The sequence below is a fragment of the Pararge aegeria genome, chromosome 3, assembly GCF_905163445.1.
Source record: "Pararge aegeria chromosome 3, ilParAegt1.1, whole genome shotgun sequence".
Taxonomy (NCBI): Eukaryota; Metazoa; Arthropoda; class Insecta; order Lepidoptera; family Nymphalidae; genus Pararge; species Pararge aegeria.
The window spans coordinates 10,075,652-10,364,009 of NC_053182.1; the positions used below are offsets into that span (position 1 = coordinate 10,075,652).

Below are 288,358 nucleotides of genomic sequence, written 5' to 3' on the forward strand. Positions count from 1 at the left end.
TAGCAAGTGTGCATCAACTTGATAAAATCCTCCTATTAAATAAATACTAAGGAAAATCTACTGCAAGATTACATATTGAGATATAGTTCGTAATCTTTTTTTTACAGGAACGCAAAATAATGTAGTGAAAACTTACAAATTCACAGGTGTTTTTTTATGTGATCCATATGTATTATTGCTAAGTTCATATGAAGGGAATGTTTCAAACAATAATGGACTAATCAATATGGAGTCCTATACATAATCTTGCAGGAAATTTATGCTTAGGTATTGAGTGTTTAAAAAGATGATTGTATTTTTTTATATTAGTAGTATATTTACTAATAAATCGTTTGTTTAGGTATTGTTAGACTTTTAAATCGCTACTTGGTACTTTAGTTTATTTCATTAAGTCCTTTTAATAGGTGCCTAAGTACGGTTGACTATTTTTCATAACGTCAAGGACCTTCCCAATTTTGTACATGTGTTTTAAAACTTCTATAGTAATTCTTTACGCTTTAAGATTGATAGTAACTTAAGTGAGCAAAAAAATCAAGGTTGCTATAAGTTTCCATAGTTAGTTGTTTTTCAGTCTTCATGCAACATTTTTTTATTTTTATTATTGTATCAAATGTTGACTTCAGTAAATACATGCATCATAATTAAGATAGCTTTATTTGTGCCGAGATCGTCATAAATATAGGAAAAAAATAAGCCTCTACTATAATTCTGTAGTCATTTTTGCTCGTTTTTTGTCCGATTTTATTACGTTCAGAACACTGGGGTAGAATCGTAAATTAAATGAAAGATCCATCAGTTCGGGAAGGAGTAAATCAAGGCGGACGGATTGCCCCTAATAAAAATTATAAGAGGCACAATGGCTCGAATGTGCGTCGAGAGCGGCGGGAGCTGTAAACTCTTGCTATGTTTGTTTATGATGCACTAAAATATGTTATAAACTAGATAAGTATAATCCAAATAACGTAACGCATAATTACTAGCTCATATTATCCTTTCTTTCTTTGATGCTTTGACGGGAAACTGTGATTAATAAATAAGTTCTCGCGTAAGTAACTACTTAATATAGATTGCATGATGATTCAGTTTTACACAAATCTCTACACTTTATTAAAATGTCTTAAAATAGCGTTATATCTAGATATAAATTTCCATAGATATTGTACCTACTGTACTTTACTTTTGGACGTATTAAATTATTAGCTTCCTACTCCTCGCGTTTATAATTTTAGTGTGTTTAGTATAGATCTGTGACAGTTTAAAATATAATAATTCTATTCCTTATCACTTTAGTTTTCTATGCTCCACTTCTTTATGTAGATAGCTTCTTTTATAATGCTTTCAGAAGCAATAATTTATTCAATAATTAAATCACTGCGGAGCATTTTATTGTTTCCAAAATGTGAAAGTAAAATAATTTGGCTTTGGCGAGCAGTTATAATGTGCGGCGATATTTCTTTGTTCGCGCAGCCAATGGAGCGCGGTCGACGTTGACGTGTCTTGCTGAGCTTTTTGTGTTTCTTTTATTATATTTTTTGGAGGCATTTTTTGGATGATCTTATTTGTTGGTTCAATACCTGGGTCGTAAATCTGTAGTGGGGTATGAGAACGAATATGTGCAGGTGTGTCAACCCTTTCCTTTGATACATATAGTTACGGGTTCTCTTTTATATGTAAAGACTTTAGTAACTGTAGCATGAATAGTTCATTTAAGTTTATTTTTGGTAAGGTAGGTTTGGTGCGATAGGTATATTTTACGTCGCTTTAAGGTGGAAGTTTTGGGTCTCATGAAAATTTAAAAAAATTGTGAAATTTATGAGATATAAAGCAAAAATAAAGATCAATACAAAATTTCTAATTTATGACAGACGAAGGCATTGCGCTTTATCGTTCTTAACCATTTAGTAGATGATAAAGAATATAAAGTATTAATGCACTAACTAGGTTTTAACGTAATTATCTTCGGGCTGTATTAATTGTTGAGATAGGTTTAAACAAAATTGCGATCTATTTCCATCTCATTTTTGTATTTGGAGTATGCCCCATTTATAACATTCACAAATGTAAATGAACGCTTTCGTGTTACTCGTTTACGTGAGAATATTTGTATTTATTTTATTTATGAGAGAGAGGAGCCGCACGAGGGCGATGTGTTTAAATATCTTAAGATTTAAATGCGAGTTCACTTGAAGTAGCTCGGAATCCATTAGTAGATATTAGTAATCTTTTGTAATTATCCCTGAGGTAGGTACCTAGCAAGTTTCGTTGGATCTCACGTTTTAACAAATTTTCAGGTCTGTAATAAATTCTTTTATATACAATTTGAGTTTTGCACCTAAATAACCGATCAAGTGTGGACCGTGCGAAATGGCACAAGGTAAGTAGTTTTACGCCGTCATGCCAATAAAAAAACTCACCGAGGTATAAACAAAATTTTTGCTTTTGCGGTGCTAAGTTACATATAAAAAACCTCACTTAAACAACCGCAACGAGGCAAAGAGCATAGGTATACTACTAGCAGTTTTTCAGTTCATTTCTTGCACAGTTTCTTTCATCTGTGGACTGAAATATAATTAGGGATCCTCAAAATTAAATCTGGCTTTGCACTCCCCACAACCCCAAGCTAGAAATATAAATTTGTCAATACTTCTTAAAAACCGACAACAAAGATTTATCTGGTAAATCTGATAGAATGGTTATAAGATGGATTTAATACATTTAATCCACACCTATGTAGCGAACCAAGATGAATGAGAATGTGACAGAATAAATTAAAGCAACAATATTAGGTACCTACGTATGTAAAAATATATTTTATACTGATACACAATTCTAATTTTATGAACACATAAAAAAATCAAGAAAGCTTATTTATGTTCCTTGAAATGCCTACTTGGTTTGTATAAACAATACAACTCAAACTGTTTATTTCAACTCAGATTTGATCGGTTGGTACACGTAAGTCTTCGGTAACGCGCAGGTAAAGTTAGATAAAAATAAAATTTTGAGGAGTGCGCAACATTGCACTGAATTTAATTTTGTTCCTACACATGTGCCTAATAAATACGTAAAAGCTTGTAGATCCATATGACACATTCCTAAGAAGGAGTCATTTAAAATGACGTTAAATTATGTCTTTATAAGATGTTCTTTCTGATGTCAACTTTAAAATTTAATGCTGTAAATTATTGTTGGTATATTCTTGAAGATTACATACGCGCTAACGAATTTATGTCTCACTGGTCTTGGGTGTACTTCGCAACGATCATAATGTCTGAAGTCCGTATTTTTGGATCTTTATTGGATTTGTAAAAGAGGATTGGTGAAATATCAGGAGAATAATGTCATGTCAGAACTTTTTGCCTTCGTGCAACTTGACATTGAGGTCAGTGGTATCAGATACTTAAAAAACCTCCAATAATGCTATATTAAATAGATTAAACCTTTTTAATGAACTGGTTTCTACTTATGTGTTCTTAATTCGTTGCAATTTTTTGAGAAAAAATGATTCCTTTTCGACTTTGGAAGTAAATAAATTTGAATAAAAGTAAAGCTTCTGATGTGCGTACGTCAACAGATGAATCGGACTCGTCTGCCACTTCGTAAAACATAAATATTATCGTTTGGAAGGCCGTTCTCGATCGAACTTATTTTTCCGACTGCCGACAGTTATTTCATATAAATTAATGGCGCGAGGCGTCACGGCGCAGACGCCGGATTCTATTTATAAACTGACGAATGAGACGGGCCGAGAGCACGCGCACGCGTCCCGTCATATTCCAATTACAAATAGCTGTCATCGTCTCTACATACACAACACGTTCAGTTTCTCGTATTTGGGCTAAAAATTAGCTTAATTACTTCTAGTTTACAAAAGAAATCATGGGTCGGCAAAGAGAGCATCTTCTTTTCACAGATGAACGTGGTTAGGTAGGTACTGGTGGCGATTACAAATTAAAAGAAAGCTTATTCACGGAGATATGGTTAGCGTGTTTTAAGAAATAAAATTATGAATTATGATCGAGTGGGTGTTGGCGATCGTCTCTGTTCCACTCGGGAAGATAACCGGCGAGCGAATGAGACGCAGGGCGGCGCGCCGCGTCGCGCCGGCTTCAGAAGGGTTATTATATATGAATTATGATGACGCCGCAGCACCGTCGGCGGTAATATCGTTATGAATATGCTGAGCTCTACTCGCCCATTGGTGGAAAGCACATCCGCCTCGGTTGCGCGGGAACGCCTCCGGTGGCCTTTTTATTCCTTTATTGACATTCAGATATGCATGTTCTGAGTGGCGATGCACTAAATGTAATATTTTGCCTGGAGGAGAGATAACTCGGGCCAACGGGCGGCCGCACCGAGCATTTGGGATGCAAATACACCAGACAGTCGTATGTAAACGAACTTATGCTACTCATGCGGTACAAGCGCCCGCTAGGAGACCTTCTCAGACGTTTCCTGCATTATATCAATTTGCATTTCAGGGGTCTGACTACACCATTGCGAAATCTGTATCTACATAAGATATAAATGTAGCATCGACAAAGATAATTATGAATGATAATAATTTGTCACACCTAAGGCAAGGTAAGATATCTTTTCAGATAACCCAAAATGCAACTAATTTTGGCACTTAAAAGCAACAAAAGTGCTCTAACTCTTCAATCTAGTTGAACTAGAAGGATTGGGAATCGGCATTTTACGATACATTTTGAGGTTATGTGTTTTAACTTGTTTAAGAATGTGACCTACAGTAAAAAACTATAAGCCCCACCTTACGCTATGTAATAGGATTGCGGTACAGGTTTGCAATAATGCTACATCGTTTTACGTAAAGTTTACTTCTGTTGTACCTAGTAAATCAAAGAAATCATAATTATTTTGATAACAATTAATATAGAAAACCTTTTTGTTCTCAGACATACCTATCTTAGTAAATCTTAGTAGAATTAATGCGCCTTATTAGAATAACGACTATTTAAAATCCGTAAAGCTGAATTCTAACAAGATTGGGTTGCAGACTGTGATTGCTATTTAACTGGTAGTATAGATAATATCTTATTTTGTCGATATCTGTTATAATTTGCGCGTATACCTACTGCCAGCCCCCGCTAGCAATTTACTTTCTGAGTTGGTTAAAAGTAGCCTATATGGTTGAAATATGCTTGGAACGCTATATGTATTGCATCCTACACGCAACGAATAGTTTCATTAGAATAATTCAGGGATTTAACAAACAAAGGTACAACTTTTAAAACAAACAGTTTTGAATTATCGCTGAATAGTGTGGATTCAGACAATTCTAGGGCGTACTTGGAATCTGGTTAAAACTGACTCCATTAGTTAACATTGATAACTAATAACAGAAACACCTAAGCATGACCTACCTTATAATTTTAAAGACCCAAGAGAATTTCCGTTTTCGATTGACACCAAAAAATTCTGGCTTAATTATGTCTGCGAGCGGGATGAGCGCAAGATCAATAGTTCCGACGGTGGACACCCCAAATAATCTATAAACTAAATACTATATAGGTAAACTTCATAAAGGCAGAAGAAAATAAGTTTTTTAAGAGTTACCTTTGTGTAGCCGGTAGCGTAAATAGTAGTGCGTTTCTAGTAGATACCGAATAAAATACGTGTATGGCTTTCGCACCATTCACCTTGTTAGTTCTAAGCCAGTCTTCGAACTCAATAGATATTTAACGTAAAATTTGGTCAGCTTTAATACATCATACATTACAATATAAGGCACCTGGGTTCAATAAAGGTAAAGTGGATCGAGTTCTCTATGCATCATTCTCGAATCTCGTGGAATCACTCCAGCCAGCCCCAGCGACACTTGTTGGATTTTATCCAGTCGCAATGACTTACTTCAACCTCAAAAGCAACTAAACTCAAAACCTGGACGGCTCTAGTACTAGTAGATGAATCGCAAAATAATGTAAGGTAACTACGAGCTTTTTTTATGAGTAAAGTGGATTGCGTACGGTGCGCTATTCTCGTGTCATTCACCATATTGTATCTAAGGGACTCCCAACGAATTGCCTCACATTAAAAAGCAATTAAAATCAAAATCTGGTCATCTTTAATAGAGATGGATCTATCACAATATAAGGAACGGTAACTAGAAGTGTTTCCTTTTATAATGGGTAAAGTAGATCGCGTACTGTGCTTGATTTTCGTGACATTCACCTTGTTGGATCTGAGCCAGTCTTAATGACTTACTACAAAGTCAAAAGCAACTAAACTTAAAATCTGGACAGCTCTGATACGGGTAGATACATTACAATATAAGGTACGGTAACTACGAGTGTTTCCTTGTATTATGGCAAAGTGGATCGCGTTCGGTGCGTGACTCTCGTGGCATTCACCTTGTTGGCGCGACGCCAACACTAGCGGGTTGCGTCAAACTAAAACCCCTTAGGACTCTGTTCCAACAACAGATGAAACAATTTTTCATACCGGCGATATGCAAAAAAATAGACGTGTATCTTATATTGGGAAAAAAGGATTGCATTCTATGTTACACCTTAGTGAGTACACCTTGCTGACTTTTCGCCAGTCCTAGTCGTTTACAACAATTTAAATCTTTTGGTATCTTCTACAAGAGATCAGCTGTTTTATATTATTGAATCTAAATAATAAATAAATAAATATACTACGACAATACACACATCGTAAGCGTAGCTTGTGTTATGGGTACAAAGATGATTGATGAATAATTATATGAATATTATACGTAAATAGTTATAGTATATAGATAAACACCCAGACACTGAAAAACATTAATGTTCATCACACATACATTGTCCACTTGTGAGAATCGAACCCACGGCCTTGGCACAGAAAGCAGGGTCGCTGCCCACTGCGCCGGTTGTCAAATCTATTTCAAAGCTTATTTAAACATTAAGGAGTTAATCATTCTAAGCAGGATTTTAGTAGGACAGTGGTGCCGATTTTGTTGTAAACACATTTCTTAACATCACTTACTTGATGGGTATTAGGTACATCTGTACTTCTAAAATTGTATCCTCTAAAATAGATTTGCAGTGTTTTAGACAGAAGTTAAGTTTTAATTTAATTTATAGGTTGGTTTAGTGGTTAGTATGTTTAATAATGGATCACGAGGATCCGAGTTTGATTCCTGAGACTGGTTAAAAACAAAACTATCTGTATCGGCTCGGAATTAGGTAATTGACGGTTTCAACCCCCGTCTTTCTGAGATCAATTTTGTCTTAACTCAGTGATTTCAAAACCGAGTGAAAATGTTGTTTGCAAATAATGTACTTTAATATTGCTTAAACTAAAAAAACCAGGCATGCTTTCATTTTGAATTTGGTGGTAGAGCGGTCTTACTTTGTATTATATGCGGACATTCTTTCACAATTTATCAAAATTACGATGCTATTGTATTTATGTAAATGGAACACTGCTTTATATCGCTGCTAAATTTACTGTTGATGTTTCTGCAGATAGCTTGGCTTATGTATAAACGTTTGCAATTTTGAATGACTTGTTGTTGCTAAATCATCCATGTTTATAATCATATAATTAACACATTTTGAATTACGTAGGTATCTTATATTATAATAACATGTAAAGGATCTACTTTACAAATAGATATTTAGTTAATTTTGGCAATATTAATTCACAGCCAACAAGATCGATTATAAACACATATTACGGTACGTCATTATGGTTTATAAAAGTAGACGGTAAGGACTAGGATGTGGAAGTTATTTTTTTGAAAATTCCTTTGTTATCTTAGTAGTAGTTTTGTTAAGGTATACCTGGGATTTATATAAAAAAAAGTTTTATTCTTTTAGTTAATAGTTAACTTCTAATTTATTTTTGGTATTTATTGTATTCTGGCTTAAATGATTTCCGGTAATGACATTATTTTATATTGCCTAACTACCTACTTAGATAAGAAGTTCACATACCTTTCTACTTTATTGCTTTACCGGTAGTGTTAATTCTCTTTTGATATCAATAGAAAATTTACTATACTATTACGTAATAGTTAGATATAATTTAAATATAAAAGTTGTGCAATAAATTATATACGAACAATATACGAAATAAAATTTACACAAATCAATAACTTTTATTATCGTTTTAACTAAGTGCACATCACTTAGTTAAAACAATAATAAAAGTTATTAGAATTTATATCTTATAAAAAGTAATTAGGGATACAGAAAAAAAGAATAAAAAAAAGCTTCGTCACAAGAATTATTATATTTCTCCGTTCTGTTCCGTTTAATATGCACACAAACAGACAAGGTAGGCGAGAGTTGAGGTATGACGGCATAAGAGAGCGTACTGACGTTTCCGTGACGGCATATCGATTTTAATGCCAAGACGCGCCAATAGATATTTCACATCAATAAATAAAGTGACGCCCCTAATTACCATAAAAATAAACATAAATAATGCATGCCCATGTAAATGCTCAGTTTGCAAATAGGTACACGATATGTGATAAAAAGAAACAATTACAAGGCTGCATGCGCAATCGTCGTTACCAATATAATGCTCAGTTGCCTTCGCATCTTAATTTGATAACTACCACTGCCGATACGCCTATTTGCCCGCGTAAAACATTTACAAAAACCTTTTATTACCACGCACATATTCATTACCGTATCAGTATTCGTAACATACGAGATGATAAAGTCTTTTTGTTGCCATTTTGATGCGGTATCGGTCTAGTTGTTAAGGGCCGGTGGTAGCTTCATACTACCTACAATCATTATACAGGATATATTTAGTTTATTTAGCAAATAAATATGGTGGTCAAATTACGCCTAGTTTCTATAGCTAGTAACACTAATTAACTAAACTATGGTTTAATAATACATGGCAATCATCAAAACGATTTGATGATTTGATACGATTAACAATGAGTAGGCGATCAGCGAATCTGATTAATGAAGAGCGATTTCCCAGTTTATTGTTCTTTATCATCATAACCAACTCATTATCGGCCCACTACAGAGCATGGGTCTTCTCTCAGAATGAGAAGGATTCAGGCCTTGGTGTAGAACTCTCAGGCATGCAGGTTTCATGATGTTTTCCTTCACCGTTAAAGCAGGTGATATTTTAATTGTTAAGATTAAAAGCCTCAAAACTGTGTGCTGGAATTGGAACTCAATCCCTCCAATAAGAAAACCAATGTTCTTACCACTAAGATATCACTGTTTATATACTTAAGCAATATTTAAGCTCTACATTTCAATATCACTGTGGTGTAGAGACAACAGTAAAATGTCCGCCAAAATTATTAAAACTAATGTTTCCAGTTTTGTTACAGTCATAACATGTTCAAAGTTGCTATCTTAGAAAGCGGTTATCTTAGAATTAATCGGATTTAAAATACAAAGGCCTCGAAAGCCCGAGAAATGTAATTAATAAAGAGCATTCAGGGATATAATTGGGCATTGTTGGCAATATACCAACGGAATAGCGAGTCTTTTTCATGGATAATCTTTTTATACTTGCGTGCATTATACGATTATTAATTTGTAGCTATATTAATGATGGCATAAATAAATGAGACGGAAAGCGTTTTCAACTGTTGGTACGGGGCAATATTTAATTATAGTAGTTAAGACCAGAATCTAATAAGACTTGTTAGAAATATGTTTAGGGCGATAAAAATAAATCTCTCACCGTTTCATAAAAAAAAAACTGGTTTTATTTAAATATTTGATTTAAGTAATTTAATATACGTATAAAAAATGTGAATACTTCGTTTTTGATTATGCCATTTGTATTTATTTTAATCAACCGTTTTTTTAAGCATGGATTGCCCCGTTAAGTACGATTAAGCCTTAATATCATAATTCAATGAATTAAATGCGCTATAGATAAGTACCTAATCATTATTACAGTTATGGATCAAAGAGGCTAAGCACATATGATAGGCCCGAGCTCACAAATTTGTTTTCTTGTCGTCGTAGCATGAGTCGGACTTGTAAGCGGCCCAATTTCATGTTACTACTCTATCCATAGTTTATCGCAGATTTCTGTCGTCTATTATTCACCAATTAAAAAGAAAAATAATTAATTGATTCTGTAGTGTATAAGTAGCATCCTATATCGAGTGTGTGCGGCATGGTACGGCGGCGGTCAATCAAATACGGAAGTAGCATCCTATATCGAGTGTGTGCGGCATGGTACGGCGGCGGTCAATCAAATACGGTTCGTTGATCAAAACCTAAATAACTTTTAAGAACTCGTCTACACACTTGACTATCTTCATTTCTCATTCGCATGAAACTGTCTAAAGTGTCAACATAATTGAAAATGGTGATGCCAATTTCCCTACTATAGTAATATGTGAATACGATAAATTGACGGAACGTCCCTAATGGTTCCGGTAGTCCGGAGCCCGGAAAGCCCTAACCTGACTCTGATCGGTATGAATATACTTTTACTGAAAGTACTAATCCGCATTTTTATACTTTCTATGGAGCGATAATTTATATTTTGAAATAAAGCTATATCTACTTAAAGAAATCGTCTGATGAGGAAGTTCAATATTGCCTTAGAATACGTTGATGTGGCTAACACTTGTATTTTAATAAGTAAACATGAGTCAGCGAACCTTGGGCAATGATTAGCTAAGTAGAAATATCAAAACATATTAGTAACCAAACGGGCCTTAAACTGAATGTTTAAGTAAACAAATCACGCCCTTACATTTGGTCCGGTTTTGTAAGTTTAAAACAAAAGATCGGAAAAACTAAAATGTATAACAAAAAGCGGAAAGATATTATGTGGCTCAAAAAGCGCATTCATTCGACCACCATTGTGTTAAAGAAGCCGCCAAAATTCGATTCATGTCGTACGAGTGATTACAAATTCCTGTACTTCAATTTGGGAATCGAAATGATCCTTTCTGACCAGCTACGATACAGCAGTAATCGATACTGTAAAAACGTAGTTATGATAATATGCATGAGTGCATTGGTCTCCATTCGAATTGGAAACGCATCGGCCAAAAATATGGCAATGTAAAATACATATTAATTTTACTTTAGTAGTGGTTCGTCTCAAACTTCGAACTTGAGATCTCAGGAAATACTCGTACCATATACCTAAGCCTATTAATTTATTAACTTACTAACGGCCATATTTTTAATTATCAAAAATTAAATTTCGACTCAATGATAGTTTTCATATATATGAGATCCGTCAAATCTATTCCATCTAATCATTGAAAAGTGGATTTTAATATAAGTCGTATAATTAAAGATTTTTTTAAAAAGGAACACAAATGTGTGAAAAAAAATTGTCACAACAATATCGATTATATTATAAACAGCTGTAAATCTCTCAAATAAAATTTATCATGACAAACCTATGATCCTATGCTGCTTTAATCGATTATTACATTTGTGTATGTTACCTAATTAAAAAAAAAAAACAAATTTAAATTAGTTAAGTCTTTGTTTAGTTCTGGGTTTTGGCAGGCTGAGGTGTGCAAATTAATTCACGTGAGAGATAACCTCGCTTCCATCAGAGATAAACATAAAAATATTATGTTCACAAAAAAGAGTTAATGCAAGATATAAAACAACCGAAAGGTCTATTATTCGTTTGAATAGTAATCTATTAATTATTTTATGCAAATTTTATTCAAGAAACTGATAGGTATAGGAATGTTAACCATAAATATAATATCTACAGAATCAAAGAGCGATACAACTTACAAAAGTATTTTATTTTATGAGGTCGAAAGTTGAAGTAATGTGAATTACGAAATGCTTTGTATGTACAGGTTCCGGTAATTGGGATTTTCCTTTGTGAGTAGGTAGAATAATTTTATGTGGCAAGTGTACGGAACGATTTCAACTAGGGCGATGTTCTGTCGGAAGTTAGCAAATTATCACTGGCTCGTAAAATTAACGCTTCTTATCGATCCAGAAATAATTTCAGTGTGAGAACCCACGTTTGAATTTGTACATTTCCATTCAAGAACAGAGATCAAAATTGTTTGACGAGCGCAGTCGACAGTGCGAAACTTATTTAAAACCTAACAAAATGTTTTCAATTTTATTGCCGATTTTATGTTGAATTCTTTAAACATGTAAGGCGGAGTGCGTTTATATTTGACGTTTGTGTTCATACACACACTAATCCTGCTAACTCGGCTGCAGTCGGTAACGGCCCATAAGGCGAAGGCGGTAAAGTGCAAAATTGGGAGAATTGCACGGAGAATCTGAAATTTGCCTGCTGGAAGTGGCAGTTCCAAGATAAGATCTCACGATGCCGCAATAAAAAGCGCTCGTAGCTCGTCCGTTGTGTAATGTGCATTCAAATTGCATTGTGCGAGAACTAATTCGCTTTAGGCCGATTCGGATGTTACGATAAACACATGTTTCGATTAGCGCCTGGTAACGCCTTGCCTCGCTTGCTGCTTTTGCTCTTTGAACGTGGGTTTGGGTGCTTTTACTTCTTCAACTGCATTCATTAAATGTATAGTTTGAACAATGTCATAAGCTTTAATAAATGTTAATTGATTTATCACAATACTGGTGTAATTAAGAAAAATAAAGTATCTCGTTATAATTATCTTTAGTCTAGTAGGTATATATATATTAATAAAGTAAGTATGATAAAACCTGCATTTTTTTAATGTATATGTACTGTGTGTTTTCTAATTTCAATTTCAATTTCAACACAAATTAGGTTTAATACCAGGTATCTACCTCACTTGAGGAGATTGATATAAAAGTCAAGTCTAATAACTTCACACGGGTGTTGAATATTAAACGTTCAATTGTTAAAAAGTCCGAAGTACTCAAAATGACATGCGAATCTTCTGAAGACGGCCTTTGAAAAGAGACAATCGTTCCATACGAGATAAGGATATGACAAAAGCTATTGTTCTTCAGACCAATTACTCGTGGCTCGCGAATTACCTAAGCCTCATAATATAAATTAGCCGACGGCAAACAGCGGAAAGATTTCTCTAGTTATACGCCAACACAACAATTATTCGTAAATCACTTTACTATATGTTGAAATTTACGATACCCCGCTCGTCGAAGCGCCGACCCGTTCTCTAAAAGTTCTTCGCGCACCGAGGGATTTCTAACTGATGGTTCTACGTCATAAGGTTCACAGTCTTACTAAGCCTGCCATGTTCGTAGGGAACACGAAATTTCGTAGCAAAAGAGAATATGCATGGCGATTTCGTGATGAATATTCATTTCCTACGGGGCATGAAATTTATTGTGTTTTACATTTATATTCAACTCAGCTGTCTTATGTAACGGTAGCGGTGCGAGATTAGCGAATTGTGAACGTTCATATTACGACTCGCTTGTAGTCTTCCTTCTTTGATCTACTTCCTTTGTTAAGCAAATGTCGTATATCTTAACTCCATTTTTATTAATTTATTCAAATACTACAAAGAGGGAAAAAACATCATCGTCATTATCATCTCAACACGTCCATTGTTGGATACAGTTCTTTTACAGGGATTTCCACACATTTTTTGCCGCTTGTATTCAGCAAATCCCTGCGACATGTTTTATGTCTTCTGTCCATCTTGGAGGGTTTACCAACAATGCGCTTTCCAGTGTTGTGTCACCACTCTTGCATCTTGGGACCCCAACGTCCATTGCAAAGGACTCGTTGTTGGTAAATCTAAGTTTCTAGAATTTACCTAATTTCGTAAATTCTTCAAGTAGAACGTAATAAATCCCTTAAAACATCTAATCGTCGATTATTTCTAAATTATAGCTAAAATATTTTCATTGTTTGCGATTGTAATATATTTCTTGGTTTGTATGGTCAGTGGTTTATAGTTCCTTTACACTATTGTGTTCAGCGTACTGCGGTATTGCACTCAATTGTATAATAGCTGCCAAGCGTGAAGCGCTGGGCGCAGGGCAGAAGCTCAAATTATTTGACATTTGAATATCATTCGGGGCACTGTTAGTCATCGAACTCTGCGATCGACACACTTGGCACCTGTCGAATATTGGACGCATAAATCCATAGCGCCGGTTCGATCAAGCTTGATGGAATCTGAGCTATATTTAATTATCGCAAGACGCGACGCCGCATTGTTTTCTTGATTGCTTTGTTGACTGATGGGTAAACATGATGTTTCATAGAGAAGGTTAATTAACAGCTAGACAAGTGTGACTTCAAACTTTAACCTAAGACTTATTTCGCCTACTATATTTAATAATAATGAATAATAATAAAAATGGTTTAGGTATTTTAGAAATTTTACAGTTTCAACGCGCTTTCAGTAGTACGGGAAGTACTACCGCGTATTATTTCTGCCGCAAAGTAGCATTGTTGTAATGCTGTGTTCCGGTGAGGTTAAAGGGCGTGGTTTCTTCTGTAATTACAGGCTTATTAACACCTACGCCTTAGGTCGATGAGAAAAAATAGTACGTTTGGAAACTTCGTTTAGATTAGTAAGACTACACATGTATCAGCAGACTCCGTGCTTCCATAAATAGCTTCCATAAGGTATATTTGTTAAAAATGAACATCATCAATAGCCTATATCAGTCCAATGATGGACTTAATGACTCTTATAAAGTTGGTTGGTTTCGAACGCTTTGCCCTTAATTACCGTAGTAGTAGCACAGAGTACGCTGCAACCCGTTCGCCTTTATATTCCCTTAGACGCCACGCAGGACACTTGCGGGCAAAGAAGGGATAGTGACAACTAATTTGCAGTCACCACGTGACACATACGAAATGAACAAAGTATTGAAAAAAATTGACGTGACAGTAAACGGAAGAAGAACTATAATATATTGGTAGTTTCTTGTTGCAGTAATTTTTGAAAATAAACCAATGCGTACCGTAAGTCTATTATTTCAGTAACACACAAAGTACTGCTTTTACACGGCATCATTAGTTGAATTAATATAAATGAGTTTATCGTTTTAACGCAATGTAAGTAATCAGTGAAATTCAGCATAATTTTTGGGCGGGCGGGCGCGACCAGCGGGCGGCGGGAGTGCGGCGTGTGATTGCAGCGGCCGCGTCAAACAATTGATTAGTCGCATAAACTCGGTTTGGCGCGCTCTAACGATGTATCATCCCGACTGATAATTAAATTGTAAATTAGCTAAGCCGATGCTAGCTCGCTGCCTGCTGCAGCCGCCATGAGCACACTCGCCGCTTCCGATTGTCGCGGTTTTGTGTTAGGTAAATTTCATTTGGACTATTTGGAATTTGGATTAATATATTAATATGGTTTGCATAATATTGGTTTCGACGAATGTCAATTTGAAAACCATAGTTGGACTAACTACACATTTCAATCTTAATAAATTCGAAGATGATATAAAACGTATGAACATCAGTGCTAGAAAAATCCTGTTATAATGTTAAGGATTGCGTAAACGATAATAATCTAGGGAATGAATTACTTACCTACTCTTCATAGGTAAATATTTATTGACTGTGAGATGGTGCATGAAAAATATCCCGTCTAAGTTTGTTGTGGGCTCTTTAGAGATCAGAGTGCGTTTGGAACCCTCACTATTACCTCATAATGATGGAATAAAAATATATGTTCGAACGCTTCATAAGTGCCCGTGATAGGACTACTAAAAATAAATTGAATTTGAATAAAAAACATTAATTTACTTATGATAGCTTTAGCACGGACGGTCTAATGGGGATGCATCTTTCAAGATACCGCCAAGGAAAAAGCGATTTCTAAAATCATACTTGAAAAGAGTAAAATTATGTGTATAAATAAATATAATGATAGGTGTAAATAATTGAACTAACGGTACCTACGCTTCATTGCTTAGCGATATCTCAGGAAAAAAAATCCATGACAAATGCAGAGTACCTACGTTATTTGTGTTTAAGAATTTAGTTAAATACTTAATTGTGTAAATTAATTATTAAAAAAACGCCTTTTATGCTATACCTATTATAAAACTTATGCAGTAGAAGCGAACCTAATAAAATTCTCTAAAATTCGGTAAGTAGGTTAACAAAACTAGTCCTTATTTTAAAATTTATAAATTAAACACATTAGCCTATCAGATGATTTACTACGAAGCTAGTAATCGCATTTATTATTCAAACGCTGCGCATAGGCGTAATCATAAACATACTATATCCAAAAACGAAATAGTTTTTACACTATTTATTGTAGAGGTGTGTGAGTTTATACGGGATGATTTGCAAAGTTTTTTGTGTCCATTTACGAGTGGGTAGGTGTAGGATAAAATTACATAAGTTCGTTTCGACAAGCCCCGCTTGTGCTGATTGCGAAAAATTCAATCTTGTTTCATGGAAATTTAATTTAACATACAAAATGAAAAGCTGCCGTCGTTCGATATGAATCGATGTTGGGAGTGACTGCTCGGCTGTTTGTGGACGATAGCTTTGTGTGCATATTGTAATCAATTGTCGAATTGTATCAATTTGTACTTTCAGTTTGCAATTTTGACGTGAATTCATTAATTTGTTAGGACTGTTAATGCAATCATGCTCGTTATACTGTATAGGTATTCGCATGTAGCTCGTTAGCGTTTATTTTTGCATTTCGCGGTAGTTGTGAATGGAGGTTTTAACTAAATTACGCATAATATTAAAATAATCTGTACATATGAAATTACACGTCCTGACTGATTAATCAACGCTCAACGAGCTGAGTTAAAATTGAATTTTATTTCTGCTGGACCATAAAAGAACATTAAGAAGTTGAAAACTACAATCAACTTTATAACTAAATAGTAAATAGGTAAAGCCGATAATGACATTGGTTTTATTTTATAGGCTAAAAATTAGTTTTTTTCGCACCAAGTAAGTTGAATGTTGTTTGTTTTCAATTCATCATAAATACGATTGGGCCTCGATTTTCCTACAAGCGAAAAATTGCATTTCATATCTTTTGTATTGGTAGCTCCTATTTATTTATTTTTTCAAATAGGAAGCCAACGTTATATCCATATGTATATCATAAATTTAAGGCATTGTGTCTAAAAATTAATAATAAACGTTATGGTAAAATTATGAATTATACATACAGGCTAAATCTGCATGCATTATGAAATATAGACGTTCTTCAATAAAAAGAAAATAATTCTTAAGAGATAGAATTTAAAAAATACAAAAGATACTCTATATTAACATGTAGCTATTGTAGATTTTTACGTCTCTAAGTTTGTTGTGATTGCGTTTCTTATTAGGAATTAAGGCACTGTGCTTTTCATAATTTCACTGCTGCAGGGTTAAGATACGCACCGTGATAATTATGTCATCCCCTTATTCAGTCTGATCTCTTAGATATAGGAAGAGAAACTGGTAGACATAATAACCACCCTACTCGAAACTAGACTTTTTTCTCGTAATAAAGGTAGAGATATGGAGCATATGCCCAACTCGTTGCTCCAATACATGACGAAGTTCTTTGAAAGTGTTTTGAAGTACTCGTTGAAAATATTGTATTTTGTGAATACCTAACGACGGTACGCACAAAATTTAGTTCCTCCAAAACACACAGTTCCCCGGAACATAATCGTTTGTCACAATGTACCCCGCCTCCCGCGTCGTATTCGCACATAAAATATATTTATAGCAGTTCGACGCACTCGCACCTACCGTGTGGAGGATTCGCGTGCCGATGCCTTGTCAATAATCGCTAATAGATATTTCAGAAGACAATGCAATTGGCTAAGTATAGCCCGTTGTGACTAACGTGCCGTCTGTCGCGGCGGCTCGCGTCTACGCATGCCCAATCCTGTTGATCTTATTATATTCATGAGATTTATCTCCGATGAACTCTGTTTGACGTGCCGTTGCTAGTAATTTTCAAACACTTCAGTTCTTATAAATAAGATGGCTACTTGGCATTATCGTCTTAGAATAAATTTTATGCCTACTCTGTTTTATTCAACTTCATTATCATCAGCTTTGTTGAAATCCCACTTCTGTGCATTGGTCTCTTTTCTCATAAGAGTTTTTTTTTGTTTGTACTACAAAGTATATTTTATTTATTTACTTAGTACCTACCTATAAATTAAAATTAACATATAAAAGAACGGACGGGCACAAGGACAAGAAAAAATGAGTTTTTTCTAACACTTTGCCACGTTTCTAAGCGGATTGAAAACTGTTTAGCTTTTCGACCAGCTCCGTAGCGCAGTGGTGAGCGATGTGGTTAAGCGGAGGACCCGCATTCAATTCCCGGAAGGGGCAGTTTGGGAATTTATAATTTCTGAACTTTCTCTGGTCTGCTGCGATGGAAGGCTTGTGTATTTAATTTAATTTATTTCCATGTGATGACAAGGTTTATTAAAAAAATACATTCCAAATATTAGAATTATTTTGTTTAAGAAAACTGACTGCAAGCAAACCAGGAGTACACCACAATCAATCATACACAATGACATTGAACTTATAAAACGCCTAAATCTGTGGTCCTACCGCTACTTCTGCTCAAAGGTAGAAATGACTACATACAATATTAAGTTGCTAAGTTGCAGCTATTCATAAGTTCAGTAAGTAACGTCGTACGCTATAAAAATAACATTGTTGGTGTAGGAGAATTTTAATGCGGAATGTCAATTAACATAATTTTAGTCCTTGCGCCGATAAAAATACAAACTTTATGATAATTTATCCCAAGTTTGGAGATAAGAATGCGAAGGTAAGGGAATACGATTGCAGTGTTAGAAAAAATTGCCATTCCATATGCTGGCAGGCGTCGGAAGTCGTAACTCACTGTTATGATGCGGACGACACCAGTTTCATAAACATTGTTTTTCTTCGTTTCGCCCCTAATATTTATATTTATCAATCCATCTACACATTTATTTATAGTTCAAAATAGCGAACTTCCGAGGGTGCCCAAGGGGCGCGTTGTCATTACAATTTATTGTTTTCTTTAGCCATAGTTTGGCCCTCTGAACAGCTCTCTTAAGTAAGATATGGGTCTTAAATTTATTGACCACATCCTTTTTAGTTCCGAAGTATCTTACACAAGGTAATTACAAAGCCTGCATTATAACATTTGTAACCTTCTAAGGAAGTTTCGTGCATTTACCGGAGCATTTGTCACCAGTATAAGTGGCTTAAGCTAACAGTTTTTCGATTGACCATGGCATACAGACTATAAAAACGTTTGTTTACACTGTGACAGTTAAGCGATTGAGGGTGAGCATGCATTTAAAGGAGGAAACACGGTGGAGTATGGCAGTTCATCGAACCTTTCGCTATCGCTAATTAGTTTCCATGACCATGAATCGCTTACATGTGCTTGATCTAGGCCTATCGATGGCCCGTTGCAGGGTACAGAGAGGGGTATAAATTATTTTGACGATCTCTCCCTGACGCAGTGGTAAGCGTTGTGGTCTTTTAAGTCGAAGCTCCCGGGTTCGATCCACGGTAATTGGGAACTTATTAGTTCTGAATTTTTTTCTTTACCACCCGCAATTTGCGTTCCAGTACGATGCCGCGTAATGACTTACGGATCCGAAACGTGGTCGCTTACTATGGGCCTCATAAGAAGGCTCAGAATCACTCAGCGGGCGATGGAAAGAGCAATGTTGGGAGTATCTCTACGTGATCAAATCAGAAATGAGGAGATCCGTAGAAGAACCAGAGTTACCGACATAGCTTAGCGAGTTGCAAAGCTGAAGTGGAAATGGGCGGGGCACATAGCTCGGAAAACCGATCGACGTTGGGGTTCCAAGGTGTTGGAATAGCGACCCCGCACAGGTAAACGCAGTGGTCGGCCCTCAACGAGGTGGACAGACGACATCAGGCGAGTCGCTGGGAGCCGCTGGAAACAGACAGCCCAGGACCGTGGATTTTGGAACTCTCTACAAAAGACCTATGTCCAGCAGTGGACTTCAATTGGTTGAAGTGATGATGATGATGACGATGCCGCGTAGAATCCAATATGAGATATGTGCTCACTATAACTGCCATAGTCCTTATACGTTAGCCTGCTACCATTTTATACCGCATCATCACTTACGGCTAGGTGAGTATTCAGTTAAGGGCTTATTTCTAGTGGGTTAAAAAATAATGAATAACCGGATGACCTTAACTTGGGTGAAATTAATTTTTTTCCCTCTGTCCGCAGAAGTTCAAGCTATGACATATCATGAGGTCATAGTTAAAACTTCTGAATTAAACAAGTAAGCTATACCAAAATAAATAATATAATGTAAATCTTGTTGAAATTTACATTAGACTGTGGATTATCGTTGGAAGCTCTTTTTCAAATAAGCACATGAACTTTTAGTTGCAATCCATTGATTGTATCTTCATTCTTCATAATATTGATTGTAGAAGTAGGAACTTTGATATTAATTTACCATTTCAGGAGATCTCAAAGTAGTTGTTTTAGAGATAGGTATTTCTACAGAGTCTATCTCAAAAACTCTTTGTACGGTGTTACATTTAAAAGGTAAGTAAAATCATTGTTAATAACTAATGGTTTAATAGCAACTATAAATGCATTAATCCCTCGGAAGCTTTACGAGCTTTTATTTCGGTGAAGTGGTGAGTAGGTGTTATTTATAGAAGTTCGCGCACATGGCGGTAATCGCCCGCGCTTCAAGGCTTATTGTTTTGCTATTTTATTATTTGTGTTACATTTGAACATTCGTTTATTGTCCAAGGAAGTAAGTACTCTGCTTAAATTTTAGCGTACATCCCACAGATTACACACGCTTAAGCATACAGCACATCAATAGTTTTAATATTACTATGATTATCCTTAGCCGGGGAATACCCCGTGCTCCACCTCTGGGGTCAGGTCTCCTTTCTCTTCCCTAGAAAGTGAGAATTAGAGCAACGACCCATTACGCTGGTTAATTCGGCTCGGCATGTTTTAACGAATATTATCACTAGTTCTTATCCTTAGCCAATACTAACAGCTTGTGTTTTCAGTGGAGGCCAATTTTCTGTTTTAGACCCGGGATTCAGTTATCAGAGCTACGTGATCCGTAGTCATAAACGCTAACCAATATACTAATAAGAAGTAAAATCATTTTTTAAATACCAGATTAAATTAAAAGTGATTATTATTATTAACAAAATCATAGAACACAAAATATTAATTAAAGCGGGGCTAATACTTGACATGTTTATGTAGGTACTCAGTAGGTGCAACGCACGGGGACATATGGCGAGGCAATTTATGAAGTCGGGTGCCCATTACCATTTTAAATATTATTTTTAGGGAATTTCGTGTCAGATCTCACTCGTCGGCTGCCCGTATATTAAGAGATGTGATCCTCTGATTAAGTCGGGCGATATTTGTGACTTGCTTGCTTTAGTTGTTCTGTTAATTAAATTTTATTTCAGGGTGAAAAAGCACCACTTATATACAATTTTACCAGGTGAAGTAACTTTAAGTGTTCCATGAAGTTCAAAAAATACTCGGCGTAGAATATGGGTATTTTAGACATGGGTGCGTTTAAAACCCTCGCAGCTATAGTTTAAAGTTAACGAATGAAGTTATTATAATCATTTCACGATAAAGAAAATATGTATAAACGGCCTATGACAGACACAAACGAGTATGCAGATACTCGTTTGTGTCTGTCATAGGCCGATTCGAATGAAGATTTTCGGATTTGATCTTATTGATTTTATCTGCCAAGCGCCAAGGTGAGAAACATAAAGCTAACTAGTACTGTAAGTGTACAGTTCTTTTTTCCATGTTCAAGCGGCTGCCGAGCATCAAATTCTCTTGTTTCCGCCTTGTACGTTTCTTACGTATGCGGCCTTCCGCTGCCTCTTGGGTCATAATATTAAAGAGCACATCAATATTAGTATCCAATAGGTTCACACGAACCTTTCATAAATAATTCATTTAAACAGTACAACGGATGACGGGTCATTCGTACTGAAGATTAAGATACAAATTATTTTACTATCTGTCATCCATACGGCATATATATATATGACCGCCGATTGGCGCAGTTTGCACCGACCCTGCTTTCTGAGTCCAAGGCCGTAGATTCGATTCCCACTACTGGAAAATGTTTGTGTGATGCTCATCACATGAATGTTTTTTAGTGTCTGGGTGTTTATGTATATCATTCATAAAAATATTCAACAGTCATCTTAGTACACAAGTAGCCATAACACAAGCTACGCTTACTTTGGGGCTTGATGGCAATGTGTGTATTGTCGTAGTATATTTATTAATATTTATTTATAACTATTCTTACATATAGTAAACAATAAACGTCCTTAATCACTTTAGGACGTTTATTTATTTTATTTTTTGTTTTTTAATATTTTTTTACTTTATAGCTTTCCTGGTATAAGGTAGGGTATAACGGTATAAAAGTGACGAAAAGTACAATGTGTCTATTTATTTGATTCACACAATATAATGTACACATCAACTTTAGTTTTTGATGTAGATAAAATTGGAAAATGTAACAAAATGATCAACTGGAATTGTTCTCTTAACGGCGTATCTTTAAACAACGGACGAGGAGTAATTGCTAAGCAATTAATAGTTAACCAGAACGGCTATGAATGGTGCAGTTGTGAACTCGGCTAAAGCAAACAAAGCTGGGTCAACCACGCCATTAAAGTTTATGAAACGGAAGCCGTCAACTCTGCCATGTGCGCCCTGTCCTTCGATTTGTCAATAACACCCGATCTGTGTGTTACGTTAACCGGCGCGTGCGCAGACTCGCTGTCTGTCTGCTCGCGTTTACGAACTTTAACCACTGTAACTTCAAAATTAAATTTTATTGTTATCGATAACTAATGCTTCTATAATTTTTACCTCTGTATATTTAGTATTGTCAATGGGTGCTGACCTAACTTGGTAGGTATCTTAAATACGAAAATAATTTACGCTGTACACATTATCAATAGGTATTAATAACGGCCTATATTTTAGGTTTATTACTTGTTTTTTTAATACATGATCCGAGTTCTACTTCATATCTACACGCTTTGTAAATGTTGTTTTATTTCATATAGAATTGCACCCTCTGCATTTCGGTGCACTATACTAAAATATTTATAAATAGGAATGTCAGTATTTTTACCCATCTGCGGTAAAGATATTCAATAACGAGACTATAAAAAAGCTACTTTTCTTAAACTTAATGGTACATAGCGTTTCGTCAGTCGTCGTTTGTATATTTGATTATACAGTGTTAACATATCGCAAGCCTGCAAAAGTGCAGTAAAAGAAAGTATTATGTAGTATTATTACGAAAATAATTGACACTTTTGCAGTATTTTTGTCATGATATTATGATTGTTATCACAATGACAAATAATTATTTTTGTATGTATATTCTACCGTAACGAACAAACAAACGTACACGTTTTTGACTTTAAATAAACCCTCAGAATTTTAAAGTCTACGACTTCGTGAGAAATGCTACCAATATAATGTCCCGGTAACTTATTTTCAACTTATCTTCTAATTTCTAAATGAAATAAACACATATAATTATGTGTACATTATAAAAATGTTTCTATAGGTTAATAAAGGTTCCTACTCCGAGCTTATTGCTATCCATCCTTATGAAGACTCATAAGTCTTCTTATAGGCTCTTATTTATGAACTATGTTTCAGAGTCATCCCGCGCACTGTTCTTGTTACTAGGATTTTAAAATTTTTATATGTATGAATAAAATAGGGCTCCTCATCAACACTCCATGAAGCAGATGGAATGAGCTCGGCTAGTTGGAGTGATCCAGCGGGAAGCCGCATCAGTAGCCATACGTACAACGGACGGTTTCAGCCCACCCAAGTGCGGAAACGGACCAGGAACAGAAGAAGAAGAAGATGAAGATGTTTGTATAACGTAGGTTCATCGAGGATTCACTAAACTTTCTATTAGTAATTGCAGTTTCCTACTGATGAAGTAAAGATTGTGGTTTAGTAAAGTGCAGTGGGTTGTGACGGAAGCCGCCGGACATTGTGGTAGGTGTTGATACCAACCCATCACAGTACAATCAATAACAGCCCATTATATTACCTACATAAAAAAATTTTACTTCGATTTTGGTGTCATTTTTGTTATTTTTGCAAACTTAACATCCAACCGTAAATATAGGTGCACAAGAAATTAACTCTATTTAAACAAGAAATAACATTAATATAAAGATATAGAGGATACAAACACTACGTTATATGAAAACCAACAACCGCAGCGCCATCTAGGTATAACTTTTAAACATATTCAAGAAGCGGTTTTAAAGTGATACCTGTGTAACACAAGTTTTAAAAGCAGAAGTTGTTCAAATCCACATATATGCACGCACGCACACATGCGAGCTTGCGCAAAATCACAACCACCTTGTACAAAAACTAAAATGAATAAAACTTACTCCGTTTTTTCGTAGATGGCAAGATAATGCACAACCACACATTGCTAAAAGGACTTCCGTAAGAGCTTAGGGTGTCACAGAAGATACGAGGTCCGCAAGGGTGTAAGAGTCGGCCTCTCACAACGAACCTTTGGGTTATTTGAATAACACACGCAGTCAGCTACAAATGAGAACGACATCCATGATCTTACGGAACTCCTTGAAAAGTCCAGTATGGGTAGCATTTTGCATCTTTTGGCTTTTGCGCCTGAATTTAGGTAATTAATAAATTCAACAGAGTGTTGATCATAGGAAATCTTGCGTGTTCGAAGAGTATTTGTGCCATATATGTCGACAAAAGATAGGAGGCGTGTCGTTAAAACAGTTCCATTAAATAACAACCGGTGAGTATATCTAGTGTCATTTTACGACCGTTTTGTCGTAATTTAGGTTAATTGAATCTGAATAATCACCTTACAAGCCACACAGTCCTATCGAAAATAAGTAAATTACTACGGGTTTTTCTACGATTATATTCTGAAATCCAATCACGTGTTACTCGTAGTAATGTGACAATAGGTATGGAAAACTGACAATGAAGTTTTTGATAAGAAACGCCAAGGATCATCAGTAATGTTGACCAAACGACGATGATTACAAAACTAGCGTACTAAGCCCTTTTTCTGTGTTATTGTCTTTTTTTTGTGTATAACTTGAGTTTCTTCAAGGCAAGATAATACACATTCTCTAGGCAATTCGTGATTCATTCTAGACTTCACCATTGCTGTTCATCGGACATAATAGACATCAAGCGCAAGCCTCATCATACATCACATCATATAAAACACATATGAAAGCATCCGCTTAGTTTTCAAAATATATATAATAATTTCAAATTTGTTACGAAAATTGCTGACTGCAATAGAATTAAATTAAGCATCGCATCTTGGTAGAAAGTAATTTCAACTCGGGCTAATTGTCACTGTCATATATATGTCTTATAATGTCATACATTTTGTTTAAGTAATATCGCATACACCTTGTCTAGATATCTAGCTTAACAATTGGTAGGTCAGTTATTAAATCGTATCAGATTTATAATATTGGTATAATAAATACGAGTATAAAGGTTTTTGTATGAAAAGCCTAATTCGCCTTAAAAAAATGCATTTCGGATGGTGTATTTCTTTTTTAATATCATAGGTACTCGTTCAGGCGAATGTAACCAGCCTATTTTAAAGCGTTAAACTGTTTTGTTAACGATTGTACTAAACGAATAATAAACAGCTAATATCCAACGGAAATATCGGGTTCGTCAACGCTATTATATTCATACAACAAAGGTTAAATGGATTATTTTATTCAAGGAAGTTTCATTAATTCTAACGCAGGTATAACTGACTGTATTTTGGTTCAACCTAGTAGATAAGAGAGGCATTGATGTGAAACTGGTTCCAAAAATAACTGACATAGGACGTGGAAAAAATACGAAAATGGCGAGTTCCCCAATCCAACAAAATCAAGCATACACCTATAGGTACTTAAATAGAGGCTTTGGTGTATTGTTTTGATGAATCTTCTCCAGTGGATATACGACTAGAGTGCCAACTTCATGTGAAAGATTACTTATTTTGCGGGAATTCTTTTAACTATCAGAACGTATTAGTTAAGTGTCATCTTTTTTACCGTTCGAAAAGGAGGGGGTTCTATGTTTGTCTGCATGTACTTTTCAGAGTTATTACTTCAGTAGCAACTGAGGAATTAAGGCTGGTCGAACTAAAAAAAAAAGGTTGGTTATAGTTATTTTGTATTTATATATCTATAAATGGTCTTCGTGCTAACTCTCGATTGTGGTAATAAAATTAATTGAAATGCCACTGGACTTACTCGGATTTCTACAGTCAGATGACTTCCCCAAAAATTGCGTTTCTTTATTTTTCGTGTCCCTCTATGCTGCAAACATGAGTGTGGTTTACAAAGAAATACGTATGTAGTCCAGAACGGTTTGTAACATTAAGAAATAGTGGCGTGCATTTCGTTCATGCAAGATAGTGCTGCTATTCCTATTGTTTTGATATTACAAATTAACGTTATATTAACTTATTTATTGCACCACCTACCTCTTTTCTATGTTTTTTCCTTTTACGCCATTGGTTGCCTGGAAGAAATCGCTATGTAGCGATAAGGCCACAAATTGTACTCTCTTGCTATGTATTTATATCTCTGTATCTCCTTTTTTTCTTTGGTGTACAATAAAAGTGTTCATTCATTCAATAACGTCTTCCTTAACTAACATCCTGTTATTGTATATGCACAAGTTCATTTCATTTGTATGACGGCGAAGAACTTGCTGGGAAACAAATTGATCTTTAAGTTTTAGCATACTGTCACTACTATGCCTCGAACCTAAACATCCTATGGACTTCATTGCGTATGACTGTTAAGAACTTGATAGGAAGCAAGTGACTAATATACCTCTAACCTCAACAACTTGTGCTCGTCATGGCGTTTAGGAACTTGTTAGGAATCGAATGGATCTTCGCTCGAAACCACGAAACTCAACATACTATGCACGTTTTTGCGTATGAGTGTGAAGAACTTGATAGGAGGCCAACTAAACTTCCACGTGTTCTATTATAAACACCGTGACTAGAATGTCTCGAACCTCAACTGCCAAAAACTTCAAAAGTGTGAAGAACTTGCTAGGACGCGAATGGAACTTCATTGGCATATCAAGAACCGTGACTACTATGGCTCGAATCTCAAAGCGACTACCCAATTTCCGGGTTAGGTTAGCATTTTAATTAAACAGGTAAGTCAAATAAACCATAAGTGTGTCCGCACAAGCTTTATCAGCGTAATAATAATAACAGAATACTTCACCTTTATAAAAAGTTGGGCACGCTTGGTCGACTGCAAACCTGAAATTTTAAAATTCCTCTTGATGGAAGTTGTCCAAATCAAAGGAAAATATAAATGCTGTCCAAAGGCGAGTATACGGCAATCCCTCAAAAAAGTGGGTAAGACGCTTTGAATTTTTAATGTTACACTCAGACCGTTGCAAACCGTAACAGTTTTCTTGTCATTGGTAGAGTGGAGATGTGAAATAAATTTTGCAGAGTGGCCCCATCTTTTCGTTTGACATTAATTTTTAATGCGTGCACGCTGTATCAGTACATCATATGTAGCGTGTCTAATAGCCTTTCCATAATCCATTATTTCGGCCTCCTCGGTGGACCGTATATCATAATATTTACATTTTTAAATTTTGTATTGATACAACTGTAGAGCAATAATCAGCTGCTTTGTTTTAATTGTGCTAATGATTCAGTATTGTGTAAATATTTAATTTTCACATAGGTATTTTATATGTAAAGCATTTTAGATTGAAAATAAAATTATGTCGAAATTACCATCCGATATGTTTTAGGTATCTGGCGAAATAAAACATTTAACACATAAATTAAGCTGTACTTACCTTGAAGCCGAATTGGCTTCCTCATAGTCATTGATAATAATGACGAGTTAAGACAATAATGTTTTAGCTATTAGTTTTTATTTTTCGCTGCAATCGAAGGCCGCTTAACAATACACAAAACAAAGTTGACGCGATTCGCTTCGCCATATAATTTCAGTTAATCAAACGCTACGTCATCGCGAGGCCCGTAATCGATTAAAGCGTTCCATTTCCGATGTTTTTGTAGGGAATAATAATATTATTGATAAAAATAAAGCATTATAAGTATACGCACATTCTATCTTCATTTCCGAGGCACCGTAAGGATCTGTATCCCTACGTGGTTGATATACCATGGACGTGTACGAATCCCTTTGCGTCTTCGTTTCTGAATCGCAACGCAAGGATCTGGAATGCCCTTCCAGCTTCCAGTTTTCCCAGTACCTACAATATAAGTACCTTCAAATCAAGAGTGAATAGGCATCTTCTAGTCAAGCGAGCTCCACCTTTGGCTGCATCATTACTTACCGTCAGGTGTGATTGCAGTCAAGCGCTCGTCTATAAATATTAAAGAAATATATTTAATAAGTACTAGATCACTTGTTTTAGTTCTGCGACGATTTGGATTTTAAATTTTAGCGTTTTTGGTTCACGTTTTGTTTTGGTGGGTCAAGTATGACACCATCTTATACTTAAAATGACTAATTCGATTTTAACGATACCAACTACCGAAGACGTTCACGGCTTGTCATAAGTCCTGATAACAATAAGAGAAATACCAAATTTTCAATCCCTATCACAAACTCACACTTTGCCTAGTGCCAATTCGAGTTTAACTAATCATAGTTAAAGTTAAAGTGTTTTAGTCCTAGTTAAAGTGTTTTAGTTAGATTAGCAAAAGCTTAAACAAAGTAAAGCTAGACTACGTTGCTTCAGAAAACTAAGTTATTAAATTTATTTAAATATTTTATTGTCTTTAGTGTACGTGGAACTTTCAAATTACAAACATGACAATTTCACACGCACTCACAGTCCCCAGGAACATACATACATATATAATATATAATTGCATATATATGTACATGCACACACATGTACCTACACACACGCACACACACACACACACACAAGCGCGCCCACTCATCTACTAATCGCTCGCTATAGTAAAATATATTAGTAGTTCTGTTTTATTTTTAATGAATAATCATTTATTATTATTGTATAACTTTTAAATAATGTAACCTTTACCAAACTGATAGGTACCGTTTAAAATTGGGTAATATAAATATAAATCAAGTTTTTTTAACTTTTAGAAATCTACTTCATAAATACAACTTTGAATATTTCAACCAGCACAATACGTCTTACTTTATGTTCTAAATGCCCTACAAAGTAATGTTCCAAAAAACTAAATTCATTGGTTTTGTATTTCTTATGATCTCTTTGATACTTTAGATGATCTGTAGAGACAGCCAACTGTAACTTCCGTGATAAATCTTTATTTCTTATCCGATAATTCGTTTTTATGGCCGATGTGATGGCTCTGTTGGGTTTTTTGGCTGTCGCTCGACGTCATGCTCTTGTTGGCGTATGCTGAGCGGCAGCTGCCTGCTGTCTCGTTGAAAGCATTGCTTATAATTATTAACTATCTTTTGCCACATTTAGAGTTACGTAGCCGAGGAGTTCGTACATAATTATATTGTTGCTTATTTCTTAGCCCAATAGTTATACAAGGCTACTTGGAAAGAATTGTACCCTATTCTGATGAGCTATTACAGTACCTTCTCATAATATATATATTTTCTCCTTTTTATAAATAACTGCAACTCGGCAAACGGTTTTGTGTCATTGGCCGTTCGTCTGTGGATATTTGATTAATTGCCATCATCAATAGATGAATTTATCCTAGTAGCTCTAAAATTTTAAACTGAAACTTAATGAAAACCTTTTGTTCCTTAACTTTTTTCTGAGAGGAGTTAAAGAAATATTTGATTTTGATTTTGATAATATTAAAACATTAATTCACACAAACGTTTACACTAAACACTTAATGGTATGACGGTGGTCAAATCATTACAATTAGTTACGGTTGATAATTATTTTTTTGGTTACTTTTGTAGGTAAACTGTAATACAATTTAATTTATTAATATAAGTCCCAGTGGACTCTAGTGGGCAAACCTGTTAGGGAGAATGGCAGTTATATTTTAAACCCATACCCGTAATCTGTTTCGACAATCTATGTCGAAATGCGACATCGTACCGCAGCAGAACTATTTTAAAATAAATTTAATAAACTGCTTAGTCGGTGAGTCAATGATATTTCATACTTTTTCTAACTTAGGAGAGTTTCCTATGGGAGAGACCTGTCATGCCCATCTATTTAGGGGAGCTAGAGAGTAAGAAAAAAAAAACCATTACTTATATTTTATTTAAGCCATTTCATTTTAAAGTCTTTATAAATTTTACCTGTATGTCTCTGATTGTAGATCAGTCATTTGGATACAAACGTTACTCAATAATATTTTAATATTATATGTTAAAGATTATATGAATATACGTCATATAAATCGTAATTTTTGACTATTTTATGAAATGAATGAATTATACAGCTGATGCGGAACCTTGTGTGCTTACGGAACTTACACTTGGTCACTAATATTTTCTCAATTGGGAAGTAGATCACCTCGTTGATTACGAGTATCTTTTTATCATAGTTTTTAAGCTTCAGGTAATCGGTGAAGCGAGTCGACATTTTTTGAGTCCATTATTTATGTCAGTCATCAAATACAATAGTGTTATATGCATTGTGAAACACCACAGTTCCAATTTTGTCGTTTTTCCATATTTTGTCAAAATATTTATATAACGATTGTATATTTTTCTCAAAATGTTTACATAATGTTTATAAAAATTTATCGTCATGGTATCTGGAGTCGCGAGCAATACGAGACGCTTCAGTAACTGGTGTGGCGTAAATCGACATGTTCTTAATGGACTGTTAAAATTGTGCCACTGACGTTATACATTTTCCATTTAAGTAATATACTTGCTGTTACCTGTAATTATGCATTATATTGAATCGAGTCTTAAGTGTGGTACAATAGAGAAGCAAACTTGACTAAGATAAAAGAATCGAAGTCTAATCTAATCTTGAAATTTTGTAGGTAGATACTTCTTTGGGAAAGAAATCAAGAAAAAATCAATACTGTATGTCGGGTCCAGACGTGAATCATTATCAGGCTCTATTCACCGTATCATTCGTCGTACCATATATCCACAGACTGCTTCGGATCTCTTTTAGACGCCTTTTATTGAACTCTGTATTATAATATCATGATTGGGTATTAGAAACGGGCCGTATCGTGTATAATATCAGAGCGCCGTATCCCACATATTAAGCGATCACGATACGGATACGGTGATCAGATCGAACAAATGATACAAATCTGGACACAGCTTTAGAGGGTAATAGTTTGAGGATTGCATAGAAGTTAATTTTAGGCATAAATATTGGCATTAAAAATGTATGCAAAATATTATAAAGATAGTGTTGTATCATAAAAATATCTTTCTCTACTTGGCAACATTTTCTAAAATGATAAATCTGATAAATCATATCTTACAATAAATCTTGAACAATATTGGCATTTATTCGTAGCATGCTATCTTAAGACGGTGAAAATGTCAACTTGGTCGGTCGCGACCAGTAGACGCTTAATTTTGAGGTTCAACAGAAAAAAGACTGACTGTGAACTGACTGTTTTTATGTTCAGTGAAAAATATAAACAAATTTAACGATTGTCTGATGAAGTGCATTTTTAACATAATTATTATTTTCGCTAGTAAATACACCAAATCTTTGTTTTATCAATTATTAATACTAGTTTTTACAAAGATGGAAACATCAAATTTACTCTCAAATCTTTGCTAATTAATAGCGGAAAACCAAGTAACTTTGAGGAGGAATCAACAAAAAGTTTGTTCAGTTACAAATTCTTATAGGACCTTTTTTGAGAGAGCGGCCTTTTAAGTAGAGTTACTTGATCAGAAAGTCCAATCGTTTAATTTTAGATACACGTGTCACAGTCGGCGAGGAATGCATGACGTGACAAGTTATTAATATTTTTATGGGTCGATTCAATCCTGTTTAACTGCCACTTTCCGGTTATTACTAAATAGCTGAATCTTTTAGCAAGTATTAATAAGCGATGATTTAAACGGCAAAGAACGTGTTGACCGTTAACGCAAAAAAGTCATAATATATTATTATAAATAGAAATTTCACGTAATGGTATAACGTTATATATATATATATTTATTGTAGTTAAATGGTTTTCAATATAAATATCATTATTAATAATAAAAATTTGAAAGTGTGTATGTTGGTTTGTTCATCAATCACCAGCACACCAGTACCAGAGCAACGTTCTGACGTGATTTTTTTGTATAAATGTAAAAAAAAAGGCCGGACTGAGGAGAAAGAGAATTGTGCTGTAAGTCCATAACTTAGGAACTGTGCAATCTTCTACAGCATAGACCTACAGCGCAATTCTGCTAAGTTCTTTAATGTGCGTTTAAATTTAGTGGGTAAATAGGAATACTGTTCTTTAAAATATTAAAGCGGGTTAAATCGCAACTTTCGTAATGTACTTACCTATGAAACAATATTTTGATATTTAAAAGAGACAGAAGTTCTCAACATTTTTTAAGCGTTTTTGCTACACACAATTTTTAAAAACTCGTTTACTTAAAAGTATCGTTTAATTTTCTTTTTAACCTTTAGAAATAATAAGGATTTTGAAAAAAGAACAACTTTTCATCAATTTTTCGCATTGACCTTTATAATTAGAGTAAATACTGGATACCTAATCAGTAATCATAGAGGTCTGATTAGGTATCCAGTAGTATTGTAACTTGGTTTTTATGTTCAGTTGATTGATGCCTTTTGATGTTGTAAGTGTTTTTTTCGAACTAATATCTGAATTACTAAAAGCATATAATATATATATATACCAAACCTGGTACCAACCAAACATGGTATTGACTACCAGTCTAGTGTTAATAATGCAGGTTAATTATTTTACATCACATTGATTCCTACTTTTATATCTATATAGGATATAATTTCTGTACATTCTGAGGTATTATTAAATTAGGATAGACGCTGTTGAACCACGGTAAGCGGAAGTTCGTGGTATCTGCTTGACCGCCTCAAAGGATGATCTTCCGCCCGGCCCTGAACAAGGTGTTCCACCCGAGAAACCGGTCACATCACCAACACCGATTTAAACATTAAAATGATTTTACCACGGCTGTTTCGCGACATTCACTAGTCAAGTAATAAATTATAATATAATGGATCGTATATTTGTGAGATAAAAGCTTAATAAATTATAAAGATATAAAAATTATATTTTATGGTAACATAATATTATAACGAGTTAGTAGGTAATTGCCAGTGCGACATCCTCCATTCAAACAACTTATTACACCTTCAATAATATTTTTAAATTTAAATATTTAAAAAAAACTACACAACATCAACTAAGATCTATTAAACCGATATCTTGTTCATTATATCGTGAGTAGTAAAATTTTATAAGTAATTCCTAGACTGCGACCTCCCAGTTGTTACAAATATCTTAATCTGTTGTCATGCTAGGGTTACACGTTTTAACACTGGCTCATTTTCATACATGATCTGTCAAACTTATCCTTACGTCAAGGGTTGACAACGGTTCGTGCCATCCGCTTTACCTGCGGATGAACCATTTATAATCACATCATTCATATTTCACACACGAAAGTAGCTTTAAATTTCAGAGTCGTATCGTACGTAATTCAACAAAATTTTATTTTGAGACTTGTAACATTTTCAAAATAAGAACTTTCCTCTCTCGAGTCTTTTAAAGTATACCGTTAGTGTAAATTTCAACCTTAGTTACTTGTGTTACGGTTTCGTTTCGTTTAATATAGTTCTTTAAATTTCTAAAACGGAAGGAATAGCTTAGTGTGTGGCTGCACATTTGTGTTATTAAATGATTTATGGAGAAGGATCACTGGCAGTCAAAGGTCTTTCAAACTTGGAGGTTGCTGTCATCAACATTAGACTCATATTGCTTTGAGGCAAAGATGCGTTAAATCATGCACGGTAGTCGCGTGTTGATCTCGATGTAATTGAGTTAACTGACGCACTGATGACTTATTTGACGTCTGTTTTACTATTCCATATCAACGTCGATGTCTTCCGTTATGGGTGGTGTCAAAATATTTGTAGAGTGTTAATGCCTTATAATTTAATATTCCATTCGATCTATTTTTTGTGTTGATGATTAACAAATACTCTTTTATTAGTTTTAGTTGTCAGCTACCTGTTTATTTAAATGTGTCATTAGCCAGATATTCCGCCAGTATAATTTTGAGTATTAAGAGACATTAAGACGACGGCTATTCTGGGACAAATTTGGTGAATAGGTATTTCAACAAATTTTTGCCATCGCGCTGAGCCTGTTTTCGCTCCCCCGTCGAAAGCGATAGGGACAGCTTGAGCTCAGACCGATTTTACCTATAAAAAATTTACGAAATCGGCGTTTCGTATTCCCCGGTTTTGCCATCCAAAACCGAGCCGATACAATTATTTTTGAAAAAAGTTGAATTATTGGCAATTATAAAGGGTATCTTTTCTTAAATTATATAAAAAAATAGCGACAGGTCTACACTTGACTTTAATTTTACGAAAATTAAGTCTAGTGTAAACCTTTAGACACTAACCAGGGAAGAAATAGGGGAATACATTTGTATGGAGAATCCCGCATATACTTTCTGCTTAAAATTCACTGATTAATTTATACCTATCCATAAATTTGGTCTGAGTAAACTATCATCAGGTAGAATAAAACATGTAAGTAGCGCAGATTCACCAAATAAAAATACGGCAGCGTAACATTTCAGTCGGCATTTCATCGATCGCACATCCATCGTTGGCGCATTATTTTCCCAGAAATAGATATCAAATTGATAAGTGAGGCACATTCGAGTCGGGCGGCGGGCGAGGCATTATGAAATTGGCCGTACGTTAGACGCCGTTACTTCCGATAAAATATAACCACCGGCTCCGCTCATATCTGTCGAACTAACCTCAGAGCGGTTGCCAGTAACCGACTCACGTCTCCGCGGCACCCATCATTTTATTTATAGGGCAATCAATAATTTAATATAGCCCCATTAGCCTGCGATGAAATGTGTAATGTAATAATGCAAGATTTCTAATTCAAACTGATTTGATGTGACGTGATTATACATGCAAAAGGTAGAATATAGAATGCACGTTATATGTTAACTGTTATGTTCCTTAACATAACAGTTGTTACGTAACAACTGTTATGTTCCTTGAGGGATTCTTCTCGGTAGAATGGGCCTTAAAAATCGAAGGCACTACAAAAAGACAGTCTTGACGTTTCAAAAGTGCAAAAAATAAGAATTTTTATAATTATCAAACACTGTCTGGTTTGAATTATGGAAGATAAACTGTCTATCAGACCAGTAAATACTGAGTGGTAAGAATACTCTTGGCTTTATTACCTTTTCTATGTCCTAATATATGAGAGTGAAAAGTCAATAAATTTAAAAGAAGTAAATTAAGATAATTCGGTTTTTAAAGATAACTTCCATACCCCTAAGGTTAGCCCGCTACCATCTTGGATGGAATTATTACTTACCATCTGTTGAAAATGCAGTCAAGGGCTAACTTGTAGTGGATCTAAAAATAAACTTGACAAGCCCTTAAACAGCCTGGGCGCTATGAAAGAACGAGTGAATGATTAGTTTTATTATACACCACATAAACATACAGGAAAATTGTAAAGACAAATTTAACGCAAAGTATACAACTAATAGTATTTATGTACTTATATAGATCTATCTACTACTAGACTGTAAGCATAGGTTAGGTCAACTGTTTCTAAAATAAAGTTGTTACAAGAATCTTAAAGCACTGTAATTCTTTCTGAAACACTTCATTGGCAATGGAGTCTAAATGTAATGAGTAAGCTTCAAATGTATGGCCGGTGCCGTATCTCAGAGCATTTGATGTGCTCTATCGCGGGGTAGTTCCATTGGGTGTGGGTAGTAGATAGCGGGTAGAGGCAGGCGGTGTAACTTCAGAGATTTATGTTCGCATAACGTTCGTTCAGCCCGCTATGCCATCAACTTATTGATTTCATTTCGACATTCATTTTTAAACAAATACTGAATATGTTCATTCAACTATATCCCTAAACTTTCGACCTGTGCTTTTTAGGGTTCCGTACCTTAAGTGCGCCACGGGACTCTGTTACTAAGTCTGTCCCTAGAAAGCTGTCCATTTGTCCGTCCGTCCGTACGCTTGTCTTTTGATGAATTGAAATGAATGTTTATTATTACAGCTCCGCAATTATACCGCAATAAAATAAAAAAATTTAAAAGTTGTAATTTAAGAAACCTGTAATTTGGACACGTTTGCTCGACTATATTAATATATAATAAACTATGTAGTATTTTTATTCCAACTTTGTTCGGATGCCTCTTCCAACTTGCAATCAGTCGATTTTTAGAGTATATTATAGATATTTTAATAGCTGTTGCCCGCGACTTGTTACACGTTTTCTTTCAGTTTTATTAAAACTTTGCGGAAACAGTAAGTTTTTTCGAGGAATAAAGTTTTCCCATGTCCATCACCAGGGTGTAAGCTGTATTTTTGACAAATGTCTTCAAGGACGGTGCAGTAGTTAAGTCAAACGCAAGTAACAAACAAACCAGCGAACGAACAGAGTATTTTTGATAGGTTGAACTGGCAATGGCTGCATTAGACCAGACCAGAAAACATGGCAGACATTAAAAATTCCCAAATTGTCCTCGGACCACTGATCACTCACGAAGTAATATCATATCATATAACTGTGCATATTGAGAAATCATCATCATCATCATAATACCAACCCATTACTGGCTCACTACAGGGCATGGGTCTCCTCTCACAATGAGAAGGGGTTAAGGCCGTAGTCCCGCACGCTGGAGAACTCTCAGACATGCAGGTTTCTCACGATGTCTTCCTTCACCATTGAAGCAAGTAATACTTTAAAGTCTAAATCCTACCCACTGGGCTATCAACGCTTCGTATTTCTTATTACTAATCATTAAACATACAAACATTGCGGCTATACATCATAATAGGTACTTAGTATTCGATATGTTTCTTGAATAAATTAATTATGGTAAAGGCTAGCTAGACAAGTTATCGGAACATGATTTATTCAACTCTTTACCAATAGCTACTGACATCATTTAATTGATTTTCATTTACTTGCAAAAATAGGATAGTCTAAACGGAACGTCCGAATGATACGTGATATTAATCGAGTTATGGTTGAAACATATCATCCCTGGCAGGGGGGAAACCCAAATTTCTGTTTTTTTTTCTCGTCTGGTTTGGCAGGAAGCTTCGGCCGTGGCTAGTTAACAACAAAGAAGTGTCGCCACCGTACCTAAATGGGTTTAATTTAACTGTCATACCCCTAATAGGTTAAGCCGGTACCATCATTTTCAATCAGCAGGGCACAGGCAGGAGATAAAAATTATATACCCCGATCTTATCCCCTGACAGGGGATATAATTACCGTGTCCACCTGCTGAAACACGGGAACATGGTTTACGCCCGTTTATTATTACACATATTATTATTTGGATATTATTTCCACTCAGTGCTCTGAAAGTTGATAAGGCTGTGGGAGAAGATACACTTTTATCCTTTCCCCGGGGAGAGAATTGTCTCCTGCCCATGCAAGCCGTGCTGGTGAGATTGCGGGGCTAACTTGTATTGGAAAAAAGAAAACAGGTTGTCTGTTTTCTCAACCTTATAACTTTCGAGAAGAGTTTCTTTGGTGGGTGCATTAATAAGATCGTTTAAATTTGCAGTTTCTTTAATTTGTTTGGAGTTTACTGTCTCTCTTTTTGTACGCTTACAAATATTTATTTATCCGTTGAGTGCGCTTAGTTACTGTGTGGCTTGATGTGGTAGCTGCAGGGAATTTAACGGTTTTGTAACATATTCTTTTTGATTGAATAAAGTTATGTTTGAACGTGCAAATTATGCCTTTTCATATGATGAGCAGACCCGATTTCCTTATATTAAAATTAAAATTAAAAAATAAAGACTCGACACAATTCAAACCTTTTTATTCGATACCCATTTTGAGATTCGCCATTTTGTAGTGGCGGCCATCATGGATTTTTAATCTATCGTAGTGTATAGTATCCACTAGTCAAGCCCTTTCGTTTGATAACTTTTCGTTTAATATTGAGGGAGTTGTGAAAAATATATAATCCAAATATATAATTCCGTAGCAGCGGCCATCTTAGACCGATTTTCGTCTAACCTAGCTAGCTAGCTAGAACACTCCCGACTTATACCTTTCAAATACAACATCAAAATCCAGAGCTGCGGTATCACAGACAGACACACACACCACAGACAGTCGAACTTATACCATCTTTAACCCCCGCCGTTTTCGCGTCAAGGGTTAAAAAAAAAGGGGTCGTGTAGCAGCGAAGTTAAGCTTCGGTGTAAATTCGATAGCCCTTTAGTTGTTCCGAACGTTTTGTCCGGGACTGCACTTGTTATCGCGAGTAACTAAAAAGGTGTCGTTAGTAATGGTTTTTGAAACATCATAAAGATGTCAAGTAGGCTGTTACCTGATTGTGGTTATCGGCGTGTAATAGAACTAAAGTAAAGCCCGTGTACCGTAAACCGGGATCAATTTTTATACGGCAAAGAAAAATAAAGACTAAGAAACAGTTTGTGTTCTATGTTTTATATAGTTATACGAGTACCCTTTCAAATCACAATAATTTGACGTACAGAAATATAAACGTCCACGTTAGTCTGACCAGTTTGTTTGTCAGAGTATTTTATATATTGTAGATAAATAGATAATTATGCAGTAAATGAATTCATCCGGTGATAGTATTTGGCAAATCATCGCTTTTATCATAGCAACACTTCGCAGGGTATGCCAGGAACACGTCCAACAACGTGCCGTCCTGTAGCCATCAATCGAATGCGTAGGTTTTAAGCCTCATGGCCGACAGTAACCTTGCCCTTGAGACCGGAACACAGCAATGCTGACCGGAACACAGACCTAAACAGAGTGGAAATATTTCCCCGGACGAGCTCTGTCACAAAAAGTTTCACTACGTTGAGTTACACGTTCGTGTGTGTGTGTTCGATGCATAATTTTAAATTAGGTACTTGCATTATGTACGTAACGTTTTCTCCCACGCATGTCCATAAACATTTAAAAAAATATTACATGGATGCACTGCAATACTATTTCAATTAATTTATTCATTTACATGTGATGAGATTGCAAGAACATAAAGAGTTTTTTCGTTCTAATAGTGAAGCTAAAGTTTGTTTAAGTCGTTGGTTATTAATAGTCCTTGCTTGTATAAAAGTTGCGTCTACTAACGCTTCTTTATTTGCTGACTCTCCTCTTTTAATCACTTCATAAGTCACCTAAGCAGCATTGTCAACGCTTATCTCGTAATTTTTGATAGCCAACGGTCACTTAACACTTCAAATTGTTTCGGATAGTTGTTTATTTATTTTAATGGCGCCTTTTCTCTTAAAGAGCATTCCACTAATCAGCCAAGTGCACTGTCCAATGAATATGACGATATAAATAAAGTAATTGTAGATAAAAAGAGTGCTTCGATTTGGTATATATTCGAGTTTTTAATTAATAGTTGGTACCTATTTTTAAGTTTTTATAACTTAACTTAATAACACAATGATTACTTACGTCCTTTTGCCTAACATTCCTTTAAATAAAGTCTTATCTTAAGGGAAGAAAATAGTAGTTGTTTTCCTAACATGCAGGTAAACATGTATGCCCTTTTTCGCTAAAAATATAGTGATATTTGTAACGGCTAATTCTATTGTTTCCTTTAATCGAAAAAAAAATGAAAGAATTGAAAATTTGACAACTTATTTAAACTGGAATTTCGTGTGCAATTTCAGTGATTTTACAACCATAGAATTCGACGTTGGAGAGAAAGGTGACCAAAGGAACTCCGCAACTATCTACTATTTAACCTAATCCCGTCGTGGATTTCATTTTTAAAATACTGCTCATAGCGTTTAGCTGTTGATGATGAAATCAGAAATTTGTCATAGGAAATTTAAAAAGATAGTCCTGATGTTTTCGGGCTCGTAAGTAAAGCCCTTGACCGCAATTTCACCTGGTGGAAAGGTATGGCGGTTTTAATAACCCCTAATCGTATTATGAAAATTAAGCTTAATTTGCTATACTCCGCGAACAGCAGTAGAATCTGTTTTGTGTAATTTATAATTACTTCAATCCGTATACTCCACACCAATCAGATCCTCGGCAATGTACTCGAAGATCCTCGGCAAATTAAGCTTAGTTTTTCATAATATATTATGGATTTCCGCAAAGAAGAATAATAGATAGAAGGCGTTTGCCTTCTTCTATCCAATAACCCAATATCGGATTCTTAGTTTATCTTGCTTGATTATAAAAAAAATGATTTCAAATTGAATTATTAAATTAAATTGGATAATCAAGTTTACAGCTATTTCCATCTAGTCCTAGATTATCAAAAAATTACAGTCATCCTACTTTTAGTTCGACAGGTTTCACAAATACGACTTTCAACAGTTGGTGATTATATTTTGTTTTATTATTTATGTGATTATCGAAAAAACTGTTTAAAATTTAAAATCATTTATGATCAAATTTAATGTCTTCCTTCTAAATTCAATAGCGACAAAAAAAGTTGTTGGCATTAGCTGATATTTAATTACGAGGAAGTTGCTCTATGAAAAATTACTATTTATATCGGCTATATTATTTTACTTTGGTTATTAGCAACTTCGCTTATTAGTTATTGAGGCGGTGTCTAACAACACTTTATTTTTGTTTTTTTTTCAATTTTGTTTGAAATTGATTTTATTGGTAGCTATGCCCTTGAGCCCTAAATGGTCTCTGGTTCTATAAAACTACCAATAAGTAAGTTACCGACAGAGTTGGTATCCTCTTTGATTGAAGTGATTTGAAGAAATAGGTTTTTGACGTAAATTTTGGCTCTAATCGTTAATAAAATAATATAGGCTTTAAAATAGACCTAGTACAAGTGTAGAGAAAAATCCGAAAAACAATATGAGATCAAAATTTTAAGGTACCTTTTTATTTTCTTTTCATACGATACCGAGAACCCTAGTACACATACCTCACGGGCCACGTCAATGCACCCTGGTTACAACCAAGGTGCATTGACGATTCCCGTGAGGTGCTTTATTTTGAAATGGTTGAATGATTAAGATGTTTTGTGATCGACCCGTGTTAGAATTATTAGTTCATAGCGTTAAAATATATTTAAGAGGTTGCTGGTTAGCTTTTTGCGCATTTGAGGAAGTGACATTTATTATGACGTCATTATAAAATATGTATTGTAAATATTAACGTCAGTGATTGTAAAGACTAAAATAACAATGAAAGCTGACACGACCAATTCACTCCGTGAACTGGATAACTATGTGATTGATACAGATTGAAAAAAAATAACGTAAGAAGAGATATGTTTTGATGATGTACCTCACTGGCTGTAATATTTTTGCATTTTTCTGTGTGGTGTTTATAAAAGTGTGTTTCATTCTTGTCTGCGTAGTATTATGGTGAATAACCTCGTCGTATCATAATAGTGTAATCCTTTAATTTATCGTCAATACAAATTGGAATATCGGACGGGATTTCGGCGTTCCCCCAATAACATTTCTGCTTGATTTGCCACCGCCATCGGCAAGCGGAAATTTTAATTTATGCGCTTGAAATTGTTTGTTTTTATGAGAACATTGTTTTTGTACCACTATGGAAAAAAGTTGATTTCACTCGAACGAGGAAGTTACAACAAATCTTTTTTCGTAGCAATATTTTTATGTTGTGACAAGATTGTAGGTCATTTCTTGCTTACAAATCATTGACTAGTCATAGAGATTTAATGGTATCTAACAATCAAATTGTGGAAACTGTTAATTATGTACCTATTCCAAATTTATAAATTGGCTTGCTCTACGTCGCGCTTAAACCGCCTTGTTAGATATGGTGCGAAGCGTGATGTTTTTAGGCACAGTCTAAACATTTGCTTTATAAAAAAGCTGTCTATCAAAACCTGGTATAGTTATTCATACTATTATAATATCACTTGCCCTAATGGTAAAGGAAATCATCCTAAGGAAACCTGCACGCCTAAGAGTTCTGCATAATGTTCTCAAAGTTGTGTGGAGTCCACCAATCAACACTGGGTCTTTATTAAACATTTTGTGTCGATAATAGATATAATGTCCACTTCAGAAGTATATTGCTTATTATCAGATGGTAATAGTCGTTAGCTAACTACCTAAGCAACTTGAATGTATCTTGAGCGAAATCGGTTAGTTTGTCCGTTCATAACAAGTTGGAGCGAACGGGTTGGGAGCTATGCCAAGAAACTTTTATTTCTTCTAGTTCTATAGAGCTTTTGAGAAAATGAAATAGAAAATAATATACCAATTTTGGTCTGGATATGTGTACGTTCATGAGTTAAGTTAGTTCTGGTCTAACCGTAACAGATTGGTGTCGTAGGACAATCCTACGACGTAAACCGCTGTTTACATGATCGCCGATAATCGCGCGTAATCCAGAAACAGTGATCATGTAAACAAATAAATGAATGACTATTTAGAATCTCATTGAACGCGCGACCAAAAGCTTAAATTTAAATCGGAACCGGTTTTAAACGGGTAAATTTTTGTTGGTATAGGGTTAAAAATATGGTTCTTTATTTTTCCGGTTGATTAATGGAACGCTTTCTCAGGAACCTAAATGACGGTTCGTGAGGCATTAAATGGATCTGCCTACAAAATAGGAATGCTGAAAACAGTTTTAGTAAGTACGACCAACGACGATAATAAAACTACTACTGACCTGACCTGATTTCAACCATTTAGTCAGAAGTAATTTTATTATCGTTGATATATTTTTTTTTATACCACTACAAGCTAGCCCTTACCTCAGAGACTGTAATCTCACCTGGTGGTAATGCAGTCTATGATGGTAGCGGGCTAACCTGTTAGGGAGTACGGTAGTCAGACCCTTAATCAGCCCTACGTGACACCGCACCGGAACACTAAATTTTTTAGCAGCACGTCTTTATGACAATAAAGCATTTTTTCATTTTTTTCATTTTGTCGCTAGGGTGGTAACTAAATAGGGGAATCGAACCCGGGACCTACAACTTAAATTCACAGCGCTCACCGTTGCGCCATGGAGGTCGTCAATTTAGCTCAAAGTCACGACAAAACCCCATTCTATCATTAGTATGTAGAAATTTCGCATGAAAACAAACGTTATCAAATACTTCATATTAAGATTTTATCCGTTACCATTTTATTATTTGTTATAAAGGTATTTTTAGTTTATAATTTTGAATAAGTGAAAAATTATAATATAATAGGGTAGACCTATAATCCCAAGGCCAAGAGATATGGTGATCAGTGGCGTGCACTTCGTACATTCACAAAAGCACTGCATACCCTATAATTTATATATAACTCGTATAGTTGGGGGATTTTTGGCGTTTTTGGCAATCTTACCACTGTATGCATACCCTGTTGAAAAGCCCAGTGCACGCCACCGATGGTGATAATAACTACATTTATTAACTTATATCTATCTATCTATTCGAGGATTTGCAAGGAGTTCTTTGGTCTTTGAAGAAGCCCACAACAAAGCTCTTAAAAATGAATATTAAAGCTTTTTTATCGGTTGTAAAGAAGGATTTTTACTTAGTGGCTTTGACACTTCTATAACACAATTCCATTTGCTCTAGACATGCTATCGTATCGGAATGCTTAACACTTGGCGTTAAGGATTGAAGGTTTTCTGTAGCAAGCAAAGACTCCCATCAGAGTTAATTATGATACAAAAAAAGGCTCAAATCGGAATCCGAACCTTGGAGTATCTAAATATAAGGCCAACTCCGCTCATCGGTTCACCAGAAGTCGTATTTTTGAAGCAGTAAAAAAATAATGGTTCTATATATTTTAATGGACAGGTAGGTACCTTTGCAAAAACTTAAAATGTTAATTATCAACTTACATAATTTCGGTAGTTATAACAAAAATCCATTAATTGAACCAATATCTGGAACCGATAATGCCCATAACAATTGGTTACGCTTGAGCAGTTCTAATCTACGAACGGTGACGTGGCAAAAACTATGAATCCGTCGCAAGCCGGCTTGGATTCATCCAATTAACTAAAATCATTTATCTTTTGCATGATAATTGATACCTTTTAAAACCTTTTAAATTGCTACCATTGTGTCATTGAAATTTTAATTAAAATCATCGCGCACACGTACTTAACTGGCCATAAATATTAGATACTTAAGTTTATGAATACCTTATTCGATGCATCTTGGAGTATTTTAAAAATTAATGAAATTAAAGCTTAAAGAAATTGGGGAGCTTGGATCGTAAACCGTATGACAATTTTTTTTGCAAATCCTTGACAGCACAACATGCTTTCCGATTCACGGAAAAAAGAAAGGTCCTTAAAATTAAACCTCTAATTTTTTTTTATTTCTATATATATTTATTTTTATATATCATTATTAAAAATGTTAGATTAAGATTACATAAGTATACTTTTGTAGATCAGTGGAAAGTGCAAATAATAACTGGGGTTCGTAGTGCATGAGCAAAAGCAATGTAATTTTCGTTATAAATAATTATTGGGCCTTTCTTGGTGGCTATCTAAAAGTTTAAATTATATTTTTTAAATGAAGCCTGACATAAGTAAATTAAGGATAGAACGGAATTCAAAAAGTATTATATGAAGGAACTCGAAGTGGCTTTGGGCGGGGCTCGGATAAAGTACCGGCCTATGGACGTTGGGGTCCCAATTTGCTGGAATGGCGACTGGCGCACTGGTAAACGAAGCGATAGTCTACCCTCAACAAGGTGGCCAGACGATATCACGAAAGTCGCTGGGTACCGCTAGAAAACGGCCCAGGATCGTTAAGTGCGGGATTTCCTACAAGAGAACTATGTCCAGCAGTGGACGTCAATCGGTTGAAGTGATGATAATGATGATATGAGAGAAAATTATCGAAAACACTAATTATAAAGATCCCTCTATTTAGGTTTGCGTGCTTATTTAAATTTCAGCCCCTTAATTAAACTAATAGAGCTGAGTACTATTAAATAATATATTAGTAGGGAGCGCTGTCTGTAACACATCTCGATACGGAGCAAAATAAGAAGAGAACAGGCGTGTCGTACAGCACTTATCTAGATCTTAACATTCTCAGAACAGAGGGCTCTGCTACCAAATATCATGACTACCGTCTTACAAATGAGAAAATTTCGCTCTAATTATTTATGAATGTGTTATCGTCATATCTTGGGAGCTCACGACCCGGCGTCTGTGCGCACGACAAGAGCAATACCGTCGGTAATTAGCAAATGTGGCTTTCTTTGTTCTCCTCGCACGTTTTGCATTGGTTTCCCATCTATTACTATATGCTAATGAACGTGTATGTGTAAGAAGAGTTGTCGATGTATCGTTAATAAACCTTCATTACTTTCATTAAGGCTATCTGCGGACAGTGGCCGTATCGCGACGTCGTCGGTCGTCATGCCATCCACACATAATGAAATTAAACGTAATGACGCTATCGAAGGCCGAGTCGAACAAATCGCACCGCGGCAGCCGCGCCTCGCGGATTCGTGCGTATCCGCTATCCACGTCTTTGCTTAATTGCGAAATGAGAACAAACATCGATAATGCGTTTCCATCAATACACACTCGCGCCGAGCCCGAGATCATTCTTCGTAATCCTAAATCTTGTTATGGAAATGTCTGGAATACCTAAGCATCTATAATAAATTACGTTGCAGATTATCGTATGATCCAATCGTAAATTAAGACAAGATACATAATTAAGGCGAATAAATAAAATGGTTGGCATTTCGACGGGAGCACGTTCGATTCTGCCGAGATAAATTTACCCTCCATTTTGAGCTATCAGGCCTCTTTAATAAAGTGTAGTTTGATTCGTTACATTTAATTGCGATTCAATCGCCAACAATATTGAAGGAGGCAGAAGAGTGCGGAGGTGGGACGGGGCTCTGAATGTCACGACAAGATTTTTAATTACGGCGGAGATATCATCTAAGAACTGCACTCACCACTATAAGTTCGCGACACATTGTACAATTCAATAATTATTTCTTGAAAGGTTTATAGTAAACAAACTATGAGGTATTAATTTCAATCAATTTAATCGGGGTTTAATGCATTTATCGGTCGGATGACTTATTTGCGCTAAGATGGAATGCACTAATAAGGATAAGTTATATTAATTCCTATAAGACCTTTGTTAGCAGCAACTAGTGTTAAGGCAAAGTATTCTGCAGCAGAAACTAGATCTGAAGTAATTTAACAGAAGCGAATCTTCTTCTTTTATTACGACTTATTTCTTTTGAGATGCTTTCCCATACAAACCTTTGTTCTTAATTCTTTATTTTTCTGAAGTATAAATCTAAAAGAATTTAATGAAAAATTATACTTATTGATAGATTCAATAAGTATAATTTTTCATTAAATTGTTCAAAATGTAAAGTAAATCCTCAGAAATAAGTGAATTTTATATTTTTTTTCAAATCCCATTTGCCTAACCTAAGGAGTCCATACTCCTTAGGTTAGGCAATATTATACCGTAGCTGGCTATATTATATTCTGTTAATTCTTCTAGTTGCCACACGTTCCGAAAAATAAACAGGGAGAAATGAAAAAAAAAAATTAAATACGGTGGGCACATGACATCAAACGAGTCGTAGGAAATCGCTGGACACAGGCGGGATATAATAAGAATAGATAAAAGTAGGTATTGGATAGCGTTAAATGTGCAAGAAGATTGTTAATTAATAACACACTGATAAAGCCATACGATGGGTACCCGGGCAGCCGCGCCGTGTGTCGAATATGATCCAGTTTATTTTCGTTCTTCTAATGCGTCTTCGCTGTCGTCCGGACGACAATTAAAAATACAAAAAGTGAAACGTTTGTTTCAGACGTTCATTGTCTCCGTTATTAATAAATTCATTTTACTGAGTTGAAGTGGACGTGTATTTTATTCGCTTTAAGTGGTTTCACATTGTTTTATATTTATGTGCGGTTATTTTCGGCGAAGACATTATAATGCAGTTTGTGGGGGGAGATGGTGATGTGAAACGGCTCACTCTTGCTCCATTAGAGATATTTGAAACCTCGGGAGTGCACTCATAAATTCACTTTTGTAGTAATAATACTCTTTCTAAGAATATCCATTGTTGAATTGTTAGTTCACATGCGTGTGTCACTCTGTTCGTTATTTTATCAGATTGTTTTATTAGTCACTAGCTCTGCCTGCAGCTACGCCCGTGTATTTAATATCCCGATAAATCTTATATTTTGAATGTAAAACTATCCCTTCTTTGTTGACCGTATGTCGGCAAATCTGTAATTGCACCGTACATAAAATCGTACGTAAGAATTTTTTTTTTATTTGTTATTATTAGCTCTGTATACCTGTTACTTTCTATTATTTAACATATTTTATTAGTACCAGCCCAGTGTTAGGAAATTGACATCGTCCAACCCGTTACCTTGGGATGGAGAGCACCTTTTTTTCTTGATGTCCTGACATTCAACCAACAATAATGTAGAGCTTAAACCCACCACTAATTTTGACAGGCTAGTGCGGTTTAGTAAATTAGTGATATAATTAGGTTGGAAATTACCAGTATAAAAAATAAATTACACCTACACAAAATGTTATTGTCGGTGCATTTTTTACTTTTAATGAGCAAAGATTTATCGTAGCCTCTAGACTTATTTAACTTTCCAGAATGAAAACATAGGTAATATAAAGAGTAAAATTTCTAAAGCCATCAATGCTTTAGAAATTTTGAATCTTCCATAAGCTGGTTTAAGTTATAGCATTGCCAGTTGGTATTTAATAAACTGCAAAGTAGGTACAGAATTATGAGGCAGTATTCTTGGTCTTAGTAATGGCGCCCGACGGCACGTCCCCGCGGCTCCACTACTGCATTTACTTTACTGCTCAGATATTTCACAGGTAGAGCTCTTAACTTCCATATGTCCGCTTTTATAGTCTGCTTCACTCGTTATGGCCTGATGTCACGTGATACTCAGATTTCAGGCGCTTTTGTCTGTGTTCGTTGTCCTTATTTTATATTTATACAAAAAGTGACTTCGTGTATGGTACATTGCCTACTCGATAACACCTGTCACCAGTGTACTGAAAATAGGTACTTACTACTATTGTAGGTACTTACACTATTTTTCAGTAGACAGAAAGAAGTTTGACAATAAGTTAATTTACAATTAATAATGACAGATTTGAGTTTTGACTATAATACGGAAGTTTAATGTAGTAGGTAAATAACACTATATACTTCAAAATTTGATGTTTCGGAAAGTTTAGCATTGGATTTTTTTTTGTAACTGATGTGATGGTATTAAAAACTAATTTGAGATACTTCTGAGTTATGAGAATCGTGTTAAGTCTAAAGTGATCGAATGATCAACTGCACCTTAAGGCTATATTTTTATAGTAAATAATAATTGACGGACCAGCAGACGACCGGATAATAATTGCGGTACTTTGCAGGACATGTCCCTTGGATACCCCGAGTAACACCTCCTGAAAATTGCCAGGCTTACTACTCAAGTAGCACTTCCCCGGACGGGCTCTGCCATAAAAAGTTCTACTACTATTAAAGGGATTGTAGCAATTGAGATTTATTTATACTTTTACGCAGTATTAATTAAAAATAAGAAATTCTTATGGAGGTAAATGCGCATTAAAAATAACTCACGCAAGCAAAAAGGAGCACATCAATTTCCGTTTTATAAAAAGATAGAGGAGGCTCCGCAACAAAGTGAAACAAGATCCACTCTACTAATCCGACAAAAGCGAGCCTTGTTACCCTTCAAATTTATTTATAAGAAAACTCTTGGACAAGTCGTTAATACCTATAAAGTAGGGGCGAGAGAGGCGCGAGCGAGTTTATAACTCACGTACCGAACTTTACTCGCCGACACATAAAATAATAGGTGTAAAAACTTACACGGGAATGTACTCAGTGAGCGAGACGCCGCGAGATGGACGGCGAGTGGCGCTTGTACGCGATGGTACCGCCTTGCTCACTCCGCCTAGAACATCCCGCTGACCATCCTGTCTGACTTATCTCTTCTGCTCAGCTCAACCCTACCCGCATATAATCACATTTTGGGATTACTATCGGCTCCAGCTTTGTGTTTAAAAACATTAGCAAAGGCAAGTGCGTTCAGTTGCTCTAGCGCAAGTCATCGTATGAGAGATTCTCTCTAGCATACACTGCTTGTGGAATAATTAGTGATCTTTAAATCTTATATTTATATATGATGTCATACAATATGAGTCAAAATCTATAGATTCTTGGTCTGTCCCGCTAACGAAAACTCAGGACGAAGTGGATTATCGTGTCAGACAACTTATATTTAGGAGTACCTAAATATAAGTTGTCCGACACGATAATACACGAAATTTTTTGCCAAAAAATTATCAGTACCAGCTCAGAGTTTAGAAATTGGCTTTGTTGCTCCCTCGTGCTCTATAAACTACGTCAAGCCGTCGGTCCCGATTATAATTAGAAACCTTGAGCTAACCAGTATTGAAGGAGTGTCGAGGATAGGCACAGGCTATGAGCCTAGAAATGAATGGGTCTCGAAAAGGTTTATGTTGATAAAACATAAATGTTAAAATACTTTTAAGTTTGATAAAATATTGAAAAAAGATGGAGACGACATATGGATACCGAGGTGAAACCTTAACGATTCTTTTGTTAATATTTTGTAGGCTACTATACAATATATAAAAAATGTTATCAGTAGACGCAAAGGGAACAACAAAAAAGTACTATCTTGCATAAATCATGGTAATGAACACCTTGCCAACGCTTTATATCGTTTAATTCAGATATCACTGCGGAAACAAACGTCGGTTTATCCCGCCATCTGTGGCGAAGCGCGCACCGGTAATCGTTAACCCCGAGGTGATATTATTTTGAATATCAATTTCCTTTATCATTATTATTCAAAGGATCCTTACGCGGGGGTCCTAGAGTTCATTTAAGTTTAATTTGTTTATAAAACGTGAAGATGTATGACACACATTCGGATTCGGAGCAGATATACGTAGGTGCCCCGGGCGTAGGGCACGTGTGCAGATGCACCTTGCAACGCTTTCTGGTCCGAGCACGAAATTAATGTCTATTATATTTTAAGTGCATTGTCCTTTTATTACAATTCTATTTTACAATAGTATTGAGTCCGCCATATTTATCGGTAGGTACAAATGCGTTTGGTGCTATTTCATTTCTGCTTTAAGAATTTATCGTTATCATAACATTATTGATAGAATTTCTTTTTTTTTAAAGTTTTATGTATCACCTGATAGTTTATAGAAATAAGTTAAAATTTTACTACGATTTTGCCCGGTTTTATTTTCGTATATACAAGTAAGCCTTTGACTGCAATCACACCTGGATTAAGTGATGATGTCGTCTGAGATGGTAGCGGGCTATTCGGGGTATGGCTGTTATATTAAACCCATACACCTAATTGGTTTCTAGGCATTGTACCGGAAACGCTGCATCGCTTATTCATCGCTACACCGATAAGATAGTAACTGGCTACGGCAGAAGCCTTCCACCAGACAAATTTTACTAGCCAATTTAATGTGACCCTTGTGACTTGTTAGGTTATTATGGACATGAGTTGACTGCGATCTTGTTGACTGCCGCAAATAATGTTACAGGACTTAAAAATAAATCTTTAAACTTGAAAATAATTATATACCTTTCCAGAAATAACACAATTAAATTACTATAGCACTATTTAGATTTGGATTTTTGCACTGCAGAATTGGCTCCATTTTCACATGGAAACGCAATCTGAATGGTGTATACGCCTCAAACTGAAAGGGATATAGCAGTTCATTAAACCTATGGGTTAAATGAATTACTTCAATAAACCAGGCTACATGGTCTACATTGCTGATAACCAAACAATGTAGACCATGTAGCGTACTGCGTACTGCTAAGAAACGAATTAGTGATCTTTTTTGTATAGGACGGGACTTAGTTAAGGCTGAACTTTGACGACCTTGCTTTCTGAGTCCAAGGCTGTGGGTTTGATTCCCACTACTGGAAAATGTAATTCTGATAAACATGAATGTATTTCTGTGGCTGGGTGTTCATATATATATTATAAGGATTTATGTCTGTGTATTATTAATAAGAATCAGTCATCTTACTACCCATAACACAAGCTACGCTTACTTTAGGGCTAGATGGCGATGTGTGTATTGTCACAGTATATTTATATTTAAATACAATATCAGGCCATGGTAGACAACATTAGAAATTGCAGATCTCAGCTGGGTATTAAAACCGGAAGTCCTTAATCTTCCTATACAAAAATACCAGCTATAAACGTAAATTACTAGTTGCAGTTTGTAAACCGTAAAACAACAAACTCTAAGGGGGTTCGCCGAAACAATTTGATCAGTCCCGCGAATCCGCGGTCCCGAACGCCGCGATACCGGCTCATATTTGCATGCTGGCAGCCTGTTATCCTTCCAGTGACCGAGGTCAATCAGCCTCTATGCTCCAACTATAAATTTCTTTTAATAAGACACAAATAAAACTTTGTGCTCGTTTTTGGTATGCGAGCCAAAGAAATTTAAATAAAACACTTTTATCAGATTCGACAGGTGGAGCAGTGGAGTTGTTCCTGTTCTTTTTGGCTTCGCTGTAGGTTACGGATTAGCGGCAACTAATCGATTCCCGATACGGAAGGGGAAGAGCTTTATTAGTTTCATAGTTCTATACTCTGTGTACGGTCGCTCATTAATTACGCTACGCTTATATTCTCGGCGTCGCGTCGTTCTTATGCCAAAATAAAGCGTTGCTCTATAAAGGCTTGGTAGTATATATCCTGTACCGGGTATATGTCTCCAGAATGAAAGCTATCTCTGTGCCAAATTTTATTAAGATCACAAACAGTCTAACATCCCTTAGTACAGGGACGGAAAGGTTCTTACATCAAACTTTTGTAAATGTATAAATCCACATTTCCAAATCTATCTATACAAATTCATACTAATAAAATACCGTTTGTCAACAAAAATTTGGCAAGGTCGGTTCAGTGGTTGAGCGGATTATAGGTAAAAAGCAAAATACAAAATAAACAGTTGCGCATTTGTAATATTAGTATGGATATTAGCTATTACTATCTTGAATACTGAGTTGGTTCGATAATATTCACGTACTGCGCTGCGATGGTCTATTTTCGGGGTGGCTTTACGATAAAATAGCGAATTGCGTTACTGAAAAACTGAATATCTAACAATATTTAGCCTGACAGGAACTGTAATCATCAAACAGGCGAACCGCTAGACCAACATGGCATCAGTAATGTTTACATAAATAGTGTTAAAGTAGAAATACGAAAGGTTCTGTTTTATTCACATAACGTTATTTCTAAAGCAAAAATATACCGTGTGAAATGAATAGAAAGATGTAAGTTTCCATTATAACAAGACACAAGAAAGTGGAGTGTAAAATCAATATTCATCAAGTAGTTAATCAGTCAGTGCAGCCCACCCACGTCCGGGGGGGTACTTACCGTTTTCTTCACCATCAGTGTAGTCATCATCATACTAATTTAGTTCAACTCCGTCTACCAATAGACTATGTGCAATAAATATTTAAGATTAATCAGATTGGGGCCCGCAGCTAGTTAGTTTGCAGAATACTAACGATCACTAAAGACTCGATTCTGTTCGGTTATAAAACAGGTAGCTGGGTATTTGTTTTGTTTTGCAATAGTAGTTTTGTTTTCTGTTTATTTTAGTTGGTCAAATTAATGGAGTATTGGCGAATGTAAACATAATTTATTTCAATTTCGAAACATAACAAACATAATTTACACGGTGATTTTTAATATTAGTTTAGGTTGGTTTCGATGGCAAAAATGAATCAGTAATCGATGGGGCTCGTTAAACTACATTGAACAATTTCAGTAACTGGGTAGCTGACCCCGAAAATCGTCTTCATTACCTACGGATTACTTATAACGGATGGAAAAATTGAAGAGAAATACCTAAAAATCAAAGTAAGTAACCTAAACGCCCCTGCCGCCCACATTCAGTCACTGTCCTTGTAAGAGAATGGAGCTGTAGTTGACCCAGCGGACATCGGTTGGGTGGATGTACAGCTCTGTTAAAATCCGCTAAATAGTTTACGAGAAGACAATGCTATGAAACACTGATGTATATGATACATTTATATTAAAGTTCCATGTATGTGACCTTTGAGGCTTTAAACGAACTGTTGTAGGATAGCGTATATACTCTAGGATTCAAGTCGCGGGTTTAATTCTTGCCTTAAGTCAGTTGTGGAATTATAAATTCCCTAACGAAATTTGCTCCGCCATTAGTTACCAACCTACAGGAGATAGCTGATGAGATATTTAGCGTTTCGGTTATCAAGCCTCTGAGAAACCGACCATATGTAAATGTAAACCGACCATATGTAATTAGTATGTATTTGGACCATGTGTCAAGGTAAAACTTAGGTTAAGGTGATAAACGGCTCAATTTATCTCTTTTAGATTAATTTTTAAATTTTTTAATATTTTTAATAGTAATAGTTGACGGACAAAGCAGGTTGCCCGTCCTGCTTTACGGGTGGAAAATGATCGCGTCACCTATAAAAAGAGCAATACTTGGCAGGGCATGAAAGGAACACACATTACAAAGTTCCCTGGGTTCAACCTGACGAGCAGGTGTTACCTCATGTACCAGACTTATACCAGCAACAAGGCCCTCCAGATCGAAACACAGCAATGCTGATTGGCGGCAGAAATAAGCCTTTCAGTAGTTCCCTAGACGAGCTCTGTAACAAAAAGCTCTTCTACTGCTAATGTATATCCATCTTTATGTCTAGCTTAAAAAAGAAAAAAAGTATATTGCCATTACACCTGAATATATTTAATGTTTTTGCTAGCTTTCGTCTCTTCGTTTATTGTAATTTTCAAACATATAACCTAGCCGCAACTGAATAATGTATCTAAGTTTGAAATATCTTGAAAGCATATCTATGTAAATTTTCGCGACTGCATTAACCAATGCGGGCCTTGCTTATATTCAACACCATCCATTTGCGTACATGATTTTTTTTTTTTTAATATTTAACAAGTAGTTTTGCCTAAGAGTAACTAATATTGTTAAAAACGATTTGTGGTTTTGATCGACTTCAAATTTAATTTTAGAATTCAAGGTTGGAAGAATGAGGTTTGACTGGTAAGGTTCTTACTTACTAAGGTAACCCTCAAAAACACAACATCAACATCATGTTTTTGATGATAATAAAAATAAAATAATTTAAACAAACAAATCGACAAAATAGACTTCCGTAATTTTTTTAAAGCAATAATTTCTTCCTGTTGCAACTATCTGAATGCAAGTGTTTTGTTTGTATTATATATTTCGAGGAAACGACTTTCCGTCCGTCTCCGAGAATTTTCTCAATCAAGAAAATTAAAATCACAAGATCTCAATGTTTTTCGACAATACAGTAAACCCTTTTTAAATATTCTACTTGAACATGTTTATCCACTTGACCCTATCTGAAGTTCTGATTTTTGGAGATGTAAGACGGATTCTCTCAACGCACAATAAATAACTCAAAATCAGTACGATACACGCAATATAATTTTAACCATTAGTTAGGTACAAATGGAAATCGGTTTGGTTTTATTTTTATAAATAATATGGAATGTTACTTGAAAAACAGCCTAATGAATTGCAATAATTATTATGGCACCATTAAAATTTTATGGATAGATAGCAAGTAGTTGATATACGAACAAAATGGAATACCATTTCCACATTGATCACATTATCATTTTTATGGCATACTTTATTTTCTTTTTCGTAGCAGTTACGGTTCTGAACTCACACATAATATTATCTATTGGAAGTATGCATAAATTCTATCATCATAAAATGAAAAATTTACATTTACACATGAAAACCAGTGTCTATATCAATTGATCTATCTATGATGAAAATCTTTTACGGTTGACTATGAGCTCACCTGCGCTCTAATTATGCTGAGAAATTCAAAGCGTAAAACACTAGTGACTGCAAACTTGACAATTTCTGTATGAATCAAGTTTGATCCATAGATATATGAATTCGCTTGATCTCCGTTCTAGAAGATTCATCGGTAACTAATAATTTTTCATTGTTACACTTGGTCACAAGGTCTCATGCCTATCGATATTCTCTTACATGATCGAATGTAAGAAAGACCGAACATTTGATCTACTTCCTCATTCACTTTCTTACCATTAAACTGCGGGAAATTGTAAGAATTCACACTTCTAATATAATATCCTTTTCGATTTCTGCCTTGTTTCTAAACGTCACCACAATTAAGTATAAAGAATAAAAAAGTGACATTTTAAGTTGGATAATCACTCTGTGTGCGTAAACTGAGAGTAATACCCACCTCAACGCTTCGCTTATGAGGCGTGCAATATGGAATCTATTACCAGGTTTTGCTTTCCCCACTTCTAATTTATAGAGAATGAATTTATAGTGATATCTTTTAATTTATAGTGAATATGCATCTTCTAGTGAAGTTTATGTCACAACTATGATAGCAAAGTGGTTAGAGCTTTGTGGGACCGAGTTCGATGCTTACAATAATTTTAATCACTGTTAATGCAAGTGATATTTTAATTGTTAAAATCAAGAAGGCACATATCTATGTAAAGTTATAGATAGATTGGAGACGAATATCACTTGCTTTAACAGTGATTGAATTTGTTGTAAATAAACCTTTATGTCTGAGAGGTCTCCATAACGTTCTCTAAGTTTGACGTTTAAATTCTGTATGTAGCCAGCCTGGTGGACTGCGAGCCCTTCTCATTCAGAGAGGAGACAAGTAGAGGGCCGGGAATAGGTTGACAATGATGATGATCATGCATCTAATAGGCTGTGATGATGAATTATCACATACAGGTCTGATTGATTTGCGCTGTTTCTTTCTTTTTTTAGACATCACTAATCTGAATTGTCATCAGCACCAGTGCATAGAGGGTATGCACAGGGTATGCAGATGATATAAAATGATGAAAATGTCTAGTATGAGTTATAAAAACTTAAGGGTAGGCTTTTAATAACTCTTACAAAGCCTACGCTTAAGTTTTTCATGACTCGTAATGGAGATTTTTTTAATTTTATATCATCTGCATACCCTGTGCATCCCCTGTGCATACCCTCTATGCACGCCACTGATTAGCATCGACTATAAAACTTCTTATTGGTATGATAGTAAAACTTGGAAAGATTGGCTAGAGTAACTTTCCGTTATATACCTAGAATAAAAATTAAACATATCTATAAACAAAACTTACTCTAGGTAATCTGATGTGTATTTAATAACAGCGTACAGTAGATACGTATAGTAGGTAGTTGTTAGTAGCATCTGATTTGTTAGGCTTTGGGTACCTATCAAGTTACAAATTGTATATCTGAGATCGATACGGGCGTAATGAAGAGGGCTCAGCATTTAAATACATTTGCATATTAGAATGCGCTCGCTCTATCGCCGCTAGGGGTTGAGCGACTACGCCATTGCCCGTTAGATACTGGCCGTTCAAGTGGACCAGTAAGTCGTAAGCAAATATCTAACTAGTTTAACTTGCCTGATTGTGCTATGATAATTTATTTCAAGTGCCGATACAATTTCATCTAAGCTAGCAATTTATAGATTATCAATCGAGACAATGTTGGTAAGATTTACAAGGATAATTAATGTTATTGTAGATATACTTGCTGTGTTTAAAATAAAACAGTAGCAAGAAGCAACGACCGATGATAGTGTTACCGTATAATGGAAAACTTATTTTTATTTATTTCGTTAAATTTTCTCTTTGCACACATAACAATTACAAATCTGAATTTCTTTATAGATATTTATACAAATAATTGATTACAATAATTAGTAGTTACTTTTTACATAACTGTTAGGTAATTATTGTTTTTCAAACAATCCAATAATTGTTCTTTGATCATTGAAATAGTTTTTTTGTAGAGTGATATAATTATTGGGGTATCACGCAGATATATATAAACATAGCAAACTTCGCAGGCTATGCATACAAAAGCATCCTCCAAAGTCTCGCCCTATGTTCGGAGAGTGATCAAGAGCAGGTTGGACAATCTTTTCTATTGACTGTTATTTATCTACGTAGTAGAGTTAGAGAAATTACGTAGCTCGATGAAGAATGCCGGCTACTAAATGAAAGCTACGTTTACAAAAAGCGGCTACAAGCGTAATGCGGTCCTGTTTTGCGACTCAAATTAAGTATAGCGGTCCAGGAATTTTTCCCCACTGTGGAACACACGACTTAGTGTGTTCTCCGAAGCACGGAAGGTAGCTAAATTGTATCACTTTGACTTATTAAACTGACTATAAGTGAATTTCAGTTAACCAAAGAAGTCGTACAAGTTGTGCTAAACATAAAAGGCAATAAATAATAATAGTTTATATTAATAACTTAATGGGATTATAGTTGATAGAGGCGCTTCGGGTAAGTAGGCAATATGAAGCCTCATAAATATTATAAATCATGTTAGATCAATTTGTAATGATTATTATGCGGAGTATGATCTTATCGCATCATATGGCACATTGACTTCATTATGCCTACACAGTATGGAAGTGAAGCCGACGAAGTTATTTCCTTCATCGCATGCATTTGCATTTTATATTGCGTTAATAACACGATTATCGACGTTTTAAATAGGACTTAATTAACTTAAGTCGTATCTGCTTGTATTTCTATGTGTATAGGTCCGTAAGTTTTGATCTCTACATTTGATTACGTATCTATATGAACTGCGAATAGTTTGTTTACTAAATACTCTACCACCCATACTGAGGAGTTCTACCTATAGGAGTAGGTACTACTAAATGCGCCCGACCTCAGTTGCATAATGCAATTATCTAACAGTTATTATAGTCGTAAAAATGTAATAGGCCCGTTTTGACATTTGTGCAAGACCATATAATGTAACTTGGAACGAAGCTGAAAGAAATAATAAAATAAAAATCAATTACATATGGTGTTTTAAAAAATACGTAAATTTTTTTGGGACGTTAAATAATATGAAAGAATATATCGCGAGTATTCTTTTTGCGCTTACTTTATAGTAGTGTTCTGAAAACAGTTACGTTCTAAGTCTTTTTTTTTTTGTACTAGAGCTGTAACCATTTTTTTTTTCTGAATATCGAAAATAAATTTTGTGTAGTAATCTTTACTGCAAAGAATGAGCTTGGTTCTCAAAATGGGTTCTAAATAAAGAGTCTGAGTTGATGTATCTGACCAAACGGAACATGACTGAAACGTCCCCGCGCGCACTGCGCAGTTTTTCGTTCCTCATCTTGTAAAGTTGACTGTGCGCTCGTTTAAGTTTGATATATATTGTTTACTATTACGTTAACTATGGCTCTTCTACTTTGGACATTAGTTTAAACATAGTGATTTGACTCGATTTTTGTGTTTGTTGTTATATAGTACTAACTCTGTTTCATCATGTTGAAAAGTGGATGTATAATCAACAGCCAGTCACGCGTATTGGTTGTGAAGTTAAAGGAATACTTTGAACGAACGAACACTTTACAATACATAATAATATCAACCAAGTACTGATACAAACTTGAATTGATTTATCGTGAGTATCGAGTCTTATGGTTCATAACTAGTTACGTCGCGATGACAAATGTCAAAACGGGCCTATTACTTTTTTACGACTATAGGTTAGGTATGCCTGCTCGTAATTTCCTTCGCAGATTGAAGGCCCTCTAGCCCTTTGAAACTAATATAATACGTAGGTATCTTTAACAAAAGATACCATGGGAACCATCTTTTCATTACTCTTAAGAGCAAAATATGTTAAAAAAATATAAAAAGCTAAAATAAAAGCAAGATTATCTACTGTTTAGGTTTTTAATATTTTTAAAATTAGCTTTACATTAAAAAGTAATTGGTAGAGCAAATAATAATACGTAAGTAAGTAAGTAGGTAGGTACGCAAAATGCAATTTAGGAAAAAGTTGGCCTCCTTAAGAAGCAAAGGAGATCAATCGTGAATCTACCTGGGCTCTCTGCTGGAAATCTTCTGCTTGATTTTGATCTCCAGGCTGGCAATTTTTTTTTTGTAAAACAGACCCTGAATTCTTACCCAGGAATCCAAAACTATTTTGGTACATGGTGACTTAAGATCATGTCGTATGCTGACACTGAGCATGCCATTCCACAAGACGAAGTTTTATGAGCTTTCCCAAACTGCCGCCAGCTCAAAACGATGGCGTCGGCTATTTCAAAGACTAAGCACGTACTGCAAACTGACATGATTGATGGTGTTTTATTAATGGAATAAGTAAAAAAAGAATACGTATATGAAATACTAAAAGATGTACATCGATTTATTTATTTTATTTGTTATCAAAATAGTTAATGGATGTAATGCAAACTGAATGTGCAATTAATTTGATTGTGAAAATTTTTATATGAATTTTAAATTTATAAAATTGATTGTGCAATATATCGAATAGTTAAAATATGTAAGGCTTGAGGGTTTATGGACACTGTACCAAGCTAAATTTATTTACTATTGTAATAACTGTGGTACACAGTTTTAGTTAGTAATCATTTTAGCTCCAATCGATAACTCTACAATTAACGACCTGTCGAAGTTAGATGCTTCATAGAAATGTGGTACAAGGATGATAACATAATAATTATATATAACTGTATTTTATTATGATATTGATATGGTAATGATACTGGATTCATGTCCATTACAATGAGAAGTGAGAACGTGTATGAGTGTACCGTGTGAAATTACATAGGCTGTATTTGTGTATGTACCTAAGCTAGGTCGGCGAAGCGCTCGATAGCGACACCAATTAATATGCAATGTCGCAGCACTCGTAAACTAGTCACGAACATATGCCAATATGTTGGTACCGTTAGTGCGAAGCCATTTGTACGATTCTGATGAATTGTCGAGCCGAGATGTTCCTATTTCCTTTTATAAATAACAAGCATTTGCTTGCGATTCCGTCCATGATCGATTCGGTTGTTTAAAAATTCCGCGTCAATAGTTTCCCGCGAAAATAGCATCATATGTCCTATCTCCATACAAGCTATCTATGCAATATTTGGTGCTGTTATATATGCCTATCTCCAGATTGCAAAGTAGGTACATATGTGCTAAACTACATCAAGATCTGTGCTTTGGTTAAGCAAACATACAAAAAAGAAAGCGTATGCCAAATTATGCATTGCAAATTCAATTTTCGATATTCCTTACTCGTGTAAGTAAGGACAGTTCGAGTAAATGTATAAAAAAATAAATTTTGATAGTGCTCATTGATGTTCATAATTTATTTAATGTTAATGTAAAAAACAAATGTCTATGTCACAGGGTATGCAGATTGTATATATTGAAGAAAATAACCAATACTAGTTATAAATACTTAAGGATAGGCTTTTTATTACTCTTACAATGCCTATCCTTAAGTTTTTTATAACTCTTACTGGAGATTTTTTTAATTTTATACCTGCTGCATACCCTGTGCGTACCCTCTATGCACGCCACTGCAAGTGGGCATGAAACCAAACCATGTGATCTATTTCGTTATTACAGTTTATGAAGAATCTTTTAGCCCTGTATTAATCTGGTTTCCTTGTAGGTATATCAAATTTAACGACTCCTAGCAATTTACGACTGGTGAGAGAGAATAGTTTAACAACAACCTCTTAATGGAAATAACGTCAAAATAAATTAAAAGTATATCTGGTGCCCGATTTTGTATACGTTTTAGAAATACCGTCTGTCTGACGGATTAAGTTTGACGGAGGCGTCGTTACGGTCGGCGACACTTAGTCGAATTATTGGGCACGTAGATACTGTAATTTTCAGAAGCCATGCTCTACACCGGATTATAGCTTCAACAAATTATTTAAGTTCTTTTAATAAAGAGGAAGTAAATTCTTTGATCAATGTAGAATCCTTGTACAAAAACAGTAATTATTATTACTAAAGTGATTTATGATATATTCCAGTATAATTATGTAACTACCTATAATACAATAGAGTGTTACAGTGTAATTGGTACATGTGTTATGTTAAGCCAGGCAATCTTTTCAGCAATAAACAGCAGTATGGAACACTGGTAATAGTTAATCAGAGATAATGAGAGCGGTGCGAACAATATGGTAATGCAGTGGTATCACCCATCGGCTGGCGTCGGCTACCTACCTCTATCGGCGACATCGGTGCGGCGCCAACATTGTCTTGTACTGCTTCTTTATGCTGCACAGCGGAAAATTATATAATCACGATAGTTTTTAATAAGCAACTGAATTGGTTTCTACACGGTGATATCTATATCACGTCAAGTAAGGCGGCGTTGCAGATATTGTCTTGCATTGTAGGTATTTCTTTTGTTGCTTGCAATAATCATTGGCAGATATGTAACAGTTTTATTTATTACAGAATTGGTCTGACTGCAATTTGAGATACCTCTACAAAGTGATAATGATCAGGTTTTAAGTATTTGTGATAATGACTCATATTGTTAACAAGAATTTAACTTTAGTAAGCTTTCTCTTTGTATTTTTGTGTAGGTGCAGAACACTCAACTAAGGTTTAAATTAAGGCATTTCTTGATAGACCCTGTAACACAATGGCTCTAAAAAGCTAATTTGATGAACAGCTAATTGTTATTTATAAAACAAGATTTAAAAAGTGTTTTGTGCTGTTTTTAAAATGTTTATTAAACAATAGCTCAAATATTTTTTGTAATATGAGTATTAATTGAATGTTAATTGTATTTGTACTGTGGTTGAAGTCGAGAGTCAATTTAACAATGTAGGCATACATCTTGTCTATGATGCAACGTTATGTTATACAAACCTAGTATAAACATATTACCACAATATATTATACTCATCTAAACTTACCTATTCATTAATATCCTACAGCTGGGCAAAGACTCACTGCTACTGGACTAAAGAGGTATTAAGAGCATAATATATCCACGACGTCGCTCCGATGTATTGGTTTCAACCATTATTATCACCTGTTCAATCATCAGGCATCAATTTTTCATCAATAGGCTAAAACCGTCAATTGCTAGACTAAAGGCCTTTTCCAATGGGAGAGTTCGCCAATAACCAGTTCGCTGGGCAAACGGGTTGCTGATCGCAGAAGATAATAGTAGAAGCACACTGGTCGCTAATGTCTGCTGTCCAATTCCCTGAGTCACCTCGAACGACATCTGTAGGAAGAGGAAGGATGGTGACAACTATATTAAACGGCAAACGGCTCTCTGCAACGCAGCTCGGAAAATTCCGGGCTGTCACCTTTTTAATGTATGAGGAAATCTTACAATACAAAGCAAATTCACTGAAAATATAGCAAACATATGTACACATACTTTGCCAATTGAATGCTAGTCTAATGTTATATATTTATTCAGCACGCGATACTTTGTAAATGATTACTGATAAAGAAAACCACTCATGTTACGCCCGTGTAGATTGATGACCTACCGCAAAGTCGAGGTAAGAACACGCGGGTGTATAGGTGTAGGCTGACGTTAAGGCTCGCAACGCACAGCATAATAATTAGTCATTAGAAAGTAGGCAGCGAGGGAGGAGGGGGTGGTGGGTGGAAGGGGGCGGTGCTCGTCTGTTTCAGCTTATCTGAAATTACATCTTTTATGGGTATCCGCGATTATTCCGCGCTGCAGCGGCTTGCGGCACGTAAGTGCTGGAAAACAACTTGACGTTACCATTGCTGTTCTACATAATCCTTACTGTTGCTTTTTATGTTATTGTTTGTGCTTTTGCTCCTCGCATGTCTTTTTAACTACTTATTATGCTATATCCCTAGTATAATGTTATCTACCTAATTGTCTGTTGCTTTAACTATGTTAAAGGTTTAAAACATTTCAAGTTTATACGCCCTTACTTTAAACTCGAATAAGTATATACAATTAAAGCATATTCGAGTCCGAAGGTTTGAATTTAAAAGGTATATAAGGCCAAATTTATAAACTCCGCCGTAATGGCTCTGGGAAGACGGAGTGGATAAAATCAAATATCTTTGTTTTGTTACACAAAAGCGCTGTCTACAACAACAAACGAATAATTCAGCGGAGTTGAATTCATAATCAAGTAATTTATGTGCACGGCGAATAAATTAGCCGCTCCAGCCCGCGCGCCGCCCATAACTTACCCCAATAAATTGCCCAAAGCGGGCCAACTTCATTTTATCTCCAAATACTAATAAGTACTGATACCTACGTATACGGTAACTCGCTTTTTATTTCCAATTTATTTTTAGTGGTTTCGTAAATTTCCACCATGATATGACCGCTTTATGATGGCGTTAAGCGATAAGTGACTGATAACAACTGGAACGAGCGCGAGCGTTGTGGAGGCTTAACAAAAATGTGACGTATTAACAGACCACAAATTTATTAATACAGTGGCGCTAGATTTTATACACAATTTCATTAATTCTGAATTGTGGGGATTGGTCATTCTAACCATTTTGGGTGATTCGACTTTATTTAACGTGAAATAAAAGGAGCATTAAGTTCTGATATTGGTTAACAACCGTAAAAGAACTTACTACCTTTTAAATTGCTTTGATACTCGAGTATCAGGTAGCACCTGCTTTGCATAAGGCGTCATGTCGAGAACCCCACGTTTAAAGTGTAAATTTTGCGATTAAATGCATAAAATCGAGCATAAATACAGGAAACAAAACGCCGTTGATAAGAATAATAAGTGTACTACATAATATGTCGAAGGAAGGTCGAACGAAGGTGTCCTTATGGAATGATTAGAATTTAAAATGCATTTACCTACTATAGTTAGTCACAATATAAAAAAAAATTTTTTTTTGGGATATCCTGCATGCAACCAAATTCAGTGGTACTGAGTCTCAAGCCCCTTATTAATTATTATCATAATGAATCTAGCCAATCTCCGTGGTTATACCCGGGCTATAAAATTTTCTCATAACTAAAATTCAACTCTCAACTATGGGTTGTAGCTTGATGCAATAAAACTTTCTCATAACTTGACGGCCGACTGGCGCAGTGGGCAGCGATCCTGCTTTCTGAGTCCAAGGCCGTGGGTTCGATGCCCACTACTGGAAAAATGTTTGTGTGATAAGCACGTATGTTTTTTAGTGTCTGGGTGTTTATATGTATGTTCTAAGTATTTATGTATAATGCATATTATTCATAAAAATATTCATCAGTCATCTTAGTACCCATAACACAAGCTACGCTTACTTTGGGGCTGGATGGCGATGTGTGTATTGTCGTAGTTATTTATTATTTAACTCAAATAAACCGCTTCGTCTAGTATGTTACTGCAAACTGGTCTATAGTTCCTAGCAAGAAAAATATATATAAGGAAAAGTTTTATATTATAAAATTAAACAAAATAATGCGCTTTACAGTTGTTGTTGTTAAAATGCAAAAATGACGTACCTACTCATAAAATCAATATTCTTTTTGACAAAAATATAAAAAAAAAATCTTATCTAATAAAAGCATCGTTTTAATATTAATGTTAACTATAATTTTGTATTAGGTACTTTAAATGAATAAATGAATTAACCACCATCCAAGAATATTTTTGGGTTGCGCGTTGCTAGTATATCGAAACGTTGCTTATTTCATAAAATGCTGGGTAAGCAAGGTTTTAAATCAAGCTCGAAGCTTCTGTGTGAGGCAAAGTAAATTTTATGGCCAAAGAAACGAGTGTTCTGACTTATCACCTGGGTATTTAGTATACTTCGACATACCTACTCAGATTTCTGACAGTTTCTTGACGGTGGCAGTGATCATTATTGAAAAGGCAGGTTTTAAATTTCGTATAGGTATAATTTACTCACCACTATCCAAGTTGTAACTAGTAAGAACGCTGCTCACTTAAAACGTTTTTCAAGACAAAAATCTATATATGTTCTTAGCAAAGAATTCTACTGTATTATTATGGTTAACATGAGCATACTGGGTGTTAGGTACTTCGCCAAGGTCGTGTAGACGGTGATGGCACGAAAGAGAGCGAGCTCATTTTGAAATAAAACCTAAAAATTTGTTGATATTATATTCTAGGTTGGAAACTTAAAATTGCACTTATAATTTAGAAATTCATTATAGACCGATTATGTTTAATTAATTTGCGAAGTGATTATGTTTAATTAATTCGTGAAGTGATTTTTCCATATAAAGTGTGCATACCATGTTTGGATTCATTATTTTATTTAGAAAAAATTATTATACTTGGTACTGATATCTTAACCCGTTACAAAAAAAAGTAAAAACGTACGATATAAAATGAAAAAATAAGTATTTTGATAAAGGTTTTAAATCGAAGTATCACCACGGTGGACAAATATTATTTTATGTGAGATACAGTGCCTTCATTTAAGCCATTCACAGATAGTATGACCCCTTATCGGGGGTGTGGCCAAATGAAAAAGAGTGCAAGCATGATTAAGACGCCGTTTCGTATAATATGTAATCCAGCGATTTACATAACGATAGAGACATATACAAAACATTATAGATACTTGTAGTTTTATATTTTCAAACATTGGTAGTAAGTATAAAAAGTGTTAACGGTTTGTTAAATATCATCATTCTCGTTCGTTCAAATAATCGTTTACATATCCAGGCGACAGTTGTGTGGCGTTTTGCGGCCTCCACGACAAAAGGAGAGCCGCTACGGAAGGTGCTATTCACGCATACCGGCCAAAAAAATTTTGAATGCATTATAATTTCAACACAACAAAGGGCTACTTAGCAGGAAAAATATACAGTTTGTGTACAATTCATTTATGTTTATTGTGTTGTTCTGCCCCTCTAAGGAAGTTTTATTGCATATAAATTATTATGTGATATTTATTCCTATATTTATTTATATTCAACCTTTTAGTAACCTTAATTTTTATAATATCACAGTACGTGTAAAATCTCTATAGTACAGTTTTAAATACAATAATTCATAATAGATCTATTTAGAAGCGGAAATTGCATTAGAATAAACCAAACTCTACAATATTTTATCGAGTGATTTTTAGTATTTATATTTAGGTTATGGTTTTTATATTATTGAAGTCTTCGTTAAAGTTCTTATCTAAGCATATATTATGAAGATTAGGCTTAATTTGCTATACTCCACGAAAAGAAGGAGAATCTTTATGGTGTAATTTATAATATCTTCAATCCTGATACCTACTCCACACCAAACACATCTTCGGCAATATACCCTCTACGCACGTCATAATATACCATGGATTTCCGCAAAGTAACGCCCGCTTCTATCCAATACTTATTTAACCATCCTTTGTGGCAGTACAAGTGGTCACTGCGTATTTATCCAACGAACTCTTACGCTTAGCTTCAATATTAAATAATTGTTTTATTTTTTTTGGAACTTGAGCTGTGAAATTTCCTTTTTCAGGATTTCTCTTGAAATACTCGTATTTTATTTATTAAAACCGTGCTGCAGTTTGTGTACTGCGTTCTAATCGTTACCGTAAAAAAGCAGGTGCGTCCTTAGACTTACAATTGTGTCCAAATTGTCCAATCCAGCCAACTATAAAATTACCATACGCCGTATCATTGTCACAGCACAGGAAGTGTAGCGTAATTTGTAAGCTTTGTGATTAATAAAATGTACTAAGTGTGACCCGAATAGGACAGATTAGCGGACACTTTATCACTTCAATACCGAGTTAACGTCGCGTGACGGATCTCGTTTGAAAGTCATAAAGAGTCCAAAGCAAAATACGCCCGTAGATAACACTTGCTTTACGTCTTTGGGCCTCCCACTTGCCAAGTTTAGACCGAGTCACGCCGAGGGTCAACTTTACACAAGTTAATTTCTTGTAAGTCCGACATTATTTATAATTGAAATTGGAGTTTAATTTTCTTTAACGAATTATATTGGATTTGTAGAACTTTACGTAACGTAAGATTTAACCTGCTTTTCAATTAAATATATTACAATAAATACAATATGTTTTACCATATGTGAAAAAAGAACTTACATGAAAATTTAAATATTTTGAAGTTACGTACGGTAAAATATATTCATTGAAGTTGAGTGAAGAATAGAAAGTGACGTCAGGGTTATGGTTCAAGTGTATGTTTATAATATTAAAATACCTAATAGATTAGGTTTGATGAAAACTGAGGAACGTTGGCTTCATCTTAGACCTACGTTTATTCATTTAGAACGGCGGATATGGGAGATAAAATACGCAAAGTAATTATTAAATGAAAAAAAATATTTTGACTGTAAATTCGAAATAAATTGCTCATTATTCTTTGTGTTGATTTCTAAGATATCTAAATGATTTGAAAAAAATAATTGTTCTTCCGTGGTTACTACCACGTCATGTTATCCAGAATGTGCGTAATAAACTAATAATCATGAAACCGCTAATATGTTATTTAGTTTAGGCGCAGCATTGTCTTATCTGCTCGGATAACTCACGCTTCTCCCATTATCCCGCCACAGGCTCACATTATGAAGGTGTTCGCCCAGGATTATAGGCACTTTGAATTTACATAACATTTTCTGTCATTTGCTTATCTCGCACATGACAAGACTCGCGCATTATACACGAATATATTTGACAAATTTTAGTGGAAGCGTCGTGCGAAGTATTCAGGAATGTCTGCGCGAAAGCCGGGTATAAGCCGAGCTCGACGGCGCGGGGCTATGAGCATTTGAATAATCGCAGTGCGCTCAAAGCCGGGTATTATATGATAATAATTTCACGCGCGAGCGCTTCGCCGGCGGGGTGTGGGGCGCGACTCGCCGCATCGCCTTCAAGGAATGTGTGAAAAAATTTAACCGCACTCGTGATAATAACCAAGTATTATTCATCCCCCATTCGACTCGCTGCCGCTTTGACGTAACGCATTTCACGCTGCTATCGACGTCGTGCTTTATCTACCTGCAACTATTCAGTGGCTCCCCCATAATTTTCTTTAATTAATTGATACTACAAACGTTAAAAATCGGTGAGGTGTAAAACACGCCATAGAGGGTTCCTAAAATAGAGTAGGAAGTCAAATCGTAACATGTTAAATTTAGGCATACGAGTGGTAAAATTTTACAAAATGATTTAGGAAAATTCGATAGAAAAGTACTTAAATTACCAGATTCATTAAAGTTATTATAAGCAGACATTGCTTTTATTTTATAAACTATGGGAAAACTCATAAAGACTAATCTTATAGAGACATTCATACCTCAATTCAATTAATCATAAGTGAATTAATCTTTAGAATATGTGTATTACCTCTTATATTTAATACAAAAAACAATATTATATTTAGAAGTAGATATCCATTACCTATATCTTATATCTATCTATTAAATAATTAAACGGACTCTTGTTAAGTGATTTACAAGATTACCAAAGTAGCGTTTTAAAAAGTTTTATAAACATTTATGTTCAGTAGAAACCGCCAAATTAATACGTAGACAGTATTACGTTGTTAATGTGTGAAGTAGTTAAATTACCATATCATAAAGTTATAGCGTATAATCGCTGGTGTAAAACTGTAATCATAAAATTAATAATTAATAGGTTTGTTGTTTTTAGATGGCGTATCTGTAATGGTAGCTTTGTTAAGTGGTGGCCGTAATTATTAATTTGTTCATAAAGTAAACTGACACCACGGTGAGTGAGCACGCATGCCTTTCCGTAATAATTAGCTGCTACACGGGCTACGACTTATCATATTACAAATTATTCTATCAATTACGTTATGCTGTAAATAAAATCGAGCTTTTATAATATAAAAAGGTGGGCGTAAAAAAAAATTTGTCTTCCTGATGTTGCGTATTGGTCAAAATTTTAGTACATACCTTAAAGACTTACACGGATGTTAGGATTGTCCCAGTTCGTGGGAAATGTTTTATAGTTTAACTTTTTTTTCGACCATGGAGATACTTTTATCCTGAGAAAACTGATTCCTGCAGGATTTTTAAAAACCTGACGAAGTTATCCAAATTCAATTGTTTTGTTCATGTAGACCTTATTATAATAGGCACTTATGAAGCGTTCTTACATTTAACATGTTAACACTAATTGACATTAATAATTTAGTATTATTAATTTATTATTTAGTAATTTTTTGGTCATGGCGATAACTGCACTCGTTAACTTAAAACTAAGGCTAGGAGGGTTCCAAACGCGCCCTGGTCTAAGAAGAGCCCAAAACAAAACTTAGCCAGGTAACACAATAAATCGAATTACGTTCGATTACGAATCTCATAAATCAAACCCTTAATAAGTAGATTAGAACAAGTAGGAAACCAACACACATTCAAACATAGACTGCTGCAATCATAACCCTTCTAACGTAAGTTGGTTAAAAAAAGAGGCCGATGTCATGTAATACCCGCGCAAATACGATTATTTATAGCAAATTGTATTTACACAAGATCAGATATTTCACGTTGCAGTAAGTGTAATGTAAAAATGATGTTACACTAATGCGCTTAACGTGGATAGGGTTTCGTGATTGTCATACATTGGAATCGCAAAGTCTGTTATCGTATAATAATGGACGCGGATATTTTGCCTCAACGTGGTTAATGTTCAAAGCTTGGCAAAATTTTAAAATTAGGATTTAGATACCTTTCTACTGGATAAAAAATCTCCGACAAAATGAAAGGCTCGCTTGGAAAAAAAGCCGTATCTATGAAAGGCTCGCTTGATATATTTGATATGTTGGTATGTTGATTAAGTGGTATAAATATCAGTGTAAAATTCATAGCTCGGACTATGATTTGTATAGTGATACCCACACATTGATACATTATATATTTAAGTGTGGGAATGACATCAAAAACATAAAAATTAAGCAAGTTTTATGTTTCATAGATAGGTTTTAGTTATGATTTTAAACCATCTCTGAGAAAATGGCCAAGATTCGAAAAGTAACTCTGTATATATATGTGTACACTATGTGTTCAGATGTTAAAATATAGACACTAAGAAGAGATTTAATTATAAGACGTCATCATCCTTGATGTATAGACCTTCATGTAGATTCATACCCTATTTTTTTTTTTTTTTTTTTTTAATGGCTTGCGTTTGTACCAATTGGGTACGATTTACTTCGCCAATGTCACGTGGTATTTCATACCCTATACAAGGAGTATCCTTGTGGATATTTAATCTGCCAACGACTTTATACTTAGACGCATAGAAGGATTGGCTTCTCTAAAATTATATTTTACGTACTCGTATTGAATACGGATTTTTATTTTATATCATCTGCTTGCATTAAGGCTGACAGTTACCAATAGGTGGTGGTTTTGAAGGACAACAACAGGGTAACTTTTTAAGATAATAAACTCAGCTTTGGAGTTAAGTTCACGTATAGTTAGTTTCATCATCATCATCACTTCAACCGATTGAAGTCCACTGGACATAATTCTTTTGTAGAGTGTTCCAAAACCACGGTCCTGGGCCGCCTGTTTCCAACGGCTCCCAGCGACTCGCCCGATGTCGTCTGTCCACCTCGTTGGGGGCCGACCAACAATGCGTTTACCTGTGCGGGGTCGCCATTCCAACACCTTGGAACCCCAACGTCCATCGGTTCTCCGAGCTATGTGCCCCGCCCATTTCCACATCAGCTTTGCAACTCGCTGAGCTACGTCGGCAACTCTGGTTCTTCTACGGATCTCCTCATTTCTGATTTGATCACGTAGAGATACTCCCAACATTGCTCTTTCCATCGCCCGCTGAGTGATTCTGAGCCTTCTTATAAGGCCCATAGTAAGCGACCACGTTATAGTTAGTTTACATGAAACTAACAGAAAAGCTAATCAGAAATATAGCCTATTACTTATTTTAATAATAACGAGACAAGACTACCGAATTCTACGAATTTTCACTTCTGAAAATGGTGTCATACAGCCAAATTATTTCCAGAATTTTTTATTTAGTTCTTAGTTAAGTCGGAATGATGGAAGGATTCTAACGATAGCTTATACATCAAAATCTGTTCAGACTCGATACTGAATATAAATATTTTTTATATGTAACGCTCAAAATAATATGATACAATAATTGTGAAATAATGATAGTTATTATGCATAAAAGCATCTACAAATAAATTTTACGCCTGATAGATATGCATACCCATTTAAACAATGATAAATGTTTTGATACGTCTACCGATATGACCGAACAAACTATAAATAAAATAAATGCACTTCCTTCCAACCTGATAATGCTTACCCTTTGTACTACTAATACTCGTTCGAAAATTTGAATACCTATAAACATATAATTAACTATAAACTTCATGCACCAGTAAATGTAGACATTAATTTCCACACTAGTTTATCTATTTGGGCGCACAAACCGCCTTTATCTGTCATCGTTCTCTACTTTTCTTGCGATAAACGAGAATATGATTAGAATGTCCACATTGAAATAAAAGCTCTGTGTAAAGAACATTTAAATCTTTTTTCGAATGACGCGAACTGTGCATACCCTGTTTTACAATTTCCTTATGCGGGTTGAAGGCGACTACGTATTGCGTTTACTTGAAATTATTTTAATATGCAAATAAGAAAATGTGAAGGAGAATTGTGTTTTGGGAGACGTCAGTGGGATCGGTTACGCAGACGTATTCTTTAAATTAATAGCCGAGTGAGATTAGAGTACTGTTAACTGCTTTACATGGAGCGGGCTTACGGAGGTTGGTTCGTTTGTACTGAGAAACAGACGAATGAAAGCACATAATTACTGGGGCCCGTTCTAAATGCAACAAGGATTAGAATTTACATGCCAGCGTTAACAAGCACGCGTATGGCATTTATGAGTATTATTTAAATATCTTTCCCTTTTATTAAGGCAACAGGATGTTCGCTGTGCACGAACTGAAAGAGCTGCGTATATGTAATACAAACTCACCAATATTTAATAGGCTTTCACAAAGGCTTTCATATTTCTAATATCCATACCGTCGTCTATGATCGACGTTTTGCTGTAAGATTTTGCTTCAGTGTCAAGTCTGAAGTCGACGTGCTATTAGTTATATGCCATCATACGTATCGAGACAATCGATACTAACCTCTGCCTAATTTCTTATTTACGTTCCTCGTGTTACGTTTGTGTATCTTTTTTTTTTTAAAGAGAGATGCGTAATAGGACTCGTGCCTTAGTCTAGGGAACAAAAATGCTCTGGGAGAGATGTACACTAAAGTGTTACGTAGTTTCTAAGCCTAGTTGGACGTCGCTTAATGCCTAACTTACTATAAGAGATAGTAAGTTAAGCACTAGCGAGCTGTTTCTATCCGCGTGCGCTGACGAAAAAAGAAAGCCGGGTATTCACACGTGAATACAAAACCATATGTGTAAGGTCCAGTACTTCTTGACAGAACCTCGCTAAGATGCTTTATCTTCCTGGGCTTGTCTCCGTACTTAGTTGCCGGAACTGGACTACCCAATCCGTCTAGTTACGCTGCGGAAACCCATACGGTTAACAGTTAAACGCAGTCCGCAAAATAAATTTCCCATTCCTTACTACAAAAGCCACGTGAATCTGTTGCGAAAAAGTAAGTTGCACATGACTTATACAAAAAATAGGTAGAATAAAATAAATGTTTGTTTAAAAAGCTACGTCGAGGACGATATGCAACTCCAAACTGAAAGAGGTTGTTAGAACCTGAGTAGGTATCTTATAGTACTTAGTTGAGGTGAATATGACGTGATGGATGAATGTGAGCACTGTTTAACATACAATGGGCAAAATAATAAAAAGAGCAACAAATGCCATGTATTCATGTTAATTAAACTGCTACGGTTTGCCGCGTTGTGTAACATCTCAATTTATGCGGGAAATGCTTAGAAATTCTACCAGCGTTATTTATATGACTTAATTATCAAATTTTCGAGAGAACGTGTAAGTATTTAACAAGATTATTGCTATTACTTCGTTCCTTGTGTATTCTGTTTTGTAATAGGCGGTGATAGCCTAGTGGTTAGAGCCTAAGCCACCTTTTTGGGGTGACTAAGTCCGATGCCCGCACCGACATCTTCGAAAATTTTGGAGTTATGTGCTTTTTAATTTAAGCAATTAAATATCACTTGAACAACGTGAGAAAAACTGCATGTCTGAGAGTTCTTCATGCGCGTGAAGTCCACAAATTCGAAATAAGAAAAAGACTTAGCAAACGTGGTGAACAGCGGCCAAAACCCTTGGCATTCTGAGAGGAGATCTGCCTTGCCCAGTTATGAACCAGTAATGGGTTGGTGATGCTTTTGTATATTTTAAAAGCGTAAATTTTCATGTTTTACTTCAAGCTCTAACCAAAACTTGATTTTTAGAAATACGCGAAGGTTCACATAAAAATTATTTTATACATTGTAGAAAGCTCTATAGAACTAGAGTCTTTAAAGATTTTATTGATTGGCACGAAAAGTTATATAAAAACTATTTTTAATATTTATTAAGTAATAACTTTCTTGCAATTTTTTAAATATTAAAAAGGGTTATCGAGCCTATCGGGGATCTTACAGCTGGCAAATCTTGCCAAAGAAATTAGTTAAGCATCTTGGTATCTTGGTTAGATGCTATGTATGCCTCATTGCGCTGATATCGAAAAAGTTTTAGATTTATTTTAGTTTCATTTTAGAAAGAAAATTATGAATTGCATTTCAATTCGTCGCTTAGCTAACAATTCCGCGCAATAAAAATTACCAAGGTTTTCGAAAATGAAATACCACCCATCAATATGTAATATTTTTTATAAAATAAAGACAGAGCAGTTTTTTGTATCTACTAAGAACTCAGCTAATTTGACTTACGCGGTATTGTGACGTATTGTAATTCAATAACAACTTTAGCATTCAGCAAATGATAATATACGATTGAAAGACACCTACGGTCTATGGGCAGAAGGATAAACTGGTGCTGTAGGCAATTTTTTTTTTACAGTTATGACTATTTTATTACAATAAAGCATGTTTGCTAACACATGGAACTCCCATGTCTTAGCAAACATTATATTATGTTTATATTTACTGACAGAAAATACCAAATACATAATTTTTCATTAAAAATTCAGAAACGGCAGTATTTGAACCTGCATCACTCCGGCAATAGCAGCCTTACTCGAAGTACTTTGCTAATTAAGCCACGGTTCTTATAATAGCGATGCGGAAATTATTACATGCATTTTTATATACATTTAAATTTTTTTTAATGATGTTTCCTTTAAGTAAAAACACTATAACATAAATAATAAAAAAAATAAGTGATCCTGCTGCAGTTGGTACATTATACACGTATGCGAACCTCCTCAAATTGTGCGCGCTTCAGCGTTTTTCTCGTCAGATATCGAAGCGTAATTATAGGCAGAACTCCGATTAACATCTGTCGACTATTAAATAAACTCAGATTATAAGGGTTCAATTGTGAGTAATTATTCTTATCCGTCGGATGTTTTCAAAGAGCTGCCTGCCTCGATCTCGACGTGTGCTCCAGCATAATTTTCTCATGATTCGCAAGCAAATCAAACCTTCCCTACCCTTTTATTAAGCAGTCACATTGACTTGACTGCCTAATGTTCCCATCTATCTACTTGTTCGCATTGTATAATTGTTTAATCGCCATCGCTTGTAGGTAGATGCAGTAGATATAATGTACACTTAGTTACCTAAAACTGCCTTTAACACTGTTGGTCTAATGGTTAATATGTTCGACTGCGCATCTCGAGTCTTGGGCCAATCTAATGAACAGAATTGACAAGTTTGCATTATTATGAGTTTCTTTACCACGTTTTTCTATCAAGTAATTCCTAAGAATTTCTCCGCGAATTTCCAAACCCCGAATTGGTATTAATACCAGCTGACCTAGAACAATAAAATTTAAGTAATATCGTCCTAAACTACAAGTCCAGGCTAAATGTGAAAACTATAAATTTGTTAATTAAACCAAACAAAATAGGGTCTCCAAGGTAGGTATAAAATCAATTATCGAGCGACGAGATACGATTCCGGAACATAATATATGTACCTAAAAAGTTGAAGGGAACCCGTGGTAGGCAACTTGCATTTGTCTGCTTTTTTTAAAACGGCAAGGTAGCTGCGTTTTGATACACTGATAAACACAGAGCAGACAAAGTTGACTTCTAAAAGAGCTAGATTTCACTACGTGAAATATTTTAAGGTTATTTAAACTGACCACACTGCTTTGTGAACTGTTATAACTAAGATAATCCACATTGAATAATATAATTTAATCGCAACCTAGAACGGATCGAATCATGTCAATCAATCCGCCTCAACTGTAATAGGGTGTTACAGCATGGCCGTGGACGCGATCAAAACGAGCCGCGGCGGCACAAGTACTCTTGTAAAAACACTGTTGCTAACAGAACGATTATAATATATTAGTTGCTCTTTAATTGCGTCGATATAATTACGTCGGTAGCCGCGCATACGTGACGATATCCCGGTCGTTCTGCCCACGCCGCGGTCTTCGCTGATATTAAGAGAAATAACTCGAGCTAACCGATCGAATGTTTTGCGATAATGAGCGGCGGCTAAGATCGAAGTGTCATTAGGAAGTCGTAACTGACGATACGCACCTTAAGTAATCTCGCCAGTCGCTCGGAAATTTATCCGATTATAGTAAGTACATTGCCTGATGATTGACAAGCGGATAAAGTTTTCTTACATAGTTACCACGACCTTTGGAATACTCTACCACCTCACCGATCGAATTCAGCGTTATTTTCTTGCACAGATTTATTTGCTTTCAAAATTTACACACTTAGAGTGTGCTTTGAATTCTCTTTCTTGTTAACTATACCATAGTAATAAGATATTACTGTTGCCTTACACCGATGGCATCATCATCAGCATTCGTTCACGTCCAGCACATTAATTAGGCAAAGGTCTCTTGATTATAAAATAAATAGGAGTCTCCCAGAGAAGAGCTTCGAGCATGGCTAGTTACAGTCCACCTACAAAGAAGTGCCAAACGATTTAGCGTTCTAGTACGATGCTGCGTAGAAACCGCTATGGGTTTAATTTAACTGCCATACCTCTAATAAGTTAGCTCCCTACCCTATTAAACAGCATCATCGCTTACCAACAGCTTAGATTGCAGTCAAGAAGAAGAAGAAGAAGAAACACTTTATTGCACGTATAACATACAGGAAAAGAAACAGTAAGGAGTATACAAGGGCTATCTTGTTGAAATAAAAAAAAAAGTCACGATGCTGAATGTGGCTTTGACGTTTTACTTACATAGTAATAATAACTAGGACTTGTAACTTAACGTTAATAACCATTAAGAACATTTAAGTGTCTGTAAATTTCCTCAATATGAAATGAGAATTTTGAGACTTTTTAAATGTATTCTTGAATTTAAATTACCAAAATTTTCCCACTGACAGTCATCTTATTTATTACAAACTGCCATTTGTAAGAAACAACTTAACATTTTATATAACACAAAGCTCATGGGTCAAGTGGTGTATTAAAGAAACATCGAAGCTGTAATTGTGTGTATGGGACTCGCTTTTGAGACATTTATGTCGGAGGTCTAGACGTTAAAGGCGATCAGTCGGCGAGGCGAGGAAACGGGGTAATTTCCTAATGGTTCAATGAGGTGATAGTTAACCATCGTGGGAATCAAGCCAATACTTGTGACGGTTTGTGTTAAATTGTAACTGTTTTCCAACCCAATGGTTTTCCTATTTCTCAGGATAACCTAGTATAAGATATATTTTAGTGAATGTGAAAACAGTTAAACCGCCTTGTTTGGCTATTGGTTAGCATTTTGCCTACGAATAACGAGATAGTGGGTTATATTTCCAATTAATATAAATATCCTGATATATATACTACGACAATACACACATCGCAATCTAGCCCCAAAGTAAGCGTAGCTTGTGTTATGGGTGCTAAGATGACTGATGAATATTTTTATGAATAATATACATAAATACATATATAAATATGAACACCCAGACACTGAATAACATTCATGTCCATCACACAAACATTTTCCAGTAGTGGGAATCGAACCCTAGGCCACCAACCACGGCCTTGAACTCAGAAAGCAAGGTCGCTGCAAACTGCGCCAATCAGCCTTCCAATTGTTTATAAAACAAGTAATAGGAAAGAAGTAAATGAACATTGAAGTAACCAACAAGGATAAGAATTATGAATTAATTCCGATAGGGCGGCACCTTTCAGACGCGCGACATACTTCGTCCAGATAAGGGAAAAGCGACGCTGGCTTATAAATGACTCTTTATTAAACGTGAAAGCAGCGACGTCGGCTAATGGGCCGATCATGCGCTCCCATTAAAGATTATTTAATATTCAAAAGCGGCCGGCGATAAATCACGATCGCCCGCCATGCTTCTTCGACTACACTGCACTTTTGTCCAAATACTACCCACCAATAACTTGTTTTGAAAACGATATTTTTATTATAGTTATGGATCCCTGTTCCAGTTTAGGAGTAGAAGAGCTTTTTGTGACAAAGCTCGTCCGGGTCGTACCTATTGCCGCTGTGCTTATTTCTGCCGCTACGCAGTATTGTGTTCGGGTCTGAAGAGCGTGAGTTGGCGTGGCTGCGTTTGTTATTACAGGCACATGAGCCTTAGCACCTAAGAATCATTTGCCTGTAATAACTACAAATTAATGGGCATCGGGCGGCATTAATCTTTATAGGATTTATTACTTGCTTGCCCTGCAAAGTGTTGCTCTGGTCATAGGCGATGGATGGTTTTTTTCTTTACTTACACGCGACCTAATTTTTTATATCGCCTCAATGAACTAAGTACTACAAGTGACGTGCTTAAGATTTTTCCGACTGTAATTTTTATTTCTACGCCGTTTATTCCTACAATTTATGTTCGACAAGAGTTATCAGATTTTTGCAACAAATGGCAAAACAATATATCGTACCCTTACGCGACTGAACTAATAACAATAAAATAGAAAGGCGATCACGGGCAGGGCGGCGACTGGTTCAATCAACGCGAGTCAGATTTATTTTTATGAAAATTGGCATAAAATCGGGCGGGTCAGCGCAGTGGCCCCGCGAGACCGCACGCCCGAGCGTTTACTGCATATCGTTTCTTCGCCGAGATCAGCCGCCTCTCGGAAATATTGCCAGAGGTCATAACTTTTTATATGCAGCGATGACATTGCAGAAAGTGTCGGTTACCTTGTGGATTACGTAGAGTGGAGTTTACGCTTACGAATTTTTTTTTTGTATATTATATCCAGGTAGTTATTTATCATATTCAAACCCTTAAATCGTAGAACTTTAACAGCAGTATCCTTGCTTCGTCCATCTAGACAGTTATTGCGAAAAGAAGAGTAAAATTGTAGGTTTCGAAATATATTCGAAAAATTTGATCCTAAATATTCGCTAAACTTATTAACGATATCTTTCATAAGTTCTGGGTACAGTAAGAATATTGACTGTACGATTGTATGTACATAATGTATGTGTTTGAATGCCATTATCATTATCAAAACTTTACCGGCCCATTACAAGGCTAAGGTCTCCTCGCAAAATTAGAAGGGCTTAGGGTTAAGTAACATACTTAAGCATACATATACTTAACTATTTTTGCTCGACCAAAATCTATAATGAATCAACAACCCGTTCAGTAGGTAGGTTAGTGTTATATTTATTTTAGAGAGATATATTTATTCAACTAGCCCAAACATTTATTACTATATAAACTGATATTATCTCGCTTTTTATTTATCTTGCCTATATTTCTAACTTTTCAATTACCTTAAGCTTTCTATTTTACAAAAAGTCTCATACTTTTAATCCGTACTATACCACACTTGTGTTATAACTTGACACACTCAAACATCTCTATAGGATAAACGCTCAATGTGATGTTGTGTTGATGTGTCGGCTGTGAGTGGTTGGCATCACACTCGTAAAGACGTTCTCCTATTATTGTCCAGCCCGAGCCTTACCTTACGAGTAGATTTGCCCCTGAGACTTTCTATGGTTTTACATTACTTTACATTTTTTGTCTTTACTGCGTGGTAAAGATAAAACACACACTCATTTTGTCTTAAAATTGTATAATTTAATTAAATTTATGATGAACTGTAAAAAAATACTACGAATTTCTTGTATAACGCTTTACGTTAACGGCTTTACGTTAACGGTAATGTTGAATTGTATTTCTTAACATGATAATAATAGTACTAAAGTCTTATGCTAACACGATTTTCTAAGAATCTCGGTTTTACTTTAACATGAGAGTTTGTAAGATTTTTGGTTGTGCGAATATTTGTTAAGTTTACTAACCACTCCTCATTGTGTTAGGAGACCCGTGACCTATAGTGGATTTATATGATAATGAACACAACATTAACATCACTACATTAACGTTTTCTTTCTTTCACGCAGCAACAGAGCAACAGAGAGACCTCTTTTTTGTATGGCGTGATGGTGCTAGTTTATGTTCAGTAAAGTGACATAGGCTATTTATACTGGTAAAATGGAGATGAAATAAATAGTTCGAGGTACCTACCTACGTATGAAATCATTATTTTATTTTTGTGCTAGGGGTTTTTGATGAAATTTGACTAAATTATACATAGTATTATATAATTATTTTTCACGTAGCAATGTTCGTATTTTAGACTAGGGAAATAAAGCGTTGCCAAAAATATCATTTCTACCTTTTGCGCCAGCATTTTGCGTACCATGCCCATAAGTAAACAGTTAGACGGCTTATATTTATTGTAAATTTTAATTTTAGTTTGTAATTATTATTTCCCTACAAAAATATATTTTTCGTTGGTTTTTTAAATAAATGGTAGGTATAAAATAATAAAATAAAAATAAAAAATTTAAATATTTTTGATTATTTTTACAATATAAACTTACTTTTACAATACACATTTTAACAATATAAGACAGCCGGTTTGCACAGTGGGCAGCGACTCTGCTTTCTGCGTCAAAGGTCGTGGGCTCGATTCCCACATTTTATGTTTTTCAGTGACTGGGTGTTTATCTGTATATTATAAGTACTTATGAAAAAAATATTCATCAGCTGTCTTAGTAACCATAACACAAGCTACGCTTACTTTGGGGCTAGATGGCGATGTGTGTATTGACCTAGTATATTTATTTATTTACTGTATTTAGAAGAACTTCGATCCAAAAATATTGTGGGTACTTTGTAAACGGCAAAAATGTATAAAACTGGTATTCATAAGTTGGAAATAGGGAAACAAAAGGGCGACATAAAGTTTTACGTGTAACATAAATCTGAGAGTTATTCTCGTGGGATGATAAGGTGGGGGAGCGGTGCAAACCTTTGGCCTACCGACGGCTGATCGAATCTCGCATTCAATACTTTTTAACCATCGACACTAAAAAGAGAGTTATAAGTTTTAAACAATTTTCTGTCTCACTGTGGCATCGAAGCTCTCAAACTGATGGACCGATTGATCTGTTTTTAGGGTTCTGTAGACAAACAAGGATCATGGTTGAGTCAAGTTTTTACGTATATCTGATCTATTTTAAACAAGAAGCCTAATAAGAATTATTAAAGATTTTATTTAAAAAGAAAGTACACTGGAATGTTGGTAGCATGGTCAGTGGATAAACCAACTGAATTTACATGACATTACTAACTGGGAATCAAAACTTTACCAGGTACGATTTTCTGGTAGAGATGGTAAATACGTATAGTCCACTACCAAATACAAGCTGTTAGTAAGTAGGTAAGGTAAGTGAAAAAATTAAAAAATATTTATTATCAAAAACAACATTAACATGTTACCGTAAGTAAAACCATCCCCTATAAACAGACCAACACTTTACAAGTCTGTCTGTTTGTAGTGACTCTACCACCGGTTCGGAAGGCAGAAGCCGGCAAGAAACTCAGCAGTTGAGAAGCCGGCAAGAAACTCAGCACCGGTAACCACGCCCTTCAGACCGGAACACAGCATCAAAGCAATGATGCTTAGCGGTAGAAAAAAAAAGCATGGCGTTAGTAGGTACTTCCCCGGACGAGCTCTGTCACTAAAAGCACTACATCTACTGCTTGCTTTTGTTTCGGTTTATTAAATATGCCGCGGAACCCGGGGCGTTTTTTAAGTCTGTCTCCAGGATGCAAGATGTTTATTTACATGCAAAATTTTATAAAGATCGGTTTGACTTTTATACCGTCACTTATCATTTATACCGGTCTCCAGGTGCTTTTCTTGGATAAAAAAAGGATCCAATTTCTATCCCCAGGATGCAAGTTAGTCTCTATTAATGGACGTTGCAGTGGTTGAGCCGAAGAAATAAATAAAAAACAAACAAACATACACTTTTACATTTATAACATCACTATAGATCATCTTTCACAGGATCGCCTTAGTATTCAATAACATTACTTCGTCCCCGCGGCTAAACCCAAATTTTCAATCTTGACGGTTATCATTTTACCAAAGCAAGCTCCCATAATATTTGCTCGCTCGAGAAGTCTTCGAATTTCATATTTATTCGCGGGAGCAAACAGCGCACCCACGCCGGAACTGATATTATTGTGCATTCCGTATAATATTGTTTGCTATTTGGCACATTCTCTGTTTGTTTTCGTCTTTCATATGAAAGGGGAGCTATAGACGCGCAAACAGATGGGTGTGAAGTTTCGTACTCCAGTTTGTATCGGAAAATGCTATTAGCTTATATCGGGTGCAAATTTATTCATACACATTTGCCTTGACGGTCATATCGGAGCCATGATTTTAATTTTTAATTTTTTTTTCACTGCAAGTTTGCTCGTGTCTGAAAGCTCACATGGTGGTATGTAAACATGCAATCTAGTTTGTAGAGGGCTAACCTGTATGTGTTTTGACAGTTATATCAAACTCACACCCCTCGCTGGTTTCTACGTGCCATCGTACCTGAACACTTTGTTGAAAGGGTGGTGAAGCCAGACCAGACTGACGGAGAGTGATACAGAAAATTCCAAAAAATATAAATTCCTACATTTTTTATACCTGGCATAGAACTCAGGGAATCCCATTAAAAATAACGCAGTGCTTACCAATGCGTCAATAACATCATCAAAATGGTTATATGGATTGAAATAGTAACTACTTAGGGACGTATTAAACTAAATGTGAGAAATTTTCATAAAATATATTAATATTGTCAATATTATTAGATCTAAGCAGTATTCAAATTAAGTTTTTATTTATAGATACCATAACATATTTGCTTTACTAAACTACTGTTTACAAAAATTTTATAAGAAGTTCTTTGAGGAATAATGACGACACAAGAATTATATTGATGATCATAGAAGCGCACGACATTGTTAGAAAATGTCAAAGCAATCCATTAAATGTGAGTGGAAAGTGAATGCGGCGGAGTTGGATCCGAGTCGGGACGACTCCGTTTCTGATAACCCATAATACGCGGATATTTTTGCGTTGCTCATATGTCGGAAGTAATGGTTCGTGCGCTTTGCCGTTGGAAACTTGAGGATAACTGTACCGATGCAGTAACTTTTCCAAACAAGTTGCCCAAACAAAAGTTGCGTTTTTCATAAAAAACGCACAAGTAGACGCGTCACAATTTTTTATATAGATTGAAGTTTAAAGATTTAAGATCGTCATTGGGCTTCTGCCTTGACAGACATTTTATTGAACACAGGTGCTGATCAGCTTTTAGATGAAAAAAATAATAATACAATAAAAATAAGATTTTTGGCGTTTCTATAAAAACAAAACTATATTTGCTTTTATGAGTTCTTTCACCAAAGAGTAGCACAAGGATTATTTGAATTGAAGGGCAATTGGTACGAAACACCAATAAAAGAAATAATAAAATTCAGTTTGTATTATTGCATTTCTGTCCATTGTTCGCACTGAAAGAGCATGTCCACATGAAGCTTTCTTGAGAAATGTAAACCATAATATATTATATTTGGCATATAAAAGGCTCGCTTATCTAAGGGGTTTGACTGGAAACGAACATAAAGGGTGATCCTCTGTGACAAATATCGTGATATACAGAGCGACAGTCGTAAGGGAAATATTTTTATAAGATGAAACATTATTATTTTTGGGGGCGACGGGATCAGACGGTCGTGTTATGAGTTTTGCGATGTCATTCCTGAGCTTATTTTAGCTGGCTATTAGCAATAAATGCGCAGTTGTTATCTTTTATTTTCATTTTCACATACTATGGGTAACAATAACTCATATTCACTTTTATAGCTAATACAACTTCGCAATAAATTAAAGCTACATACCTAAAATAGCAGACAATAGATATGGCAAGCAGGATGGTTTTAGGACGGGAAACGATAAACTGTTAATGAAACAAATTAATGCGCATTAACCCTAAAATTGGACAAGTTCAATGCAGAGGTCGTTACCACTATAGGAAATAACCCGTTCGTGTATTAACATTGAAATCTGTTCGTTGTATTCGGTGTCATTAAATCCAGATGGCAGATAGAGGCGGATAATGTGTTTTATTGTGAGATGCAATAGATCGTAATTGTGTTGCGCTCCGCTGCGGCAGCCAATCAAAACATACAAGGAGCATATTGATTCCGAGAAGTGTCGCTGTTAACGTGGAGGCTGAAGTTGAATACATTAGCCAGCGGCGTAATGAAGTCTCGTTGCTTGTAAACAAACATCGGGAGAAGGCGCGGGGGTAGAGCGGTGGCGAGGCGTGGTGGCTCAACTCTGCATGGCCCAGGGCGCGCGCGCACCCTCGCTTACAGGAATTCTATTTCCACGACAAGCGTCATGTGTTAATTAACTCGCACCTACGATATTGAGATATCGCCGGAGATGGCACTGTTGTTATTAGCTGACGAGAAGGCTTATTGCTTACTGTTCCTCGTTGCACACGCTCCCTTGTCTCTGTTTACATCTACATTGCTTCAAGTAAACACTAGTTTACATTACAAGTAGGATGCGTACTGTTCTACGAATAGTTATAGATACCGTTCGTATCTCCGGAATCGTGGATACAGTGAATTTTTGATGTACTAATCTATGCGTAAGTCCGCTGCATTTAAAAATAAGTTGCCGAAGGGATTAAAAATAACAATGTAACGGGCGCTCAGTGGATGACACGCGTTAATAGGCATCTTTATATGATGGGTGTTCCACTTTAGAAAATAAACAAGATTATTAAAGAGAAGCCGTTCGGAAACCACATAAAGTGAACGCCAGCTGCCGTACACCGCGCCTTTATGATGAAAGAGTTGATCTTTAATACCCGCCGGCCACTGTATCACGTTTCCTGTTATGACTCCAATTTTCGATGGGCTTTTGTTGAAACTCCTTTATTATATAGACTGTTAACAATTCTAAATGCGTACGGGAAAGGGTTTTATAAGTATTGCGTGTACTTAATTTGTTTTAGTGCCTTCATTCGCCTTTGAGCGACATGGTCCCAAAATGGGATCACAGAACAACTGATGGAACTTGCCATTTTATCACATCATCATTATCAGCCTATTAATATCTTAAAGCTGGACACAGGTCGCTTCATTTATAGAAGAGATGGAATTTAAGCCCACCACGCTGATTATTAGTGTGCTTTAAGTATTGTTATCACATGCAAAAAGGGGCCAACTGAATTACCTGCTCACTGAAAACGTGGTGGGCATTGCCAATTTTTAAACCCCCGGCTGCGAAATTAAGTTTTTCTGTTCCGACCCGGGAATCGAACTCAGGACGTCATGATCTGTAGTCGAACATGCTAACCACTAGACCAATGTGGCAGCTTTTATCACGGTTTCTTTGAAATTCTCAACTCAAATAACTACTTTGTTACAGCTGGACTAGCTACTGGAAAACTTTAAAACCATCAAACGAAGTAAGTAGATGATTGAAAAATTATCTTGGGTTGGGAATCGTTCCATATCATGTCAGACAGTCGTATCATGCAAATAGAAAAGCGCGACGAATGACTCGTAAAATTTGCCATTTCTTGTTTACGATAACCATGGTTTTATAAAATTTTATTACCTACATGATGCTGGAATGTTGCTTTGGCATTTTGTTTTCATTGTATTATTAAAATGCTGAATGGTATTTTTACGCTGAAATATACGACTCTATCATCAAAAATAATACACATCGTGAATTCTCTAGTATAATAGGTACCAGCTGCATCTTTAAAAGCTCAGACAGATCTTCGCTCGTATTGTCCATTTTACTAGTAAGTAAGAGTAGCTCGTGTTATGGGTAGTACCCATGTTGACTGATGAATATTTTTATGAATAACTAGTGTTTAAAGCATCCTGAAGGAACAGTTTATTTGGGAGACCTGTGGCATTCAATGTAGGCGTAGTTCTACAGATTTTTTTTAAAAGTGTGTAAAAAAATCTTGTATAGTTTCTAAAAAGAACTTTTTAATGATGTATCTCTAAAAAGAGCTGTTATTTAAAGGTATTAAAATTTAAGGGACTACCCTTAAACTTTTTACACTCGCGATAACTTTTAAATGAAACGTCCGATTGGAATGAATAAAAAAGTATATTTCTGTTATATAAACCTTGATGATAAAACTATTTATTTTAATAAGAACACTGCGATAGTAATGTAACCCACTTTTGTTTCCACCGGCGAATTAATAATGTTTTAGAACATTAAATCTGCTATTGCGTTTTAACTATGATAGTTAGATATACTGACGGTTGTTTTTTTTTGGTCATAATGATTCCTTTAACAATGTAGTAAATAATTTTTTTATGCCTCATAAATAGGTAGTTTTCTCAGCGCACGCCTAGCAATGTATTTTATAGGAAAAATTTTGCTACTTTGGGTTATATTTCTGCAATTTTCTTAAGGATCTCGTCTTTTGACGGCCGATTGGCGTAGTGGTCAGCGACCCTGCTTTCTGAGTGCCGTGGGTTCGATTCTTACAACTGGAAGTTGTTTGTGTGATGAACATAGATGTTTTTCAGTGTCTGGGTATTTATCTGTATTTTATAAGTTATTCATAAACATATTCATCAGTTATCTTAGCACCCAACACCAGTAACATAATATGTTGTGTTTTCTTAAGTAACATAATATGCTTTCATTTGTTTTTAATTAAATTATAGCCTATGTTACTTCGTGGTGGTTTTTTTTAACGAAGAAATGGTTAAAATCGGTCCAATATCGGAGCCTATTCGGTATAAACAAACAAACAATAAATTCTTTCCTCTTTGTAATTAATTATTGATATAGACTGTACCCCCTAGAACAAGCTGCATATGGAAAGGAAGAATATACACAATTAACCATTGAAGATGTGGCTTTGCTTATAACATTCCACCCACTTAATTTAGCCACTAGCCAAGACATAATGTATATGTACCAACGATAATTTATACAGATTATAGTTGAATTTCTGAAAGCTTTATGTGTAAGCGCAATAAAATAACAAAAGAAATTCTAATGGATGTTAGTAATATTTTGCAGCGATCCCATTAATTACATTAATAGTACGACCTTCCTGAACTTTAATCTAACATTAAGAACAAATGTGATAAAAAGAGAATGACGGGCTGTTACCGCGAATTAGTCATTTTGGCAGCGGCTCAAAACGAATCAAATTAAATTACTTATAGTTATGTTTAAAATAAAATTAAAGACCTGTCATCAATTACAAAATATGTTGATCAGCTATTTAAGATCAAAATATCTACACATAATAAAAAAGTGAAATGTCCTGACTAACTGATATATCATTAACTTTATCCCTAAAACTTATATCCTCCCGAACCCACGTGGATCCACTTAAGTAGTTAGTTCCAATATTAATAAACTCTGAAATCCGTAACATGGCTGCCTTTCCAAAAATATATGAAGAATCAGAAGTCATTGATGTTCAACGTATTTTAAAGAGCTTCACTGGACCACCAGACTTCACCAATACCATCCTATTTACATTGAGAGAGTTTAGATTGACTTTTGTCTCATGAAAATGTCAACAATGTCTGCATTCTCTCTTTGAATATTGGTAGTCTGCTTTTAAACGAATGGCCTTTAAATTTATGCCAACTGATTGTGAATGTGGTAAAATTTCACATGGGTGTTTAAAAGTCGAAAGGTCGAAACAATCTCACATAGCGGTTAAACTATTACCCGATGTATATCCTAAGCTATAATAGTAGGTGAATTTTTGTTTTTCCTGCACAAATACACGCAAGAGTTGCCTATAGATATATCGCCTTCAGTAGTAGAATGCACTAAATTGCGCAACTACTTATAAAGCACTAAATAAAATAAAAACTCTCTCAATGTAAATAGCGCTTAATGGGGTGTTCAAAACACATTCAATGTTTTAAGCTGAGGAAGATATTTCTCTATGCTAGTCTATTAGTTTTCTGTACCGGAGATAATTAAAGATTTTCATTTCAGCAATTTGTTGAGATTAAGATAACGTGAAAAAATATTGTGTTATTAACATTCCGGTCGGGATGAGGTTGAGTTTTGGCACTGAAAAAAATATACAGTGAGACGATTTAATAGTCGTCAAGACAAAAGTTGTATGACAGTGCGTAATTGATTAGTGGGCCAGCTGCTGTGGGTGAACCAGCCACCGATTAAACCGATTCTAGAAAATTAATATTGAAAACATTATTTTCGCAATTTAATAAATTGCTTTCGTACATTTATCAAACTTTAAAAATGTTCGTGGTTTAGAGATATTTTTATAAAATAAATTCACCCAACATTTGTTAAAAGAGGATATAAAATTAAATCTAAGTATAACATAATCTTCTTTTGTTTTAAAATAAACAGAATAGTCACCATCAATATATGTACGACAATATATGAACCATTCGACGTATGAAAAAAAAACCTATTGACTGAAATTAAAAACATTGTTGCTCATTAAATAAGTAGAAAATGTGAACGGTATGTCCAAACTGGATAACGTAATAGTTATGTAACTAATACTAAAAATATTACACAAGTGAAAATCAGGTTCTATAATAATTTATTCTAAACCATTGTAACATTTTTATCATTTTTATCATTATTAAAAGTAGGTAAATATAACAGACGCAATATCTGTAGGAAAAAGAGATAAGAAGTTTGTTTTTCTTTTGTATCGCATAAAAAGAGCGTAATTACAATTTTGACGTAAACTTTACCCATTCGCTTTTTCCGAGTCATTTACTTGGAGATTATTATTTGCATGACAATTGATTTTTTGTATTCTATTACATTATTCGAATAAATTATATCGGTTGAGCATAAAATTGCTTTCTAGCTGTATAACTGTAAGCGATGTCTATTTTGTTTCACTATTGGTATTATAGTTTTAATTCTTTAAGATCTAAATAATCACATAGTTCCAGGTTTGTAATATTAATAATGAAGTAAATTTTTTTTATGATTACTATAATATGCGCTTAGGTGTTTTTTTTAGAACATAAGGTCAGGCTGACCATGTGGACTTCAGCGGCTATGTAGTATGGAGTCTCCCGGTTCTGATGACACTGACCAGGTCTCTCATAGGAAAGAGGGATCTTAAGTTTAGAATCTTCACTCTACTCTAGTGAGGTTTGGCGGACTTTAACTATTAATATAATTAAAAGTAGATATGTGATATTAGCCGAAGAGGTGATAGCCCAGTGGGTAAAACTTACTTTACCATCTTGGGGGCGGGGTTCGAATCCCAACACGCACCTGTAACTTTTCTAAGATATATGCGTTTTAAGCAATTTAAATATCACTTGCTTCACTAGTGAAGGAAAACATCGTGAGAAAACCTGCACGCCAGAGAGTTCTCCATAATGTTCTCAAAGTTACGGGTACGGGCTTATAAGTGTAGGTATCTATTAGCCTGATTATTATTATTTATTCTATGTATTGGATTTTATATAGTGCAATATCCTTCTTTTAACTGTCCCTACTGTATATTAGCGAGCTTTCTCTAAGACTCGACAATACTTACCGTCAGGTTAGATCGCGGAAAAACGATTGCTTGATATCTATTAAACATAAAATTAATATACACATGATTCTTTCAAACGAGGATGTTTTGTTTGGGCGCTTGTGACATACTTGTAGCACTAATACGACATCGAGAAGCAGAGAGTCTTATGAAGGGAAGACTTGTACTTACGCGTGTTCGGATAATAAACACGTCCTAATTCCTCGTTGAATAGTGGGCTATTAAACTAAAGATTTAAATTATGGAACGTCAGATTTTATTTACGTCGCAACAATTTATAGTGTATGGATGCGTGACGTCGCGGCATCAGGGCGGGCTTTGGGTGCGCGGGCGCATCGTCGACACGCATATGACAGTGCGTTGATAGTTATATTTTCCACACGATTTATTATATCATAAGAGTGCAGAGCGTGCCGTTAATACGCTTCCAGATTCATAAATAGTAGTAATTTTATTTTGATGTCGGACAAGACATGTGACGACATGTATAATTGTTCGAAGGTGCCTGTAACATCATAAGCTATTTCAGTCAAAACATTTCAGTTTTTTATTAATTTGTTAGAGGCAAGGGTATGTATACCTTATGCCACTTTAACTACCGGTTTTACTAGCGGTTATCCGAGGGTTTTTTATATTTTATCTTCAAAAACTAAAAAATATTATAGAGCCAGTTTGAGTTTAGTTTAGTTTTAGTTAACGTACGGTGTACCTCGTTTAATCTCGTTCGAGTAAAGCACGAGGACTTAAAAAGTATACTGCATTTTATACATAATCCATACTTATCCTTTACCGGTCCGTAGGTGAACTCCAGAAAAGTTAGCAGTGCGTGACAGGATTCGAACTCGGTCCCTCCAACAAGGAGGCCGAAGTGATAGCAACAAGGCTATCACCGCTCTATCAAAATTAAGAAGACTGACTTAAATATATGTCAATGTAAAATACGCATGTTCTTATAATACCTACAAGTAGGTGCGTGGGTGTACTCAAAAGGGAGTGTTAGTGGGTTCATTGCACATTATATTCACGATAAAAACATCCACGTTTCATTGTTTTGAGTTTTTCCGGCGCGCAAATCACAATCTTAACTGATATAATAACACTTCGGTGGTCACATAAACACAATAAACCGATTCGTGAACAAAAGCCAAATGCCCAGTTGAAAGCCGAAATAATTATCATGAAAGAAACATTATAGCACTTATTTTAAGACGACACAGACGCTTTATATGTAACGAGGTCATTGATTTTCTCATGAATCCAGTATTGGTCACACACCTGGATAATTAACTTGTATTAATATTTATAAACGTTGTAAATTTCCCCTATTACTTTTAATGGGGTGAACCAATTTTAATTTCTTTTAGAGAAGTAGATCTCATCGTGACTCGAAAAGTATAAATAACCATTTTAAATTAGAATGTTTTGTACATTTTTCTACTAGTTATGGTAATTGATGTGGGCTACTGATAAACATGACCCAATAAGAAATAAGGGGGATAAAATAAGTAAAGAAAGCGATTACACAAACATAGCTTTAATAGGTAATAAATGGCATTTATTTTCTTCTAATCATTTGCAGGAGAATTTGTGCACAAGCCATACTTTCTGTAATTGTTATACCTACCTGTTATTTTTTGCTTTTAATCTTTTTCACTGTACCTTCAGGGTCACTGGAAAAATTTCTAATCGGGATCGGGAAGCATTTCCTTGTCCACGTCAAGGGCTTTGAGGCAGAGGGTAAATATTTCAAAATGAATTATTCAAATCAAATTTAAATCAAATATTACAATAAACACAATTTTCGTTGTTACACACTATATGCAAGCCTTTAACGTGGTGTCTATTTAAATTTAACATTTTGGTTTACCTGTTTTTCCGAAGATTTTTCAAAATAAATTTTAAACACGTGAATAAACAATTATTTTTACCATTCTTGCACATAATAAAATACCTATATAATATAGTTCTCAATAAGTCAACTCGTGATAGTGCCTAGCCTGATAATATTATCTGTAATCACGAATTAAATATGAAAAATAAGAGTGGTCTATCCTGTCATTTCAGGATCAATGCATCTTCAGTGTTTTTCAGTGATAGGAAATTGCTGGCAGACCATTTGTCGAAACTTTTTTTAATTTGTTTTTAAGCCAGTTGGATCACAATAGTTTCCGTTTTATCATCATCATCATAATCAACCTCTTAATAGGTCTCCTCTTAGAATTTTTTTACGGTTTTCGCCGTAGTTCACTTGGTCAAGTGCATTTGTTGGACGTCACATGCCTTTTAGAAAACTATAGAGAACTATGGACATTCAGGTTTCTTCGCTATATTTTTCTTCGCCGTTAAAGACAGTGATAGTAAATTGCGTACAACGCACATAATTTTGTTGTTTTTGGAGGATAACTCGGCCGTGGTGAAAGTAAATCCGAAGCCCTAACTACTAGGCTGTTACCGCTCAATGTAAGTATAATCCTTTTACAATTTTCCGGGATACTGATACGATACGATATATGTTTACACACATAATATATTTGGGGATACAACTCCAAAGTTAATGGCAAACAAAAAGAAAAGAAAACCTATTATAAACCCCTGCCCTGAAATGCATGAATGAAGATCCTAAAGTGTCATAATGTTTAAGAGTTCACCCAAATCACGTCTGGTTTGTTCGTAATATAATAAATATTATGGAAATCTTAGAGAAGAGAGCGATGTGCATGGGTCACCGTGGCATATTTCATATCGCGTAATGGAGAATTTACAAGCTGTCGGAGCGAAATGACTCCCAGAGGTGGCCGCGACTCCTCGCCACGGTACTGTTTGTAATGAAAACGCGGAATGTGCAAAATACTAGACGAACTAAAGAAAAATAAGTTCTTTTGAGTGTATAATACTCATGCCTTTATGGTATTTAAAGGATTGTAATATTTGTGTTTGATATTATTCAGCCTGTCTTCTTACACACCATATTAATGAATTTGCCGGTTACTACTTCAGTCGAACGACGGGTTTCCGTATATTCGTAAGGCTATTTTTAGCATCATCAGCTTAGTTTATATTCCGCTAATGGGAACATGCTACCTCTCTTGGGAATAGGAGAGAGTGACATTTATTACTAAGACTTATCTACCCATACTGTTACAATGAGGGTTAGGTTGAATGTAGTTTTTAAATCTAGTTACAGAAATATCTGCATTCTATGCATTTGATAAAGTATAATGAAATTTATAGACTATTAGTCACATCAAAGAAAGTTGACTCTATGCTCTTGTTTTGATTTTTTATCCTGCAATCCTCACTTCAGACTGTTAACGATTTTCTGCACAGATTCTTTAAAATCTAAAAATCTACATCTCCACGTCTCTCCGTCACTATCTCTCCGTACACTTTGTTTTTACATTCATTATCATCACCATCAACCCATTGTTAAAAGGCTGTAGTCTGCGAAGCCCTAACTTCTTGGCTATCACTGTTATTCATATTTTACATTAAAAATGAGTAATGCTTAGAACAATTTTTAATTTGTGTAAGAGAAAAATAGTACATCTGCCTTCCGAACCAGTTGTAGAGTTACTACACACAGACAGACTTGACGTTTCAAAAGTGTTTATATTAGGCCTACTAAAAATAAATGAATTTTTGATGTTTTTAAATTTTACATCTACAGTTTATCATCTACATTGTTTATGAGTGGACAAGTTTGCTTTTATTATTTTCACTTACACATTTTTAGACGCAGATCGTGCGACGCAAAATGTTCCCCGAGCGTCCAGCGCGAGCGCGTAGCCAACATTATTATTTATGTGCTGGAGAAAGTACATTTATAACAATATTACGGCTGACCGCGCCCGCCCTCCAAAATGATTTTCCTATTTCCCGAAGATTGCAGGTGTATTATATTTCATGATCGTTATTTATGGCCAGACTTTTATTACAAATGCGTGCAATGTCTCTATTCCTTTTTTATTGCCCTAAAATTATTTGATTTATAGTATTTTGACAAACATTTCTGCATAACTCTCTTTTTAGGGTTCATTAGCTTTTATGTTAACTTTTAGCACAATTTATTTAATTAATTGTAATTGAGGGTATGATAACTAAGTATATCTTTTGTTCATTAATGCTATTTATTAGCTAGGTATGTAATTAGTTAGGTATTTGTAGTAATTGTTTTAATATGATGTTGGATTCAAATTAAAAAACATTTATTTCGAATTGTAATTCACTTCACTTTATCTCCTTAACACAAATCAGAGCCCTGATTCTTTATAGCTCATATTTCTATTATTTACATATTACTTATTATACTCATATTATTATAATAGTAACACACCCATCACATGACAAACAAAATGACAATTCCCGTATGAAGAGGTGTCAAAACTTAAGTAACACAATACGCTTTGGATGCTAGTGAGATATCAATGCAATGCCTCAGACCAGGGATTTTTCTATCATCTCCATTTTTCTATCACTTAAAACAGTATTATCTTAAAACTATAGTAATTTTACATGCCTTGATTGATGACTATGATGTTCTTAAAGTAAAGATTATAATTCAGTATCAAAACACCAACATCGCTTAAAACGTATGATTACAATGTTAAAAAATTTAACATTTTAAGCGATGGTAGTAAGGCCCCCATGGGCTTCAACTTTTAAAATGGTACGGAGGGGGCGATATAGGTACTTACTCTATCTATCTCTATCTTTACACTATCAGTGCACAGAATTTTATCTGATAGTTGGTGCGCTTGTACATGCTTCGGGTACTAATTTGTAACTAAACTTTAATTCGTTTAAATCAATTAAATAACTTGACAGTTTATCACGCGGGTAACTAAATCGCGGGTACAAACAGGAAAAAAAAACAGTCAGATTTTACGACAAAACACTAGTAGAATTTATCGAAGAGTCTGCATTTTCAAAGATAGCACAGCGATATATAATTTGGATAGCGGACTATTCCCCGATGATAGATATATCTCTCAGTCGGGCGAGTCCGTCTTACGAGGCACGCGGGAGCGGCCGTCGCTCAATTCCATAACCAATAACCATAAATTATTCTATCAAAGGACACGATACCTATGTTTGGCTTGAGTTCGGGTAAGCATTATTCTAGAACTGTGACAGCGGTTTTACTTCGGCCTTCCTTTCGGTTTAACCAAGTTCGATACCACTGAACTCTAAATTTCGGAATTATGTGCCTTTTTAATTTCATTAAATCACTGGGTAAGAGACTCACAAGAGCGGAGTACACGAAGAAAATAAGCCAATTGCATTCTCATTCCGACACATAGAACTTCAGGTTATAAAGGTTGTTCTAAGTATTCAACATCAAAATTTGGAATGACATCCCTCCTCCCCTACGCAAACAAGTAACGTCTACAAATAGAGTTAAAAAATTCTTTAAATAAATTAATTTAAAGAATTTGAATTTTTTAACTCTATTAAATCACTTAAATATCTCTTGGTTGGCGATTAAGAAACTTCGTGAGTAAACCTGCATGCATGAGAGTTCTCCCAATTGTTCCCACAGGCGTGTGAAGTCAACCAATCAGCCTTTTATTGATCTGGTTATGGGTTGATTATGATAATTTTAGTTAGCTATTGACTGGAAACTCACCTAGTGGTAAGTGACGATGCAGTCTAAGATGATAGCGGACAAACCAGTTACTAAGACAGACAGGATTCTGCGCGGCATTATACCGGAACTTAAAATCGTTTGGGGCACGTCTTGCTCGGTAAGGTGCTAACTGGCGATGGCCAGAGAAAATTCAGAAATTAAAAGTTCGAAAATTGCTCATGCCGGAGATTGAACCGGTGACTTATAAGATCACAACGTACACCACTGCGCCAAAAATGTCAAAAAATTATCGACATACTTAATATTTGATAATAACACCTCTCATTTGCATCGGGGATTAATTATTGCTACGCCATTTTTGTCGAAATTAATAATACGCATAAAGCGTATAATAAATTTCATTGAACTGATAAATAAATTTCCTTGAGCCAATTTCAGAATCAGTGGGCAGCGAATATTTAAAATTCATGGAAATATGTTTATTATCTTAACTGAGTCAGTAGAATACTTTCTTAAAGCAAAATATCTCAAACCATCGTTCGGCTATCGTTTATTTTTACCTGATGCCCGCGATCCCGCACATCTCTCCCTATTAAATTTTGTTTGCATTTATTTTAAAGGTGCGACGCTCGAGGAGATGTGGTATGTGAAAAATTACACCTCAGTCCAATATTTATGGGTGATATTCGGCAGCGGTTCCTTTGTGAGATGAGGGTGTATAAATAACATCTCTTATCGCGTGGGAGCTTACCCTTAAATTGGATTTATTTTAATTATTTATTGACACAATTATATCCTTGTCATTTTAAGCAATTCGATATTTTCTTTTAGTGATGATTAAATGTAAGATAAGTGAAGACTGTTGTCACATACAAGTATATTTATATTTTATATCAGTAAAGATGATAGCCCAGTGGTTAGGACCTTGGGCTGCACTTTCGGAGGGCCGAGTTTGAATCCCAGCATGCACCTTTAACTTTGTAAGTTATGTGCGTTTTAAGTAATTAAAATATCATTTGCTTCAAAGGTTAGGTTAAACATCGTAAAGAAACCTACATGCCTGAGAATTCTCCATAATGACCTTACGGGCGGGTGAAGTTTACTAATCCGCACTGGGCCAGCGTGTTGGACTACGGCCGAAACCCTTCTCATTGTGGGAGGAGACCCGTGCCCTGTAGTGGGCTGGTAATGGTTGGTATTGATACGATGATACTAGTAGGTGCTCGCAATCTAGTATGCGTGTATTTATATTTCCTGTTTCTCGCAGTATGTATAAAGAAGAAATAGTATACCTAAGCTATGCAAAGTTCACTAGCTGCCCGTGAAACTATTCCAAAAATTAGCCTGGAAAGGCAGACGTAGCGAAATAAAACGTGTTTTCCAAATTATGTATGTGACTGCATCAAACTTTATATTTTTTAGGTTATTTTATATCGTATGTTCCTATATATGCATAGAGAGCTTATTATTTTAGAAATCATTAATTATAACGCACTCTTTACATAATTATTTTAAATAGGTATCTGTTGTTCTGATGCATCTACAGTGTACCTACAATTTAAAAGTATTTGGCTAACTAACTTTACTCCAGCGTAACGTTTATTAACTAGAAAATGATCAGTTAAGGTGGAATAAAATATAACTCATCCATTTACCAACGTATGTGAGTGAGTTTCTTTATCCATGACTTCCAATTGCTTGATCAGATTTTCTTTGTGAGGTATCAACCTTACAAGTATTATTAGCTATACATTTTCTTAAACAAAAAAATTGGTTGGTGGTCTTACAGTATTTGACAGTCATGTTTTTAATTTATTTGTAAGTGTGTAGGTGACTTGTTCTATAAGTAGGATACTTTTATTGAGCCGTGGATAGTTTATTCAAAAATGGATTGTAGAGCGAAACCGAAAGAGCGAACCTACATTAAATAAACAAAATAAACAGAAATCGTCAATAAGCAAGCAATCAGCGCTCTTTTTACGTGACACTTAAAACACAAAACGCACTTAATCTGTATTGAATAAATCTATCATAGATACTCGACATAAATTAAATAAAGCCAATTTACAAGTCAGAGCTTCTTTTAATGAGAGCGTACGATACAAACAGTTTTTTTATTTACCCATCTACCCTTTGCTGCGGCCGTAATCTCTATTTCTTCAACGTACCATCATAAACACTTCAGTTTTATCTGCGCGTTTACCTTTACGTTTAAATAAATAAATGATGGCCGGTAACGTTGGTTATTTTTATCTATAATCGCGGAGTATGACCATAAATTAGTTCTATATTTAAAGGCGCGTTGTTTTGCATACAGACAAGCCGTCTGCACATGCGTGCGACATCAATCTCAATTCTGAAATATTTTTCCGTCTGCGACAAGCCGTGGTGCGGCTGGATTCTCATCCGACTTTTTTTTTGTTACTTTTTAGATTCCTTCGCCATATATGCGTAGTAGATGAAGCCTATTTAGAAGGGCTCTAATCAGCAGTCGGTAAAGATTATTTGATTTTTATTTAATCTCCCAAAAATAAAGAATAAGTTTAAAGTATGTTTGTCTTTACAAAAATTCAGATATTTCATGACTAAATAATAACATTATTCCACTGCTGGAAATAGGTCTTTTGTAGGGAGTTCCACAATCTACGGTCCCGGGCCGCTTGCCTCCAGCCGCGGCTCTCAGCGACTCGCCTGATGTCATCGGTCGACCTCGTTGGGGGCTGACCTTCGCTGCGTTTACCGGTGCGGGGTCGCCATTCCAGCACCTTAAGACCCCAACCTCCATCGGTTCTCTGAGTTATGTGCCCTGCCCATTGCCACTTCCGTTTCGCGACACGCTAAGCTATGTTAGTAACTCTTGGTCTTCTACGGATCTCCTCGTTTCTGATTTGATCATGTAGATACTCCTAGCATTGCTCTCTCCATCGCCAGCTGAGTGACTCTGAGCCTTCTTATAGACGTCCATTATTATAAATCATCTCAAAACCTGCAACACCTTCCAATATATCTATAGATATTATATATCTATAGAATCATTTCACCAAGCTCAAATTGTACCCACTTATCTGTACCAACTCTCAGTAGTTTTTCACATATTTAGCCAAGCCGCTGTAATATTTTATGTCGTCTTCTATAAATTGAATGCTGTAGTCTTGTGGGTGGAGGTTTGGGGTTTGAATTCCGCCTACGACAATTTGGGAAGCTATATGATATTTATCAATTTCGCTTCGGTCGTGGCTAGGTACCAGTTTACCTTCAAATTAGTGCCGCTTACCGATTTAGCCCACTAAATCTAGTGGTAAGTGATTATGCATGATGACTTACCAACTACTAGTTGTGATTGCAGTTAAGGGCTAACTTATAATGGAATTAACTTTGTTTGATTAGTCAATTTACTGGGATAAAAAAATTTATATAACAAACGTGTTTTCTGCCATTTGAGTGCTATCTTGGCGTGTTCTGCATAAATTGTTTATACAATTAGACGAAGATAATGTATGATTGGAATGTTTTTCTATAACAGTTCTAAATAAAACATTTATTAACCTCATGAAAAATTTTAAATTCTACAAAGACTTAGAAGTCGGCATCTGCTAGTTTTATCATTTTTTTAGTAGAACTGTAGTCTGTAAGTGACAGGGGTATGTGTCTTTCTCTTTTGCCTTAGACCAAACGTTACGTTATATTGAGGGGAAAATGATTGACGGCTTCAAGAAATTTCATTTTGCGGCTTGTTGAGGAGTCGAGGACATGTCGATAACGCGTCGTGGTTCCAATATGGTCCTCGATTGAACCCTCAAGGGCGTTCTATTGTGGCTCTTATGATACACTTCATTTCATGTGTTTCCCTCTTTAAGATACAGTTCACTGAGTATTCAAGAGTTAGAAATACCAAAATCACTTACATAATCATCAGCTTTCGATTGTTACAGCCCTCCATTAGGTAGGTTCAATCAAACCATAGTTTTTTTTTACCATATTTCCTAGGTATAAAACATAAAACAAATGATTTTATTTTATCTTTCTCAGTAGGCAAGCTTAATTAAAAATTCATATGTACTATATTTTCTTTTCTGTTGAGAATACCTAAAAAAAACTGGCTTAGGTTAGCTGGCAGTCAAAGTATATTGATCCAACCACGCTAGTTAGTATTATGTCTATTCTAAGTTAATATTATTGGTCACACAAAATATGACTACGAGAAGTGTATCTCTGAATTGATCGCACTAATAAAACAAGTGATTTCATTTTTAACGTAGAACATTGTGAGGTTTCTGCAGAACCGAGATTTCTGCATAATTGCCTTTTAACAACAGAAAATAATATTTTTTATATATAACCTAAGTAATAATATAGTAACATATCAATAGCTAGCTAGATATGTGTGTTACTATAATATGGAGTAGGTATTGCAGAGAAATTCTCTGATATAATAATTAATGAGAAGCAACTAGATTTGCGGTTGAATAATTTAGCGTCCACATTTTTATTAAGTAAACTGAACAAGAAAACAGACCTAAATCAAAGCAAGGACAAATCTCAATACGACATTTTTATGCTTATTCAAATGTCATATAATTTTGCATACAATATTTTGTTGGGAGAAATGAAACAGTCGGTGACAGCGGAATTTAATAATGACAAAATAATACAAGGCAAGTTTAAGGGCAGCCCTTTCTGCTGTCCGTCATACGGCGCTCTATTCATGCACATAATATTTCTGAGATATTCGCCGACCGCCTAACGACTGACTAATTTATTCGCGTGTGGTGGGCAAGAATGCTATCCGATGACAAAACGTCCTCTGTCATTTTGTTTAATAAAACTATTGTACTCAACCAACGGACGTCCACTGCTGGACATGGTTATTTTGTAGGGGGTTCCAAATTACGCGATCTTGAGCCGCTTGCGGCGGTCCCCTTTGAATCGTTTGCAGTCTGTCTATTTAGTCGTGGCTCTACCGTCGCAACACTGGGTTTATTGTTGTGAGGTCACCATTTCAGCAACACCACCACCCAATTCTAATATCCTCGTTAAAACTCAAGACCTTAACACTCTTACTGATAGGACACTAAAAGCAAAAACTGCTCAAAGTTAACGTCAAAACTTTCTTCAATCTAATAGTACAATCCTTTTTCCATTGAAGTAAGGAGATGGTAATAATTTTCCAAATTTGTTAAATTTGGAAAATTATTATGATTACCATTATCATTATCCAAATTTTTTAGGACTATAGCTATGAACGTTCTAAGCGTGCTATTGTCTAAAAAGCAGTAGAACGACGACAGAGCCTTTTGTATAATCATTACTATCTCCCATTAATTGAGTACTTATCCTATCTATACCTAGTTACATATTTCTGAAGCTTTATTAACATTTTAATAATTCTTTGTGTTAAAATAAGGTTTTTGTATAATATATAGTTACTCAGTATAATCACGAGCATTAACGAAGTCATCAAAATTGTATTCAATTGATACGATTTGATACAATGTTCCGAATGTAATCGCAGTCACGATGACAAATGCATATCGCTTCATCTCGAGTGCAGAGATTAATGTGCGAGAGCCGACGCGTAGACAAAACCGCCTTCGCGTACGCAACGAACGTATAACGATACACTGGTACAACCCGTGACTGCGACGTAAACGTTCAAGCGACATTCATACTACTCTCTTACCAGTGCTTATTATTTATCACTTACAACTCAAACAAAATTAATCGCTAGTATGTAACAAATTTGACAGTGAAATAACACACCTCTTGCATCTGCATTTACGGTTCAACTTTCACTAATAGCACATCGCGTCATAGGGCATTCATAATCTGTTCTAATTCACAGCAGAGACAATGACATGATCTCAATGTAAGAACTATAGTTTGATCTAAAATTAAGTGAGATGAAAGAGAATATTCGTCTGATACAAAAAATATTATCAAAGTATAAGCATTGTTCGACGGCGGTGCTTTGTGCGGACACAATTACTATGTTAACACGAGTGCATTCCGCTCGATTAGAGTCATAAACGAGAGAAATGTCGCATCAAAGAATAGCAGGTGTGCCCTATTATTATAATTTCTCATTTGCTCTCGTTCCGCTTTGTCCTTTTGTCATATTATTCTCAGCGGCGGGATTATTAAACGATCTTACGTTTTGATGAATTCTAAACACAAAGTAATGATAAATGTGATACGTTTAATTAGTACCGATTTTTACAAAGGCTTGCCTAATAGCTAATACGTATGTATCTATGATATATGAGCCTTATACGTTCTATAGATTTGTTTATATTTATTGACTGTAAATTAACGTAAGTACCGGGATTATTGTTGTCGGTTTTCAATCTATTTTCCTTTATAATGCTAATTATAAATACATGACTTACACGACAAGCCCATCCCAAAGATCTTATATCTCTCGAAAGAGATCTTATGCCCAGCAGTGGGATATTGATTTATTTAATGGGCTGACGATGATGATGAAAACATGTGTACAAAAATACCTGGAAAGTCCCTACAACTCAGCGTAGAAATTCTTATATCCCGGAGATCAAGAATGCTTCCGCGGACTCCGCAACCGTCTCTAGATACAGGAATATTAAACGCAAATGTAGCGTAAAACGTTGTACTTGAAAAATAAATAACTTTCATACAAACCGTCTGCAGCTATTCAGAGCTTACGTTTAGTATTAATAAAAGGTGCTCAAAGAATATTCTCTTAAAGTTTCAATTCTACGTTGATCCGTTTTCGGCTGTAGGTTTTCTGTAAGTCAGACAGGACAAACCTTTTAAAATTATTGATGATAATATATTTATATATATGATGATTATACGCTACGTAAGTTTCCATATGGAAGAAACTTTTGGAATTAGTAGTTGAGATGTAATCTTAAAATATAAGTAATCCTCAAGCGATCATACGAGTGGTTTGAATCCTGGAGATGGACATAGGATACCCGATAAAATTACCAGTTCCCTTGGGATTTTTGGAAAACCAATATAAACGCGAATGAAGTCACGTAAATTAGCACGCTAATAATAATATAAAGTAAGGTGTAGAAAATACTAAATTAGTCATAAAACGGAATAAAGATAATATCTACTGTACCGTTTCTATACGCGTAAATAGAAATACCAGATGTATTCGGCGCTTTTAAAGAAAATAATAGACATATCATAAACTATTTTCTAATATGGAAAGACAGGTTTACAAACAGTGTAATGCAAGTATTTTAAGATGCAACATAGGTATTTATGTTATGCTATAAATACGCGCTAACAATGTCGATGTCAAAGAAATGTGTTCATTTGTAACAGACAAAATATAACTTGAATTTTATATGTACAACATTTGAAACTCCTTTTCCTGTTTGCTTGTTTTCCCACTTGATATACTTAGATATGAAAATTTTACTTGGGATTTCGAAAGACACTTAAAAAGTTTCGTATGCGCAGTTAGGTTAGCTATCTACCTAATTTATAATCGATGAGTGTATTGTTAATAAATTGCTACATGATTGTATCCCAATTTATATAAACATTTACTGATTGTTAGTAGAATAACAATGACCGGGCATAATCCAAATCTAAACGCTAACCAACTTGACAGAATATAAATGTCTTGATCCCGGGTGCCTTGTGAACCGTGGACGTGATACGTCGTTATTAACAGACCTGCATTAATGATACATAAATACTTAAACGCTCTCCGTACTTAAATACATGTAGGTACTTTCACGTACGACTCTACTTGTAGCTCCCAAAGTTGTCATTGACTCCGTTAACCGTATCCTCACCACGGTCACGTATTCGCAGTATGCTGGATATGTGAACGCATAATTCCTTTATAACTTTAACATTTTTATGGACGAGAATAATTATTCAAGAGAGACGCAGCGGTGGTTATGCCTTATTAGTGAAGGGTACTGACTAAAATTATACAATTTCATCTGTATCGCGTATGTTTTATTGAAACCCAGATAATTAATCGACAATTACGATGCTGGATGTTATAATACGAGGTATACCGCTGTGCACGCCGGCCTTCGCCGCTGCTTAGGACCTAAATGTCGCTTATAAATTGAGGAGACAGCTCCCCGCGGTCGCGACTTGCCGGATAAATATTGACATTTATGCACATATTGCTCCATATACGTTTTTTATGGTTGTAAAATATGAAGCTAGAGCGGTACGTCTGTTCGGCTTTTAAAGCCAATACTCTCTGTAAGTAGCCATAAAAATTAGCATAATTGAATGTTTCTCGTTGTAAATACATATAATTCGGTCATATAAGTCCAAAACGTCTTTGTTTATGCTTCTTAATCAATAGGGTGTACATAAAAGGTGTACGAATAAGAATTACATTTGAATATTGTGTAGGAGATAGCAATGAAAATTAAAGTTTATTATAGCTTCTTATAATTATTATTGTCGAATGCTTCCGAGCCTTAATCCGCTTCGATATTCACGTTAGATTGAACAGGTGTTAAAAAAACTATAACAAACTAGCTGTCCCGCCGATAATTTTTTTTTATGGGTGTTATATTTTAATACTTATTCTCCTATTCCGGTCTAAGAGAAATCCAAAAAATCAAATATCATAAAAATTGGTCTAGCAATTTTGAGTTATAAATGGTGTAACTAACACAACTATCTTTCATACATATAGAAGATATACGTTGCTGGTCATATATTGCATTAGTAGCTTTTTCTTGTTCTGTATTCTGAGGTTTCATGGTCAAAACTGATACGGATGTTTCTCGCGCAGACAGGAATTAAACATTTTAAAAGAAATAGAGCAAAATACAAAACGAAAGTGTGAGGTAACGTTGCTCGGAATGTCATGACTAATCAATAGGATAAGCTAAGCTTAGATGGAAAGAGGGCTTCTTAGTTTTTATAGGCGTCCTCACTGTAACTCAGGATGTGCGGTCGGTTGTCTGTCAGACACACGTCAGTCAAACAGTTCTTGTCCCGCTAACTAACTGCATAGCTAAGCAAGTAACCCGCACATCTTATTGACACAGCTACATGTCTTTGCATCGGTCATTATCAACTCATTGCCGGAACACTATAGGGCACAGCTCTATTCTCATAGCAAGGAGGGTTAAGGTAGAAGGCTACCACGCTGGCCAAGTGCGGATTGATTACACGTTTGTAAGTACATCATGGCTAAGTTTCAGGCATGCAGGTTTCCTCATGATATTTGCTTTCGTCTAGTGGGAGACTTCGGCCGTCGCTAGGCAAGGCAACCTTAGGATAAGGAATACAAAAGGATAACAGACTGCAGGTTGTGCGTATTAAAAAAAAACATACTAATACTTGAACTAGATTACACAAATAAAATAATACATAATATAATAAAAAAAAAAAAAAAAAATTAAAATAAACTAATATATACTTGAACATAAATAAATAAATAAACATAACATAAATACATTAATAACAGTAAATACTATTACAAGTCGTCTTTAATGTAAACTATAGTGAATTTTTCACAGCTCATCTCCAATCAATTACAAAATTGTAACTTACCTTCAGTGTTTAGCACCCGTAAAATATTTCAGCCCTATTCCCAAATCATTCGCTAAGTATACACGTCGCGCAGTGGGCGGTTGTGGCGACGGCGACACGTTGATCTGATAACATGGCCTAACAACATCCAGGAGTTATCTTAAGACGTGAAATCAATTGATCTCGCGGAATTATCGCATTACGATGCCCCAGCTTTGCCTAATTGGACACTTCCTTCCATGTTCTCTTTCGAGAACAATATATTTTGACGTCCTCGCTTGCTTTTAAATGAAAAGTCTCGGGTTCCAGGTAAGGAATTTATCAAAACTATTGCTGTTGCGGTCTGTTTTTTAGAACTCTTAAACAGTTACAATTCCGTCATAGTTTCTATATCCTTCCGTCGTTTTGGCGTAACGTTTATCGTTTAATGATTATCGCACTCATGGGAATCTCTCAATCAAAAAAGAATATTTTTTCAAGTTTTGGCAAAATCTCTCACTGATCATCGTAACGTGATGGCGGTAGCTATTGGTTATACAACCTTTTATTAGAACTCAATCATAAGTTGAGGCAGCGTTCGTAAGTAACGTTTTCGTTCGACCATTTTTTCTTCGACTTACTTTGCAAATCCGACTACCGTGAAAAAGTCCTTTCAGTTTCAGGTTAATGTAAATAGCCTATAGCACTCACAAATAACGTGGCTTTATATTGGTAAAAAAAAAATTCAAAATCGGTCCAGCAGACCTAGAGATTACTCCATACAACCTACACAACAACAAACTCACAAACGCAAAACTTAACCTCTTTATAATATAAGTATTAAGGTATAGATATTGAGATACTCCATAAAATATAATAACACTGCCTTAACATAACTGTCATTGATTAAAAATAATAAATTATATAGGTATCTCGTCCTTGAATATGAATTTCAAAAGATTTCATTTCTTTTCCAATAAAATTGTACAAAGCGTTTATCACGCATTTGTACAAGGAAAACCTTTCGTCTTTTCAATTTATCTATCAAGCAAGGAAAAATAGTCTACACACAAAATATTTAGAAGCGTAAGCTTATCCGCATACTTTACGATGCCCAATGATCCCCAATGAATATTTTTAACTGTCTTAAAATATGCCTAATGTCAACCATATGGATACATTTTTGTGTCGCGCCTATAAAATGACGCGACAGAGAATAACAACAGAAATATAAAGGTCTTTATATCACAATTAATCACCACTTTACTGAAACTGAAAGTTTTTTTTTTATTGTTATCTATAATAAACCTTAATCCAAAGGAATAGGAGCTGTTTTATTTTTTATCATCGCTGCTTTTGCGGTAGCAGGAAATGCCGTTGGGGCGTCGTGTCAACAAAAAGTCTAAAAACATGCATTACGTTGTTAACTGCGATTTAACTCATTTCATATTTGAAGCGACTCCTGTTGTCAGATTCCACTTAATTTTATTACGTTATTTATGAGATCCGATTAAAAGATATGCTCAAGCTCTTCACAAGTTCATAAAAATGGTTATCAATAGTAAATTAATATTTGTCATATTGTTTAGTAAGCCAGCTTTTTCAAACGGTTTGTTTTTGAAGGTTATATTTATAAACCGAGTCGTCAGAAGGACTGCAGGGAATAAGTGTACTGAGAAGATGATGATTACATTTTTAAATTCATGTTTTTGGTAGGTGAATATTGAGAATATTAACCTCACTTGGGTTTCATCAAATATTAAAGAGGTTGAAAAAACTGATACATTTTTAATGTCGTTAAGAATACAGTGACCGTACATTAGCCATTCAGTGTAAACATTTTCAAATCACCGCGTCATATCGAAGATACTTTATATAACAGGTCAGATACGGGAGAAATTAGAATTCATAAAAGACACTGATTTTAGAATTCTGATGTTGAAAAATAAAAGAGACACAATTGCGCTTTTAGGCTGTCTTTCCATCAGAGATATGCGAGAATGCAGTTATATCTCTTATATCCACGCACGTGGATATCCAGACTTCTCTCCACGTTTTATCAAAATAATCAGAGGTATGGAAACAAGTGCGTTATTATTAACCGTCTAAAGTAGTGTGGTGAGTTCACTTTAATAAATTTACACTGTCTGTCAGAATATAGTAGGTAGTTTTGTACAAAAGAGAATTACACAAATATTAAGCTTAACGACGAAAGTGAAATTATTTATTTTAAAAAAATACTGGAGTTCGCTTTTTTACAAGCTCATATCGGTCAGTATTGTTTTAAAGTTAGTACAGTGTTTACAAAAAAATTTAACAACTGAGTTATATTAACTTAAACTTGGATCTAGTAATGTCGAATATTGAGTGTAAAATCATCTCATCTTCAGCGCCACTGGTGCCTGAGGATGCACATCATCCGGCTTTCGAGGTTATCCTGGCTAGTACAAGTGGAAAGTCACTTGGACCCCGGCAAAATAAGATAAGAATATTTAAGACTGCAGATTATGACGAAATAAATAAAGCTTTGTCGGTGTTTGATTGGGAATGTTATTTACTTTCTGATGATATTGAAGTTTCGGTTGAGAGATTTTACATTAAATTAAATGTTAAAAGTTATTGAAAGATTTGTCCCTTGTAAGTCTTTTAATTGTAACGCTAAATACCCAATATGGTATAACCGAGCATTGGTTAAAATAATCCGTGAAAAACAAAAATTTCATCGTAAGTGGAAAATCTACAACCAGTATTGTGATTATCAATCTTTTTCAATACTGAGGGACAGGCAGAAGATTATGGAAACTGAGTGTTATAATAAGTATATTGAGAGTGCAGAGTATAAGATGGGCATAAATAGTAAATACTTTTGGTCATACGTTAAATCTAAACGTAAATCTAATGACCTACCGGACTCGATGTACATTGGTGATGTTAGAGCCTCTGATGGTGAGACAATATGTCAATTGTTTCATAGTCATTTTAATTCGGTTTTTGACGAAAATAAGCACTCCCCTAGGGATACTCAGTCTTTTACTTCGTTCACTTCAATATTTGTTAATTCTGTTTCTTTCAGCGTGCCCCTAGTAGCTTCGTATTTAAAACAATTAGATATTAGTAAGGGAGCAGGACCCGATTGTATTCCTCCTATATTTTTGAAAAGTTGTCGCTATCAGCTGGCGTATCCCTTAGTATTATTATTAAGACAGTCCTTAGGGCAGGGCAAAATGCCTTTGGTATGGAAAAAGTCATTTATTACTCCTATCTTCAAATGTGGTGACAAGCACAATATTAGTAATTATCGTCCTATTTCAAAGTTGAGTACTATTCCCAAATTATTGGAGAAAATTATATATGATACCCCTGTTCGTATTATTCGACCAATTATTATACAGGAACAACATGGGTTCGTTACACGGAAGTCTACAGAAAGCAATCTCTGTGAATTCCTCGACTATGTCTACAGAGCCATCGATGCCGGGGTTCAGGTTGATGCTGTGTATACCGAGTATTCTAAAGCATTTGATAAAATATCGCATGAAATTCTCATACAGAAGCTCGATAAAATTGGTATACATAGTGACCTGTTACGATGGCTTGCATCTTACCTTAGGGATCGTACAAAGGCTGTAGCTTAAAAGGATACTGTTCCTCATTTCTGCCAGTCTCCTCTGATGTCAAAGCTCACATCTTGGTCCGTTGCTATTCAACATCTTTATCTATGACGTTATTTCTTGTTTTAAAAATTCAAAGGTTTTGCTTTTTGCAGATGACATGAAAATTTATAGGTCTATCAATACACTTCATGATTGTAAACTCCTACAAGAAGATCTTTTTAGATTGAATACGTATTGTAAAGTCAACCTTCTTGATATTAATATCAACAAGTGTAATGTTATTACTTTTACCAGAAAGAAAAAATCATATAATTAGTGATTATTACCTAAGCAATAGCTTGCTTCTTAGGGTGGATGAGCTGCGTGACTTGGGTGTACAACTTGATAGCAAGCTGTTGTTCAGGTCGCACATAAATATAATTACTAATAAGGCATTTGGAATGCTTGGTTTTATCATGCGTGTTGCTAAGGATTTTAAGAAGACGTTAACTCTGGTTCTTTTATTTAATGCCTTAATACGTTATATTCTTGAATACTGTTCAGCATGCTGGAATCCGCAATATAACGTGTACATTGATGCAATTGAAAGGATTTATAATAAATTTCTGCGTTATTTTAAACGTCGTAATTTAGTATTTGATCACAGTATATCTGCAACTGAAATTACTTTAGAAAAAAGACGCGATTTAAGAGATCAAATGTTGTTATATAAAATAATACATAATTTAGTTGACTCCCCACTTCTTCTAAGTAATATCGATTTTGCATGTCGTAGGTTAAATGCAAGGCGTAAACCTCCCTTGCGTGGGCTAGATGGAAGACAACGTATTCGGCAAATAACTTTTTATCTCGTGCGTGCAATGCTTTTAACAACAAATATTGTGAGACGGACATTTTTCATGTCAAAATTGGCACTTTTAGGAAATTTATTATGACAAAAAAGTACTATAGCTTTAAAGTTTTTGTTTTTCATTTTTGTTTTCATTTTTATTTTAATTAAATTATTATTTTTTTCTTTTTTTGTATAATAATTGCTTGCTAGGTACTTATTCCTAAGCAATTATGGTTAATGTTATCGTATTATATTTATAACCAAGTTGTGGAAACTTCATTGGTTTATGTGATACAAAAATACGGCATTACTTTTATGTGTAATAATACTGTTTGTTTCCCTTGAAAAGCTAATAAATAAATAAATAAAAACTGTACTAGCAGTTTCAAGCAACCTTATCCGTACTTGTTTCGGTATTTTTTAACACACTCGCACACTCTTTTTAAATATTAAAAAGCATACATTTTTTTAAACAGCTTTGTAGCAATTATGGTATTTTAGTAAAAAACTTGTTCTTAGATATATTTATGTTTGCATATTTAATAATGTAATTTAATATAAATTACTAATGTAAGAAAACATATCATATCTAGTAATAGGAACTTTCGGAGATTTTTTGTGAGATACATGTCGGAGACATAGAAGGGAAATAATTAGGCGTAGCGCATAAATAACACAGTACATTGGAAGACAGTCCAATGTCAAATTTATGTCAATCAAACTATCCTATTGGTTGGTTTTCTCGCAGAATTCTCGCTTCGCATACCAACACATCTCTCATGGAAAGGCTGCCTTAGTCATAAAATTGGAATCCATATTATAATTTAATAATTATAATTTAAGTATTTTAATTTCTCCTGAAACGCTCATTAGTTACTTAGTAGATAATAATTCATTTTTAATATATTTTAGATACATGTTTAACACACCTAATATTTAACTGTTTCCAACTAAGCGGTTATTTAAGCGTTGTATAAAACATCTGTTGTTATTTGAATAGATGACTAATTAAATTAATCGAATCAACCTGCTGAACGATAGCTTGGCGGAAATTCCATCTATTTTCCAAAGTGCAATACGGTGCGGCATAAACGAGACTAGTTTGTGTCTAATGATGATAAATTATAATGTATTAAAACTGAGCAATTCCGAGTGTCTCTATAAATTGTTGGACCTGTCAGAATATAGTGAAACGGCAATTAAATGGTCGAACAGAATTACCACACAATGCGCCGTGTATATCATCAGATGACATCTGTCTGCCACTCCGAAAATGCCGGCCTAACCACCCATCATACACCGCTTATTATATCATACAAAGCGGTGGTCCTGTTATTTAACGCTAGTGGATACTCGCGACTTGAACCGCGAACCAGAGTATTGTGAATAACAAACTGTAATATTACAGCACTAGCATCATTTAAACGGATGGACATCTACTGCTTGACATAAGTATCTTGTAAGAATTTCCACACTTCACCATCTTGTGTCACTCGAATCCATCGCCTCCCTTCGATTCTCTCCATATTGTCTACTAAAACATAAACACTTCAACTACATATGAAACAGTACAAAGCATACTAATCGATAATCAGAAGAAAATCGATGGCAATGACCATACAAAACAATGTGTCTAAGAGATACAAAACAAATTTATCATCAGGTTTTATAAAAACAATTCGTACTTACTTTTAAAATGTGACCGAATTCATTAACCCAATAAAATTAATATTGAACCCCAAAAAATAGAAATTTATCTACCTAATGTCTATCCAATTCTTATACATACATAATTCGATAGATCCAGGCGTTAGTTTGCGATTAATAATTAAGATCTTCATTTTAAAAAACGTAAACAATCTTTAAATTAAAATAGTTGTGCAGTTGTATCCTAGATTATACACTTTAATAATAGCTAACAAGTACCTACCCATTCATTTCAATTCTGCTTATTTTGGAATTTCATTCACTTCCCTCGTTTGCAATGAAACAATAAAAGGAAAGCCACAATTTAATTAGTATGAAAATGTACAAGCTGTGATCTATTACTTAGGAACTGTGATTTTGCAACGGCCCTATAAAAAGCGTGACGTCAAAACGATGTCCCTGAAGTAGCGCGTATTTTATGGAATGTACGTATTTAATGAGCTCCCCGATAACTTATAACTACAAACTACACTACACATTCATTTTTACTTTTTGGAATTTCATTCACTCCCCTCGTTTGGTACAAAAAACTAAATATTAATTAGCATGAAAATGTACCAGCAGTGATCTATAGCACGAGAAAGATTTATAACATCAGAGAAGATTTTGAGTTATTATATTTTTTTATTGGCACTAGGGTTGCCACGGGGACATTATTTTGTATTTACTCTTGACAAGCTAATGTAGCTTAAATATCTTTGAATATATTTTATTAATGGGAAATATTGTAACGTGGCTAGTCAAAAAATAGTTTTACTCTAAAACTGATGTTTGTAATAGAAAGTAGCCTTCGCAAATATTTTTTTATAGGATAACACGAATCTTTATGGTAAAACGTTTTAACGCAGCGGTTACAGATTCATAGTAAAAGGATGTGCATGTATTTGTAAAATAATGACTTGATATTATTATCAAGATTTCACGTGGCCAGCAACGTAGCCCAAGAGCTCGTTGGCAATTCATATGAATGCTATTTCAAATGTATAAGTCTATCACCAAGTATATTCATGGATTTCTATTTCGTAACATTACTTTCAATATTTAAAGGATCGTTAGAGTTACTTCACATTGCCATTATTATAACTTCATGATATTTTTAAAGAGATATAAGATTGTAAAGGTCTACTTTTTGAAGTGTAAAGACCCGGACAAATGCGAGTCAACCTCTTGCATCTTGAGAACCTAGCATGGTTGGTTGATCTCTAAGTAATTAGAGAAATGGTTTCAAGTCGTTTAACATCCCCATTTTGACCCTCTTTGCAATTAATTTGCCCCATTGCTATCATTTGTAATAAGTTGAAATAGTCATTAATTATAAGAATTCCACATTTCTAAATTACCAACTAGCATAAAAGTAGCTTCGAGCATCTTACCTCTAAAACCTTCTCCTATGAGAAAGAGACCTAAACTTAGCAGAAGACGTTACAACTAATTTCAATATTTTACTTCCAATCCAAATCCAGGTTAAATTAGTTTGACTGCATCGAAAATCATGAAAAGACAATTCACCGATGGTGAAGAATGGCTTGTTGTTGCCTATTCTTACAGCGATATATGTCTTATGCAATCTTACAGTAAGGCAAATCAGTTGATATCTAATCGATAATTAATATTGCAAGAGACATCAATTCCATCAATTCAATATAATTATAACCTAAGAACTTGCGAAACTCTCAGAAACAAATTAAGAGGCATAGACAGTCTTTTCATAATATATTTACAGTACCTACTAATAACGAGTTTTTGGAAAACAACATTATTCTGATAGGAACTGTTATATAAAAACAATTGACAAAATTAGTTTTCTTTCCTCACAAAAGTGTGCAAAGTGCCAAAAACCTTTCAGGGACTAGGGCTAAACACTAGGGCTTTTTTGACTATATCTACGCCAAAGCTAGATATAGTCAAAAAGCGTGTTTCGGAGACTGGTCAAATGTTGGTAAGAAACATGGATATAAGAATTCCTTGACGTTAGGATGGCTCAGTCGATTTATTTTGGTACTATACTCGTAACTTATGTGGTGGCCAAGTTAAAGTAATCGAGCAGTATGGTTGTCATTGGCTTCGATGACAACCATACACTGACACTACTACACCCCCGATGTATGTGCAAAAATTGGATGATAAAGGTTAAATACAACTTTACAGCAGTTTTGAACGGAATAACATGGATGCCCATTGCTGTCGGCTTGGTACCTCAGTGTAATTGGAGTCAAAATTCTTGGTCGCCGCTGGGCGAGCCTATGGTTAAATAAATCAAAAGCTAGATTTCTTTCAGCGAGATAATCAAACGTGGAAGAACGACGCTCTAGATTCAATTCAATATAATTATAACCTAAGAACTTGCGAAACTCTCAGAAACAAATTAAGAGGCATAGACAGTCTTTTCATAATATATTTACAGTACCTACTAATAACGAGTTTTTGGAAAACAACATTATTCTGATAGGAACTGTTATATAAAAACAATTGACAAAATTAGTTTTCTTTCCTCACAAAAGTGTGCAAAGTGCCAAAAACCTTTCAGGGACTAGGGCTAAACACTAGGGCTTTTTTTGACTATATCTACGCCAAAGCTAGATATAGTCAAAAAGCGTGTTTCGGAGACTGGTCAAATGTTGGTAAGAAACATGGATATAAGAATTCCTTGACGTTAGGATGGCTCAGTCGATTTATTTTGGTACTATACTCGTAACTTATGTGGTGGCCAAGTTAAAGTAATCGAGCAGTATGGTTGTCATTGGCTTCGATGACAACCATACACTGACACTACTACACCCCCGATGTATGTGCAAAAATTGGATGATAAAGGTTAAATACAACTTTACAGCAGTTTTGAACGGAATAACATGGATGCCCATTGCTGTCGGCTTGGTACCTCAGTGTACTTGGAGTCAAAATTCTTGGTCGCCGCTGGGCGAGCCTATGGTTAAATAAATCACAAGCTAGATTTCTTTCAGCGAGATAATCAAACGTGGAAGAACGACGCTCTAGATGAAAAATAAACATGAGGAATATCTCATGTTAATAATCATAGGCAGAGACTACCTGCATCTTTGTTTTGTTTATAGTAGTTATGTTTGACCTATCTTATATGTCTTGTATTAAAATACCTAGCGTTATAACAATGACAATGTTGTAATTGTGTTTATAAGTCTTGTTCTATTCATTGAATAAAAGAGCATCGGTATAATTTCTTGCCAGTGGTCTTTGCCGAAGACAGCATTCCGAACTGGTAGTAGAGTCATTTCAAGGTAATGAGTAACGTGAATTATAGAGAAGCTTATTTATAACGTATTAGAGTGGGTCTAGTTGTTTTATTTTATTCCTCAAAAAAAGAGGTTTACACACAATACTTAATTATAAAATTAATACTTTAATAGTGATTCTTTAATATCCTTAAATAAACATCCTTTCATAAGAAAGGAAGAATAATATCCATGAGCATTAATTATTACTGCTAAGAAACAGAGAAAATGTTAAGCTTCAATAAATCTTATTATTAATGAAATGATCTAAGTGCCATCCCGAACATGTTAGTCTTGAAGTTAATACCTGGTTTCCCATTCTATATTTTTAGCAAGTGCTAAAAAACTTCAAGACTAGTAATGTTCAGGGTAATTTGTAATTTTATTTTATTTTGGTCTATAATAAAGTGTATTATAAAAATATAAAATAAGATAAATATGAGACCAATAGTTTGCAAATAGAACTTTGTTCTTAATTGATTTTTTAAGGTTCCTTCATTACCTCTAAAACTGCAAGAGATACGGAACTATACATATAGTTGTTATATATTTTTAAAATAATTGTTGTATAAATATAACCTAAAATAAACTATTTAAAACTAAATAAAATCTAAAACGTCCTCGAAATCACCGCAGCGAGGCACAGTTCCTAAGATGCTGGCAGCATTGCCCCTTTGGATGACCAAACTAATTCGTTGGCCAAGGTAACTGCCCGCTCTAGACCGGTAGACTCGATAACCCTTTTCGATAATTCTTTGAAAAGAGCTCTTGCCTCCGGACTCCACGGTCCCAAAGTCTCTACTCCAAAAGGCACAAAAATGAAGCTGCTATCCAGGTTTTTGTTGTTATATGTATATATTAAAACTAACGTTTGATGTTTATTGATTGTAAATTTGATAATTGATTGTAAAAAAACAGTTTTTCGATTAAAGTGATTTGTGATTAAATTAGAAAATTAATTATAAATGCTTAAATACAATGCAGATTTGCTTTGATATGGATTGATGTACAAGAATAAATCCTTTTATCACTTTTATGTTAGTGTGAAGCACTCTGGTTGAACTAGATGGCAAGTTGTTATCCTACAAATTTTAAATTCAGCTTCATATCAAATCCATTAAAATTCATATTCCTAAAGGTCTTTAACTGAATCAACGATCTTTCGAGAACACATCATAATTTTCCATTTGAATCTGTGTTTACGAACTGTCTAAAAATAGCTACAGTGCCATTTTTTTTTTAAACCTTTTTTTATACTGTTTATTTATGTGATTGCAATTGTATTATTCTATTATTAGTACCGAAAGTTAAAGAATAATAAACAAAATATGTTAACAACACTAATCTATAGAGATCTCTTATACATAAGGGATTTCCAGAGACCATAGCGAATGGGAAAGATTAAGAGGCAAGAACAAATGTACATAAACCCCTATTGATCATGACAGATTTCTGTATAATATTTCTCAGTCAGCTGACTGATGCTGTATAGGGATGTTTATCAAGCTTTAATTAAACGAATTTACGAATAAAGTAATTAATTATGTAGATGAATTAAGACATGAAAAAATTAGCAGGTTAGGAAAAGCATTACCATTTTAGCATTCCAATAGCAAAGATTACTTGCTCCCGCAGTACCCCCTACTGATCAACGAACGAGGCTCTGCCAACCTACAATAGAACCATTTCGAACTAGCTATATAAGTAACTTATAACAAGTTTATAGAATATGATCGTATCTTTGTTCTTATCACCGTTCTTTGAAGCGGTGATTCCGCAGTGGGTAGTCACTTTAGTGGCCCGAGTTCCAATCCCAGCACGCACTTCTAACTTTACTAAGTTATGTGCATTTTAAGTAATTAAAAATATCACTTGCTTTGACGGTGGAAGAAAATATCGTGAGGAAATCTGCATGCCTCAGAGTTCTACATAATGTAGCCTTATTTGCACTTTAAAAATATCAAGTCTGACTGTTTTCAATGATACCAGGAAGGCAGATTCTACAGAAGTTGTCAAAATTTGCCGATAAATGATTTCTCTTAACTTGTGGCAAAGAGCCGTTTTGTGTCGAATACCTTGTAAAAGACATACGTCAACAGTGGAAGAGGAAATACTCGTACATCGTTCGAAATGGTGATGATGATGAAAATTATGGTTGGTGGTGGTATTTAATTGAAATAAATTAACCTCTTAGCTTGTCAGCTACGGTTCCATTTAAGCTAGATACATTAAGTAAAAAAGTCATGTAATTTAAATCCAATCTTCTTTTGTGAACAAGAATCTAGATGATATTATCGCAAGGCTAGATATTCATTAAATTTGTAATAGTTCAGTTTGTGCTCAAATGGCTTGAAGTACAGGCTATTTTGGATTATTATTCAATCATTTAAAACATCATATTTCTTACTTTATTTTACATTAATTACAATATTAAATTAAAACACAATGTATTAGTTATCTAAATCCTTTTTAATAATATTTCATATGAGTAGTAACACAAAACTATGAGCTCTTGTTCCCGGTAGCACTAGAATGAGAAAGGCTGAGTACGGTTAATATATATGTCCAACAGTGGACGTCCACATGAATAAAATGATGATGATAACAAAGATAGTAAGGACCCGTTTAAAATTTTGCACACCAATTTAATTGACACTATTCAGACAGCTTTCTATCCGCTACATTTGGGGCAAAATAGTTTTCCATAGAAAACCACGAACTGTCAAGATTATAATATAATGAGGTGCTTTACATTCGTCAGACATAGCAAGAGTGGGTAAATTGCGACATTTTTGGGTTGGTTAATATCAAAACATCGATTTCATCAAGAACACTTACGGTATACATCGTTGCCCGCAGCGCACGTATATTCATCTACGTTTAGAATGTTAATTTCATATGTAGTTACGTTACGCATGGCTTATCGATATCTACGAACGAATTCACAGGTTTAATAAAATGTATAAGTTGACCTTCCCTGCCTCTCTACCGCTTTCTTTCATGAGTAGTGATCGAGACTATTGTAAGAAGAGTTAGAGGTCTTGTCAAACTGGATGCGCCATTCGTAGGCTTGCGACTAAGTTTACTCGACACGCACTAGTTTTATTACCCTCATGTTTCTAAATGGCCCTCATTTCGTTTCAACCAAATTATTTATATTTTACAACATGGACAGATCGTTTCCCAATCGCCTGTTGACCTAAAACACATTTGTAACGCAGTCAAGCGTTGAAATATTGATGGCGTCATGAATGCAAATATTCAATACTCAGCAGCTTGACGGTATCATAATTTTGCAAACAATTTTTGCGAGTCACTATTATCAAGTGTTAGCATTACTTTCTTCTTCTACTTATTACAGGTAAAAATCAGTAATAGAATCTGAGTATTCAGAAGAACATCAAAGAAAGTTGTAACTTTCTTTGTTTGCTTTGATTTAAGGGAATGTTTTGGTTGAACTAACAACACTTGTTTTTAGCATGCTCCCTAAACACAAAAGAATGGCGGTGCAAGGTCGATGTAGCACGTAAAAAATAACCTTGCCAATATCATAGCATTTAGAATAGCTAATTAATTACGTTATCGTATTCTATTATTGCCAATTAACTGCCGCATTTACACAGAGATTAATTCTTAACCCGGTAAAAAATGTGAGTAGTGACTCATATATCAATTATTGTTTCCAAAAATAGAATAGGTACAGTATAGTTTACTAGAGTGCCAGTCCATCTTCTTCCTAATGTTCTTTCACCATAACCAACTTCAGGATGCTATGCTTTGATCAGTTATTTATAATATATACATTTTTTAAATAGTTTTATACACACGACAAAGAAAAATAACTTCCAAAAGCAACATAACATAGTAATATAGTTCGTTCACTCAAATGTTAGCGTCGGCTACTTCATTTACTCGAACGCCATGTATTTCGGAGGATTAAGGTAACATAATGTTTTGATTTTATTATTGTAAATAATGTAAAAGAAATTAAAATATATAAGGTTTTAAATGATTAAATAATGATCTAAAATAGCCGGTACTTCAAACTATTTGAACAGACAAACTGACTATATACAAATTTAATGAATGACTAGTCTTGCGATACTATCATCTAGATACTTGTACACAAAAGAAGATTGGATTTAAATTACATGACCATTTTACTTAATATATCTGGCTTAAATGGTACCGCAGCCGACAAGCTAAGAGGCTCATTTATATCAATTAAATAAGTGAAACGGTTATAAAATTCCAATGACAATAAATATCCACTATTACGGATCGTACCGTAATTCAAGCCTAATTGATTGTTTACTTAAATCGATCCAAAACTTACAACAATAAAGTGAATCATCTATGAGTAGGGTGACCATAATTCAAGAGTAATTTAAAATACTGTAATTCAGTATTATACAGTATTATTTCAATGACTTTTAGAAAAAATGTGTTACTATTAATAATTTTAAAATAAATTTCCTTACCAACGAAGGAAACAAAAAAGGAAAACCTTGGTAGGTAGTCACATCATCATATCAACCTATATATAAACTCTACCGGCCCACTATAGAGAATAGGTCTCCTCCCACAATGAGAAGGGTTTAGTCCACCACGCTGGCCTACCAGCTTTGTACCTGGTGGACTCCACACTCCTTTGAGAACATTATGGGGTACTCTCAGGCATCCATTTCTCCTCACGATGTTTTCCATCATTCCATCACCGTTGAAGCAAGTGATATTGGAAATGCTTAAAACGCACATAACTTAGAAGAGTCACGTGTGTTCAGAAAAGTTAGTAGTAGTGAACTTTTAAAAAAAGTTTTTTTTAAAATATTTGTTACTCGATTATTCCTCCAGCTTTAAACCGATTTTTGATGATCCTTTTTTCTTGTTTAGTACGTTATACCTCAGATGTGGTCCTATTCTAATTCGGCGATTATTTTTGAAGGGAGACAACCTCGAGAGGAGTCCCCTAACTCTTCAAATATAATACAGGCACACCTATAATAATTTGAATATATTTTAAAAGAACTTATGCTCTTATATACGATATATAAGACCTTCCTTCGAAAAGCACCATATGGTCAAGTAAAACTGATTATAAGGACCATGGATGACCACCGGAACTATACAATAAATAGTAGCGCTTTGGTTATGGAATATGGCTACTAAGCAATTTATGCTCATCACAATTTAAAGACTGATGGTAATTAAAAAAAGCAATATCTTGTAAACGGTTATGAGCACTTGATATTTGGCTATTATAACTTAGATAACTGCAAAACTTCCCAAAAAATTTATTAATTATAGATATACCTACTTTAATTCGTATTTTTCTACATTTAAATTGTTCTAAAAAATATTAATTTTTTGCTTTTAAGTTGTTTAGCAAAGTCGATACTTTTTTTCAAAAGATTTTAGATATATCAATTTAAAATATGAAATTCAGGAAAGTCCTAACAAAAAAAAGTGCTCAATGGATGTTAATTTTGACAAATTTCATATGTTTCACGCATGATGGGGTTTGCTCTGTCCACAGCTGTTTAGATGTTGATTTACGTCGTTATAGAACGCGGCCAATTATCTTATTAGTGGCCGATTCATCGTTCGTCACATTAACATATGGATAGCGTAGTGTCGTAGTGAACCGATATATATTTATTTTTCAATTTATAGACTTGAAGCAATAAATATTTATTAATAGCCGAACGGTTATTCTCAGACTTTGTACTGGTATTAACACTACGTTACCTTTAATAATAAAAGTGACCAACCTTATTTTTCGCTAGAAAATGCAATAAAACATCCCACGATGAGGAAGTGAGGCAGGCATCAAATCTCGCGCAGGTTCTGGGAGAGTGTGGGGTTCGCTGATCCCGGAAACGACCAGTATACCCACTATATACAAAGGGTAACCCATTCAACATTTGTGCCTGAACGTCTCACTTAAGTATGATACAATCCTTGTCATCATCATCATCATCATCATCATATCAACCGATAGACGTCCACTCCTGAACATAGGTCTTTTGTAGGGAGTTCCAAGTTCCACGGTTCTGAGCCGCTTGGATCCAGCGGCTACCTGCGACGCGCTTAATGTCGTCTCTCCACCTCGTTGGGGGCCGACCAACGCTGCGCTTACCAGTTCGGGTCCCCAACGTCCATCCTTTCTCCGAACTATGTGCCCGGCCCATTGCCACTTCAGCTTCGCGACTCGTTGAGCTATGTCGGTAACTCTGGTTCTTCTACGAATCTCCACATTTCTGATTCTATCGAGTAGAGATACTCCGAGCATAGCTCTCTCCATCGCCCGCTGAGTGACTCTGAGCCTTCTTATGAGGCCCATAGTTAACGACCATGTTTCAGAGTCACTGGCAACACGCATTGTTCGAAGACTTTCGTCTTCAGGCACTGAGGGATTTTTGACGAAAAGATGTCACAAAGTTTCCCGAACGCTGCCCATCCGACTTGGATTCGGCGGTTCACCTCCTTCTCGGAATTGGACCTACCTAACTGGATCGTGTGTCCTAGGTATACGTATTCGTCAACAATTTCGAGTGCAGTGTTCTCAACAATTACAGTCCTTGTAGCTGTTATACTTGACACCAAGATATCACCTTCATGAGCTAGCAAAGAATATTGCTGCGGCGCCTACGCTTGCACATTGTGTAGTGCCTCATCTCCAGGCACATCACATTACCAGCACTCCGCATTGGGTTCTTGTCTCGTCATCTTATGCAGGTGCATACCGTAGTAGGCGTTATCTGTAGCTGTCAACAGCCATGTAGGATGTTCTTCGTATAACCGCGTCCCCGGCAGCAGGAGGAGCATCAATGCGTGGTTTGATGCTCCTCCTCTCCATTCCTCCATTCCAGCTCAGCTCCAGCTCAGCTTAAAGTCCTACAGGATGCTACACACAGCACATCATGCTGGATTATTAGTCCGGCACATAGCAACTAAACTTTGAGAATAAGTTAGTATTTGTAACACCACTAGTTACTGGTGTTGATAATATGACTAATAATTTCTCTATATCTGAGGAATCAATCGCCTGCATTTTCACATATAAATATATAATATTTTACGTCGTTGTTTTCTCGGTGGGTATGAACCATATGAACAAACTTTATAGTCAGTTCGAAGATAGGTTAACGACTTTAATATCTTCAACGATCAGCAGCTCGGGGAAATAAAGCTTAGTATGACCCGATAATTTATAACTTTCTAAAACATTAATAAGTTTTGTTAATGTTTATTTGTTAATATATTATTATTCATACAAATAAAAATAGAACAATAAAATTAGTCAATATAGTTTTTTTCCATGCCTGAAAATTTGGCTGGCTCAGTCTCGTTTGCGCCGTCACTAATAATTCGCTTATTCCACTATCTGCGGGTCAATATTTTCTCATGAAGCTCGACGGTTTGTCACACAAAATAACGTGTTTTATCGCCGTACGCTGCTCGCTAAATGTTTTACGGCAATAACAATAAAGAAAAACAAAAGCATATTGTCTTTTCTTCCCGTGTTTATTTTCTCACGAAAAGAATCACGAGAAGAACAATCGCACCGTTTTATTAATATTTATCACTCGTGGCCAATATATCCGATGACCTCGCGTATTTAGGTATAACGGGATAACCATAAGTGCTCGAAGTTTCTTGGTAATATTATGTAAAACAATAACAACATTGAATTATTGATTTTTTTGTGAAAAAGAAATAACAGTTTCCTAGCATTGTTATGCAAGTTATTATGTTAATATCACCCCACTGTCTACCGTTACAGTTAGCCATAAAGTTTATTAACCCATAGGCTACTATAGAACATGGGTATCCTCTCAGAAAAAGGATTTAGTGCTGGTGGCCAAGGCCATGCTGGATAAATGAGGATTGGTAGAATTCGTACGACCCTGAGAACGGTATAGAGAACTCTTAAGCATGCAGGATTTCTCATGATGCTTTTCTTTACCGTCAAAGGAAGTGTTTATTAATTGCTTAAAGTAAAAACGCACATAACTCCGAAAGAGGTCGAACTTGGTCCGCTCGACAGGTAGGCAAGAGGCCTAACAACTAGGCTGTTGTCACTTTGAGATCGTTTATTAAACCTCAATATATAGCAAGCAAGTTAGCGGGCGGGTCATCTTATTTTAAGATTACCATTATCTAGAGTATTCACCTACGAGAGCCTAGAGAAAAATCAAATGCTTTGCCGACCAAATTGAAAATTAGTGATATAAGAAAAAGTCTTCGAAAAGTGCGTGTTGCTAAAAATTTGTTAAGGATTCGAAACATGATCGTTACCTAGTTAGTTTCACTATGTCACTAAGAAGGTGATGGAAAAAGTTATGCTTGGAGTATTACTGCGTGATCAACGCACTAGGAATAAAAGTTACCAACATAGCTCAATATTAATAAGTTACGAAGCTAAAGTGGCAAAAGGGATAAAGCTCGGATAATAGATAAACATTTGAATCCCAGAGTGCTGAGGTGCAATATTTAACCAGCCAATAGAAACAAGATGTACAAGACAGAGGTCAGTGGGCAGTGGTGGTGGAGGTCAGTGGGCAGTGGTGGTGGAGGTCAGTGGAAATCTTTACAAGAGACGTTTTTTTATTTCTAATGGACGAACGGTTGAGACGATGACCACATAAGGTCCATTTCCATAATGATTGAAATTAAAATTGTTAGCGGATATCCTTATCACAGACTCCTAGTATAATTCCCACCCGGCGAAGCTTACAATAACATGTGTTTTAAATAATATTTTCATAAAAGCGGCCGCACTGCGTCCGACGGCCATGACTGCGTCGCGAACAAATAGCTCTCTGTGCAATTCTGTGAACTTTACGATGGCATCGCAACCACAACCCACCAACGTTGTGTTCTCATAAATCGATAAACGATCACATATTCAACAGTCTTGCGTTAATTTTACGCTTAAGATAAAAGGAAACATTACATTTTATACATCTAGCATAAATATTGAGAATTTATTAAGACGGTGTGCTGTAAAAAATTATATAGCCGCAATCAAGTAAATATTACTTTAAAAGGGCATTGTTTGTTTTTTTTACCTAAGATTAATATCTTTAAAACCCCAACTCATACCAATTAACGTATTTGTGTTAGCATACAATACACGTCCGCGCTATAAAATGTAGAGGAAGAATATCATAACTGTTTCAATGAAATATTACCGAAAAATGTTTGATATTCAAATAGCAGAGGGGACTTCCGCTGGGAACGCAGTCGCATCGTCGAATCTCTCAGGCACAAACACTCGTATTTTACTGCTACAACCGATCTGAATAATAACACGCTACATTAGTTTCCCATTATGCCTCCGAGACAATAAAATTTGCCCAATTTTACGATCACATTAATAATTTTATGAATGGAAGCCAATCGTTTTCAATCCTTAAATGCGTCGAAATGAATAAAAAGTATGTATCCAAAGGGCGATTGGGGTCATTCCGATGTAAAGTCAAGGTGTTAAAGTAATGAGATGCGTTTTCATCGGGCGTACGTCCGCGACAAAGTTACGCGGCGGCGATGCAGTGAGTGCACCGCCAATGCGACGGAAGACACTTGATTCCCAGGGTATCACTTGCAGTGACGCCGGATGCTTACTACCCCAGATGTAATTAATGATTTATTTTATATAATAATATCGATAAGAACAGGAAAAATTTATACTTAAATATTTAAATTTAATTTACACACTTAACCTTTGCTTAAAAAAAAACGGTTGGAACACGAAGATTACGTTTGTAAGCTAACTTCACAATCACGAAGAAATATGTGTGAACGCCTCTTCATAGGTTTGTATGCCAAGCCTATTTGAATAATATTTGATTTTAATTTTTATTAAGGTGGTAAAGTGTGTACATTTTTTCATTTTATTATTCTCATACATTTTTTACATTCAAATGGGCCGTTACTGTATTGCTAACCATTCATCAGTTTCATTTTCATTTGCTTAAAAATATCAACAGTTTTTTTACTCTGATAAGCTTGACATATTCAATAAAAGTTTTTTTTTTTAGAATAGTTCCCAGGTTTTTTTTCGGGTTAAAAGTTATCCTACGTATTCTGGATGGTTACTATCTCTGTGCCAAATTTTATCAAAATCATATACAAACAAACAAACAAACACGCAAGAAATTAGTAACGTTTTCTCAATTAGTATAATATTACTAGCTGTTGCCCGCGTTCTTCGTCCGCGTTCGTTCTTGTCAATATTTTGTTTTAATTAAAAACGGGCAATCGATAAAAAAGGCCCTTCACTGGCTTATTGTTATTAAGTTCAAGGATGTGCAAGTAGGTATGTATCTATCAGGTTACGCAAAATGTAACCGCAGAATCGGTGTCGGCCACAAAACAGCGGAAGCCAGGGTCCTCTATCTCACGCATTGTGACTTACTGAGACGTTATGTCAATAATTACCGTGGTGTCATTAAAGTAGAAGAAAAATTATCTACACTTACTTTTATTGTTAAAAGAATTGTATTGACTTCACCTTAATATGACCATCAGATTATAAATTATTAATATTCCACTTCTGAGTAGTTTATTTTCTTATAAAAAAAATCGATATATACACTACGTAATTAAGTTTGGCGCGATTAGGTAATGAACTCCGATTTGTAGGTAAATACTAATCGGGTATTAGTAAAAACGTCCGGAACCTATAAAAAAATTGTAGGCTAATTTCACATCTCCATACATCCAGTTTAGGTTGCCCGGCTTTGTTTAACATTACTTAACTAGCGTAATCGTTTCATTTGCTCTGAAACTACTGATGGTATTTATTTTGAAACTCTACGTAAGTTTACGTTAAATGTTAGAGCATCGGAAACTGCTATAAAGCTGCCTATCTCGCCTTGTACATTCATACTTTATCCGAATTACAATAATGAACCTTTATTTAAAAGTGATATTTTTTATTTCGCTTGCTGTATTTCATATTACAGCCAAATCTTTCCCTCAAAATCTCAGTTTTGGAATGTGTAACTCCAGTTTGAAACAATTTAACTTTGTTGGGGATCTTATGAAATCATCAGAGATGAAAGATGGAATTCCTCAATGGAATTAAATAACTCGCGTTCTGCGCTGGCCTATAATCCCAATATTAGTACAATTAATTTTAACTTCTAGGAAAAAAAACTTAGGTAAAACTAACTACTGTATACGTTGTGCCCGCGTAGAAAGGTGCCGAGAATTCTGGTTGCATTTCCATGCTGTACAGCCAGGCTTATACTTTGTGCTAAAAATGAGGCAATCTAACGCGGCCTAATGGAAGAATTTTCTTGCACTTACCAATTAATTTTCCACGGTCACGGCAAACGGAACAAATATGTAACTCTAGAGAGGCATATACTTACGTCTCTTGCCATTTTCAATTAGGTTTCTCACCTGCGGTACTTCATCTTGATACTGTCTGCCTTGTTGGCCTTCTTCTACATGTGGCGAGGTGCGCCGTGCGAATACTAATTTAACATTAATTATTTAATAATACATAACACAAACGCAAAGTACTATATTGCACTGGAACTTCCAATATCTGACGTTAGGGCAAGGTCGAAGAAATCTTACAGTATGTCAAATATTGTTATTCCCTCATGTATCAATGGCTGGCTGAACCGATTTAAATTAAATTTGAAATGCTTATGATCTAATTAACACATTTTAGGCAATCACAATTGATCTCAGAAATATGAAAGTTTAAACTATATGTATAAGTACAACGAGTAAAGCTTTTTATTATTATTCTCATACATTTTTTACATCTACCTCATTCTGAAGACGAAGTTGCGGGCAGTCCGTAGTATTAATATAAGCCAAATAAAGCTGTCTGAGTCTAAGTCGATAAACATTTTTAGTTGTCGTATCTCGTGAGTAGTGCGATGTGTAATTCAAATTGGAATATAGTACCAATGTGTATCTAAAATATTGTATTGCATAAAACAAATACCTACTTCATTTGGAATCTCAAGCCAAATTGCAGTCATAAAAGTGAAAACCATTTATGCCATTATTCAGTGGCATATCGAATCTGTTCTGTTTTGCGTACACTGCAATACAAAAAAAAATTGCCGCAACTTTTGCATGCTTTAAATATATAATGATGGTTATTATTTTATATTAATCTGCTGAATGTTGCCAAAATGAAAATATTATAATATCTATTTTTAAGATTCTTCGTTGCTAAGCATAAACAGTGCCTATATTAGCGTACTTGAAAAATGAAAGAATTTATTTTTGTTTCGCATACTGTTTTTAGTACAGTGGTGTATGTATGGAGTGGGTATTACATTAAGCAGGTACCTTAGCCGCTATAAATAGGAAAGGTCCCGTTTAAGGTACCTGATCTCAAGCTAAATATCCACACTATAAAATACTTAATGAATTTTGAAGAAATCTATATTCCAGCCCAAAATGAATAAAAAATCTAAATATATTTAAAAGGACGTAAATACTACTTATGTCTAAGAACTAATTATTCAGAACTTACCAAAACTTGATAAAAGTAAAATCAACTTTTACCAAGTTGTGGTTACTTCAATGACAACAAACGATGTTTGTGGTTATTTTTTTGACTAAGCTAAAATCATGTGTATAATCCTTGAATGTAATTTTAATACACGACATGACACGATACGACATGTTAACTCTGGAAAATTACAATATATTCATAGTTTTAATGCTTTGGGTAGATTCTCAACTTACCAAGTAATACAAGAAGTTTAATATACACTAAAACTAAGTTGTTAAGATGTTGACTCTAATCAATAATATAAAATAAATCAAATTATTCAATTTATTTGGCCACGAGTGTACATCGGGAGTTATAGGTTTCATTTGCGGGCGATAGACGACAATTTTCAATTTTCTTGCGCGTGCGTCCCATTTGAATATTTTAATTTGGGGGGCGGCGAGACTATTTCAATTTATTTTATGAGTCCGGGCACAGAAGGGGTTCGCGCGACGCTCTCACCGTTCCAGATTAGTAAATATTTGATAGCTTTATGGCTCAATGCGATACACGGCTTTGAACGATTGAAATTTTCCCGTTAACGCGAAAACGGTTGGCAAAACTTCCCTACTTTACTAACTTATAGCTTGATTGTTGGTTGGTATATCCAACAGTTAACAATCAACTTATTTATATTAATTACGCTTTCACATAGTAATAGAAAAAAAATTATATCTAATCTCTGTAAAGGCAATACTTTACTTTTAAATATGTAATAAGTTGCCTACTAATTCGTAATTTTCGATCCATATTCACAATATAAATGTGAAAGTGCATCGGTTTGTTTGTTTGTATATTTGTTCACCTCAACCGCTGCTTAGATTTTAACGAAATTGATTACAAAGATAGATCGCAACTCGCATTTATTCCTGGAAAATTAAGGGTTTCCACGGGATTCACAATAACTTATGTTTTGTAGTATATGTTACCTTTTTTGGCTAAACCAATCTTAACGTAATTTAGTACAAATATTTCGCCATTCGACATTACTTCAGTAATGCTACGACTTACAGGATTTCTTTAAGCAAAACTTGGTAAAATGCGTACCCAATTATTTACTGATAACAATACAACGACGAATGTACGAGTACTAGGAAAAACACTCAGCAGGTACACATTAACGATACAAATTAATGTAATGTACCATCATAAACATCTTTGTTAAAAGAAACTTCTTATATTTTTTACATTATTTTAATACAAATAATTATCAATCTTTATTCCCTTTTCATCCAATGGAATTGAGAACTATGTAGAGTGATATGGTTTTGTATATTTGAAACTTGTAATTACCAAGGTATGTCAATATATATGGCATATTCCATAGCTATATTAATAAAACGTCAATCAGTGAACAAAGCAATCGCATTGCTCCTAACAGAAAAGAGGGTTTCAGAGCGACCCATCACGCTACTTCAATACGTGTTGATGGACTTTAACGATATTATTATCACGTTAGTGTGAATAACAGAAGCGACCGCAGGGTGACTTCCTCACTGAGAAACGCTATTTTTTTTTAACTCCTGTATACTTGAAATTTTTAACAGAAACTTCAGACAATCCTTGCATGAACATAGGTGAGAAAATTGGCAGCACATAAAAGATTTTTTTAAATAACAGTGAGAGAGATAAACAAAGTTAATTTCTAGCACAAATACGCAATAGGCAGTGGCGTGCATAGAGGGTATGCACAAGGTATGCAGATGATATAAAATAAAGAAAATCTCCAGTATCAATTATAAAAAAAAATTATATAGTTATATAAAGCCTATCCTTAAGTATTTATAACTCGTACCGGAGATTACCTTCATTTTATATAATCTGCATACCCTGTGCATACCCTCTATGAACGCCACTGGCACTAGGTAAAAGTAGTTTAATCAGTGTGGAAATCACAATCTATCTTCGTCGCAACCCCCTACTACGCTGCTACTAGGTAAGCAAATATGTCTATGGGGGAGTTCAAATTGGTTCATATCAGGGCCTAACAGGGTAGGGTATCTAACAATAGCCCTAAATAAGTTATAAGTATAATATGAATTAAATTTTGATTGATGCTGTATGTGAATAAATATGATGGTGATTTTTTATTCACATAATATTTTGTGATCTATAACAGAGAAATGGTCCACCAAACCGCACTGGGCCAGCGTGGTGGACTACAGCCTTAACCCTTCTCATTTGACGGCCGATTGGCGCAGTGGGCAGCGACCCTGCTTTCTGAATCCAAGGCCGTGGGTTCGACTCCCACAACTGGACAATATTTGTGTGATGAACATGAATGTTTTCGGTGTTTATCTATATATTATAAGTATTTATGTATATTATCCATATAATATATTATTCATCAGTTATCTTAGTACAACAACACAAGCTACGCTTACTTTGGGACTAGATGGCGATGTGTGTATTGTCGTAGTATATTTAATTATTTATTGTGGGAGGTGACCTGTGCCCTGTAGTGGGCCGGTAATTGGTTGATATGATGATGATGATGATAAACTGAGAAATGTTGATGCCAGTTGTTGAAATAAAGTCAGCCATTATTATTTCTCATCCAAGTATGGTTCTTTATCCAAGCTTTATCGTAACGCACTCTAAACTTGATGGACATTGAAAGACATTTTTTGAAGAAGTGTCAAAATTAAGTCACGAAATAAATCTGGTGTTAGTTGTTATTAACGATTGAAAAATAAGCCCTAAATTAATTGAATAAAAAAAAAGTATGCGCGATTCGCGGGAGGGCAGGGCCAGTGCAACGAGCGCCCTCTCCATGTTTAACCTCACATAGCTGTTTCATCTAATAGAATTGCGAGCTCGTTATCTGCTCAGATTAAAATATTCAGTATTTGAGTGATTTCACGAACGAGTGAGCGGCAAAGGGTTGACTAGTCGTTTCGCCCGCTTTGAACACTTGTGGGGAGGCGAGCTTTGAGTTAGGTGCTTACCTACCTACTTTACATACAGGAAATGGCGGTAGAAATCAATGGAGTTATTATAATTAAACTTTTATGTATATATAACCTATCCATACTAATATAATAAATGCGCGTAATTTGTCTGTTGTTTTATAATTTAAACTATCATGAGTACAGTTCATTTTTACTCATTTGTTAATTTTAAGACTCGAACCCAGTCACACCCTAAGCTAATGTGCTTGCTCGCGCAACTTAGCACGAGAAACACTCAACACATAACATACAGATATATGTATTTTAGCTCGATAAAAATTATTTCAGCTCAGCGACTGCACTGATAAAATTTAGCTCATAGGCAATAAATAGTTTTTACGTTTCTGTGGTGTTTCACTTTTTTGTATCATATCTATTTGTGTAGGTATGCAATAAAGAATTGAAACAAACAAACAATGGGTACTTTTTATTAAAAGTACCCATCAAGGGTAGGGTTAGGGAAGGGTAAGGTTCCCGAGAATTTTCATCCTACCGACAAAGACGTGCCACCCAGGTGCCTTTACAATATGTGCGTTGCAGTTTAGATTACCTTTGCGTTGCTTCAACATATAGTGTGGGCCGTATAAAAATAAATATGAAATTCACTTCACAGATAAGTATGTTTATCGCGAATTATAGACAGATTTAATAAAATAATGTTTGTTGTAATTTATGGACTTCCGCCAAGTAACGCCTGAATGTATCCGATATCAACTGCCTGTTAAATGTAACGTATTTATAACGGTAAGTGTGGTAAACGATGCGGTGGTTTGACAACGTTGACTTAAGTCGGCAACAGGATAACTGATTGACCTTAAAGGTCCGTTTTTGGCATTGCAATTTTTATAGTGTTTCGAAAAGCAATCAAAGCTTGTATTCCAATTATTATCAATAAATCCTGATTAGTTTTTTACCTAACTATAGTCTATTATATCCCTCTACTATGAAAACGCGGGTATGTTCTTATGGCATTGGAATATTCATTAGATAAATGTCAATAAAATATTAAGAGAGAAATTATTTTTTTACCAATAAACGAGTCGCAGGATGGGATTGGACACAAGTGGCATTGGACCGCCTCGTATGGAAGTAACATAGGACTTATGTTCAGCAGTTGACGCCCATCAGTTGAGATTATTATGATCACAGTAAATTGTTACGTATTTTATGTAACGTATTTAATAACCATACTTTAGGTAAACCAACGTGATTCATAAAAAATATAATATCATGCCGATTTCAAAAGCCACAGCATTCGCAGAAGCAAATGAATTGTCGAATTTAACTGCATTTTTCCGACATCTGGCTCCATGAATAATTCCATTTATATAATGGCGTCGACCGCATCAAATATTTTATTCCGAGTTCTGCATATTTAAGAGTGACAAAAACAATGTTCGAGAATATTTAACGGCCAGCTCCACTGCGGCTGGCAATTATTTTCATAATTGATTGATTCAGAATATTGTGTCCGAGTGTACTTAATGGCTGCTTGTCCGAGAGAGCGTGCTCAATTTTCAGGGGGTATTGGGATTTAAGCTGAAAATTCGTAGGTGGTTACTCTACTTAACTATTTATTTGTTGTATTTGTTTCTTGATATACAATAAAGTATACTTTCTTTATTTCCATATCTAAATAGATTATTTCTAAGAAGTTTGACAAGGGTTTTTACAGAAAAACGTTTAAGCAACGTGATGTGTTAAGGTGTTTAAGACCTTCCTACTTAAAGCAAACAAACAAATCAAAAAAAATGAATATTCACCAAAAAACCAAGCCAGTGTGAATGGCTTTCCTAATTGCTAGCCGGAACGGTGGCGAGGTTTTATTTTTAAACCAGCAGGTTTACCTTTTAATTTTGTTTTTTTTTTCTTAATGCAGTTGAATGGCCATTGCGGGAATTAAATTTCCATACATAGAGAACATGAGCAAGATTTTGTATTAATAGGAATAGACAGCTCAATTCACTTAGAAATAACATTCCAACCTGCTTTATCGGAAAAGTAAATATGTGAAACAAAACCTGTGACATATTTAAGAAATCTAAAGAAATAAAAAATCATGATTTTTATATTTATAAATGGTAAAGGTGACTTGCTGGCAACTGTAACTAACTACAACAAGTAAATGCACAAAGAGCAATACAAAGTTAGAGCCTTTACCTAACACCCCTTAAAATCTACGCACGCCCTCTCGGAATATACTATGTCCGCAATAAATAAATTTTACAGAATTAGTTTCGACTACAATAGCCCGCAATGCGCGTTCAGTGCTTATTCAATATGATGTGAAGTAATCTGTCACGGCAATATTCTACATAAATAGACGGATGTTGTCGACGGATAAATATTGCACTCCACCCATGGAGAGCTAATTTTACGAGTGAAATTAGTTATTCACCTGTTGTTGCCATTTATTTATAGTGAGTACAATGAGAACGGCAGCGAAGCGCTCAGCCGCACCCACCTATTATTTGCGGACACATCAAAACCAATTTGTTGATTTCATATTTAGTGCGAAGCGTGTATCAGCACTCTATTAATTTGGACGCTATAATGTCCCAGAGCATTATAGTCAGTGTGGACCAACGTTTCTTGTGCTCTGCTCTTTTCAAAAGGCTTTTGAAAACCAAAAATTTACGATTTAGTTCGATACTAAATTTAATTATCTCTGATTGTCTATGATATACTTATTAAACAATTTTTTTATATATTTGAAATGGCTGGATGCATACGCGTATATATATTCACAATATATAAATATAAAAAACGTGTACGTCTCGGGACGTCCGACAGAAGAGATAACTTAAACTAATCTAAGTTGAACTATTTAGTATTGAAATTGTTTGATTTGAGAAAAGCTTAGGTTACTACTTAAATTTTATGTACATAAATTTGAAGAAAAATTGTTTTATTAAAAAGATATTTTATTGATCACGGCTACCGCTGTGTGTAAGAGTGAGAGAGGAGGAGCCTGCCTTACGCTGCTGTATGCTAGTGAGAAAGGGAATCCAGACAGCATGGCGCCGTAACGCGTTACGTAACGAAGCGGTTTACCCTCCCATAAGAAGTTATCACTTCATTAAATAGCTGAAATTTCATTGCTATAGTGTTGCCCGTAACCGGTAAGATAAGTATTGCGTTTAGAGATTTGCTGCGGAACTGCGAGACTTGAGATTCTATATGGATTCCTTTGCATGAAAGCCTGAATCCTCAGGTCTGGGATAATAAGTGATATTATTTACCAAATTTTTGAACTACACAGTAACTAGTGGAAGCCTGCGACTTTATCTGCGTTGGATTTCTTGTTACGAAGAATTGTCTCTTTACCCTGCCTTGCCACCCTGCGGCCCCGTTTTCTATATTATCCGGCACGTTTACATCTAAATTACTTAGTAAGTTAGACAAAGTTTGTGTATTTTAATAAGATGTTTAATTGAATGCTATGAAATGTGCATTGTAATTAGATAGGTACAGTATCCAAATTAAAAGTATTCATTGCTTATTATTTGGCTATAGTGGCTTCCCCATAAAAGATATATGCTGCAGCACTCCAACGATTTATGCAGCGCACGCCAAATAGTTCTCAGATGGCAGATTTTATCCAACTTACTTGAAACTTATTGTTATATTTTGACTAATTTACTCAATATCATTATAAACTATAGCCTATGTGTTATTCTAATATATAATCTATAAAACTGTAAAGGTTTACCAAAACCTTTGTATGTAGTTTTTACGTGACAGAGTATCAAACATCCATATTTCCATCGATTCTTACTAACTTTCGCAACAATAAAACTACATAGTATGATTTAGCATGAGTGAAACAGATAAAAATATATTTATCTGTTTCACTCATGAAATGAAGAAGGGCGATTTTAGAAGAAATATTGGTTATCATCGGGTAGGCTGGTCTTATTACGCCAGACGCTTATATATAAATATATAGAGCTAATAAAGTAGCTGATATTAACTACATAGCTGGAGCTCTATAAACAACCACAGCCAGTTCGGTAAAGACTATAATTTTTACATCGATATCATTGACGATTGTAATTACGAAGCTAGGTAACTAACTATATTGCTTAAGCGAGACAAACTTCTGCCTGAAATTTGATAAATTAGCTGCATTGCACCGATAACCGTGTCTGCATTGTATAAAGTCTTTATCTTGATCGCATCGATACACTCCGATTAAAATATAGTGTAAAAAAGCAGTCATCACGTCTTCGGCTACGGGCATTCGCTTTACCGTAGATGGATCACTTTATAAAAATTTTACTGATCGTTCGTCCGATCCATATAATTCGTGAAGTACGTGAGCATGACTTTTTGTGTAAAATGAAGCGGTACGAGCGGACCCGGAGCGTGATGATATTCCCATTAAACAGGTGCAGTATTCAGAGAGATCCGAATGAACGTCACGTGCTTCAACTATAGATTATAAAGTGCATCCCTACTTATACGTATCCGATAACCATACTAATCTATACAGAAACATAATTTCAGACTAAAAGTTTATTACTAAATGCATACGAAAGTATAAACTATTCTTTACAATGTTTTTTCTCCTTTACATTGGCTGTTAGTGTTTGCTCCAGCTTATCTCTAGCTAGCTAGTACTAAATTCTTTCAAACAAAAAAAAGTAGGTATGTTCATTTATATATATCTGCTTATTGCCCATATATGTATAAACGTTATTTCTCGTGTAGTAATGTTACAAATGGGATTACAGTAGCCGCTGCCGTGGTAAGTCACGTATTGCATGGCATACTATGGAAGAGTGACATAGTTATGAAGAATTAACCCTTTCAATTGGAATGTATAAATAACGTTTATTGACAATATAAGGCGTATAATCGTTGCGAAACTATTTCATATCTTATTAGAGTGGTTGACAGTTACAATAGGTATTTCATAAAAGATAATTTTCCGCTATAAAGATGGCAAATTAGGTCACTCTATCGGTTCCTAAACGGGCAGTCACGTACGTATTACAATATGGCGGTAGATTGTAATATTTCTAAGATATAACATTACCATAAAAGTTTAATGTCAATAACATAACATAAAAGGAACATGTGCTAATTAAATTCCGAAGGTATACGACGACATTATGTCCATCTAGGTATTTTTTTAGGCAAAAAAATTGCAGATCAAAGGTAAACTCAACATTCTATTTTGAGAAAAATGTGTAGATGAAATAATAAAAGTACACCATAAATAACTTGGTTTTTCAGATTGCAACAGAAATTTACTGTAAATTGATTTTTCTCAAATAAATTGTACCCGTTTTTTTCCCTTGTTACAATATTATCCTTACACTTGTTTTTGAAGGTTTCATTATCTATTTGTGTTCTTTTGCATGTTCTTTGGCATGCACTTTTTATGCGTTTGGCGTAAGATTTCGTATGAGATGTTATTGTTTGTGTTTTTGAATGCGTTTGTTTGTTACCATTTTTCCAAAAAAATAATTTGTGGTATTTTTGCATTACAAACGTTTTACTTCTAGACAGGTTCTTGGATAAACGTTACGGCTATTAGGCCTAAAAATCGAGATTTTTAATTTTTATATCAATTTCTAATTTTGTGAGACCTACTTGGCCGATTGGTTTTTTGAATTACGTATAAAGGTTTCAAGGCATGCCCCTATTTAAGTTTTACGGCTGTCTATACAATAAAAAACAAATTATTCATGTTTTTTTGATGTCCTACTGATTTGCAGATAATACATATTAGCTATATAATGTACCTATCTACTATCGTGTTTGAAGACGCTACTAACTATTAATTGGAAAACAAAAGCATTTCAGTTATAATTATTTAGAAAACACATAGCGATAAAAAGCCACTACGGCCGATATTCATCCGAACCGAATTGATTATAGCGCGCTACCGGCGAATGTATCTTTTAAGTCATTTAATTCACAAGCATTTTAACATCCTATGTTCTCATACTTAGGGTTCTTATTAAGTTGCATAGTAGTTAATAGTGAATATTTAAAGGGATAATGATTAAGCACTTTCGTTGAATTATCATCATAACACGCAATGGAATCTTCTCATTAATACAACGCTATATTAAGTACCTTGTCTTTGTGAAATTTCTAGTTATGTAGGTATAGCTGATTTTATATCCTACGTACCTTTGTACTAATTCAATGTAATTATTAAGTTATTCATAAATCACACCTTTTTTAGCAATCTTAATTCACACAAATAATAATATCTCTTTTTGATGATATTGCAAGTAAGAAGATCTGTAGAAGAGATCAAAGAGTCGAGAAGCTACAGTGGGCGAGAAACATAGCACGTATGGTCAACGGACGTTAAGTCCTAAGGTGTTTTATGGTGTAATGCAAGGACATTTGATAGACCCACCCATGCACAACGTAATTTATTTCGAGATTATTTTCGAGAAAACACTGCGTAATTTTGTTTTTTTTATATTTCACTACCTGTAATAATAAATAATTTGGTTTTTTTAAAAACTCACCTTATCTAAGATAAATATAATAGGTATGGTAAGATCTATTCTATTTTGTAGGTACTGTACATTTGTTTTCCTATAACTATTAATCAAACTTTGTGGTTCATTACCATTTACTATATCATGAAATACAATCAACATTCTTGATCCATAGTTATTAGTTTTAATATTTTATTTATTAATATCAAATATCTTTATGAACAGTAAAAACTACAACAAAACATTTAGTTACGGTTGAAAGTAAAGGACTCAAGGGGCATCTTGCCGAGTCATTTTATCGACACGGATCAAAAGCTGTTAATCAAAAATTTTAATGACCATAGTTCAGAAAATAATAACTTTTCTTTGCCTACCACTACAAAGTGTGCCCGCACAGTTTTGATAGTTGATTACTGACTATAATTGTTGTAATTACTTGGAATCCACTGTTATTAACCTTGTTAATATTACTTTTGAACCGCAGCCAACATTCAGTGGAAAAAAGAAAGCAATTAGATTAAATTAAGTACCTACAAACATTACATTTTTTAATGATAATTAAATAAATGTTATTCATTAAGAGTTTTTTTTACAATATTAACTACTTTTACTAAGTAAATATAAAACAAGATATAATAAACGAATAAAAAGCGAAACCTGTAGAAAGCCGGAGATTAGCTTATATAAATCGAATTAGTGATTCCATAATACTGCTGAGCATTACCATTAATTAGGATCATGTAATAAAATATACTTTTATAAGGTTATCGCTTTTTGTTGAGGCATAACATATTAAAACACCTAATAACAAAGTAAAGTGAATTATTCTTGAAATACCTAACATTGTGCTTGCTTGGTACGTAATTTTTAATGTCCCACTTTTTAACTTCTTTATAGCCTAGTTTGATCACGAAAGCTAGTTGAAACCGCTAGTATTATCTTTTGTGCGTCCTTCAATGCTAACTAGGTACTTCTTCATTTCATTTTATATTATTACTAATAAAGAATTACATTTTTGTTTTTTACTTATAATGTGGGTATCAAATGAATTAGCTTGACTACCAGAATAATGTACACCAAAGTCGAAGTTTTGTACTTTAAACGTGAGAATAGACTTAACATTATATTAAAAGATAAAAGTATCAAAGTAAGTCGGTGTAAGGTAATTAAATAGAGTAAGGCGCGAGACAGTTTGGCATTTACAGGCTGACTGTGATGATGTTATTGACTCCTTTCGATCCGTCCATCATCTACGTGCTTCTGTTTGTCATGTGATGATAGTTATCATTAATTTATATTTATAATTAATAGTGCTTACAAGGTAGAAGGGATTCCCATTAAAAACGACATATTTTTAAACTGAATTTCAAAAATAACCGAATCGCTCTACGCGATGTGTTTTTCAATTTTAAAATTTTTCTTTTGTTTTTCGTTTATATTTTACGATTTCGCTGGATTTATTTTAAATAAAGAGGCGGCGATGGTACTGCCATATAATTAGAAGAAGTGAGGGCTACTCAGTGAAAAAGTTCCTAAATATTGCAACAAAACGAAAGAGGTTCTTCCACTGTTTATTTTTTATTGTAAAAATTGATGAACTAAGCAGATGGCTCACATGATGGTACGTAGAAAACCATCACCTATACGATCGTAGGACATGCAAGGAGCACGTCCTGCAACATGCCGCCATGTGTCCATCAATTTGAGGCCACGCCTTTCAGACTGGAGAATAGCATTGCAACAATGCTGCTTAGCGGCAGAAATAAACATGGTGATAGTTAGATAGATAGAGGTAGGTAGTACTTCCCCGGATGAGTTTTGTCACTAAAGCTCTACTACAAAACTGAGGTGGCACAATGTCAATTTGTACGTTAAAACTCTTAGCATCACCCCCTTTTTTTTTCTCTTGGGGAAATCCTCATGGATACCAGTACACCTACAGTACACCGGGGAGGTGCAGTGGTTATGCCGGACTCTTACCGACTATAACCCCACAGTGTTCCAACTCATCGCCTGGTGACTGGTCATGGGAACGCTTTCGCACACAACCGCAACCCAGCCAGCGGTGCCTACTTAGGCAGGCACTTCTCTGTAACAACTTCGGTTACCACTGAACACCACCGAAGGCAAACCAGGAACACGGGGCAACTCGAGGACCAAACTCCGACGGGCGACAGAATCCCCGTATCTATCACCCGGAGGTCCTTCTCAAGGAGGCAGACGTCGGTTGTGCGCCAGCTGTCTACGCCCGACTCTTCTGTGGCGGAACGGATTAGAGTCTACATCGTCCTCTCTCAACCGCTCGGCCAACTCCAGCTTTGCATCACCCCTGCCACAACCCAGACAGAAAGACGTTGCGCATACGTACGAGGAGTGCCGATCCCAAATTAAATTGGTATAAGGGCCAGAAGAAGAAGAATTTTCTTTGGTTTATTTTGGGATGTTCTAAGATAGTTTTTATATGCATTTTAAATCTATAAAAATTAATAATTCCTCCAAGTGTTCCCTACACTTGGAGGAAAAACACTAATAAAAATTGTAAAAATGATAAAAGAAGCAATGTGTCATCTTTTGTTTCAAACGTGTCTCATTGTAATATGGACCTTTGAAAATGCCGCTACAGTCGCTATAAGACTGATGGGAAAGGCATATATTAATTTCGGCATCGACGTTAGGAGAGCCGTAGCTTAATTGGAGAAAGTGCTCAGGCCGCGATTTCCAGAAAATCGCTGGTTCAAATCCTGTCGGTTCCGAAAATTTTTAAATGCATTTTAAATTCATAAAAATAGTTCTAAGATATTTGCTATTAAATTTACATAAACATTTTGATTGCAGAAGGTTAAATGAATAATACTTAGCTAGGTGCTAAACTAAACGAAGTTGGTTTAATATGTTTTTAACCTTCTACGTGACTTATTTTATCAAATTGTTATAGTTATGGTAATACGGGTATAACTAAAAGACATCAACTTAAATGATTACTTTTTAGACGTATTTTGAATTCAAGCGCACTTCCGTTCCGTTTCAATTTGTTATGCCCGCTCATCGCCTTTCTGTTTTTGTTCTGATGTCTTCATAGAGGTCAGTTTTGTAAAAGATAAATGTAAAATTAAGCATTATGCATGTGTATTTCATGTGGATTGTTGTATGTCATAAAGTAGAGCAACAATATCATGAGGGCACACATAACCAGATCCAACGTCGATACACAAACTCATTGTCTTCCGGGGCACAATTGCAGCCCCACCTCGATTGCAGTCCGGTATAGAAACTAACCATTCGTCATCCATTATTCACGGCTTAAATTGCACAACTTTAGAGCGCCATTTCTAAATGACATCTAAATCTGTTAGTGTATTAACATTGTGAATAAAATTCATACAATCAATCTACATAAATGTCCGTGAGCGTCCGTCCATTAGTCAGCTAGAGCACAAAGGGCACACGCTCATCTCGTAAATCAGTCGTATGTACTTGTATTGAGTTGGCTTGCCCAAATCGTGCTCAATAACCAACGTGCGTCGACGCCCGCGTCGTCGTCTCCACGGTTTCTAGCCATTAAACACCCCTTCTAACATTATATTTCATGAAAAGGCAAAAGAAAATATCAAGATATAAATAGAATAAAATATCAACGCCAAGTTCCTTTCAACTAATGACTATTTAGGCAGCATAGTCAACTAACATGGTAACAAAATATTTCCATTAACTTATCATTGTTGTAATAACATAATTGACGGTAGGTACATCATTTTAACAAGCGTGTCTATACAAATTAGATAATCAGTGCGTCGTTTTGTCAGATACAAATTGGATAATTATTCAAAGTGTTGCCTAAACACACCCTAAATAGTTATTAAGATATTAAAATATGAGCTGGTGGCGTGGAGCGGTGTTGGCGACGCAGGCGGCGCTCTGCAGGGAGCCCAGCGGGCGGCGCTACCGGCATCGGCCGCCAAAGGCCACTGTCATGCGAACGACCGACTGCCGATTTAAAATCGACGCAATAATACGTGCTAGGTATAGTAGTTTCAGTAGTAGCAGAGCTTTTAAGAAGAGCTCGTCGTCCATGAGATTAAATGCCATGATTATGCCGTGTGGTAAATCCTCTAACAACGGACGGATCTGATTGGTCAAACAATCACAATCTAAAAAAGAAAAAACGCGTGTGACACGGCGACATAATCATTCTCATCGCGTAAATACAAGAAATGTACCTCTTTATGTTACTCGTATGGTAGCGAGACAAAGATTCCTTCTTAGGTTTCTTTTATTTTATAGTATATCTATATGTAGGGGTAGGTAAAACTACATATGCAAAACACATATGAATTTGTCGCTCTGTCAAAAACAAAAACGGGATAGAATGCCTAATGCTAAAAACATCGCTTTCTAATTTCTTAATCAGATGCAACTTAAGAACGTGTTTCGCAAATCGCCAATGTGAGTCAGACCTTAAAACGGTCAAAATGATTTACCAAAAAGTGTATAATCTTCAAAAGAGGGGTGTTATAATTTGACATGTTTTATAAGGGTCTACAAACTCAGTTGCATGGCATGATTTAATTATTTGATTTTAGATCAATATGAAAAATTTTCCCTCCAGTACCACGAAACATATCTATTCGAAGAGAAGAGTATATAAGGGCACATAATATGGTAAATATAATTTAACAAATATGAAAATACATAATAATATTTTCTTTTATGATGTGTTTTGTGCTTGCCCTAATTACTGCTTAACTTTGCTCAAGCGCAAGACAATAATGAGAAAGTTTATTATTTTAATTGTATTGCCTTTTTCCCTGCCATTAATTTAGACGGCCGAGTGGCGCAGTGGGCAGCGACCCTGCTTTCTGAGTCCAAGGTCGTGGGTTCGATTCCCACAACTGGAAAATGTTTGTGTTATGAATATGAATGTTTTTCGGTGTCTGGGTGTTTATCTGTATATTATAAGTAATTATGTGTATTATATTCATATAAAAATATTCATCAGCTATCTCAGTACCCATAACACAAGCTACGCTTACTTTGGGGCTACATGGCGATGTGTGTATTGTCGTAGTATATTTATTTATTTATATTTATTTATTAAAACATGGTAGAGTCATAAAGTTCATTATCATTAGATTTTAACACAAAAGTTAATATGCGGTAGATTTGAAGAAATATGAAATTAAAACAGGATGTATAATTATGAAACCCTTGTATAAAAGTTGATTTACCAAGTCTTGTTACCTGCAGAGTGCGGACATAAAAAAATAAGATTTATCGCGTCCCAAAACAACGTACTCGTTTAGAGCATTCAGTGTCATAAATATAACAGATTCAGTAAAGCATCGAGTTACATCAAATGGCTTTAAAGAGACCTTATCTTCCTATCTCTTGAAAATTGTCGCCACATCTCAAAGCGGTTAACACGCAGGTATAAAAGATAGGTGACGAAGTCAACTTTGGACCCGAACATATTAAAATAACGACAGGAATAATATAAAAGAGTACTTATATATGCATAATAATAATTTTGGGTGAATAAATATGAGAGGATGACATCGAATATCCCAATACATTGCTGGTCAAGTGGGTGACAGGACACGCAAGAGGTCGGGTTCCGTAGCCACGCTATAACGAAGTCGAATTTTCTCTATCTAATATAAAGTATATTTTACGTAGCAACTGCAGAGATATTTTATAGCTCGGACGTTAATATATTACCAAAATTATCATGACAATGGAATTCGAAAACAAATCCAAAGTAATTTAAAGAATTTCAAATATTTGGTATGAAAGAATTTAAATAATAAAAACTGTAACTTGGAATTAGTCAGGGATTAAAAATTATACTACATATTTTTTTTTTAAATATAACTTGTACGGAGTGTACCTTTTACATTTTCTATCACATTTTGTACAACATATTTTGCGTTTGTCTGTTGGGAGGCTTTGGCCGTGGCTAGTGGCACTGCTTACAAAGACGTGCTGCCAAGCGAATTAGCGTTCCGGTACAGCACTGCGTAGAAACTGATTACTTATAGGCATGTGTATGTGGTTTGCTCGCTACCATCTTAGACTACATCCTTAATTACCAACAGGTAAAATTACAGAATCTTTTGTGGGTACTTTAAAAAATCTACACAATTAGAAAAACCAAAACTGACTTTAGGAATTAGTGAGAGAGTAACAAAAGGTTTTTTTACATGCACTTTATTTTAATGCACTCCTAATTTCTATTACTATATACGTTTTTATGTGTGTTGTACATGAGTTGGCAGTCTAAGTAGCTAAGACAGTCGGAGAGACGGTCATGAAGATACTATATGTACTGTAAAGGTTTTGCGGAACCCTATTCTGGTTCTTTGGAATACATCCTAAGGCTCACAGGCAGGCCGGCTCCATGGGCTAGCGTTAGATGCCGCGTCGAGATTATCCCCAGTTGGGTCCTGCTATCATTTATATCATTTCATTGCGGCTGTTTACATTTCATTCATAAGGCCAACTGCAATATTTATATCTGTATATGAATACCACGGGTAAGTGGTTATATATTTATTTGGCAAATTATCTAACATGGTCTATGATACAATATTTTAATGTAGAGAACTTTACTTAGTAGATATAACATAATAATTAAAATAGGTTTTTGGTTGAAATCTAAACCACACTGTTATTGTTTAGTTCGGGACTTAACAAGAGAGAGCAGAGAAAATATATGATTTTAATTGACATGAAATGAATGTGACAAAGGGCACTTTCTTGTTAGTTGTTTACCTAGTCCTTAAAAACTTTAATCGGGATGAAAATACTTAAAATGAAGATACAAAACCATAAAATTGTATTATCAACAAATGAAATATTTCTAACTTTAAAAAACACACATATGAATACAACCGACCGGAGGTAATATTATAAGCAGCGATCGTATTCGTTTTGTTTTAATAAGCCCTCGGCATGTATGTGTCGCCGAAGCTCGCACGTTGCTCCTTATTTATTGACCTATTAGAGATAACATTAAGATCAAGATGCACGGCCAAGGACCTTTGTTATAAAAATGTCTACCTCATTATTCTTAAAAAATTAAAGGCAGCTTAATATGGATCTAACCGGGTCGGACTATTGTTTTATAAACCTATAACGAGTTTTTAATATAGCTAGGTACGTTAATAATCTATGAGTAAACGTATATCGTGAATTTACATTTTATAAAGAGTTAAAAGAAACATATAGCCTTCGTAATACATACATAATATTACATTGTTTACACGGTGGTAATAAGATTTAAAAAAAAAAGTATTATAAATAAATAAATATACTATGACAATACACACACCGCCATCTAGTCCCAAAGTAAGCGTAGCCTGTGTTATGGGTACTAAGATAACTGATGAATTTTTTTTTTATGAATAATATACATAAATACTTATATTATACATATAAACACCCAGACACTGAAAAAAATTCATTTTCATCACACAAACATTTTCCAGCAGTGGGAATCGAACCCACGGCCTTGGACTCAGAAAGCAGGGTCGCTGCCCACTGCGCCAATCGGCCGTCAAATGGTGGACTGGTATGTCTAGTGGTGGACGCAAAAACGCAGATTGTGGAACATAGGGTTTTTTTCATCGAGTGACAGCAAAGAATTTCACAAAGTCCGCCATCATGATAAACCCATTGCCGGCCGGCTACAGGGCACGGTTCTACTCTAAGAATGAGAAGGGATTTAGGTTTTATGGACTGTGGTCCACCACGCTGGTTAAGTACGGTAGACTTCACACACCTTTGAGAACCTCATGGAGAACTCTTAGGCATGCAGGTTTTCTTACGATGTTTTGCTTCACCGTTAAAGCAAGTGAAATTTTAAATTTCTTGAATTGAAAACAAACAGCACATAACTCTGAAAAGTTAGAGATGCGTGCCGGGGTCAAACTCGGTTATCCTTAAAGAGAGGCCGAAGCTCTAACCACTAGACTCTCACTGCTTATGTTTTCATTAGTAAACTATTTAATTTTGTGATTCTTTGCTCTCTTGATCTCCGTCGTTCTCACAACCTATTTTATTGGTGGGTAGTCTATGTGGTTAAATTATTTTATTACCTACTTACAGCTTAGCAGTTTTACGCTACAAACTCGGGCTCTCATTAACAAGGATTTTTTGGTCATACTAGTAGAACATTGAGTTATACTTACCAAATTAACGGTAGGTACATCTTGCTCTATAAAATGCAGAGAAAACGCAAAATTCAGTCCTCTAAAAACATTACTTACACCTCCTGGGTAGAGCGTAATCAATTGATTTGCGCTGTCTTCAATATGCCATAACACCCCGAAAAATTCAATCCACATACCAGTCTATATAAAAAAGCGTATCCATACTAAATTTACTCAGTCAATCCCATGGCGGCATCCTGTCGTTATAATTTTTCCCAGATTTTTAATCTAACCAATTTAAATCAATACTCATTATAGGTTTCAAGGGACACTCATCTCGAATTTTTAACACAGCCACACGAACTTGTTTTATGATTATTATTAAAGGCATTTTAAGTTTATGACTCTTGCCTCTTGATAAATGATTTAACATAACGATACGGTTTACCGTGTAAGTTCGGTTTAAAGATATTTATTAAGATATATCCTCCTGGCCGTATCCGACCACAGCGACTCCTTCTAGCTATTATGAGCGTACCTGATGTGCTCTCCAGTGACTGGCATAACCACTCTTTGTTTTAAACGTGCGATCACATTGACAGCACGTCAATACTCCACCAATTATATTGTAATATATGGCCGGCGATGGTCTGGCCTTTATCTCATTACGCGTAGCATCTTGCTCTGCACGCCTTTTAACTTCAAACTCCGATACTTTTTTATTTACGGAGTGTCTCCATCGCGGCCGATCTTCTGCTTCAAATTCCCACAGTGATGGGTCCATATCACATCTCTTCATGTGCCGCTTTAGCACATCTTTATACCGCAAGTGTTGCCCGCCCTGCTTCCGTTTCCCAACCTGCAATTCGGAGTAAAATATGCGTTTAGCCACTCTTTCTTCACCCATTCTGGATATGTGTCCACACCACCGGAGTTGCCGTCTTATTATATAAGCCTCAATCCCGCTGACATTTGCTCGTCGTAAGATTGTCGTGTTTCTCACACGATCCGACCAGTGGATGTTCATAATGTCGCGTAGGCACCTAATGTGGAACCTGTCTAAAGTACGAAAATGCTTGCGGTATAAGCACCACGTTTCTGAAGCATACAGTAAGGTTGGTAGTACTATAGCTAAATAAACGGAGACCTTCGTTGAGAGCCTTAAATCATGCGATCGAAACACCTTAGATCGAAGCTTTCCAAAAGCAGCAGAAGCAGCTCCTATTCTGCTGTTCACTTCGGCATCGAGGTTGCAATTGCATGATATAGTGCTCCCCAAGTATCTGAAATTACTAACTTCCTTGAGCGTTTCACTGCCTAGCTTAATATTGAATGGCGAAGACGTGGTCGTGTCAAGGGCCATAACCTCGGTTTTCTTACAATTGATCCTTAGCCCAAACTTGTGACATGATTCGTTGAGACTTTTTATAAGCTTCTGCAGGCCGTTAGGGGACTCCGCCAGGAAACAAAGATCATCCGCATACATTAAATCTGTAATAGTATCGTAAGCTACTTTGGTATTAGCTTTTAGCCTTGCTAGATTAAAAAATACCACCGTCAGACCGAAAACGAATACGAATGCCCTCAGATACTGTTTGCAACGCGTCACGTACTGCAACCGTAAAGTAGAGAGCGAAAAGAGTAGGTGCAAGTACACAGCCTTGCTTAACGCCACAGTTGACAGGAAAGAAAATTGACTGTACACCCTCTACAGTAATACAGCATTGCATATCATCGTGCAAGAGTCGGACCAATCTCACAAACTTATCTGTGCATCCAAGCTTTGTCAGTACCAGCCACAGAGCTTCACGAGGCACGCTGTCAAAGGCTTTTTCTAAGTCAACGAAACAGAGGTATAAAGGTTGTCCTTGCTCTCTGCTTTTCTCTTTAAGTTGACGTATAGAAAATATAGCATCACATGTGCCTCGTTTCGGTCGAAATCCAAACTGTGTTTCTGGCAGGGCATTTTCCGATAAGCACAACAAGCGATTGAGCAGAATCCTCGCAAACACTTTCCCTGGAGCGGTGAGAAGGGATATACCTCTGTAGGAATTGCAATCAGAGCGGTCTCCCTTGTTCTTATAAAGAGAGTGGATGGATGAGATACGAAATTCCGCAGGAACACGCTCTTCGTTCCACATTTGCAAAAATAACTTCCATACGGCATATTGTAAAGCCTCACCTCCATACTTAAGCAACTCCCCAGGTACTCCATCAATGCCAACGGCTTTTTTATTCGGTTGCTGTTTAATAGCATCTACGACTTCCTGCAGTAGCAAAGGCTTATCGAGTTCCCATTCGGTAGGTAATGCCGTCATTGAACGAATATATTCTAAATCCGCACGCCGATCTACGCTTAATAAGTTATGATAATGCTCACTCCAACGATTAAGCATATCTTGTTTGCTTGTCAGTAACTTGGTGCCATCATGCGATCTTAGTGGCACGCTACAATACCTGGTTATACCAACTAACTTACGAATCTCATAATAAAATTTACCCATTTGGTTCGACTCCTTAAGGCACTGAATGTAATTAGCCTTATTTTGCCACCATTTATCTTTTGCTTCACGTACGTACTTACGCAGCTCAGTATTACTACGCTTAATTTTATCGGCCTGGTCATTAGGAAGACGTCGCAAAACACTTCGATGTTTTTTGATTGCTTCGGTAATAATTTCGTCATTCTCATCAAACCAGTCTTCTTGAACACTAGATACAAAACCCAGTGTCTTTGAGGAGGCGCTGATTAAACCATCTGTAACATTTCGCCAGTTAGTTAGATAATCCCCCCCCTCAAGGTCTAAAGCTTGTACTGTTTCGTTAACTTCATGAACAAAAGCGTTTCTAGAGTCAAGAATTTGTAAATAATCCACATTAATTCGCTTCGTCTTTACTCCTTGATTTCTATGAGGAGCGCATAAACGAAGTCTCATTTTTATAATGACCAGCCTATGATCACTCCAGCAGTTGGCACCACGCATGACACGAGTAATATTGACTTGGGAAAGATTTCTTTGTCTTACTATCGCGTAGTCCAATAGATGCCAATGCTTCGACCTAGGGTGCATCCAGGTGGTTTTGTATTTTGCCGGGAGCCTAAACATTGTATTGGTAATAGCCAGTTCAAATTGGGCACAAAGAGACAGTAAAAGTTGACCATTACTGTTGATATTGCCAATACCATGCCGTCCTAGAACTTTTGGCCAGGCTTCATAGTCTCTACCGACTCTGGCGTTGAAGTCACCCAAAAGCAAAATCTGCTCTCTGAGGCGAATCTTAGAGAGCGCTTGCTTAACTTCTTCATAGAACTTGTCTTTAACGTTATCATCCTTATCCATTGTTGGCGCATAGACGCTAATCAAGTTAAGAAAATTGTCATTGGCTAAATGTAGGCGCAGTGTAGTTATTCGATCCGAAATATGAACGGGACATTCCTCCAACTTGCAGAAAAGGCTATTTTTGATCGCAAAACCAACACCAGATCTCCTGGGTTCCGATACGGGGGTTCCTTTCCAAAAGAAAGTATATCCACCCCCATGCTCCACAAGTTTCCCCTCGTCAGCCAAGTGTGTTTCGCTAAGAGCAGCAATATCGACGTTGTAGCGTTTGAGTTCTCTAGCAACTATGGCAGACTTACGTTCAGGGCACATGTTATTGTCACGATCAAGGAGGGTTCGAATATTCCACGCACCAAAAGTCATAGTTTGATATTTTATGGCGTTATTTTTACATTTTTTGTGACGTTTTCGACCACGAGTTGTGCGATGCAGAGGCAGCCGTGGTTACTACCTCTAAAATATGAGCGGGTTAAGCATTTTTTTGAGACACCTTTTCTAGTCCCCTCCCCGGCTGAGCGAGGGAAGCAGTGCCTCCCTAAACAGGGCTGCTTCGTCATCCTGGGTGCTGCCGAATCCACACTGTCAACCCAATGCAGTAAGAAACGACCACTCTCCCTGGACCGCCTGTGTGCAGACATTAGCCAAAGCCCAGTTTGCATCAACCACCAGACCTCTTTGCCTCTGCCCATCGCCACAGGACTTAATAAAAACACAACGGAATCCTATAAGCTAGATACGAGTCAATTGCGCAGGATATATTAAAGTGCATAGGCTTTCGCGCTTAAACAAATGCACTCTCTCGTCCCAACCTTTCTGTATCCGATGGAACGGAAGACCGCTACAATCGGAGAAAAGTTTGGATGCTGTGTCTGGCCGGCGTTCTCCTTGACCTCTAACGCCGCCCTTAGCCTTCCACCAGGCCTTGCTAACTCGCCGTGTCCGCCAAAATCCGTTGCTTATCAGCTGTGGCTTGCCTTTCACGCCGAGTTAGTCTTTGTACACATAGTTGCGGGAGGTAACCGCTGATTGACCTAGCGCAAGCGCATAAGGCCCCCTCAACCAGGTTTAGCCCACGAGCCGACGTGGTTTACCAGGGTGTGGCCGCTGAGTGTACAACAGCTACTAGGAGCCACTGGCGAGAGTTTGTGAAGTGCTAGCGAATTTAACCATACAATCTACTCCCTCAACTAGAAGGTCGGCTTGCAGACGTTGACGCTGACACAACACTACACCCCATTTATTAAGATATTAAGTTAGCAATAGGTATATTGTTTTAGCTGGAAGAATAAAGGAAGACAATTATTGATACCTACTCGTCGCTAGAGAAAACTTAATGAAGTATTATCCTTAATTATTTTTCCCCGGAAAATGTACAGAATAATGACTTTATTTCGTGGATAATTTATGTTGCATTTAGATAGAATCTGGCTTTAAATACGAGTACCATTTGAGTTTATGATATGTGCAAACCAAGCCCTATCTTATTTACAATTCCATTCACAACAATTTTAATTGAAGGAATTTAAAGTTTTTTTGTGGCGCTAAGTATAAAGGCATACAATTAATTTTTCGGCCCCTTTATAAGCATTGTCCGTTTGCAATTAGCAATTCTGCTACTACATTATGTATGAATTTGGTAATTATAATTAATTGCCACTGGTCTCACATGAATACAATATATTAACTAACTATAAATGAGCTTCGTTATTTCTAGTTATCTGATACATTTTATTTGATATAATAAAAATATTGCCTTATGTATTTTATGTATTATCAAGAATTATTAATAGCATAGCATGTTATTATTAGCTTTAATTATTACAGACGTAAAGTCCCCTCCCGCACCTCCGTAATCCTGTGCCATGGCCCTAGGCTGACGCAGATTATATATGACGTATATAAACTGTGCATGTAAAGAATATGCTACAAAAAGCTAGACTTATCTACATACTTTTCTTACTATTATAACTTATGTATAACGGACTATTTAGTAACCGCACATCATAACACAGCTTGTTAATATTTTGGTTTTAGGTTGTAACCTATGGTACTTCTGAATAAAATAGCTTGCTTAAACTGAAATAATTATTAAAATTGTTTCAGAAGTTTAAGAATGCGTAGTCGATTACAAACAAATAAATCTTTCCTCTTTATAATATAAGTACAGATAGAGATAAGAAGCACTTGGCTTGGCCAAAAAGAAATGAATTAATGTTGTTAGGCTTACATCTTTCTCTAAGCAATGCCTCTAAATGAAAAGCAACATAATAAGAACCAGAAAACAAATCATTCATGAAATCTTTAGAAGTCTAATCAGTAGAGAGTTCTTTCTCCTTTTGGAATTCGCTCCCGTAAAATAAGTAGCCTAATAAATATTCCAGAAAGTTGTTTTAATTTCTTCTTTACACAACGTAGATTACCAGACGCGATCGGAAAAACTTCCTTGTTTTTAATTTTCTTTTAAACATTAATTTTGTTCTTTTTCTACATTTTATTTCAGCGAACAGTCTGAAGGCTTTCTTAACTTCAAAACGCTTATCTCTTTAGAAGGATACATACAGTTAATTCTTTTTACTATTATGGACTTTAACACAATGCTTCAAGATCCATTATTTGATAATTAACTTCGTTTATTTTTAACTTTTTAATTGCTTCGTAGAGACCTAACTTTACCGGGTATTTTATTTGTATTTTTCTTTGTTTAGGAAAACGATTATCGAATGTACTATATAGCTAACTAAGAAACTGTATATATTGTATATCTATAGTCATGAATAAGTTAAAACAAAAGGACTTTTACATTATCTGGTTTTTTTGTTTAAGTAAAGAATGAATTATAGGCAGAAATTAAAATGATTTTGTTTCTACAACACAACCGCTTCTTCTATGAAGATATTTGTTAGCAAACTACGATACTGTTCAGCGAGCTAGGTAGGACAACAATAGTGATAAAATTGACTGATCGCTGCATGCGAGAGACAATACATTCATATCGAATGCATGGGCTTGCGATCATGGGAAAATGACCGATCCGCCGACAATCATGGAGACGTACCGAGCGCTGCGGCCGCGCCTTATCACTGCAGGCCATTGTGCCATGCACCGGAATATTCTCCACATTTGCTATATTCCATAGCGCTCGACAAATACTTGGCAGATTATAACCGTGATTGGAATGTTTAGTGCTGCACCGACTCGTATATTCACATGCGTCCCATACTTGGGGTAAATGTCCGGCCTGTCACACGATTTTCGGTAAAACTAATTTTGAATTCATACATACTGCGTGATACTCCAAAAGTTTTATTTTCATATTAGAACCACTTTTGTTTCTCCAAATATTTTCTGAATGGAATTCATTTGGCGTTCTGAAATGGAAATTTTACGATAAAAAATTTGCCCTTAAAGTAAAATACCCTAGACTTCGTAAAGGTTACATTAGTTTTGGCAACGCTAAAGCTTAATATAAACTTTCACTTTACGTTTACTGGCTTTTTCATAGCCTTCAACCATCATATCTAACGCAAAATGGTTGTTCCTAGTTGGACTGGAATTTACTGGAATTCACGCATTCAAATTTTAAGATTGACACTATATATTTTTGCAATTATTTCAATTAGAGTCCGGAGACCTTGGTTTTATTAACAGGTATTAATATTGCATAAGGTTGGCTTTTTGTATTCTAGTTTACTAGCATACACCATCATTGTATATTTACACTTAATACAAAGGTTTAGTGATTTTAAAGGACCATATACCTACCTACCTACTGTACTGAAAATCTTTTATAATTGCTTAAGACAGGCGGCGCCTCAAAGTAAGTTTATTCCAAAGGAGATGACGGGCAGGCAACTCGTCATCTGAAGATATGAAACAAAAATATAAAAATAACTTTAATAATGTGCACGGTTTACATTCTCCATAGCGCATCATCTGTGGGCATATAAAAACTGATACCGATACATTTCGCGAGGGCAATTAAGTTATAAAACTGAGTTCCACTGTCATAATGAATTATTCCACTGTTTATTAGTTTTATATTATTGTAATATACTATAATATTAGGTAGTTAGTAGGTACAAAAAACAATGACTTTTCAATATGTTTGCTAATTTCACTTAATACCTAAATTTTTTTATGCTTACCAAATCCTTGTTAAAATCTTCTATTATGGTTCCGCAATCGTGTCAATAAGAAGTACTGTATACCTTTAACCAAAATAAAAAATTTTACTTCTTCTTCTTCTTCTTAGTTTTTGTAAAAAGTTCTTTCACTCTGTAGAGTTTGCCACAAAAAAGTTTCTATAACTATGATTAATTTTATATTTAAGTTCAGGACATGTTAAGGACATGTTAAGGACAAACAGACTGACAGACCTGATGGACGGATAGACAGACGTATATGACAAAAAAAAACATGTGCGTACTTTTCAAAGTTTATTTAATAAAAAAACCGATAGCTAATCCTGCTTCAACATTTTACTGCTTTTCTGTATAATAAATAATAAGTGCCTCATAAGTTTCTGTTGGCCATCTAAGTTATATTATATTAAATTGATTCCATCAATTTCGTCGTGTTATTAAATAATAATGCAATTATGAAGGCTATCCTCAATTTGATCCCAATATAATCTAAGGTTCAAATTATGGATCGTAAAGTCATAACTGAGCTTATAATAAATTCCAAGAGAGCAACTCTACTATTGATACAATAAAATAATAATAAGTAGGTACTAATTAAAAACCTCGAGAGCAAATTATACAAAAAGTCAGCAGGGTGGTCCTGTCATTATTTCATAATAAAAGTGAACGAGAGTTTTAATCGATGTAAGTGCTTTTATTTCTAGAACCAATACTGCTTTTCAAGTCTCAAATACAACGAAAGAACATGATTCCTACTAATTAATGTAAGCACCGAGGAGTTAATTAATTGTCGGCTACTCGTGTACAGGGAATGAAATATTTATAAAATTCATAACAGAGCTAATTATGAAGCATGGACGCGCCTCGCCCGCGCCACCCGCAGGCTTGCCCGCTCTCTGATCCGTCTGTAGAAAAACCTAATAATTCCCTGCCGGCTTCACTTGCCATCCTTTTTCTCTCATACTCAACAGCCCGATAGCGCACCGCAATCATAAACTGTTTTTGTTTAAATGACCAAACGCGGCGACAACTATGTAGTCGGTAATTGTAGTGGATTGTAGAATAGACACAAGTAGCCACTTATAGGAAATACCTGTGCTATATAGTAGCAATAAATCTTGTTATCTGCGATCGAAGCCTGCGTTAGTCTATCTTCATTCACGGGGAAAACTTACGAATGGGAAGAAAATGATCGCTTGTTTATACGACATAGGTCGTATTGCTGGAACCATAAAATTTTGTTATTGTAAAACAAGAAGTAACGTGCCATCTGCAGCGGCAAAACGTATAAGGCGGCCGCTAAATATTTATCAGTAAATTAGTATGCCTAAACTAACAAAATCAATTAACTTTGCTTTTTGCTGATAACAGGTTTCGTACATCGACATTCCGGTATTTCGCAACATGGATGATGTCGAACAATCCCATCGCCATGACATAGTAATGTTTTACGTACATATCTGGTCATCGTTCAACTTTTTGTGTAACATCGATAGCTTCTGTAGATTCTTAATTCCCGACAAATTTGTGTTGGCAACGCTGTCCAGGATACGTAAACAGAGTAAAAACAATTTAATTGGAAATTATGAGAAAGTGTCAGCTTCAACGTTTAAGATTGCCGCATGGCAAGAAATTATGTGTTGTCTTTTTCTGAGGATATTAAGTTGAGATTTTTTTATTTTAATCATTTGGAAAATGTTTTAATGTTGTATTGTTGTATTTTTACAAGGGCCTCAAGGACAGATTAATCTAGAAGAATAAACTCTTAACAAAACTAAGTACTATTCCGGATAAGTATCGGCTATGGAATTGGCTATTCAAACTCGATATGGATTGGACCCGTAGATTTAAATAACCGATTGAAAAATATGTACTTTAAATATTTAGATATAGTTGTACAAGCTAAATTAACACTTGAAATAAATAATTCAGGCTATTGGCCTGAGAAGGCGGCGCGGCGTGCCGTGTAGCGTGCGCCTACCTGGAGGATTCGGCAGTGACCAGGCCATCGACGTCGGGACCCGCCATGCATTGGGGGTCAAAACCTTGTCGAGAGTGCGGCTAATAGGCAAGTGAATCCCGTACTCTCACTAATAGGTCTGTCGAGATACACACAGAGTGCAAGTCCCACATAACCACTCCGTTTCCCCCTAACGGAGTGGATTGGCTTGCACTTCATACACGCACGAAAGCACTGCCTACCCTAAAATTTTTGTTTGTCTCATAAAGGAGAAAAATTTTGCCATTTCATGCCATCTTGCTTCTTTATGCATACCCTGGTCAAAAATCCTGTGCACGCCACTGCGGAGTGGTAGGCTTCAGGCACTTTCTGTGTTTAAAAATAAGGCTTATACCTATGTACCAATATATTCTGTTAAGCTATGGAAGGCCTTGCCTCTTGAAAGACATAGTCTATTACCATTTTTAAAAAACTTGTTAAAGATCATTTTTTGTCTGAATCTTCGGAACTTTAACATCCCTATTCCCTTCTGTTTTGTTTGTGGTTTGACAATATTGTTATGTATTATTGATATTAAATTTATAGGTATATATTATATATGTATATATAGGTATATATGTTTATTTATATGCACCACCTACATCTCTCCTTGAGCTGTGCTTAACGCCTTTGGTTGCCTTTAGATCGCTATGTAGGTATAAGGCCGCCTAATTGTATACTTTTTGTTAAATTTTACTATATGTTTATGTGGTGTACAATAAAAGTGTATTCATTCAATTATTTATTCATCTTTTCTCTCTTTTAGACTCAAATCAAAATGTTGCCAGTTATAAAAATGACAAATTTGCATGTTCAGGTATAATTTCCTACCGTAAATTATAGATATATGCAAATTTTACCTTTTAAACAAATTAATTTAACAATAAGAAAATGTATGTCTTGGTATATTTACCATCCTATAGCCTTTAAAAGTCTACCGCTGGTCTGTGGGTTGGGTGCGTTGCCGTCTGCTCCTGTATTACCTAGCTGGGAAGACGGGTTATTGATCTCAGTAGATGTTGGTGAAGTGCCATTTTGGGTTACATTCCCTTAGTCGTATCGTTCGACATCCGCGAGAAGAGGATAGGTGGTGTCAACTGTACTCTGATTTGCCTTCACAATATGGCATATTTCCATGAATATAGGTATATATATTATATATGAATAAGCAGAATATCCCTAAAACCAAATACATGGTTGTTCAATGAGTAGCAGTTAAAAAAATCTTACATAATATGTTTTTTGACTAAGAAGGCTAGGTACTAACATTTATAAATTTATACATTATTAGAAGCAATGACATTCCCATCTAAGACATAATAAATTGTTCTCTGTGCCATGTAGTATAAGAGCAAAACAATATTTTGCGAAAGATTTCACCGCGGTTGATTGTTTCATCTTGCTCATTTTTGCGCAAAGAATCAGCTTGGCTGTTCAGCGCGGAAATGCAGCCGGCATTCTTGGCACCATTCCACGCCGGTATGACCTTTAGATTAATGAGTTCAGTTATAAGTTTTATTGTAACATTGTAAATTACTTACCAACTATAATATGTCAGACATAATATTATTAGTTGATCCCAGCGCCATCTGTCGGGCTGATTTGTGAATCTAAACCATCCAGGGTGCCTGTGTTTTAAAAATAGTAAATGTACACAGAATTAAGGACATACAGAAACCGAGTACACGACTGATATTGAAGCACCAAAAACCACTACTACTTTAGTAGTATTTCTCATAAAAACGGTGCGTCATTTTGTACCATTTAACAGTTGATAGTAATTATTTTCCTCTAATGTTCTAAACGTTTACCATAAAATGGAAAAATAAGAAAAAGTTTGTGAGCAAGGAACATTCGGCGGGTGTAAAGTGAGACGTGAGGACGTCTCACGTTTTCACCGTTTTTGGAATCAATGCATTGCTTGTTGTTTACACAATAAGTTTGAAGGAGATGCCGGGGTGGATCCGTCTCGTACTTATATTTTCGAGACAGAAAGTATGTTTTTAAAACGATAAAATAATTAGAGTTTAATTTCTTCACAATCACAACTGAAAATCGGAATGATTACCACATCCAAATACTCTAAGCTTAGTGTATAGAACTATGTGTGTGTGGTACCTTTTTCTAGAAAATTACTTCGATCGCCGGTACTCATTACGAAGTTATGTGCGTTTTAACCATTTAAATATCACTTGCTTAGCGGAAGAAAACCTGACAAGAGTGCTCTATCATGTTCTCAGAGTTCTTGTCACCAGCTTGGTTAGCTTAACCCTTTTAATTTAGAGAACCGTGCCCTGTAGGTGGGCACGGGTCTCTAACTACTATTACTACAAATGTTATAACAACTAGAAGTCCAAATGGAGTGTGGCAGTATCTCTCGTAAATCTTTGCTAGAGATCTTATTTTCAATATTGGATAGAAGCGGGCGTTACTTTGCGGAAATCCATGATATATTATCAAAATTAAGCTAAATTTGCTATACTCCGCGAAAATTTTAAAATGAAAGTTAAGTGGAACCACCACTTAACAATTATTCATTGTAAAATCAGCATCTCCTGAGGATGCTCCGGTTTCGGAGCGAAACGTGCGTAGAGGGTATATTGCCGAAGATCTGTTTGGTGTGGAGTATCAAGATTGAAGAGATTATAAATTACACCACACCGATTCTCCTGCTTTTCGCGGAGTATAGCAAATTAAGCTTAATTTTAATATTACATCTTATTTTCTACCAATTACGTTGCATATACCAATGACCTGAGTGAGCGTGTATATCGTCATCATCATCATCATCATATAATCGCATTAAAGGCCCACTACAGGGCACGGGTTTCAGTGAGAAGGGATCGGTGTGTAACATATAGCTTTATAACATAACAATTATAAATAAATCTTAAGATTTACAAACCGTTTTCAGGATCAAAATAAACACCAAAGAGGCAACATGTCATTACCCACATCCGACACAACTTAAAACAAGTCGTGTTCAAAACTTAAACCCACGTGAGCAATCTACAGAACTGCAGATTTCCAACTTAAACGGTCGAACTTGTGACCCTCGTAGCGTTATATTGAAGGAACAAGACAAGTTTTGCATAGAGCGGAGTAGCCGTACATCAAAACAACTGGTGTCGTGGCGATGAGGCGAGGTGGGGGGTGGGGCCGTGGGGCGGATCGGGGCGGGCGTGCAGCCTGCAGCGTGCCCGGCGCCTCCCGACTGCACTCCGTACTGACGCATCGAACGATGCACTACCGTCGGCCCTCGCCAAACGCTCATCTCCCGTCGGCAGATTGCTCATTGTAACCTCTTTTGTCGACAGATAACATCTATAACTTGTTATCTGTGGATTAAACTCTAATTTAAATCTTTTTCCAATAAAAAAACATAAAGCCACTAAGACTTAGACTAACTTAGATTGTCTTTCAAATTAAACTTAACGATTCACGCGTGCTCTAAAGAAGAAAACGCCGAAGTTGGTTAAACAAAATATAATATTTTATTTTGTTGTAATGTGGAACAACTACTATAACTGGTACAGATGACGCCATCTACTGACCGATAGCGGAACTAATCTGCTTGTAGAACCTTATCAGTTTCGTTTATGCAAAAGGCTTTTTTATCGATGGTGGAAGATTTTTTTTTTACATAGTAATCATACCTACCTAGTACATATGTACATACACATGTAGCAAATTAGATTATGCTTGTGAGTTCATACGTAAGTTATCTATACTTTTCTACCTGCCTTTTGGCGAGACTATGGGTAGATGATGGTAGGACTCATCTGTAATGTTTCAAGGCATGGCATCTGCCTATGTCCATTTTTTATCCATATCTATCCATTCTTTTAGTGTATTTATTGTGATCCGAAACACTTCACAATCTCTAACATTCAAAAAAGTTTTATTTGCTTGCTAATAGGAATGAATAGTCTTCTGTATGCACTCCAAAGTTAAATTAGATCATTACGATCAAACTCAAAGGCGTTAAACATAATTCGCCTTGTAAAACATTATCGGAACGCCGAACGCCGGTAATGATGTAACATTATCAATAATAAATATAAAAAGGAAATTTTATCGAAAACTGGTACAATGTTATGAGCCCATCAAACGTCCTGCGTTTTATAACTGCGACGATGCACATTACAATTTGTAATGGTGACATCCGCGGATACTGACTTAATTTACATGCAAATACATCGGCATTATTACAAAAATGAACATCCTGTCGCATTGCGATCGATTTGCATATTTTTTAATAAAATATCAGGAAAATAACAAAGGCATACATTTGTAAAATGGACGGAATACAATAGTTGGCGTTTCCGGTGAATTATTCATAAAATTAAATCAAAGCGTCATCATAATCTGTGTTAGACAATTAACTGTTTATTACGACACGATGGGCTACGATATGCGTGTACGGAAGTTATGGAGGTGTGCATAAATTATATCAGTATTGTCCGTACTACGCGATTTAACGGACATGAAATTCAAGATAGCGATCCCTAACCGCTATCATGATTTTATATTAGGCAAATGAATCATCGCCAAGTCACAAGTTAATGCCCACTTGTGACTTGGTGATGATTAATTATTAGTGATAAATAATACCTACACTGATGAAACGTTGATCGGCCCACTACAGAGCCAGGGTCTCCTCCCACCATAAGAAGGGGTTAAGGACGTAGTCCACCACGCTGGCGCAATGCGGATTGGTGGATTCCACACAGCTTTAAGAACATTATGGAACATTATGGAACTCTCGGGCATGCAGGTATCCTAACGATGTTTTCCTTCACCGTTGAAGCAAGTGATATTTATATTGCTAAAAACGCACCTAACTAATAAAAGTTAGAGTTGCGTGCTGGGATTCGAACTCGCCCCTTCGAAAGTGAAAAAAAATTGTATGTACGAGCACTTCTTAGTCTGGCATCGATATCAAATTTGTATTTAATAATTTCTATTAAGAGCATCATCGTCACCTTATCAACCTATTACTGGGCCACTAAGTACAGGGCATGGGTCTCCTTCCACAATGAGAATGAGCTAAGACAGTAGTCCACCACTATAGCCCAGTGCGGATTGGTGGACACCACGCACCTTTTGAGAACATTATGTAGAATTCTCATGCATGCAGGTTTCCTTACAATATTTTAGTTTACCGTTGAAGCAAGTGATATTTATATTGCTAAAAACGCACCTAACTAATAAAAGTTAGAGTTGCGTGCTGGGATTCGAACTCGCCCCTTCGAAAGTGAAGTTGTAGTCTTACCCACGTACTCCATAATGTAGAAGGAAGTGATATTTTAACTGCTTAAAAAGCATATATAACTTAGAAAAATTAGAGATGCGAATTCCTAACCACTTGGCTATCAACGCTGCTTCTCAGACGACGACTACTTGTATATATTTACTTTATACTAAGAACGTTGTTATACTCATTACGAAGAAAATAGTCGAAGTGAATTATTATAAGTAGGTACATTTGAATAACAAAAAAACTATCATTACTGCCATCAATGACATCGTCATGATCATTGACTGTTAAATTAATATACGAATTGATTGTAAATGTTAGAGCGTATTTACATTTGGTAGTCTGACGAGCATCTACAAGGTTAGTTGACTTGGGAGTTCGATACAGTATTAAAAAGTGTAATATTCATTAATAATACTTTTGGAAAAAAAACATTCACAATTTACTCCTGAGCCAACAATTTTAGAGAAATAACAGCACAAACTTTTCATAAATAAGTGTGATGTCACTGTGACAACCATAATATATATGAACAACTATTTTTGTTTATAAAAGGTCAAAGGATTACCAACTGTAAAATATGAAAACAATCACTCACACAATACATGTTTACATAAACATGTCCAGTTACCACAATTTATTTAGGGTTAACAATTCTTCTTGTGACTTTAGTGTTAGAAAACTGCCATCATATATACGTGGCTCAAAATTATAAATTTTTTTAGTGCTTGAAAAATATTAGTTCTATGGGGCAACAAAAAGTGGTGTATCCTTGTGTCGTGTTGTGTTGTGTTATTTAAAGTTTTTAAGTATGAATTTTACAGTATAATCATTCAAAAACTTTTAAGGGTAATTATATTAAGTAGACATGGTCAGCATAGAGCTTACAGCAAATAAAGTGAACATACCTGAACGACACTAATTTATAATAAATAATATGTAAAAGGCCTCTTACGTTATTTACGCTTCAAAGCGATGCGTGCGTTTTGTTGTCATTTACATAAGAATACGACAAACCGGCACCGCCGTTTTTTGTCCATGCTATGAATTCGTTGTCATTATCTTATCATAGAATACATAAACATATCTTTTGTTTTAATGCATTAATAATTTATACATTTGATTGTAGATGAAATTAGATATCTATTGCATATTTTATCAAAAAGGTTTAAAAAAAAAAAGTACAAAATAAGGACTTTTCTTGCACCATTATTTAATTAAACGATAAAAACTATTTATATACGTCGTAAAACTTTGCTATGCGTATCATTTAATATATCCTTGCAATTTGTACCATCGTGATCATCTCACTACCGGCCCACTACAATGGACGGCAGGTTTTACATATCTCACAACAGGTTCGCGACCCGCGTAAATCTTGCAATGTCTGTTATCAAACGTCATTTTTGTATTTTTTTTATATGCAAAAGTGACGTTTGTAAGCAATGATCGCGTTAATTACGCCTGTCGCAAAACTGTTGTGATAAACGTTATCACCCTTCCGTGCCCTATAGTGGGCCTGTAGTTCTGGGCCGGATTTTGATGGTACAAATTGCAAGTACAATTAATAACCCTGCGGGTCTCCTCTCAGAATAAGAAGGATTGAGGCCTTATAGACTACACATGACCTTGAGAACATTATGGAGAACTCCCAGGCTCCATGTACCTCAGCTTCTCAACATGAAGGTATCTATATTATGTACTAATATTTAGGTATGTAGTAAAGAAAAGGGACGAAAGAGAAGGAAGGTAGGACAACGACGCTAGTGGTAGGCCCAATGGCAGGTACACTAACGTTTAGAAGGCAGGAGGGGTTTTTAGTCGGTAGGAGTCCGGCACTATCCATAGGGATGTCCATGAGGATTTTCCCCTCCTAATATATAAAAAAAAAGGTATGTAATATGGATGTAGGTCCTATACCATCATATAGGTACGTTTTACTTACTTTAATTTGGCCGCACATTAATTATTGAAACTCCGTGGTTGGTCTATTTATTAACATATTAACTTACGGATTATGTGATCTTCGGTATGATTTCTGTGTTGGGTCAAAATTTCTGAGATTTTGGGGTTTTCTATGAGACAAGCTTAAAGCACGTAGTAAGGCAATTGATGTTGTCCTCAGAAGTCAATTAATTTGGATGCAAAACCCGTATCAATTGTAGACGAAATTTCATATTAAAGTACCTGCTTATGGTAAGAAAGTGTAACAAACAAACTAACTCACATTCGCATTTTAAAAATAAGTTTTTTTTATTGCACTACAAGTTAGCTCTGGGCAGTCTCTCCTGGTGGTTTGTAGAATGGAAGCGGGCTAACCTGTTCGGGGTATCTACGTTGTATCTTACCGGAACGCTAAATTGCTTGGCGGTACGTCATTTTAGGGTAGGTTAGTAACTAGTCACGATCGAAGCCTCCCACCAGACTAGACCGGAGAAAATACGTAAATTATAATTGCACAGATTGCCCAACCCGAGACATCCATTGATAGGAACACAGAGCTCAACACTGCGCACAATAACGTTCACCATAACTTGAATAATTAAGGAAGTGACAAATAGTTGTAACAACTAGATACTATCGCTCATCACCTGAGCGGAAGCGCGACACAAAAACTGCATTAGTATGAGGAAAGTTAATTAGTAATGTAGCATACCCTCCATAACTTTGGGAATAACAACAAAAACGATAAGGATCGAATGCGTTAATAGAAGCTTATGAAATTTTACATAGTAGATAGTTAAAGTCCAGTGTAAGTAATCGCATGTTAGTTTAACTACGTTTGATTTCATGAATTTCAAGATACCAGTGGTCTCGCAGTGGTCAAAATTAGAGAATAAATAATTATCTTAAATATTAATCTTAAAGATTATTAATGATCTACTGTCTTATAAATTGTTCTAAATAGCGCAGCGTTGGTCGACCTCCAGCGAGGTGGACACGTGTTACGTTACGTTACGTGTATTATCACACCGTAAAACAACTCTTAAATTGGCACTATATTTAGTTATTGTCAAACAAAAAAATTGACCAATATATTTTGCTACTTGCCAGCAATTGCGTATTTGTGTAGCTTTAGTATTTAGTCGTAAAACATCAAAGTATAAAAAACGTAACCCATGGACGCAAAATTTCCAAATGAGGTACCAAGTTATACATTGGAAGGACGACAAATTTCGTTCTTGTTGAAGTGCAATGTAATGCCATTAATGTTCGGGCGTAGGCAATTAGATGCACAAAAACGTGATGCTTTAGGGTCTCATAGCAAGTTTTTGAAATTTCGAAATGTGTCAGCTTTGGGTTCCACAATTTTAGAGTAGGTATTTAACAGCACGCACATTTTGCTACCTTACTCATTAGCTTCAGGTATCGCGTAAAATTTGATATCTAACTAAGATATGCATATTAATATGTAGTATAAGATTATAAATGCGAAAGTGTGCATAGAATTTTGGATTGATGTTTGAGTGTATGCTAGAATGGCTGAACGAATCTGGATAAAATATAACACGGAAATAGATTTTATACTCTGGAATCGATTACTTTTTGTCTCAGAAAAAGGTATGGTTCCCGTGGTATAGCAAGAGACCGTTTTTTTTTGCACAGTGGTAGTTCCCACATCAAAATTTCCACGCGAACAAAGTCGCAGAATCTACTAGTAAATTACATTATTAATTATAAGTATAGAAATATAAAAAAAAATGGTATAACTCTTAGGCAATATATCATACAATTCCTGATACATTTGAGATAATCCAGATTAAAAAGAAAACAAAGTTTATGTGGGCATATCAAATCAATATGTTAAAAGAACAACCATTTGCTAGCGATGAAGAGTAATGAGTACGCAGGCCTCGAACAGATGTTTTAACTGAAAATTATCTCTGCAGCATTAAATCTTATTTGGAATAAAGTATACATGCATGTATTTTAAACATCTGAATTCGAATAAACATACATCCAGGTAAATCTGAATGGTGAATGAGTAAGTGTAATATAAATATCAGAAATAGTATGTAAAACTAGCAGCGCATTCTGAATTCAAACAATCATTCAACCGCTCCAACAAACCTTAGAGCATTTTAAAATTAATCCGGTGAAGATCGTAAAATATTCGATAAACAGGGCGGGTATGTTTGCTTTCGCCAACTTTAACATTGCTATTAAACAGTCGTGAAATGGACAGAAATAATCGGGTCGATCCGTTATATCGCATCATTCGTATGATGTTGGCGTCCGCATACATTGCGAGCGCACTCACGGCCTATTGCCATGCTAGTCTGCTTTCGCGTTTTCCTACCTAACCATTCACGCGATCGTTAATTCATTTACCATTACTTCATTAGGCACATTTGGCAAAATGAGTGGGTGTTTACCATATCGATGGATATGCGTTCGGCTGTGCGTTTGGCATGCGTAGCGCATAGGGCCTTACAAGCGGCGTGACGACACGCAGCACGGCCTGCGGGTTTGCGAGTATCTCTCATGAGTTAGGGGCTCCTACATACATCGAATTAAAACGCAGCATGTACTTTATCCACATAGTGGGCGAATGGGTTTTTGACGAGTTTAAACATAATTTCTCATCAAGCAAGTTATGAAAACCCTTCAAGTTCAATGTTATTTTATTTGAAGTAGCTTTTGTAATTTGGTAGATACTCTACTGCTCTTCTCGGTACTCTCTGTCCTTTTACAGAATGTTCTCGTAAAATTTTTGAATCTAGTAGGTGGGTTTGGTATTTAACATACAAAGTACTACTATAATGTAATTAAATTTACAAATTAGTGAAAATAATTAGATGTTTTCTACATGTTGTATTCATAAAATTTTTTAATATTTCTCACAATAAAAAAACACTTTCTTTTACCGATTTCGGTCACGGTGGTCATTCTCCAGAGAGATTTTCCAACTACGTGGGAGATATTATAGTGCACAGTCTCTATTTCTTGATAGCAAACCCCAATGCATTGATCCCCGGGAATCAAAACCAGGACCTCAAAATCTGCAGTCGAATATGCTCACCACTAGGCGAACAAAGTAACTAAATATAAATTACAAATGATAAAAATCATCAATATGGGGAAACTTAAAATGATGCTAGTACCGGTGGTGGTGGTGGTACGTCGGTGGTTACCAATTTTAATTCAGAACCACGATTATGCATCAAATTGTATTTCTTAACCACAATTTGTGAGGTAACAATCGTATGTCAATATTCAGGCCACAAATATCATCACACGCATAGCCAGTTCTGAAAAGCTTTTGGTCCAGTTCTGAAGGGTGATTGTAACGGACGAATTCAATGTGTTTGGTGACAGCCCACGGAGCGCGGCGCGATCTGGAGCGAGGCACACACGCGCACGCTTCACATGAGCTGAGCACCAGACGACTCTGTTTTTGTCAGTCGCGTCGCGCTCCGCGTCTCTTCGCCGCCGGTTCCTCAAATTTGCTCGACCAATACTCGGAACTAGGACATTTACTCTGCATTGCATTTCGTTTAAACATTCTAAATTTATACTCACTCTCATCTTTGGGTTCCGCGATTGATTTCTAAAAGATATCGAGCCGTTACCGCCGCCTTAGTGTAACCGACAAATCACAAATACGACGGGATAATGTGCTGTTTGATCAAATTTTTACATTTTATGTTAAATTTCAAAAAAAAATAAATAAATATTTTTCATAAAAACATTATTTCATAAAATTTCAGTTTAAAAGAAGTTGTCTTTATAGAGTAAATTGGTAGACCTAACACTCCCTTGAGAAGAATATTAAGAACTCTCAGGCATGTAGGCTTCTTCACCGTTAAAATAAAATACACACATAACTCCGAAAAGTAAGGGGTACGTGCCGCGGATTGAACTCGGTTCCCATGAACGGGATACTTCAGTATTAAGCACTAGACCACTATATAATATGTAGTAACCATATTAGCTTTAATTCAAGAAATCCGAAGGTAGCGTCGCAAGGCGCGGAACCGGGCCCGAAGACGGAGGCGCGCGGCGCGGGCGCAGTAGCAGCCTCCCGCGGAGTAGCTCCGGCCCCGCCACTTTTTACCCGCGCATGCTTGGCTCGTGTCTTTTTCGCTCTTCTCGATCGGAATTCGTTGAGAGATCGCCGATGCCGGTGGCAGACGTCTTGTGACATGTCAGCGGTGCTACGTGCGTTGCGTACCCACTAATTAACCAGTCATCTCACTCCGACGCACCACTTGGCTGGAATCTCCCCTTTACGATCACTCGATTCGGCGGAGCCTCGATCTTATTCATGGAAGAACCGTGAAAATACTTTGCACCAAACATGTAAACTGTACTCGTTATTCCCTTTTTTGAGTCTTAACGTGATTGTAAATTTGTGCCTTTCTTGAATGAACTTAAATCAAGGATTTATTGCAATTATGTATGGACTAATTTTTTTCTGTTGTAATGTTATCTTAAATTAGTAATAAATATTGTTATGGGGCTTAATTTTCCATCGTCAAATAACTCTTTCAAGTAACATTATTGGTAGATATACCTACCATACACAAACTATCAAAACTTCACATTTATTTCTCAGTTAACAATATAAACTGGCGGTTGAAAAACGACCTATCTATAATATAAGTTAGTTTACTTGAAAGCTAATAAGATAAAATCTTACCTAAATTCACTATCTTAGTTTCAGGTAAAGGTCATTGGTTAAAAAAACACCCAAAGATAAGGTTAAGAAAAATCTCAAAGGTTTTAAGTGCTAGAATTACCTATACCTTGACATTGAACATTACGTAATGCAACAGTAAAAGTGTTAGATAAAGTTAGTTCAAACAATAAAGTCATCAGCACAAATCTTGATCAAATTAAGTCTGTTTTTCGTGCATTACCGAAACAAATAAACATCTTATTGATAAGTTAATTCTCCAAAAGAGTTTACATGTTGTTTAAATAACACGGCACAAACGCTTTTAATGAAACCCTGAATTAAATTATATGTAAAAAATTAGTGTTGTAAATAAGCAGCTCCCAAATAAATTGCAGACCCTGAAAGTTAAATAAGTCATTATGTAAAACAAGTAGGCACTACTTTATCAAGGGGCTTGATTTAATGTAGCCTACCCAAATTTTCTCACGTAGGATTCCAAAATAATTATGGAAATGGAATAAGATGGTGTAAAACGAGAAGTTGTGGCAATTATCGTCATACAGGTCTCCTAGTGCGGCAGAAACTATATTACATATCAGAACATTGTGACATGGTAGAATTTGTCATAAGAAATGTTAAAATTAATTAAAAGAGAACTAAAAAAATGGTAAAAGCGAAGGCGGCACGTCTTAGCGACCGATTTCATAATTTTATTCTTGGGTTTTGCTACCGTTATAGGTAGGCGCGCTACTAAATAAAAATTTATAGTAGGTAAAGTACATGTAGCGGTGTACTAAAGTCCGATACTTACGTAGCACAATCTTTATGCTTAGTCGACCATTCCATGTTAAAATTTTTTTTCATTTTGAAATGCGAAACATAGAATACTTCGTTTTCGTATTAAACTTAGCTTTAATAGAACTACTAAAAAATAAGGCGCAGGTATAGGGACTATGAAGTATATATATGTTTTATTTTTAGACATTCAGAGAAGGTAGTTACACAAAGTCTCAATTATTAAATTCACCATCAACATCATCATACTCAGCCTATTACCTATATTTTGGCCTTTTTAAAACGAAGACTAACCACAATGCCCTAATGCAGGTTGATGGGCTTAAACGAGTCTTTTCACCATACGAGGGGTATTAGGTATTGATGAAACTCCATGCCTAGACTTTTCTAGTTTCGTCACTTACCTAATTCCGGGCTGGTAGATACTGAGATTAAAATCGTTAAGATATACCCAATACTATAAAATTTTTGGTATGGGAATCGAACTCAGGACCTCGTGATCGCTACAAGCCTACCACTAGATCAAAAAGACAGTTAAAACAAAGTCTAAAATAGTAAATGTAAATCGAATATTATGTTGAGGCAATTATGGGAAAAACGAAGGTGTCGGAACGCTGCTGACAACACGTGTTTGCGACCACTTGTATAATGCTGCCCCAGGGCTGTTTCAGAAGTTAATAAAAATATTACATTTGCTATAGCGCGTTTGTTAGTTTGTCCACCACATTGACGTTTTTTTTTATTTAGATATATTTTGAGCAGAAGTAACAGTGGCATAGGATACGTTTTGTTCCAAAATGGTTCGGTTCAATAAAGCGATCATCTGATACAGCATATATACCTCTCGTATGTACTACCTATGTAATAAAAATTTGAAATAAGGTTTCCTTGGTCTTGAACGAATACCACAGAGTAAGAATAGTTATACAGAGGTTCGACGAAGCCGTCTAGACAAAGAGAGCAATCGTGCTGTTAGGACAACAGTCTACGGGGCGAGGATACGGAAGGATCTTTACTGCCTTTAATATTAAGGTTTTATGCACTATCGAGATGCTTTCTAGGTGGATTTTACCATAACTTCCTAGGGGTTTAACTACTGTATCACCTCACAAATGAGCACAATCATTGCTCCACTATGCCAAGGTAGTCTGCAGTCGTACCTCTGTGAATATGAGAAGTTTACCTTCCACATTGGACCTTCAAAACTGTAAAGACATCCTGCTACTGACTTGATCTTGGGCTACCACCAGTGAAAGATATAGATAAAATAAAATAAACAGTCACGAAAGAGTATAGGGTAGAAGCAGACTTTACTTTGCAGAAGTCCGTGATGTATATATTTTTTGCGATTATTTTGCGTAGTGTACTTAACATCTCCTACGAGTGCTATCGGAGCTAAACATCGTAGAGAGCGTGTTTTGTAAGACCTTCTGGGTGGTTTGGCTGGCTTATAAAATAACAAAAACCGGACAAGAGTCGTAAGATTCGCGCAAGACGCGTAAGAATAATGATTGTTTTCATCACTTGTGCAAGATTGCGTGTCCTCGAACTAGATTTTAGGCACCGGGAAGTACCCCTTTGGATTTGATACAAATCAACCAGCGAATTTTAGGATAACAATTTTTTTGTAAACCTGTGATCTATTTATATTGCGTTTGAAATTTCATACGAATAAGAGACCATTCATTTTACTATTCAACTTTGTAACTCAAGCCGCCTTTGTCAATAAGTGTGGTCACACAACACGGCCAAACAGACGGACAGCCAGATAACGTTAGGATTCCGTTTAACTTTCAGAACCCGAAAACTATTAAAACGTGCACATCAACATCAGCCCAATTAATGTTTAAGTAACCTTGCAATAGGAGACCCAACACATATAGAGACCCAACACCCTGGTAGACGAACTTATGTAATCAGTTACGTCCTAATGTAACCTCATCACTCATGTTCTTCTTCTTGTCCTTCTTTCCCTGGGCTTGTAGTACTTGGTCGGAAGGAACCTTCCGTTGTACGTAGTGCCACTGGTACGGATCCCCGCTGTGATCACTCGTGTTATATTTATTCTTGGTTATCATCAATAATTTTGTTATTATAGATTCATTCAATCCACACTAGGCCACGGTGGACTACCCCTTTTCATTGTGGAAGGAGACCCGTGTCCTGTAGTAGGCCGGTGAAGGATTGATATAAAGATGGTGAATAATCTATAACCGATCTACTTCGTTAATAATATCCAAATGACATTAAGTTTTTAATAATACATAAGTTTTACTAAAATAAACAAATAAAAGTTGCCAAAAGAACATTATTAAGCTGGTCGATAGACACATTTTTTTTTTAAACAAAACCAAACCAAATTTAATGCGATCATTAATATTTATTTATGAACGAACCTTTCGAAAAGCAAAATATGATAGAATATTTTGGCCTTCAACGTATAATATGGCTATAAATTTAATATTAAAAATAAACAAGTGCGGCAGCGAATGCCCCGGTGGCAGCCCTTTGCAATCACAGAAAGAGGAGCCGCTTGCCCTTCCATTGAATCAAATTCATATATTTTGAGATTCAGTCGCCAATTTTATCTGTAGCGTCAGCACAGATGAAACCTACTTAATAATATTATAAAAATAGCAACAATAACAATAATTCAATTCTTTACCAAACGGAGCCGGACGCTTCATATCATACTTTTTGTATGATATGAAGCATCCGGCTCTGCTTTCATCTCTCACAAAATAGAAAAATGAATGTTAAAATGTAAATGTAAATTGTTGATGTTGGAAAAGAGCAACTGCTGAGTTTCTTGCCGGCTTCTTGTCGATAGAATCTGCCTTCCAAACCGGTGGTAGAGTCACTACACACAGACAGACTTGACGTTTTAAAAGTGCTTATATTAGGCCTACTTGAAATAAATGAATTTTGATATTTTGTATAGAGACTTACATGATAATGATTCAATATTGAAACCTTTTATGCATTTCATGAAAAAAAAAGGCTCCTATCGAACAGATCTAAAAATCAATTATTTTAGTACCTACATAATACGAGTACCTAATGTTTAAATGGCTAAACAGATGGGTAAATTTTAGTATGAATTTTACTATCATAGGTTTTATCTCGAAAAAAAACACTAATGTTATCAGTGTTGATGAAACATAGTGAGTTGTTACTTTCTCGTTCTATCATGCAGCATTTCTCACTGAAGTAGATACCCATGTTGGGTTCAGTACACTCTTACAAAGTTACATTAGTAAATGCACCATTTCAGCTTCTCAATCTACATTTGTTTATAACTGAATTTTATACCTTGTATTCGACTGAGTATAGTTATTACATTTTTTATATCATATTCGTCAATGGACCTTTTACATATATGTTATTAAAATTTTATTAAATTTAATTCTTTTTTATGGCTTTAAGTGTGCCAATTGGGCACAAGGTACTTCGCCAATATCGTGAAGATGGAGAAGGCACGAAGGTTTAATCGTAAAAATAATGAAAAGTTGATTCTCACTCGTACCTTTTGAACTTGACAATCCTGTAAAAACTGTCCTGTGTTACGCGAAAAACGAGTGAACCACATACATGATTTATGAGTAACAATAAAAAATCAGAGCGTAGGCAGTAGTAATAATTATAGATAATATACCTAATTACGCACTACAAAGAATCCTAGAGGCAGAAAATAATTATGTTACTTGTATTTTTATATTGTTTACTTCAACATACATTATGCATCATAGTTATGGTATCTTTGATAGATCTGAAGCGACAAATGTCTACGGAATATTAATGGATATAATTAATTATCGCATGCACTTACATGGGCATAGTTGTGTATAAAATATCTCGTGCTTAATGTTTTTACTTGCATTAAATGAACTCTACGGAATACAAATGAAGGCGTAAAAAAAGTTCCGCGCCTTCAAATTGGCAGACAGACATTGTTACGAGTACTTAGTAAAGTTGCAAAAAAGAAGAGTATTTACAAAATCAGTAGTTTACTATTTGTCATATTTTATAAATTTTACCTAAAGATATAATATTTTCTTTTATAGTAGAGTAAGAAGAAGAAGAAGAAGGGTAGGAGTAAGTATAATGATGATGAGAATAATTATGTTTATAGTATTATTTTATGTTAATGTATGTTAGTATTCTAATACTGAAGATTTTATATGCTTGTATGTGCATTGCACAGGATACAGGAGAATACTTGTTCTTTTTGTTTTATTTCCGCGTCAGTCAGCTATTCGACAAAACTTTCCTTCATACCGAAGGAGAAATTATGGGATAAAGCAAGTATTATCTTAATTTTACCTGATTATAGAAACACAAGATCAAATATTTCGTATCCGCGGGGACTCTTTCTTAATGCAGTCACGGTTAGTTCACTTACTCATCAGTGTCGTATTTGAAATGAAATTTATTTTTTATTTTTGTGACCTATGACAATGCAGATAGAGAGAATTTATGAAATAAAGTTAAGAACTTTGTTGTAATAGATACATAATATAATTCTGACCGTACCTACATTCCGAGAATTGTTTTATTGGATTATGCGGCGAGGACGCGAAGCAGCTATAACTATTCAGTGTCGTCTTTTGTGTTATGGAAAAACTTGTTCTTGAACCCATGTAGTGTGAAAGTGTCGTTTATTTTTGCAGTTTAATGTTACATATGTACACATATTATCGCCTGCGCAGCGCGACTGTCATCGCATCGCACGCCGCGCCGCTCTTGTTAGCGGACAATGAGGTCTGTTTACTTCAATATTTGCTATTTTATTGTCACCAGTTTTTCGACATTGCTGTTGTGATATGATGTTGTTCAGGGTCTAATTTCCTTACGCACTATTATTATGAGCAAATTTTGAATGAAAAAGGGTATTTTTAGGCACGTAATTAACATGATATGTATAAATGGAGGAAGTTCTCCATTCAAATCAGTGTGCTTCGTCAACTTTTACCAATAATTTTTATTAGTGGAAGCCATTTGAATGAGTGTCTTTTCATATTGACATTTTATCCCATCAGGGTGGTCCCACATAAGTTTGATAAAGATCTGATAACGATCTACGGAAATAGAGAACGGAACGGACAGCAAATCTTTTGTTAAATTGCATTATGAAGCCGGTCTTGTATCTTTTTAATATACATTTTGTTATAAACCTTTGTTGAAGTTCACAACTTATTATTTGTAACGCAGATATTTTTTTGGTAATGATGAAGAATATTTGCAGTATACAAAGTAAGAGATATAATTCTCAGACTATTTAGCAGAACCCTACTAAGGCTTCCAGAGCCCGTTGGAGACTAATGTTTATTTGGACATATTTATGGCTATAGTTCCGCTTTTTGTGCAGATGGAAATATGTGTGGCGGATCGCACGTCTGCGTGAGATTTCGGACACCTCTCCGCTTACTAAATTTAATATCGTCGGCCTTTACGGCGAGAACGAAACAAAAAAAACACGAAATCGCCATTGTGTCGGCGACGAGAACGGCACTTCGCGCCTACCGCCACTCATGAAAATCATTTTGTTTTTATATCAAAATGTATGTTTATGATAACACCTGTTTCGCTGATGCCTCCGCGATCGGTGTCAGTGGAAGCTTGTCGCTATTTTTTGCCAATTTGAGGACTATAAAGACGCCCGCATCGCGCGCTAATTTAACCACTGTTGACCAAATTACGCATTCACTCGGCTTCGCGCTCTTGTTTAACATGTATACCCCACCTTCCTGAATTTTAAAATCGAATCGAAGCTGGAAAATGAACAATAATTAATAATATTAGGTTGCATTATGTATCACGCATTGCATCCCACGCAAACAAAATAGATTATTCGGTTTATAAAAAGTTACTGCACTAGTTCTGCACATATCTGTATTTAGAAACTTTTAACCGAGGAAAGTTTATAAATAGATATACTTAGATCCAAAAACAATATTCTCATTGAGTGTGAGTAAGAAACTACAAAATCAAACCGCATTAAATCATATGTTTTCTATTACATAGTATATCGTCTTCAGACGGCTATAAATTTATCGCCTGCGCAAATTCATGAAGATACTAAATTTTTTTTAGTATCATCAGTTTAATTTAGGTAAACTAAGTATCGTAAAAATCTTATTCATAGTATTTAAAACCGAAGACTAAACTGCTCAGCTGACATCAGCAAACCATTCACTTAACACGTAGCGATAACCTAACTATAATATTATTTTCATTGAATTGATATATATTACACATACACATATTTCGATTATGTTCGGTCCCTTATGATGATTGGCACTGGCTCGTGCAATGATTTAGTTTGAGACTATTTGGGGCTGGACCTTTTTCATATCCTACTGCTTCCGCTTATGAAGGAAGTTAAATTAATAGATGCAAGTTTGAGGGTTATTATATCTTCACGCAACGACCCGTACTTAACGCGGGTGAAACCACAGGGCACAGATAGTCATATTTATGTCTCTACATTATTTCCTTCTTGTGCTCTTTATATAAAAAATATAAAGTCCCAAAACACAAAAAAACAAGGCCTTAGTACAGAATAGTATTAATTGCGTTATAAAATAAATGGTCATAAGGTAATGTCATAACTTATAATGTCATTAAAGTAGCTCGATTGATCAGTATTTAAATTCAAAGTGATTTACCTATTTGTATATTGATTTATTACTCCAACGATTACTATAATATCAAGGTAAACGGAATATTTCATATTTACCTTCTAATAAATCAATCGTATAAATCTTAGTTTATGTCAACTATAATGATGCGGTTGTCAAAGGAGGCCCGCCGCGGCCACGGTCCAGCTTTTTGCATAATTACGCCGATGGAATGTCGTCCCTTCAATATGATAACAAAGAAAGATGACCGACTGTATGATTGTTAAAATTTATAGCCGTCTGAAGACGAGAACTTGGCCAGAACCCATGAGAATCGCAGCAGTTTCAGAATTTAAACAAATATTTGTCCCTAACATGCACATTGCTTTGAATTCGTCTACACATATTAATTTGGTCCGTCTGCATTCATCCAGTATTTCTAGAAGTATATTTATTATTAATTTTGATTATATTCTTCAAATTGCTTATTTTCTTTATAAACTTTGCAATTTAATAAGCTTGACCTGACGTAGAGTCTTGAAGAGGTCTCGTAGGAAGAGCTGTCAAAGTCTAAGTCACATAATGTTATTTCACCGAGAATAAGGCCTCAGTTGTCATCAATTGAAAAAGCAAATTTAAATGAAAATGAACATTTAGTTGCAAGCTTCAGTTCCATTGCAAATAAGTATAGTTTGATAAATGTGGAAATCACAATCTATCTCATAAAGCAGCGCAAACACAGACTACAGGTAAACAAATATGTCTATGGAGGTGTTCAAATTGATAAACCACATGAAATCGCAGATAGTGAGGCCCTCCTTAGCGAATCCACGATTTATATATTATCGTAACACAATCCATAAGAAAGCGCTACAATAATCGTACATTTCTCTTGACAATGTTCCTTTGAATATAGAGAGTTAAGGCGAACAGATACAATGTCTAAGATTTGTTTACTCAGCACTATGAGTCCAGTATTGCGCGATTACTGGCCAGCCGCGACCGCTTGAAAAATAGACCTTCAACTTAAAATGTATAAGAAGAAATTTCCTTTCATATATATCAGTACCGTATCTACTTCTAGATAGCGCAATGACTCGCGGACGCTCTGGCAAGGCTAAATTAGTATGTACACAAATGTCATCGCTCACTATACGAGTAATATCGCAATCAAAATTGACGTGGGAAATATACTCGTTTGTGACTGAAGCCGTGCAACATGTGTCAATAAATTTTACAATGAATTATAGAACACGTTGATTAGGTTTAGATATTGCATAATTTAATCATATTATACCGAATGCATGAATGATAACAAACACCATGGTACCATAAATTTATGAGAGTGGTTATGTCGATACAGTGTCAGTCCAATTGGTTTTACATTTAGAGCGGCATTACAAACATAGAAGAACAGCATCAATCATTATTATACCCGAACATGCAATTATGAAACAACCAAACATAATTAATATACTGGAAGAAGAAAATATGCGAATAACTGCACATGATGAGCAAGTACGATACAGTGTCCGGGTACGCATACATACATACGGGATGTGAACGGTATGGCAAGCGGCAGCTTCCTGTTTTAATTCCCACTTTTTGCAAAATGCGTGAGGTCGGGTGCATTACGGATATCAGCTATTTCTTGGAGAATACATTTCCATCAAGTTTTTCTTGATAATTTGTTTACGTTTTATGTTTTTGATACTATTGAGGCGAAGTTAACTTAACCATTGTTTGCCGTTCCCCTTAAACTAAGCTTACTATTTTCTGGACAGGACTGGAACCTATAAGAGATTTAAACCTCAATTGTTTAATTCACAAAGATATTTATTTATTGATTTTTCCAATTTATTGCACATCTCAAAAAAGGGTTTACGAAAAGCGGTCTTAATGCTAAAGCATTTTCTACCAGCCAACCTTCGGACGTGAAAGATACCTCAATTTAAAAATAGGTTTATCTACTATAGATGGCATCGACATCTAATACTTAATTTAATATATTACGCCCGCCTGCCATATTGCCCTAAATCATTTTACTCTATATTTGTACATTTAATTTCTTTAGTATGAGTAAACTGTCCGACAGAGTCGTAACCTGTTGAGGTGGGCTCGCTTCTCAGCTTTTAAATGTAAATCCTGCTCCCGGAATAAAATGGAAAAACAAAACTATCATTTTTAATAAGACAAAATGATGAACGTATAAATCTTCATCGTATCCTTAACGATTGTATCAGAACAGAAAAGGGATAAATATTTCGCATCGTACTGTGCTAAGCAAATATACGATTCTGTAGTATATTATTTTCGTTATTATGCGCCCAGAACAGACTGTATTAAAAGTCAGTGGAACCGTGATTGTATTTTCTTATAAAGTGCCTGCACATTGCTTGCAAAATTGACATCCAAATCAGATTAATCCAATCAATGGAAATTTATGAAGCACCCGAGAGCGCTCCATACCATTGAGAGACGAAACCTTCGCTAATCAGCCCTCAACCGCATCCTGTCTACTCTACATTTTTTATTCATTTTTAAATAAGCTTCTCCAAAGTTGCCAAAGCCTAACAACTGAATAAAAAAGACTCACTATGAGAATGTTTACGTGATATTTCAGCACCTAGGATTACGTTGGTAAGTATAAATGGGTGTGGGGTACTACATATTATTATATTTTTTTCTCGAAATTAACAAGCATAGTAGGCACTTGTTCCGTACAAGACTGCAAGGTTTACTATTACAGAAGTATTATGGGTAAAATAATAATAAGGAATAATTAATACGTTAATGTTTGACTCATCGAAGTCAAATATTTGTATGTCTGCCAGGCCTAAGGCGTTGTAACACCAGAGATACGATACTTTGGAATTATTCCGAAATTTGCCAACGTCTTTAAAAATCGCACAAGCCAGGTTTTTGCGGCAATTATAGCGACGTGCGGAGCGGTCGCCTTCCGCTTAAACATTCTTTGATTTATATGTCTACTATCAGTCCATGCGATGAGTAAAATATGAGGCGACCCATTAAATATGCAGACTTTTTGGGAATCTGGTGCATATCTTGATGCTCATTATAATAAAAATACAATAGGTCATGTTGAGATGTAGGTACGTTCACAAGGAAAATGTTAACACTAAACGTGTTTTAGGCTAATTTCTGTTTTATCACTCTGGCACAATTTTGATATATTGTATTTTAATTATAACTTACGATTAGATTAAAAGGTACATTCGAAATTTAGTACCAGTTCATATTCCTTATTAGCTAAATTGTCCAAATGCAATAATGCGAAAATGTTTTTTTAGTAAACAAGTTATACTTAAATGTTAGTTTAGTAATACATGTAAAATTCAAGATACTAAAGTCTCAAGATCACTCAAATCTTTCAATAGAAGGTCAGTTATATTTCATCGTGGCATCTTGTCACATGATCTGCACGATACATAAATTAATTGGATAAAATATAAGGTATAGAGCTCCTTGTTTGGAGCTTTCATTACGAAATACTTTAATGAATAAAGATACATTTTCAATTAAGATGATTACAAACTCACTAGTCTGATGTATCATCCAAGTGAAAAAAAAATTGTATGTACTAGCACTTCTTAGTCTGGCTAAATTTGTATTAAATAATTTCTATTAAGAGCATCATCATCACCTTATCAACCTATTACTGGGCCACTAATTCTCCTTCCACAATGAGAATGAGCTAAGACAGTACCACCACCACTATAGCCCAGTGAGGATTGGTGGACACCACGCACCTTTTGAGAACATTATGTAGAACTCTCATGCATGCAGGTTTCCTAACAATATTTTAGTTTACCTTGAAGCAAGTGATACTTTAATTGCTGGAAGAAAGCACATAACTTAGAAAAGTTAGAGGTGCGTGCTGGGATTCGAACTCCGCATTTAGAAAATGAAGTCGAAGTCCTACCCACTGGGCTATCACCGCATTTAGGAACAAGTTCTGTAGTAATAACAATTTCCTTGGAAGCCAAATATGGGATCGTGCTGCGTGACCGAATGTATTTAAATCTTCATTTAGTTTTAAAAACAAATAAACTTTAATAACTTCGTATTAGTACGCGCTAAAAGGACCCGTTCATTCCTAAAATGATCACTTATGATATTGACTGAATAAATGGCCCGCAACCATTAACGCATAAAAACAGTTTTATATGGTGATCCGTTACCAATTCAAAAGGGCATAAAAGTGCAAGTTATTATATAATTTATATAAATGAAATCGCGGCCATATTTGTGTTGGATTAAGGCCAATGGCCAGCGGTTGATACGCGTCAATCCTCGGCCATTTACGCGACTGTCATTGCGTCTCCGACGCGTAATTAAAATCAATATTTATGGCCTTATTAGAAGACATAAATAAGAAACGCTGGACATTCTCCGACTGATGTGTGGTGACACTTCTTCAATGGAGGATATGTGATCATAAACTTAAAATACCCAAGAGACTTTAACTGACATGTTGATGGTAGTCATAATAATATAATACCCATATATAATTGTTTTACGAACATATATTTTTCATACTTGGGGCATATTAATCAACAATTAATGAAAAATTGAATGGATTGTACTCATAGTTCCTTGAGTTGTTATTATAATACACGGTATAAGTTCGCATAAATTTAGTTGATGGGCTCGCAATAATTAATGTCAACTCGAGAATAAGTCTTACATTAAAGATAACTAGATGGCTTTAAACGTATGTCGATTGTAAATTTCATGTCACTTATTCAATTAAGAGTCTTAGATTGAATGATATAAAACTCTTAAGAGGGTGCTATAAAGTTGGCAATTACAGTTCACACGTAGTCTCTGAGTCTGCGGCGGATTTAAGTAGGCATGGTATCTATATCCTGTACCTACATCTGTACACCTTAAACTATATATACACGCTGTTAGTTCCTTAGTTAAATTATTATATATGTGATCAGCAGGTATTATGAGCCATACTCGAGCACCATCCAAAACTCCCTGGGTTTCTCGCTTTTCACGATCCACAATTCACTCTTTGTCCTTTTTGTATTTATTTTATTTCTATTGGTTCTGCCTTTGCTTGCGTTGTTCCTAATCAGGCTTTATTCTTATATAAGTCTTTGATTGCAATCTCAGCTAATAATAGTTGGTAATGGTGCAGTCTCAGGTAACAGACATGACCATATCATTTGTCCGGATTAGAAAAATGACTGTTGTAGATGGATTCATGTTAACTATTTCCGTGTTAATAGATAATAAAAGTGACAATTAATAGTATGAATTTGATATTCACTGGCCGTTATTTACAAGCCTGTAACCTTGGAATCAATTACACTCATAGTCAATTTGCTTAACAGTACTTTGAGTCATGATAGATTGGAAGCTTGAGTTTTGAAAGAACCAGTTACATACTAAGTACAAAGAAACAGTAACTAGTCGGATGAGTCAAGTTATAATAATCCAACGTACCTACTGAAATTATGGCAACAGCATTTTTTTCCTGTACAGTGTACTTAAACCAGTGAGTATTCTAGACCAGTGTGTGAACTGCCTGTCAAATTATAAATCCATTGCTATTTAGACTTCACTTCAATGCACAGTCTGTTATGTATATTTGCATTTGGATGTCCTCAAAATGTCTGGAATAATGTAGACGACGCAGTTTCTTTATAGTACACTAGATAGGTACTATTCGTTATAAATATCAATTTCGAATAAATTTATATCAGTCCAATCGTTTCAGAGACATTAAGTTATGACAATTCTCGGTATCTGTAAAAAGGATCGAACGATGCTCATTATTATCTTTAATTATGACAGTTTACCATATATGAATGCTTTACTCGATTGCGACCGAGCACGACGCAAAAAGTAGCCAAGTCCTGTAAGGGCTCGCCTATACAAAGCAACTTGATATTTGACAAAAAACGTATTAGATGTTATGCGAGATGTGAGCAGAACGCGGCGAAAATGTTTTATTATCATACATTGATATCTAATCGCCAACCCGTCATCATCCACACTCTTTATAATAATTATCACCCCGAATATGGCAAGGTTGACCATAAATTTCTATGTTTTTAATTTATTTTCCACTATATAATTATCAAGCTAAAGTTTTAATAATAAAAAAACGAATAGATAAAATAATTGTGATAGATAAAAAACTTCCTTACTACTTCACAATGCAGAAATTCGCTGAATCGACTATGCAAAAGAAATAACTCGAAATTAAATAAATTATTTGGTACCCTTTTTGATTCTGTGTAGAGATAAAAAGATAAGAAAAAAGGGCATACCTACTTAAATAATAAGAAACAGAGTATTAATTTATTGAGTAGATATTCAGAAGATATTTCGATCATTATTTAACAGGTATCTTTTCTTAAAACTGAATCGAGAGAACAGCATATTTGTATAAAAAAATATTATGAAGCATGCATTTTCTTCATTAACAAATTGAAGTACATGTTTGGAAGATATTTTTGCCCACTTCACGAAATGCTTACGTTTTTTTTTATTCCAATAACAAGTCAGCTTCGAGCGTTCGCACCTGATTTTTGAAACTTAAACGCAGTCTAAGATGGAACAGCACACTTGGATGGAGTTGTTATGCCAGTTAATTAAATCCGTACAACACTTTTAAATACAGGCAACTGCAGCTCAAAAGACAACTTAAGCTAAATGTGTGTAAATCGGCAATCGTTTTGTTATATTCACTAATCCGTCAATATAGCTTTATGAATATTTAAATATTTTCTCAGGTTATTCTATGCCCCACGATTTTGTTTTAGTCTGGTTTATGCGCTTTATTGGATGGATGAAAAGAGTGGTGTAATTACGAATACTGGGTACCTACGTAATTATTATTGTTTAGCTTTTACAACATAACCAGCAGTTAGAAGTGGTAGTAGTGTTGTTTAGAAGCATATTTTAAGCTGTATCTCCTTGTAAAAAATAATCATATCTCTAAAAAGAACTTCTTTGTTTAGGTGTAGGCCTTCCTTTTTTTAAGTTGCAATAACTTCTACATTAAATATCCGATTTGGAATAATCTAAAAGTATACTCTTGATGAAAAAACTATAATAATAATAATAACGTTTAATACAGATAAAAATCCATAGCTACAACAATAACAATTATCTTATTTACTATATAAACTAAAATTGGCCAAACCTATAAATAATAAAAAATTAGGTAACGGTAAATACCCTCTTGAGCACTTGGTGTGTGAGTGTGTACCAACCCAGTGCTCCATAAAGGGATTTTCCGATTTATTAGTTAATATTTTCCAAATATTTTTGAGCTTCCGCGCATTCTGCTCATCATTGATGCAGATCTTTTTCTCATGATTGCGTAGAACGTGATTCTCCGCATACATTTATGATGCACTGCAGAAGCACGGCAGCCCCAACAATACTCTAAAGCCATTATTGTATTGTAAGTGTACGTAGGTCGTTATAAGCCCTCTGTGTATATGACAGATATAATTCTATAATACAGCAATACTAACGTAACCCACTTTTGTTTCTACGATCGACGCGATCTTATAAAATTTTAGAACACAAAAGCTGCTATTGCCTAACTATGTTAGTTAACTCTATTTCCCTCGCAGGTATTATGTTTTCTCTTTTTTTCGTAAATAATGATGAGTACTTTAAACATGTAGGAAATATTTTTTATGAATCATCAGTAGATTTCTCAGCGCACACCATGTTATAGCCGAATTTTATAGGCAAAATTTCGCTACCTTGGGTTATATTATTAAAAAAATTATACCTTTCTCGTTTTTTTGAATACAAATTATAGCGTATGTTACTTCGTGATAGCTTAGTTTTCTCTTAGCGATAAAATGGTTTAAATCGGTCCACTACTACACTAAAGGCCTCTTCTAATGGGAGGGTTTTCCCATAATCGCCAGACGAATAAGACGGTTTGGTAATCCTTATATACCTACCTATTAAGATCACTAAACCGTCTACCAAAAAATTAACATTAAATCGTTTTCTACGGGTACGGATTCTCCGATGATTTTGTTCAGGTTTCATTGTACGGATTACGGAAAATATGTACGATGAACATCAGGCATATTAAGCTTTACGCGTGACACTCAAATAAATCTACATCATACGCTATTTCGTTAGTTTTTCCCATATAGAGTTAAAGTAAGACAAGCGGTTGGTTGCTAAAGTATGCCAAAACCTAAACAACAAGACTGTCTTCAATTCTAAAAAAGGCATGTTGTTTTGACCAAAGATAAGCTAAGATACGCGCAAGAAGAAGAAGAATTTACTACAGAAGCCTGACTAAACTTACCCAACCAGATTAGATACAAGCAATTTGAAAAATTATAAATTTTGTGCTCTTTTAAAGGATACAATCCCAGGTTATTGATTCTGGTTTAAATGAAAATCTCATTTTTGTAGAGTTTCATCTAATGCTTATCGATTCTTAAGGCAAATTCACTAAGAGGGCTAGAGCCGAACGACCATGTTTAATTGTGGCTATTAGAACAGATGGCTTATTCATTTGTAGAGCAGTCGGTTGTTGTGCTCATGTCGTAAACTGGCGATTCGTTCCCGTTCTGATGTTATTGTAGCGTTTTGTCTATGCTCCGCTATTTTATTGAGCCATTTTGTTGTCTCTTACTACATTGGATATAGATACGTCTATGCTTATACCTTTGATAAACAACGCATACCTGTGAATTAAAAAAAACAATTCCCTAATACTTAAACTATTACACACATAATCATTTTGGTCTTGTGGCTTTAAGCAGTACTATTTTAAAATTACAGTTTTATACGTACGTTGACGTCACTAAATTAAGGGTAAGACTCTGAAACAAAATCATCAGCATTATAATAATAATAACGATTGTTGTAAGCCCCCTGGGCCTTTAATGTAGGGTTTAAAAAAAATAACATTACGGCATATTGGTGGCATCTAAATTGTTCCTATCATTTTCTCTTCTTTACAGGAACTTCCTCAGCTTGTACTCAGCGGTTTCTTGCGAATCACTAGATGTCGATTGTTCATCTACTGCAAGATTTAAAAGAGGAATCGTTTAAATAATTTAGTCAACCGGAAATTAGAATTTAAGTATGTTTGCGAGACCACGCACTCGTATCTATTTGAATTCAATTTTGCTCACGTGAGTGGTAAAAATAAATAAAAGAGAACGAAGCTATGATACGGGGCGGGTTGCGAGTTATAGGTCCCCTGTGCCACGGCCGCTCAATTTCTCTAATTAATTAACGATCCCGTAGATAAGACCCGCTGACAACCTTATTTGTGGCGAACAAATCTTTGAGGCATAAATTTTAACGTACATGCTCTAAAGTTGTAAACTCTATGCACGATTACCGGTACAACGATAAATATGGCCCTGAACACATCCTCGCGTATCGTTTGAACGAACCATTAGGACTTAATTGTGGGTGTGTATTTTAACGTTCTAAGGATTAAAACATTTTATACCTACATCAATAATAAACTGAGTATTCGAAGCAAATTAATGCATCGACCTTTAAGACACCTAGCCAGCAGCGCCCCGAAATATCTCTCACCACAAATGAACATTGGTAATATAACATTGTTTTTAACTAACTTACAAGAAAGTGCGGTGGGGATTAGCAAAATTAAAAATATATATGTTTCAAATAAGGTTTGGAGTCGGCTTCTTCTCGGTAGAGAACCTAACCGAGAAGAAGCCGACGAGAATCTCAGCAGTTGCTCTTTTCCCAAGTCGAAAATAAACAGTGACTTTCAAAGCCTCTGCAAAAATAATACCAGAGCTTTATAAACTATTACAAAAAAAAAGGAATTAATGCAAAATTAAGAGTACCTACCGGACGTTTTCACGGAGTCATCAATTTTTTTTTCACGAGAAAATTATGTCTAGCCATTATCTCGTCAATCTCTATGGTAAAATACTGGTAATAGGTAGAGATAATTATCTCGTGCCACGTATGCTAGCCCTACAGGAGTGAAAAATATTTTATGTGATATCTGAATATATTTTATTTGAAAATAATTTCTCTAAATTAACAAATAGGAGTAAAGAGTAACAGCGAGCTTATCACCAATGGTATTAGTGTAGATGGTTGCAAATATTAATTTTGCCTTGAGCCGCGAAAATAACTAGATTAGCACCTGCTAGCACTTACTGTAATATAATTGCAAATAGTTGCAATACTGTATGTGGCATGTACCTGACGGCTTCACGCTAAATGTTCGTGAAACATTTCTTCTATGCAGGGTCGGACAATTTACATTTGTCACATAAATAAAAGAAGCAAGCAGCCTCGTTAGGCGACACCGCGCCGTGACTGTGCGCTCTCCACCGCACTGCTACCGTGTCTTTCCACCAATAAAATGTGTTTGTCAAGAGAATTCCACATAATTGCTAATAGTAAGGAACTGCTGGCAACTATGGTATAGTTATATTCTATTTAAATTTATAACCATCCGTACCATGTGGTCCCTCTAACCGCGGATTTACGACTAAGGAAATAAAGCAGAGAACAGCTCTTGGCTTCTTCTACCATCCTTTGCGGTCAGCTACGTGGTGATTCAGCGTGGTAAACCTCCCATCGGGAGAGTTACTGCTGCACTAGCAGTGGACTGTTATAGACTATTGATGATGATATAAAGATAGTTTTCTCAACATCATCATATATTCATCATCATTTTCCTCATCTTATATTTCACTTATGATTTGCCCATTTTTAATTATTATTCTGCTAATATTAACAGTCGACCTACCAGAAACGAACATAAATGAGTTATATCTGCATATCGTATGCCAAAGGTGCAGAACTCCTTTGTGGGGCTGAGTATACGCTTTTACAACATGATTCCTAAGGTAATTCTGGACCTACCGTTGCATACATTTAAAAAATGTTTAAAAACATCTAATACAGCGAGGTTACTATACATTTGATGAATTTCATAATGACAAGAAAAATGATTGTAAATGTTGATGTTAGAAAAGAGCAACTACTGAGTTTCTTGCCGGTTCTTCTCGGTAGAATCTGCTTTCCGAACCGGTGGTAGAGTTACTACAAACAGACATACTTGACGTTTCAAAAGTGCTTATAAAGTAGGCCTACTTGAAATACCTAAATGAATTTCGAATTTTGATTTTTTTAAATTTCATTTAAATGTAGCTAATCCACGTTATCCATCCGCGATTATTACGGGTTTTTACAAATCCCTTGCGAACTATTTGTTTTCCTGGAATAAAAAGTAGCCGATGTTATTCTTCGACTTTGCAACTAACTCTATGCCAAAAGTCGAGTCGATTGGTTGCCTAATTAGGGCGTGAAATAAGAAAAAACAAACAAAACTACTTTCCAATTTATAACATCAGTATGGAAGTATGGATATCGTTTATGATAACTGGGAACTACGTGCACTCCGGGGCTCTTATGTATGCTTGGCTGGACGCTTAGATTTAACAAAATTTAATGGTTGGTCATTGTGCAGTCTCTGTTAGACTGCACTAACATAAAGGAAACTAATCATTGTTGATTATCTATTGTTCATCTCGAATATATAATAATTATTGTTACAATGTCTTTGCGCTTTCTTATTTCTTACCCAGAATCGTTCGGTTCAACAGCAAACGTGAAAGAAAAAAATGCACGTGCTCGCAAACATATAGCATATTTTTTTCTGCACTAACTACGTTATGTCATAATTAAAGTGATCTTATATAGGGCAACAGTTCTAAAAAATTATTTAGTCGAGTTTATCATATGCATGTTATTGCACGCCTCCTATTACTCTTATCAACTTAAAATGTCTCTTTTTTTATTCTTTATTGCTTTTATAAGTGCATATAAATAGACAAATGTTGAGAAAAAACTCCATTTTTAACATTTATGATATTTTTAAATCACTTTTTATTATTAAAACTAATTAAAAAAATTGTTTAAAAGGTTCTGTCTTGGACGTCCGTGTGTCTGTATGTGCGGATACTATATCTTGTGGTCACGATAACGAGCGAAATACTTCACTTATTGAGTTGGTTTTTATAAGCTTCAGTATTTTGTGGAATAGAAGCCTATTACTTTTCACGGTATAATGAGATGTAGTTTAATTATTATTTACAAATAATCTCAATTTTATTGTAATGAATGAGATACGGAGAATGGCGTGCACTTTTGGATTTTGCAACTATTGATTAATTTTTCTGAGGTATAAAGATGACACTATTTTTGTGCGGATCTTCTTTTTTGATAGTAGGTAATAATAGACGGACCAAACAAATGTTCCACTTGATGGAAAGTGGAAAACTATCGCCTTTAAACATAGCAATATTTCACAGGGCATGCAAGGAGCACGTAATGCTACTCACTGATCTATATCCATCAATTTGAGGCGTAGGTTTGAAGCCTCATGTCCTTGTTATTACACCAGCAACAACACCCTTCATACTGGAACACAGCATTGCAACAATGCTGCTTAGCGGCAGATCATCAAAAGATCTTCTACTACTCAAAATAATGAATGAATAAATGAATGATTAGCTAGAATCCTTTCGTTCAACAACAAAGAAAAAAAACACATAAAACACATTTTTTTCTGCAGTAGGTACGTTATCTCACATGTATAGTGGTCTGGTTAATTTGAGGGCATTTTTAAAAAGATATTATAGGATAATTTATTAAAGGCCTGCTATCGCTGGCCACGAGCGAATGGATCGGTGGCGATGGAGTGGCGTGTCATGTCGGCAGGATCGGCCGCTATCGAGCTTGTATAAGCATTCGGTCAATTTGTCGGCCGCTGTCCCTATCCTTTATTAACATTTTTGTCTCCCTATTTTCCACTGGGCTAGAGTTATGAGATTTTGAGTGGGCATAGTTTTATTGCAGTAATTAAGATATGGACTTAAAGTTGGGCTTTTAAAGTCGGGGTGGTGAAATGCGGATAAAAAACGTATCTTCCGACTTCTCTAGTTTAACATCTAATTTATGAGTTTTGTAAATTAGAGCGGCACAAGTTATAATATGTGTATACTGTTTTATAAGGGAATCAACGTACGACATTTTGTTTTAGTCGTAGATATGATTATTCTTTCTTTTATATTTTAATGTCATTGTGTTACCATGAACTGCCTAATGTAAAGAGCTATTGCACCGACAGAATTTAAAACTAAATTGAAATAAGGGAGATGCTATTCCACTACAAGTTACCCCTCGTTTGCTATTTTACCTTTTGATTAGTGATGATGCACCCTAATATGGCAGCGAGCTATTCTGGGTTCGGCAGTAGTATTAAACCGATTTCTATTCTAAGCGACATCAGGCCTCTTAATCGCTTACCGGTATCTTTTTCGGAAGGGTGGTAATTGGTAACTAGCCACGACCGAATCCGTCCATTAGACAAAACACCTTACGAAATAAAGTACGATGTTTGCAATAATACCTTTTAATGTCTGCGGAGTTATTTTTTCTTAAACTATAACTTATGTTCTATCTACCTAATCTTAGATTTTTTTTAATTATAGTAAGTATATAAACTAACATAATACTATACGTAGTCAACACTACAAGCTTAGCCAGAATATATTTGACGTTAATTATTAATTAAGTTATGATGCTCTATCAAATTCGTACAACAATGACTTGCTACGATGATATGAATTGCAATAAATACATAACTACTGCATTTGTATGTTGATAATGGTATCTTACTGCGTATAGCTAAACACGCTTGCCTAAAACATGTCCTTTTGTCTATTTCGAATATACTACAATAATAAAAAAATATTTTGGAATATTAGAGATCGACAAACGTATGTATGCTTTCTTATTGCTAAGCCATAATTTTTCACAGCAAACTTAAAACTACTTTAGAGGGCCGATTGGCGGTTTTATTCCCACAACTGGAAAATGTTTGTATGATGAACATTAATGTTTTAAGTGCCTGGGTGTTTATTTGTATAAAATAAGTATTTATGTATATTATTCATTAAAATATTCATCAAAACATTCATCATTTATCTTAGTACCCATACCACAAGCTACGCTTACTTAACTCTTATACTTATACTATCCTATACTCTCTACATTATTAAGGTTTGCGTATTAGTTGGCTATAGGGGTTGTACGATGCAATGTCGATTTAAACCCCAATATCGCGTTCTTGCTAAGTTCAGTTAATGACATCAACATAATAATATAATCTGTCATGCAACGAGCATCAGTTTTCAATTGCACAGTAAATTACAATGTAGAAATAGCAAAACCTTTATAAATTCTAATATAAAGTACACAAAGTCACGAATTCGTATGATTTGTGTGACAATAATTCAATACAAGTAGGTAGTAACATATTTTATAGTCGTGGTTCAGTTCCCATGGTTATTGTGGCCGTCGAATAAAAATAACGACGTGACGGTACAGTGGACAGGTCATTGCTTAAATAAATCAAGAAGGTAAAAACTAATAAAATATTCTTTATACATGGTAACGGTCGTGCAATACAGACGCCGGCTACCGATTCTGTGAAGTCGTTTGGAAAGCAGGCTGTGATTTGCAAGGTCACGCGTATAACACGGATGTTCCCGATATTGAAATGTACAGACGTGCTTTATTCACCTACTTATCAACATATGCAATTTTAAAAGATCGAAGCCAAGTAACTTTATCGTAAGGAATTTGAACCTTATGTCTCGGCTTGAAGCTTTCATTTCACTTTGAGAAAACGGCGCGTCTCAACATTGCCCAATGCGACAGCAGTATGAGAAACAAATACTCATATTGAATACGAAGCAGATGAACGGTACGACACATCGTATGGTAAATTCCGTATTGCGAATTATTAAATTATTTATGCCGCATATCGCCGTGTGCCGCCGATCGCTGAACCACAATATCGGGAATCCCTGTTCGCTACTAATGCAATAATTTGGCGTATTTTGCAATCGCGTATTGAATATTGAATAGTTGGTAAATAGTTTATGTTCTCGTCGTGGATTTCAGAGTACGTGATCCGGCGCGGCTCGGCTCGTTGTGAAATTGGGCGACACACAGATAACATACGTTAACAAGTGGTCGTTTCCAATAACATTTTATGTTTTAGCTGTGCTTAGATTTATATCAGATAGCCGTGGATCACTCCATCTATATATATTTACGTATTATTCCAACGTATTTATAGCCTGTGACTTCGTAAAATATTACCTAGAAGCTAATTCAATGCCCGCTGATACATATTGTTATCAATCTATGGTAATTTTCTTTTTTTAAATAGGTCTGTTACCTTTGAAACATTCTTAAATAATATAAAATATGATGATATTTCAATCTAAGCGGTGATAGCGGAATTTCAATGTGGGCTTCACTTTCGGGACTTTTCGAATCACTGCACGTACCTCTAACTTTTCTAAGCAATTAAAATATAACTTGCTTCAAAGCTGAAGGAAACATCTTGAGGAAACCTGCATGCCTGAGAGTTTTCCATAATGTTCTGGCGTGCACCAATTCGCACTGGGCCAGCATGGTGGACTACGGCCTACAATGGTCATTGTGGGAGAAAACCCGTGCCCTGTAGTTTGGTTCTTGGCTTCTTACCAAGGTTTGCATACAGCAGGAAAATTGCATAAAACGGCAAAAATCCTCCCGCTATACGAGATATATGTCAATTTTAGGGTATGCAGTGCTTTTGTGCATGTATGAAGTGCACGCTACTGCTGTAGTGGGCCGGTAATGGGTTAATATAATAAATTTAATCTAATGTAATTACAGGCAGATGCGGCTTAACACCCACGTCTGAGGTTGAAGCTCACAGGGTGACACTTTGAAGGACGTGTTGCTGACATGGCCTTTGAAGTGTCACTGCATTTATAGGCGATCCATTTACCATCAGGTGGCTCATTCGCTTTGTTCATCGATACTAAATATACTAATTATTAAAATACAATCTTAGCTAAGACAGGTTTGCCTCAGAATTAGAGTGAAATTATTAGTATCATACTCCATACTTACTTAATATTATAAATGTCCATGTAAGTTTGTTTGTTACGCTTTCACGCAAAAATTAACCGATCCTCATGAAACTTTGTACACATATTCTTGGAAGTGCTAGAAGTAATATAGGATACTTTTTATCCCGACATTAAGCTCGGTACCTTTGGGAGAGGGGATGAAAGTGCTTGACGATTTTATACCATAACTCCGTCAAATTATAACATATTTAAATAATTATTTTTGTACTATAGAGGTTATAATATGTGTTTAATTGTGTCCAAACTGTGGTTGGAGATAGAAAACAGAACTCCTCAGCGGAAAGCAGCGAACCCCTCATTTAAGGCTTCGCGATACTGAATACTTTAACTTTTTTTAGAACTGCAGCTAAATTTAATGCCACATCAAAAAACAAAATCAAACGCAGACGAAGTCGCAGGCAACAGTTAGTAAAGTATAAAATAAACCAAGACAAAAATTGAACATACTTTAACTTCTGACTGACTCAAAAAGAAACAAAATGAACATGAATATAGCATAAACGTTGAAATGTTTGCATACTACGTCAATTTTAAGCAATCAAGGCGTACGTAGCAGCCGTTAAAACAATGGTATGGTCAATGTAGGGTCATTTATACCATGACCTTTAACGGACTAATAAGTTATATTACATAAAATGAAGGTATATTTAAACAAAGCTCAGAAAACGAAAATTGAAATAAACTGACTTTAATGTTTTTTTATTCCTTTAAAACTTAGCCTTTGACTGCAATCCCATTATTTTAGGTAAGTGATAATGCAGTTTAAGAGGGTGACGGGTTAACCTGTTAGAGGTGTCGCAGTTATATTGAACCCAATCTTCTAAACGTATTTTATGTGAAATCGTACCGGAACGCTAAATCTCTTGACGGTAGGTAGGTAGCTACGGCCGAAGCCTTCTACCAGACCAGCGAAGCCTCCCGCCAGAACAGACAAAATAAAATACAGAAATAAGAATATTCCAAACCCCATCTGCCGGGACCTCCCATTTATAAGAAAACAGTGCACACAACTAGGAAACTGCACATTACGCTAGCTAGGTACTATTGTACGATTTGATTAGTTATTAAAATCTCCAGTATCATTTACAACGTTTATCGCTAGCTTGCACGGTATGCCTGGATGATCGGATAGTCTTGCCAAAGCATATTCATTATAATATTTAATATCAAACCGCCGTTGAAAATTATGGATAAGTCTATATTTAAAAAACATCGATATAAATTATATTTCCATAATATATTTTCAAAATTGGTATATGAAGATTCGATAATTTCATAACCATATACGACTCTAATTATTCAATGATATCTATAGCTTTACTTTCATAGCTCAGCTAAGCTTAGCTACTTTTATCAAGAAATTAATCCGAATAGTGGGATTTATATGCCATCTTAAGCAAGAATCTTCGCACATCCTTGTTGGAAAGGCAGACTTAAACATAATTAGCGTTTTCCTACGATGGACTTAATTTATACCTAAATATAAAAGTTCTGAAAATTAACCAACATCTGCGTGTTTCGCGTGAATTTAAATACTCGGTATGCGAAACTTGGTATTCTTGTGAACATTTTTATGTGCTCTGTTTAATTTAAATAATTCCATGTATGTACTGGCGATTCTGCAAAAGAGGATTCTTCATCTGTAGTGATCGTGAGGTGCATTCATATTGACACACAATTACAATAAATAAAATTTCCATTTAGTCGCGTCACATGGAAATTTTTGTCTTGTATAAAGAATATTTTGAATACATTCGCTTATAAGTGGATCTTCTTTAAACGTCATGATCTTAAAGTAAACTATAACTGTAGACTGCAAATAAAATATTAGTGCACTATTTACAGATATCATGCGAAAATATTTTGATTTTCTATTAAAAATTAATTCTCTGGTACCACGTACTAAATTCCACTGTCCGTAACTTTTGTCTTGTATAAAGAATATTTTGAATACATTCGCTTATAAGTGGATCTTCTTTAAACGTCATGATCTTAAAGTAAACTATAACTGTAGACTGCAAATAAAATATTAGTGCACTATTTACAGATATCATGCGAAAATATTTTGATTTTCTATTAAAAATTAATTCTCTGGTACCACGTACTAAATTCCACTGTCCGTAACTTTTGTCTTGTATAAAGAATATTTTGAATACATTCGCTTATAAGTGGATCTTCTTTAAACGTCATGATCTTAAAGTAAACTATAACTGTAGACTGCAAATAAAATATTAGTGCACTATTTACAGATATCATGCGAAAATATTTTGATTTTCTATTAAAAATTAATTCTCTGGTACCACGTACTAAATTCCACTGTCCGTAACTTTTGTCTTGTATAAAGAATATTTTGAATACATTCGCTTATAAGTGGATCTTCTTTAAACGTCATGATCTTAAAGTAAACTATAACTGTAGACTGCAAATAAAATATTAGTGCACTATTTACAGATATCATGCGAAAATATTTTGATTTTCTATTAAAAATTAATTCTCTGGTACCACGTACTAAATTCCACTGTCCGTAACTTTTGTCTTGTATAAAGAATATTTTGAATACATTCGCTTATAAGTGGATCTTCTTTAAACGTCATGATCTTAAAGTAAACTATAACTGTAGACTGCAAATAAAATATAAGTGCACTATTTACAGATATCATGCGAAAATATTTTGATTTTCTATTAAAAATTAATTGTCTGGTACCACGTACTAAATTCCACTGTCCGTAACTTACTATAGCATGCTAATATATGTAAGATAGATACTAATACGATACTAAGATAGTATACGAATAGTATACTAATTTTTATTAGTAGTAGAGCTTTTTGTGACAGAACTCGTCCGAGGAAGTAGGCCTATTCTTGTCGGTGTAATTACAGGCACATGTGCTTCATGTTTTCCACTAACCATCAAGTAGGCCACCTGGTTTATCCGCCAATTATTAGTATGGAGAAATTCTATACTATTTATATTTACTGGTTGTGTTACCACCAGGATAGGTAATAGTAAATAAATAATAAATATATAAATAAATATACTACGACAACACACACATCGCCATCGAGCCAAGTAAGCGTAGCTTGTTTTATGGATACTAAAATAGCTGATAAATATTTTTATGAATATAATAAACATAAATACCTATAATATACAGATAAACACCCAGACACTGAAAAACATTCGTGTTTCTGACACAAACATATTCCAGTTGTGGGAATCGAAGCCACGATCTAGGACTCAGAAAGCAGGGTCGCTGCCCACCGCGCCAGTCGGCCGTCAATAGTAAGACTTCGTCTTGTCTACGTCTTGACTACTTTGACTACGTCTTGTAAGTTGTTAATCACAACAGTTTTGCCAAAAGTTAATTCATACGATGGATACTACATTTCTACACATAAATGAAAGGTGATAGAACGATGTTTTATCGAGTGTAGTATCCGTGTCTTCTAATGACAACGCGTGCATTGCGTGTCTAGTCAATCGCGGACAAAATAGAAATGATTTAATTTGGCCGCTGAGTGGCTCTGAGGGACGACTTACGTGCGGATGGCACAGTATAAAAGCATCAGCAAAATAGACTTAAACAATATACAATAGTTATTATAATATAACTGTAACTGGAAGATTTCTGTAAAAAAATTCGAATATATTGAATATTCGATTTTTTTTCTGATTGGTATCAATTAAGGCTATATAACATTACGCTACGACCGATGGCTACGTAAACGTTACGCCAAACGACTAAAGCATGTAGTAAGTATGTCGGAATTGTCGGAATTGTTTCTTTAAAGTTCTATAAAACAGTCCGCAACAACATACGACAATTTTTTTAAGTTGACTCATTTGCGGACGAAGTCGCGAGGGTCCGCTTGTATACAATTATATTGAATATGGAACCGTCAGGGAAGGAGAACAGGAAGTGCAGAAATATAGTTTAAAGGAGTTGTTTTCCGAGAATTAATCCATGGGACGTGGTGTATTCCTGCGTGAGTTTTTTGTTAAATAAAATTACCCACAGTCCATTGATTTTAGCTATGTGTTTAAAATTATGTTATGTAATTATTTTATGTGTAAACATAACATAACATTTAATTACTAAACAGTAGTTAGCTTTATCTACTGAATTAATAAACTCAATATTGTGTATAAACCAGGAAAATAATTTGTGAAAAATGTTTTAATTTACTGAAATAGCTGCACTGTGTCAACAAACTGGCTCCGGTATCGGTCGTCATCGAAGCCGTCGCGTGACCTGCTAGTGTTGACTTTATGGAGTGCTCGGGAACAAATTCAAAACACACCTCGTTATAAGGCTCCCTTTTTATGAGTTATTTCACGAATCAGTCAAAATAACGTGCTAACATGAAAGTTATGAGTAACAATGAAACATTACGTTTAATAGCTTCTCCCTACTTATTACCGGGAGGGATCAATAAATTATTGTCTAACGGTTTTTTATAGTAAAAAATTACATAACACACAGATAGTCCACCTGTTGGTGAATAGATCATCATCATCATCATCATTTCAACCCATTACCAGCGAATTACAGGGCACGGGTCTCCTCCCACAATGATAAGGGATTAAGGCCGTAGTCCACCACGCTGGCCCAGTGCGGATTGGTGGACTCCACACACCTTTGAGAAAATGAAGTAGAACTCTCACGCATGCAAGTTTCCTCACGATATTTTCCTTCACCTCAATGGTGGATGATCTGTTGGTTGTGTAATTTCTTACTAAACAACCGTTAGGCAACATTTAATTAATCCCTACTCGGTTATAAGTAGTGAGAAGCTATTAAAAGTAATGTTTCATTGTTACTCATAACTTTTATGTGATATTTTAGTTACTTAAAAACCCACGTAGCTTAGAAAAGTTCGAGGTGCGTGCTGGGATTCGAGCTCCTGCCCACTGGGCTATCGCTTATGCTAGGTACATCAACTTGAGGCGTAGGTGTTAAGTCTCATGTGCAACCATACTCTACAAACAATCTATGCTACGGCAGCAATAAGCGTGGCTGTTGTAATTCCCCGGACGGGCACTGTCACGCAAAGCTATACAACTAAACGGATTTGTTTGCGGCTCACCGAAAACTACTCAACCAATTGAATATGCAATGTTTTACTCAGTCATAGAACAAGGACTGCTTTTGCTCGTCGACAATACATCACGCAAGCTACCACTCTTTACAATAAAATAAACAAAGAATTTGATATATACCAAAAACGTTTTTTGAATGTAACAAAACATTGACAGCCTGGCTGAAGACACTAACCTATGAAGAAACTGAGGCGCTTCTTCAGTTTATTTCTATTTAAAATGTAATGGATATAGATGCACTTAATAACATGTACACACACACTCACACACAAACACACACACGCGCGAGCACACACACAAACATAAACACACCAAGACACACCAAGACTCAATCGTTTTATTTTTATTTTATCTTGTTTTTGCTATGGAAGAGTATGGCCTCCTGACACAGGTATTTTGATGCTTACTAGGAGATCTTCACAACATGTATCATTTACAATGTAAGAAACGAAATAAACGTTTTTTATTTTATTATAATTGAAACAAAACATTCGCAAACTTAAAGGAAATATAAGCCTAACCTTCCCTACTCAAAAAAAAATCAAAATTCATTATTAAATGGTAAATCTAATAATACTTTCGGTAGCATGTTATAAAAGCATATACTCAGGTTATCTGTACTTATTCTGCTATTAGAATTATAAATTTCAGCCAATTGGCTTAGCCAGTGTGGCAAGGAGTCAAACATACAGACATACAAACTTTCACATTTATAATATAATATAAATGAATGAAAACACTTTTACTGTACAGAACAGAAAAATCATTCAAAAGTTACAATTTGGTGGACTTATCGCTACGCAGTAGTCTTCCCCTGGCAACTAAAGGCGTATAGATGCATGACAGTGAAACAATAAATGTACATGTCGGAAGACAGAAGAGATTATCAAAATAAAAGGACGGATGTGTGATGTACGGAAGTATACTTCATACAATAGCCTATCTAAACAGTCCACGACCATGTCTAAACGGTACATACGGCCAAGGCAGACTAGGCCTTCACACCGCGGCGCTTTCTGATCGAATGCGCCCAGATACAGCAAAGCCACCTGTTTCATACGAATTGAGTGGTGCAAAAATGGGGGTACGTATAACAGCTGTTGCATCACGTGACCAAATGGGCAACTTATTTATTTCACGAATTGGATGTCCACGAAACACACATACATCTTCATATAATTTAAAATATACAAAAAAAAAAGTAGATAAAAACCTTGTGACTACTAAAATACTTTATTCATACATTACTAGGGCTCTAGACAAATCTACGTACTGAATTTCAGGATTCACTGCCTTTGGGATCCGGAGATTGCATGATAAAGGACTTCAGGGATTTTACCCCTTTTAAGATAGAAATACCAAATTATTCTTTCTTAGTGTTTGAGATATACCGTTAACTTTATCTGTACTCATGATACTGTAATGATATTGTTGGATTGTAAAATGTTGATTATTGAAATAACAGATCATATTGTTGACGTTAAGTACTGATCGATTTTGTATTTCCGATGCTGAAATTTAAAATTTCCATAATTTGGTATGCTGTAGGTACAATAAAATTGGAAGTATCTATTCATTCATTAATGCTGAGCTTACGGACTTCTTATTAAAATCTGCTAACTAAACCGATATTAGTGAACAAAATGTCATTTTTCTCATCCAGGAATTGCCTAAATCGAATAATGATTTACGCGATATCTATAGAAATCGTTTCACCAAATCGCAGATGATAACTATTGGTCAAATGTAGATATAAGGTGCCTAGGAATATCCTTAGTTTAGGCGTTACTTATTTATGCATGGCCTTGATCGTCGTTAGTGAAAACAGCTATTAGGTATATTATATTCACCTAATGTATTTATATAAGTAAACCTAATTTTTTATTTGAACAGGTACTAAATAAAGACGGCAATGACTTATTGTAACGAGCCAAAAAAAAAAATTTAACAAATTGTTTAATATACATAACTTGAGATAAAAATTGGGCATCGCGGGGTATTGTTAACCCCCGGGCGCCCGGCGAGACCGGGGGTTCGTAATTGAAAAATAAAAGGCCGTAATAATAGAATTTACATTACGTGCTTTTCAATGACAAAATTTGCTGTCTGTGTTTTTGTCAGGAGATTGAAATTGACTTACATGCTACGTACCTACAATTATAGTGATTGTCTTGCGCGTATTTGAGTTTTGAAAAAAGGTATAGAATAATGTTTGAAGTGAGTTCGAGATGTGTGTGTGATGTGATATATGTGTGTAGTGTATGTGTACACGGGTTAAAATATAATAAATAAATAATAAATAAATATACTACGACAATTCACACGTCGCCATCTACTACAGGGTACTAAGATGCCTGATGAATATTATTATGAATTATATACATAAATACTTAGAAAAATATATAAACACCCAGACACTGAAAAACATTCATGCTCATCACACAAATATTTTCCAGTAGTGGGACTGGAACCCACGGCCTTGGGCTCAGAATATATATCAAATATGATTATCTACCGGTCTCAGGCTAGCAAGCGATTAATGAATTTGAAGAACACTGCCAAAAAGAGCATGCCAGTTTGAATTCCGCTGTTTCTGCTGTTTTGATATTCATGTGTATTTCAATATATTTATAAGGTTAATATTAAATCCTTTAAGGCAACAAAGTAACAGGTGTAAATGTGTAACAATGCTCTAGCGCGGTAAACATATTAGGGAACCCAAATAAAGCATAAACATATGCAATGAAATACCGAAGCGGAGCGTCCAAACATTTGTATGCAGATATTACGGTATACGGTAGAATTGTTTCGCGCTACGTTCAACATTTCCGTACAATACGAGAACATTGGTCGAGGCGTGGCCTGGCTTGTTAGCGCGGGTGTAAATATGCGCCCGCGCAGGACCAGAGGTCGCTTAGTGTCTCTACCGCATTGTGCAGTGAAGTACATGCTTTAGATTATGTTCATAACCTACATTACCATATATTTTACCCCAAAATATTTTACCCTTTTTGCAAATATCCTCATGTGTAGGCGCACTTCTAGTAAAAAGTTATAATAGTCTAACTGAGTCTAACCAACCTTTTGCATGACGACATGCTCTATTTATTGCGCTTTTTTATATGAAACATCAATTATCTCCCTTTGTCAGTAAAATAGACCCGTGTGCCGTCACGGCAGCGAGCATGACACTGTCTTATGCCGTCACGCCATACAATGCGATACCACAGAATATATTGGTTTACAAAAGAGAATAATATTTTTTTCTGTTTATTTTACTCCATATTTTCTGGATGGGTTTTAATTAATAATAAATTCTCATATAAACCAAAATATTTCATATGCGTTGGAAACCTCATTACAGTAAAATTTTTTAAGGAACGAATTGTGCAAATATTGCAACATGCTATTGTTTTGTTACTGCGTGAAAAAAAAGCAAAACTACAGACCAAAAAATATAGTTTCGTATTTTTAATATTAGAAGGAATTCGCATTGTACGGACTTGGCTGGCTTGGCTGTATTATCAGCAATTTGACCGTTGTAAGTTATTTAAAATGTTTTACACCTCTTCCCTAGAATTCTCTTTAGCGATAAGATTGCTCTTTTTACCTGCGCCCTTTTCAGGTTAGATTCATATCTAGTTCTGTAAATAGCTGTTCTTTTACTTCTTTCATCATCTCTTCAACCGATGGACGTCCTCTGCTGTACATAAGTATTTTCTAGGGAGTTCTAAATTTCATGGTCCTGGGCCGCTTGTTTCGAGCGGCACTCAGCGACGCGTTTGAAGCTGTATGCCTACCTCGTTGGGGGGCGACCAACGCTGTGTTTACCGGTGCGGGGTCGCCATGCCTTAGCAACTCGCCTTTCCTTCGCAACTCTTCTGCCAGTGATGTCTAATAATGTATTTAGCAACATTTATACCTAGTTTAAATCAATTCAAAATGTTTAATTTACAAAAGACAACACTAAAATATTTCCACTCGAGGTGCTTATTTCATCAAACTCAAAAGATGTGAAAGGGCATTATAAATCTAAACAAAAGTCAACATATCAATTGAATTATTACGCTATGATATATATGTAAGTGATACTCGTACGTTCGACGACAATGGCTGGTGGTTTATGGGTAGATACTTACTTACTTGAACTTTGTGAACTGAGCATATGGTGGAATTTAAAGTAATATTTTATATTGGTAGCAGATATGGGTTGCCACTGCATTTAAGATCTTATACAGTTAATTCTGAATAGGTTATTTTATATATAGTTTATTTATATTTATATAATTTTCTCTCGTCTTGTTAGAGACTTCGGCCGTGGTTAGTTACCACCCTACCGACGAAGACTTGTCGCTAAGCTATAAAGCGTTCCAGTACGATGTCGCGTAGAAACCGATTAGGTTTAAAATAACTGCCATACCCCTAACAAGTTAGCCCGTTACCATCTTAGACTGCATCGTCCATAACCGGTAATATTGCAGTCAAGAGCTAAGGGCGGTAGCAGAGGCAATGGGCTTGGCACATAGCTCGGACTTTGGGGTATTAAGGTGCTGGAATGGCAACTCCGCACCTGTATACGTAGCGTTGGACTTCTAACGACCTCCAAAGAGGTGGAAATACGACATAAAGTGTTTCGATGGAAGCAACTGGAACTGGAAACAGGACCAGGAGCAGGACCGTGTATTATGAAACTCCCTACAAAAGACCTATGTCCAACAGTGGACTTTAATCGATTAACAAAATGCTGACGCTGATATTCATGATGGTAAAGATCGCATTGCAAATTTCTGTGATCTATTTTACCTTAGGATAAAAACTGAATTCTGCTAAAGGTTGCAACCGATTATCGGTTTCTGTATGGATGGAATATAACTATTTCGTGCCCACACGCACAAATTGTGATACCGGGTCTATTTTTAAGGACCAAACTTTAAAGCTCGGAATAGTTTTTAGAATGGGCCCCTTAATATGTACGTAGTTAAGTACTATCTTGTTATGCTGTTCAGGCATAGGACATAAACTTGTCTGCAATTTTTCGATTCAATCGAGCGTGGTATTGGTACCTACTAGCCCTCGCTATAAATTTTATAGCCATTTTAATGTAAATAGCTTCGGCAATTTAATATTACGTTCCTTAATTATTCATTAGCATATTTTCATTTTATTCATAGTAACTAAGTGCACAGGGTTGGCTCTGTCGACTTTACTTCTGATAGTTCCATAATTAGTAAAACATTACCGAGCATTTATTGTGCAAAATTAAGTATTCCAATCTTTAAGGCATCTCTTTGGCAGTCCAAGTATTATGGAGTTTATAAAACTCATTTAAAGTTTGAGCACAAGTTTAAGCAATTTTTAATACGAGTACTTATATATTTTTTTAGAAATCCTTTTACAAGTCTATCAGACACAAAAGATGATACTTTATCATTATCTACATAAAAGTGGTCTAATTTTTTTTTTCTCTTATTTTTATTAAGTTATTTGGCGTCAGTCCATAGAGTAAATTACGCATTATTTTAAAGCGTATGTAATAAGACCAGCTAAATAATTAATGATTCTAGGAAAAAACTAAACTACTAGGTACATACTATTTTGAGCTTCGTTTCAAAAACTCGCAACTTAATTGGAAACCCTAGCGGCAAATAGATAACAAAGGTGGCGCGGGCGCATACCTTTCTCGATGCACCATCGCCTTGCCTAATTAAAGCGGGACGTGACATAGCTTCGTTATAAATTTTTTATCTGTTGCTATTTTAAAAGATATAACTATTCACTAGAAAATAACAAGTTATCACAAGATTCCTTTGCAGGGCCCCAGTTCTATGTGACATTGGAAAGTATTGTCACCACGTGCGAATAGTATTTTAGTGACGTCTAAATATCAAATATATTCGAAATTAAATAAAATTTTATATTTGCCCACAAAATCGCTTACAATTATATGTATACAAAAATATATCTAACAAAAAGGATGTGGACAAATAGGGTTCCGCCTCAGCACGAAGCCGCAGCGAGCTGCAGCGCTGGTTTTTAGGGAGACCCTGTGTGCTCACAGACGTGTTTGCGACTGCTTCATCCATACCAAAACCTTAAGTCTATACATAATAACAATAAAATTAAAAATAAAACACTGTACGGAATATAAAATTTACAGAGCTAAACCAAGAAGCTTTTATTCCTCACTTGACTTAGATGTAATTGGTCACACTGATAGCCACTAATGTTTAGCAAATACGGACCCAGGTTACGTTTATTATTGTATCTTTTAATTATAAAATTGATAAATTTTGGATTTCTAGAAAAACTGAATATAAGATAATTATTAATATATAAGTGGAGTACAAATATCTGCATTGTTGTCATTTTGTGATTTCATACATCATTCCATTGGTCACTGGTTTTTTTTATAATATTTGTCTTCAAACGATTTTACCAATGCCTATGTTTCCAGTTTCAGTAACCCACCTGCGGCTTAAGCGTAAACATTAAATTTGCGATGAATGATGAAGCGTTTGCCGATCACAGTGAGAAATATAAATCGAAAGTGTTATCATCTTCGACGATCGCCGCAGACGATCGGCTCATTCGAGACGCGAGACGGTGAATAAATATCGATTACCATACTCAAATGTGAGGAAAAGTGTAAACTAAACCGCGAGCAGGGACGCACGTCAACCGACCGCACTGGCAGCCACCGCTGATCTATAACTCCTTATTATTATTTGAATGAGATCTATTGATCGGAAAGGTGTGGAACTCGCGATCCGATCCTCTGAAGATCATTTTGTTCGTCTGGAACGACCGCTTTTGAACTAACTTGACGTTACAATGGAGACCGGTGACGGCAATGATTTAAAATCTGTTAACAGGACGCTTCTCTTTTTAACGATTGGTATACAATTTCCATAAATGGGCTCTCCAGATGATCTCAGTATTCGGAATGCATTACATATAATAAGGAATAACACTCTTAAAGCGCTGCATAAAATGGTCCTGGACGGTCTATTGGAGTACTCCCGATGTGGTCTGAAAGCGAACAATGTTGTGAGGGATTATACTTGATGAAACTGAAATCCCCACCCTAATGAGGTTCCTGTTCATTGCTTTCCGTATTATCTCAAGTAATTATCTGCTACTCCCGTCCTATTGTGGATGGTGAAGCATCAAGATGTCAATTAATGCTCAATACTGTTATTAAAACATCTTGATACTTATCATTGGTTTGAATTTATATTCATTATTATACACACAGAAGTTTATTGTCCTTTTTAATGCAAGAAAGAAGGATAAATGTAATAGACAGTTTTGTAGATTGGCTATTTTAAAACTACTTATAACGATACATATCTTTAGACGAATGGCTTGATCAAGGAGGTTTTAATTCCTAATTTATAGCTCCTCATTCCCCGTAATGACATTTCCCAAAAGAGTTACGCCAATTTAAAAAAATGCAATGGACTACTTAATGACGCTATAGCTAACTTACGTTATTCATTGTTCTTTGAAAAAACACGATATAATTGAAACTAAGGAATATAACAACTCCAAATAACTAAGTGTTTCTAAAGCAGCAACAGAAACGACGAAAATTCTTAAAAACTTAGGTACTAAGTACTGATGTTACCAAAGATATATGTTATCGCTACCTATTTACAGAGATTTAAATAAAGTAGTGTTATAAACTACACACAAGTTCATATTAACCCCATGCATTAACTAATAAAAATTTCACCTCCGGCTTGCTATTAAACTAACACCTATGTTTTAGACCACCTTTTTTGTATTAAAAAAAATACCCCAATTAGATACGGCGTGCCGTCAAACCGGGACGCTAAGTCTTTTGGTGGCACTGGCATGTTCTTGTCGGGTGCGCCTTGGCCGATGCCTACCAGAGTAGTTCAGAGAATTAGCAAATAAGTTCGAACCCGAATTCACCTGCCGGGGATTGAACCTCACACAAATACAAAAACCACAGCGCCTACTATAGTGTAAGAGCTCGTCAAATTCGAGCTCGAAAAACACATTCGCAACATTAAAACAAGATGTGGGTCGCACTACCTCTCAAGGCGATCGATGCCAATCATCGGTGATAAAATAATGACTCCTCTGCAGGAAGCGCAGTTATTCGCAACGCCCGCGCCACCCGCCTTCGTCCGCGCATAGGGGCTTTTAATCAACACTTTATTGTTTAATGACCCCTCGTCCGACTCGTAAATTAAAAGGGTGACGGCTCAAACCCTATTGACGAATGCGTAATATGTGAACGGATTTGCGCTGCATATTTGATAATAGATAATAGTACCTCAGCGATTATAGCCTATAGTGGTGAGGACTTCGGCCTGTCTTTTGGAAAGACCGAGTTCAATTCCTTGAACGCATCTCTAACTTTTAATATCAAGCCATGTATGTAGCCAGTTTTAAGATACAATTACACTGTCATAAACTTTCAATTTAACAACATATTTATCTGCTAAAATATTCTCCTGTAAAATTTGCGTTTTGTCGGTGATATTATGTATATTTCAAGCAATTAAATATCTCTTGAGCTACATGTCGACATGGTCGACTAAGGAGGCGCCATAGTGCACTATGGAGCGGACTATGTTTGACGTCTCCACAGGTCTTCAACTAACTCAAAGGATGGAGCAAGGACAAAGCGGCAGTGTGTGACATGGCGAAAGTTTGTCGCAGAACCAATGACTGCTGAGGCACACGTCTTCTGGAGTGTAGACCGCGTCCTGGTAACCGCAGCGTAAGAGGACCTCCAACCCTATGCATCGATGATATTCATCAAGGTGGCGGGAAAGCAAAGGATATGTGTGACAGCGAGCTCTTGGAGAGGCCTATCCGAGCAGTGGATGCAAACAGGTTATTTAATAATTGATTAATTATTTATTACTTCTAAAACTCACACCTACAATAACTCACTAGCAAGTTTAAAGTTTATACTGACAGTCTTTAAATATGTTTTATGTAGGTACACAGAACCAAAGTGCATGAGTAAAAAAGGCCGATGCCATAACCGACGGTGGAATTTTAAAGGACTATTTAGCTACCCTTTTAAAGGATCACATAAAATACATATTCCAAATCAATAGTAAGGAGAAACGCCAAGCTTGTAACGCCACAAATACTTAAAATAAATAAAACGCTTAATACGGTGAACCCCAACCTTTCTTACAATATAAATGTAAACATTTATTATTTATTTTATTTAAAAGATATAAGACTTTTATATACTCATTTAAAATGTGCAACTCTTTCGAAGTATAACGCTAAAAAAACTTAAAGCTATGCGCAGAATAATTTATATAGCTCCATATAAATACCTTGAAATCCCTCTAATAGCACTTTAAGGCCAACATATTACAATTAAAGAAATAAATTTAAAAGTAAATGTGTGGTGTGTATTATTAACACGTAGTTTTATATATTAAATAAACCAGAATGTTTTCTTGAGCACCTGATAACCTAAAGAAGAATATCTGAGAAAATCGTTTATAAATATACTTTAATTATTGTAGCTATAAAACAGAGCCAAGGATGGCTCTAAGAATTAAAATAACAAAATAGCTGTTTATAAAAAAAAAAATTAAGAGTATTTAGTTAGGTAGTGTCTTTTTTATAGATTCGGTGATCTTTTGTTTAAATAACACTTATCTGCTACATTAAATTTTCTCGTTGGTGTAGATAAGTACTTACTGGATTCAAGTGTTCATAAATTAGTGTAATCTTCATATCGTCTTAGAAAGGTACATAAGTAATTTGTGGGATTGAGTATACGCTTTTATGATATGATTCTTAAGGTGATTTTGGACCTACCAATGCATAAGTTTAAAGAATATGTTAAAACACATTTATTACAGCGGGGCTACTATAGAATTTACGAATTTCTTAATGACAAAGTTGCTTGGAAGCATCCGGCTCTCACAAGATAGGAAAATGTTAAAATGTAAAATGTTGATGTTGGAAAAGAGCAACTGCTGAGATTCTTGCCAGCTTCTCCTCGGTAGAATCTGCCTTCCGAACCGTTGGTAGAGTCACTACAAACAGACAGACTCGACGTTTCAAAAGTGCTTATATTAGGCCTACTTGGAATAAATGAATTTTGAATTTGAATTCAAGTCAGGTGCCGGGTTTTAGAAAACAAGTAATTGTTCTGCTAAGAAACTGGTTTTACAATCCGTCGTTATTATCGCTAGCATGAGGTGATACTTTTATTTCAAGCCCACCAAAATTGGAACAGCTAAGAGGTTCTAAGCTCTCAATTTTTGTCTCCTATTAAAGAGTACTCAAACTGTTAGAATCACAGATAAATCAGTTTTTAAATTAAAAAAGAGGCTTTAAAGTAGCAACAACCTTTTATAGCTCTTGCTATAAACGGAGAAGAGGAGTGATATTATTGGTATTAAATGGAATTACGCCCGCAAACACCATGACAAAAAGGTCACCTTTTTAATTCAAGCTTTAGTCTCTACCTTGTATCGCACTTGTTAGTAAGTGTTATTAGTGAATATGATTGGAGATTAGAGTAAGTCGAGTGCGGACGGCGCAGGTAAGCCGTGAGCGTCGCGTGCGCTCCGCTGTGTAAACGCCTTACACTTTGTTATTAAAAAGATATGGAGCCTCCTTAGAAAGTAGTCTTAATGTATACACAGTGATTTTTAACCTTTGAACATTAACAGTCCCTTTTATTTACCCATCATCATATCCACCCAATAAAGGGTACAGTTCGCTGCTCACCATGAGAAGGGGTTAAGGCCCAAGTCCACCACGCTGGCCCAGTGCGCATTGGTGGACTACTTTCACATTTATTAGTAAGAAATAACACTCATCTATCTGATCTGCAGTAATTCTATATATAAGCAATATTCAAAAAAAATAAATCAACAACACCAGTGATACAAAATAACAAATTGATTTCTGCATTCAGAAATCTGGAAGCAGCTGATCAATTTGATACGGCTGCCACACCGCACTTTTGACACTTGATAAAGGATCTTTCTTAATACACCAATTCATTTAATATTACATAGAATTAAACCAAGCTTAATCCTGGACAAGATATGGTCGATACAGTTTGTTAAAACGACTTATTACCAACGCGGAATGGTTTCGCAGTAAGTCCGTGCTGGTGCGGAGATAACAAGCCGAGCCGAAATCTTCCAACATACCTGATATGTAATACCCAAATTGTTCAGGAGCTAAAATCATACCTACGGCCTCCCACTTAAAGATACACATCCAATATTTTGTGACAAAGCGCGTCCTGGAAAATTGTACAGTCATACTTATTTTTGCCGCCAAGCTGCTCTGCTGCAAAGCTACAAAAGCTAGCAAAGTGTAAGCAGCAGTCTGAAGAGCGTGATTTCTAGAGTAATTATATCTACACCTTAGGTTGATGGGCACAGGGCACGTTGTAGGACGTGATCCTAGAATGCCCTGCGTAGTGTTGCTCTGTTTATAGGCGATGGTTTTTCACTTATCATTAGGTAGGTCAGCTTAGTCCGACAATTATTATTGTCAAAAACCAGGTTAAGATGCGCCAACGGAAGCAGCGGCGACCAATCAAATTTTAGAAATAGATTTATATAAAACTACCCAAAAAGCGACTCCACGGTTTCTGCAGATAGTATTAAAGGCATTTGATCCCTGACTTTTAATGCTTCACCCCCGGCATTAAAATTATGTGTATATTTGTATCACGCTAGCGATTGTAGGGCCTCAAAGCAACACACGGTGAAACAAACACCGCGCGTCAAGGTCTTCACTGATACTCATTACTTTATTATTTGTGTACTTACATTTATGCCTACTTAGGGAGGTAATGAGGCACGTAATATTTATTATATTAACTCGTATTTTTCTTTTAACACTCCATCAGGCATAAGGATCAAACGGGTTAAAATTAAAACTGTCATTGGTTTTTGAATATGTTTAATACTTATTTTTATGTAACTGTCTTTGAAAATCGGTGATTTTCCTAAAAACTTTGATGTAATGTTGCCAAAACATAAAAAAAAACAAAAATCAGCGAGAAGTACTATTGGTACAAATACCACCTAAGGGATTTTAAAACTTTTAACTTGCCCATGCATTCAGTATATTTTCTCCACGGACAATTTGTCTAGTCTAATAAAATCTCCGCATTCCAACCAAGCGTTTTGTATGAAGATATCCGGTTGTAAACCTGCCAGAGAAGTTACTGAATACGGGAGTAGTTCTGTGAAAGAGTATGACTGTCCGTAAATCCAACTGTCACGATTGCGTAATCGGAAACTTGAGGCTTCAAAACTTAACATCAAACATAACATCATCCACAGTCTTTTGCCAACTGAAGGGAAAATGTATTGTCACGCAAAAGAAAGAGACAAATAGATTTAAGAGCTTGGTAATGCGGGATAGTAAGTTTTAATTTAACAATTACTGTGACATTTAAGTGAAAACAACCGAATTATTGAAAATCCCATAATCCTTATTGAAATCATATTATTACTTAATTATAAAGAACTAATAATAATTCATGATTGAATAAGTAAGTTATTTTACGGAAACCTTTTATGACTATTTTTAAAGTTCAACAGCATTTAAAAGTACACGGTTAAATTTGAGACAAATAGAAGTAACATTATCTTACACTTATATTTGATAACGAAAGTAACAATGGGCCCCTGGCGATAATTACACGGAACCCGATATCATTCATTAGGAGATCCCTAAATTATTGCGCAAAACAAAATTCTTAATTATATATCTTAAATTTCTAAGTAAAATATAGCCCCAAGCGCCGCCAGAGCAGCAAAATAATATGTTTGTAAACAACGAAATTTTACCGTTAGCGCTAATTATACTTTTTGCTAACATTCTGCCCAAGTTCTGATAAAGGCTTGATCGGTTAATTTGATATTACTGTCAAATTTATTCAAAGTTTGTATCAATTAAAAATTGGTTTAAACGCGGTACAAAATTATTTTAATAACATTAAATTATTTTCTTAGTAATAAAAGCAAAAATACATTTGCACCAACCTTTAAATGAATACTTAAGTATTCATTTAAAGGTTAAGATTAATAAACTTTTTGCTGCTTTTTTGTAATTTTTAAACTACCGATGTCTCATAATAAGTTCTAAGTATCGCGTTATATTAAAACAAGCTAGAATAACAACATACAGATATAGTGACAATTGACATATTGTGACAATTTGAGATTTGTTATAAGCAGAGGACACCCGAAAAAGTTAGTTGTGGGTTTCTTTTCACACCAGGGCGTGCTTAAAACCTTCGTAACATGAGTTTAAATTTAAGTTGTTCGAAAGTTTACCACCATTAACATACTAACAATGGAAAAAAAAATATGCGCATCAAAGTGTATATTAGTTTATTTCAATAAATAAAGTGTTGACTTTAATACTTAAATTACCTGTATGGAATAACTAAATTACACACTTCATAAAGTTCGAGTTAAACGTTTAGGTAATGCGCTAAAAGAGGAGCTCATCGCCCTCCCAATTAGGCGGATAATGACGGTGTTCAGTTGGAGTTATTAATTTAATAAATGGGGGAGGTCGTATGACGCGTCAGGTGCAGGGCGCGTGGCGGTGATGACACCGTCAGCTCCTCTACGTCGCTTCCGTTAATCGCTTACCTCTGTTTATGTTAAAATCTGTTACAGTTATTCAAATTTAAAAAAGAAAACATACACGTTAAAGAAAAATCTTTATTCGGGCTGTGCTATGTTTGAATTATTAGATTTTATTAGAATAATAAAAATTCTATGATTTAAAAATATAAAAGCCAAGTAACAATTGTTAGTAGTTAAAGATGCCTTGTAAATAAATGAATAAATTCTTGGGGTTCTTGGGTTTTGTTTCTGATTGGTTGACGTCATTTTGTCGCTGTAAGTGTGGCGCTGCACTCTATGTATAAAAAAGCCACTAAAAATATTCGTGATATGCCGTTTGGTGACGGCGGATCAGAATACAGTCACTACCTCTCCTCTTTGTCATTGTCATTACGAAGAAGCAGCATCCACTGTTATACTACTACCTTCTACTGCGATCACCAACCAGTTTTTCCAGCGTGGTAATTATAGACAAACTGTCCCCTCGGATAGGCCCTTAGTCCAACAGTGCACTCTTTTAGGGTATTGATGATATTAAAAAGCGTAGTGGTTAGGACCTGAGACCCCCTATACCGAGAGGGTATCGAGTCCTAAGACGTAACTCTAACTTTTCCTTGAGAATTATGCGACGGAAAGTATCGCGAGGAAACCAGGAAACCTGATAGCACAGAATTAAGAACACATAGAATCCGTGTACACGACTGACATTGAAGCATTAAAAACCACACCAATTTAGTATCGTTTCTCGAACAGGCGCTTATTTATTACATTTCATGTTGTGTAATGGTCTAAACGTTTACCATAAAATGAGGAAAATGGGTTTGCGATCTAGTAACATCACAACAATGCACTGCATGCAATAATGGCTTAATGAGGATTCTGTATGTTCTTAATTCTGTGCCTGCGAGTTTTCTATTATGTTCTTAAAGGCGTGTGAAATTTACCAATTCACACTTGGCTGGTGTGGTTGACTACGGCCTAATTCCTTCTTATTCTGAGAGGTGACCAATGCTATTTAGTGGACCGGTAATAGGTTGCTAAAGATGATGATGACTATTAGTTTCAGTTACACTCGTATGTCACATGCCATTTGAATAGCGACAGTCAGTCTTGTTTTTGCGAATAAAAGAGGTGGGTGAACTTATCCTTCTACTAATTATCTGCACTGTTTTCTTAACTGAGAACTGTTTAAAAATTTAACTCTTTAAACTACTAAAAACAACTACTAAATTTTCAAGCGCACGCAAACTCAGCTATGTATTATTTTTGTCAGAATACTTTTAGTTTTATTAAAAGCTAAGTAAATGCAATCTTAATTAGAGCAAAATTTCTCACCCCGGGCTTTTTTTTTATCCTAGCTGTTGCGTGCGACTACATCAACAAACACAAACAGACACACATTAACTTTTGTAATATTATAGGAAGTAACATCCGTACTATCTTACGAATGAGCATTTTTCGAGTTATAAAAAGGCTTCCTTTAAGTTTTTATAACTCCCACTGGAGATTTTTTTCTGTTTCATATCATGTGCTCGCTATGTGCATACCCTGTATTCACGCTGCTGGACGTAACCCCTGTTATAATTCGATTTTTCTCTATGGTTACTCTTAAAATCATTATCATCATCACATTAACCTATTACCGGCCCACTACAGAGCACGGGTCTCTTCCCACAATGAAAAGGGGTTAAGGCCGTAGTCCACCACGCCCAGTGCGGATTGGTGGACACCACACACCTTTGAGAGCATTATATGGAACTCTTATACAGTTTTCCTCACGATGTTTTCCTTCACCGTTGAAGCTAGTGATATTTTATTTGCTTAAAACTCACATAACTTAGAAAAGTTAGAGGTGCGTACTAGGATTTGAACTCGGCCCCCCCAAAACTGAAGTCGATCTCCTACCCAATGCGCTCTCAACGCTCAAATGAGGGTGTCAAAATCTACCTTATCTAAACAGAAGAAACACAATTAACAAGGTATCCTTATGTTATCAACATATGAACTACACCTAAAACAACCAACATTTGCAATTAATCAGATAAAAGTTTTATTTTTATTTTACGTTTAACACAGTGTGTTCATGTAAGAATATTTTCTTTAAGCTTACATTTAGTGAAAAGTTTAAACTTATTGTGTCATACCCAAGAAGATATTTGCTACCGTATTATACGGTACTACGAAAACGCAGCGTAGGACGGCCCCTAAAGAGGTGGACCGATGACATCAGGCGAGTAGCTGGGAGCAGCTGGAGGCAAGCGGCCCAGGACCGTGTATTGTGAAACTCCCTACAAAACACCTATGTCCAGCAGTGGACGTCAATTGGTTGAGGTGATGACGATGATGATGTAGTTACCTCAAAATTAAATAAGTACTTTATGTAACCTATTGGTGCGCACTAGTTTATAAGGGTAATGAAACAGGTGCATCGCTTACCACAAAGCAAAATAATGTATGTAACATTTTCTGTACAAAGTAAACAAAAAAATATTAACGCTTTGAAATATTAAAGCGCAGACTTTTATAAAGTAAAACACACGTAGACAGCTAATCTATGGTCCTAACACTTCTCTCATTAAAAGAAAATACTGCGAGTTTCAAAGAGACCACATTTTAGATCCAGTAAGTAAGGCACAAAGAATCGCACGCTTCAATTTATGTCTGGCATGCTTCAGTGAAATTAATGTAGATTTGTAAGAAACAACCAAGACTTCTTTCATAAAAATTTAATTCTCTAATTCATCCCTACAGCTTGCTCTCCGAGTAATTACAGTAAAAGGTCTTAAGCATGAATGTTATGACGGCGTTTATGAAAAGTATTTCAGAGTAGGTATAACGAACCATTCACGCTTCCTTTTTCGGCATCTGAATGCTCACCACACAATAAATTTTATGCCGAAAAGATCCTTTATGAATTTTCAGACGCACCGCCGCCTTTGAAAAACTTAATGTTGTTTTTCTCACACAATTAAGATTAATTAATAGCAGTAAGTATGATCATCAAGGATTCCGTTATATTATATTTAAAGTTACAAAGTTAAATCATCGGTATCATCAGCCTATGTTAATTTTTGTGACCAGCATGACAGTCGGGTGTGCTGCGGTGATGGAGATGGAGATTCAAATAGATAGATAGTTTAAGTTAAACTACCTTGCGGAGTATGGCATGCCATACTCTGCATTCTGCTATACATACATATGCCGTAATCCGGATATCAAGAGAAATCAGTACGATGTCATTAATATTGTTACAAGCAACACCGAAAAGATCCTCTAAAACACGCTCAATATGTAGCGTTCTGATACCGAAGCATCCGGAGATATTAACTTAATAGCCAATAAAATTCTGACATTTAAAAGGAAGGTTAAGAAAACAGGAGGTTGATACGGTAATTTTAATCCCAAGAAACTCTACCGTACCTGATATATCCTGATGGCTGCCAAAACTACACCGCAACAAATTTAGAAACACTGGTTGAAATATAACTAATGCTAGGCAACACTTGAATCGGATGCTTAATGACTTAGGAGATGCTTGGAGAAAGGAAACGTTTCACCAACTCTTTTATAATGATTAACAACGTAAGGCGCTATCTAAAGTTAAAACACATTCGCCTCTGTGTAATATTAAAGGGTAGATTAAGGAACTCATAAAACATTGAACAGATGAAAATAAAGTTTTTCTTTTAATCTACCCTAAATCCATACGAAAAATCACAAGATACGACATCTATGAGTTGCTTGTGAAAATTTGTTGGTGAAAGGTTAATGTAGGCTTAGCAATATTCTTAGACTAGTACATACTTACGCATTGCCTTTTTCACCGTTATCGAAAACGAAACCGCTAAGACTCCTACCTTGATAAGGCCTATGTTTAGTAAACATCGAGAAAAGTTTTTCCACAAATAAAATTAATTTAGGAAATGAATTTTTCTTGCGATATTTACACACGAGGAGTCTTGGCATTTGACATAATGATTCGTAAGGAAGAAGTCGAATTTAATAGCGAGTTAAATGATACGTGCCCTGATTGGAAAATGTATGCGTATTCAGGTCGACGATGCCTCACCCTCCCAGCCTCCGCACGGCTGATTTGAAATGAATGGTAATAATGCCCGAGAATCCCGCTCGCATCGTTTTGTATGATTATTCCAGATTAATTATTTGTCGGAATTTCGTTGGCTAATTTTTCGGAACGGGATTTTTCCGCTTTGACTGACGTTTTAATTCCAACTCATCATGGGGTGATTGGAATAGCTTTTGTGTGAATGATACCCCTTTTTTCTGTGTATGATATTTTCATTTCTTCTTAAACCAGTATGACGTCTACTATAAAATATATAGAGCAAAATAGATAGAATTCCAATAATGCTGAGGTGAATGTGTAGATTATGTCAGTAAATTTGTTAGGGTTCTGTGTTCGTTTTGTAAGTTTAGCTATGTTTAAAAAATTCAGTTTCAAAGTTCAGCCCAGACATGCAGACAGAATATATACATACAAGAACTTTTTGAATTACCGTGTCGTTCAAATAATCATTGAGCCTAATTACTATTACTTGTTAACTATAGACTGACACATATTTCTATGCACATACTCGTAGATAAGTTTTATCAATTGTGTCAAGTTATTCACACACTTTACAATTTACCACTGCCATTGTTAAGATGCAGTATTGCTCCCTTATTTTTTTGACGGTGAGCATTAAAAGAAGTCTTATGATCGATTCACCAAAGCACTTTTCCCATATCTGAATGCTTATAAAAAGTCGATAGTACTTTTGCTACAGAATCACGTCACGGCGGTCCCGAGGGCCGGCTGATGCGAATATCAAATCGCTGCTACCCTCGCACTCAATAATACTCATCCATTAGACGGGAGGGAAAAGCGACACCTATGTCCATCATGTTTTATAAACCTGCTGTCAATACTTATGAGTGATTTTCTTATTATTTGAGTTATGAAATTATCATCATCCTCGTCTTATTCGTATCCCAGGGCTGTGTATAGTTCTTATCACTCATAAGAGAGATTTAGAGATACGACTAATAGAAATATACTTCATTTTGCATTAAACAAACGCGTATGGGTCAATGACAAAGTCGATGCTAAATTACAATAAGATTTGCATATCCATGTATTATGAGATATGAGAATAAAACTTAATTTTCATTTTATAAATGCAAAAGTGTACCAATTACTTATTTATTTATTTACCTATAAATAAATAATTAAATAATTAATAAACCACTTTTAATAATATTTCTAACACGACTTTATAGCTTGCATACTGGAGATGAACAGAGGATACTTTTTCTGTTTCATTAACACGAAATGGCTATTAGTTTATTTATTAAGGATTAAATATATCAAGTTATTATGATATACAGTTTAAATGTGTAAGAACTATAAATACAATTTATACTATACAACAGAGATCCGTGTGCATTATTTAAAAGAATGGTATTATAACAGTAACTGGCAAATGCATAAAAATAATATATCTCATTAGGGGTACTACTTTCTTCATTAACGAAGCATTGTGCTTTGTCCCGCTACGATATCTGAATCTCATTTCTATCATAAGTAGTAAAAGTTGGTTTTTGTTTGGCAAATAATTATTGTTTGTAGCCGGACTGGACTCTCCCAAGGGGCCTGAGCTGGCATTCTGACGACTGAACTAAGTAGAAAGATAGAACAGAATTAAGCGGCCCAATTATCCCGTATTGGATTTATTGGTAATCTCTGCACGAATGGGCGCGAGGGTGCGAACCGAACCAACTTTTGATGATGCCTCCATCGGTATTATGAAGAAACTTGCTGCAATTTTTATGTTGGAGGATTTATTGTTTGCGTTTCTCTTGTTTCGCCTCCAATTGTGTGGAGACAGATAAAAGAAAGTCCAGCATTTCATTACAAATGAATCAATTTTTCGGCAAAGTATACTTTCATCGCGGATTAGCCGCCCTATCACGGAAAAACGTGTAGGTGTATTGATACCAAAAGAAGTTAAAAATACGATCAAACAAATTCAAGTAAGTAATAGTGTTAATGATGCAAGTTGACTGCCTGCACAGTGGTTAGCATGATAATCTTCCGATTACGAGGTCCTATGTTCCTCTCTTATAGAAGGCAGAAAGCTGTTGACCAGCAATAAAAAATTAAAGGGTTTTTTTTGTGATACAAATTAATTACTTCTTTTTATTCCACTATAATTTAGCCGTTGACTGACGTTGGTAGTGATGCAGAGTAAAATGGTTGCGGGCTTCCTTTTAGGGTTATGGCAGTTATATAAAACCCAAACCCGAAATCGCTTTTTACGTGGCATCAAACAAGAGAGCTTACGGCAAGTCTTGATGGTAACTAGCGTCGGCCGAAACAACTCCACCAGACAAAACTAATAATGAGTAACAAAATTAAAATTAAACAAACGCAAACGAAAGCTTTCAAAAATCTGGAAACGTGTCACATATCTGTCGTTAAAATTCGTATACGCATGATCAAAAGGAAAAATTTTGCCCTATAACGATAAATATTTTATAAAAACGAGGGGTCAATCTTTAATAAATATCGGCAATCGAAATTTTATTGCGTCCATTCCGTCCCCGCTGACCTACTATCTTTGTATCACTGGCTGCCATAAGGGAGGGTCATCGCAAGATTTATGACCCTAGCCCTTGGTGACAAAGAGCCAAAACTATGAAAAGCGACATTCGGCTCAATCCCAAATATTCCTTTTTATATTGTACAATCAATTCATCTAGCTCCTGGCTGATATTTATTAAAATGGAACTCCAGTAAATACAAATCTTGCAGATTTTCATTCCTTCCAGCCATCTGCATTAGAAATACTTTGAGACGCATTCAGTCACTGCTAACTGACTTTTGCACTCAAATTACCGGTTCTTGTAATTTTAGCAGTCAGTTTCAGCAGCAAGCGTAACTGTACGCTTGCAAACTGACAAATCATGTTTTTGAGTTTGGATAAAACCATCCCAGCACGCACCTGTAACTTTTAAGTTATGTACTTCTTAAACAATTCAAATATCACTTGCTTCAACGGTGAAGGTAGACATCGTGAGGAAACCTGCATGCCTGAGAGTTCTCCATAATGTTCTCAAAGGTGTGTGGAGTCCACCAATCCACACTGGGCCAGCGTGGTGGAATATGGACTTAACCCCTCCTCACTGTGGGAGACCCATGCCCTGTAGCGGCCCAGTGTTGGGTTGATATGATGAAGTATTTATGCGTTGATTAAGTATATATTAGTTTATTGTATTATATTTATGCGATTTTCTCTACGTATTTGTATTTTGATATTTGAATGGAGGTTTATAATAATTTTACACCACCGGTCCGTTCTAAACGATAAGGCCGCCTTTTATTTTCTACTTCCATCTTTGTTTTTTATTCTTCTTTCATTGCCCTAACTACTAACATAATGGTGAAAAAATAAAGAGTTAAATAAAAATAAATAAATAAACAGCCAAATAATAAACAAATTTCTAAAATAGCCTTAGCATCTCTAGTATTATAGTATATATTTTTGATTTATTCATACGAGTTTCTCTTAAATTAATAAGATTCACTTTTAATTATTCATAGTGAATGACTTTTTGTATAAGCAGCACTCAATATTTTACCTTCTCCACATTTATGTCGGGAGCATGAGCCACTTATCCGAAGAGACGTCTATAGTAAAATAGTGCGTCAAATGTCGAACGTAACAAAAGAAATTGATATATCGATATAAAAGCATATTTATGTTCACGGTGTATTGGTAAAAAAATCTTGCCAATACGTCATAGCCGTCAGTCTTATATTTCGCCTCATGGGTATTGCATAAAAAGTTAGTCTCGTAAACAGGGACCAAGTTAAATAAAAGGAAAAGGTTTTTATTCACATTTTATTATAAGTGGACAAAAGAAAGTAATGTTACTAAAAGCTTTAGATTTCTAATTATTTGCTAATGCAGTAAATTAGAAATCTGAACCTTTTAGAAACTTACTGGAAACTCTTACTTATTTTAGAAATCTGGAATCACCAAAATTGCACTTACTCTATTCAACTAATAAGATGTATCTAAGATGCTGTACTTATTCTTATTTCTAAGTAATTTACTATCATCCACTGTTTTTCTATCCTAATTATTAAAATTTGCCCGTGCTAAATACTATACAGCCATTATCGGATAAAGTACTTGGCCGGTTTTTCACAGAGGTCTCTGCAAAAAACACCGACCAAATTTGTACTAATCTCGTATACGTATCCACTGTACTCCTGAAGAAAAACTATTGAAGTAACTTTGTTAAATTTAATTAATTTAATTTTTTAAGGGTTTGAAGGGTTACAGTCATCCATTTTGTGATAGAAATATAGAATCCTATCGATCGTAATAGAATCGTGAAATATAGATTCTTATGGATGGATTGATTGATTACGAACATGGGTACCTACTAGATGTAATAATTTGGTTTTCCTGTATCAGTACAGATTTTTTAGTTAAATTTAATTAATTTAATTTTTTAAGGATTTGAAGGCTTACATTCATCCATTTTGTGATAGAAATATAGAATCCTATCGATCGTAATAGAATCGTGAAATATAGATTCTTATGGATGGATTGATTGATTACGAACATGGGTACCTACTAGATGTAATAATTTGGTTTTCCTGTATCAGTACAGATTTTTTATAGTTTTCTGTTTTCTAGCATATGGGATGTTCTTTTATTTCCAAATAAATTATACAATGCGCTTGTTACTACCCATATTGGTAGCACTAACAGTTATTAGCCTTTTAATGTTTTATGAGAAGCAGGGCATTATTTCCCTAATGCTGCCGTTACGCAGAATATATTGATAATTATTTCAGTGAGTCGTCGTAAGTATTCGAAACACGGTCTATATTTTATGAACAACCTCTAGAAAATGGGACATTCGTATTACCTTCACTGTACTATGTATCATGGTGGACCAAGTTATTTTAAAGGGATTTGTTTATAAAATGGGTACTTAGCGCACTAGAAAGATGGCGAGAATCGAGTGTGCTTCGTTTATAACTTTCATCTTTATTGGGTTAAATTTCACAGTGTCTGTCAGACCGTCCGTTCCTTTGACAAAGTATTTTTCTTGTAAACACTTATAACATAGGGAGAAATACTTACTCGATTATAACGCATAATTTGTAAAAGGCCATTGAATAATGCACGAACTACTTGTATTTTTACGAAGCGTAGGTATGTCATATTGAGTACCTTTAAAAAACCTTAATAACTCCATATTACTTTCTAAACATGTCATTTGGCAAACTTGTTACATCAAAAGATGACAGCATTGATAAAACAATATTTACTTAACAAACCTTAATAATTACACTATAAAAAGAAACAAACAAGAAGTTTATTTTAATAATTAATTTAAAAAATAATTAAAAAAAGTTTATTATTACGACACTCAATGGATTATTGAGACTACCTCCAATTAAACTCTGTATTATGATTTCACAATGTATATATTATTTTGTTTATATATGCTATAGGACACAATGTGATGAATCATCCCGCATAGTTAAGTTTCGGTATTATTTGTTTGAGCGTTTGTAACATTTGTTACAACGCTTACAGTTGAATTTGGAACGCCGTTTGCATTTAGATTATCAGTTACATTTTTAGTGTCGTTTATATTTTGACTATCAGTTGCATTAACGTCACTTTGACTATCAGTTACATTAGTAACACCGCTTATTGGGCTACCAGTTGTACTTGCAGCGCTGCTTTCATTCTGAATCGATACATTTGTTGTATCAGTAACTATAGGACTATATACATTTGTATCGTTGCTAACTATTTGACGATCCATTGCATTTGTAGTATTGTTACTAATGGTTATATTTTGAGCGCTTATAGTGTCAGGTTCATCGGAAAGAACTGTGTCATTGTATGGTGTAGTGCCAGGTTTCTTAATCACATGAATAGATTCAATACTCGATTTTTGTGCATCATCTGCTAATTTTTGTATCCATGCGGGTTTTTTTGTTTTTGGGGTACCAAGTTTCCATCTGGTTCTGTCCAAATAATGTTCTGGAGTATATTTTGCCTTTTGCTTGTTAACGTAGCATGTGCAAAAACAATATTTATCCGAGTATGCTATATCGTAGCCCCTATCGACACATTTCTGGATGCATAAAAATGCTTTTTCATAACTCTCACATTCCGAAGTGCGATGGAAACCATAACGTAATGCTAATTTAGCCGAATCTGTATTTTTTGGAGATAGTAAAAAATTTATTATATTTGTAATACTAAATAATGAAATAAGTAAAAATATTTTGATTCATTTTTAATAAAAAAGTTTGTTTATAAAATAAGCAAAATTTAATTTAGTTAGGATAATCATATTCTATCAGACCTTAGAAGGAAAAGAGTAATGTTGTACTCAATTATGTACCAAAACGAACTTTCAAACTTACTGTGTGTTGCTGTATCATTCAGTAGTTCTGATGGTGGAAACACTGAAATATAAAAACACTAAGATTAATAAAAACTAAAAGACATACTAGATGCCCTGCTAAACTTCGTAGCACAAAATTTTCATTTCATCACAACCTTACGGCATTCGCCATACAAAATTAGAAATTAAGTTTTTTTTTATTTACCGAATGTTTTTCTGGGGTTTCCATTATTTTTTAAAGCCCATCCAAGTATTGTATAGATGAACAATATAATAAAAACAAATTCAATCAATCGACCCAAATTAAGACAAACTCACAGAAATTGATTTTTATATACAGGGATTACATTAAATATCAAAACTAATATTTTCCCAAAAGTTACCTATTGTCGGATGTAAAAGCTGCCCATTACTCATGTAAAATGATAGAAAAATACATGATATTCTTATAATGGCGTCCATTATTCTAAACGTTTAATATTGCCCATATCTCAAAGTAAATTAAAATTGTTATTAGGTACCTAATAAGAATGTAATATAAGTACCGCAAATTGTGTTATCAACATTTGCAGTACTTATATTAATAAGCACCGTCGCAAATGAAGATAACTGAGATTTACAATTTTTTTTATGTATTTTCTTACATTGAGGATTTTACACTTGGCCATTATCTCATCGAACTATATGGGATTATACAGTTTTAATAGAGCTTGCCGACTCACATAGGTGCAGAGTCATTGTTTTAAGCTCTAATTCTCTCTATCTTATGAGTAAAGTTGCCTGTGTTAAGCAGTGGTTGCATAATGATGATGAAGAAGAAGGAAACACAATAAACACTTATTATGTACATTTATTTTCCATATAAAAGTAAACCACTCTTCATGATAAATATTTTTTTTATACTACCTTTCTCGCCTCATTTCATGCGCCTAAAATGGTTTTGGGGTTATAATGAAATGTTAAAGATATAGTAGTTAAAAGATATAGTAGAATCTTTTAATATTTGATTAACATTTTAAAACGAATATTACAACTACTGGGCGAATTTTACTCCCTTTTGTCTTATCTGAATTATAATTTTAACAATCTGTTCCTTACTGTTTTGTGTAAAGCTTGTTTTATAAAACAATTTAATAAAATGTGTGCTAAATATAATATAAGCACAGAAAATACAAACATATTTTTGACAAATACTTCAAAAAAAGATTGTTTTCACTAAAAAAGAAGTATGAAAATAAGTTACGTTACTATGGTCAAACATATAGGTACGGTCATATAATTGTGAGGGAATCAGTTGTTTTTACAGAAATCTGTTTGGATTCTGTATTAAGTATATTTCTAAGGATATTAGATATATAGTAAAAAAAATTAAACGCTATGCATTCACTTGTAATATAATATTATATCTAAATTAAGTGCACAAATAATTTGCATTACGGTAAAATTATTTAATTATTATAAAAATATTCAAGTGTTGCTACTTTGCGGTTGTGTTATATTAATATTACTTTGCGTTTTATTCACAGTATCAGTTCCATTTACTATCGTTTCGTTTTTGCTTTTCTCATTTGCATTGACTGTAGGCATTGCTTCATCCGTTGTTTTAGCTGTTGTTGCTTCTGAAATAATTTTACCTGCAGGTTGGCTGTCGGGTTTTATTTCTGAACGTATATCAATAGAATCAACTGTTGTTGGCTGTGTTAAATAATTCCCCACGATGTGATAGAGTGAAGGACTAAATGTTTTGGGTATTGTCTTTATAGTACCGTTTGTTCTCCATTTAAAATATGGTACTACAGTGGTGGTTTTCAGTTCATGACAGCTGCATTTGCATAGCGTGTTCAATCTAAATACTTGATAGCCAATGCTCCTGCATACACTCATACATTTGAAGGCCTTTACATAATTATGGCATTCGTTGTGGAAACTTAAACCATAATGTTTCCTGAATTCTGAAACTAAATAAAATTATGAAGTCAGTTTCAATTATCTATTATTGGAAATCAATAAAATAATACGAAATAAATCCTACGAACCGTCGACGGAATTTATTGCTGAGCATATAGCACATAACAGAAAATAATTCATTATTGTTCAAAAGCTTATTAAATATGAAATGCAGTCATAAATGTACTGTAGTGCATACTTCAAGTAATTAGATATTTTATGGGAGCAATCAAATCTGAATGCAATAGTTACTTTAAAATGCATTTGTAAATGATAACTTTTATTGATTGCAACATTGCAAATTTGCACAAAATGCGTAAATAACTAATGTTAAACGAAAAATTAAAGAATATCTTTTTATAATTCATCATTTCTTACGAATATTCATAACGTCCATTCAATTTGAGACCTTTCCAAAAAGTTTGCACTGTCGTTTTCAGATCTGCAGCTATCTAAGTTCTAATTAATAATACAGGAATGTGATAATGGCCGTGCACATCGGAGTCCGTCTAAATTTCTTAGAAGCGTCCACTCTATGGCCACCCAAATGATGATTTCATTATGTGTATGATTTTGATTGATGTATCAAAAGAAGTTTGCTGGCAGCCGAATTCTTTTCATAACAGACATATTTGCTTTGTTTATTACTTGGAACTAATTGATCTGCGGCGCCATAGTTTTTGAGTGCTTTCAAATCCGATTGGGGAATTCAGGACATAATATTTAGGAATGTTCAAAAGAAAATACGGAGCAGAAAGAATTAAACCTTACAACTGAGGTTTCAATTATTTTTACAATATTTTTTTTTTAGTTTACATAAATAACATGCACGTAATAAAGTGCACGTACTTCTCCCTTATTACCAATAAAATCTTAATACTTGTTTTATAAAACTGTTGCATAATAGTAGTTGTTATATATAAAACCATATGAAGTTTCACACACTACTTGATCTAAAACCATACAAAGGTAGGCCATGCATCAACAAAAGACGCAAAAAACTTGTCGTAAGATATTTTTTATTAAATAACATCAAATTAAATAATATCAGAAGGGTAGAAAGTCCAAGAAAGTGACAATTCTCCACGGTTTACGCGAACTACGACACAAATTGCGATATTAAGCACAAGGCGTGATGAAAAAACTCCCGCTGAATATAAATAAGGCAGGAGCGCTATAATCAATATAAACGATGCTAAAAGAAGATTAGAAAAATCCTGAAGGAAAACAAATTTCACAAGCTTCAAATAAGTTTGGCGAGAAGCAACAGTTGATTTTTAACTTGACTACTGGGTGATTATTTAACAGATACATACCGCATTAACGAAATACCGTATAAACGATTAATATATAAAATTGAAATGTAAAATATACTTTTTTTTATGATTCTTTTACCAGCTTCTAGAAAGCTAGACATTGAAGTTTTACCACAATTATTTTCAAACAATTAAGTAAGTTAAAAAACTTTATTCATTGTCCTATCCACAATGCTTCTAACGTCCAGACATTGAAAGTTACGGCCCTAAAAATCAAGTAAAAAATGCAAAGGCCAAATTGAATTTGATTCCGATACATAAATTTTACTTAGACTATTTGTCTCCCTTGGATCAAGCGAGAAAATAAGCCATGTTAATTTAATTTGTTCTTCTAAAACAAAATCACCGATTGCCTTTTAATTGTCTTTTTAATTTTGTACATTTAAGAGTTCTATCTCCCAAAAGTTTTTAGTTAATATTCATTGTATACACATACGTATAATCGTAAATACAATGCATGTATGCTTATTATAACTTACTTTGGCCTAACATCTAGATATAAAGTATTTCTGGAAAAATAGTTTATTCTAGGCCAAGGCATCATCTCTGAGTGTCCATTAAAGGTTTTAATACTACGTCTATGTACTTTGTAATAAAATCTAATCATGGGTACCGGCTGCCTCAAATACAATACAAACAATGCTTCTGATTAATGACTTTCGAAATGACTTAAAAAAACAGATATAACGCTTTTTATGTATGTTATGTTTACATAAAGATTCTTTGTGTGGGGTGTTTTATGGTTTTCTGTTCAACCGATTTGTATACGAATGGAAATAGATTATAGCTAGTTTTTCTTGTTATTAGTGGTTATAAATCATTGCACATCCGTGGTTTTTGATCCTTAAATAAGATCTGAAGGAAACAATAGGCACTTTATATATCCAATGTCGATCGCATTTTAATAAAATAAAGCTTACCTTTATTTACTACATAACCATCTAAGAGGCCGCCAAATAGTCGTTTTCCTCCAAAAATGACTCGTGTACATAGCACAATTTCGATGGGATACGAGGACACGATGCAAAATGATACCTCAAAGAGTCAGTTGGATCAAGGATTTTAGCAGTATAGAGAAAATAAGGGAGATTTAAATGAAGTACACTTAAATAACTTGTCAAACGTATATCATGACACATTTAATTGAAGTGCTTTGTTTCGGTAAGTCGGTAGTAAGGCAAATTTCCATACACTTTGCTTAAGTAGTTAAAAATTATAGACATAACAGCACGTAGTGCTTGTTTAAACAAATATTTAGTTATGTGCAGCTGTCCTAATTATACAGCAAGGTATTTTGTTTCATAGTATTATATACTGATTTCATAGTTTTGAATAATATAGTAAGAAAACTGTATCTGTCTCTATATTTGATCACCAATGAGATATAGTTTTGTTTAGCAAAGTCAGTAAATGCTGTAATCCACTTGAATGTCAGTCAAGTAAAATTAACATTTAAGTAAACTATTATTCAAATATTACAATTACCTTATGCACTATTTCATACCTTTCATCCTCAAGTTTAACTGCCTGGTTGTCGTTAGCATGTTCAACTATATCATGTTTCTGTGATTATCATGTCTTCTGTTCAATTCTTAGAGGTATTCTTAGGTATTGAATCTATCTGATAAATATTCTCAGTATCCCCCAGCCCGGAGTAAGTAAATTGGCAGTTTACCCGTGCCTCGGAGGGACGTTAAGCCGCCGGTTCCTGTTGTTATAATACATAAGAACTTGTAATATTTATTGCCCACCAATCCGCATCAAAGCAGCGTGTTGCTAATAAGCCCGCTATCATATAAAAAAGAAGCCTGTGCCCAGCGATGATGATGATGATGATGTTCAAAACACGCCTTGGTCTAAGAAAAATCTCACGACAATCTTGCAACGGGTGTTCTTTAGTGGAACTCAGCCAAAAATTTACTCATATGAAAAACAAAGTAGGTACAGTATTGCATATTGATTTAAAAGATTGTGTCATATGAACAGGTAGGTACTTAAGTTTGATACAATGGAGGTGGTTTGAATATGAAACATTCATCACTATGACAGGTTGACTGCTAACTCTACTTACTACCTCCCCCCTGAATCTACCAATCCAAGTGAACGCTCTGAATTCAAATCTTCCGTATCGCATTAATCGGGCCGAGGGTCGTGCCGTAATAAATTCCGTATTATACGCGCGACACGCGTATTAAAATAAACATATAAACATGTTACACCCCCGCGATGCACAGCCACAGGAGATATCCGCACATAATATAACATTATTTTAACAGACTTAAAAAAGGATGATGTACTTAATTCAATGCGTACTATCGCTTGTTGTTTACGAAAAGATTGTCAGAGCTAGTATTATAAGTATAACTGTAAAAAAAAATATATATATTCTTCTTAAAAGTAATAATCTTAACATTATTTATTGGCAATGATATGAAAAACGAATACTTTGATTCGATTTGAAATGCCCTCTCCCAGCAGGGAGAAGTTCTACATGAACCAACTCTTAATACTGTATTGCTAGTTTTTAAATTTGGAGTTGTTCACACTATTTGGTTATTCTACAAATATCCTTATTACTGATTAATAAAATTAAGGATTACAACACAGTAGTAAAGCAAAACAAATCAGTAGTCTCATGGTAATGACAAGAAATATATCAGTGGATTTATATACGTTTCAAAACACTGACAACGTTTCAACTCATAACTGAATAAGTGGTGAAATGTTCAGTTATGAGTCATATTCGTGTTATCAATGATAATATATAATTATTTTTTAATATAAAGACCACCGCTATGCTGCAATGATAATAAGTGATTGTGTTTGTTTAGAAAATGCCTAGCATTCGCTATTGATTTAAAAGTTTAACTAATTCTTTAAAAATAACTGAAACCAAATAAAAATACCCTAATAACAGTAAACATAGCAAAATATAACACAGTTCCTGCGCCTGTGCGTTAATGCTGTGAGACGGCGTTTTATTATAACAATGGTGTCCCAGAGGTATCGACGGCTCGGCGTGCAAGTGTATAATTTACATGACACATTGTCACAGACTGCACTCGTTCACACTCGCTACATCAATTATTTTGAGTGAATTAAGCACTGTAGGCGGCTACGAATATACGCTAGTTAAGTAGAAGTCGGAAGAGACGGATTTTAGATAAAAACAAATCGAAAATGATTTATTGATTTATATAGAAGGACCACTTATAGCAAGATAGAACTACACAGTTTATGGATAACTATGAGACAAGTAAATGAAAGATGACATTAAACATTATGAAGACATTATATTAATATAGTGTACTATAGTGATACTCTGCGAATATTGAAGTAAAGGTGATTCAATATACGCAGAGCATCTGAACAATGCTGTCCACCCGTGGTGGAATAGATCCCATTGAGCATTGCTGTCGACGATAATGACGACAATGAACGCGGTATAGGTGCCATGCTTCGTGCAACAGTGTTACTGGAAGGGACCACGAATAATTTGTTCTTTCATGGACGAAGGTTATTGTCTTTTGGGACACGTATATAACACAGTTGGTTATGAAGATCTGGAGCATTGATGTCTCCTCGTAAGATTTGGCACATTATTTTTTGTTGATCGCAAGTCCGTCTGACCTTCAGGGAGTTAAGCAACCTAAAATAAATTTGGTTGGGTACATTAAGAGGAAATGCAACTGCCATACAGGTTAGCCTATTACCATCTTTGACTGCATCATGTCTTACCAACTGGTGAAATTGCATAAAGATCTAATTTGATGTGGAATAAAAAAGTATCACTGTCTCAGGTCGTCAAAATAATATAAGAACTACTACTAATAAAAACCTACTATTCAGACCACAGACTGCCGCACGAAGCCACAACTCAAAGCAACACATTTTTCTGTTCTGATGACGGCTATGATAGATGCTGGCAGGACGAGCAAATCGCGTAGAACATCACCATAAATATTTTCTCTCTTCTGGGTTTCTCGCGAGCGGCTCTTGTGATCCTGCGACTCCATTGCCCCTCCACCTTTTGCTTCAGCTCATAAGGCAATCTGCGAACTGGCTGAAAATGGATTGAAATGAAACATACCTTTTTTATGGTGTTTGATATTTGTCAAATTAAATGAAAACGAATGGCTTCAGAAATTGCACTTTGGTTAACTTCGTACCTACTTTTATTATTTAGGCCATACCTGTAACCAACGCATTTTGAATCGCAAGGTATTTGTTTAAAATATGAAGCTGGGATTGTTTAAACGTGATATTTTTGAATTTATTCGATGCTTTACTACGATTTCCGTCAAGTAAGCATTCATAATTTATAGTAAAAAGGATCATTCTTATTACAAGTGCCTAAAATATCAACTTAAATACCCACAGCTATTTCCAATTATACAGAAATTAAAACCAATTTGGTCAATCTCCTTTAACTTACTGTTTCAAAAGAAGTTATCTCTTTCCATTCAAACCGAAATGTAATTATAAAATGTATTTCACAGTCACCATTAAGTTAAGAAGCGTTTAATTGCTCTAAATCCCAAATCGCGCTTATAATTTATGATAACAGAGTCGTCCCTTAACGAACGATCGTTTTGTAGATAGGTATCTATCAAATTACGCGCCTACCCTCTCCCTCCCAACGCTCATTGTTGTCTAACACGGAAAATATTCATTTGAATATTTACTTAACATGGATAATATTTTAATCTTCCCCTTTGAATTATACATTTTCCAACGGAGACAATTTCACGCCCATTTCACCAAAATGACTTAAGCGGTATTTTTATTGCATTCAACTATTGTCATCCGCAGATGCAAATATGTGTAACTAGAGGCGAAATTCGCATGAACCGGTGGGCAATATCAATTTAACAAGATATTCCTTTTGTTAATATTCGCACACGCTTTATCAAATTCTCTAGCGGGGGTGACAATAAGCCGCTGTAAGTACTCTCTCTAACATATGGATAAAAGCTTTCATTTTACTCTTAGCTCTTGTGAGTGTGATATAGAATGAGATAATGGATATTACTCATACCAAGTAAGTAATTAAAAAAAAAGCAACTATAACGTTACGAAAACAGTTTAAAATATATCTGCAGGACTAGAATTCGCATGGAGTCCAGAAAACTAATACTCGGCTGGTAGTTGGACTTGACGCAAAATCGAAAAGATTGTTTGCAGTAGTTTAAAGAAATAGACCATAGGTAGATAATATATGCGGAAATTTGTTTATCTTACCTAAAGTCACATAAACATAAGGTAATTTAAAAAATACGATGAGAAATAAATATTTTTGAAAAATTATTCGTGATACAAATTAGATCGATTTTCCAACAATAGATATTTTAATTAATACATAACAATAGATATTTTTTTTTTTTTTCCAACAATAGATATTTTAATTAATAAGCGAAGCAGTGATAGCCTAGTGGGTAAGGCATCGGCTTTCCTTTATGGGAACAGTGTTTGAGATCCGGCACGCACCACTGACTTTTCGAAGTAATGTCCGTTTTTAATTTAAGCTCTTTAAATATCACTTACTTTAGACCTGAGAGTTCTCCATAATGTTCTCAATGACTGTGGTAGACTATGGCCTTAACTCTTCTTATTCTGAGACGAGACCCGTGCTCTGTAGTGGGCCGGTAATGGGTTTATGCTGATGAAGACTTTATGCAGATTTATATAGAACTCTCAGAGCGCGTGATGGTAGGTAGGTATTTATAGGTAATGAAGTTATTACCCATTAACTTAAATACCTTTTTTCTTGTATAAAGCTGATCAGATCACGATCAGATGCAGTACACAAGTGTTAAACTACGACTACTCTTAATGTTCCTTGACTACTGTACTCCAAAAGAATTTATATGAAATTTGGAAAATCTAACTACTACTAATCATAAACTAATCATAAGTACAATGTGGCAATAGCGTCAACGTCTTGAGTACCATGCCATTTGGATGGCATACATTTTCTGTAAATATGATTTGGAAAATGAATTTTCCGAGTCTACAGTGGAATCTTTACTTAAAGTAAATCTCTCATATAAAGTAAAATTTCCTTGGATCAAACATACAGTACTTTAAAGCACTTTGCCGTTTTTAGTAAAATATATATTATTATATTCATTCTTATTAGTCATTAAAAAAGAGCCTTGCTCTCCTATCAAAGAAATACTTTAATACTCACCGTCTTGGATGTATAACCACGTCGATTAAAATCACTAACCATCGCGTTTTCCTGCGTCATCACTCGTAAACAAGACCGTTATATAATACATTTTTTCATTTTAATCAACTTAAAATTTGCACTTTATTAGCTCTACATGCTTTAATGCATTAGCTCACCCGCCGTAGACTTCGTGCCGAAACGCCTTTGTTGTGTCAAATTATATCATAATTCTATTGTGAAAACTGTTAACTGTCTCTTCGCCGCCCTCCGGATAAAAAATAACTTGAACGGGGTCCTGCCCTCCGCTGTTTAATAACATAATAGCACAATTCCCTCGCCGCATGATTCAATTTGGATTTCCTCCAGCCTCCCCCGTGTCTAAAAAATGACAACTTCATTATATTCTTCGCGCTCCCGAGGGCGACTTGTTTGTCGCGAGGATTATAATGATTAATTCTCTAAAATATTAATACTCTTACACCCGTAGCGCACACTTGCTAGCTCCTGAGGCTTAGTGGATTTTAAGCTACGTCATTGTTTGCAGAGATTTGCTGTCTTCACAATTTAAGCTGCACCTGACTATTGTTATGAGTTATTTTTTAATGGAAACTTATGCTTCGATTTCTAATTATTAATAAAACTAACATAATAACACTGTTTTTATAACTAAAAGTGTTTTTTTTATTATTGGTCTGCATATATTTCGGGATTCATTAAGGTGGGTAAAAATAGAATGTTACATGTTTTAGAATTCTAAATAACTACGTTGAAAAAGTACAACATGACCAGTTTCTTTCGGGCCATTGTCTGCGTTGAATAAAAACTTCATTTCTCTCCCCGAGGAATTTAATTTGGAGTAATGGAAGTGTTATATTGACTTAACAGGCCAGAAGCTCCCCTATACAGTTACAGTTATTAAAATGGAGAAATTTATTATTAGCATTTCGCCGTTCCACTATTTACATTTTGAATTTATTTGTTCTGTGATTCCATTAGTCACAATCTGGTGCATTAATACAATAAAGCTGGACGACGAACGACGAACTTTGGAGAGGTTGAAGGTTAAAACGCAGGCTTGATAATAAATCTATTTGCATTGTTAATCATAGAATTAAAGAGTAAAAGTTTTCACAGGAGTTTGACGACATGGAGTTGAGGAACGGATGGCTTGACGTTATGTATCGGAGTTCGTCAGGGATTAAGATAAAAAATGTTTTCATATAAGGTATATAAGCTTCTCATCTGTATCACGCGTCTCAGCTGCTTCAGGTACTTAACTATACACCCATTCACATATAGAGTCACATAAAGAGTCAATTAATAGAGCGTTTATAAACTTCGAACTAGACCTTCAAAGTTAAATTATGCATAAAAAGTAATACGTACCTAACTACCCTAGCCTCGCTATTTAAAAAATCTGTAGTTTTAGAGAGCTATGTATTAAAATACTTTATTACACTTCAGAGGAAGTTGTAAAAGAAGATATTGATTACAAACTTAAACTGAGACGCAGTTGCACTGAACAAGTTTTCAAACTCACTTTACCTTTTACCTAAAATATATTGGGCATATTACTTCGTGCAGAGTAAATCAACAAAAGGATTATTTCTTTATTTCAGCTTGTATTAAGTGCGTACCCTAAAACCGGTAGCGAGGGGATAATTTTTAAATTCGTGTAACTAGAAATGTGACACGCACTTGCACTGCGACCCTGAGTATATCATTTATAGTCCTTTTGTCGCCGAAATTATATTTACAGAAGTGAGCAGACAATTTCACGCTCTCTTCCTCGCACCCCATGCTCTGGACTCTAATCAACCAGATGAAATATTAGTATGGATATAACAAAATGCTTACTTTTAACTACCTATTATTTCTTATCTACAAATAATTTTTACTTTTAGCTTTTTCACGCAAAATTGGCAACATTACTTAATGCTGACGGCGGCGCTTTTCAGTAATAACATCAAGTAAAAACTTAACATTATATGTACTTCTTCTAAATATTTTTACTATTGGATAAAATAATATTATTTAATACAATAATATAAACTAGGGTATCGACACACGTGGCACCTCACACAAGCAACCTTCCGCGGAACGATAAACCAGTTAAAGTAACATAAAATAATTGTATAGGTTTAGGTATTACATTATTAGGTAACTACTACTATTTTTGGAATACTATTATAGTACTATTTTTGGATATTTAAATTTTTGGTAGGTTTAGAGAGTTTAATCTTAATCATCATAACAACCCATTAACGGCCCACAACAGGGCACGGGTCTCCTCCCACAATGAGATAGATAATAAAGAGTTTAATACATTAGATAAATTTAGATAAAATACATAATTTTGATCAACGCCTATTAATTTGACAAGGAGACATTTTTTATCTGAACTTAACATTTGATGAAGGATTAAGAAAGTGGCTAATCATGATTGGATAAAAAATTGTATTATAATTTTGAACAAGTAACTTAATTATTTTTTTGTACGGTGGAAAGATTAAAATTAAATTTATTTTTGATGAAGATTATTCGGTAGTATTACTAGTAGTAGTATTAGTCTATGATGATCCTGCATTTGTCCCTTCACTAGACATAGTTAAGGTAAAATAAACTAGTTTAAAAAAAAAAACCTCTTTAAAAATATCAGATATCTCGCTATAAATAAAAAGTAAATTTATCTTCATATGTATAAAAAACATTGCAGATCCATACTTTAAAAATATAGCAATTTGTCGTACACTCATCCATGTTAGTACAACAGTAAGGGTGGATCAATAAAAGGGTGAGCGTACAGATGAGCGTGAAAGATTGTCCACATGTTCGCCGGACCCCCGCGATCGGCTCCCGTCTTAGCGGCTATCTGACTGATGCATCAAATTAATAATATCCTTGTCCATTCCGCTACATTATCTCATATGTCAACAGTTTTCACGCCTTCAACTTATCACAGCTGAACTTATCACATTTGAAACACATATAATTTAGATTTTTGAATAATGAAAGTATTATTCATATATTTTGACAGAAATCCCAGAATTATTTTGAATGATTACTGAATTGATTTAGTTTCTGTACAAAAACTTCAGAAGGATTGTTTATTCTTGAGTTATAGACTAATTAATGATTGAACTGATTGAAAATTTTGGTCTTAATAAATTACAAGTCATTAGTTCTCAACACGATCATCAGCTTTTCCCTTAATATTTTTCCGAACGGTATTTTTGTTATGCCAATAAACTGTCTGTATGCGGAAGTATGAAGATAATTTCAGAGCACCCCGCTGAGTTAAGTGAAGCCAGCTCTCTCCAGGAAGTGGGCTCGTATGCTGCTATACTTTGCTTCCTCTTCTCCTACTTCCGTTTCCGCGCGATCATCTCCCGATACATGATGTACGACCCGCCCCTATAGATACGATGTTTTTCTAGTACTGAGCTTTGATCTCGCAATTTATTTGCTTGTCAACTCCAGGAAGAGGACACGCGACGCTCGTGGTGCCGTCGTATCGCCTCAATAAATCTCAACATTGATATTGGAACTGTAAATAATATTAACATGATTTGGCAATATTGCGTCGAAAGTGAAATGGGGTGAAAGAAATTGGTTATTTCTGATCTAAGCTATAGATATTTTCTTAAACAAATATTGTATGCTAAACAATAATAATATTCGTGCTATAATGGATTGTAAAAAGCAAATTTCCAGGATTTTATACGAGTATGTATGTAAGCAGTAAGAATTAATTTACCTTCGAAATCGAGGTTTGCAATGATAATAAAGGATTAAGTTGTTACTTCTAATCTGAAATCGACCTTTTGAATAAAGTAAATAAACTACGAAGCAAACAATACCAATAGATCGATAACAATCTACACAAGAAATTCCGTTAACAAAAACGACTTAAAACCGCAGAAACCGGTACGATAATAAGTGAGGCCTATCAGGAAACACAACTCATTTATGAAGTTAATAGTGTTGCTATTGCGTGTTTTGAAAATTAATTTGTTTTTGTTTGAAGTGGTTATTGTTAGGGTTCTCTGATGTCATGATAACACCGATATCTGAGTCCTCAATTTTTAGGCAGTTATTTGATTAGTTAGTAACATAATTATATGTTTATTTAGTCCAAATATTGAATTATATTTTCTTTTTCTTTATTAAAATGACACACCTCTGTACTGAAATGTTTTAGCTTGAGTAGCTTAGTAGTAAATACAACATATTGACAATGTGATATGGATTACAAAATATTACTTCTTATAATATTATCTGAATGGGCACACGATATAAAGTGGTATTTGAAGTGTATGTGCGTAAAAATATTGTAAGGTTGCTTTATGTCACATGCCATAAAGCTATAATTTCAGTAGAGTCGATTCATGCTTCGTTCTTGTACTACTTACGTTTGTAAACTGATTGATTTTATAATTTAAAAGGGAAATATCATAAGCAGAACCCTTAACAAATTAGTGAATTTAATACTCGATCGTTTATTTCATGGTGCACAAGCTCGTAACCAATTTGCACTCGGATTGTATTAAACGACTTCTGTAATGAGTTTGCCTAACAACCAACGACATAGCCAACCATTTCCGAAACTTGCGAATCATGATGCCGACACCATTATTAGCAATGCTGATAACTTCAGGTTACAGTACGTAATTTTATCGACATCGGTACGTTTTGTAGATCTCTAGAGATGCAGAAAGCCTTATGTCGAAAATGGTGCGATGGGACAAGAGCTTTAGCTACTCTTTAATATGCCGCCCTGCAAGAATAGCCATGTCTTCTTCTTAGCCGTATACTCTTGACAAAGTAGTCGTGGCTACCGAGATGCATGCGTTAGGCTTCATTGGATCGTACGGTTTCCCACGCTCTTCTCCACATTTGGCGGTTTGTAGTGTTGCGAAAGCATTCCACCACAGATGTCTGCGTCAACGATTTCGCTGTATCTGTCCATCGAGTAGGTGACCGCCTTCTTATCCTTTTTACTACATCTTGTCCTTCACCACCAATCATTAAAAGGACCTCCCATTTCAAAAGATTTGGCCAAAAAAACTTCAGTATTCGTAACTGCAATTCGTAACTGTTTAGACAAGTCTTTCCTTTACATTGAGTTGTCCACGATCCTGTATTTTAAAAGGCCAGGTCTCTACTCCATATAAGATAGGCAAGGCACCTCATGAGTCAAACCTTGTTGGTTTTGGTAATCCTCTGGTTACAAAGTTTAGAAGATAATTTTGAAAGATAAGACGCATCTATACCTTTCTTTCGAGTGATTATAATTTTTAAATTATTTCTGATTACTCATTATATTTATTTGTACAGCATACACTTATGTACTAGCAAACAATCAAGTTCCTGTGATTTCATCAAGGTTTGTTACTCTAAACCCTATATATAAAAAGCACTGAAGTGTCTGTTTAATATATCATAATATAGCTTTTTACTTATTGTATATATAAAAAAAAAAGGATTACTATTGGATGCAAAAATACTTTCTTTATTTTTTTGTAAATCGACCTCTTAAAAGATGGCTAATTTTTTTAGAGGTCGATATACAAAAAAAAAACTTGTTGGCTTTACTTTTTTGAGACCTAAGTCCCACGTTTTTTTAGAGTTAGGGCACTGGTATCTATATAGTTTAAAATAAAATATCTATAAAAGTAGGTACCTCAACTGCCTGTTTTTTTATCAAGGAGATAATGATAAATTTACTAGATTATGTATCTATCAATAATCATTTGTATTGTAATAACAATAACGATACGTTTTAGGAGGTGCAATAAATACTATAAATAGAACTGTTATCTTTTTAAAAAAAAACCGCTCTAAACTTATGTTTAATGTTAAAAAAATGTTCATATAATTATTGTTTTTTTATCACTAATTTCATTTTTACATAATAAGGTAAGAGAGTGTTTTTGTGCATATTTAACTTGCGCGGTTTTGTTAGCTAAGCGACGAAATTCTTTTTGAAAGTTATACCTACAATGCAAAATAAATCTAATTCAATTCGCTATGCAATAGTATACTGTATAGGTATACTAACCTATTTTAAAGCCTAAGACGTCTCGATCCCTGAGGCTATAATAACAACAATTGTTCGATGCCTAGGCAGAGATTGGAGGGAAGGGTACTTACAAATTGTGCAATGAGTGCAATGAGCAGAACTGACGGACATGTGACGGTCGGACGCTGTCCGTCCATGTCCATCGCTGGCGGGCTGTATTTATTTCTATCTTGTACATAAAAATCTGTATCAACTTCTTCGTGTATAATTGGTGAGTACATGAATAAATTCAATTTAAATTCAAATTCAAAATTTCTTTATTCATGTAGGCCGATCACAGGCATTTATGAAGCGTTCATACATATATGTTTACATAATTGTAAGGGGATGTTGATAGATTCGTTCGCCAACTGAAAACTAAAGCTACGAGGGCTCCAAACGCGCCCCGGTCTAAGAAGAGCCCACAACAAACTTAGCCGGGTATTTTTTTTTGTTATCACCATCTCACAGTAAATTAATATTAAGCTATGAAGTTAGAGCAATTCACACCCAATCTTTTTTATCGTTTAAGTAATCCATAACATTATAATAGGATTTTTCTGTAAGCCTACATTTTATATAAACTTTGAACTTAATGAGAGACAAGATTCAAAGATTTCATTCAGTAATTTGCTATAAAATAATATACAATTGCCCTTGAATGAATTAGCAATTTTATGTAGCCTAGTAAAGTGCACAACGAGTTTATTTTGCTTCTCATATTTATACTGTTACAGTCCAGTTTCTTATAAATTTTGTTTATTGGACATATATTAAATTTTAAATAGATCATAAAGTTGATTTCATACGGCTGGGTGGTTAAGTTATCCCGTGCCAACAAATATTGGTTTTTATATTTTTCATCTGGCATCAACATCAGAAATTCACATAATTGCACCTTATTTGATATAGCGTTTATGAATACTTATAAAAATAATATTTATTATGAAAGGAAATTATTTCTGTGTCTATGTTAGGCAAGCTTCTCCTATACAACTCCAATGTGTAAGATGCCAAATGTTAAACTGCTATGCTATATCCGAATACGCCGATGAATTATCGTTTAATTTTACATTGTACGGACAATTAAACGAATGCCTCATTAAACAACCACTAGTTTTATGAAACTATCCTAAAAGATTTTAATTAGCTGCAATGCGTTCTAGATGATATGATAAAACTTAGAAACACTTGCTAAGAACTATTACAGAGACATACAGTGCATTTTAATTAAATAATTTATATTTTTCATTCATTGAAGGCATGTCAAAATGTCGTGAATACGAATTATCCTTACTAAGATTGTATATGACGGTTTGTTTTTTATAAGTAGGTATTTATTACCAATGGTTAATAGCGGAGCCGATCATTATAAAACCACAGGCAAAAACTAGGTTATAAAAATATTTAAAGTGAATTAATCAGAAATTTGGAAGGCGATTTCCAAATCTAATTATGTGTCGAATACTTTTACGAGTATCGTATTCTGTAATTTTTAGGTGATAATTTTGTATAATAACCAGTGCGATGTGGTACAGAATTAGTTTTTAGGTTGTGGTGTTGATTAATGGTGTCTATAGCAATCGTAAGCTTGTAAGTAACCTACCATTAGTGTATTTTTAAGTATGAATTACGGACAAACGAGCAAGCGTGTCATCTGATTTTAAATGATTACTTTCTTTTTATTTGACCGTTGATTACTCTAAGAACGGAAGTTCTATGTAACTTATGTTTATGTAGTACCACGTTGTACATTTATTCGCTACATCGACACCGTAATTACGTAGGTACTTAGCTGAAGGAACACAATGTAACACATGATTCAATGATAGTTAAAACGAGTTTGCAACTCGGGTGAAGAAACGTTTTTCTGTAAGTCTTATAGCATTATCACACACATAATCAACTTTCAATTTATTTAAATTAGAAATCAATCCTTAGATAGATCTGTTAGCGAGATAATATCAATATACCTATTATAATTATATTAATTGCAAATTAAGCATATTGTAATTTCATATTATTGTATGGTATTCATAGATTCCAGCTTATCAATTAGTGTTATTTAATTTCCAAGAAGTAAAAGTATAAAGGCGAAACAAAATTAACTCGCAAGTAATCTAGATTACTTTAATAGTTTCTAAGAAATTATCAGTACCAAGCCGCAAGCGGCAACAGCAATATAAAGTTCAAATTGCCTTTTTATATTCAGTGTAATGGAATTTAAATCGCTGCAAAGGATAGTTTCCTTTAAACAATTCCCGAGTCGTTTGCTGCGAACTCTTTCTTTAGTCACGACGGTTAATTATATTTATATATTATTCGTGGCCAGGCGATCGTTAGATACAAGTGTTTGCAACTGATTATGCTATTATCAATAAAGTTTAAGTACTAGATCGTTGATGGTAAATGGTATCTCAAAAAGATTCATGCTCTCATTAGTTTAAATAGGAATATCCACAGCATTGACTTTATTTTAAGAGTTTTGTCGATCAATGAGTAAAAAATATTCGTATTTATTTTTTCTTGTTTTGAGTTTGATATTTTTGGTAAGGTAAATTTTTATTTCGTTGCGAATAGGACTGGTGTAAAACAATTGCTACGCCTTTAGTGTAGAACTCTAAGCTGAGACTGTAATAAACAAAGGATAACAAATAGAATAAAAATTAATCGTTTTGTTTCACTACTTTTAACTATTTCATAAAATTTTTACAATAAATCTAAATATCTTTAAATACTTATTACTTAAACCAAATTACTTTTGCAACAAGTCATGCCAACGAAAAACAATTGCTGGCTGCATTTTTATAATGAAGAAACAGTCAGATCCTATGTGTAAATAATACGCCGGACTTTCTTATAGCAAATGAGAAGGTGTAATATCTGAAAAAAATAGCCACAATGAGACCATGGTCTTCACGGTAAATCGGAAAAATATATTGCTCTCGTTGAGGCTTACCTGATTCAGCCATCTTTGCTGCAGCTCCCTGTCTCGATGCTGTCTACGCGATATGAGATACAGCTAACGTGTCAATGCATTCTACGTCCCATAATTTTAATGGTTTTTTTATAAAAAACGTAACCATATTCATACAAAAACAGTATGATCGATCATTACCATAATAATTTAGCTTATAACTTATCCATGCATAAAGATGTACCCACGATGCAGACTCTATAAAAGGTGCTCAGAATGTGGACATTATTAGAGACGTATCACGCTGGTTGTTCCCACAGATTCTGTATGGAAATGACAGGTCTATTAATAAGTTATCTATGACTGCAAGAACTGATTAACCGCATCAATTCTTGCTAATAGTTTTTATCCTTAAAATTAAATAAGCATATTTAATTATATGTTCGCAATCGTCATGCAAAACTACTAGACGGATTTGAATGCAATTTGGAATCCTAGTAACTGATAAACTATTTATAATAAATGATTTTATTTAATTTTATAAGGAATTCAAATCTGAACCGAATCCAACAATTATTTTTTCACTAAAAATAACCTTCATTTATTAATTTTGGTTAAGATCTGGTGAATATTATTAGATATATAGGACAGAACTCCTGGGAAGTCTTAAAAAATTAAGACCTATTGGTACATACAAGCATGCCACATAAATGAGTGCGTTACTGCTAGAACTTGTGTAACCTTCTGCATACGAGTCTTATAGATACACCGTACGCGTACACGCGTACACCAGCACAGCTCAAAAGGATGGATTCTCCTTCAAATCTCCATAGTAGATCCATCTATTGACTTAACTGAGTTAAGTCAACGTTGCTTACCTAGCGCAATAGTTTAGTTTTTTGTGTATGAATGTCTAAGTTCCACTCCACCAGGGCGCGTTTGGAACAAACTTTACTTAAGAGTCTGGTTTATATTGTCACCTCACAATGTAAAAAAAATTATGCCAAAAGAGCTTTTAAACATTTTTCAATAAAGACGTTCATATTTGTGTAAATTAAAGGTACTTAAGAAAAGCCTAAGATTCTTGTAAAACTAACGAACGAATCAATGGCGTGCATAGAGGGTATGCACAGGGTATGCATATGATACAAAATGAAGAAAATCTCCAACACAAGTTATAAATACTTAAGGGTCGGCTTTTTAAAACACTTACATAGCCTATCCTTAGGTTTTTTATAACTCGTACTGAAGATTTTCTTCATTTTATATAATCTGCATACCCTGTGCATACCCTCTATGCACGCCACTGGAACGAATCCAAATAAATAAATAGTAAAAATAACTTATAGAGAAATCTTAAACAAAAATCCTTATGAAACCACAAATTAAGGAAGATAATTGAAATTGGTTCCAGTGAAGTATTTTAATAGTAGCTACTAGACCAGTATCACATAAAGCAGCGGTGGTGGATATAGCGGTAGCAGTAGTGAGGTGGCAAGGCAAAAGAGGTGTAACACACGAGAGTTATTTAAACGCAGGCGTAAATTGAACCATTTCAATTCCGAACAGTATCATGAGATGATTTATAAGGAGAATGGGCTTGGGATCAAAATGGCAGTCACAGTCGACTGTTTAGAGTATAATACATAGATTAAAGACGCTGTAGATTGAGAACCATTGTGCTGCTGACACTGAAATAAGCTAAGCTTTTTGCTATAACATTTTCTAAAAATGTAAGTTTAAAAATGTGTGGTAATAAGATGGTTCGTTTTCTTTTATGTAATAAAAAAGTTGTTTCTAATTTAAAACTTACCGTTAAACACGTTTCATGCACTCCGATAAAAAAAAAGTAAGTCCTATTTAATAAATTATACCTTATCCAATAGCTTTCAAAGTTTTCGACAAGGCAAGCAAAATTTAGAATTACAATATAATTTATTCCAAGTAAGCCGGGTTTATAAGTACTTTTGAAACGTCAAGTCAGACTGTTTGTAGTGACCCTACCATTGGTTTGGATGGCAGATTCTACTATGAAAGAGGCGACAAAAACTCAGCAGATTGCTCTTTTTCAACATAATTTTACAGTTAATCAATCTTTAGAATTTTTCTACCATGTGAGAGATGAAAGCAGAGTAAAGCGCTTCCAAGCAGCCTTCTCGTTAAAAAATCATCAGTCCTATAGTAACCACGATTTATGATTTATTTTTGAACGCATAGTTTACGTATGCCTTGGTGAGTCCACGGCAAATGTTGAACAATTTTTTTTGAATAGGCAGTGAAGGGCCACTGACTGTATCGCAATAGGTGTACAAAATCTCCAAGCTACTGAAAGAGCTACGACTGCTATAGAATCTTGTGTGAGAGAGGCTTAACCTGGTGCACGCGCCTCGCAACCCAATGAGTCTGAAACGGGCGAAACATTCAAATTGCACCGCCCGCGCCTGCCCCTATCAAATGTTGTTTTATAGCTAATTCCCAAATTCGGTTATGGCCTATAAACGATCCGCTGGAATAATTTAAATGCGAACCAGCCAGTATAATGTTCGTACTTTACTTGAAATAAGGTATTTGTATGTGAAATGCGTTTTGAAATAGGATTATCCGTCGCCTTTATTTCTCGCGAGGTTTCGGGAAGAGCGAGAGTTCGTATTAGGTGTTCATTTTATTGCGTAACCAGAATTTATATTTAAATTTACATAAATTCGGAACTATTAAGCTAGAGACAGACTGGTTTCACGTTGCAACGTTGAAGAATCGGTGTACACACTTACACACACCCTGTATACTAAGTTTATAATATATATTTATAAATATAATAGATTACATGCCACACACATCGTCAGCTAGTAAAGCCCAAAGTAAGCGTAGTTTGTGTTATGGGTACGATAACTCTCGAATATTTTCGTGAATAGTATACATAAATATCTATGATATAAACACACACCTTCTTCAGTATGCCAAGAAGTTACTCAGTTAGTGCGAGAGGGAAGGGCAAACAAACAAACACAGTTTCCCATTCATAATATTAGTAAGGATGATGTGCGGCGTGTTTAGGAAAACACTGGTCATACGTTATCTGGTCTTCCTACATAATGGATCAGCCTGATTGTTCAACGTTGTAATAATGTTGTCTGCATAATTGGCTCCTACATTGGGGACATGACTTGTGAAGTTATTATCTTGGATTTTTTTTTATTTAATTACAAATGCAATGCGTTCCTTAATTTTTTCCTAACGTCAAAAGTTGTATGCAAGAGATCGCTTTAGTGATAAGACCGCCTTTGCACGGTCTATTTATGTTCTAAGTTTGTTTCTGTATTTGTGTTTAATTTGTATAAAATGTGTGTGCAATTACAAGACTTAGAAAAACAAACAAACAAATGTTAATATGGCATTTTAATTAATAATATTGTGAACTTAAGTAGTTTCGAAACTAAATTAATAACTGTTAATTTTATTTTTATTTTAAGAATACAACGTAGCAAAATATATCATTACCATCATAAAAACCCATTACCAGCCTACTAGTGAGCATCCCCCTCTCATAGTGAGATGATATATATTATCCAGGCGGTAGTCCACTATGCTGACCCAGTACGGCTCCTCCATGGAGAACGGGAACATTATGGAGAACTCTCAGACATGCAGGTATCCTCACGATGTTTTCCTTTACCGTAATAGCAAGTGCGATATAAGCAATTTTAATCGCGCTAAACGCACTTCCCTTAGAAAATGTAGGAGCGTACAAGTATTTCAACTCGGCCCCCGAAGTGCTCCTGAAGTCCTGACCAATAGTTTAAAAATATAAAATTAGTTCATATATCATCAGAAAGTTGAAACATGTCTACTTAAGAGACATGATAAATACATTAGCCGCTTGCTAGTATCCGCTTTTAACATTTTAAGCGTTCAAATAATATAATAAACGGTTGGCTGCTAAAGGTTTTCTCTTGTTGCAGGCTAATTTCAAGACGGACATTTCCTTTCATTCAATATGAGCGATTGTTTATTGGCGGGCGCAAGACAATTGAACAAAATTACTTACTTTAACGGGACTACGTGTCGGTTCAGTAAGTATTACCTGAGTTTTCTTTTGCGCTCACTTAAGAGTCAGTACAATTTCATTTGCTTTATTTTTAATATACATATTTTTTATATACATCTAATATTTTTTCGCAAAAGACGTAAGTATGTATGTTAGTGTAAATGTTTGTAACTACATGAAGCCGCAACTACTGAATTAATTTGACTGAAATTTGGAATGGAGTTAAATTATTCCCCGGATTAATACATAAGATTGAATGGGTGTTATTCAATTCGTGGTTTGGGTTTGGCCGTAGCGGGTTACCACCTTATAAACAAAGACGTGCTTTCTAGCAATTTAGCGTTCCGGTACGTTACGGAAAGACCGATCTGGAGTATTATAAATATAACTGGGGGACCTCCCAACAGGTTAGCCCGTTACCATCCTAGACTCTAACATCCCTTATCACCAGGTCAGATCACAGTCAAGGGCTAAGGTGTCGTGGAATAAAAAAGCGACATGTAAATAACTGAATTTGACTTGACTTTGATAAGATGACTATAGCTATTGTTTGTATAGCAAACTTCCTCGACATTAGAATTATACAAGCTGCGCTCTGCGGTGTTACCCGCGTTAAAAAAAATTTTTACACGTAATTGCAATAAAAAAAGTTACGTGAAAAGACTTATTCACTGCGGGTATAACAACGGGGCGAAGCCAGTACTTTATATAAATATAATGAAATTCTACTTACAATATGTTTAACAAGAAACAACAAGAAGTAGAAAAAGTATACTGCTATACTATCTATCTATCTATATATATATATAAAAGAGAAAGTGTGTGGGTATGTTCCGTATGGGCTCCGAAACGGCTGGACCGATTTCAATGAAACTTACAGGGAATCTCCGGATTGACCTGGCGAGTAATCCTGTAAAGTTTGAAGACGATCGGAGCACTCCTATTTTTGAACTGTCAAATACAGCTTTTATTTACAATGATAATATTCTATTGTTGGGTGTACATGGGTGTAGATAATGATCTGCACCTGCTCGAGAAGGGAATAGAAGAGAATGAATACGGAGAGAAATAAAATAAATGATTCAATATATTATGAGACTTAAATTAAAAATTTAAGTTTATTGTTTAAATAAAATAAACCAAAATCTAGACCGCCCAAGCGGGCTGGTTACGCTAGTACAAAATACGTATGTAATTGTGATTCTGTAAGAATTACATATGTATTTTGTTAATAAGGTTAATTTTTACGTGGTTTGTTCGTAAAATTTTAGTCAGGGAAGTAAATACATCGAGATCTAGTTTCAATAATTTTATACAAATTGCGTGTCCCGTCAGGTAACTTTACCCTTACAAATGTCATCTAGGGTTTCCGTCCCTTAAAGCTTGCCTGGCACCAATCTGATAAATACCATTAAAGTACGCTTACGTCCGCATGACTAGGTAATAAAGCATGGTTTTAACAAGCTTGTTGCAGAAATGTTTAATTAATAGCTATTTGCGGCTTTGTTGACACTGTTTCAATCAGATAAGTAATCACAACTCTACGAGTAGGTTCCTATGCAGATATGACTATGTACATTTGTACAATCTCAATATAAAAAAGTCATGTTGGGCAGTCTTTGGGGACTTCCGATAGAAGTGAAAACTAAATCTTTGTGCAAATTCAATAAATTCAAATTCAAAAATTCTTCATTCATGTAGGCCTATCACAGGCACTTATGAAGCGTTCAAACATATATGTTTACATAATTATAAGGGGATGGTGATATCTTCGTTCGCCAACTTAAACCTAAAGCTATGAGGGTTCCAAACGCGCTTTAGTCTAAGAGCCCACAAAAAATTTTTTTTTGCTTTGGAGTAATTTGCACCCAAATTTTTTGACGATTAAGTAATCCTTAATATATATACAGTATACATATAGCTCTCGGTGACGATGACGCGATTCCATGACTTTTGTTCACCCCAAAAAGTGCTGAACGCGCGTAAAGCAGTTTGCACTTTTGAAAAATACCGATAAACGATTAGCATAATATAAAGCCGCATATACACCTATTAGGTATATAAGTTTACCAACCTCCATCCATTCCATCTGAGCATCATCAATTACAATCAGATGAGTTCGTGGTCAAGTGAAAAAATAAGGTCTTACGAATAAAATATATATCCTATCCTGTTCCTGATAATATATCAGAAACAAAAGATAGGTATACAGAAAGATGTTTCATTTACCACCATGTTTTGATTGATGGTGAGCGAAACGCCGCTGATCGGCGTGGAGAATTTTTCCTCAGGCTTTGGAGGTAGGATTGCGTAACCGCATCTTTGCCTTCCCATTATGGAAGCAGATCGAGAAGCTGTACACACAATAATTTAGTGTACTTTTGCGATTAAGTTACTTATATATATAATTATTATTCGTGAATATAGGTTTAAGCTTAAAAATGGAAACGACATAAAAACAAAGAGATAAGACCAAGATTTAAAATATAAAATATACGATAGTATTATCCGACAGGGGAACCTGTTTCGGAACCAAAATTCTATTTGTCGGATTATTGTAGGTGCAGAGTATCCGATTATATCTATCGATAGCAGTAACGGTGTCCTAATGGTCGAAATTTAATCACGACAAACCGAATGCCACCCGTTTATGAAGTCGAATGACTAAACACCTTTTTAATACGATTCACACGTTATAGTTAGTTAAGTTTTTGTATCGACACATTTCACGGTGCGATGTATTGAAGTTTTATTATATGAAATGTGATGCCACATACCGGCCACTGATGGGATCTATTATTGTTGATCCACGGATGAATATTCAATCATCGTTCTACTTCGACATGGATTCTGTATAAATAAAAAAGACACCATTCGTTCCACTATTTAGTTTGTATAGAAAGATAAACCTAATTTATGAATAGAGTGGGTACCTAACTACGTTACAGATCCAATTTACAAAGTAAAGATAAAGTAGTAATTTAAACAATGCACCTAACGAAGTGAGTAGGTACAAAATAAAAAAAGAAAGTGAGAGCACCTTAATTATAAGGCACCTTTGAATAATCTTCGAGGACAAAAAGTAAAGTACCCGGTAGAGAAGCGTGTACCTTCATGAGATCGAGTGAGTGCAAAGTGCATACAAAATCGTGATGTGGCCCTTTAATCGGTTTCACGTTCGTTCCCGCGCTAGTTTTTGTATTCGAATTTCTCCCGGTGCGCCAATCTGTGCTGGCTGGACGATCGGGACTCCTAGCCTTCGCATCAAATGAAAGTGTGCCATAAGTTGGCCTGGTATAGCTTCTATTATGGAATTAAAAAGTTCAGAGTCACATAGCTCGCGACCAATACTATAGTAATAAGATAAAGAGGCGGACGCATTTTGTGTTGCAGCAAGCTCACTCCAATTTACGCGATGCAGGGGCCATTAGCATAAGTCGGGAGGTAGCGGAGCGTGATGTGCGCGCGATTCGCCGGCGCCCGCCGCTCGGCGTGACGCTCGCTGCGCCCGCGCACACCTGCCGTCTCCGTCGGTGTAATTGCGGCCTCGCGACACATTTGTTTACTATTGTAAGCCGTGAAGATGCCATCGTAGTCGTAGACCGACACTCCGACTGGCTCTCTGAAATTAGCGCGCTAAACGCTTCTACTATATTCCCTTTTTACGAGGTCTTTGCGGAATCAGGTGGTGATTTCTTTTTTAAATGAAATATAACGTAGCTCTGTAAGCCGTCAGTCCAGGTTGTTATATACAATTTTATAATTATCGTTAAAGTATTCCAACCCTTATTGAGTTTACCAAACAGTAGAAAATTAATACACTAAATAAAGTATTTTTTTTAAAAAACCACAAAAAAGTAAATAATGGAATTAAATTATGTTACGGTAAGTTTACCAGTGATAAATATTTGGTAGTATATTTGCAAAGCAGTCAGTTCAAGTTACTAACTAAAATCATCGTTAAAGTATGCCAGCCCCGGTTTGCTTATACCAAGCACTGGGGCATTAATATACTGATGATAATAACGTGATTAAATAGCAAATAATTTTACTTAAATTAATAACATCCAGCTTTTGAAAGCTGGCAAGATACCTTTTAATAAAGGATTCTAAAAAGTAGAACGTAACACAAGCGATTAATTTTTATCCAGTAATTGTTTGAATAGCCAATTGCCAATAAACTTTGAAATTTTAATAAAAGGTACCATTTTGACAAAACCAGATAAATAAGCTTTTGTTAAGAAATTATACTTGTGATTCTGAACCTGGTGGTACCTTCACTTATATCACTGGTGGTACTTACTTTTTATTTTAATATATTACAAATGCTTAGATTTGTATCTCTGTCTGTTTGCCCAATATATAAAAGTAAATTAAAACGTTCTTGAGTTGTTGTTTTACTGGGCTAAAGGCTATCTTTGTCTGTGCGAGATTTCCAGAAAAAAATACGCGGATAAAGTCATTCATTAATACTAAATCTACAGGTTTTTCGTAAATTAAATCACATCAGTGTTGGTCTTATTATCTATTGAATTAAATCCTTAAAGGTAAAACTCGCAAAAAGGGAAGTAGGCCCAGGAATGCATAATATAATAATTTAACAAAAAAGTAAAGATCATATTTTATATAAAAACGAGTTTTCATTTAGACATGAAGACAAGTAGCAGCGCCATACTTATATCGCAACAAAAAACTAGGGTTGCCACCCTGTACAGTATATATAAGAATTAGATAAAAACGAAAATCTATGCGGAGTGGCATTAATTAGATAAGGAAATTTTTCCTTAATTTATAACTTTGTTAATGTATTTCAATAAATATAATGGGCACCAACTAACTCTATCCTTCAACTTACCTATAAGAGAAAGTGGATTACAGTTTTGCAGGTGTAACAGGTTTTTTCAACGATATCTTACAAATCTATCTTGTATTATTCTTCTGTGGCTAACATCATGTAGTAATAAACTATAGCCTATGTTCTAAGTAAGAACTTATACTGTTACCTAAGTTAATTGCAGAGGTTTTGAAAAACCGACTCATATGTCAGTCTTATATTTACCATCTTACAATTGTAACTACTATAACAATGAAAGGAAAATTATACATTAAATGGACATAGTTTAGCAGAAAGGGCTCAAAACACTGAAAGTTACATTTGAGTTGTTGATATTTGTGCAATTTTATCTAATAAATAAAAAATACCTGCATTGCATTATGCGGGTTGGTTTCCAGTCATAAAGAATTTTCTTAGTTTATCATTTTTATTAATACTAGATACAAGTCTGTTGGACGGAAAGTAATATTGGTAAAATATTGGACGGGAAGTAATATTGGACGATTTTAGTGCTACTGACTCTTGTAAATTTTGTGGATTGAGTTCCTTTTGCGGAGAATATCATACATCCGTATTGGTATAGCTCGACTGAAGTTATTATCTAATATGTTAAATATTAAACCTACCTTACCCAAGTAGTTAAAGGAAGTTACAAATGGTAACCCTATTTCCCCTGAGTAGCGGCGCACGCGCGGGCTTGCGAGATGCCATTAGAATGTAGCATCTCGAGCGATTTTCCTACTTTAGATAAGGTAATGACAGTAAAAACGCGTAGGAAAAACGAACCGCATAAAAATATTGTATCCTTACTGCCTACAGCCTATACGCCACAGCCTTTTCTGAAAATCATACGGAGCGAATAGCAAAAGCAAGTCGGTGCGCATATTTTGCCATACCGAGAGCCTGCTAACGAATGCAGAGAGGATTTTAATGTCACTAATGTGATTCTCGCAATACATACATTAATGTATCGCGTTCGTTTTTGCATAAGTGAGTACGGTATTTTAATAGCAATGCCAATTTAATTTTCGATATGGCTGATTCCATAAGTGGATTTTTGCTTTCCCGAATTTGGTAGCGCGTATCGGTAGGGGGTTTTTTGGGAAAAATGCATTTATAATTACGAGGAAACCCTTCAAATATTACGCAGAAACTCGTCATTAATTTATATTTTTGTTTTTTTCCATTTTTTCATAGATTGTTTAGTATATCGATAATAATTTCAAACCATCAGGTTTATTTGCATGTAAGGAAGTTTTCTGACAAAGGGTAAACTATTAAGGTACAAACAAGCTCATGGGCATGAAGCATGGTCAAAGATTTTTTTTTCATGCTTTGCCTAACACCGGAACAGGTCAGTGACATTGGTCCATCCGGATTCAAAACTATTTAAAATTATGAAACCTTGGATTTACGTTATGCTCTCCACGGACTGAATCATTTCACGAATGTGCCAAAAGGTTTTTTTTATTTCACTTGACTGCTATATCACCTGATCCTATCCTATGTACCCCTATATGGGAGTTTGTATTAAGCCCCTAATATTAATCAGTTTCTACGCAATATCGTTCCGGAACGCTAAGTCACTTGGCTGCACATCATTGTCGGTAGTGTGGTAACTAGCCATGGCCAAAGCCTCCCACCAGACCAGAACAGAAAAAAATCAGAAATTATAAACAAACTACATATTAAACTTTAATCTTCGATCTAAATTTTGTAAAAAAAACTCCTGTGGATGTGTTGGGAATCAAAGTTTCTCACAAAGTTTTGTTGATCAGAAATGTTACTCAATTTTACGAAGTAAATGCCAAAGAAAAATAAAAATAAAAACATATAAATATGTCATTTTAATTTTTTTGTTACCTTCACTTGGGGAAACTTTATAAATTTTTAAATAGATATGAATGTGTTTATAGATACTCCCAGTTAAACCAAGGCCTTATGAAATAAAAACTATACAGAAAAAGCACTAACTAAACATTAAATACGTATATTAATGAAGCAATAATAAATAAACACAGCATTTGGTTACGGTCTTAAATTAATATGAAAACTTGATATTTATAAGATCAATCCCTCAAAGTTAAAGAAGTTTCGTATAACGATAGCTGTTTTTAATTAAATAAAGCCATTTAAGCACACGTAATCAAGTGCAAAATGGGAAACTGGAATGCAATCAAGTCGGTGCAAGCGAGAATTATAAAATCGCGTCACATTATTTCATGTTTGTTCTACGGTTCATGTGACGTGCATAAATAATATTAATCTATGCCTACGATGAATCATAAGAAGTATAAGTTTCCTGCCATCACCGTTATGTGCCCGTACTGGGTGAAGTAAGAAGAGCAAGAAAAGCCGCAAAAAGTGGTATTCCGAAGTAGAGGCAAAGCGGGATGCGATCATTAGAGGCAGGCCATAACTGCATCCTGAATAGGTAGGTGGCGAAGTGTGCGCTCCGAGTTCCTTGTTTTAGTTCATATGGATGTTTGTTCATTCATCTCCCGGTGGATTGTATTACTTATTGTCCATTCACGCAGAAAATTTTAGGATACGACATTAATATTCGGTATTTTTATTTATTTTCCTTTCCCCTTAGTTATCACTATTTCTCTGTTTTATAATGATTGCAGTTTTTCCTAAGGTATTTCATAAGAAAATTTGTGGTTCAGAAAAAGGGATACTTTTTTTATACATCAAAGAATCATTTATATATAAACAACACAGCTTAACAATGACGGAAGTGTTTTATGCCAGCCAAAGCAACAGGACAGGAAATGATTGTAAGTGGCAAATAGTTTTGATCTATGTAAAAATTAATAGCCTTTTAGATTTAATGTTATTAAGCATGCTGCGATCATTTTAAGGAGGTTTCAAACATTAACATTACCTCGTTTCTCGTTAGCAAGATTTTTGATCGTTACCAGTTTAAATATCCAATGAAAAAATATAAATCATATTATTTCTACCTACTATTGTTTTTCCTAACATATCTTTGTTAAAGTTATAACCATTTTAGCCTATAAATATTACATTTCGTAGCCGCAGGAAATAGTTAATGCAGATATTTATCGGCTGCCATATGGAATGAAAGAATAATAAAAAACTAATCAACTTTATAATGTAGTCACGACGTACAGCAAACATGTGTTAGTTTGTTAAAAGGAAATAATAATTAGGTAAAACGTAAAAGTGGCGTGAGAACGTGCGGGGTGGGCTGCGGTGGCCAGCATACAAATTGAAATTGTCAGATCGGCCCGATCGGCTCGACACTCTCACGGAAGCATTTACCCTAAGACAATAGACTACAAGACATGCATCTATTACCCTTTTTAAAGTAACTGACTGCCCTTTAAATAGCGGGCCGTCGTAAATGATATGGTCTGATTGCGATGCTTTCCCTATAATTTCAATCGGTTCTATTGTGGAATTGAGGTTACGTAAATCTATACTGTGAAGTGGATATTGTTTAAACGTTTTATCGAAAACGCTTTGCCTAGCCTTCGTTGGATATGAATAGAACTATTAAATAATTTATTTCTGCATTGACATCTCTGGACAAACATCTCTTAAATATGTTATTCCACATTTCAAGGTTTTGTATGTGTAAAAAGATTGCAAGATGCCAGTAGATAGTGACATCTTGCGAATCTCTTCATGTAGCCAGTTCAGCTAGCGGGGGGTCTACCAACGCAGCATCGTTCCTGGAGGTTCTTAACAGGTTGACCCGACGCTACCATAACTGATGCATGCACCAGGCATAGCGGGGACTAGGTGAAAGGGCCGTATTTAAGCTACAAGGTCCAAGCTATAAGGTTTTACCAATATAAATGCAAATATTTTATGTTATTGTTTTATTTATTTCATTCAATTGCGATTTTTATGAATTTATTTAATTTGATAGCAAAGAAACACATTTACAAAAATAATAAAAAAAAAAAATTAAAACTAGTTTAGGTGTGCAAAGGCGGTCTTATCGCTAAAGCGATCTCTCCCAGACAACCTTTGGCGATATTAGTTTTTGTAAGGAACGGGTTGGTGCGGCAATAAAAATTTCTACCTACATAAAAATATTGCAAACTAAACTACATACATGGTATAAATTCTAATACTAAACATATAATTATTATATATCTTATATATTGTTCATACATATAATTATAATAAACTACATACTATACCGCTACATACATAAAAAATAGTTTTTCAAACGACTTTTAAAAAGAGGCAAGGAGTTTGCCTGACGTATGCCATCAGGTAGGGAATTCCAGAGTCTCAAAAGAATTACTATAATACCCCCCTATATAATTTACCCCCGTTTATTAATACATGTACAATATTTGGATGTTTATCAGGGAGTTGGTCAGAGCTGTAAGAGAAGATATGATTTTATCCTTCCCCCGGAGAAAAAAATGTCTCCTGCCTGCTTGCTGTGCAGGTGAGATAGCAGCCGAAGGCTAACTTGTAGTGGAATAAAGAAAAACTTGCTAACCTTCCTTCTCCTTTTGTATTCTTTCTCTTTCACCTTTCCAAATCATCACTGCCATGAACATCTGAGGATAATGTTCATGCGGGATATCAGATTTCCCGCATCCACCTCAACATTCTGAGCCTTACCCTCTGCCCCAAGTCTTACTAGTGGTATAGAGTAGGATCTTTATCATTTAACATAACATATCATTTAACATATGGTAACGTTTCTTTATCATTTAACATAAGTTTTTATGAAAAAGAAGTTTAAAGTCACTCAATAAATTTTCTTGTCTAAAATACGATAAACGTATTGTCTAGCATTCCTTCTCAATATACTTTAACTGGTAATGCTGCCCTTTATTAATGAAAAGAAACGGTCATTTTTGCCATAGAGTTGACAGGACTGAGAGTACCAACTACTTTTTGTTTCAGGAAAACAAACGGGATTTATAAAAAACCGTAATAAACGCGGGTACTAAATTCCACCCTCAGCATCTGGATGTCTGGTATTCTTCTACAGTTCGAAATACCAGATCATTTCTACCGCGCACTTGCTTGCCAAATTATGGAACAATCTCCCACCTGATGTGTTTCCTCAAATATACAATCTAGGGTTATTCAAGGGACGGATAAAAAAATTCCTTAAAAGCCGGCAACGCATCGATGGCTCCTCTGGTGCTGCAGATGTTTATGGGCGGCGGTGATCTTTCACCATCAGGCGACCCACTTGCTCGTTTGCCCACTATTATTATAATATAAAAAAAGTACTTTATAATTTGAATGATAATTTCCACTTGGCTATAGCTATGCAAACCCTAATTTTCTAACAAATCAAACCGAACTATTTATCACCCTTTCAAGTTTATTATGAACAATGTGTACACAATTAAAATATCATTTGATATGCTGTCAAAAATAAGTGCAGTCACGATGCAGGCGAGAGCGAGGGTGTTCCAGACAAACAAATGACGTACAGCGAAATGTACTCGCGCACCCCTTGCCTAAGCCCTATGCAAAATAAAACACGCGATTGACATCTCTTTGAAATTTATTAAAAATTCACTCGGCTTACACTTTAAATGGGGGGGTTAAACGCTCAAGTGAAAGGATTACCTCAGATCTGAAACGTCGCTTACTTTATCCTTGTTATTTATAAGTGCTAAGATGCTTAATATATTATCGAATCGAAATGTTTTGCTATGCGCCATTCTTAGGCCTTTTAGCAGTTATTTTTTGGTAACAATGTTGGTATTTTCAACAATGTACTTACTTTGCCAGAAGAAATATTACACTTTGTTAGGCTTCATGCTTTTCAAGTACCTTTTATTTTAGAACACCCGTTATTATTTATTTACTATATCTTACGGTATAAGAAGTATTAAATTAAGTTAGGTAAGTTAGCTCACCCATTTTCACACATCCTTTAGTAACTTTGGGTTATCTGTTTATGATGAGGCGGCGGACGGTTGCCTGGCAACGAGGGGGGCAGTGGTCAAGCGGGAGGGTGTCGTTCCTCATACTAAAGCCACCCTTCTCAACCCTGGTAATTATTCTCGTAGACCACGTTAAGTTTAATGTAGCTTTATTGTAATATATTACAAAGGAAACATTGTATCCACTATGTTTTAAAATCAAAATCTTTTCTCTTTCTCAATTGAACTCTTTCCATAAGCAGTGTTCTTTTGGGTACGAGCACTGAATTAAAAGATAAGAAAGAGAGTTTCTGTCTAAAAATATAAACCCAGTTTATTTCAAAAAAAAACCTTGTAACTAATTCGTAAGTATCTAGTTTTATTACAATTAGGTACCATGTGTTCTTTTTGGTGAGAAGTAACAGTTAAACAAGTAATTTTGTCGTCATGGGTCCTGAAACTAAATTCCTCCCCACTGTTTGGCAGGAAAAAATGCAAGAGTGCTGATGATGCATGCCACGAGATAATTTTATCCATCCATTGTCTCGTCTTATCTCATAAAAATATACATTACTATCTCGTTGTGCACAAATTAGCCCTACAGGGCTTGACAACAAATAAAGGAAAATTACTTTCCTTTTCTACAAAGTCAAAGGTATGGGTTACATACTATAAACCAAATTTCTGCAGTTGTATGAAATTGCTTAGTTTTTCCAAAATACCACCCTGTATACTAGAGACACTAAGCTACACTTTTAAATACGTTATTTTCCTATAGTATTGCTTTTAAAAAGGAAAAATAACCAACACATGAGCTCAGGATGCAATGGATTATACTCATTGAGTTTTTCGTTGGTTTTTACCTCATTTTATACTTTAAACGAACGAGTTCAGTGAGTAGATCTTAATCAGATGCCACAGTTAGGGGTTCATCCGATTCTATTTGGAAGCTAAATAGCTAGAGTTTATTTTGTGGTGCGGAACGTTTTTAAAATGTTTCCTGAATCTGTGACTCTGAATTATAGGAGGTGCAAAATAAAACCATTAGATTTGTAACAGTTTAATTCGAATTTAAGCGAATGAATAGAACAAAAGGGCTATTCTAGGAAAGCTTTTAATGAAGTGATACTACTTTATTTTTAGTTAACTTCCTAAATGATTATGTTATTAATTAGAGATAACAAACAAGTACCGACAGTACTAGTAAATTTATCAGGTTTTATATTTGTAGGTACTATACTATGGTCTATATTATGCTACCCCAATGTTCCCTACTAGGCGGCACCATCCCCAATGCAGCTTGCTTAGGTATAAGACAACATTTTTTTTCAAATAGTTAAGGCCTCTGTCACGGGATAGGATTTTGCTTGTCCACTTGCTAATGCATGTAAACTAGGAAAAGGATAAGTTTCTCTTGTTTAAAATGTGCCACCATGCTCACAGGGTAGTGGATAAAACTGTGATAGAAATCCATGAACAAAAATGTCTCCAGCCCATGTTAACCGCGCTGGCTCTCTCCTTCTCTCTTTAATCTCAGCAAAAGTCAAGATATATTCATAATAAACCGGAATATCTTTCGAAAATTATTCTACCTACTTGTCTGTTTAGTGTTACAGAGCTAAGCCTCGATATTTAATTTAACCATTAATAATTTATTCTATTTAGATACTTGCAATACAAATTGATTGAGTCTCCATAAGTAGGCCCGGATAGCACTGTCGAATTAGATTCACCTCTGTTGTTGTAATATAGTTTATTGACAAGAAAGCATTCCAATATAATAACAATGTCTACAATACAATAAACTATCGAACTATCAAGAGTGCGTTCAACTCTAACGCGGTACTATTATTAAACGGAATTCGATTTAAACCGAACCCTCCTCGTCGTTTGTGAAATTGACATTTATTCTTCGTGTTTCATTGTTGCTGCATTCGGATTCGATCTATTGTTAATTAGCTTAAACGGCCCATGAGCTATGCCGTGCCAAACTATCACTAGGCAACACATTCGCTCTGTCATATTTGATCCAAATATAATCTTAAATAATACCTACATATTTAATTCATATAAAGAGGCACTCATTCTTATTTAATTTAGTAATAAACAATTGCTCGAGGAAGCTAAACAAGATAACACCGACAGCTTCCGGCATTTTATGGAACTATAATAATAATACGCACTTCAAAACTGTTACTACTGGCGCCATCTATCGACGAATAGTAAAACTATGAATATTAAAAAAGCTTTGTAACGCATTTATTCTAAGACCATCACAATATTGTTTGTACAATGTACTTTTTTATTATATTTTTGAATAGATACTCATGAAAATATAACCAATTATATGAGCTCTACAATCTTTAGTTCTTTATTTTAAGAATTATTCTGTTTAACGTTAAATAAGATATTGTTCTTATACATAAGTATGAATAAACTTTAAAAACGCAAGGTTGTCGAATTTCAACTTAGGTACTAAAGTCACATGATAGAGCCGCCATGGGATTCTTACTACGGTCCGTAGTATTTTTTTTTTACATAAAATTACTCTCTTCTGTGAAATTAGGCAACACCGTTGTCTATTATGATAATTATAAATTCCAATAATTGTATAATGTTGAGAAAAAATCTTTGAGACAATCAGCCACCTAATTGTTGAACCTCCTATCGTTTGTGCTCTGTTCCGTTCAGATAGTTTGATCAAATCTTTATAAAATTAAAATCGTATGGTATTTTTGAGTAGGAGCTTATAATAGCAGTCGGTAATACTTATTGAATAAGTTCGTATCCGTTGAATGTGTAGAAATTCCTGAATTACTCTGATGTTATGTTTATTTCGGATCGATTAGATTCTTTCATTGCGACTAACTGCATTTGATCACTATAGGTACTTATACTTAAAAAATGGGTTTTATTCACAACTAGTGGCTGCCTGCGACTTCATCCGCGTATAATTTATAATACGTTATTTTTTTGGGTGGGGTTGAAAAAAGCAACAAAGCTCGTTTAGATAGATATCGGGCTAGATTTTGCGGGAGCTGTTTCTTAGCGGATAAGGAACCAAAATCTTAAAAATCTCCACCTGTTAGCAAATGTCGTTCGGGCAATTAGCTAAAACAAACAGAGAGACAAAACTTCTTAAGATTGATATTTCGATTCTACACGTGCCACGCTGTGCAGATCTGGAATACAGATTGTTGTCACCACCTCTCCTATTTCTGCGAATGTCATACGAGGCGACAAAGGGAATGTGTGACTCCTACCATCTATCGCAATCACCGATCTGTCTGTCCAGCGTCGTCATTATAGGAAAACCGTCCCGTTGAGAGAGGCAGTCCAGTACAGCAGTGGACTATATTGGCTATTGATCATACCTTATCCAAGTACCTATTTTCATATGCATTTTTAAACGCTATTACTTTTTCATTACAAACAGACCCTTCAATGTTATTTATTTCTAGTCTAGATGCAGCTAACCGAACTTTTTGGATGGTAGTCCTGGTCAATTTTTAAGTTTGGATTTCTACTTGAATTTCAATATTAAATTGCTATCACATAGCTTTTATGGTACCCCAATGTTCGCTGAAAAGCTCACATGGAAACCATACCACACAAAAGTATCACGCAGTCAGTAGCGACGTTATTACATACGAGAGTTATTCCCCCATCGGGCGGCAGTGCCTCGATTAAAGCCGTAAATACTTTGAGATTAATTATCTCGTAAACAGTCGCAACTCCGTTCCGCGACTAAAATCGCTCACCTACGCCGTGAGCGCGATACAAATTCAACTTTTCCAATTAAATTTCGTGAGGCATTAATAATTATTTGGGTACATCAATTTGTTTCGTCGCCGAGCTACCGCCTTCCGAGGATTCAACGCACATGGGACAACGGGCTTGCGATTTTTCTTAAGATAATTCATTATTTTACAACTCCTCTTGTAGAAAACTTTACATAGACACATGCTACGTACCTACCTAATACATTATACATAACATTACATACATACATAAGTTAATTAAGTGACACAAGTTTAACACTAACTTCGCTATTATTATATCTGATGATATTCAAACCATTACGATAATGTATCCTACAATTCATTTAAAATAATAATCCCATCAACGTGAAATAACACAGTTCATTAATCAAGAGTTCAAGTCTTAAGATATGTCACAGAAAGTTATACCCTTCGCGCTCCGAAGATTCCCAACTTTGGAATTAATTAAATTAAACTTCGAAATGAAATATTAACACTTTAACGTATAAAATTTAATACCGTTAAGTTATAACGTGATTATTCAACTCCTCGGCAATTTTCAAAAACATCTCTGAAATTAGATTGGTGGAGCGACGCTAGCGCCACCTTTGAGCGGCTTCCGCTTTGCCGGGTCGGGCGTTCGCCACTTGCTACTGTGAAATTAATTTTCTTCGTCTTTATGTAATTTAATTATAAACATTTCAATATGGCGCTCTGGGAATTTGTGCTCCTTGGAAGTTAAATAGAAACGTTTGATACTTATCTTCTAATACACTTCAGAGATGATTGCGCGAAAATTAAATTTTTGGACGCTGTTAACATGGATTTTATATATTATAATGAATTTTACAAATGGAACGATTATATTATAATTATTGTTGTTATTGCTGCAATAACTTGAGGATAGGTTTACCTGTTCTTTGGAATCCCAAATAACTAAAGAATGTGTATTAACCGCTCGTTGGTTCAATGGTCAACATAAACGGATGAAGAGTTCTTGCAAAAATTTAAACAAAAAATCTAAACGTTTTGCACACGAGTACAATGTTCGAAAAGCTTTGAAAAAATTGTAGAGGTATTTTCAACCCCACCATGTACTTCATCATAATCATCAGTTTATTACAATCCGGGTACTTGTACAGGTGGGCAAATGTCTCTCATATTAGAGAGAGCATTCTAGAGCATTGACCTACCAAACTGCTCCAATACGGGTTGGTGGGCTTTAATGATCATTATCACATCCCATTCTACTTATAATAATGGGATGGCAGTTTTATACTTCCGGGTGGATACTCAGTATAAACTCACTTTAAAGTTCACTAGTTCAATATAAATTGAAGTAAAGAAACAAGCAATAAAAAATTGTGGCATGTCCCGAGAATCGAACCCAGGGCCTCGTGATCCTTTGTACTTTCCCACTGCGATTTAATTACTTATGTTCGAAAAGTTTCGTATCAAAGTGACAATATGACATTCCATCTACAAAATTAAAACTATTATTTGTATGGAGTGTACATTTACCAGATGCCACTAGAGTTGGCAATTTTGCTCTAAAACGTTTACGCTCCGGCGACGAGAGGCGACATCAAACATAACGCGCTGCTTGCAAACCTTTTGCCAGCTTATCTCCCATTCACAATCTGGATCTACCCAAAATCCATCTACAGCCCGCCTTATTGTTCGATGTTTATTAAATTTCATTTTACGTTTATACAACAACACTTTTGTCGGGTACTTTTTGTAGTGATTTGGGACATTTTACGGGTGGATTAACTGGTGACGTGTACTTTTAAGTCTTGATGTCTTTTTGTACGAGTCCGGCATTTTAAATAGGGTTGTCAAATTCGATAACTAGTAGTGCAGTTTTTTAAGCTACTGCTGGAGAATGTGGGGATGGAACTTAAGTAATACTCGTTTTGACTTATTACATTTGAACTATAATCACGCAAAGAATCCTCTAGCAAGTAGGTTATTGTTATAAAATGGTTGATTTACAATCCAGTGCTTCTACTTTATTACCGCTCAGATACCGTTTACAATGTTGACAAAACGAACCAATAATTATATTTTACGATATCAATTTCCGGTAAGTTATCTTACAAATTATTTAGTTTATAAACTAAGTATTTGGAAAACATTAAATATTTAGATTAGAATTATAACGAATGATATTAAAGCAAATTACTACTATTCAAGCGATTCTATATGAATGAATCTTCTAGTGACGTCATAGTGTAGGTAGTAGCGGTAGTGTAATTATACTCGTTTATAATTGTCCACATTAAGTTTGAAAATTAGTAGTAAGCTTGGCAAAGTTTATAAATTATTATTCGCGATGGTTAAATTATCATAGAAATAATAAAGTCAAAACGAATGTAAAGTCACGTTGATGTTGCCCTAAAAGTTGTTAGTGATTTTTGGGGAGTTGGTAGCCCTGATTGCGGGCTGCTATTGCGCGTATTATGTCATAACAGACGAGCACTCGACGCACTCGTTAGCGTTTTTGTCACGCTATTTTATTCCAAATTGAATTCTGTGTTGACAATGTTGAAAACATCCTGCCTTTTTGTACATGCAGTATTTTTAATAGACTATTATCAAAAACGAGAAGTGTGTATATTGTATGCCGGATCAGCGGACAGGTAGGATGTACCTACTTCACATTATCGAGGACCAAATATGAATAACGTAAATATTCCTAGGTAAAGTAGGTATATGAAGACGTAATGTGTAATGTAATCAATAACTAATAACCTAAGTTGCAAGCGTTTTTAAATACAACTGATTCGTGTCAACTAGTGGTTAGCATATTCAACTACGCATCATATTCAAGTCCTGGGTTGGACAAAAGAATATTAGGCACTGTGTTTTCCTGCCAAAAAATTCGCAGTAACAGGAAGTTAGAATTGCCTGGTGGAGGCTGTCAACCAGTTGGTCTCGTTATTATCTTTGTGACATTAACCTTAAATCCCGTCAGACCGCACTGGTCTGAACATCCCTTTTCTCATTGGCGTGAGACTATTCATGGGACATTTAAACAGTCTGAAGACGATGATAAAACGTCTATCCTAACAACATAATAAGCATTTTAAAAATCAGATTTATCGTTGTATAAACTAGTAAAGTTACCTATGAAGTATGTATTCTAAATGAACGCACATAATATACACGCGCATAGTGTCCGCATATTAACTACGATTCCCAAGAAGAGGCTGACGCCATATCCACTCTGCTGCTCGATTATCGATCGTTAAGTAAGGTATCGTAAATCATGGCACAGTCAGATGTAATGGACGGAAAACCTTAATAGAGCTAACATGTCAAACCAGTACTTACCATATAAACTAGTGGAATTCATAAAATACAACTTTCGTCACTTTATTTGAATTATTTATGATGTTATTAGAAAACTACGTTCGTATGAGATAAGATGATGCTTTGGTATGCACGGGAGTAGGTATAGCTGTTATGAGAATTAATTTTCAAACTTGCATATCACAACTAACGCTACATGAATATCAACCTACGAAATGTTTGACATTTGTCCAGTGATATGAATTAATAACCAAATTATTGTAGAACTATAAGATTGCGTACCTCTAGCGTAAAATGGCGACCCAATGATTACAGAAATGAAACTTGAAATTCAAAAAGTTGTTGCTGTTGATTTAAAAGCTCTTTTTACACGCGCTCCTAATCCATACGTACTTAAATTATAAATGCAATAGTGCGTTTATTTGTTATTTGTTAGCAACTTTTGGTTGTAAATTAACATGCAACTCGAAAAAAACTTGGTTTTTCATAGTACTTGGTGGAAATACGGCGGTCAATATAAGAATTATTTATTATTCTCGGTAGCGTAACATTTATGAGAATTAAATTATGAGCACGCATAGCGGAGCGAAAGCTGACGCTGTACGAATTTTAATGTATCATATTAATGTTCTAGAATACCATCGTAAATATTTTAGTCACATAGGACATATTGTGACTATTTTATTATCGTATTCGTGAAATGTTTAATTTACGGATAATGTGGTGTACATTTGTTACGGTTAATTGATTACCATTTAAACTTTAGTGAACAATTACTTTATTAGCTTCTACTAATTAATAATTAATTTTCTGAGAAGTTAGTAAAGTTATTGTTCAAAATGAAATAATAAAAATATTTCTAAGCAAAACCAACTCATCTCGGCTGAACCTGCACAGAGTTTAAAAGTATTTCAATTTCAATTTCTTTATTTTAATAGTAACTTGTGTTTATCTTAAGTCTTTCAACTAATTCTCCGCCAAAAATCCAGTTAATTGATTGCAAAGTTAGGGCTTGAAGGAAGGACAAACAAATACACTTTCGAATTCATATATTAGTAAGGATTACTCTGCTTGTAAGTTATTTGTCGGTTGAGGATTTCTGTGCACAATCTTGAAAGACCCTCATCCAACTTTAGGTTCAATCAATCAATCAAAAACGTTTATGTTTGGTTTAAATATGACGGAGAAGTAACATCGCCAAAGAAATGAAATATAAAATACCTAATATTTAATAAATAGATAGAAGGGTTATACGTTGTTATACTTGTTTTTATGTTCCTGTAAACTTTATTATGCTTAATGCACTGCCCATTTTGGTGACAAAGGTGTTAATTTCATTCAATACATTTTTCAGTTCAATAATTTATAAAAAAAGTTTTTATTTTATTTTTAATATAATAATAGGTAGTATCTTAGTTATCTGTATAAGATTTTAATTTTACCTTGCAAAGCTAAAGTATGCATATTATGAAAATTAAGCTTAATTTGCTATACTCCGCGAACAGCAGAAGAATCTGTATGGTGTAATTTATAATTTCTTCAATCCGTATACTCCACACAAAACAGATCCTCGGCAATGTACCCTTTACGCACGTTTCGCTCCGAAACCGGAGCATCCTCAGGAGATGTTGACTTTACAATGAATAATTGTTCATTGTAAAGTCAACATCTCCTGAGGATATAATTGTTCATATTATGGATTTCCGCAAAGTTTCTAAGCAGGCGTTACTTGTGTCCAATATCTGAAGTATGCAGATGTCAGGCTCGTATTATTTGTTGTTCTATGTAGTTCAAATTAATTTGTTTCAAATACTTTTAGTAGTAATAGTAGTTTTTTCTTTTAATATTTAGATGTTTTCAAGTAATATTAACCCTACTATATTGTTCTAGCCAATATAATACTAGCCCACTAGTACCATACAAAACTAGTCTCCTTTTTTTAGACTACAAGTTAACCCTTGACTGCAATGTCACCTGCTGGTTGCTAGGAAGTTATGATGTAGTCTAAGATGGTAACGGGTTAACTTCTCTTAGGGGTATGGCAGTTAGATTAATCCTATCTGATTAAACGCGACATCGCGCTGGCAAACTAAATCGTTTAGCGGCACGTCTTTTTCTGTAGGGTGGTGACTAGCCCCACCATACCAAACCAGAGAAAATTCACAAATTTTAAATCACCGCAGCACAAACTAGTTTGTGCTCGACCGCGATACTATACGCTATTAGAGACATCTCGTTAGATAATAATTATTACTCTCAAAACCCTAGATTAAGCAATCCTACCCCGCAATACTGAAAGCAATAAGACTTACAACTCCCCTACCAAAACAATCCTGTATCTGTGTCTTCACTAATGGCGCAAGTTCGACAGTCGAAGTTAGTTGGAGTGTTCTACGGCTGCAATAAAGATAAATCCAGCAATAATATGTTGGGCCTTACGTGGAGGATCGCTTGGGCACGAAATTGAATTTGCATGGAGTCTTAAGTCGGCGCCGATTGAGACGCGTTGCGCATTCAACTGTCTTGGTGGACTATTACCGTGCCACAACAGTTAGTCGGCGATTAGGCTGAGCCTGTTGAACCATCCCGGACCTATCGCCGTCGGCCCGCCAATTTGAATGTCTAATTTTATCAATTTGTGATTCGTTTCTATTTAAATTGACTAGGCATTTTTTAAATAATAATGTAACTGACAAAATAGAACAAGAGGAATGTGGTTTCTTAATTTAAGATTCGGTATATATTTTTCTTTCGATTCAGACTTTCTTTAAAGGCAATTAACATTATAAAAATATGCACAAGTTTTAAGTAAGTTTAATGGTCTGCAAATGGGTATAAATAATAATAATAAATATACTACGACCATACATGACACACACATCGCCATCTAGTCCCAAAGTGTGCATAGCTTGAGTTATGGGTACTAAGATGAATGATGAATATTTTTATGAAAATATACTAATAAAATACAGATAAACACCCAGACACTAATAAAAATTAATGTTCAACATACAAACATTTTCCAGTTGTGGGAATCGAACCGACGGCCTTGAACTCAGAAAGCATGGTGGCTTCCCTCTGCGCAAATTGGTTAACCGTCGGTTATGCAAGACATCCCATCAGATAATGCGAAAATACTGTTCAAGAATGCCTTACATCCTGGAGCCCAGTGTGAAACTTACTACCAACGTATATAATGAAAATATTTGTAATCGGTAACAGCATTGTCACTAGATTGCGCTCGTTAGGTCGTGTGCTTGCATTCATACAATCGTAAAACACTACCAAACAAACAGTACTTTTTAGTACTGATATTGGATTCTTCTAATTCATTTCGTTTGCCAGCTTAAAACTTACCCTGTTTGAACAGACGAAAAATAGGTACACGCATTCAATGGGATGTAAGGATTTGAATACACACAACCAGTCATTTAAATACGTAGTTCTATGGATATTTCGGAGAGTGTTATCTCGGTTTTCGAATCGAGCGTGTGCACAAACGCACTTAGGTGAGGCCACCATTTGTACTTAATGCTGATAAGTCATTTGAAGCATACGGAGCGACGATTATTATTTGGGACGTGAGCAGCAATCTTGCTCCGACGGTCGGTAATCCGCGCCGGAGGGCCAGCCTGGAAGGACGCTCCTTATCCCTTGATCCCGTTGTTTACCAGACATTAAGCAGATAACAACTCCGCGCTGATACTCTCGCCAGATTAAGCCCTGGCTCCCTTAATCCGAACTTCGATTAATTTCATCCAATACTTACTCACGGGTTGCTTGTTTTGATAAATTATAGCTCACCCGTACACCCGTGTTCACAAAAACACGACGAAGTGTCCCAGTGCATACGAACCAGCAGTGTAAATTCCAGACGTTGGCAGACGGATCAGAAAGATAGCCTATTGGTTTTCAAAAGTTCTTCAATAGCGTCGCAATGAGGCACAGTAAATATACTAAGCTAATATGCTGGAAGTTCTAAGTCCCTACTCTTTGAATGGCTAATAATTCGGCCTAAGTTAAGAGCTAAAGAGGCTAAGAGGCTAAGAGTTGATAATTCTTTAAGATACTAAACTTATTATTTTTTATTGACTTAATAGATTTTATCTTATGATTATTTTCGAATAAGCCATTGTCACATGGTATAACGTACTCTTCGCAGCATGTTTATGGACAACGCTAATTACCTAACTTCGGGCTGTTACTGAGAATTTATGTTTAGTTGAATTGTATAATAAGAAATTAAAACACCTGATGACTCCTATAACCAATGTTATCCACTTTTCATTTCAAGTTTTCACACAAACACATTTATATCAATCGCAGCTTAATCGTACTTAGTCCAGAATGATAGCCAAGGTCACTAGGTATCATACCACGTTTGTTTCACTAAAAATAATAAATTATACACGCTTGCAGTTTTTAGCTAAGTACCTACCTACGTATACATGAAGCACTAAGTCAGCTGAGTCATTGTCAATTTGTGTAGACAACTTAAGTCAGTTGTAACACTGTCGCAGTTTCGGACTTCTATCAGAATGAAGATGCAACGTCGACAAAACAATAGACAATAGACGTTGTGAAAATTACTTTGATTTGTTTATACTTCGTAAAGTATTCCACAAAAGGCATCATAAGTTCTGTTATCCTGTTGTACGATGTTATAATAAAGGGGCCTGGAGTAATTCCTTCCTTCTTAAGTCAATTTGGGAATTTCAAATTCTGTAGTAGGTTCGAACTTCTATTAACACTTTTTTTTGTAAAGTTCTGTTTTTTGCTTCATAAAAAAATAATAAAGCACTCAATCTAAAACTTTGTTTTAAACAAATCTGCTTAGGTATATCTTTTTTGCTCTTAATCGTTATTTTAAAACTTAATTCAAATTGAATTTAAAACTTTATCAATCGTAAGTGCAGTTTCAGAAACACACGAATTATATTTATATATAGGCATTGCTCGTATAAAAATAATATTAGATTAGGTTTACTCAGATACCTGAGTCTCGTGAAGCATTCTTGTGACGATTTTTGTTGTAGTTTGAATGGGAATCGTTGTACTAGTTCAATAAATTCGTCCGGGGAAGTACCACCACAAAGCAGTATTGCTGTGTTCTGATTTAAGGGCGTGGTTGCTGGTCTAATTATAGGCACACAAGGTTTAGCACTAACGCCACAGGTTTGGTTTCACACTCTGGACTGGACCTTCTGCTTGGTCCTTCTATTATGACATAAGACATTTAAAAAAAAAACGTCTTACATGTTAGCGTCTAGTAAGTCTTTGCTGGTATGATTGTTACTAGCCGCGGTCGAATCTTCAAGTAAGACGAGCTCTGTTTACACTCTCAGTTAACTGCGTAAAAGAGACGAGGGAAGACAATATCGTTTGCTATTTTGTTTACACATCCTTGTTTGGATGGTTATGGCTACATCGCCGTCTGTACTAACTTGTAACCCGAACGCAAACGAGTCAAACACATTAATTTACCTATCTATACACCTAAACTTAAATGTTTTTAAGAGGAAAAATTTGTGTTTTTGTTTCTTGGATTGTAATCGATAATCTTGTGTCAACATTTTTCCCCATTAAAAAGCTTTTTTATTCAAAAGTCCTGACTAAAATTGTAATTGTCTGTATGTTTGTTTGTCTGTTAGTTTGTTCTTGCCTAGCGCCCTAACTAACCAACCAATCCGCTTGATTTTTGGTATTGAGTTATTTGAAAGGACGGAGAGTAATATAGGATACTTTTTATCTTGGAAAAATCAACGGTTTCCATAGGATTTGTAAGAAAACCGTAATAAACGCGGACTAACAATGCGGACAACAGTACAGACTTAAATATACTTTAAGTGATTTGTACCTAGTACATACCTTTATTTTTTAAATACTATGCCAACTAGAATATACCTAACCAATGATGTAAAATAGAAACGCGTTACCCTACTGAACGTAGTAACGGCAGTTTATTCAATCCATAAAACTAATTTAATAATGTTCTGAAACCTAGTTAGGGTGCGATGATATCATTTACCACGTTATTTGCGCATCCCTGTTTATACATAGGGTTGCCAGATGGTCAGTAAATTTTGCATTGGCCCCTTATCTTGTAATATATACGTTTCTATGACTGATACTAATATTTTTGATCGCCATGGTCAGTGAGCATGCCGATACTGTGTACAGTTAACGTATATAAATAAACGGAAAATTATAATTTCCATTTTTTTATTCGGAAATATGGGTAATTCTAGGTACTAACTGCTTGATCTATATGGAATAGTTATTTAAAATAAGAGCATATTCATTTTACTATATGAAAAGTGAGCTGTTGAGTACGCCCCTGTATTGTGAAACTATTCCGATTGTTATCTACGTACAAACTATGAAAATGAGACCATTTTGGAATCATACTGTTTCAAACAAAAGAAGAATTCTTCAAATCGGTTAGTAACATATGATAGAACTATAAGATAACAAACATCAAAAAATAAAATCTATTTAGAACAGCTTCCATTTTTTATTTTGGTTAAAAACTGCGATTTAAGATGGTTTCACGGTACACCAATAACGGGCCAGGCCCAGTGCCTCATTAGATGAGATGCAAAGTGCTCATCAGTTTTCTATGGACTTATTTTTGTGACATACGGCTATTGTGCATGAACTACCTACCGTGACGTCTTCTTTATTAGAACCTTTTTATGAATATATTACTTTAAACTACCTAGTAATGCTTCTTAATAAATTAAATTAAACAAAAGTAGTTATAAGGCCTATCTTCGAAGAAGTTTCAGGTTCTTTCATCATCTTTTCTTCAATTCGTGACATACAATTTTACAGCCCTTGTATAATAATAAGTTATCAAATATACGTCACATTACATCACGTTTCATTCTTATTGTTGTTATCTTAGTACGAGATTTCGAGTTTGAATTATTAGCTCCATTGTTCTGAGCCTATTAGTATCACATAGATTCGATAATCCGATAAGATGAAATTGACATTGAACCAGTGTACAACAGTAAGTTCGCAAAACCCAAGTTGGTTCATTGCTATTCGGTTTGCATATAGACCGGCCTATCTAATTAGGTTCCCGACCAGACAACAAGACAGGCTTCGATATTTGAGTACCTACGTCTTAAATCACATTACCCAATGTAACAAGGTATGTTTGTCATCTGATAAAATTTAGTTTGGTCTGATCAAATTCAAGTCATGTGTCTCCGTCGAACAACGGTAACCACACGACTATTCCAGTTGTTGATCCACATAAAATAGTAACAAACTACGCAAATGACTAGAAATAAAAGCTAGTTTTAGTTATAGTTTTTTTTATTCGATTCGATTTCATGACGAGGAATCTTTTTTTTTGGCTTTTTTGTTTTACGTAGGTAGGTATGAGAACAGAGCTTGTACACTTATAACAGTGTTACATGAGAGCGCTCTGAAATTATTCGGTTTTATTTAAATATTCATTTAATTAGTAAATAGCTATTTAAAATATGATAAAATTAAAGACTAAATTCAAATGAGTTTTCATTTTATTTTATTAAAACAATTATTTATTGATTTCAAGTAGAGAAAGCGGATAATTTGTACATACTTATAAAAAAAAATACAGGTAAGCAATATAAGGTCATACAGCCCACTCTTCCATAATAAAAAAAAATATAGTTTTCTTTTGCTTAACAGATGAACTTCAGACAACGGTTATGGCATATAATATGGCGTAATTGGTATTATGGGTATTGAGCATTGAATTCAAATTCAAATTCTTTATTCATGTAGGCATATCACAGGTGTATCTCCATTATTGCAAGATGATGATATCCACATTCGTTGTATCAAAACTAAAGCTAACTTAGCGTTTCCGTTCCTTTGCCTAAGTTTATGGAGAAAAAAGAATATTCACAGAGCATAGTCAATGAGCATTAAATGAGACAGTACATTATATATCAAATGCTAATCATGATCATTATTACCCATTACAGGCGCACTATAGGGTACGTGTCTCTTCTAATAATGGAAAGGTTTTAGGCTACAGTCACGCTGGCCAAATGCGGATTCAAATGCGTTTGAGAACATTGTGAAGAATTCTTACGCAGGCCGATTACCTCACATTAAATCAAATCATATTCAATTGCTTGAAATGCATATACCTCCGATAAGTTATAGAGTACCCAAAAACAATATTTTATTTTGAAGGAACCTACCAATATTTATTATGAACACAAGACTCACGCAAAGGAAACCGAAAACGTTATTATTAATATTTAACTTCTAAACCTCAAGCATCTTAATGATAAACTGGGAGCTGAAGTCTCAATCTGCAAACACAAATATAAAGCTAATTAAAAAGTTTCAAACTGAATTATGAGAGGGGCTTCGATGGACTCCGTACCAAGATTGGAGCGAAAATTTAATCAAAGCGGGTGTCATCGCCAACCCGGGAATGTTATACTGGAAAGCTAAGTGAAGTGACTCGCTTGGCTTCACGTGAGCGGTAGCATAACGTGACAAAGTTTCGTGGTAGGATGGCAAATGTTTGCTTGAGACAGTTGCGGCAAACATCGCTCGCACTTGGAGAATTCCAAATTTAGATTACATATTCATAACAGGCGCCGGGGATCTGCTCATTTCGTAAATCCCAGCGGAGACTGTTACTGTTTGGTACCAGGATAAAGAAGTTGCGGTTAAATATGAAAAGTTAAACGTTATTTAGTATAAGTTTACAAGGTGCGAACTAGCCTGCAGTATATAGTTGCAAAGCCTCTATATAGCATTCTAGCATTATTATTTATGGTCTCCTTATTGTACCCGTTTTTGGCAGGAAACAACAATTTTAGACGTTGCAACGCCATCTGATCTTCACAAGCAAATAGGGAATACGCGTCACTAGTACCAGACTAGTAAATTATTACTTTTAAGTTAATGATTGTTATCAGATGTTAGTGATAGTAACCGGGAGGCACATGGAGGCACTTGGAGGCACGGCGAGTCATCTTGGCATTGGCACTTAAAAATTCGGCTACTCCGCCATTTACCGAGGTGAATTGTCTAACCCAAAACTCACCTTTGTTTTTGTAGATTTTCCAAATATTATTACTATTCAAAAGTCCGACTTAAGTACATAATATCTAACTTCAGGAAATATGGAATAAAAATGGATATTGTGACCTTAATTAATTTCAAGAGAAAGATAGTACACAAAATAAGAAACGTTATAATATAATCAGAGCTATTTTTACAACATACATAGTACACAAAATAAGAAACATTATGTACGAATACCTACACTTGCTCCTCTCAGTGGACTATTAATCCAAGTCAAAGCAGAGGCGACAAAGGCGAGTCAGCTCATAAAATTTATAGGCGATCGAATGAGATAATATGGTCGACGTTAAGATCAGCTTAGACAGTTTGCAAATTTAAATGTGAAGTAAGTTTTGCGAGATTGTGCGGTATAAATCAGTGCGAGACGCGGATGGCGGGACGGCGCGGGCGCGGCCTCTACGTCAGCCCGCGGCCATAAATCCGGAACTCCCTCGGGCTTCTTCACCTCGCTCCATCTTCATGTGCACGCCTCCTTCATCCTTGACTTCTATCTTTTGTAAGCCAACTAAATATAATTAATTATTATAATAAAATGTCAGCTAACAGACATATCCATTTACAATATAAACGATTAATTACTCTACATAAAGGCTTGCGTAGAAATTTCACTATCTGTAGTTAGAATACTTTCTGGTTTTCTTTTTAATATCATCATCTCACAATGTCTATTTAGAGTATGTATAACTGCATAGGTACTAAACTTACCCGGCTAAATTTGTTGTGGGCTCCTTAGATCAGGGGTCTTTTTGAATCCTCGTACCCTCGAAATTTCACGTTAATGAATGTATTTATAACAGTAAAGAAAAAAAAGGTCCATCTAGAAACGTTGCTTAGCTATATTTGCTTGTAATTACTATTTAAATAAATATTAATTCTTTGATAGGTTTCGGTACTCACCTCGAATAGCATAAAGTCACCAAGTGTAATGTCATCACCAAACCAAAATTTAATAGTAAATTATAAATCGTTTTCATCCGTCACTCAACTTGTAGCGCTAAAGGTATTTCCCGCTCACTCCGCCTAATTCTTTTTCACGCTACATTTCAAGAATCTTATTTTTGTAATTACAAAAATGTCTAGTACGCCGACGTTATCCTTAATTGCTGGACATAAAAATTCCATTTAAATTTCCCTTTTAACGATCAAGGAGTCTGTCTAATTGTTATAATACACTCGTTTACGTATTTTTATTGCCGGTACAATAATTAGAACATAACGGTACGTCGCCTTTTTAAGTGAGGCCGTAATTAAACTTTTGTTTCAGGAAGTAAAACAATATTGCAGGATACGAGGGCGTCTGTCCGGGGGGGGTTAGGGTGTGAGTCGGTTATTTAAGAAATGGAAAGAAAAGCAATTTACTGCTTATCAGGAAAAGTAGCGACCCGTAGCCTGGGGTCACTACGAATAAAAAAGTTAATAAAAAGCGAACGAGCCACTCGAACATGAGACGACTATGGGAGCCATCTTTTAAAAATGTTCGTTTATGTAATGCCAAATGAAGAATCTTTTTTAGATCTTAGTTTGTTTTGCATAAGTTGTTAATTGATATTAAGATAGTCTTGAGGACAGATCGCTCTTAACCTTTTCACTACTGGGAACCTCAGACCATCAGGTGACACGTCTAACTACCGCCCAATTATGTGTTTTGCTACCTTAGCTGTCATATAATAAATCTGTCAATTTTATTTTTCAAGTAAGACAGTAGTGTAGTTATTTTATGATTGGAAAATTTTAAACTAGCAATATATTTATTGAAAACCAAATCTACCAGCCAGACACAAAGTGGAATCAAAGCATTTTAAAAGTGAAACATCTGTGGGTAGAACTTAATGTACCTAAAGATAGTACCTATTTCTCTCTCGATCAATAGTATGGTTCAAGATGTGCTTTCAATTCAGGTTGAGCTTAAATTCTAAGGTTTGCTAATAATTTGAGGAAAGGTAATATTCTTTAATTTGTAGATACACTGTTACTAATACGTGCAACCTTTATTCTGCGAGTTAAATAGATACAGTGAATAGATAAATAATAGTAACTACAGAGGAAGTTTTATAAGAAATGAATAACCTCTAGTGAGTGCCCTGAATGCTTCACAAGAAAGCGACAAGGATCTATCTCTAGAGAGAAAGATGACATAGTAAAGTATGCAGGTTCTTTATCTTAAAGAATTGCTTGTACTCGAAAACTCGGGATAGATTATTTTGTAAAAGTTATAATATCATAATCTGCCTATAAATATCCCACTACTGGGCACAGGCATCGTAAATCGTGGAAGGGTTCAGAGCATAGACCGACCAAGGTGCCCAATGCGAGTTATTGTACTTAAACAATTACTATCACATATCATTATGATGCGGTGATAGCCCAGTGGATAGGACTTCGATCATTTTCGGGAGACCGAGTTCGAATCACACACACACCTCTTAGTTGTCTAGGCTATGTGTATTAGGCTTCAACGGTGAACATCGTGAGGCCTGCCATCTGCATGCCTGAGAGTTCTCCATAATGTTTTTAAAGGTGTGTGGAGTCCACCAACCCGTACGGGGCCAGTGTGGTGGACTACGGCCTTTACCCCTTCTCAATGTATGAGGAGACTCGTGCCCTGTAGTAAGCCGGTAACGGGTTGATGTGATGATGATGATTATAATAATAACCGGGACCGACAGCTTCAAGTCTTCGAGGGTGGAAATCACCGAATACCTAAAAACTCAATTCTTACCTAACCATTATAAGACACAACTCGGGAATCAACCCAAGAGTCTCAACTTCCTCACTACTGTTGACCAGGTTAAGGTCCCCTTACCAGCAGCCATACAAGACTAATAATTTTATAATATATCAATCTTATTTTCAATGGCTTATAAAAAATTAATTACACAGCTAAATCGCTTCTAAACCTTATAATAAAATCTCAGTGTACTTAAACTTGCCAGGTTGTTGCTCGTTTGAGGTGTTCGACCCAAAAATAGATTAATTCGCAAAGTTACTCTATTATAAGTTGTTAGGTGAGTTAAAGTGAAATTGGTTTAAGTCGACAAATTCCGCTCGTAGTTCGACGACGCGAGCTTCAGCTAACTTCAGTAAGACAGTTTTCCATGACAGCTAGGAGACTGCTCGTAAATAATACATTAGGTTTATGTTCGAATACAGTGTATAACGAAAATGCAGCACTATTATTATCTGTAAGTCTTTAAGGAAAATTATTTTCATCATTTCATTTCTTACAAAAATTATATGTTCTTTTCTTATTTGCGAGTATAGTACTAGCTTGTATCTGCAGGAAAAGATGTATACAAAAAACACTTCGTGGTAGCAATGCAAACCGACAAACACAATTTTGCATTTATAATATTTGTACTATATTTGTTATTAGGCGTTAATGGTTGCATTATATATTATATTATCCTAAGAGGATCTGATGTTATATATTTGTTAAAGTGGATCTAATATTATTGGTTACACCTCTAACATTAACATTGTGACATTTTAATCGATATTGTCATTCGTTTAGAGGTTTAAGGTTATTTAAGGAAATTCATTGGTGAAGCGCCGGGAATCGAACATACTTAAATTCACTGCATTCACCGTTGTGCCAGGGAGGTCTTCAAAACGGCATAAACCCTTCTCATTCTGAGTTGTTAATGATGATAATAATTAAGAAAATTTCTAATTTATATGGCTTAAGACAAGAATATTTCGTCTGTCCTTTTATAATAATCAAAAGTAACGTGAAACAGACTGCAGCCAGACACATTCATCATAAAAGCGCATATGAACTTATTATCTTCACACATAATTTCGCACTTGTATTGACAGCGACGCTAAACTGCGTGGCGAAAAATTGCAATGATGAGATGGGGTGCGTTTTGTCACAGCTGGGGTGTTAGGGTCGCGACCCGGGGTCAAATATTTGTGTGCAAGCCCTGCTTGTATGACGTTATATATCTATTCGCGTTAGTATAAATTTACTGCGTCTAATTATTGTTCTCTTTATCGTGGTTTCAAAATTTCGAGTAAGATTGAAATAATTAAATTATTAAAGTAAAATTAAAATAGAAGGCCGATTGGCGCAGCGGGCAGTGACTCTGCCTTCTGAGACCGAGGCTGTGGGTTCGATTCCCATAACTGTTTTGTGTGAACACGAATGGTTTTCTGTATCTGGATGTTTATCTTTATATTATAACAATTTATGTATATTATACATAAATATTCACCCGTCATCTTAGTACCCGTAACACAAGTTACGCTTTCTTTGGGGCTAGATGGCGATATTGTCGTAATTTGTATATATATATATAATATATATTTAACAGTCTAAGGGATGGCCATAACTTTGTCTGCGTAGATTTTTTCCAACTAGTTAACCTGTGACTGCAATCTCACCTGTTGTTAGGTGATAATGAAATCTACAATGGTAACGGGGTATCCTGTTAGATGACAATTATAAAGTTCAAAATTCAAAATTAATTTGTTTGAAACAAATGAATTTTGAATTTTGAACTTTAGTAGGCCTAGTTTATAAGCACTATTGAAACGTCAAGTCAGCCGCCCTACCACCAATTCGAAAGGCTGATTCTACTGAGACTAGCCGGAAAGAAACTCAGCCCATTGTTTTCTTTCAACACCATTTTAAAGATTATTAAATAAAGATTTATGCGTTATAACAAGTGTTACAGTAATTTTATAAAGTGGGTAGGTAAATAACCAAACTTTTGATAACTATAAATTCATATTTGCCTGATATTTTATTAAATTGATTAGGATTTTACAAATACTCTAGTAAATATTAATATATTAATAGATGTTTTCAAGAAACAATTAAAATTATATTTGATTAACAACCAATGTTCATGTATTATCGATACACTTTTGTCCTACATGGACTCCAACGATGTAAAGATGCTTCCCGGTGTATTAGTCGCTTATCACACATTTTATAAATCACTATTCTTTGATAGATCCAAAATTACCTCAGGTATCATATTATAAAAGCAATCTCACAAATGACTTCTGTACCTTTCGCAGAAGGGATGCAGATAATCACTAACTTATGTCCATTTCGAGTAAGTCCTAATTTTATTATCCATACTATTAATATGAAATAATAAAAAAACTCCTTTTGTATACAGTTTAAACATAAGCAGATTGAAGGTCGTGCTACGCTTAGCGCTACGCGGTCTCCACCTCAAAACAGTTTTGACTGAAAAGACTGAAAACACCTTCGAAGCAAAGTGATGTCTCAGTATTATTTTACAAACATTGATAGACCGATGTGGATGTTTATGGCGCCATCTTGTTTGTTAACGCGGAGACCGCCACAGTATTATAACATCGATGTAAACGAAAAAAAATGTTCTGATTCAGTTAGTTATAAAAAATTGTTGAATCCATAATTTCGGAGAAATACCTTTAGTAATTCTAATAAGATGCATTATATCGATTTCCAATGACTTTATTTTTTATTTACATTTATTTATAAAGTTGATAGAATGATCAGCTGAGAGTGCAGGTATTAGTTTTCCGAACAGCATAATGTGGCTTAGGATAATTTACAATATTCTACTGGAAACGATCCATCCACCCACGATTAATTCACGGATCAAAGCCTAATGTTTGGAATTGTATAAATTACCACCCAAAATTTGCGCTCAATCATTTGTAGCTAATAAAAATTCCACCAGTGTTCTTCGTAACGCTGCGTCAACCTATCAATCAGTTTAAAAATTCCCTGTTGATCCCCTTAATTTAATCAAAAGATCGCTTTAGCTGGTCACGGGTAAGAAAAAACAGGATGACGTCACTAACGGTAATATAAAATTTCAACGCAGGGTAGACGGGCGGAGGGCGGAGCGCACCGTAATATCCTAGTCGAGCTAGTACCCGATAAATTACAATTTGACAAACAAAACCCCACTCTGGCACACGTTGTATCGAATAATTTATCACAAACTTGTTTCGATGTGTGCGTAATTACAGCTGAAAAATTACATTTATGCGCATAGGCATCAATGGAAACCAATGACAACTAATTTATTTTTTTTAAATTTGAAGTAGTCTGTTTGTTTATTACGTTCAGTTTAATCACAACACGAATCTTGATGAAAGGCACACGTAACTAACCAAACATATATAACTAATATAATAATAACATCAACTAATATATACTACTTGTGTTGATACCCTAGCTGCATCACACATCCAGGCCACCTCGTCAATGGTAGGTGCGGCTGTTACCAGTGCCGAGCAGGCCAAGAGGCGTAAATATGAAAACCTGGATAGCAGCTTCATTTTTGTGCCTTTTGGAGTAGAGACTTTGGGACCGTGGGGTCCAGAGGCAAGAGCCCTTTTCAAAGAATTATCGAAAAGGGTTATCGAGTCTACCGGTGATCCTAGAGCGGGCAGTTACCTTGGCCAACGAATTAGTTTGGCCATCCAAAGGGGCAATGCTGCCAGCATCTTAGGAACTGTGCCTCGCTGCGGTGGTTTCGAGGACGTTTTAGATTTTATTTAGTTTTAAATAGTTTATTTTAGGTTATATTTATAAAACAATTATTGAAGTCTACTAATATAATATAAACATATTTTAGACTATCTACTGACTAAAATAAAGTGTGTATCGTATCACAGAATACAACTATGATAAGGTCGATACAATTATTATTATCACTAACGTGATATTGGTGATGCCCGCCACCCCCATGCGACGTAGTGAGTCTTAAGATCTAAATTCATCCTTCCATGAGAGAGGAAGAAGGGAATAATCATCTTATCATTCGTGGTCATAATGATGATAAGATGATAAAGATATGCAGCAATATATATTCTACTGATTACAAATGATTAACCTACCCGCATAGTAGTTCTGGCTTACAGCAAGTGTGTAGTATGAGTAAAGATTGATACTAATTACATTACAGATACGAGTTCAATTGACCCCAATCGGGTGTACGTAGCCCCCCAGGTCCGCTCCCCGTGGGATGTAATAAAATTTGCATACTTTTAATCAAGGGCCGTGTCGCGGAGAAGTTTGCCAATAACGGACCGCCGTGATCGATCTCGTGCCGGCTTGTCCTCGCATTACAATGCTGTTTGTTGTGCAAACGCCGCACCAGACTGATAATGTCCTATCATAAAAACAACGAACGCTTCCGAAAGAAAAAGACTGGGACATCTTAAATTGGAATTGACTTATCTTATATGATTTTAAGCGCACCTGAAATATACGATCATATAATTTGTATATAAAAGTTAGAAACACGTCCCATTTAATAACTAAACACTGCTTTCAAATATAGAGTTATTCTTTATACACCTTGCGATATTATGTTAAACTATCAAAGAATATTACAAAACTTTTATTTTCAAACAATGCAAATGTAACTTCCAGGATTGTTTAAAAAAAAAGGAAATTTAACTATCATTCTATGCTAATTCTTGAAAAAGGCTAGGTTAGTTTATGTACTTATGTTAGTTTCCTCGGAGTATATAATCATGAAAATATTTTGCTCACAAAATATATGTTTACGTATTTTACGGTGAATAAAGTAGCAATAGCAGAAAAGTAAAACATAAATATTGCAAAAGGAATCCTGCGGTGCTATAAATTGGCTGGCATCTAATATAAAACGACAAAACGGCTAGAGTAGCATCACGACCCCCGCACGCCTCCGCTCCGCATTAATCGTGTTTAGTTAGCGGATATTGGCGGAGGAAATTCAAATGCAATCAAATGAAAATAGAATTTGTAAAAAAGCAAAGACAACAAACCGACAGGCGTCAGTCTAGCGAGCGGCGAGCGAACGCTTCCCGCCCTTCGCCCGCGCCGGATGCTGACCGTACTTACACGATTTTAAATTGTACATATCTGAAATTCCGATCTGTCGCGCACCCACCCTGCGCTATGAAATGAAACGAAATAAAAGTAGGACGACACCGCGCGCCCGGAAAAAATCAAAATCGAAATTAAAAATAAAAGGATTTCCCGACGCGACTGAGGGAGGCGGATGTTGCAATGTTTGCGGCCGTCATTCAATGCAGTCCGCAATAAAAACATGCACTGAACGTCTACATATAAATATGTGTGGCGGATTGATTGGAATTGAATATGTGGGGGTGGGGGTAGGGGGAGAAGGGTGCAGGAATCGAAGGTGAACGCTAAGACTGTAATCGGTTTTGCCCGGGGGCAGCCGCATCACACCGCTCACAATTAAACTTTGTTTGTACATGTGTCGCTGGAGATTAGCCACAATGCTCTTTTTAAGTGGACCGGCAACGGTCCCACATGCAATTTAAGAATCTGGAACACAATTTTAACTATAAACTGACCGTTTTGTTAAATATTTTAAATACTCCATTTTTTCTAACTTGTGATGTTATGTAAACAATACGTCATCATTACGGTTTCATTACGTTTTAGTATATGACAGGAATGCTTTACAACCAGAAAATATAAACAGGGCGGTTCGACGTATAAATTAAAAGCTATTCTTATGAATAACTGCATTTATGTCTTGTATTATTATTTTACATATTTTCTTTATAATGAAAAGATTGTTCATATATGTTAGAAAAATTGACTATATTAAGAAATTTATTTCCATAAGAAAAAAATTACAAAAATGACATGAAAAAATATAGGCACCTTAAACTTATGTTATTGTTCAGAAACTTAATATAATACTCATTGACACATACAGACATACCAAGCTCTTTTTAAAAATACGTTAATTAATTATTTATAATATTAAGGATAATTAGTTTTAGTAGTTCTTTGGACATAAACTTAAATTTGTATTATAAAACCTTGATTTTTGTGTACAGCTATTCTGCTAAGATTCTGTAAATTAAACAAAAGATAACAACAACACCAGCCGATAAATCATGACAAGCATATAAGCACCCAACTTGAGTGCAGTAGATAATTTGTCCATAAATAAAATGAATAATCCCCAAAATCCACAAATCTGTACAGATAGCGATAGTAGGTACGCTTAAAGATGTAAATGTAGGCAGCCGAGTAGGAGCGCACGTCCATAAATCATCGGGAGGGGGCGCTGATTGCCTGCAATTATGGCATTAGCTTCCATGCCTAATTTTATATTGCAGTACCTTCCCCTAAGTGATTCAATGTGTGGTCAAGCGAATAACTAACATTGTGCCTTATATAAGATTATGCAGAAGTCCGATATTAGTAGATGTTAAGATGCACCGGTGATTTTAATAAGTTTTTTTTTTATCCAGACATCCAGAAAGTAAGTGTTTCTAGATGGTTATAAAATATTAACACGATAACCGACACCACTTATTTTGACATAGCATTATCAACCAATAGACCAATTGTCACTGCCAATAAATGCAATATGCTTATATATATGTATATAATATAATAACACTATGTTAGTGTAATTATATAGGTAGGTAGATATAGGTTCGATTTGGTACATATTTAGGTTTCAAATATCAATATCGAGGTTAGATAAAAATAACTACTATTTTCAACATCGAGAAACATGCAAACATAATAGAGCAAGTTAAATGGAAGGTACTGTTTAGCGGTCCTATCGTAACACAGCGATCTGATACATAAGGCTACCTACGCACGTAAACTAATCCATCACCCCTGGCATAACAGCTACAAGCATGAAATCTTCGGGGGCAAAGGAACAAAGATAAGTCCCGTTTAACTTCCGTTTCCAACTTATCGAATAATTTAACTGAACATTTATTTTTGCGCGCTCATCAATCAAGCGAACTCGCTCCACCGATAAGCCTCGCCTCGACGCCGAGAAATGACTAGGCATTACATAAATCCCCTCGGATGATGAAAAGTGAAGTCTAACAGATAAGAACCGACAAAAAGTTACGATGAGAAATGAATCGCGATTTATATTCGCGGGTAAGGCGTTCTCAGCGCTCGCTCCGCAGCGAACCCCGAACTCGCAACCCGCCGCAGTAGCATAAACTTAGGAATACAAATCAACCTAACAGTGAAATAATATGTAAAATATTTAAATAAAAAAAGGGCTCATCAATTATTGTTTACTAAAACTATGACTTCAGGAGACTTAAAATGGAGAAACATTTACTAAACTGTAAATTTGTGTTAAAATTTACAGTTTAGTAAACGTTTAATGTGATTTAGTTTATGATGTAGAATGTGAAATTAACAGAAACCTAATAAACATAAACATTAGTTAAGTATCTAACGGGTTGTTTCGTATTTTGTTGAAAAAACGTAACAAAAACCTGTGTTTAATCGAAACTTTTCTCCCGGCGGCCATTATTAAGATAAACAGTACAATACATAAGCCTATCTCGACGTTTATTTTATCACGGGTTCACATCACGCGCCGCTATTCCCTGTTATGATACGGCCCGTACCTGAAGCTGAAAGAAAAGCCATAAACCTGTTCGAAGCGTTTCTTCCGGCGCGCCGGAGCGTCGCGTACGCGCGCCGACTCGCAAGCAGCTCTCGCCCCGCGCACCCCTCGCCCAGCTCTCCCCACGAGCACCCCCTCATCTGCCGACCATATTTTCCACTTTATGTGTGACAGTTGAGGTAATATCGAGACTCTCTCCGCTCTCTGATTGGACGAAAAATACACATTAAAGGAACCTGCCGGTCGTGTGCGAGCGATTCGAAACTGTATTCCCGTGGAAAATGTCGGAAAATATTGTATTATGGGGGTGGAAAATTGCCACCCTCCCGCCCGCTCGCTCGAGTCGGCAAAAACTGTCGAGTATTTGTTTTTGATGAAAACGATTTATTATTCTACGTGGGTTGGAGGCAATAAAGATAAGCCAGCGAGGTGGCGGAGCCTTATTACGGCTAACCCTCGCCTTTGTTTCCTTATAAAGAATAATAAATGAGGCTGCCACGCTTATATACCAGTTTCTTAATTATTTATTTATGTGAAATCACTGTTAATATTTGTTACAGGAGTTGGTCTCGCTAAGTTAATTTTCAAATTATGGTGCTCGATCTTGGCTAGCAGTATTTCAATATATCATAAACGTGTATTCAATCAATACAAGACTACTTGTTACGTTAAGATGTTAAGACACGTAGGCAAAATTAATTGTCATTAATATTGTGACTCTGTGAATACAATCTGTGAATACTAGCGAATATTTTTTATTTGTAAACGTAGTAATCTAATCTAATACGAAATAAGAATAAGACTTTCTAAACCGGCACGGTTTCTAAAATGACAATATAATATTGCCTTATAAATATAACAGTTATTTGTATAATTACAGACCCCATGAGGCGTTATATTCGGGGCCCCCTGTCGAGCGCACGCGTCGCTTATTTTGCCTCATAATATTTAAGATGCGGACATTGTTGGCAGGTTTTTTGGATGTTTTCATCATCTGCCGCGGTTGATTAAAGGTTTGTCCCTTGAATATAAACCAATTATAATCAATCATTTTTTTTATCGCTATCGATGCCAAAATAAAATTATACAGCATGATAGTGTGAGGGTTTTATAACAAGCTACAAGGGATGCTGAGAATTTGGATTTTGTTTTTATCATGCCATAACCGAATAGCAATTGATCGGCAGCTTTAGTTAGGCTAACATAGATTGACACTAATATCTAAGGATTATCATCATAAGGTAATGATAATAGTAATAGATAAAGTCAGCCAACGTCTTTGGCAAAACATTAAGTACAAGGGTATAGAATTGGCAAGGTGCAGTAGGTACTCGCAATCTATGTTGACCAGACTGAAATAAGCCTAGAACTGCAGCGCAGATATCGTTTTTAAGAATTCAATAGACACTTCGAACCCCGAATCACTCAAGAAGTTCTTGAGCTATTCAGAGAGAAGACTAGTTTAATATAACTACTATCCAATAAACACACAGAGAGACACACGCATTCGCACACAAACACAGTAATACACACACATCAACACAATCAAACACACGCACACAAGAATTTGAATTTGCTCCAACAGTATTTGTATGCTAAGCTGTTTTTTTTATGTTTTAGATTTTTTTTGTTTTATTATTAAGTTACCTTTATTGTATTCAACCTGGAAGGAAGTGATTTCCACGACACAGGGAATCCTAGTATTGTTTGGATTACTTTTTATGTGTTTGTTTGAAATAAATAAATATAAAAAAAAATATATAAATTCCTATTCTATATTATAGTGTATGGGTAAGAATAAATAGTTTATCTACATATTACCGGTACCATCTGCTACTATCCTAGACATTATCTTTTACTACCAGGTCAGATGGCAGTAAAGTTGGATAAAACAAACAACTTCAGTCGGACCAAGTATGATCGTGCAGTGATTTAAACAGAATGTTTAAAATTACCACTTGTCTATTCAATCAATCGAACATTGTGCGGATGCCTGAGAGTTCTCCAGAATGTTCTCAAAAGCATACGTAGCCAACCAATCCGCACTTGGTAATGATGATTCAATCAATCATACAGTAACATTAGATCAGATCAAACTTTTGTTCTTTTTCTTAATCACGTTCTTATTATAGCAATTAAGTGCCATACAAATGAGCCATTTACAATAATGCTTGCAATAATACAGGTACGAGTATCATTAACATCAATAATTCACAGTAAATAAATAGGCGTCGCAATCAATTGCAACTTACAGTTTTGTCTGACAAATTTGTACAAACAAATTGGTTGCAGCGCTCCCGTGTCCCGGTCTGGGCGACGTTTAAAAATTTAAATATCGACAGTCAACCCCTACTAAATTAAAACGAGCGCACATCTGAAAAATGTTCACGCAGCTTCCTACACGAAAGAACTTTTTTTTTAAATCACTCGTTGAGAAAATTTCCTTTTTATTTTCACACATTTTTTAATTTTCACGCTTATTTATGAAATTCTAATAGGCGAATAGTTCTACCAGTCACGACTAAAAAACAAATTTATTTTCAAGTTAGGTATATACTTTAGGCAATTTTATTAAAAATGAATTTGAAGTCAAATTCGTTTGTACTGACTTCTACTACAACTTTCGAAGACGTATTCTACCGATAAATGCGGGCAAGAAATTCTGCAGTCGCTCTCTTTCTAAATTAACGTTTACGATTAAACAATCATTATTCTAATTACTTTGCGAGAGAGAACGCTACGCTGGGCTTCGAACTCGACCCCTCGAAAGGGAAGCGGAAGTCCTTACCACTGGGCTATCACCGCTTCTCCGTTTAAGCACATTGGTAGATGCAAAATTAACTTTGAAATCATTTTATGTCTTTCAAATACTACATTAATTTATAAGTTATATATTTTGGTAAGTATAACGTAAAACGGAACACTTGACCTAAGTCCTTATTTTATGCAAGGTGTGTAGCCATCAAAAATTACTGGGGCAACGTTTGGAATGCAAAATACATGCGATCCGTCCAGGCTTTGCACAGGCGAAACCACAACTAGGATCGCCCGCGTCATGTTGTTTCATATGTATATTAGCCTTTCAGTCGAGGCATGATGCAACACCAACCCAAATGCAACAGCAGGTACTATTATGGTGACATAAAAAGTAAAGAAATCATTATTGCTACTTTTATAAACGTATTACAGCAAGTACAGGCATGTTTTTGTTTATTAAATGTCAACTATTCAACTATTTAAATTGTTTAAATCTCAATTTAAAGTCGCAGGATGATAAGTATAATGAACCGATGTTATTAATACAGTATTTACTAAAAGATTATGTAGAATAGTGACTGTCTCTAGCTTATCAAATGCTAACTGATGTTGCTCAATATGTTGCAGGATAATTGGATCAATAACGAAAAAGCTGGGATCTAAACAGTTCAAATAAGCGATAATAAAACACAGATACGCTGTATAGTTTATACTGTGAAATTAGTAATATGGATAATGAAGTGAACTTTTGATTATTCCACAAGTTATTATTTGAAAAGTTAATCTTACCTGGTAAGAGATGATTCAGTCTAAAGTTTTAGCGACCTAACCTGTTAGGTTAAGTTAGGTTATTTATTCATAGAAGTTACATTAAACCAATACCCCCACCCAGTTTCTACGAAGCAATGTAACAGAATGAGCCGCCATGCCGTATAGGCTTCGCGGCATTTCTCTATCGGTACGGTGGTAACTGGCCACGACAGAATCCTTTTTTTTCTTTTTTTTGAAGTCTATAGACTAGCGCTTGAGCGCAATCACACCCGAAAATAAGTGATGATGCGAATGAATCCTATTCACTCTTGATTTGAGGGAGCTCATATTATAGGTATCGGGGAAGACGGAAGCCGGAAGGGCATTCCAGATCTTTGCAGTGCAGTTAGGAACGAGGAAGCTAAACGCTTTGTACGAGTCCAAGGGACATCAACCACGTAACGGTGCAATTCCTTTTGATGCCTTGCAGTTTGATATTAGAAACCTGAAGAAGGAACATAATTAAATAGTTCGTTAGAATACCGAAAGACAAACTTTGCCACGGTGTTCCAAACTTTGGAGTCCATTGCCTCCGACAAAACCAACACGTAAAATAATATTACACACATATAACATTAATATTTCTTAAGCAGAATTCTCGGGCCGGCTACCCGATCGTTGTACACATTGACCTTCGAAGCTCGGACCCCAAAACGATGCGCAGCGGATGCGGTATAAGTTAACTCGTACTATTTAACCAACCGTTTGAATGCAGCCGCGAGGAAACAACACCCTCGTCATAGCAAACTGAGAGAGACGGACAACCACCAACAGTACAGAGCAAAAGGGTGGCAAGATACTCAACAGGGCATAACTCATAAATAAAATACAATATGGTGAGCAAAACATTGAATTATGCCGGTATTATGTCACATTTGGCCTTTGTGAATTAGTCAAAGCATATCGAGGGGAGATATTCGGGTGTTTGTCGCCGTTGTTAGTGAGCGATACGGAGAACTGATTTATTACTACTGTATTAGTTGCAATAAATGTATGCATAAATAATGTGCTCTCTTCGCGTTTATTTGCTTTATTTAAAAATGATATTTAAATTTCAAACATTAGAAAAATTGAGCTCGTACTTGAGATAAAATACAATATCTAAGAAATATAAAAACTAGGCTACATTTGAATAAGTTTTTATAGTATATTATTAAAAATAGACCTGTGTATCTACTAGGTGAAGAGTAAAATGGCAAGATTTAGAAGCAGACGGCTTCGTTGACAGCGCAGTTCTTAAATTCAAAAAAGACAGGCCACTAGATCCTATTTGTAAGGTAATATGGATTTATCGATAGAGTAACATACCTTTTTATCCACACGAGAGTTAAAGTTGACTGATTTAAATCTACTAGGTAAACAATAAGCCCAAATTTTTATTAATGGTAATACCTGAATTTGTATGAAATTAATCGAACATATATTGAAAACACTTCAATTTATAAACAAAATGCTCACTTCGCTTTGCCATAAAGGGGAAACTGGCAGCCCGATTCAGCGAAATCATAGAAAAGCACATAAATTGGCGCGCATTAACATTTCCTTTATCCTACGTGTCGGCATATGACGGGGGCACCCGCTGCCGCCCTGTGCTGCCGCCGCCCAAGACAATAAATTTACATATTTCACCCCTCAAACAGACCTTTTTTGCCATTCCGCAGAATTACGCACATATGGGAATATTCTGTTGAATATATCAGCAGTAAGGAGATATACTCCCGGAATAAAATTATCGCCACCGACACATTTGCGGATGAGAAGCGTGAATAAAATAAGATGGAAAAAAAGATTAATTTTAAAATATACATACAAGTTGAGGATATATGAATTGAAAAAAATAGCTTATTTAATTACGCAGATAATTCTATTTTTATAAATTAACAATACAATAAAAAAAACTACCTCTAATATAGTTTTAATTGCCAACGTGATTTTATAAAAACCTGCGACTCGTCATCTTTTCGCTTTTGAGAATAAGATTGATAAGTAACAGGTATTTCTCATAAAAACGCGTAACCAATATTATTTGTATAGCTTTTAATGCATTACAAATAAAAAATCATATCCAAAAAAAAATCTTCCAGTTCCATTCGGATATGTTTATTATCAACCTACGATCAACAGAAGTATATATATACTGAGTAAAGATACTAACAGATTAAAATTAATTATGAAGGAAGAGACATTTTGTAATTAGAATTCGTCATATAATATACATGAGCAAATATACAGATGGAAATGTAATTTTGCGGTAGACACGAGGGTGCTTCAAAGGGTCAAATCAAAATCATTTTCACAGCCCAGTGGAGCGGTGTACGTACAGTCAGACGCACAGTACGTAATGTCGGATGAATTGTGCATTAGATTGGTGGTCGCTTCTCCCATCGTTGTGGAGGTACACAAAATAAACCTGGATAAGTATAGACCTTAATCCTTACCAATATTATAAAGATGATACTTTTACTGTACGCTCTTATCTCAGGAAATTCTTTTTGAATAAGAATAATCCATTTGCTTCAGAATAACATTATATAACACGCCAGTAGGATCAATAGGAGCGGTTAAAAAAAGTAAGCTATTGCAAAAAAACGGAAAAAATATTACCTGTGTTGTTTGCTATGCTCAAACGGTTAAAGCTACGCCAAAATATTATATGACGCATTTCCCTTTCTAAGTTTAAAAAAGTCAGCAACAGCATATAGGTTGACCTTAAAAGATAAACCTAACCTACTATTACGCGTGATATCAGTTTGAATTGCTGTAGTTCCCTCGTCGGTCGTCGATATTTAATGCATAATAATTGACTGATTCAAAATCCATTAATAATGAATGAAATTAATAATGAACATTCTTAATAATTAATAATTTTTCTGCAGTCCAGTGCTTTACATTTTCGCAAATATTAACATATATCTGAACTAAATAATATCACTCAAGTGATGATCAATTTAAGAAAGCCTTAGGAAAGATTAATAAAGCCTTTCAAAACAGGAGGGCAGGAGAAGTCTTTGCTAACTTTGCTTTTTATATGAAAAATTAAATCAATCACTCAATCTATCCCTAATTTTGTTTTTGACAATATCCTATATGTATATTTACGTAAATGTTTTTTTTAAATAGATTTTTATTTAAGTTTGTTACGTTTGTTATTTCACTAATCAAAATGCTTAGACTTTTAATGTATCAGCGTCATAATTATTTTAGTAAGGCAAATGTGTCTTTAGAAGTCATAAAAAACAGTTTTTTATGTAGTTATAATTTTCCTACACTATGTAAGATAAATAAATACTTTCCGTAATACCAGAATTTTATCAATGATATATATTCTTATTTGAAACAGAATAGGTGAACAGAATCAGCAAGCACTAGAGAGCTGAACGGACGACACTAATACTCATTAGAATTACAAGCCGAAACGAAGCGGTTGCAGGCCACCATGCGTCCTACACGTTCTATGGATTTACTAGAATTCTAATACGACTGCATTTTCGTCTCAAAATTTTGTGCTACTACTATGAAGTACATTGTTTGTCTGACAGTTTGTTTTAACAAATGAATAACCAAATGATTTAGTAAACAACAGAGCATACTTTTATAACTACTAAATACCTAATAACTGAAGTAAAACTTCTTATGTACACAATAAACAATAATATTTAAAATATAAAAGCTGAAAATTGGTCCCATCCTCCGATTACCTATGTTATATTTTTAATGTTGCTACATTCCGTTTAAAATAGATCACTCTACGAATTAATTACTATATCGGATGCGTTTTTCGGAAACTTTTCTCATTGTGGGGGGAAAACTTAACCCTGAAGTGGGCCGGTTGATATGACGATGATGATGATCGGAATCTCGCTTCTGATATGAAAATAGGATCAATGAATAGTCCCTAGAATTTAGGGCTTAAAGATTATCTGGGGAAGTATTCTCGCTTACGTGTAATCTGAAGTAACAACTACGCAATTAGAATTCCGAAAATAAAACAAAAAGAAAGCAACAGCCAGTACAAAGCGTATGTATGTATTTTATATTGTAAAGTGCACTTCAAAAGCGCCTGATGCCAGCTCAATGGTTGTGGTCGGAGGCGATGTAGATGAGTTTACGCTAGGCGCTCGCTACCATGTCGCTAATCTTTCACCGGTTCGATATAGCTGTTCGTTTCAAATTCTCTTCTTACTACATTTTCCAACTAACTTTTTTAAGGGATATGTCCTTTTGCTATATGGTGATTATCTATTTCAGTATTTATTGAGCAGCTTACCACATAGCACGAACAAATGCTGACAAATATTATAAATGCGAAAGTGTGTTTGTCTGTTTGATTGTCCTTACTTCACACTCTATCTAAACAACCAACCAACTAACTTTTTGGCATAGAGTCAGTTGAAAGAACGGAAAGTAACATCTAGGCTACGGGATTTGTACAAAACCTTAAGTGGAAGAAGAACGCGAGCGCAAGTTAGTTAATATTATGAATGCGAAAGTGTATTTGCTGGCTTCACAGCATTTCGGAGAAACAGTTCGACAATTTTTTTGCTTTGTGATAGTTTTCAGGCCGAAGCGAGTTATAGGTTACTTTTATCACAGAAATGTTTCTATGAGAATAAATCCCATAAAACGACATTTTTATTGTCTGATTTATACACATAACAAACGCTTTCACAGTTCAAAAAATTGGTAGGACGTATAGATATACAGTAATTTAACGCGGGAGACACTGCGGGCGGATGTAGTAAGACGTTACAATATTGACAAATGGACACCTAGGTACTATAAAATTCATTTACAAAATATATATGCCGCCCTGGAAGGCATATATATTTTAATCAGTACTTTTTTTAAATAACAGTTTATATGTCATGCTTTGACGACCCTAAAAAAAGCATTATAGATAATTTGCTTTTAACGATGTTAAAATAACACTGCTTAAGCGATGGTAGTAAATTCCCATAGTTATACTTATGGGCATGGTATGCAAAATGATGGCGCCATTGTCTCTCTGTATTTCTAGACTTAGCCGTAGGGCTAAATAAACATCTGGTTATCCCAGAGGGAGTCTTAGGACACCAGATGTTTGTACTGACTTTGGTGTACGACAATATTTGTGTAGTACGACGACATTTAGTTATATTATAGTTTTCTTTGACCAAATTCAAATATGTTCTGTACTAAATAAACCTTTAATAGCTCTTTTGAAGCTTCGCTAGTTTAATTTTTTTTGTATTATTACAAGATTGTACCGGGTTCGACTACTCTACCCTATTTTAAAAGAGTTTAAAATCACATTACGTGGATCCAGATCTTATTAGAACATTATTTTCAATGGACTACAATACGAAAATAATAAAGACGTCGATTCATATATTAACAAAACGTTTGTTGTTTTCCTAATCCTGTTACAATAGAAAGTCCGAAAATAAAGAGAAAAGAATGTCTAATATTATTTCCTCCGATTGTATCTTGGCGTGTAGCGAATGCTGGGAAATATCGCATTCTCTGCACGAATTCCACCACAATCGATAAGAGAGATGACCACTAGCCGCGGGAGCGAGGGGGGGCGGACGATGGGGAGACTGTTATTTGATTAGTCTTACTGAGAATGAGCTCGCCTTCACTTAATGGGGTGAGGGCTTGTAACCGGACCATGTATAATTTTCGTAAATATACACCGGGAAACAAAAGAACGGAATTATCCCGCATTCGACAAGGTAGTAGACCTGACTGTAATAAATAACTAGCGGTCGCCTAGTGGTCGAAAATCAACCATAATTAATTTAAATTATATCAGTTAGATCATTATTGGTTCTGTTGTCATATATTTTATAGTACTTCTTTAATCACAGACCTCGCCAAGGCGACATTGTACTTTGTCTTATACATATATATATAAAAATAGTGCATATGCGTGTGGGTCAAATATATGTAGTTTGCATAATGTTGTTTTTATTGATTTAATGTATTTTTAAATATAATTTAACCCTTCACACTTTAGATGAGATGAGGATTTTTTCGAAGAAAGCACTCTTTTCAACTTAAGACTTTATTTTTACCCTGCGATAGGTACTTTTATAATTTTGCTACATAAGATATAAATCAAATGGATTTTAATAAATAAGGCTGCGGTTTATTGGGAAAGAATCATTTAGTTGGTTTCATTTAAAGGTGAGGAATATTGAAAATCTTTGAACGAAAAACAAGGATAACGCAAGAAGAACTCTTTAGTCGACTCAGACACAGCATATTGCGCTGGATTAGCCAGTTTTCTCATATTAATAAAATTAATAAATAACAACTTACAGATTGTCTAGTGGTTGCAGATTATCAACAAGTTATTCGGTGTTTGTCTTGGACTTTCGCAAATTAACAACTGCTTCTATTCAATCTTCGGATATAGAGAAAAGACTATACAATGAGCATCAACTCTACAATTATTTAAGAAAATAAGAAAAAGTGTAAAAAATATGAACTACGTTACATCTTATTTACAACTAGAAGAGAATACTTCAATGATAATAAAGAAGACATTCGTAGAACCCGCATTCCTATAGGTATAAATGAAAATGAGTTTCGTTTCAAATTAATTAGTTGCACGTTTCCATTATAAGGACAAATGTAAAAGCGACCGCTTAATAGTGCGGTGGAAAACTCGCTAGTTTTAGCTCGCGAGAATAGGGCCGACGAGAAATTGCGGATAGACATAATCAGTCTTCTGGCTTTGAGGCCGCCACCGCCCTAATGTGCCGCACGCCTCTTCACCTGATGAATACACACACATTACGATCCGCTGATAGAATTCAATATCAACGTTTCATTTACGCGTAATTGAAATGTTAAATTTTCCGCGTTTGTTTTCCTTTCCGTGGCGCAAAAGAATGTTAGATCTTAATGTAATGTATTAAACACTTACACTTGATAACTTTGTATATTTCTATGTATGAGATTATAATTTGGAAAGAGATTTTTTAATCATCAATCCAATTTTATTGCAAATCATCAATTTGCATGGTGTTGTTAAAGTCAACAAGTCAAGTTGATATTGAACTTAGCCATCAAACTCAAAATTAACCGATGTGAACAAATGGAGCAATTTACATCTCTATTTTACACATTTTACATTTTTAACAAGATTGTGAGGTTAACATCCCTAATTAATTAATACCTAGGATTTTATCCAGGCTGACTGTCAGACAACCTACAGCCCAAAAAGCTGATATTAGTAATTGGGAACTTTTAGAGATATTGTTTGAGCACCTTAGAGGTGAAGGAGTGGAGCAGAAATGATTTTATTGAAATTAATCCTCAAAGGTGTTAGTTACTCGTAGATACATAGGTTAGATAGAGTGTGAAAGTTTGTATGAAATTCCGTAATGTTTCAAGTTATATCCGTGAAACTTTTATTTTAGTGGGTAT

General features: G+C 35.2%; 1 protein-coding gene across 2 annotated transcripts; it reads right to left on the reverse strand.

Moving 5' to 3' along the window:
* Positions 1-216,681: 216,681 nt before the first annotated feature.
* Positions 216,682-218,139, reverse strand: LOC120637101. Of its 2 annotated transcripts, none has more exons than XM_039908747.1 (3): positions 218,022-218,139; positions 217,658-217,699; positions 216,682-217,445 (listed from the first exon to the last, which is right to left on the reverse strand). In XM_039908747.1, exons 1-3 carry the CDS (start codon positions 218,098-218,100, stop codon positions 216,757-216,759), a joined length of 810 nt encoding a protein of 269 aa, XP_039764681.1. In that variant the 5' UTR covers positions 218,101-218,139; the 3' UTR covers positions 216,682-216,756. The 2 variants fall into 2 exon arrangements, with proteins under 2 accessions (XP_039764681.1, XP_039764680.1); XM_039908746.1 differs by having other exon boundaries at positions 216,682-217,451.
* Positions 218,140-288,358: the final 70,219 nt, after the last annotated feature.

Coding starts and splice junctions, on each gene's coding strand:
- LOC120637101 (XM_039908746.1), bottom strand. CDS start 218,100: ATGGACGCCATTATAAGAATATCATGTATTTTTCTATCATTTTACATG. Junction 217,700..218,021: donor GCTTTTACATCCGACAATAG/GTAACTTTTGGG, acceptor TTTATATTTCAG/TGTTTCCACCATCAGAACTA. Junction 217,452..217,657: donor GAATGATACAGCAACACACA/GTAAGTTTGAAA, acceptor TATCTCCAAAAA/ATACAGATTCGGCTAAATTA.